Source organism: Hermetia illucens, chromosome 4 (assembly GCF_905115235.1).
Source record: "Hermetia illucens chromosome 4, iHerIll2.2.curated.20191125, whole genome shotgun sequence".
NCBI classification, from domain to species: Eukaryota; Metazoa; Arthropoda; class Insecta; order Diptera; family Stratiomyidae; genus Hermetia; species Hermetia illucens.
In genome coordinates, this window is record NC_051852.1 from 118,485,660 (window position 1) to 118,774,017 (window position 288,358).

General features: G+C 42.3%; 1 protein-coding gene across 3 annotated transcripts; it reads right to left on the minus strand.

Annotated features, from left to right (window-relative positions):
• Nucleotides 1–2,546: 2,546 nt before the first annotated feature.
• Nucleotides 2,547–228,429, minus strand: LOC119655871 (5-hydroxytryptamine receptor-like). 3 transcript variants are annotated; one of them, XM_038061999.1, is made up of 7 exons: nucleotides 227,970–228,429; nucleotides 145,791–145,865; nucleotides 88,966–90,074; nucleotides 34,740–34,983; nucleotides 27,116–27,413; nucleotides 26,249–26,284; nucleotides 2,547–3,761 (listed from the first exon to the last, which is right to left on the minus strand). In XM_038061999.1, the coding sequence occupies exons 3-7, from the start codon at nucleotides 89,843–89,845 to the stop codon at nucleotides 3,174–3,176; spliced, it is 2,046 nt and encodes a 681-aa protein (XP_037917927.1). In that variant the 5' UTR covers nucleotides 89,846–90,074; nucleotides 145,791–145,865; nucleotides 227,970–228,429; the 3' UTR covers nucleotides 2,547–3,173. The 3 variants fall into 3 exon arrangements, with proteins under 3 accessions (XP_037917927.1, XP_037917926.1, XP_037917928.1); XM_038061998.1 differs by having other exon boundaries at nucleotides 2,547–3,836; XM_038062000.1 differs by lacking the exon at nucleotides 26,249–26,284.
• Between the last annotated feature and the right edge of the window lie 59,929 nt (nucleotides 228,430–288,358).

The following is a 288,358-nucleotide window of genomic DNA, read 5'->3' on the forward strand; positions in this document are numbered from 1 at the left end:
TGCCAACGGTCTAACCAACAGAGACGAGGCTTCTTTCATGAATGCTTCCTATATATGCAATGATGCTACCCCAAGGCGAGTGCGGTAACTTAAAGCTAAGAATTAATTTGTGCACTTTGAATACCGAAAATCAAGCGCCCATATCTTCGCATTAACTATCACTGAGTTTACAATACTTATTTCACCCTTCTTCCTTCTTCACGAAATGTAATACCATTGAGAATTTTAGGAATCACCTCAAATTCTCTCTCCGTAGTCAGGCATTGAAATTAAAGATCCCTCGCAACTGTGCCAACCATTTGGCCAGGCGGATGAAGCGAGAAATTCGCCTGTTTCCACATCTCTAGTAGCCGCAGTAATTAGCCTACTTCGATAGTCAATAGCCATATTTTTTTAAAAATTTTCACAAATCGAGAGTCATAAGCTTGATGACAGCTTAATACTCTTAATACTCATGACCTCATAACTACCGAGAGCATGTCGGCCTGATTCACTTTAATTCTACCAATCGCATTTGGAATAAAGGGAGCTATAATTTGTTTACAGACTAACGTGGCACTGATATTTGTTTCTGGCTTTGTGCTTGTTCTGTTGCTGTTCGCTTATTATTTGTACAACCCTAAGTGGGGAAGACAATTTCATTAAAAATGGAATGTTAAAAAAAATAATTCGAATAATAATACCTTAATATATACAAAGGGTAAAGATTAAGTTCACGGGAAATTAAATCGCAAACCATATAATCTTATAGTCTCTTCGGATACGGATGTATCTGGGAACTGTAATTGGCCATCTCGATTCGCGCTTTAACAGGTGAATTAGTGTGACAAAAGTCACTTTAGACCCGGGTTTGATCATAAGACCATCTGGAACCCCTCCGAATTTCAACCATTCAAGTTCAAAAACAACTAAGGAATGTAATATTCATTGGCATGCGTAAACCCGCCCTTTGCTGGCTAGTCCGAGAGGATGCATTGAGTCCTTCTTAGTTCGCTTAATCAGTCGAAATTAAGGAAAATTATGTTTGTTAAATCCGCCTTTGAACTGGTGTGTGTCGCCACAAATCAATATGGGTTTTGGCAAGTTGTGAAATCTATTCTGCCACTTTTGCCTGCCTACACGGGAAGTCAAATTAAACATAAATATGCCGCAAATAAAGAAAATTAAAATAAGTAAAAACAAAACGAATAAAATAAAATTCAACAAATATAATGCAATTAAATCAAGCGTAAGCCTTTCTTAAGATCTCTCATCGACAGAGTGATTTCTTGTCAACCACCCACCAATGTTTGTAGACATTTAAAAAGCAACGATCACAAAACAATGGAAGACGCAAAGACTTGGCATGTACCTTCACTGGTTGGAACCTTCCAAATTTGCTTTTACAAATGTATGCCTGGGATTACTCTCTACCCCAATTTTGAAACCCACTCAATAACACCCAATTTCTCTCAACGTCTGGAGCGCCACTATTGAAAACAATTATATTTCAACTCAAACTTACGATGCCCAAACGCACATATTTGAAAAAAATTACTTTTTCTTTCTCTCTTCTCTCAGATAAATGCAAATAAGAGCTACAATTTTTATCTCCTCAACTGGTGAACTGATCTCCTAATAGAGCAAATTGCTGCTCTTTCCGGTCGCCATTTGCAGACCGCTTACGTCAAGTCATTTCTCATGTAAATTGCCTTTAACTGTTTGTCTAATAAACCGGCCATACAGTTGACTACAATAACAGCAATGGCACAGCACCAATAACAAAAGAAAAGATGGCAAAAATTCCAATATAAGAATCGATTGTTGCTCGAAATTAGTACGTTCGATCGCTAAGTAGATGTTGAATTCAGGACCACTCTTTTCTCGATCAAAAGAGATCATTAAAATAAATTACTTCCAGGGGACGTTCAAGATTAGTAGATTACGTGAATGCAAAAAGTTTATCAAGTTTTATGAGTAGGAGGGGTAAAGGAGCTGGCTTGCTGCACCATGGATATCCTTTGTAGTCTGCACGTACTGTACTTTTGGCACGGACAGAAAACTTGGCCAAACATTCCGTTGGCTTGGTCCAGAAGGATTGTGGTCTTATTTGTGTCTAACTCGTCCCTCCTTTGCTCGAGTCTTCAGCGCGGTGGGTAGTAAACATGCATTCCAACTGTAATGAAATCACTGCTGATTTCGAACTCATCAAACAAGCGTAACGGGCGTTTAAATGTCTCTCTGACTCCAGAATCACCTAAATAATCCCAGCCACAGAATTATTTATTGACCTCAAAAAAATGCATCTAGTCCTGCATAAGAATAGAGTAGCACTGGGTTTCTCATTTGCTTGGAACTGAAAGAAGAAGGAATAAGAATATAATGTTTTCTGAAGCCCTGGTCTTGAAGAAGCAGGTTTAGTAACGCAAGGCCCACTCCATGTGACCCTAAAAAAAGATAGAACAACAATCAATCCAGCAGAGGAGGCCAAGAATAATATGAAGTCTGATGAGCTATTCAATAAAATAGCTTGGCCATGCGGGATGAGATGTTATGATCAAGATTCATATAAGGATGACTTGATTCACTGAGATACTGACCTAAAGAGTCCGATCCACTAGAAGCTCCATACGTGAGAATTAGTCCGCAATTAAGGAAGCCTCTTACTTAATTTTTCAGTTTTCACATTTCAAAATTTTAGGTTGAGGAATACAAAAAGCTACTGTAAGATAATTCATGAAGGTATACCATCTGATTCACTAAAAAGATGTTGGGAATACTTCATGCAGATTTATCGGCTGATCTGAAACAGAATGCAATCTATATCTACCAAAAAAGGCTGAAAAGTCGTAACTTTATGAAAGAGTGAGAAAAAATGCTACAAAAATGTACTTAATTAAAATTTGATATGAAACAGGTCATGAATCAATGAATTATTCATCGAATATGCTACCCGGCGTTCGCAAGTCGCATTATTACACTACTACCGTTTTCGTCCTTAAAAGGGACTTCGCAAGTGAGATGATTGTTGTGTCTCTAGGTGTTAATCGATTCAAAATGAAAGCGTCTGTAGAGTAAAGGATGGTGAATGAGTGATAAGCTGTCTTGATGAATATTTATCGATTGTGTTTCACATTTTATTCATTGAAAATTTAAAATTTACTCATCTCAAGCTCATCACTTTTGCTTTCCTGCTAACGACGCACACAACGCGTACGCCTTCGTATGCTGTTGCGTCGTCCGCAAAGGATCCGCTTGAACGCATGTCGAAATTCCGGACTAAAAATTGTATAAATGATCGGATTAAGCGTTGAATTGAAGTAACCGAGCCAGAGGGACAGGCTCATGGCAAGTGGTGATATTTCGCATTGACAAGTGGGCAATAAAATGGCTAATATAAAAAATGGCAGCCAACAGCATACGAACGCCCCGGTTATGATGGCGAGCGTTTTGGCAGCTTTGCGTTCACGTTTCGAATCTACAGACGTTTGGGTTTTCTTACGCGTGATGGTTGGTCGAAAGTTTGGTGTTGTCCCCGTTGTACCGTATGTAGAAATATCCGCGGTGGGGGGATCGTTTTCGACACGATCAACCCCATTCCCGTAGCTACCCTTCTCGGGACTGGTGTGTGTTGATGAGATGTTGGTGAAAGCGGTTGTAGTCTCGCTGATTGTCGGTAGTGGTCTCCCAATCACAGTAACAACGGCCGCCGCAATACCTCCCGATCCTCCTGCTGCTGTCGCTATCAGGCCGCCTCCGGATGATGGTGGAGTTGCAGTCACCTTCCATCGGAAACCAATGGCCGTTAGTGCCAAACAGGAAGACTTTGCCAGGGGTTCAGGATGGGTCTGAGCAGCCTAAGGGGTACGTATACTATGTACGCACAACGTTGCAGGGTGTCAGGTGAATTGGGGAAGGAGAGGCAAATTGGTGGCAAATTGTGCAGGACTGGGAAGAGGGAAGATCATATTGAACGGATTCTCATGAAACTTTCAGTACTTTTCAGAAATAGGAGCTTAAGACAGATGATCATAAAAGTTCGTTCAATATGGTCTTAGTTTATTTGTTCAATAAAGCAGTGCCTTGAAACCACGAGACATACGTAGGACATTCAGACTAGTTATCAGAAAACAATAAGACTCTTATGCATCGAAAGCCTTGCACACTATGCAAAAGTGAGTTCAGATTCAGTGCTTATCACAAATACTACACACAATAAAGTATACACATACAAGAAAGTTATCGAAAATAAAAAAATATTAAAATAGGATTATTTTTTACATGCAATAAAGCTTTAAAACGTATATGTTGCGTATATATATATTGGTATCCTGAATTTAATTAAAAGATACTTTAGAATTGTTTGGGTTAGAAGGTGGTTCATCAGCCAAGATTTAAATAGTATTAAACAGATTGAGAATATTAGTTCCTATATTGGTTGTTCCTATATGGTGAAAAAACAAATACCGTATTTCGGGAACCAACAAAAATAACATCCATGAATAGAGAAAAAGATGACAATGCAGAGAAGAGACTCCCAACAGAGAAAATTGTAATAATTTGCGCCCTGAATGACTCTCAAAGTGTCTGGAATTGTCTTCTGTTTGAGAATTTTACATTTCATATTAAAGAGTACTGCCTTAGGATAAAAGTGGAATTGCCGCAGCGGGGTTAGTCGAATCCGTAAGAATGCATTTATAGGATAGGGGACAGATATTGTAACAAATAGAGATCATTAATACTCCAATAGGTAGTAATATAGAAGAGAGAGAGAGAGAGAGTTTCTTTGTAGATCTTGCCTATCGCAGACCTACAGCATCCGCTGGATTTCTGATACCTGCCCCACTAAGTGTTCCTAGCAGGCATAATAAGTCCTGTCTTCCTAGTGTTCACGGTGAGTCCATTTTAGAGCCACTGGATTATCTGAGTTGATAAGTCGCATGCTGTGTTCGCAAACTGCCCGATAATTTGCTCTGTCCAAGAGCCATAGTAATGTTTCCATTACGAGTAGCCATAACAGACGGGAGAGGAACTCTCCTTGTAGGCAACCCTAAGGTATTCTGCTTCAATATGTCAATGTCAATGTTGCTCCACTCCTGCATGTGCCGATCGACTCTAATGCTATCTTGTCGCTTCATAAATCACAGCGAATGAGGCATAATTGAGGCACATTCGGTATCTATGGATGGGCCTAAGCAGTATTATTTTTCAAACATCGCCTTCTGAATTTTTGCAGTGGTGTAATAGAGTGCGGTCTCCGTGAATTTGCTTTTTTGGTAGGCATGCTACCTATAGAGGTTGACCACCCAGAAATATAAGTACCTCTTACGATCCAGTCGTCTAGTTTCACTAGCCCTTTTCCGCTTGATTCCCAGAATAACTCTTTTATTGAAATAACCCCTTTCTAATCCCTTCTTTACTTCAGCTGATGCCAAAGCTACAGCCTCCTTCGAAGAGTTCTACTTGAAGCTGTTAATGTGGTACCCTACATAACTACATTCAGTGGAAAACCTAACATCCATATTTTGCATTTATTTTATGGGGACTCCCGTAGCTCCAACAAACAACTGCTGTGTGCATGCCCGTTCACAGTTTCAACCAAGTTTCTGAGAAAAGGAGGGGGGGGGGAGCAGTAAATAAATCGCTTTTATGGTCAGGCAACAATTCACATATTGTCAAAAGAACTCGAAATTGCTACAGTTACCATCTGTCATATGATGTCATATGTCATAAACTCCTATGTGAGGCCATTGCTGTCTGTTTCAGGTAATATACTTCAACTCATCCTACGATTTCCCTAGGGATTTGCACTTTTCTCCTTTTCTACGCCATGTAGGGAAGACGACGAGGAGTTTGAATGAAGAGCGTCACTGATAAACAGGAAGGAAAAGTATTATTGACAAGATGGATTTCTACTGGACTCTGCGCCCTCCATTTCGATGCAAAACGTCAGATTTTGGACCATCATGTGTCACTTTGATAATCGCTAGCAGCTTTTCTCCTGTTCACGCTGCCAAAAACCTGTTCGAAATCAGTGAAAGTTAGGGATGTAAATTTCGCACATTGCTTCACAATAATCTCAAGGATGTTAATGTGGTCAATGCAGAAGTATCCAGAACGATAGCTAGCCTACACTCTGACGATCAAACTTTGGAGGTCTAACTCGATGTGTTGTAGGGTATTTTTAGCTGATATCGTCCTAACAGGGGGAAGTACGTAAATACGTCTCAAGTTACCTCATTAAGTAGGATGGTTCTTTTCGGAATCTTCACGATCATTGTCTCATTGGAAAACATTTTAGATTCCCAGGATTTACGGAAGAGTAAGGTAGCAAGGGTAGAGGAGAGGCGGGGCCAATTGAATGCGCCTATGTTACACAGGCTTGCCGTATCATTTTGTAGATGATACGGATGTAGCTCAAGTATATCACGCTCATTTGCACTCACAAAGTTTTTATCGCTAGCTAAAGTGCCTGGGGATTATCACGGTACCTACATGAATATTGAACAAAAGACAGGGCTCCGTTCCTGGGAAATCACTCGACACCCACGTAAGTAATACACGTTAGGAGGAATTTTGGGCAGGGAATCGGAACGCTTTCCGAGAATACTATGGTGGAAATCTACTGACCAAGAGACCAGATCTGAACATAGCCGTTGAAGATCTATTCAAATTATAAAGACTTGTTTGACTTAGTATCCCAGAACCTGGTCAAAGTTTGATTCTTTTTCAAATCCACATATTAGTAAAGTTTAAGATGGCGATCTTGAAGTGCTCTGGAAACTAAATCCGCCGAACACCAAGGAAAATGAAAAAATTGACATTCTTTCTAAGTGGTACCCCAAATTGTCACGATCTAGGCAGATGCCGGATTTTACCTAATATTAGGACTAATTGTCAAACATTTAGGCTAGGACGATCCTATCTATTTCAGAATATAGAGGGCTCTTGTGGTGGTGATCGATGGTAGTTTAATGGAAGAAGACGTCGTCCTTTGCAAAATAGTATACTTCTGCATGGTTTGAACCAAACTGTGTGAGACTCCCAGGACATCAAAGGAACCCGTGAGAAATTTAGGTACAATACCTGTAGCTAACAATATTAAAGGAACTACAGCCACCTTCTTGAGAAACCAAATTTTTTTGATTAACGAGCCAGTGGATCATAATCCACCTTTTTTACCACGTATTTCCTTTCAATGTTGTTATTATGGGAGATAGCAACATCAATAATATATGAAGCTCCCCGCCTTCTAATCTAACAGCACGTCAGGCTTGTTGTGTGGTGTATAGCGATCACCCGTCCCGCGTTCGGTAAACAAGACATGTCCCCGTGATCAGACTATGTTTGAATGCCTTTCACCGGTGCCATAACAGCAAGAAATAAAATGGTCTAACGTCTCTAGCGCCGAACCACATATTCTGCATTGCTCATTCTCTACCCGCTCTTTCATAACGAGATCTCTATAAGCTTAAGTAGCAGCCTCATTGCCCTGAATAATAATAATCGTTGGCACGACAATTTAATTGGATCAGGGTCTTGAAGTGTGTTTGGGCACGTACACTCCATTCAAGACTGTAGCGGTACACTACAGGATTATAGTGCCTTATAGGAGGCAATGTGGTCAGCATTACGCTCGCCCGAGATTATTACCCTGATTTAACTCATCTACTCATTCCCAACTGAGTCGACTGCTATCCGACGTCAAATCACGATACAAATCCCACTACCACCAGCGAGATTTGAACCGCGACCTTCCGTCGTGTGCTCTAACGACTCAGCTATCTGAATAGCATATATAAATCTCTCCGTGTCAGCAAAGAGCTTCCCAGCAAACAGCCATCTGTTCGACAAATGCAAAGTGACAACTAGCCACCAAAGGCAATTCACGTCATTGATATGCTCCTGCTCTGAATCCATCCAACTCAAAGGATTGAAAAATCGATCATTCAAGTTAAGTAGGGTCAGCCCACAATTTGCTTCACAAACACCCACATGCAAGGGATTCGCCTGCTCCTTGCTGAAACAATAAACGCTTAACGTATCTTACGTTAGCCACGTCCTGCCTCCGATGTTACGAGGCAGGTTTATCCATTTCGTAGGGGAATTCGAGTGATGCATTCGGAATTTGAGTATACATAGTAGTATATATCCGCCGCTGGATAATTTTCAGATCGGTCTTCGTTCACGGCATTATTCCGAATGCAGAAGTTAGTGAAGCCAGTTTCTCATGTCGCAGGAATTCGGACAACAGAGATCAGGTCACCAACTCGAGCGTGGGTTCCTTGCAGAATTCTTTGTATGAGTCGGTCACCAGTGCTATGTCCGGCATGTGGGCCGTGATGACTTGTGAATGGCTTGAATTCGACACTTCTCTAATATAAATTCTAAATATTATGGCTAAACATGTCGACTGCTTCTGATTGTGAGTGGGCTCTCAGGTGTTGGTATCCTCAGATGAACGCGTTGTCAAGGTGGTATGCCACCCTTCCACGATAGTCGTCCAAAGCATTATTACTTAGATATCAATACGATACAGGACATATATGGATACAGGAGATTTAGGACAGTGATTAACCAGGATTGCAGGAAGCTGCCAAAAGCCTTGGCATAAAAGATGTAGCAACTAAAGATATTTCTTTGATTTCCTTGGCCTTTAGTTCTCTGTCCTACAATTATCGAGACGATAATGAGTTACTCTTTGTAAACACTTGATCCAACTCGGTAGGTCTTTTCCTCCTAGGACAGAATGTTATTGGTCTCGAGGTATGCATTGACTCTTTCTCAAATAATAGACTTGTCAAGGGTTAGACAGCAAATAATCGGATAATAAAGAGATTCATTTCGTCAGTCCCCTTCATCCGCCACTTACGCGAATCTGCTGAAGTGGTCGCTCCAGATTGTGACGAAACAACTGGTGCAGGCGGAGCCATGCTCCTGGTGATCGTGGGGCTTAGACGTCGAACCAACCCAAGATTAGCGGTTTGGACACCGTGATGTCCATTACCGGAGCCCGACTCAATTACCAAATCAGACGACTCCCGCCGATTATTCACAACGGAGTTTAAAGTTTTCTCACGGTGGCATATAGCTATTTAGACTGAAGCTATCCATCCCTCTTTCATTCACAACCGAGCTTGGAACCGACTACGGCGTTGTGATAGCGAAATTTCATTTTTGCAAGCGATTTGGAGCACGAATGCGCAGTAGAAGAGGTTATAGAGTGTATCTGAATATAACAGAGCGGTTGCAGGTGTCATTGGCCCAAAGAAAAAAATTTCGAGCGCATGCGGTTAGATCTAATGTAGCAAGACAATTCGTTTCACCAAACTGGCATGCAAATGCCTTCACTTGCTGGATACTCTCCCCTTGAATAATAGTGTCTTCATATTGCAGGGTAACATACGAACTAGCAAAGAAGGGGATAGAATGGCTTTACGGAAGCAATATTGAGGGAATTATCCTGTTGACACTGTATATGAGAACATATGAACCGAAGTAGTCACACTGGGAGGTGGAGTTAAGAACTATCGCATGGATTATTTTTTTTTAGATAATGGTAGTACCTCAATATCAGTTCCCGATTTCGAAATGAGAGCAGATAGGAATACTGAAAACTGCAATTTGAAATGTTCTTCAAATATCGTTAAGACTCTGTGAAAAACCTGATTTCCCATCAGCTATTTAGCGGGACCCAGTTCTGCATAGACATATTTGCTAACATTTTTCCAGAAGTGGTATCCACCTTAGGATATAGGCAGCAGAATTCTTATCCTGCTCATAACCACAGGAACTGATACTTTAAGTGATGGAGGAGGACCTAGGCAGTCGGGTCTTGAGACCGACACAGTGATACTTAAAAGTAACCTGATTATACTCAGCGGAAGAGTGGATCAAGTCAGTTTACAGGACGAATCGTAGAAAGGACAATATAGTGATGATGAGGATTTGAAAGGATCATATCTTGGTGGATAATACTAACAAATAGCTGATGTTCATGGTTATTCTATAACAATTGCAAACGTTGCTGCTTATCAAAGGGAGGCTGAAAGGATATTAAGATTAACTATTGACAAATTAGAAAGGAAGAGCAAAGAGCAAAGTGTTTTACGAAGTCGACCCAGGAAATAATCTTTCATTAAAGAAACCACAGGGGTAGGATGAAATAAATAGGATCCAGCTCCAGCACTAAGTGTTCAAGCATTGTGGGAAGCATTTACATTCAAGATTTACGTTCTTTGAAGGCATTCACAGTTTTTGTCAATCCAGAAAATGGCAATAATGCGTATAATTTCTGGATTTACTTCAATCGAAATACAATAAAGAGAAGGATAAAGTATGCGTTGCGATAATATTTCAAGTAAACACGAAATCAACTTTCAGTGAGAGGTCTCTTATTCCTTTTCCCCCTAGTTCGCTAGTCTAATAACCCCGCACATCTCGTCTGAATGAATGATAATAAAGTTTGTAATTTATCTTTTTGAAAACCTAAATTAGACTCATCTAAACGTCTAGCATTTTTACCAAATAAACTTCGGCTCTGAAGTATGAAATCAGGAATACTAACTACGTTAAGTATTGCAATTAAAGTGCTTCTATCCACTCCTAGAGTCCTAATTATCCAAGTTATGGAAGGAATACTTATTTTGAGATCTCAGTTCCTGGAAACCATTGCAAATATACGGATAGTGCCTTCCTTACTGGAGCGCGAGTAATACTTGAGTCTAGGACCATTCAAACTGCAGAAGTACAGGTAAACGTAGCAGACAGCATTCGAAGTTCCATTCCAAAATCATTTATTGTACTAAAATTGGATTAATCATAGAATGCTATTTATCCTTAGTTGAGCCATTTCCATATAATTTGCATATCTTCTTCAAAGTTTCTGGGATCACTCAATGTACTTCAGGTCGAGTGAATGGTTTACATCTCGTCCATTATACATTTAGCATTTAGACCTGACCTCGAACTATGTAAACATGGCATGACATCCAGACCAGATGGGAATCATCCAACTGCAATCCTTTGTTATTGTAGGATTTAAACGTATTTATTCTGCATAATGGGGATGCTAAGGACATTTGTAAAGCGATGGGAATTACTCCATACCAGACACAAAACAGACAATCATTGAATTATGAAACATGGATATCCATGGATGCCTTTGCCAATGCAATATTACTGGGTCTTCTTTGGGTATGCCAAGTTTTGAATTCAATCGTATTGTTGTCTACAATCTAAACACATTTAAATTCTGGAATATAATTTCTTATGAAAATATGATTTGGATCTTCAGTCAATGTGTTGGAATGGAATGCTTTGTAACACATATTTTTCAGATTCAATTTGAATAAAAGTCATCATTATGACATGCTCGGATTCTAATAAACCCTGAAGAGAGTTTCGGTCGTATTGTGTCCCTAAAATTGGTATCCTATGCTAAGGAGATTCCTCAGTAAGACCGTGAATTTCTGTTTCCAAGATATTTACTTTTTCAAGATAACAGGGGTGGGCTGGGGATTTTAGAAGGATTCTTCCTTAAAGGACTAGTTTCACCACTTAAAAATGGAATGGGTTCACCACTTTCAGTTTGATGCATTGCTCTTTGCTTAGCGCACACTTGGCTTTAAAAGAGTGGATGACAACCAAAACCTCTGCCGTCCCAAAAGAAGCACAGTTCTACTCCGAGGCCAACAATATGTATTATCAAGAGGAGGGGGTGAAACTCCCATGAGGGGAAAAAGGAAAGAACAAGTCGGAAACCGGAAGCTCAGCGCTTCGAGTATGAAAGGTTTTGTTGATTTTTTATGTAGAGTTTATATGCGTTGAATATATCCGATATTCAATTCGATGTGGTTCTGACAGATGTATATCGTGGGGAGTAGTAATTTGACACGAAAGAAGCAAATTTGACCTGTTTTGTTACTAATGTTAGGATTTCCTTCTATATTACAGGAACATTTTTCAGATATGGGTTGAACTTAAGGGAGGTTCGCAGCAAATTTTCAAAATATAATAACATATTATTACGAACTTTATTTGAGCAGGTGCAGTGGAGTATTTTGTAGCCTAGATATGACACAATGTGCATGAACTTCCATATTTTTTTCAGATATTTCGGAGGAGTAGTTTCTGGGAACGGGTCCTTGAAGTAATTGACCCTTTATGTCAAAAGTACTAATTCGGACATTTGATTTGATACCTCGCATAGCTATATTCGCTGCAAAAAAAAATTTTGCACCACCGTGGAATCTTTGGAAAACTTTAAATGCTCGTATTCCCCTTAATATTGACACTTTCGAGAAAAAGGGCTTAATTCGTGATGGGTTGTATGGAGGATAATTAGACCTTTCAAATAGTATAGAAGTTGGGGGCCCAGGTGCCGGGAAAATGGCTTGAAATTGGAGGAGTCTTTTGCAAACTTTAAACCCACGTATTTCTCTTAATGTTGAGAATATCGAAAATAGGAGCTTAATTCGTAATCACTTGTATAGGGGCGAATAAGACCTTTAAAATGGTATACAGGTTGGGGGATCTATGTGCCGGGGCAATGGGCGGAAATTGGAGGGACCTTTTGAAAAACTTTAAACGCTCATATCTCCCTTAATATTGAGAATTTCGAGAATAGGAGTTCAGTTCGTGATGACTTGTATAGGAGAGAATTAGACCTTTCAAATGGAATATAGGTTGCCTGGCGTTCAAGTAGGTGATTTCAGCTTTTCATAAATGAAGTTCCTATAGCTGAATTTAAAGGATACAGAAAGAATGTGACCCTTCCATGCCACGTCGCATTGTACTCAAGAAGCGAATGCCCAACTGCTGGTGGAATGCCGGATTGAAGAACTTCTGAAAATTGACCTTAAAACCGATAGAGAAGGACGAAGAAAGAACTGCGAACAACCATCTCTAGAGTACAAGCGAATACTTCAAGAGGTTATGCAAGATAGCGAACTTCGACCAATTGGGAGGTGCATACAAAGCAGTCTTGGCAACAACCAAAAATAAATGCTTACCTCAGATCACGAACTCTGATTTGTTGCAGGATATCAGTAACAATCTCTTCTTCTCTTTCCACCCACTATTCATAAAAATTCCCGAGGTAGCCACAGAAGAAGTCGTGGAAACCGCGAAGAAAATTTTCGAAAATAAAGTCCCAGGCTTATGAACCACCCAGTTAAGTTCTGGTAGGGACTGTTAAAACAGAAGTTTGTGCTAATCCTGGTGCCAAATAAGTCTTTGGGCGATCCTTCATCTTATAGGCCTATATGCCTATTAAACGGCAACGCTATACTCTTCAAATCGGTCAATTGCAATTGACTTGCATTGATGATAAATAGCGAGGGTGCTCTCTCAGATAGGGAGTTTGGATTGTAAAAGGCGAGATTTACTGTCAATGCGGTCGGTAGTTACTCTCGATGTGGGAAACCTCTTTAATTCTATTAGGTGGGGCAAAATCATTACTGCTTCAGTCAAATTAGACACATTCAAGTACCTGGTACGCATAGGCATAGAATTCCTCCTGAAGAGGCTATCTGATGATGGACCTAAAACGTACAAAACAACTTGCGTTAAAGATAGGAAAGAGTGTACCGGAAAAATTGGCATATACAAGATATTATATCTTGCCCAGACTGTGTAAGGCAGACATAAAGGAAGCAGAATCCGTAAGGAAGAGGAGCAACCACATAAGGTTCGCGATTGTCTTTAGATAATGTCGATATATTGAAAGGAGTAAACGATGACTCGGGGAAACTAGACCCATTCAAACGCTTCCGAATTCCAAAAATGCCTTTCAAAAAAAAAGCGAAACATGGGCAACAACTTTTTCACTTTGGTTGAACTTTTAGGAATGGGGTCCCAGAAATACGTATTTGTATATTATATTCGACATTACTATTAGGCGATAATGGAAACTATCTTCCAAATCAATCTTTTGCTTAGATATTCGTTATCAAGCCCGCGTTGAGTATGCCGAATAATAGATCCGATTTACACAGTATTGATTTCCTGTAATTTATGAATAGACACTCTCCACTCGATTACGGAAAAGAGAGGGTGGTTTTCTCTCCTCTTAATTGTGCATTTAGTAACTCTCCTTTTATCTACGTTTGGAAAAAATCTACCTAGGTTGACCTTTCCAGGAGCACCTTGGAGACAGTGTGCTGATGTTCATTGGCTATTCTATTAGGACTTTTCATTAAAACTTACTGGCCACTAATAACTTTGATGGGAAATTTCGTTGAAACCAATTCGCGAACACACTTGCCCTCCATGAAACCATATTGAGACATATGGCATTTGAGAACACAGCTTTTGCAATGTCTTCTAACAAAGATCTACTCTCTTGCATTTCAAACTCCATCTTTCAGGACCTAAATTCTACCCCACAAAGCAGATGAGGCGATTTGGCTAAGCACTTGTGTTACCATTAACGAGGTTGTACAGGAAAATCCAGACTATGCCATAAAGGCATGTTCTAACAACCGATAGTGAATGGACTCGTCTGGCATGCAGTAACCACTAAAAAACGACATGCAATTTAATAGATTTTGCCTAACGGATCAATGGAGAGCTATTTGAGTAGGTAATATTGTGAAGTTGGGTGAGGCAATATTCGCACTGCTGGGTTGTTTCACATGACCAGAAGCTGATAGCCTGATGGAATGCGGGCGACCAGTAATGTGAATTAAAAAAAAAATGGTGCTTTACTTAGGGCACCAGACAAGCGCCTAATCGGTGGAGGGTAGTCAGGAAGGCAGGGCATTTGTTGGAGTTATTATATATAGATGAATGCGAACGAAGCAGTTCTTTAAGTTGAAAATAACGCGAAGGATGATCAGTGGCAGATACTTACACGTGAATAGCATTCGCGAAGTGATTTTCAGTTGAACAGTGAAAAGTGAAAAGTTTGGCAGAAAGAAATAACAATAAATTTGTCGGAAAACAAGGAAAACTCCATCTGGGAGCTGTTATAATTAATTTGATTTCGTTCAGCGAATTGTTATGCGGAAAATATATTGGACTTGAGCTCGCGAATCATTACTTTTCGTTATTTAATTTCGATTTTTCTATACGTCAACGTGTCTTTTAGCGGTTGAAATCTGATCGCCGCCCCTTGAAGATCTGATTTAGAACAGCTAAAGTGTTTCTTGATAGCGCCCGTTTCTCTTGGAATAGCAAAAAAATGGTAAAAGCAGCTAGAGTTACCTAATCTGAAGATTTGATGCGATCCGGCCAAAGGTTAAGTGCCAAGTAATTAAGCTCACGCGTTCTTACCTACCAACCTAATATATTCAATGGATTTGGTGGTGGTGACTAAGAGAAACACGTTTGCAGAATGGTGTACTTCTGCATGGTTTGAAGCAGACTATCTGACATCTAGGGACGCCGTGAGGGATTTAAGTACAATTCCAGTAACTGACAATATTGTGGGAATATCCATAACACTTTCAAGACGCCAAATTTCTTTGATTCCCCGAGCCAATGCTTCATAGTTTACCTTCTTCTCCGCATATTTTCGTTCAATATTGCTATCTTGGGATAACAGCATCACAATTCATGCAGAGTGACCCGTCTTTTCCACTAATAGCACGTCAGGCAGAACTACTGCCTGCGGTTCATACCGGCAAACTGGACACATTCCCGTGATTAGCCTATGCTGGTATGCAAGGTGCTGATGAATTACCTCACATAGAGTATTATGCTGCCCTTGTATTGCCCCGGCACCACTGTTGAGATGATTAATGGTCTCGGAGTTCTGCACTGGTCGTCCTACGTCTCAGCAAAGAGCTCTCGCGTAAATAGCCGTTTGTTCCACAAATGGAGGCAATTCACGTGTTTGCGGTGCATTTCCTTTAACTTTCATTACCTGGTCTGACTTCACCCGACTCAGCATGTTAAAAGATGGAGTCAAGGTCGCAATCTGCCTCACAAACAACTACACACAAGGGACTTGCCTAACTTTCCACAACCAGTCCAAACGCTCGTGGTATCGCTCATAGATTTCGTCGGTATGTAAGCTACGGAATAGTTCATCCTCATTTAGGGGACCAAAAATTCTTCGGAGGATTCTTTTCTCGAACGCGGCGAACACATCGCAGTTTTTACTTCTTTGTTATATATGTGATAAATACATAAGATACCGACTGGTGAGAGAGACGCCACCAAAAGCTTGGTTCTAGTCGACTAACCTAAGAGTTTATCTTTGTAACCCTTTGATCCAACTCGGTAAACCTTCTGCTTCTCGGACAGAATATTATTGATCGCAAAGCGCACATTAGCCCTTATCATAATATTGAAAATTATGAGTTTCCCTACAATGAGGAAGGATTGAAATCCTTCCAGCTGACAACTGACCTCATTTATGCCGCAAAATTCTGAACCCAATCCAGGCCAGGAACTCTCAAGTTCATCGAACTGCCTCTTTAGTAATATCTACGAAATTCATTTCCGGAATAGTCGGATCGCAGCTGCCTTCGGATGTAATCCGAGCTTTTCGGCATCACGTTAGCCGTCGACCCATTTGTGGCGTTTAGATAATGCCATGCGATATACCCGTCGATAATTAAAAGTTTGAGTGCCATCACATTGCACGAAGGGCACATGAAATTTGGTTAATGCTATGATATGATTTTAGGCTACACAAAAAGGCCACCTCCCACATGTCTGGACCTTAAACACGCCTCGGCGCCTAGTTCGTTAGAGTTCCAGTTCGGTGCTAGCGGACTTCGTCAACTTCACCGCTCTGATGTGGTGGTTCATCATGGTTATCGCTGGTTGTGACTTTGGCCAAGTCAAGTCAAGTCATTACAAAATATAATTTATTAAGTTGACAATAAGGATCAATAATATCCTATATTAAGTCATTGTGGGCTTTCATTCTCCACACAGATGATGCGAGAATGTGAAAGCGAATGCTTGCCATAAGGTTATGTCATCATTTCAGGACCAGCTGTGAATCTGAATCGTGTAATCTGCATATTTGAAGCTCACTTTCATAAAATAATTTCGCTTTGAGGACGATATTGGTATCAGTTTTGTAATTCATACAAGTCGACTTGAGTAGAGACTTTGTGACTCCGCTATGAAGTCTACAGGTTTGCTCAGCTGTTCATTGTAGCCATTCAAATCGCTTCAATGTAAAGCATACAGGTTTATCTTAATAACCCCTTTTGACAATCTTTTTAAATAACATTTACTACTTCAGCTTTGACTATACTAGAAATATAATAGAAATCGAAACTACAATGCTCCAGAGAGCTAATACACTCCTCCTTCACTGCATATCTGATAATACCGTAATAGTAATAGAGTAGGTTTATTTGTGTCATTAAGTGATTAGTTTGGCCATTTATTATCTACGTAAATGTACCGACCCCCTTCCAGTAAATTATCTAAATAGAACATTTAGGAATTGACGACAGCAAAACCACATTACATAACCTTGCGCCCCCTCTCTTATAATCGATATTGAATCGAATGCAAATAGACGCAATAGAAAAGAATTAACTATTTCGGAAAGTCTTATGAAAATATCACATAATTCAACCAAATATGCTGCCATTGCATTCAGTTCTACACAATTATGCTTTTCCACCCCACTGGCCTTGACCATAATAGTCTGTTTAATGCCATCCCCATAGAGCATATAATGTATATATCCCCTGTTCACCCATTTGTCGAATATATGTATGGTACTAATACAGTCTCCTCTATCTTATTGTTAGTTTTTCCTATTTCATTTTCCATGGAACTCTGCTTCAGCTTCATTATCACCGCACTTAATGCTGTGCAAGTGATAAGCCTCCAGCAGCGGGACCAATACAGAAACAAACATAAACATTGGTGACGCAACCAGGATTCGAACCCGGGGCACGAGATCGAGAGGCAAGTATTCAACCCATACTGTCATCGTGGAATACACCTTTCTGATAATCACAAAAAAGCCATAGATTAAAAGATGGAATCACTTCCACAAACATCCCCTACATTCCGGCTTAGTTCATTGTTATCAGAATCCGAGCATAATGAACACGTGTAGCAACTTTGACTGATTCGTGGGGGCTGAAAAAGCCTATCATGATTTGCTGAACCGTCTAATTTATCATTGTACTATTTCCATCGACGTTTTTTTGTTTGTATTTCGACTGTTAAGTAGGCAGAACTCGGTATGTCAGGATGTGCTACAATAGATGGAGCAAATCGATGTCAAATGCTAATTTGACTGGAATGTTCTTTATTATGAATTGGGTCTATTGATTTCCCGTGGGAAACAATTTCAGTATTTGGGGATTATTAGGGATTTGCTTCGATTCAATTGACAATTTCTGAATATGCAGATTCAAATTGTAAATTTTTGTTGAGGAATGAATTGAATTGAATTCGATCCGAATATAATTATCACAGTTCTTCCCTTATTTTGATGATATACTAACGAAAATAAGTCGGAAATAGGAAGCTTAGCATTTGGTAACAAAGGTTCTATGGTTTTCTACGCAAAATATTTATTTACCGTTGCGGTTTTCTGCTAATCGTGTATCGCATCAACCAAACCTACGTGTCATCATTATCGAATCGCCAATACATGTTTCAGCTCGCTTCAAGTCTTTCCGAGAAGCTTGCTCCCTTACTATTTCGAGTCTCTTAGTTTTGTGGCCGTTCCTAAATATACGACCTATCCACTGTCACTTCTGCCTTCCCGTTAATATATCTATGAATAACCTGCCTGCGTGCCGTCGATGTTTTTCATTCGAAATTGGAACAGGCCAGAATATCCAGCTGATTCGACATAGGCAAGCGTTGACGATGCATATGACACAGAAAGGACGTTAGCACAGAACAACCTCAACCTTTTGGCCAAAGTCCATGGCTCGGTGAAAAAGCAAACAGATGTAACCAGCCTAGCCGAGGGGTTTGAGGAAAGATGTCACGTTCCACCGAAGCTATTCACATTTTCCAAGGCACCATGAAGGATATCACCGAAAATAAAACAGGATACAATACTGGCGGACTTTGCTGCCAACTTCAAATTCCTGTCTCTTGGGTGGATTAAGCTTTGCTTGATACGTACGTTCTAACCTTATATTAGTTACTAAATACCCAAATGTCACGTTCGAAAGCAAGCGATGATTAGATGGTGATACCCTTCGAGGCCGATCAAGAAGACAATTGCTCAGTTTACCACTGATCGTCAAGCTTAGCACTCGGACGAAATGCCACCTATAACGAGCAACTGCAAAAATCCACAAAACTTTCACTATTATCGCAACGGCCCCAAGACCATGTTTTCCTATCAGTCATCGATCACGAAAGGTTCCTTCTTCTTTGAAGCGAAAGTCTCCGTTAGTTTATTAAAATGTTCGTCATTATGCGACGGAATTAGGGAGAAAGTAGTATGTCCAAAACTACCACTAACTAATAACGCACGCCTTGCGGTTACCTTAGGCGGCATTGCAACACAAGACTCACGTTTGCCTTCGCCACGATTTCCAGATTAGCATTATGATGCAAGTGGAAAAGGAGGGCTTTTCAGAGCTCCACCATGTAACCTCACTTAACCCCAGAATATCCAACCTGTACCGTTAGAAATCTCACTCGAACTGGAGGAACCCCGCTTTCTGGGGCTCTCGATGCCGTTGTCATCGGAACAAAAAGGCATTGTGCTACCATGGCGTTTTGCCGTTACAACTTCCGTATTGCAAACAACCTTGTGCATCTCTCTGATCGGGATTGCCCTTTTTTGGAAAATCTATATTGCAAGCACGACAGAAAACTGCCTTGACGCAAAAACAAACATATATGGCTGCTCTTCACCCGGTTTGGGGGGTAAAGTGCCTCAACCACACCTATACGCCATCGTTTGCGTTTACTTGAAATGTCCCTAAGCTCCCCCCAAACTTCCTGAGACGCAGCCTTCCTTCTCTACTATTCTGCTCCAAGTGTTCATGGGTCACTCTTTGGTCATCTTGGGAGAGTGGATTCCACTGCCTGAGATAATCAGTAATGCAATTGTCGCCCTCTTTAATGTATTACCTATCCACTATCACTTCCACTTTCCGATCAAATTGCGCACGATTGCCGGACCTGTGGCCTGGGAATACGTTAAGAAACTCTGAACACGCGTGGCTCACTCAATAGTCTGGAAACTCATGGTTTCAGGCCATGTTGGGTTACAAGACAATGAGGCAGCGAACTAACTGGTCGGGAGCGGAAGAATGGCCGCTTTTGCTCGAAGGATGGTTTATAACTCAACAAGAAGAGCCTTCAGATCATAGTGGGAATAATTATTGGTCATTGTCTGCTGAGCCACTTACCACCTGGAGAAGTTGGGGATATCTATGGACAATCTCTGCAGATTCTGTGCGGAGAATGACGAAACCTCCTCACATGTGTGCTGCACTTGTGCAAAGTTGGTTGAGGTACCTAGGAGAATACGTGATGCCAGATGCCAAGTTGAAATACTTGGAAATGGGGAATATGCCAAAATTCCTGTCGATTGTTAGCTTGCTTAACAAACTATAGTTAATAGGCATACTGTATCCAATAAAAGGGGCACAACAGTTCTTCTAGGACGCAGAGCAGCTTCTCCTATGTAGTCGATGTTTATTATTTTTGGGGCAGAAGCCTCCAACCATTATAATTAAGGATACCAGTTCTGCGGAGAGTAAAGGGCCAGTGGTGGAAGAAATAGCCACTTAATGGACTTCATATTCAGTATTCAGGTAAGAGCTAAGCTAGTTAATATAAAAATAAACAACAACTCGGAATGGATCGCATAACAATGATCCGCAGGGTTTCTCCGGCAGCAAAAAGGCCTGTGTGCGCAATGCAAGCTATGTTCAACTCCTTTCTGGCCTCGTTAGGCCTGGATAGAATTGAGTTAGTCATACACGTATCCGCACAGAGATTTACTATGCACAAAAAGGCGAAAAATTGCCTACAATTGCTTCTTTAGGCCACGGCTCTTATATTCCCTGCGCTGTGAAACTCCCCATAGGGCTCAACCTTTTTCGGAAAATCTATGTTGTAAGCACAACAGAAAATTACCTTTACGCAGGAACAGAGTAACACCATTTACCAACACCCAAAGAAGTTTTTAACTTCTAGAAATCAATTCATATTTTGCTTAAGGGATTATATCTATTTGGAGCCCGAAGATCAAGATTTTTCTGGGAGCAAATTTTTACATTACAGTTCATAATCAAAATACCAATCGATTAAGCCTCTCTTTAGAAGTGAAGAAAAAAACTTATTAGTGATAATTTTTCCAAAATTGTGGCTATAGGTCCGTACGAACATAAAAAGATTTCTTGTAAGTCCTCCTCCTCCGCAAGAAATAAAACTTGGATTATTATCTGAAAGTATATTCACGGATTTCACTTGTAGAACCACATCTTGTCTGTACAGCGCTTTTCTGATTGCAGCAATCCTGCGTGGAGTCCCTTTCCCGAATTGAAAAATTAATATTTAAGGATTTGAATACGGTTTTCTCTTAGAAGTTAGTCCAGAGTAACCAATATTTTAAGCCAAAAATAAAAATAAAAAAAAATATAGAAAATATAGAAAAGAACTAACTCCGCCGAAGCTGATCCCAAGCCCGGCGGTCTAACGTCTAGGCACCGCGATGACTAGAAGCATTGCTCCGCCTGTTGCACCTGTTTCGTCACAATCTTTGGCGATCACTTCAACAGGTTCGCGTAGGCAGCGGATGAAGTGGACTGAAGAAATGAACCTCTACATGATCCGTTCCTACTACGAAATAACGGCGGGGGTGGGTACAACATCTTACCGCCCCTTGTTGCACCAGAGGTTCGTCGAGCGTTTCCCGCAATTCGCGCACGTGACTGTGCAGCGAGTCGCAGACCAGTACCACTTTATTACTCGGAGCGACACAATCCCGGCCACCATCAGCGAGTGTGTTCGGCTTGAGGTCATCGCGGAAACTGGTGAACGAGAGTCCATGGGGGGCAGAGGCGGCGGTATCAACAACACCACGCCGCGCTGCAGGTAACAGTTTCAGTACTCGCCGAAGCACTCCACTCCACCGTCCAGTTGAGGTTTCCGAAGAGGTTCCAAAGAACGTATGTAGAATCCTCGGATATGGATTCTTTGCATAGACCAAGTATTCCCAGGCTCTATGCATCTCCAGGAACTCCAAGAATTCTATGTAAAATCAATGATGAGATTGCATCCCGACTGTGAGCTGATATGAGCACCAGCGCCCCTTTAGTTTTTAAGCAGGTAGGATCGTCCGAGCCCAAATGCTTGGCACTTAGTACTAGTATTGGGTAAAATCTGGCATCTGCCGAAATTGTGACAGTCGTTGGCGCAACAATCCAATTGGATCAGGTTCGGGACGAATTTCAAAGAGCGTGTATAGAAATCCCGGATATGGGTCCTTTGCATAGACTAGGTATTCCCAGGCTCTATGCAACTCCAGCAACTCCGGGAATTCTATCTCAAATCAATGATGAGATTGCATCTCGACTGTGTGGTGATATGCCGCTGCTGCAACTACAATCATTTGTGTATTGTGGTGCTGTCAGTTTGCATGGTCAGAAGATTCGCTTTCACGTTATTGGTTTGAGTGACCAAAGAGATCCACCATGGAAAATTCGTCCGGAACTTCGACGGAACTCATTAAGGCAAGGCATTGCTAGACTGATTCACATCAACACTGGCACTGCCAGCCAACGGGTGAGAAATAATGTGCATTATGTCATCCCCAGTGAGACACCCGTAGTTGAAATACTGGACACACTAAAGCAGAAACTTTCTTTCATATGCAGTCGGTTACGACGGTATGGTGAAAGTCATTTTAGACGTGTCCAGAATGCAACATATGCGAGGAACCAGCTGAGCTTTTTCAGATCTCACGAATCCCAACAGAGCGTCCAGACAGTGAAGTTTTCGGTAACGGCAGTGAAAAAATACTGGGATGGACTTTGGAGGTTAGCCGCCTAGCATGGTGAGCATATTGAGTAGATCACCGCCGAAGGCACCAGCCATGCCAATACGCCTGACATGAATTTTGCGGATGTTACTGAAGAGGAAGATAAACGAGCGATACACAGCTCGAAGAACTGGAGGGGGCCAGGTTTGGATCTGGTGGGGAATTTCTGGTATAAGAAATTTACCAGTGTGCACAGTCAGTTAGCACGCAATATAAATTAGGTCATGAGTCGGCTGGAGGAATTTCCATACTTCCTCACTGCGGGGACTGCCTACTTTTTCCTTAAGAACGACACGGTATAGGACCCCGCACACACGAGACCGATTACTTACCAACCTTCTACGGTCAATGCCCGTCTCGAGACCAACAACATTCACTCCGAGGAACAGAACGGCAACCGAGTATTGTAAAGAGGTTTCAAAAAGCAGCTCATTAACGGCTCTGTAGCTGTAGGACAGGCAACTAGAGGCCAAAGAAGCCTCTTTAGTTGCTATATCGATTATGCCAAGGATTTCGATAGTGTTCCGCATACCTGGCTAATCGATGTCCAGCATCTGTATCGCATTGATCCGAAACTAATAAAGTTTTTGGTGACAGTCATGGAAGGGTGGCATCCACCCAATCAGTGCGTGCATCTGAGGGTGCTAATACCTCCGAGCCTCATTGTGTCCCCTGTGATTTTTGTTCGGCACTGAACCTTCTTTCATGGCTACTGAATGATACTAGAGGGCATGGTTTTGCAATTAAATATGGCCTACGGGCTAAGTTCGAACTGACACACCTGATGTACTTAGATGACATCAAGCTGGATGCTGGTACTGACGACCATCTTAGAAGGTTAGAATGAATGGGATGTTAGGATGGTGGAGTTAGTGACAGAAAATTTGGTCATTTGAGATTATGTTAATTTTTGCGGATGTGAGAAGACAATAAAGAGATAGGTCGTTGGCATGACGCGGGGGATATTAACATATTTTCAGTACGCCCACTGCATCCACTAATAGTGAAGTTCAGGAAATGTTCCTTCCAAGGGCCGGAGTTTTCATAATACTGGGTTGGGGAAAAAGAAATGTCGTATTTTGTCAATAGATGACGACACTTAAATATATTTCGTGTTGTACTTATCGCATCGGGTCATTCTATACGGCGATTTGAAGACGACAATCTGTGCTACAAGTGCCTCCATGACAGTGTTTTGATCGTACGCTTCAGTCTCAAGTTATAGTGCGTCAAATATGGAGTACAACAAGCAAGAAATTCGCCATATTTTACGTTTTTACTACCTCAGAGGTAAAAATGCAACGAAGGCGGTCGAAAAAGTTTGTGAAGTTAATGGGCTTGATTTTGTAACCATTCACACATCACGGCGTTGGTTCGAACGATTTTGCTGTGGTGTACTGGATGTCGAAGATACACCACGTACAGGTAGGCCAAACGTCGTGCAAACCGGTAAAATCATCGAAATCATACGAGTAGGCATGTGAGCATTTGCTCAATAAAACCGTTTGGAATCATTTGCAGAATATTAGATTCCAAAAAAAACTGGATGTTTGGGTGCCACACGATTTGACGCAAAAAATCTCTTGGACCGAATCAACACCTGCAATGCACTGATGAAACGGAACGAATTTGACCCATTTTTGAAGCGGATTGTAACTGGTGATGAAAGGTGAATCACGTACGAAAACTTCAAGCGAAAAAGATCGTGGTCGAAGCGCGGCGAGCTGGCCCAAATCATCGCCAAGCCCGGATTGACGGCCAGAAAGGTTTTTCTGAGCGTTTGGTGGGATTGTAAGGGAATCATCCACTATGAGCTGCTCAACTATGGCCACACCCTCAATTCGGTCCTCTACTGTGAGCAACTCGACCCTCTGAAACAGGCGATTGACCAGAAGGGGCCAGAATTGGTCAATAGGAATGGTGTTGTGTTCCACCAGGACAACGCTCGGCCTCACACATTTTTGATGACCCGCCAGAAGCTGCGGGAGCTCGGATCGTACCCACCTTATAGTCCGGACCTGGCACCAAGTGATTACCATCTTTTCCAGTCCATGCAAAACGCTCTTGGTGCTACTAAGTTGGTTTCAAAACAGGCTTGCGAAAACTGGCTTATTTCTTGCAAATAAGGAGGGGGGGTTTTATAAGGGGCAATTATGAAATTGCTTTCTAAATGGTAACAAGTTTGCCAACAAAATAGCACATATTTGATTTAAATCCGCTAATTCTAAGTATGTTAAATAAGGCGTCAAATTTCGATCACAAATACGAAATTTCTTTTTCTCCAACTCAATATAAATGAAAGAAAGAGTTTCCTGTTTTGGTTACCAAAATATATTCCATAAGTTAACTCTGAAGATTTCTGAAGAAAATGACAGGTTCTAACGTACAATGATTGGATGTATGGTTCTTTTACCGTCACAGCGGCAAAGCTAGTAGCTGAAATGGGTTTTAAATATGCGAAGGATATCTCGCAAATTTAGTTGTTAAGACGATTGTCACTTGGATTCTTGACAGAGTTTACATCTCTTGATCTTTTATTGCTTGCGCTGCTTAATCTAGCTGCTTTGCTTTGTTTAACGAAATAAATTCCGAAAAATGAAGTATGAAGCAAGGATTCGTATGAACGTTTATACCGGCTTAATTTAGTTTTGAACTAAAGAAATTTAAATTTAATTAAAGAAAATACACAAATTTCTAGCACTACATGCACAAAGTCAACCAGTTACAACAACTTATCATGCTTTTCTGAATGAGGGAATGCCAGTCAAAATGAAAAAGTTCGCAATCGTCGCAATCGGGGTCAACTGCTACTGAAATAACATATATTTCGCACATGGAAAATGAACTGCCTTTTTGAACGCGTATTTCAAATTGTGAAAATTTATTATCCGCAAGCACGTAGCAATGGAACTTGTGCAATCATAATTTCCAGTTGAAACAATGCCAAGCAAGACAATATAATTGAATCACTGCTTTGTTCCCAAACTAAATGCTTTGTAAAGAAAGTCATGTACAGCTGACCCCGAGAAGTCCTCTTTGTCAATGCCATGATTTAGGGACATTTCCCGAATACAAATGTTATGTGAAAGGACGTGTCCGTAATTGCAGGAGACACATTAAAGCTAATTTTCGCAAACAAAGAGAGTGGTTGCATAGGAGACGTCCCTAAACAATAGCCAAGAGTCCTTTCACTTTTTTCATTGTGACTGCTTCCAGGATGACGGCAAAAACCACACAAACTAGCTGCAACGGGCAGGACAAAGAAAGCACTAATTCACTGCACTAAGCTGTAGTAGTATTCGTAGAACTCGTACTTACAAATGCTTTTGGCATTAAATGAACTATGGATTTACCCTGCATATGTAATAGAAATGCCTTTATGTAGTTAGGATCGTTTACGGTTCTTTATTTTAGGTTATCTACTACCAAATAAGAGCAAACAACAGAAACTCCTTGATCTACTTGGCTGAGTGGTGCTCTCAAATTTTGTATGTTTTTGAAGCGACAAGGACTCTTTTGGTTTGCTGGAAGTGTTCTGTGACGTAGTTGCTTCGTTCGGTGTCGAATGGATTGCACTTACAGTTGTGGACTAGTTTTCACATCCAACAGGAATGTCCTTTAGTATTGTCGATTATGGGGTAACATGCAAATACTCTGTCCTGATTAAAAGTTGGAGGATTTCTGAAGAGAAAACTGATCCACAACCATGAAGGCCACGTAAAGACATTGCAGTAAAGGCATTCGTAAGAATGTGCGTGTGGCAAAAATTAGGAGAAGCAGATAAGGAAGGAGCAAAGTAACAGCTCAACTGTAAACTCATCTTCAAGTCTATCCCAAGGACAAACTCGCAGCATAACTAAGCCAAAAAGAGTCAAGAGAAAGTATCTAGTTTTGTAGAAAATAGTAAAGCACAACGTAAGGAAAGTTTAAATTTGTGGTACGGAACAGGATAGGCAGTCAGCTAGGTAGCAAAATTAAGCAAAATCGAGTATGTGTCGCTATTCTGTATTCTAATTCAACACAAGCACACCTCATCTTTTATCTCAACTTCATTCCACAGTACACACATCCCACATACATACAAAACAAAATACCACACCCATAACACAATGCACGTCTCAAAAAGGAAACTTCCTTGTCTGGAACAAAAAACAACTTGAAAATGCTTCAATATCAATTAATTACCTGCTGTCTTCGTCGAATTCTCTTACGTGCCGTCTGAAATATTCGCCAGTAGAGGACCAGTATAACCAGCAGTGGAACGTAGAAACTAGATGCCGTCGCAAATATCTGATATCCTATATCTTGCGATACAATACATTGGAAGTCCTTCGATACACGTTCGTCCCATTTGGAATCTTTCCATCCTAATAATGGCGCTATCGAAACGAGACAGGATAAGGCCCAGATTACAAGTATCATCACGCCGATACGGCGTGCTGTCCTCTGGTGGATATAGTCGATATTCGTTACAGCCCAATATCTATAAAGAGAATTAAGGAAATTGCTATATTTGTATAATCATCTTCGGGGTTCGTCATGCAAGATATTAGAGTGGATAATACGTCAATAACTGAGTAAATTGGCCGAAATTGAGGGAATTCAATCATGTCCCGAGCAATTATTTGGTAATTTAGTCCGGGGTAGGGTTGGGGTCTATCTATTATTTCGTCCTTGTCATTATTTCCTACATGTCATCATTGATCCATATTTCTTGACGAGAAATGTCGGTCACTGTGTGAAAAATTGAATTCCAAGCATTATCCAAGGAGGAATGCTTGCAGTCTCTAATATTGCGTGTCGGCATCCATCCAACAAACATGCCTCACATTGTTGCAAAAATCGTCGCATTCCTGTTGTACATTTGCTGCATTCAGATCGCACATATGCTGCAGTGGTGTTTCTTCGTCTGCTTGGATTTTTTGCTTCGCGAGGATTTATATCCATCAAAGAACGTACTTTATCTTTTCCCATAACTTCTAGTTCAGCTGAGTAGCGAAATAAAGTTGGAATGTGAAACATAATGTCCATGTACGAGTGACACACATAAATTTGCTTCTTATTTTTGACAAACTTCCCTAGCTCAAATGATCCTTTCTACAATAGTCAAAAAGTTTTATTATTTTTATTACTATATATTCGAAAGAATCAAAAAGCAGTCTCCGGAAAATGGAAGAATTTATTTCGTGAATTTTGAAGTATGTTGCAAACGTTCCTGAATTCAGGATTTAATAAACATTGAATTCATTTTCCCACTAATTGGTCGGTAACATTACAACCATCGTCTCAGGAAAGCAAACTTATTTGATTTTTCAATTTAGTGGGTCAAAGCTTGACTTCCTTTAGAAATATTTTCTTGCGTTTCGATGTTGCTAGGGTAAGTAAATGCCTTTACAAACAAAGAATTGGACTGTCGCAACGGTACGCCATTGGACTACCAACTAAACACTCCCCACCGTCAGAGAGCTAGCCTGGAACAGTTTGGCACCTTTCTTCGGGCTAGCCCCCGAATGCAGGCGAATTCCTTTCACCAACGAGAGAGGAGAAGAGAAATGGAACTATTTCTCCAAAAAAAACCTACACGATCGGTAAGGTCGAGCTCTAAGAACCCGAACGTAATGCGCAACACCACTCCACCTATGCTGAGGAAAAATCCCTTCAATTTAACTAAAGTGGTTAACGAACCCCATCTAACTTTACACAAGACAAAAAAGATGTGATGGGTGTCGTCCGCAACCCCAATGCAAAACACACAATCAGGAGATCATGTCCTCCTAACCTTGTGCAGTTAAGGCTGAAAATCTTCATATCCGCCTTGGAGCTGGGCAAGGGATTAGTCAGTTTCACCACGCTTCCGATTCAGTCATGTGCCTAACTTGCCAATGAGTAGCGCAGTTTGTTTGCCACTTGTCTCGTTTTACTAAGAGAGTTGAAAATCATTTAGTGTACGTTGCCGTTCTTCATGAGCAACCACCTTGCTTGTGCATGTACATGGCTTTACGCGCCTCATGAAGGGTAATGGGAATCACTCCCGCTATCACCATCGAAAGACGTCAGTCTCAAAGCTCTCCGTTCTTACGATATATATCCTTGCCAAAGGCGTCTTCCTATACCAATGCGGTCTAGAGCAGAATGGACTATAATTATCAGAGGACGTTGCCTGCTAGAAATACGGCCCGCCTGGTTTGTCATTAACCGAATGCGGAAAAGTCTCCAGCAGTACGTATCGCTTTAGCGAGTTTGCTTCTGATGAGTTTTGGAGCACTTTCGAATCGTACTTGATATATGAGGAATAGTGCCCGTACAATGCAGACCCTCCGTTCAGCCTTAAGTGAAGTGAGAGGGTTAGTTTGTAACCGAGTCTCTACGGGTCCCCATTCACCTTTTCGACCAGGTCCTACCAGTAGCGAGCTTTACTAATGCTTGTTGCGCTGCGAAGCCTCCTTTTGGTTGATCTGTGCTCTGCCATTGTGGTACATGCCCCTCCGATGTGTCAAGCGGCGGAGTTTGTGGCACTCCTTCCAGCAACCTGCAGTTTCCGCCGCGTTCACCAATACATAGAGGGCTTGATATACTTGATATCTTGATCTTGATATCCTCCTGGGCATGGAAGCTCCGCAGGCCGTCGTTATCTGGTTCATAACTGAACTTACGAGACAGTGTCAGCTGCAGAGTAACGACTTACAGGAGTGCTTTCCACCCTCTGTTGCAAGAACTTCAGCAAATCTTCTGGTGTTCAATGTCGTGACGGCAACACCAGTAATTAGGACGCGAATGTTACATCAGGATGGGGTGGATCGGGTGTTTAAAACTACGAGTCGGGGTGAGGCATGCTCTATTCAAATACCGTAACATTAAAGTCACCTTTGACCAGGATTCGCCCCTCTGTGCTAAAATAGTATTCGCCAGAGCATCAAGCGATTTGGGCAAGAGTCCTAAAGTGGGTGTCATCCCAAACTCAGATGGTTGCAGAGCCTAATATTGGGTTGGGAAAAAGAAATGTCGTATTTGTGATAAAAATATGACGCTTCATTTAACATACTTAGAATTACCCCATTTAAATCAAATATGCGCCATTTTGTTCGCAAACTAAGAAGGCAACTTCATTATCCCCCCCTTATAGAACCCTCCCTCCTTATTTGCAAAAAACCCAGACAGTCAGATTTCGCAAGCTCCTTTTGAGGCCAACTTGGTAGCACCAAGAGCGTTTTGCATGGACCGGAAGAGATGGTAATCACTTGATGCCAGGTCCTGACTATACGATGGGTGCGATCGGACATCCCATTCGAGCTCCCGTAGCCCCTGGCGGGTCATCAAAGCTGTGTGAGGCCGCGCGCTGTCCTGATGGAACACAACACCATTCCTATTGACCAATCCTGGCCGCTTCTGGTCAATCCCCTGCTTCAAACGGCCGAGATGCTCACAGTAGAGAAGCAAATGGAGGGTCTAGCTATAGTTGAGAAGCTCATAGTCGATGATTCCCTTCCAATCCCACCAAACACACAGCAAAACCTTCCTGGCCGTCAATCCGGGCTTGGCAATGGTTTGGGCCGGCTCGTCGCGCGTCGAATACGAACTTTTTCGCTTGAGGTTGTCGTACGCGATCCACTTTTCATCACCAGCCACCATCCACTTAAAAAATGGGTCGAATTTGTTCCGTTTCAGCATGCATCGCAGGCGTTCATTCAGTCCAAGAGATTTTTTTGCATCAACTCGTGGGGCACCCAAATATCCGGCTTTTTGTGGAATCCAATCTTCTGCAAATGGTTCCAAACGGTTTTATGGTCTATAGCCAGTTCCTGGCCAATCGAGCGAATGCTCACATGCCGGTCCACTTGGATGATTTCGACGATTTTATCGGTTTCTACGACGATTGGCCTACCAGTACGGGGTGTACCTTCGACATCCACTACACCAGAACCAAATCGATCGAACCAACGCTGTGCTGTACGAATCGTTACAGTATCGGGCCCATAAACTTTACAAATTTTTTCGCCCGCCTTCTTTGAATTTTTACCTCTGAGGTAGTAAAAACGTAAAATATGACGAATTTCTTGCTTAATGGACTCCATCTTTGACGCGCTATAACTTGAGACTGAAATGTACGATCACAACACTGTCAAAGAGACACTTGTAGCACATATTATCTTCTTCAAATTGCCGTATAGTATGACCCGATGCGATAAGTACAACACAAGATATGTTTAAGTGTCGTCATCTATTGACAAAATACCACATTTCTTTTTCCCCAACCGAATATATCGGGCTGCAAATCAGCTTTGTATCAGCTTTGATCTGCGCGACAAACTGCGCTTGCAACTTGCGAGTGGTTCTACCCCGTTGCATATTGATCTTTAGGATATGGATGTTAACCCCGTCTTGGCTATTTCCATTTGTGCTCTGAAGACTGGGCACCGCCCCAAGCCCGCACTATGCGAAACGCACACATTACACACATCACGGTCCGCTTTATGGTCTACCTAGCCTCATCGCATATTGCTCGACATCTTCCACCAAAGCAAGTTTTTGGCCTCGGGAGTTCGTAGATGTGATATCAATCTCGGCATTGGCTACCTCTTCTTCCTCTTCTATTTCGGTCTTTTGTGCGAGCTAGTCAAGATTTCAGATTTTTAGATAAAATGTGGGCTCTGGGCTAGAAATCAAAGGTTTACCCTCACTTCCTCTCTTTGATCGCTTCATACAACGGACCTTTATTTGTCGTCTTCGGTCTTAATTCGACCATGACTCTACATCCTTCGTTTTTCGAATAGAAGACACTTCTGCTCCACTACCTTCAGGATTGATCCAATAATGTTTTTCGTTGAGGGCTTTTGCAAAGGTCTTCCCTTCCTTCGGCTTAATAAGCAGAGCTGGTTTTGTCCTCTTTCGCCTTTCCTCTTTTTATTTTGGTGCTCTACGTTTTAAGGAGTGATAGCCTATTTTTTACGCATTTGCTGACGTTTTCCTGGAGGAACTTTGCAGACTGCATGTGCTTCACAACTGCCGCGCATTTCTTGATAAGCCTTTCTTCTTAGGTTTTCGCAATAATTATTGATTGCGCTCCAACCGAGAGCAATGCGCAGCCTAGTTTTTCTTTATTTCCACTGTTTCCTCAGTTAAAGCTTTTACCAGTTGGTATTTTGAGAAATAGAATAACGTATGGAACATAGAGGATCCGTCGCTACCAGGAGTACGTCCAAGAACAATGCAGCCTTGAATCCGCTCGAGAGTGTACCCCTAAAAGTTAGGCCTCTCTCTCCCGACACGTTTAATCGGAAGCTATAGCTGTTGCAATCAGAGTATTACCAACACCTACATCTTTCTCTACACAAAAAAGGAGCCTCCATAAAATGGTGCATCGTAACACACAAATTTCAGACAAAGTAGCCTTGGGTACGCTGACCGTTTTTCGGCAAGCTGTTTCCAACGAAACCACCTCTATACATTACGGACAAATCGCATCCACTGGATTTTGTCAAAACTGAATTCTCCACAATATGTACAGTCGAGGGCAAATGGAAGTGGCCTTCTAATTATGCCAATCTGTCAATCCCACTAGCAAACAAAGAAGACTAGACCGATAACAGGCAAGGCTTGATTTGTAGCCAGGTCTATTAAAGTCGAAAGATGGATTTAGTATAACCATAGCCATGAGGGTATGACAGGCAGTGGAGCTGACAATTCCAGAGAAAACCACAATTAGTGGCGAGAACCACATACCTTCAAGTCGATAGGTCCAGACTATAAAATGCTGGTAGCATTAATTAGACATTAGAAATTAAACCAGACAATACTGCTTTTGTTAATGATTTTTGAGAGGCTGCGCAACTAACACTGAGCTTATTTAAAGAGTGATTTCCTTACTTCCAGATAAGATGCCGCCTGGCGCTAAAATTCTGAACAACTTAGAATAGATCAGCCTCAACCAATCTAAGTTTAATTTTGCAGTGTTTCTAGTGATTAAATTATTAGAAATAATTAAGACATTCCGTTTCTACTTCCTAGTAATATTTATTAAGCTTGCAAATTCTGATATTTCGGGAGCCAGTAAGCCAAGACTTATTAGCACTGATGAAGGTAATAAGTGGTTCCCGAAGTATCGGTATTTGCAAGCTTAATAAATATTACAGTACTAGCAAATCAATATTTATGGTAGTGACCTAGGATATGAGAAATGCATTCAATTCGGCCAATTGGAACCTAATACGAGAATCTCTGACGAAGATTGGTATTCCCGGTTATCTTGGAGCTATTGTCAACAGCTATTTACAAAAACGGAGGCTTTGGTATGACACTGATGATGTAGTCCAGGAGTACGTTATCTTTGCGGGTGTCTCCCAGGGCTCTGTACTAAGCCCACTGCTGTGGAACATAATGTACAACGATGTACTTAATGTTCCTTTCCGGAGGAAGCTACAGTGGTACGACGCCGACGATATAGCGCTGGTTGTGGACGCAAAGCATCTCGAAGATGCTGAGTTATACTCATGCGAAGCGATCAGTGCTATTAAGGGTTGACTAGAAAGCTCTGGTCTGACACTTGCGGAGGAAAAAACGGAAGCGGTCCTCATCACCAATCATATCATAACTTCTAAGCCTGACAAAGCATCCACTGCAAGTGTGGTCCAGACGACGATGATGTCGAACGTGGGAGGGCCACGGAATGCTTCCAGGTTGCCTATAGCCAGGGTAGTGAGTTCGATCCTGCTCTATGCAGCTCCAGTTTGGGGAAGGGCATTGCAGGTTATATTCAACGCTAACAAACTGAGTTCAGTCTACAGAAGAACAGCCCTAAGGGTGTGCTCCGCATTCAGAACTGTCTCAGAGGATACAGCATTCGTCATCTCTGAAATGATGCCCGTTGACATTTTGACAGATGAGATGAAGGATATATATAATGCGAAGTCTATCTCTCCTTTATCGCAGACGAAAAACACCGAAAGGGAGAGATATCTCAATAGATGGCAAGAGTGGGGAATGGGTCGGTGGACAGCCTGTGTGTCCACATCCCTGCCATCAAGGAGTGGTTGGGTGGTGGTGGGATTAAATATAATATTACTCAGTTTCTCACGGGGTATGGAGGATATCGCCAGTACCTGTTCAGGTTTAAACAAGATACCTCACCCGATTATTCAAATTGCGATTTGTTTTGCAAACAAAACCTTAAAAAATCCGAAAATTTTTTCTTTCTATGGGGTGCTAACGAAAAATTCATAATTTGCGATTGCCATCTGGAGGAGACTTTTTGACATTACAGCTTTTCCATTAAAATCCAGCAAGTGGGGTGTGAAAACTTAATTCAAAATGCAGAGATTATTCAGGATGATCGACCAATTTTCGTTCATGGCTTGCTGAAACTTTGTTGGTGTCTCATTAGAAATGAATGGTTCCCCAATCTTTCGTCCTGAATTTCTGTGCCACTTGTTCTTCTAACGAGATTTATATCTAAAGTGGTATTGCATTTATAAACAGAGAAGTTGTTGCTAAGTTAAATGGTGTTTGATTTAGTATTATTCCTATTTCTGGGAATTCCTAGCATTACTTTGTATAGGGCCAATTCCTAGTGTGCTATGGAGAATTGTATCTCCAACTACCCGATTTGATGAATCACATGTCTTAACTATATACATGAAGTCTGCCCTTGTGGAGATTTTAGCAAATTTGTGCAGTTTCTTGTTGCAAGAATTTTCGAAATATAATAGGAAGCAAATAACAGATAAGGGAAAGGGGGTGTTTGCCCCCACAAATGGGGAATAATTTCCATTCAGCATTATGTGGCCGCTCGTGCATATTTTATTTCGTTACTTACCTATCTAATGCTATTGCAACTAAATGTAAAATGGATGCGGTACAACATAACACATCGCATGATGTCCACATGTCACACAGCTCTGGTCCCAATTTCCACTCTTTTGAAACCTCATACACCGCACTTAGCGGCATCACCAAACATGCAACTAATAAATCCGCTACAGCTAACGATAATATTAAGTAGTTGGCAACACTTTGTAGATTGCGCTCAAGGAGTATGGCTGCTATCACAAAAACGTTTCCTGAAAATAAAGGAAAGAAAAGAAAATAAGTATACTATATACGCTGATAAAATTATGGAAGAATGTTCGCAAATGGGACTAAGTCTAAATAGAACCCTTTCAGAAACCACACTACAACGCACGTTTTAGGAGTAATAAGTTGACTTGGAGGCTTACGTAGGAAATTTCATGAAGAAACGATTCTACATACATAGCTCCAAGGAATCATCGTTTACCGTTCTTATAGTTTTTTGTATGCTTCCTGGAAATCAGGTGCAGCATTTGAGTGCGACACCTATTGACTGACTTTGCTAATGAAGTAACTGATTGTTATTCAAGATAGAATCAGCCAGTTTGGCCTTTCTTATGAAGGACCTCCGCTGTATCAATAAGTCCAGAGAATATGCAAAAACCATAGAAGTATGATTTACCTTGATGATTATGAATAAACAATTTTTCGCATGCACATTTACTGGCATCTTCCCCCAGAATTCCTTCCGTGGAAAAAACTAAGGTGCAACAACCGGCATCCGGTCTAGGGCTAAAAGACTCCAGACATCCCGGTTTTGCGCCGAGGTCCACCAATTCGATATCCCTAAACGCTGTCTGGCGTCCTGACCTACGCCATAGGTCCATCTCAGGCAGGGTCTGCCTCGTCTTCTTTTTCTACCATAGATATTGCCCTTATAGACTTCCCGGGCTAGATCATCCTTGTCCATACGGAGTAAGTGACCAACCCACCGTAACCTATTGCGCCGGATTTAATCCACAACCAGACGGTCATGGTATCGCTCATAGATTTCGTCGTTATATAGGAAGGGCGATTACGGGACTCAATTTGAGGCGCATCACCCGGATGATTACAAATAGCATGAGAGACAGTTTGGAAGAAAACTGTTCATTCAAGACGCCAAAGAAGGGTAAAATACCGTAGTGGAACTCGGATATGGCAAAACAAATAGGAACGACAAAGGTGTCTGGAATCGGTATAAAGAAGCACATAAAGCCCTAAAGAGAAGCATAAGATCGACTAAGCGTTCATCATGGAGACAGTTTTACGAAGAGGCTAACTCTCTTATGGCAACCTCAAAGCTGAAACTGGATATTTACGTTTATAGAGCGGGAGGTCTACAGAAAGCGATGAACAAATGGCAAACCGTTTACTTGGAGTGCATTTCCTAGGCAGCATCCCAAATTTCATCTCAGGGAAATGAAGGAGTAGATGCCCTGAGTATACATATTCGGAATATATACCGTGCATACCTAGCACCTTTGAAGAATGTTCTCAGATTCTCTAAAGCGTCGAACACCGTAGACGGGAAGCCGTTGCATAGGCGATTTATAGGGATAGAACAATTGACCTAACAAAGGCTAATAAAGGTTTCCTGAAATGCATGTGTGCGCCTAAAGCAACTTAAAATAAACTTGTCATTAAAAAGCGCTAATGATTATTATAGAATATCAAATCCATTGCCGCTTCTATATTTTAATCCTCTAATATTAACATTATTCCATCGTCCTACCGAGTTATAGCACAAGCGGGAGAGGCTGGAATTATTTCACTACTAATTTCTTGGCTGCGGTAGAGACCGTAGACTGTAGAGATCCATCGCGAATAGTTGATAATAGCAGCCCTCCGAAGCAAAGATTACCCTGAAGACGCTGAACCGTTTCCTCTGAAACGTCCCAACTATGTCTACCAAAGCATCCCCGCTACCGGGACGCTTTGGCAACAGCACGCTACTGAAAGGTGCTCTATTCTCCAATCAAGCCTTCATATCCAGGATAGCTTTTTTGCGTCCCCCGACGAGAATCCAGAACAAAACCAGCTTATCTGCAATGTTTCTCTAGTGTGTAAAGCTGTGGAAGAGACTTATCCGAGTAAATCGCTTCATTCGAGGTAAAGTATCCCCACAATCTCGATGCTACCGCCCACCTTTTCTTCTGCCCGTAGGGGTAGACGACCGACACTTTACAGGTGGTGGCAGGTGCTCGGCATATAGGGGGAAGTGAAGCGTAAAGCTAAATTCGGTTGATACAAATCAACCTAAATCATTTTGAGGCAGCTCAAGACTTGCTCTCGCAAACCATTCGAGAGTCGAATGTGGACGTGACGGTAATATGTAAACCGTACTGAAATAACGTTAGTGCTACGTGGGGGAAAGATTCATTGGGAAACGCAGCGACGTGGGCATGCGAACGGTAAGCCATTCAAGAAACACTGGCATTTCCGGTAGTCGTGGGGTTTAGACTGGGGGAGTCGAGTGACGAATACCAGGGGCGGAGATGGACATCGTACTAGCCAACGCTGGGTGCGTGCCCACCTTCCGACGCGGACGACTAGGTTCAATCTTCGATATGACTTACCTCAGTACCTCGTTGTTGAGAGGGAGCGGAGGGGTCTGGCGGGTGAGTCAACACTACACCCACAGTGACCATCAGGACACCTTTCTTGACATCAGGAACGGGGGAAACGATAGCCGAGTGGGCATCAAAAACAGAATAACCGGCTTTAGAAGGAGATTACGACCTGAAGGGAATGGCGCTGGAAAAAGTGAGCCAGTTATGTCAACGGATTACTGAGACCGGCGACTCAACAATTCCACGATGCAAGTTGCATCACAGTAGGAAACCAAACTACTGGTGGAACAAAGAAATCGTGCTGTTGAGAGCATCGTGTCTGCGAGCAAGGAAGCTTTGCCAAAGGAATAAAGGGAAGCGACAGCATTGGCAGTCGGAGAAGGAATACCGCGATTTTCGTAGTAGCCTTAAGAAGACTACACGGGAAAGTAAGCGGAATGGATACAAGCAGCTGTGCCTTGAGGCAAGTACGAATCTATGGGGCGATGCTTACAAGATTCGTGGACAAAAATCACCCCAAGTGACGTGTCCGCCACTCTTGTTCAAAATAATCGCAATCCTTTTCCCAAAACAAGAAAATGGAGCTGATCTAATGGTTTAACAGAACATCTTCTCAATTCCCGGGGTGGCCGGAGAGGAAGTACGAGAGATATGTGGACAATAAAGCTCTGGAATTGGACGGGGTTCAGAACAAAGCTCTGAAGTTGGCTGCTAAAATCAGAGCCACATGGTTCATGCGTACATTTGAATCACGCATGTTGAAGGAGTGTTTCCCGCTCTGTAGAAGAGGCAGAGATTGGTTCTGCTACCAAAGCCCCAAAAACCACCTGGCGCAACTTTATCATACCGATCTTTTAGACACTATGGGGAAGATGTTGGAGAGAGTGATATTCAACAGGCTGCTTCCGTTCGTCGAGCTAGCGGCTGGTCTATTGGAGTGGCAGTATGGGTTTCGTAGAGCACGGTCCACGGTTGACGCAATTGCGCGGTGGTAACGCTAGATGTCTGGAATGCTTTTAACTCAGCCAACTAGGGTTGGATTAAGAGCATCTAGGCTCAACTGGGTGTCGCTGGTTACTTAGCTCGGATAATCGAGCGTTACCTCCCAGAGAGGCTTCTTTAGTACGAAACGGACGGCGGGCCGAAAGAATATGTTGTGACAGCAGATGTTCCCCAAGGCTTCTTGCTTCTTTTCTTTTTTTGGGAGTAGATTCCAACTGCCAGCGCTCTTCAGCATCTCTCTGACAATGTTGGAGAGAGCTCCCCTGTGTCTGCATAAAGCTACTAACGAAAGTCGTCCCACCTCTCGCAAGAGAAAAAAGTGTGTTCAGCGTCGACCGCCACTCCATTGCAGAACACACAATCAAAAGATCGCGCCTTCCCGATCTTGTGCAAGTAAGACTGAAAACCTCCATGCCCACTTAGAAGTTGGGTAAGGAAGTAATCAATTTCACCGTGCGTTCTGTTCAATCACGGGTCTAATTTGTCGATGAGCGGCGCAGTCCATCTGCCCCTTGGCTCATTTTGCCAAGAAAGTTGCCACGCAGTAAGGGTGCGTTGGCGTTCTTCACGGGCAACCACCTCTCTTACCAGTCGCATCAATATGCCAAGTCTGCTTTGCGCCTGATCTACAGTGCGTTCGGCAACAAGTGCCGCAACGTCGTCTGCATAACTGACGAGGCGCGTCTCTTCGGGCATATAGAGTCTAAGCAGACTATCGTAGGAAGCATTCCAGAGGTCCGGCCCTAGGATGGATCCCTGTGCTTCGTACTGGAGCCACTGCTATTTTTTTTTTTTTTTTTTTTTTTTTTTTTATGGATGGAGGTGGAAATCTTAGAAAGACGCTGCTGCGCCAGGTTGCAGCAGTGTGTGGGATTCACACCCACTAAAACCACCCCCACTCTTCCGCCCCTCCCCGCGGGACCACCGTGAAGTATTACTTCGCGGGGGAGGCTCTGGTTCGCTATACCAGCTCGTCCATGTCACGTCTCCGTCGCGCCGCCTTCCGAGCTCGATCCAACTCCAGGAGTTTTGCCTGCACCACGGCTACTGCCTCATTTACCGCCATCCAGTTTTCCTCCGACTTCAACATCTCTTCCACCAGGTTGGAGGGCTCGATGTCCGCCCCTAAGATGCTGTTCAACCTCCTTTTCTGCTGTAGAAATCTGGGACAATAGAACATAACGTGCTCCGGGTCCTCGAGTGTAGTACCGCATTCAGGACAGTTGGGAGACTCGTCCAACTCGAAGCGATGCAAGTACTTCCTATAGCCACCGTGTCCCGTAAGGAACTGTGTCAGGTGGTAATTCAATTCTCCGTGCTTTCGGTTGACCCATTTCTCGATGCACGGGATCAATGTATGGGTCCACCTGCCCTTGTCGGAGTTATCCCATCGTTGTTGCCACTTGCCACACAACTCTCTCCTGATGGCTTTTCGGAAATCCGCATTCACCTCGGCTGGATTTGCCTTCCGTTTTTCGTAGAGCCAGTGTGCCTCGCTCGCTAGAAGATCTATAGGGATCATTCCTGCGATAACACACACTGCCTCCGTCGACGCCGTCCTAAATGCGCTGCACACCCTTAGCGCAATTGGCCGGTATGCCGAACATATCTTCCTCCGGTTGACCGCGTGGTTCAACGCTCCCGCCCAGACAGGGGCCGCGTATAGCAGGATCGACCTCACCACTCCCGCGATGAGTAGCCTGCGACTATACTTCGGCCCTCCCACGTTAGGCATCATCCTTGCAAGGGATGAGCTGGCATTTGCTGCCTTTTCTCGCGCATAATCCAAGTGTGCCTTGAAACTCAGCTTGGCATCGATCATCACCCCCAGGTATTTGACAACCGATTTTGAGACGACCTCACGATTACCAACCTGGATGGTAACCGTGTTGTTCTTCCTACGGTTGGTAATGAGGACCGCCTCCGTCTTTTCGTCCGCCAGGTCCAGCTTGGCCATTCGTAACCATGACTTGATGGTATGAATGGCTTCATTTGCATAAAGCTCCACGTCCTCGGGATGCTTTGCAATTGCAATTACCGCCAAGTCGTCCGCAAAACCAATCAGCGTTGTCTCCTCCGGCACGCGAAGGCCAAGCACTCCGTCGTACATTATGTTCCACAGCAGCGGTCCCAATACAGAACCTTGAGGCACACCTGCTGTCACAATGTACTCCTTCGGCCCGTCGTCCGTCTCGTACCAGAGAAGTCTATCCGAAAAGTAACTCTCGATGAGCCGAGCCAAGTAGCTAGGAACACCCAGTTTGGCCAAAACGCCCTTAATCAAGCCCCAGTTGGCTGAGTTAAAAGCATTTTTGACGTCCAGCGTCACCAGAGCACAGCATTTGCCCATGGCCATCGCATTTCGAGCCAATTCCACGACCTTTGCTACTGCATCGACCGTAGAACGGGCTCGCCGAAACCCATATTGCCGCTCTGAAAGACCACCCGCAAGCTCGATGAACGGGAGCAGCCTGTTGTATATCACCCTCTCCAACATCTTCCCCATGGTGTCTAAGAGACAAATAGGGCGATATGAAGAGGGCACGCCGGGTGGTTTTCGAGGCTTCGGTAGCAAGACCAGTTTCTGCCTCTTCCACTGGGCGGGAAACACTCCTTCCGCCATGCACGATTCGAATGTGCTTGCGAACCACCTTGGTCTGGCCTTGACCGCCACCTTCAGAGCCCTGTTCGGAATTCCGTCCAATCCCGGAGCCTTGCTGTCCCCAATACGTCTGCAGATTTCCCAAAGTTCCTCTTCGGTAACATCAGGGATCGAGAAGACGTCCTGCTGAGCTGCCAGTTGGGGTTCTCTTTCGTCCTGCTCCTGCTGCGGGAAAAGAGTTGCAATTATTTGCAACAAGAGCCGTGGGCATGTCACCTGAGGTGATTTTCGCCCGCGGATCTTCTTCATTACAATTTGGTAGGCTGTACCCCACGGATTCGTATTAGCCTCCATGCAGAGCTTCTGGTAGCATTCCCGCTTGCTTCTCCGAATGGCCTTCTTAAGGTTGCTTCGCAGATCCCTGTATTCTTCCTCACGCTCCTGGTGCTCCGGCCTTCCTCTTGTCCTGTGGGAAAGTCTCCTCGCTCGGAGACAAGAGGATCTCAAGGAGCCACTGCTATGGAGCATAATGTATGACGGAGTGCTTCTTCTTCTAGCGAATGAGGCACACTGTCTCTATGGGAGAAGGAGGGTGAATCCGGCCGAAGTGACTGCAGGCTTCCTAAAAACCACTAGGACGAAGTTGTGCAGGAGATGCCAGCAACGATGGGATAATTCCGAAAAAGGCCGCTGGATCCATACACTGATCCCGTATATTGAGAGATGGGTCGAGCGTAAGCATGGAGAATTAAATTACCATGGATACAGGAAGTGCTTGCATTGCTTTGGATTGGATGAGCCCCCAGACTGTCCCGAAGGCGCCACTACTCCCGAGAACCGGGAGCATGTTATGTTCCACTGTCCGAGATTCGCGAATGAAAGAGGGAGGTTTAACGACGCCCTCAACGAAGTTATCGGACCCATTAATTTCGTGGAGGAGATGGTGAAGTGCGACGGACGCGTGACTTCGTTGTGCTGGTGTAAACCAGAGCCCTTCCTGCGAAGTAATACTTCACGGTGGTCCCACGGGGATATGGGCGGAGAAGTGGGGGTGGTTTTAGTGGGTGAGAACTCCACACACCGCTGCAACCTGGCACAACAGCGTCTTTTTAAGATTTCCACCTCCACCCATAAAAAAAAGACCAGTTACTATACCACCTAGTTTCTGCTACAGAGATCATCTGTGCTTCTTTAGACTAGATGATTGTTTGAATTGTCCCAGTTGTAGTGGCATATCGGAGGTTTCAGAGCATATGACGTTTTGTTGCCAAAAGTTCACGATCGACAGAAGGAATTTGAATCAGAAGTTGAAATTAACCGGGAGTTCGCAAAGTAAAGTTGCGCTGTTGCCCACGTTTAAGGAGAACTGTCTTGCTATTGTCATCGCAATACCCTGGAGCTGACATGCCGATTTTGCCACCTCCATATACAAGCCAAAGAAGAATCCACGCGTACATTTATCATGTAAGATTCAAGGAAGTTGACAAAGAAAGCTTTCAATTCCGAGTTAGAATACCCAACAAATCCTACCCTCTACAGCTAATGGTATTCAAAAGGGGCTGGCAACTTAAAGTCATTGTCGCATTGAAGCCCCATAAATGTGGTAAAGTAACGTCGGAAGGACCACATCTAGATAAAATTCTGAATATATTGAAATGATGGAAGTTTCGTCACGCTTTTGATTTTTTAATAGCTACTTGCTAAGGAAACGTTTTTCTTTCAAACGCTTATCATTGGCAGGAACAGGCGAAACTTTATTCTTCCCTCTTAATTCGTATGCAAGTTCAACGTCACAAACGGAATGTCAAAGCACAGAATCTTACCTTCTTCATTCACTTCACTCTACGAATAGACTTCCTATGAGCTATCGGATCTACACGGGCAAACGAACTTTCAAAGTAAAGTTCCTTGGCAGGATACGATTCCTGCCGGCGTTGTCGACGTGCTCTTTGCATTTATTTCACTTGAATCTATTCCTGAAATTGCCGGGTAACAAAATTTTAATTAAATTTACAGCTGGTATGGCTTCCAGTCGCCAAGGTTTGTTCTTCAACATAGTTCCAAAGTGCCATACAAAATTCCTTTTCACATTTGTCTTTGTAATGTCTGGGAGGCAAACATGCAGACTTCCACTGACCCTGACTTTGCCTTATTCTCCATTCAGCGGTCTCCAGGCGTAACTTTTTGATGTCGTAAATGTGGCTACCGAATGAAGGAAGAAGAGGCTGATAACTTCAAATGTAGGGTAGTCTGCAGAGATGTCCTCTTTGAGAATTCCTTTATTATGTAGAGAAAACCACGGAGGGTTTTGCTGGGAAATGCACTCAAGGACTCAAAACCACAACGAACTGCTTCCTGATTGAGGAAGGACGGAACTTGAACTTTGAGTTAGGGGCTGGAACGTTCTGAGGATAATTATGAAATTTTCTTCATCCGTCGGAAAATTAACTGAAAGAGTTTTGATAATGTAGGAACAAAGGATGGCTGCCTCTTTTTCAACGTTTTGTTATTCTTGCCGATAATCCTACTTTATTCTCCAGAATCACAATCCTCCAAGTTAAGCGTTCGCAACTACATTGGGTCAGAATATGAGAGTTAAGTAGTACATAGTCACAATGTGTCCTGAGAAGGCTCCTTTTAGTTTAAGCGTTATATTTAATCAGCTGCTCCTATCTCATGGTTTCATTTACTTCCATTATCGTCGAATAAAATTCAGGAAGGGGATTTAGAAGGTCTTTTCGGTAAATTTCAATTAAATCCATGACTCAGTTTTAAATTCACAGCAACCATTAAAACCACTGCAAATTTCCATACCCGAAGACACTGCAATGTGTAGATGGAATGCATTTGCATTTCCCGCAACCCAGACATTTGGTTAATGTCTCGGAAATTACGTTTAAATAAAATCAGGGAGCCCTGCTTGCTGTTGCCTGTGCTCAACAATTTCACAGGATTATGGTTATGATAGTTATGACTATGAAGTACTCGTGGAAGTGGCACGAATAAGAAAAATAGGACGGAGCACTTTGTATTCATATTGTTCTGAAAATGCCAGGCATGCTTCGCATGGAGGAAGCCAAATAATTAATGCAACAAAAGTTGTTGAAAGGGAAATAATATCCTTTATAAATGCCCATGACGGCCCTAATTTGATAATGAATATTTAATGAGAAAATATAGCTTATAGTGGGATACTTTCAGGTTTATCTGGATCCAGTAAAGTTCCTGAATGCACTTTTCGGCCTCTGGGCCCTAATTTAACGAACTTAAATTGGGAGTGCGGAAAGGGGTATAGATAACATTGTGTGTACCATATAGCTTCGTGAGCCTGGGAATTCATGTTATTTCTTTAATGCTTCATCATTCAGTATGGCTTTCGCAACGAATGGTATTTTAAATAGGCTGCGAAATCCATATCGGCAATAATGTTATTCGAAAAAATTGTTTTTAGCTTGAATAATAAGCCAGGAGCTTATCGCGATATAAAAATATTCTGCCCCCGCAAGCTGCTGCTTCATCGAGCAACAGTGTAGCCTCAGCTCCTGAGATGCCGCTGATTGGCTCTGCTTACACCTCACCGGCGACTGCAGCCAACAAAACTGGCGCCATACCTAAGTCGCCCCGGTCGACCAATTCTCTGCCTCTATCTGCTACGCACTCTTCCAGTACGTCCATAAAAGGTTGTATCAACCTAATGACGCCCGCTAGCCAACTGATAAATCGTCCTCCTTCCGAGGGACAGGCTCTCTACGCAGCATCGGATGCGCTACGAACTTTTGGCGTTTATCATACAGTCGCTGCATTAGCACCACCGCACGCTTCCTCATGTGTATCATCGACGCCCGCCACTGCTGAACCGCAGGCTTTTCCGACCTCATGTCGCCCGAGCGGCCCCCAATTGAACGAAGCCTCGCTACCGAAACAGCTGTTTGTGTCAAGGCTAGCTACTCCACTACGCCCGACGAAATTCTGGCCTATATCAAAAGCAAAACCAACTCAACTTTGTCACCTCTTTCCTGTGTGAAGCTGACGAAGGATGGCTCTTCTAACCGAGTGATAACTTCTTTCAAAATGACATATCCCCACGACTTCGATACTATCGTTCAATCTTCTTTTTGGCCACAGGGGTCTTCGTCAAGCCTTATCAGAGGTCTAAGCTTCGTGAAAATTTCCCGCCCGCCTCCCTGCCTCGTACGTGTCCATCCACTAAAAGTGTGTCCCTTTATCATATCGTGTGTATATTTGCCCTGCCTAAGCCCGCCTTTTCTGTATGTGGATTTCTTCGACAGATTATCCCTAATATCCCTAATAGTTTTGTTTCCCTCACTTCCTTTCATCCTCTGTGGTGACTTTAATGTTTCTATGCTCTCCTGGCCCATTACTCCTGGCCTTCCCTTCCCTTCAGACATCCTGATGTTTACCTGCATTTGCTTTCTTCGTTTGATAATCAAAATTACTTCGGTGTTTCGGTGCAAGTGTCAGATTAGACTCTTCGATCCATGATCTGATTTCATAGATTTTCTGGTTGGTGAGGACCTCCATACCCTTAACCTGTTGTGTCACGATAGTCACTCCGATGTCGTCTGCAAAGCGAATGACTGTCACCTCTTTAAGTTGTAAATTCTATCATGCATTATTATCCAGAAGGGAAGACCGACGCCCAATATTTGTGAAACCTCGCAGGTTGTTTCATACGTGTTAGGTCCATCGTCCGAACTGTTACCTATAACCTCTCCCAGAGGAGCTATATGACTGTGCGCACCACGAATATGCGAGCACCTAATTTCTAAAGCTCCAATTATTTTGTTCAATTTTGCAGTATTCAAGGCATTCTTTACATCGAGAGTAATTACCGTCCGCCTGTCACACGCACTTTCCGCAAAAATAGTTACGCCTTTTGTCATGAAATTTAATGGAAAAGGGGGTACTGTGAATCCTCGCGAGTCCGAAAGGAGGCCAATTTCTTATAGGACCCGCTCTTAGAAACCAATCAAAAAATCCGAAAAATATTATGGCCGTACATGCACATAGCATCTACGCTTCAGAATGGCTTCTGCAGCGATATCAGTTCAAATGAAGTTGATAACAATATCTAGTTATATTTTGGAAATGGATGGATTGAGATTTTAAATGAAATGAAACATAATTACTAACAACCTCGGTGGAATTCCTGCTATTATTAACAAAGTTGCACTAAGTCAAAGTTGCCTCTTTCCAGCCAAATTACTACTTTCTGGGAGAAAAAATGACCACATGAAATGAATATCGGGTGGGGTCTACGTATCTATATACTCTACGCGCTATAAATGCAACCAACCCAAATATACTTACATAGAAGACCAACAAAACGTTTAGTACCTGAAGCGCCAAGTTCCTGGTTCCCGACTTATTTACAGTCCCTTTCAAAAATTTCGATCTTTTAATCATCATCATCAACGGCGCAACAACCGTCTCTTTGGGTCTAGGCCTGCCTTAATAAGGAACTCCAGACATCCCGGTTTTGCGCCGAGGTCCACCAATTCGATATCCCTAAAAGCTGTCTGGCGTCCTGACCTATGCCATCACTCCATCTTAGGCAGGGTCTACCTCGTTTTCTTTTTTTACCATAGATATTGCCCGTGTAGACTTTCCGGGCTGGATCATCCTCATCCATACGGATTAAGTGACCCGCCCACCGTAACCTGTTGAGCCGGATTTTATCCACAACCTGACGGTTGATGAGGATGATGAAGAACCCAAGTCTCCGAGGAATACATGAGGACTGGCAAGATCATTGTCTTGTACAGTAAGAGCTTTGACCCTATTGTGACTCGCAGAACAGGTTTTGTAAGCTGAAATAGGCTGACAACAACCGTGCGCGAATTTTACTATCGTAGCTGTTATCGGTTGTGATTTTCAACCATAGATAGGAGAAATTATCGACGGTCACAAAGTTGTATTCTCCTATCTTTATCCTTCCCGTTTGACCAGTGCGGTTTGATGTTGTTGGTTGGTTGGTTTTCGGTGCTGACCTTGCCACCATATATTTTGTTTTGCCTTTATTGATGTGCAGCCCAAGATCTCGCGCCAATCGCGCCTACTCGATCTGGATGAAGGCAGTTTGTACGCCTCGGGTGGTTCTTCCCATACTGATACTGAATTCTCTCATGGCCGTGTACAGTTTTACCCTATGCTATCATAGGCGGCTTTAAAGTCGATGAACAGATCGTGCAACTGTTGTCCATATTCCAACAGTTTTTCCATCGCTTGCCGCACCGAGAAAATCTCACCTGTTACTGATTTCCCAGGAGTCAAGCCTCTTTGGTATGGGCCAATGATGTTCTGGGCGTATGGGGCTATCCGGCCTAGCAAGATAGCGGAGAATATCTTATAGATGGTATTCAGCAACGTGATACCTCTATAATTGCTGCACTGTGTGATATCTCCCTTTTTATGTATGAGACAGATAATACCTCGTTGCCAATCGCCATGCATTAATTCGCTGTCCCATACCTTGAGCACAAGTTGATGAACCACTTGGTGTAACTGGCTGGCTGGCAATTCGGCTGTAATTCCATCGGCTACTGGCGACTTATGATTTTTAAGCCGAAGAATTGCACGGACTGTTTCTTCTATACTTGGTGGTGGCAATATTTGTACATAATCTTCGGTTGGCGGGACCTCCAACTCGCCAATATTCTGGTTATGCAGTAGCTTATCAAAGTACTCAACCCATCGCTCCAATATGCCCATTCTGTCGGAAATCAGATTTCCCTCTTTGTCTCGGCAGGATGAGCATCGAGGTGTATAAGGCTTCATCCTGCTGACTTGTTGGTAAAACTTGCGCGCCCGGTGCGGTTGCCCCCTGTACTTTTCTAGTTCATAGACTTGTTGGTTCTCCCAGGCTTCCTTTTTCCGTCTGTGAAGTTGCTTCTCCGCACGACGGAGTTCGTGATAAGTCTCTGCGCGTGCCCGCATCCTTTGAGAATGCAGCATTACTTGGTATGCAGCATTCTTCCGTTCCGTAGCTAGTTTACATTCATCGTCAAACCAGCCGTTCCGACTCCTTTTGCAGCTGGGGCCAAGTATGTTTTCGGCCGTATCAATGATAACGTTCTTGAGGTAGTTGTGCAGATCATTCGTTGATGCTTCATTTCCAGGTCCTCTGTTGACTGCGGTTATTGCAGCATCCATTTCCATCTTACAGGTATTGCGGAGGGCTGTGTTGTGGATGACTTCAGTGTTAACTCTCTCCTGATTGTCAGAGGGGATTCTAGCTGGTAGATAGAGATAGTGATCCGAGTCTATATTGGTCCCCTATATGTTCAGACATTCATCAAGGCTGAGAGGTGGCGGCGTTCGATCAGCACGTGGTCAATTTGGTTGAAAGTGGTCCCGTCTGGAGAGGCCCATGTATGTTTGCCGGCCGCTTTCCGCGCAAACCAGGTACTGCCAACAACCATTTCGTGTGACACTGCTAATTGAATAATCCGCAGTCCGTTATCATTTGTTTTTTCGTGTAAGCTATGGGAGCCAACGTATCGCCTGAATACAGGCTCCTTCCCTACTTCGCTGTTAAAATATGATTTTGATATCGTATCTGGGACAGGCTTCGAGGGTTCGTTCTATGTTCGTTCTCATTCTCTCTAAGTTATCCTTCTTCGACTCTGCAGTCTCCTCTGTAGGGGCGTGAATGTTAGTGAGGCTTATATTTCTAAATTTGCCTCGCAAGCGCAGAGGGCATAGCCGTTCGCTTATGTTTTCAAAGCCGATAACATCAAGTTTAAATTTTTGGCTGACTAAGAAACCTACTCCGAGCACATGGTTTACTGGATGGCCACTATAATATATGGTGTAGTAGCTCTTCTCCAGGAAACCGGTCCCTGTCCAACGCATCTCCTGTAACCCTGTTACACCAGCCCTATATTGGGCCAGGGAGTGGCTAGCTGCTGGGCAGCTTCATCTTTGCACAGGGAGTGCACGTTCCATGAGAAAATGCGCAAATGCCGTTTTTCATTGCCGGGTCCGAGGCTCCTGTTGTGGCTTCGTAACTTCGGTTTTCCAAGTAGGGTTGTCAGTCCTACCGAACCCCCAACTCGGAGAACCAGTTGGTACAATTTATCCCGTTTTTATCCGCGGAAGACTCGCCTTCATCTTTAGATTAAGTCTTTATTACTCTATCCGATGCAATACCATTTGATCAAGCAAAAGAGAAAAAGATATTACAGACAGACCAAATGTGGCATGTTTATGATGAAGTAAAACTCTTTATAAGCAACCCTACAAAGGTGTCAATGATCTGCCACGAATGAACGTCGCAGGAATATCAAATAGCAAAACGCGATTGTAGCGGATCTTCACGGTTTACTCGTGGCGCCTATCACAAATTATATGTCGTTCCTTGGAACGGTTGGCCAAACCAATTTGCATAGATATGTATATTTTTAGTTGGAACAGGATAAATCCATGAATGATGGCGGATTATTTAGGTTGTAAAACAGGAAGATGCTCTCCAGCACTGAATTTCAAACTCTTCTACATCATAATTTAGCCCACGCCGATGGGCTCAAGTTACTTACTCCTGCTCATCCTCTTGTTGAAAATGTTTTCAGCCAATCTATTTTAGTCAGTTCGCAGCATTAGCATTTCATTCCTAAATACCATTAAATGTCTTTTAATGTTCTGCTCATTCACAACTTCCTGAATTACACTTCCCAACGTGTCGGTAGAATTATAGTATCTGCTTGAAGAAAGCTTTGATATTAAATTTATATTCTAATTGCCTTGGAAAGTTCAGAGGTTGCGAGCAATCTTAATTTTTCACCCGTTGGAGACATGTGATGAATACATTATCCTTTCTAATTGCCAATTGCTTTATTTTCCCATAATACCACCATAAATTTTCCATGGATTATAAATGAGGCTGTCGTGTGCTTTGCTTCCATTTCTCATATCATTAGTCGTTGACAAGCAATTTGCTCTAAATTAAGGCCATCATTATTTCCCAAAAAATTTCAGTTCCAAATTAGCCAATTAGATGAAATTATTCTCATTGAATCACGCTGGCGGTGCGTGAGTTCCTTTTTACAGGATGAGCAACATATACAGCCTGAACCCTATATGAATACAGAGCAGTACATTGAGGTATTGTGATGCTCATATATCCTTAAATCAATGTTCCGTAAATATTCCCATTAAATTTTGGAATATGATCCTGAATTCTTGTGAATCAAATGAGCTTACCGAAGAAAACAGGGAGCATAGTAAATAAACAAATTGTCTACTTTGTTTGGGTATCCTTAATATTGATGGTACCTTTAAATTTTGCAATTTGAGTAATGCGAAAGCAATGCATGAGTCAAAATAGGACCCTACGCTCCAGCTTATTTGACATAAAGGATTCAAAAAAATGCAGGGAAAATATATTTTTCTCACAATTAGTCTACCTATATGGGTACACTGGATGCATATGTGACCCTAACTTCACCCGAGCTGCTGACAGTCTCAAATTTTGTTCAAAATACCTTTTCTGACTGAATAATCCCCCAGATTATTAAAATAGCGCCCGACGAGGGGTCCAAAATAATTTACTTTAGCAAAGGATTTTGTTTTGGGTTTCCAAATAAAGAGATCGGACAAGAAGAGAAGGATATTTTTGGTGAATATCTACTCAATTCCACCCCAATAAAAGGACCAAACAATAGAAAAGCGAAGAAATCCATCAGCTTTAAAATGGTAAAGCAGAAGCATCGGTCTATTCCTAGTACACGCTTCTTAACACCTGTCTTCGGATACCGACACACGACTGGCAAATAGTGCAACTGAGAACACTATTTCTTCTCATCTCATCCACCAAAGCAGGGTAAATAATTCCTTCGCCCTTTATTGTGAAATAATGATAATTTAGCAAGATATGATACCCTAAAATTCTAGTGAATTTACTAGATTCATTACACCATTTGTTCAGCATTCACTGATTGTTGCCATGGTTCAAAAGAGCTCATACAGGGTTATTACGCCTGTATCTTCAGGTGGGCCATCTGAAGACCTAATATCATATTTTCCCTTGGTATAATTAGGTACTTGATTGAAAATGACTTTTCAGGAAGGACACTTTACTTCGGGCTAGAAAGTATACTATCATAGTGGTGTCATTATAAAGCTTCGGTTACAGTGCTGGATAATTCTATTTATAAGGAAGTACTAGTTCTACCGTTCTTGGAGGCAGTTATAATTAGTCGTTTTTCTGATGACTTGGTTTTATTCTCCACCAAAAAACACTCAGAGTAATGAGGAAGTTTCAATGATAGAGATGGGGAAGACCTTGGCAGATGGGAGGCCGAAAGCGATCAACATGACTAATCACAGGAAGGAAACTCTGACTGCAGGTACCGTTTAGCGTCAAGCTAAGCATTAAGGGGCGTCTATATTATGGTTGGCAATACAGGCCACCAAAGTTACAACCGCTGAACATCGGTATGCCGAAAGATAGCCAAAGTGCTCAATATTGAAAATGAATACAGTGGTGGTGCGGTGAGGAATGATACCAAATGATACAGAAGACATGTGTTAACAGTACCGAAGAAGCCCTGTGAGTCGGGACTTAAGAACACACTCCAATCCTTCCCTGCTTCTTGTAAGAGGCAACTAAAGGAGATAGAAATTGATGGGTTAGCAACCTGAAAATTTTGAAACTTTATTGTTACCGTAACGTCCACAACGCCTCGACTTCACCACGAAGACCTTTAACTATCGAAAACGGAAGAAATCAACGCAGTTCAGGTTTTCTAAAGTGATGGGTGATTTGCCAAGAAGAGATTTGACACCTTTTTCGATGGGGAGCATGGTCCTGACGACCGTGGCGATAATCATTACTTCTTAAACTTGCATCATCTCGTTATTAGGGGTACATTGTTCTAGCATAGTGCCTGCCATAGAGTCAGTTGGGTTTGAACTGATCTACACCGTGTTTGTAATCAGATCGGCCACTTCACGATCAGCAGTACATTTAGAAGTTCTCTACTGAATATACGTAACAAGAAAGGCGCTGGCACCGGCCTTGGAGCGGGTCACCATCTGATGGTCGCTCACGTTAGTCAGCGTATTGCGTCCGCTACTTGTCTTAGGGTTGAAGAGCTGTGACTCCCTAAATTCAACATCGACCGTTTGTATGATCCAACTATCGCTTCTTGGTCAAAGGGTAGTATAGGTCCAAGGGTGAAACGTGGATTGGTACCCACGATGGAGCATGAAACCTGGGAAATGCCTGCTGAACTAATACCAATACCTGAACTACCCAACCCTATCTCCACCTCCACGTGGTGACCGCTGGGAGCTCTTTCTTAACGAAAAGCTGCAGACAGAGAAGGATGAAGGCGAGTCTCCCGCGCCTAAAAACGGGACAAATTGTACCAACTGGTCCTCCAGGTTGGGGGTCGGGTAGGGCTGAAAACCCTACACGGAGAACAACTTGATACGAAGCCACAACAGGAGCCTCGAACTGGACGGATTATACAACGACGAACCTGGCAACGACAACGGAATAACGGTTTGCGTATTTCCTCATGGAACGTGCGCTTCCCGTACAGAGACGAAACTGGTGAGCAGCTAGCCGATACCCTGTCCCAATACAGGGCTGATGTAACAGTGTTACAGGAGATGCGTTGGACAGGGATCGGCTTCCTGGAGAAGAGCTACTACACCATATATTATAGTGACCATCCAATAAACCATGTGCTCGGAGTAGGTTTTTTAGTCAGCCAAAAAATGAAACCTGTTGTTATCGGCTTTGAAAACATAAGCGAATGGTTATGCACTCTGCGCTTGCGAGGCAAATTTATAAATATAAGCCTCATTAACGTTCACGCCACTACAGAGGAGACTGCAGAGTCGGAGAAGGATACCTTCTACGAGGCAGTAAAACGAACCCTCGAAGCCTGTCCCAGATATGATATCAAAATCATACTTGGGGATTTTAACAGCCAAGTAGGGAAGGAGCCCATATTCAGGCGATACGTTGGTTCCCACAGCTTACACCAAAATACAAATGATAACGGACTGCGGATTATTCAATTAGCAGGATCACACGAAATGGTTGTTGGAAGTACCTGGTTTGCGCGAAAAGCGGTCCACAAACATACGTGGCAGTCTCCAGACGGGACCACTTTCAACCAAATTGACCAAGTGTTGATTGAACATCGCCACCTCTCAGCCTTGGTGAATGTCAGAACATATAGGGGGGCCAATTTAGACTCGGATCACTACCTCGTTGGAATGGTGCTCCGAGCTCGAATAACAACACCACCAAGAATCCCCTCAGACAATCAGGTGATAGTTAACACTGAAGCCATCCATAACACAGCCCTCCGCGACATCTATAATAGGGAAGTGGATGCCGCAACAACCGCAGTCAACAGAGGACGTGGAGATGAAGCATCCACAAATCATCTTCACAATCACCTGAAGAACGTTATCATGGATACGGTCACAAACATACTTGGCCCCAGCCACAAAAGGAGTCGGAACGGCTGGTTTGACGATGAATGTAAGCTAGCAACGGAACGGAAGAATTCCGCATACCGAGTAATATTGCATGGCCAAGAACCCGCGCACGTGAACTCCGTCGAGCGAAGAAGCGAATTCACAGACGGAAAAAGAAAGCCTGAGAGAACAGACAGGTCTGTGAACTCGAAAAGTACAGGGAACAACCGCACCAGCCGCGGAATTTTTACCAACAAGTCAGCAGGTTACACCTCCATGCTCATCCTGCCGAGACAAAGAAGGAAATCTGATTTCCGACAGAATGGGCATATTGGAGCGATGGGTTGAGTACTTTGATGAGCTACTGAACAACCAGAACATCGTCGAGTTGGAGGTCCCGCTAACTGAAGACAGCGGACAAATACTGCCACCACCAAGTTTAGGAGAAATAGTCCTTGCAATTCATCGGCTAAAAAATCATTAGTTGCCAGGAGCCGTTGAAATTACAGCCGAATTGGTTAAATATGGAGGCGACCAGTTACACCAAGTGGTTCATCAACTTGTGCTCAAGGTATGGGACAGCGAATCGATGCCTGACGATTGGAAACGAGGCATTATCTGTCTCATATATAAAAAGGGAGATATCACACAGTGCAGCAATTGTAGAGGTATCACGTTGCTGAGTACCATCTGTAAGAAATTCTCGCCCTATACGCCCAGAACATCATTGGCCCACACTAAAGAGGCTTCTATCCAGGCAAATCAGCAACAGATCAGATTTTCTCTCTGCGACAAGCGATGGAAAAACTGTTGGAATATGGACAACAGTTGCACCATCTGTTCATCGACTTTAAAGCCGCCCATGATAGCATAGCCAGGATAAAACTGTGCACGGCCATAAGAGAATTCTGTATCCCGACGAAAGTGATAGGACTGACTAGGTTGACCCTGACCAATGTGCGAGGCCAGATAAAAGCAGGAGGATCACTCTCAAAACCATTCGACATCAACAACGGTCTACGACAAGGGGTTGCCCTATAATGCATCCTCTTTAACCTGGCCTTCGAGAAAGTCATCCGTGATGCTGAGGTAAATGCAAGAGGTACGATCCTCTTTAAGTCCACCCTACTACTGCCCTATGCTGACGATATCGACATCATCCGAACCATCCGAGACGTACAAACTGCCTTCATCTAAATCGAGCAGGCGGCGCGAGATCTTGGGCTGCACATCAACAAAGGCAAGACAAAATATATGGTGGCAACGTCAGCACCGAAAACCAACCAACCAACAACATCAAACCGCACTGGTCAAACGGGAAGAATAAAGATAGGGGACGACAACCTTGAGACCATTGATAATTTTTCCTATCTAGGGTCGAAAATCACAACCGATAACAGCTATGATGATGAAATCCGCGGACGGTTGTTTTCAGGCAACAGAGCCTATTTCAGCTTACAAAGCTGTTCCGATCGAAACATCTCACCATAGGAGCAAAGCTCTTACTGTACAAGGCAATGGTCTTGCCAGTCCTCATGTATTCCTCGGAGACTTGGGTTCTTAGCAAGAAAAATAGCGAACTCTTGGGCGCGTTCGAGAGAAGAATCCTCCGAAGAATTTTTGACCCCCTACATGAGAATGGACGACTCCGTAGCCTAGATAACGACGAAATCTGTGAGCAATACCATTATCGTTAGGTTGCGGATAAAATTCGGGTCAATAAGTTACGGTGGGCAGGTCACTTAATCCGTATGGATGAGGGTGATCCAGTCAGCTTTTAGGGATATGGAATTGGTGGACCTCGGCGCAAAACCGGGATATCTGGAATTCCTTACTAAGGCAGGCCTAAACCGGATACCGGTTGTTGCGAAGTTGAGGATGATGATGATATGTCTATTCTTGAAGACATCACATGTACATTCGTCCTAGTTTCTGTTTCAGGTGTATCTGATCAGTTGGCAACCTTTTCTTAATTTTTTTTTTAATCTTTCTGCTCATCAGAATCCTTCTCGGTATACGCCGATAATTCCTTCTGAAGCAGATTTGAGTCTAATCTTCTTTCAATAAGTGATAAAACTTTTTTTATTAATAGGCGCAGGATTTTTCCTCTAATCTGGCCATGGACATAATTCATCCTACACCCGAGCGAACGCCAAGACTGTGAGACGCAACGCGTTTTTGCAAAGGAAATACAAACTATTTGCCGAACGTTTTTAAGTGGCATCGTATGTATTTCACGGTGATGACAAACGGGGCTTAAGATAACCATGATTTCATTTAAGAGGATAATTCCACAGAGAACTTTGAGAAAAACATTGTTTTTCAAAATTTCAAGTCCTGTTGGCGGAGGTATGGTCGTTGAAAAGAAGAATCTGTTCCCTCAACGACCTGTATTCAAAGCTTTAAACGCATTTTTCTACAAATGACTTTTTTGAAGTCGATGACCAAAGTTTATTGAAAACTACTGAACTGATCTTTTTGAAACTTGGCAGATTTATTCAATACATGAAAATGGGGTAGGTAATCTTTCGATTTTTTTCTTTCTCTAAAAAATGGAGGCTTTCTAGCCAAAAAACGACCCTTTATTTCGTGATAAATCATACCGTTAAGTTTCGACCGAAATGTATTTTTTTTTTTAAAAAAACTTTCACCAAACACTAGTCTAGACTCTTATTTAATTAAATCCATTGACACACACAATTTTGGTCACAGCAAAACATAAAAATTAGTATTGTGTGTGATATTTTTCAACAAAAAAAGTGCTGGAGAGTGTCCAATCTTTGCACTTTACGACGATATAATGACTGTTTGAAAAAGTGTCGTGAGTTTCTGAAAAAAAATTCATGAAAATGATCTATTTGTTGCGCTACAAGTGGAGGGAAGGGAATTTTTTATCTATTATATCTAAATCTACAATTTGCATATTCTATCAAGTTGATATTTACTCTATTAGTACAATTTATAGGATTTAATTTCAGTGATATGTCTCCCAAAAGCACTATATCTCGTTGTTGCCTAGGGACTGCACGAGAACATTTTCCAATTTCATTGGAAAAATGTCTCTTCCCTTCACAGCTCTTTCCTATCTCCGACAACAATCACCCTAGGTTACCTCTGAAGCCTCTATCAAAACGGTAGTCAACACTCTGTGGCACACACTTCATTAAAAACCGATTGAACACAAATGACACGATAATATCGTAATCTGAGTGGCAGCCATCTGTTTCGTTTACATAAAATTTCGATTTGCCCAACGTTCGCAACATTGAAATCTGCACTGAACGGGAACAAACATACTGAAATGTTGCACAGGAGTCGATAATAATGGAAGGTGAAAAACAGGGAATTCAGGCTGATAGCAATTGGCATGTGAATGTATTCACTCGAAAAGTGATTGCAATTATTTTATTGCGAACAATGCAAGCGTGGAAGGTCAAATAACACACGAAAAACTGCGTGTCAGCAACAATTTGGACCTAAAAGCATATCCGTACAGGGACATCCTAGCGAGAAAATAAATTGCACAACATTTGAATTAAGCATGAATTGCTGGCTCAGCAAACTTTGCCATGCATGGTAATGTGTGTTCTTATATTTACATATGTATCTCGATACGGTAATAGTGGTACTCTAATTAAGTATTCTCATCTAAATTCGCTTTAGAGAATTCAGCGTTACCGATTTAATTATTTGAAAGGGTTTAGATAATTATTCATTGCAGATGAGATGATGCAACGATTTTTTTTGTATTCATACCATAGATGCGACACAATGTACTGTTGTGTAAGTTGCAATATGCATCCACTGTTGAGGGGTCCTACGTTAAAGACAGGCGAAGAGCTCTCTGTTTATTACTAACATGGGTATGTAGACTCGCGCACCAGCGAAAGCCATACAAACGTCAAATGCGATCTGCTTGCTCTCCCCCAAATGGCTGTAGATTTGAAAGGATGAACACCAACAATACCAAGCTTCTCACCCTGAAGGGTCACCGTACTCTCCATATCTGCATTAATGGCCGAAGCATTGAAAGCCTCGATTAATTTGTATACCTAGAAAGCGTGGTTTCTGTCGATCGGCGGTATCTCCAAAGTAAATATTGCCCACGCATTAAGTACGCTAGATCGCCTCCGCTGCACTGTCTAAAATCTGAAAATGAGGTTATCTCAACATCAATATGAAGTTGAGACTGTTCTGTGCACACTTTCTGTGTTGCTATTTGTTAGTAGCACATGGAAAGTGAATTCCGCTGTTACCCAAAAGCTCGAAGCATTCGTCAACACCTGTCTGTATCGTTTCAGCGGAGGGCGCTTGCCTGACACTATCTCAAACGAAGCAAACCGAAAACCGCGCGTAAACAGTTGCTCTCATATGAACCATTATACCCGAAGCGCCCAGCTTACTGTACCCCAACTTGTTTTGAGATTTAAGGAGTAGGTAGTCTCTGAGAATGGGCCTTTGATTTATAACAGTAGCTTTTCACCGTCGTTCCCCTACCTTTACAACCAATTCCAAAAATGTCGCATTGTAAACTACCAATCAAGAATAATTGAGGTCCCCCTAAACTCAACCTAACACAATGCTACCATCGCCTGCATGGGAATTCACTAAGAAATAATAAATTTCGAATGTTGTTAACCCTGCTTTGCCACATCAGTCCGCCCCAGATGAAACTTTGATGTTTCAGCGCCCGACCCGGAACTGCGTCCTTCATCATTCTGCGAAGCGAACGCGACGTTGTTTTGGGGTGCACACGGGTTTCAGCCTAGATAAGGAGACCGCCTTTTTGCGTCCTCCGATCTCGAGCTGGAAGAAATGCTCTAGCCGCTCGAGAACACGAAACGACTTCCGGACAGCATCTGTCCTAACCAGGACGTGCTTGCACGTGTCCAGTTCCTTGGGCGAACAGCCAGGTGCGGACGAGTGTCGGGTAGGAGGTGTGGCGTTGATGCGTCGAAGATTGTTTTTCAGGGACACTAAAGCGAGGGATCCACTCTCGACAGAGGGCTTCGGTACAAGATTGCGCCGTAATGTCCTTCAGAGGTATTGCCTCAGGCCACCGCGTAAACCTGTCGATGACTGTGAGGCAATAGTTGAAACCGTGCGAGTCTCACAAAGGGCCTACGATGTCGAGGTGTATGGTGTGGAACCGCTTGGTAGTGCGGGGGAATGAGCCCACTTCTTCCCTTACATGCCTGGTGACTTTACACTTTTGGCATGGGATGCACTCTCTGGCCCGAGAATTGACATCCCTATTCATCGAGGGCCAGAAGTACTTTTCGGTGACTAGCTGATTTGTTGTCCTGATGCCTGGATGTGATGGTATGGCCGAGGTCCCTTTTGCGAGTCTTCGCAGCAGAGAAAGAGGTTCGAGCCGAAGATGGGCAAATCCCGAAATTTGAATTTAGGGTTGGATTTGAAGCTCAGAAGTACTGCGTCATCCTCCTGCGCCTTGGCAATAGCCGAGATGTCGAGTGCGGCGGGGATGTTAACCTCGGAGACACGAGACAAAGCGTCAGCAACTCTCTTGTCCTTGCCGGGCACGTGCTGGATGTCTGACGTAAACTGGCTTATAAAGTTAAACTTATAAAGTTGTCGAAGATGACGAGGGGACGTTTTGTCGGGCTTTTGTTTCAAAGCACATGTGAGAGGCTTATGGTCCGTAAACAGTGTGTCTAGAGAAAAAGCTCGACGGCTGCCAGACTTGATCCACCTTTTGATGAAGAGCAGCACCTACTGCGATGTCAGAGGCATCAACAACATCTTGCAGAGGAAATGCCAAGAGTGTAGCGTTGGCCAGTTATTGACGGGAATTTTCAAACGCGCGGACAACCTCTTCAGACCACACATTCACTCGTGTGTCTTTTGTTTTGGGGCCAAACAAGTACGCGTTCAAAACGGGCTGGTTTGGGCGGCCGTGGGCAGGAAACGACGATAGAAGTTTAGCATGCCCAAGAACCTCCTCAACTCCTTCACTGTTTTCGGACGCGGAAGCTTGTAATTACTTGCACCTTGTTTGGGTCGGACTGTATTCCTTCAGGGGAAATGGAGTGGCCGAGGAATCTTACCTGTGTTTGAAGGAAATTGCATTTCTCAATGGTTAGGCCGGGCAGCCTCAAGGAGACGTTGAAAAATGGACTCGAGATGGGCTAGGTGCTCAGACTCAGTGGAAGAAGCGACCAAAACATCATCCAAATATACGAAACAGAAATCGAGGCTTCGTAGGACCGAGTGAATGAAGCTTTGAAAGGTTTGCGCCGCATTGCACAACCCGAAAGTCATCCGGGTTAACTTCAAAAGTCCAAAGGGTGTGCATATTGCCATCTTTGGTATGTCTTCTGGGGCTACAGGGATTTGATGATATGCCTTGGCTAAATTCAAGGTCGAAAAGATGCAGCAATTTTCGAGATGATGGGCAAAGTCGTGAATGAGCGGAATTGGATATCAGTCTGGAACAGTCTGTGCATTCAACCTTCATCTCCACATGGACGCCATTCGCCGTTTGGCTCAGGAATCATATGTAGTGGACCAACAGCTGTTTGAACGTCTGCAAATACCCTGTTGAATAAGTTGCTCAAATTCTTTCCGCGCAATAGCCAGTTTCTGGGGTGGTAGAGGACGCACTTTTGAGAAGATCGGGGAACCAGTGGTGTTAATGTGGTGCTGCATATTGTGCTTCACTGGTTTTGAGAGACTACATTCGGTAGTAATCCGGCTGAACCTTTGGAGAAGTCCCCCAACACGAGAGTCGGTAATGTCCTCTAAAAGTATTGAAAGATTGTTACTTGGGTGAGATACCATTTGTCCCGACGAATTAAGGTTGCTTGTGGAATCTATAAGAGACTTGTTTTGCAAGTCCACCAGCAGCCCATAGTGACGCAAGAAGTCTGCGCCTAATATGGGGAAGCTGACATACGCCACGATGAATCGCCACGGGAACGTCCTATACAAACCACGTCCACTTGCCTATATCCATAGGTGTTGATTCGGGAGGAATTTGCTGCCGTCAGTTCCAACGGTTGAGGAAATAGCCGATGGCGCCGGGGTACGGAAAGAACCGAAACCTCCGCACCAGTATCTACGAGGTAGTTGCGCCTGCTGAGCGGATCAAAAATTGTTAGGCGACGTGGCAATGCGTTCTGGGTGGCCGTCGCCAGGACCCCCCGGGACCTAGTTTCTTTAAGTAGAACTGAATTTACACGGGAGCGTACATCTAATAGCTTTATCGGCGAATCTACAATGGTACCAACAAATGCTTCGGTCTGTAGGTTATCCTGGCGACCTGCTACCCGATCGTCCTTTTCGAGCAGAAGACCGGGAGCGAACTCGCGACCTGTCGCCCGAACAATGAGCATCCAGCGTCGCCCGCATTTCAGCCATACTGATCACTAACACGGTCACCTCGTGCTTCAGCTCGCCTACTTCGTTCGTCCCATGCATCTTGTCGGCCGCCGCCGCCAGTGCCTCCAAAGAAGCGTAGATCAACTCGGTCTTCAGCAGTGTTTCGGAGGCCGATTTCACAATGTCGGCTAGCAGGAGATAGACTCCTCATCCAGACCTACAATAGCGTGGTTAAATTTGGTCGCATCCGCCGTTATTCCGGACATCTGGAACTACGCTTCCAAATGGACAAACCACAGCTCCGGATTTCTTCGCAAAAATGGAGGGACGCGCACTGCGAGGGCGGTCACCTGAGGGTCCGATGGGCCTGCCGCGTCTTTATTGTCGAACGACATATCCAAAGCTAATTTTCCGACGCGAGTGGTTGTCGAAGCCGCGGTGATACCGAATTCTTTAAGGCCTTACTTTGACCGCGGCAGGCGCATTCATAAATTGCGATCGTACATTAGAACTATAAGGGAGCGTTTGATAAGTTACGCCCCCCCTACAGACGAAACAGTAAGTCGTCGTTGTCTTTTTTAAAAAAACTTGATTGCTAAGCCCAAAAGGAGTACATGAACTAAAAAAAAGAGAGAGCAAATTCTTTTCTAGTTGGTCCAGTCCGAGATCAAGTAGATGCGAACTTAGGATTCCTCAATCTTCTAAAAAACTTAGTTAACTGGATACATGCCTTCATCAGAATCGACGATACACAAAAGCCATGCAAACAACCATACGAAGGATCTTACAAGGTACTGAAATGCAGATCCGTTTTTAATTCATACGTAAATCGAATTCCAAAAGCAGTTGGGATAGTACGAATAAAGCAAGCTTGCTGTGAAAATATGTTAACAGAAACAATGCAACCCAAGCTGTCATCTTCTAGCGACACATTTGCGTTGCTAACAAGCAAGGCAACCAGTATCAGTGTGTACCTTAATTCCAAGAAAATACAAAATGAAGCAAAAATAACTAATATTCCCTCCTCAAGTATAGGTAGTTCGTTAATAAAAATATATAATTTCTCCATTGCTAATCTCGGCTTTTCTATACAGATACTTCAGACTTGTCAGGATATGAGACCAATAATTTTAAGCTAACCTCACATGACCTCGATGCGTATTAAGAAACATGTTTGCAACGCATATTCTTCTGGAAAACTATCTTTCTTGTTTTATGAATATGTATACCGTTAATTGTAAATTACCACCAGCCTTATTACCTTTCATAAAGTGAGCTTGGTTTCATCGCTTGCAGAAACTAGGACAAACTTTTGGAGACTTCAAAGGAAAATTTATAATGTTTAAATTGTGTTGCTGTATTCAACAACGACCAGCTTCAAACCAAAAGTAAAACTATCTACGGTCCTTCTGCTATACCTAGGCTGCAACAAGCACACTCAGTAAATGTAAATATGACAGTTATTACTTTTAGGAAGCACTACAGTTTTGCTTAGTCCCCATATTTGGTGCCTTAACTGTTTAACCCACTTCCATGAATTGATTTTGCTATTGAAATATGGTTACTGTTATTGCCACATCTACGCTCCATTTACTGATGACGAGATGACGAGATAATGTTTCGGACCCTAAGATTGCTGTGAATTAATTTAATTCACTTTGTTATAGGGGCTGCTACCTCCCTTGTGCCAACGATCTATGCGCCACCATTTTGAACCTTCTGGCTGTCTTCGAATTGCTTCAATATCAGAACATATTGCTATTGAGACATCGAAGTTACTTTCCGAGGAGCTCTGGTTCTACGTAGCTACAAGTGAATACATATTCTTAACGTTTGCAATTTCTTATGCCATTAAGGCACTAGTAACACCCTACATTGGGCGCCATTTTTCACAAACTAACTGAACCATTATATTATATTATATGAGTTGGCTGACTCAGTCAGTAAAGCATAAGATTCTTAATATCAGGGTTGTAGGTTTGGGTCTCATATTGAGCGCCATCTGTAATAATTCAATAAGTCGTTAGACACATACTATCCTTCCATAGTTCGAAACAACACAAATATACATTAAACATGAACTAACTTTCCTCCCTCGGCCATTATTTCACGCTATTTACTACGAGAGATTTCATCTTAATGACCTAAAGTACGAAGGCAATTCGCAATATATAGTGACCCAGTTACTTCATCAACCGTGAATTGGCAGCATCACATTATTCCTTAATAGCTCATCAATAAATGTAATTCTGGCCCCAGTTGAAGGGGAGGAAACCATAAAATTACCGGTTGATTCAGAGTTATGAGATATGAGCTACATTCTGCAAATTAATTTTCTAATTGAACTGTCATAAATGCAGTTATTTATGAAGAGATATAGTTGAATGTATCGTGATTTTCTCAGAGGAATCACATCAATAACTACTCAACCGAAGAAATTGAAAAGCATTAATGTGTCCGCAGGGAAGACTCTTAGGAATGGGACAAGAAAAGTTAGTAATATGGTAAGTAGAGCAAGGCTGCATAATATACACAATTCTCATGACACCATTTATTATTTTAATTTAATCCCGAAATCAGTTTTAGACAAGTTTACTGATAAAAAGTAGAGGACACTCCACAGACTAAGGCCAGTATTGCTATGCGGCGTTAGCGAAAAAAATTCAACGACTTCATTGCGCACCTTTCCTTATATAGGCATTTTCTAGCTCATATTTGAAAGCATGTGATGCGGCGCTGGCAAGGCATTTTCCCAAACAAGAAATGTTCATAAAACCAGGGGAGAAGCCTTTGGATTTGACTAAGTCAACTGCCACGAATCTGAAACAAAAACTCCACTTCAAACTCGAACTAATAGACCCCTCAGGCAAAATGTCAATTGAGGGGATCACAAGCTAGCAAATCTGCGCTACTTTATTTATCTAGTACTTAACATTAGTCGCCGCAAAGATTACCAGATTAAATAGTTCTTTGCAAGAATAAACTGAAGAAATGGAGTGAGAATAGAGAGAGTATTTTACGAAGAAGAATAGAATAAGCCTGGAAAAGTTAAGAATGGGGTATTCAGTGACCTGCCCAGAAATAAGCAATTAAAATATTTCTGGTCAACCCTATCAGCCAATGGAAAACTACATTATGAAATTACCTCACGCATTAGCGTAACGTGGATAAAGTGGCGTTCCACAAATAGTGTTCTTTGCGATCGACATATCCAGTCCGCTCAGTCACCCTCTATGATTCTGAGTGTTGGCCAACTATAAAAGACAATGATCGGCGCCTCGCGGTAAGGAGGCGAAGATGCTAATTGGATTAGTGACGTAACACATCCGATATCCGCGATCGATATGGAGTTGCACTGATGGTGAAAAAATTGCAAGGGAGGCATCTTTGATGGTTTACGTAATTCGCGGTAACGAGAATTAATTTGCCAAGATTGATCTGAACATTGAGGTCAATAGTAGGCAGCCAATAGGCCGGTCGAAATAACAGTGCCTCGATACGCTGGATGGTGATTTGCGTTTAATAGAATAACAGGGTGGAGCCGATCATGATGACCCCGCACGTAAACGAGACAAAGGCTAAAGAAAAGAAATACAACGCTGAGCTCTCTGGCCTGTATAAAGAATAATCTGCATTCGACTGGATACGAGCCATGAATAAACAAATGCAGAGGATCCAGTCGCGTATGAAAATGCAGAGTCTAAAAAATGGCGAACAGCAGATGGCTTTTGAGTTTCTAAGAGACCTGAAAACACTGGATGAAAATGATCTTCGAAGCCAAGGCAACTTGAATGAAAAACAAGATGCCTCAGTAGATTTGATTTTATTTTTATTTTCGTTATCGGACAACCATGGAAAACCATTTTAAATTTGCCTATTAGTCCTCCATCTTATTTATTTATTTGTTTGACCGACAACAAACAGAGTAAACTCCAATTACTTATTGTTGTTATGGAGAAACCAAAAATCTTATCCTACCTTTAAAACTACTTAAAGTAGAGAAGTTAAAAAGACCAACCTGTTGTCCGTTGTAATTTCGGTAAAGTCTAGGAATCGGGGAATGGAAGTAGAATTCGAGCTCTCCGAAGGGTCCGTTGAAAATGCCTATGTTACGTGTGTTATAAGACGCAGGACGGCAGGTGATGTCATTAGCGACGGAGCAGTCCGTCAGACCCGAGGAAAGTTTAAACAAGTCGGGAAACCGGTAACTAGACGCTCCAGGTATGAAAGGTTTTTGTGTATTTCTTTTATAAAGGCATTTGAGTGTGAATTTGTCCCATTAGTACATAAGACGTAATATACGCATATGTTATGTGAGAAAATTCACTTTCTGATGATATTGACATTAAAAATGTGAATTTCCAAACAAGTGACAACTTTGACCTTTGCTAGTAATAGTGTGATTTTCACCAAATTTGGTAGGATCATGCTCCATGCTCTATGCTATAGCATACACTACTGCGAACTTACCGCATGATTCTAGGAGGAACTTAAGGGGGGGGGGGTTTCCTGCCAATTACTAAAAATTATAGTAATGTACTATTATTAACTTTATTTGAACAGGTATAGGTTTGGAGAATATCTTGGGGCCTATTCACCATATAGTGGGAGCCTCTCGACTTTTTTAAGATTTTTCGATTAAGCAGTTTCTAAGAATGGGTCCGTTGAAATAATGATCACTTTCGACACCCGCACTCACCATCTTTCCAACAAGTATCAAAACTAAGACTGGCTTCGAAAAGTACTAACCGAGACCTTTCATTTGATACGCCACATGACTATATTTGATGAAAAAAAAATTTACACCCCCGTTTTGCAAATAACTTACTATATGCGTGAGCGGTCACAGTTCCCACCTTCTACCAAATTTGGTATCAATCGCTACAACCGTCTCCGAGAAAAATGCATGTGACGGGCAGACAGACAGACAGACAGACAGTAAACCGTTTTTAATAAGGTTTTGTGTTTACACAAAACTTTAAAAATGTGCATAAATCCAGATATGGTTTACGTTGTTGTAGGAAGAGGAGGTTCAGAAAGCGGAGGCGGCGGGGTAGTCCACACGAGGGAAGCTTTTCTTAGAGAAGAGGAAACGGGTGAATTTACGTTGCACATTTTCAACGGCAAGACGATCACAATTACGGGAAGGTGACCATATCACGAAGCAGTACTCGAGAGTATTCCTCACGAGGTAATTGAAGAGAGCTAAGGAGGGTTGGATGGAGTCAAAATCAGAGGAGGAGTGAAGTATAAAGCGCGACAATTTTGCTGCTCAATTGGTAACCTCGACGGTGTAGAAGCGGAGCTTACTGTCGAAAGTGACTCCGAGGTGTTAAGTGAAATTTAAGCAGTTAGTAAGAAGTGGGTGAGGATTTTAGGTAGCGCTAAATCATTAGTCGAGCACGGACGAAACAGAGTGTCTAGGTTAGTTTGAAGGAAAACACGGTCCATAGGCGATGATATAGTGAAAAATAGCTTAAGGTTGGCTGCATAGAGCAAACAGGGACAATTAAGGAGGGGAGAAGGTCGTTGATAAAAAATAAAAATGATAAAGGGCTCAAAATATATCCCTGTGGGACGCCAAAGGAGGGGGAGAAGGAGCTGGAAGTGCAGCCGTTGAAAGAAACGCGACAGGATCATTTAGAAAGGTAATACGCAAGCCATAAAACAAGTGGTTTGGGAACGCTTAGAGACTAGAGTTTGGATAGAAGTATCTTGTGATTTACAGTGTCGAAGGCTTTAGAGAAATCAGTGAGAAAAGTTGGTAAAGTCAAGCAAGTTGCAGCCAGTCGACCAACGTAATTTGGCCACCACATAGTGAAAGAAGAACAAGACTTTGTGTGTTGCTTTTTCGCTATGTGGTGGCCAAAGTACTAACCACCTCCAAAAACTAGAGTTTTTTAATAATTTTGAATACAATTTAGTATGTTATCGTGGGTGTATGAAATCTTAGCGAGATTCTGGAATTATAATGCTACATTTGAAACAGCCAACTTCGTTCTGACCACATATTTTCATCAAACTTCCCAATATTGGACCCTATGTTATGGTTTATAGTGATGTAAAACATAATACATTTCGATGAAGAGAGAGGGTTTCTCAAGGATTTTCGAAATGTTGCGATATGCCATAATTAACTTTATTTTGAAGCCTGCCTTTTATACAAAACACCATCACGCTTTAGTTGCCTTTAATTTTGCACTCTTTAAGGGGGCCATTATCATCTGAAGTGGCTGGCAGCTACCTATTACCCCGGATTCTACTTATCGAATTACTTATCCGCACTTACTATACTAAAGTGCAAGCTTTTATTTGACTTATTTGCTATAGTGAGGAAAGTTTGGCTTTTAAAAGCTATTCAGAACAGGAGATATGATCGTTTAGAGAACGCTCGCCAAGATGGAAGAAATTTTTACAAAGTAATATATAATGTATAACCAGATTGCAATTGTAATTGAAATACTAAGTTATCGCAGTGGTAGCGGACGCCAATCCGATGTCGAGTTCTTTTCGACGGCTACCGCAAGGTAGGCTTTCTTCGCCTGCAAGTCGATTTCTGACCGGATTTTGACTGCAAAATTCCGATCCAGGTTAAGGGGCATCACAATTCAACAGTGCTGTATACTAACAAGAACTTTTGATATAGTGAAGAAGGATGCTTTCAATGAGCAATTACATGCAGTTTAGGGGACCTTCCTAAAGGTTACATTGTGATTGTGATGGATGATCTCAATGTCAAGGTGGGTTCTGACAACCCCCTCCTGAGACATTTGATTCGGAAGCACGGTCTTGGCGACGGCCACGATAATGATAGGAAGTTTAAGTATTTCTGCAGCTTCCACCGCTTCGTCGTTGGTGGTATATGGCTCGAGCACGGAGTATGCTATAAAGTCAGTTAGGTCTCAACTGACCAACACCGTACGAGCAATCAGATTGACCACTTTGCAATCAGCTGTAAATTTAGGAGTTGTCTTCTGAATGTGCGTAACAAGGGAATCGAAACGGATCACCATCTGATAGTCGCTAACCATCGCTTACATGTTGCCTCCGTCACTTCTAACGGGGTTGGTTGTAAAGCTACAACCCTCTCCCCTTCAGCATCGACTGTTTGCATGTATGACTATGTCATTGGGATGGATCGCTCCAAAAACATTTAGTACTAAACATTAAAGGCGACTACAGGCGTCTTGGGAAGTTCTGGGGGAGTTGAGGCGCATTTCAGCGAACTGCGAACCATGATGTGTAGGTGTGGTTGATGTGCTATACCCCACAACGGGTGAATAGCAACCATATTATTTTTAATATCAAGGAATCTTTAAAACTCATGGGTCTCAGGACCACACGCTATTGTTTCGCACGTATTGTTCATTTTCGCCGGATATGATGTACCTATTCTTCTTCCTCCCCTTTAAGTTGTGCATCTGCCGTTATTTCGATGAAAATTTCGCAGATGTAGGTATACTAACCCATTGTTGTCTTAATGTTAGGGATTAGCTCCCAATAAAATGGGCATTGCGCGTCAACCACGGCAATGCCCCATTATCAACCGCTCAATGACATACATGGACAAAGTCATTGGTATCTTGGATATTCATCTCCCATTCCCCTTAGAAATCTTGGTATCGTTGGTGTTTATCATCGGTAAGTGCTCAAGGTCAACGATTTGGTAGAAAAATAACCAAAGATCATCAGCGTAGTCTAGGTGTTTAGGAAAAAAGTTACAATCGATTGAAATCCTCCACGTCCTCCGGACAAGGCAACTTGGAAAACGTAACCGATAATAAGAAATTTGAATATCGGGAACAGAATGCAACCTTCTCGGACTCTGCTGTGGACTTCCAATACTTCAGAAATTATGCCTTGGTGCAAGACGTAACATTTTGCACCATAATACCATATGTTGCTCCGATAATAACTACTAGTTTCTTCAGAAATGGTCCGAAAAGTCTTGATGTGGTCAGTGCAAAAAGATTGGGAACAAAACCAGCCTGCCCATTGTCGATCAAGGTTTCGAGGTTTTCTTAGCTAGCCTTCACAAGACGTGGAACATAAGTGGACGTTTTTCGATTGAGAACCATGTTAAAACATTGCTTCCACCCCTTAAGTTACTTCAAAGTCATCGTCGACCGTTAACGCCCGTTACATGTACATGTACATGTATTACAGGACCATCAAAAAAACGACTACCTGAAAGCTTTTTTGCTTTGCGGTATACGCTAGGAAGATCAGTATTATTTTTGGCCGCTTATGTCCCCCTTGCCAGCGATAACAATAACAAGTTCCATTTTGTCACGGCGCGGACTACGTTCGTAGTGGCAGAAAGAGCCATCATTTCCCACCCTTGTCGATTTGGCGACGTTCATTCTCGGTCAGTTGAAAACCAAGTGACCTCATCGCAGAGTTGAAACTCAAGCAGTATCCTAGTAATGATTAACCGATGGAGGTTACGAAAAACTGCAAACATCTCATCATTGTTATTACACCCCTGGGCCGTATTTCTCACCTTGGCATACAAATGACATCACGATTACAATTTCGTATCTAGAAAATTTCTCCCGGGCCGCATTGAGCTGCTCTTTCTCTTCTAAATCTGAACTCTCCGTTGATATTGATGTACTATTTGGATGTTTTTAATTCATGGATCGGAAGTTCACAATCAATGCTCTGTATGAAACCGGTTCCTGGACATAAGGGCACGCATAGCGGATACTGTAAGTATTAATCCGACATGGTATCATGTTTGCTTCGAGCAGGCTAGACTGCTCTCGGGAGCCCCATCATCTTGCCTCGCTTAATTCCAAAATATGCAATCTACCCCGCTGAAATTACAACAACTGAGCATTCTTGGGACCCCTCGATACCATCGTCGACGAGCTTTCCCAGATTTCAGAACAACGCCATAATTCGATCACGAAAACAAAAGAGATTAGTCCGACTTCCAAGGATGGTATCCGTTTCCGAAGCGTTAGAAAATCCGAGAATTACAGGTTGCTAGCCTGCAAACTTCTATCTCTTTCAGTTGTCTTTCACGGCAAGCCAGGAATGATTTGAGTGACTTCCAAACCCCCGTGCCCACAGGCGAGGTAAAAGGTGTCCTGGAATTCACACTTAGTAATAGCAGTAGTAGAAGGTTATGCATGAAAAAGTATACCACATACATAAACATGCAAATGCTTTCTTAAAATACATCACCAGATCCAGACCGGCGATGCTGAGGTCCTTAGATTCCTTAACTTATCTTTGCAGCTTCACGGTCAGTGACGGATGGTGATTCTCTTTTTTTTGAAGCATTAGATGACCAAAAGCTAGGCTTGCATCTGACATCTGAAACTTGTGTTTGTGGCCCTTTTCTACCTGCGGCATTAAATAACATAGAAATCGCTAGATTCTTGACATAAAGTCATAACCAGTTACAGCTAATCTTTGATTCTATTTATCCTTATTGCTGTGTTTTACTCTTTGAGTACAATTTCATTTATATTCGAGCCAACATCTAGTTTTTACCCGTCTATAAGTGATCGGAGGAATGAAAATACCACAGTCCTTTCAATATAATAAAACTTTTGATAGCTTCTAACAGCAGCTAGGGAGAAGTCTCAACGATATTCTGTAAGATGTGAGGTTTTTGAATGTTTGACTGTCACTTCCCTGACTTTCGTATTAAATTCCTATAAAATCAGAAGAACATGGAGACCATGAAATTTTCGCCATTCAACCTCAGCAATCTCTCTTCCTGCTCCATTCTATCTACATCTTCCAAGAATGAAAACTAACTTTCAGGACATTCCCTGCTTTTCAAGGTCTACGCTCTTGTTGTTGATAAATTCCAAACTTTCATCCAATGTCTCCAAATTATAGACCTGTCAAAATATTCTCCCAGAAAAAAGACCCCATTTACTGCAAAAAAAACAATTACCCTTATACCACCGCAAGGAAGTTGACATCATATTTACTTGAGAAAAACTCTTCTAAATTTCAGCTTGCTCCCCTCCTAAGATAACCTGCAGCCACCAACTCGAAAAGTGGAACAATTTACTCTTTAAAATATCGACCGCCTGGGAATATTGGGAAAACCACCTAACGTGCTTCCCCCGACTACCATTTCGGCGAGTTCCTTGAGTTCGTTTCGGAGCTGGCTCCAATGAACCGGAACACATTTCATACGAATATAATTTGAACACATTGTTCGATCCGCGTTCGTTGTACTTTTTAGGAAGCAGAGCAGGCCATACTTTACTGAAGGTTATTACGGCGGAAAAAGCAAGGAGAAAGTTTAAAACAACTTTCACATAATACGAGAACATGACATTGGAAAAATGCAAACCTGCCCGCTTTCAGCTGGAAGGAGGCGTAATGAATATAGACAGATCCTTCCAATGTTTTCGAAGGTAAACAATTTGGGGATTGTTCAAAAAAGGAATCTGTGCTCACACGATTCTGAAATTCGGGGTGGAAAGCAAATAAATGTTATCTTCAAGTTAACTTGGGCTTACCGTGCTCACGCATTCATTCTATGGAAATTGTTTGTGAGGTATACACCGTAAGGCGGAAGGCAATTTAACGGGTGGGCCAAAGAACAAAGAAAGCACAAGGGAGGGCAAGATGTTTACCCATGGTCTTCTTCCCTTTATGTGGAAAGAAAATGTATTCCATGAGGAAAAACGCTTAGTTTATGCAAATGTTGACACTTTCGTGAATTCAAGCAAATTGAAATTCTCGGTAAAGGGAGATTATCCACTGAACTTAACACTATTCCTGGCAATAGAAGTGACGGAATAAATATTTAGGAAGCCAGTGGAAGTCAATTTCCATCAAACCTCTCTCAAGGTGGACTTCGTATCCTGGATAATCCACTGAATCCAATCCTGTTCGTATAGAGTGTCAAACTTAACATTTAGATATCTCGCACCAAATGATTCTGATTCTTCGAGTTACTTATGATAAGATTGATATTGGTAAATTGGGCTCCCAATGGAGAAGCACAATGAAAGCAGGTAATAGAATCCCTTAAGTAAATTATTCCGAGAAATAGGACATTCAACCTTTAATGATTATATATTGTGAGGATGCATAAGTTTTTTCGACCTTTTTCAGCTAAACGAGCTTGGAACCGAGGAATTATTAGTGGCGTTGGTGAAGGAGATAAGTTAACTGTTGCTGAACTGACGAGAGAAGTTGCACACCGCGATACTATGGAAAAATAATCCGATTCCTGGGTGTTGTTATGAAATTCAATTCCTTTTTCATCAGTTATCCCGCCTGAACAATTACGCTTGACAGCTGTATAGAAAAAATCAAAGGATTTTCTTTTCTATTTGTTCACTAGGATGAGAAGTGGGTCTTTTACAAAAATGTTAAACGCCGCAGAATCATTTGACAAAAGAGCAAAACACCGTCATCGACATCGAGCGCGGCACTTCATCCTCAAGTCGGATGCCAAAAGTTCAGGGCTTTACGTATAAATGACTTTGTGTATTTTAAATGTAGGAATATCTTACTGTATAACTATTTTATTGGTACGTACCTAGTAGGTTATAGTGTATACAAATCGAACGGCACACTTTACTTAAACAACGATATCCTATGATATCTAAAAACAACACGCGAAAAAAATTATTTTGTTTTACCATAGTCAGATTTCCACAATGCTTTGCAGTACCGTGTTCTATGTATCTACTTTGCAATAAGTGAAAACAAAGCTTTCTCATGTCACCCACCTAGAAATGAGTCATACCCTAGAATGCTTAACCTCAATCAGCATTAGTTGGGCTCGGCTCATTGGAGCATTTGCAGAAATTGCAATGGATTTTGATATTATATCATAAAACAATACACACGCATCACCCTGTTTTTTTTTCAGATTTTTGGCTTTCTTAATTTCATAAAATGGGTTCTGTTTCACTTTAAGCGAATACATTTTTACACCTTACTTGCGCATTTTACGCGCTATAAGTTGGGACTTAAAAATATCCCCAAAGTCTTCCAGTTCAAGAGGCGATAAAAGGGATAGAAATTAGCGAGCTAGCAACCTGCAAATGTTGAAACTTTACTGCTACCGAAACATCAAAAGCGTTCGGAACATGGACTGACTTCACGCCAAAGAACTTTGACTGGGTGAACACGGCCGTGGGAAGTTTGATGATTTCTGCAGCTCCCACAGTTTCGTCATTGGTATCACATTGTACAAGCACAGTGTCTGCCATAAGGTGAGTTGGGGTCAGAGGGAAGCTGACATTACCTTTATATGCCGTTCGGAATTGGGGGAGCCATCTTGCTAATCAGAAGGGAGATGCCCTGAGTAATAAGAGTGGAGATATTGATAGGCATTAGATCACCATTAGAAACGCACTTCTCTTGGGTGCTTTTCGGTTGCCACGTCTCGAAGAAGCCCGACAAGATCTGGCTGGCTGAGAAATCGTAAAAGCGGATCGATAAACGGAAGTAGTTGGAGCCTATATGGCGTACTGAACTCCGATATCGAGCAAAATTCCGGAAAGTTCAACATAGTAGGCGCCGTCATAAAAGGGAAAAGGGAATTTTCAGTTGCGTTGTGTATTCCGCACCATGTAAGAGCTTGTATGTGATCGCAAATCTTTCAGTTATCCTGTGGAGGACGTCAACGGTCGACTTGTCATCAATCGGAGAGATAGAAAGAACACTTCACCACCGTTCTAAACCATATCACATCCAGCGAGATTTCCTGAAATTTCGGCCATCAACACACTCAAACGGAGTAAAGTCCGTTGACTTGACGGTCTCCTCGTAGAATTATTTATCGCTGCACCTGCAGTTTATGCAAATCTGCTACAGAAATACTGGGAATCCGAGACCTTTCCCAGAAAATGGAAGAAGGAGCTGATCTTTAAAATCCGAAAGAAAAGCTCCCGTTTCGAGTGTGACAATTGGAGGGATATATGGATGAAGAACGCATCAAGGAACAATTCAAAAATTTGAGAGAGAGAGGGAGCAGAGTTGTTTCCGCTTTGGATCCTGATACATTGACCACATCCACACACCTACCTATCATTTTGGAACAGTGTGCGGAGTTTCATCAAGTATATTTGGCGTACTCTGCCTGTCAGGGTCATTCCAGAGAAACTAGCTGTTATCAGTGCGACGTATAATGGCGCAGTATGTCACGTGCTATACCGAGGTAAAAGTTCAGAGGTATTGGGAATCAAAGACGGGGTCCGCCAAGGTTGCATCATGTCACCGATATCATTTTTTCCTGTTATCTGTGACCGTCTTTATGCTACCTTGTCCGAAGGATCATAGTCATCCTCAAACACCTTGACTATGCTGTTGACATCTGTTTATTCTCTCACCGACTCATTGACCTCTGGAATGAGAAAGAGAGGCACGTAGAGTTGGATTGAAGATGAACACGGACAAAATGTAGTTTCTGGGCCTGATGGTTCACCGCACTTTTCCTATCTGCATTAACGAAAAGAGAATTGAAAGCATCGTTCAGTATCTAACGGCGTATTAGTCGACATATCAACTGCGTCAAATCCGCTATCGTTGCTTGTCTAAAATCTGGAAGTTGAGTTATCTTAACATCAAGATTAAGCTGTGCTAATGTTCTTTCTGTGTCACCACATGGGAATAGCATATGAAGGAGACACTCACTGTTATTCAAAAGCTCCAAGCCCTTGTGAACACTTGTCTGTGACGTCTCAGCTGGATTCACTTGCCTGATACTATTGCGAGCAGAGAAGTTTGTCAGTGCCCAGACCTGTTACCTATAGGCGATGTTAGTGGCAGCGAATAGGGGACATACAAGAAACCCAATTGATGATTTTGTCATGCAATGGAACCACTCTCCGAAGATAGAGCGGGACGTTTCAAAATCACTTACCGCAAAACAGAGGACGACAAGTCCTTGAAGAAATTGAAGCGCACTTCAGTCAAGCGTGTGCAATTATGCGTAGGTACGCTTGACGTCTCACCACGAGGTAAATAGCAATCATATGTATATATATATATTAAAAAAATAGAATAATCAACAGAACAGATGCGTTAAGACATCAATATCTTGCCGCTCCAAGAACCGAAATAGTTTGGATGCCCAACAAACGACTTGGGATAGCACATTGTCCTTACAAGTGGGAATCACTCGCCAAGTAGAGAGCTTTGGAGTGACATTCTTCATTCATACCTCTTTTAATACCTCACCAGATGGCTTCAGGATCGAACGGTCTAGAAATCTTTTCTCAGTGAAATAGATGTGTGGGAAATGCTGAAGGCTTGACATCGATGTGCATCAGATTTTTGTAAGCGTGGGATTACGATGGTAAAGATGGCAACAGGCTGCGATAAAATACTCGGCTTTGAGGTCCGATCGAAACTGGAACAAAAGGCAAAAATGATCATGGACAATACAAAATCCCAAATAAAGACCAAGGAAAGTCGAAGTAATGGGACGTTCTCGCTCCCACTTTCTCCAATATTGGTTAGCAGCATGTTATCTGCAGAATTTCCATCAATACGAAAGAACACTACTTTCCCAAATCTGGAATCGCAGCAAAGGATGGTAGATTAAGGCTTAATGAGGCTAAAATAAAATCACGCTAAAACATAACAACTGGGGAATCCAACCTCCTAAGTGCAGACATATTTCTTGGAGCACATTTGAGAAAGAATATCGAGGAAGGCAACGAACTTTCGAGATGAAAAAGTCCTCAGTCCTCTTGCCGGAAGCTCGGGTTTTGTTGATATTTTTTGTAAGAATATTTGAGTACACGATGTTTTCATTTATGCATAATTCGTAGTGAATATCCGTTAAATATATCCGATATGCAATTCGATGTGGTACGGACATTTTGTCTGTTAGGGAGCACCCATTTAACCCAAAAGAGGTAGAGAGGTAGAGAAGTAGGATTTCCACCAAACTCTGCAATACGATGCTTCATATTAAGGCCTATCCAATTATATGGGTCTAAGGTGAACTTGAGTGACCACTTTATTTAAGTGAACCCCTCACTCCACCGTTTCGCAACTGGTTTCAAAATTAATACTTGATTCGGAAAGTACTAATCATGCCCTTTCATTTAGTACCCCGCATGACAACATTCGGTGACAAAAATTTTACAGCCCCCTTTCCACGTTCGTAGGGGTCCGCCTTTAATTCAACGTAGAATGATGTAACTCATTACATGGGACGTTTACAATTGCTACATTTCCACCAAATTTCATGTCAACAAGTATAACCATTTCTGATAAAAGTGCGTATGACAGACAGCGGAGTTGAAAGATCTTATATCAGGTGCGTCACTTCGTGCAGATAAGGAAATGCTCGGTGGATGCGTATGAACATGCAAAGTACGTATTTGGAGGTGGGCTTGCATAGGAATGTTTATGCGGAGATCGTGAGGGATGAATACCTACCCGTGGATAAGAGTAGCTATGGCCCAAAACAAGGAACCAATAAGGAGGAAGAAAGAATAAAAAAATATTCAGTGCTGTGGCTCAAACCCCAGTATTGGCGGCATTTGGGAGTGGGCAAGTTGGCTCCCGGCCCTCGATATCTCTCGACGGAAGTTCCTCGGTGGGGGATTACTTGGCCACCGCTACAGGGAATCCTACAAGTAGCCTAGAGAAAGAGGCATTTAAAAGGAAGTCATTCATCAGCTAATAGTGGGGTGACTACACCTGGTCGGGAGATGTCACGAGAGCAAGTGCCTGATCCATTTAGGAGAAGCTCGACGATTCTGCGACCTTACCCGAAGTGAACTTTCGTGAAGGAAGGAAATCATGAAAAATTCCGGAATGCTAATAAATACGGAAATGCAGCGGTTCTTTTGGATCCTTGCAGGACGCGAAAAGCCGAAAAGACCTTTGACCGTTAAAAGGGAAAGCCATCAAAGTGACCGAAATCGTGTTAAGACCGGCGCAGGCTCGAAACGACCCAAGGGAAGTAAAGTCCCAAAGGGGAACCAAGGAAGCATGGACCAAGGTTAGCGGAAAGAGCTAATAAAAAGCTGATGCTGGAGGTGGAGAAGTCTCCCGATAAAACGGCTGGAAATTTCCTCGGCAATGTGGGGAAATCCTTAGGGGAAAAGGCACAAGTACGGGCCAAAATGCAAGAGATTTTGATACAATGGAAAGACATTGATGAAACCACGACGAAGGAGGATATCTGCGAGGCACTAGAAAAACAGTTCGAATAACTTGATTTGCAAGATTCCGCAATCAGAGGGCTCAGGAAGGCATACGGAACCACGCACACGGCAACTGTAAGCCTACCAGCTGAAGCGCCGTACATAAATGCTGGCGGCTGAAATAGTAAAAATATATTGGTCGTTTGCCGACTTGGGCAACAGGTGTCCATCAAGTGCTGCCTTGAATTTGGCCACATAGCGACGAAATGCGCTGGTGACTGTAACACGTCAAAAAGGTGCAGAGAATGTTGCGGTGAAGGTCATACATTCAAGGAGTGCCAGATTGACCCTGAATGCATGCTTTGCAGGGGGAAAAAAGACTGCCGGCACGTTGCAGACAGCAACAGATGCCTAGCGTATAGCGGAGCATTGGATCCAGTATAGAAATGAGGTTGATACAAATCATGAACCACAACGAGTCTGTGCAAGACTTACTCTCACGGACCATCATGAGAATGAAATCCCTTATCACAACGATGAGTGGTGTCTGGGCTGCAGATTTAACCGGCAAAGCTGCATATGGGCGTGTGGAAATCAAGACATCCAAGAAGTAAGTCAAATCAGGGTTGCCTCCTGTAAGTACCTGTAATCCTGTAGTGTACCGTTGCGGTCTCGAATGAAGTGCTCTAACACACTTCAAGGCCCTGATGCAATTGAATTGTTGCGCCAACAATTGTTATTATTATTATCTACATATAGTTACTATGCTCCACCAAGGGCGAGGATGGCATAATTCGAGGAAATTATAGATATGCTAGTCTCGGATGCTAAAAGTCGAAACCCCAGAATCATAGCGGGCGATTTCAATGCGCGGACTGTGGAATGGGGGAGTCAAATTATGAAAACCAGGGACCGTATTTTGCTCGAAACTTTTATCAGTGAGCATTATAGTCATAGCGACCACCAGGCAATTTTTCTCCAGATCGAATATGGGCCATACGAAGCTGGAAATCAGGGCTAAGTCTTGAAAAAAGCAGAGAATGCATTCATAGAGATGCTTTCGGGAGCCCACAATCCCGGTGCTGCGACTTCAGAACAGGTAGAACAAATGATGCGACGTATAATAAGAGCATGCCAGTTCTCACAAATAGGCGGTCAAATGATTGCTGAAACAGAGAGATCGAGCTGGAAGGATCTGCCAACGATCTAGAGAAAGGCCAGACTTTCACGAGAAACGGCATGTATACGCGAACCTTCTAGATAGGCTTAAGCAGGCTATAAAGACCAGCAACCGAGAACTCTTCGAGAAACTTTGCGCAGAGGTAGACCAAACCCTTGGGGAACAGCTTACAGGATGGTTACGAAGAAGAAGTTGAGAGGGCGAACCCCATAACTGATTTGGCCGCATCATCTGCTCGACATCATGATGGCGCTCTTCCCTTCCCCAGATAAAGTGAAGCGCAAAAAGCAGGAAGAACTTGCAGAGATTTTCCAGAGAATCGGTGATAATAAAGCTCCCGGTTTGGATGCTGCTACCAATAGAGCTCCTAAACTCGCTATCAAGACCAGACTCGACTCGGTGGAAAAGGAAAAAACTAGCTTTGCTTCCAAAGTCCAATAAGCAACCGAGACATCCATGATCATATGGCCCGATTTGCCTTATCGGCACAGTAGGAGGAGATAGAATATACAGACAGCCTATATTTCAATTTCGGATTTCAACAAGCTCACTCGATCGGCGCCGTAAATGTGGTTTTACAGCTGGATCGAGATGCGATCTTGTCTGGTAAATATCGTGACGTGCTGACGTTAGACATAAAAAACGCGTTCAATCCAGCCAACTGGGAGTGAATAAAAAGCTCATTGGCTAAAACAGATGTCCCAAGTTATTTAACTAAGCTCGTCGAAAGTTACCTCCCGGAAAGGACACTTTTGTACGATACGAGAATGTGTGTGCGTGTGTGTATGGTGGGGGAGAAGCTACAGCTTCAGAGCACTCAGGCCGTGTTGGCCCATTGTACTCGCCTCCCCCGTCTAACGGAATATTCCGGATTTGTTCACGTATCGCAGGATTTCCGTTAGTGGATGTGATGCTACCCGTCGCAATTGGAGAACATCGGCACCAAAGATCTGATGCTAGATGCGTCCATAGGCGGGGCATTCATATAGGAAATGCTCCGTGGATTCCGCTTCCTCATTACAGGAGGGACACGTATCATCTTCGGTAATTCCCATTCTGAACATATGCCCAGCTAGTGAATTATGGCCTATCAGAATGCCCACAATACACCTGCAAGTCCTCCTGCTCTTCGACAGGATAAACTTTGCGGTACGTATGTTGGGTTCTGGCAGGAAAAGTTTGGTGTGTCGAGCAGCATTTAGGCTCTGCCACCTGTCATTATGGGAAACTTGTTCCCAGTTTTTGAAAACAGATTTAGCCAATGCCACTGATACCCCAATTGCTGGCTCCGGTCCCGGCATAGGGGAGATTGACCCCTCTTTCGTTAAAGCGTCTCAGATTTCATTTCCCTCTATGAATGCGAGAATGACTCCAATGGATATTAGGACCAGTTTGGCACGCACTCTGGGCGAGAAAAGGAGAATGAATCCACTAGAAAAGGATGCAGGATACCGAAAGGCTTCAAGACGGGAGTCGTTAGAAAACTAGTAATAACGCTGAAGCCACACTTTTATTGCCTGCATTGAGAAGTGGATTCAGCGATTACACGGCGAGATTAACTACCACCTGACCGAATTTCTGTCAGGGCATGTTGGTTACAAGAAATATCTGCGCCAATTCAGTTTGGATGATTCTCCCTTTTGACCTGAATGCGGTTGCACACCTGAGGACCTGCAGCATGTCATGTTTTACAGCTCAGAGAAAAGCAGCTTAAACAGCATAAACCCTCAGAACATTGTTGGTGAAATGCTGAATTCGGAGCGAAACTGGTGTATGATGAACTCCGATATTACGATAGATACTATTTGGAATGTTGAAGTAATGAGTAGCTTGGTGCTGACATCATTCACTTTGGTTACATTTAAATTTTTCCACTCTCCTCATCATCTCATTCTACCGACAATATTTTGATAGTAAAACAGGTAAGGAAAATGTTCATACTCCAATTCATTCAGGCTAATGGCCAGTTGAACCTAAAAACACAGTATCAAATGTTGCATAAGACACCAAAGTTAGTGGTTTGGATATAATATCTATTGAAAAACTGCAAAAGTAAATATGAGATATTATTGTAAATTTTGAGTGACGTGAATAGTGAGGGAACCATTTTATCTTGATTCAATATTTCTTTCGAGTTTTCATAGTTGTAGAGACTCCGGTTTCAGTGATTATCGATTCATTTTCATGTTTTTTGCTCTCACTACCATCAAAAACTAATTACAATTACTCCCCAATTTAATTATTTGATTAACAAGTCTAATAGCTCCATAAAAGGTTTGACGGAATTTGGTCAGACGTGAGGGCTTTCAAGTCTTTGCAGTCTAAACTACTTTAGTGTAAATCCACTTTGTGTACATCATCCATTTAAGGACCGAAAGATGAGACATGACACAATTAAATTTGCTTTGCAAGTCACGCACAACAGCTCTTGCTTTTCATGCTCTAAACCATTTATTTATCCAAGTTACATGGAAGAGAAGAAAGGACGTGACGGTGACGGGTCTGTGGTTATACCAGACTGACTACAAGGAAGAAAGGGTTGTTGCAGTTTTCTCCTTTACCGAGCACAGCATCTTTGATGGAGCCAATTTTCTATCGAGAAAGTCACACTATTTCACTTCAATATCTTGCAAAGTGCTGGGGATGAAATTTCATGGAGCTAAGGAATTTACTGAAGTCGTTAGAGGTAATGCGATTTATCAGGTTTTGTAGTAAGAAATGCGCACAGACGTAAGAATAAGCCGCGCTAACAAAGAGCCTGTATTGTGGGACTGTGTCTTCACCGAATTAATGTACAAGAAGCCAATTATACAAAGTGAAGGGTTTCTCCCTTAAAAGGTTCAATTACTGGTTTGGGGTGAGTTAAATGTTTCAATTTATGACTCGCTTCAGCGGAAGGAGTCCGCTTCTCTATGCTTGGGAATGAAAGAGAAAGCAATTTCAAGGAATTCCTGATTGCCGTCTGTTTGTAATGCTAAATCGCCTGAATGTTCACTTCCTTAATACCAAAATAAGCTTGATTGAATTGATTGAATTCAAAGGAAAATCCCTTAAAATTTCCATATCCTGTAGTACAGCTAATATTTATTCAACAATTTTTCACTGAAAAAGCTACAAAAGCGACAAATGAACCTTCATCATTTCTTGGAATGTTTCCGAACGAGCTATCGATTTGCAGCATCGTTGACCCAGTTATTTCATCTGCCTGCACTCGCACCATTCAACGCACATCCCATTCCTTGTTCCTTCTCCCGCACAATACCATTATGTGCGTTGGATTATCCATAAAACATTCACAGAGCATATAAAAGGATCATCAACTGAACAACATGCCAAAGGACATAGAGTTGTTGTTCCTTTTCTCTGTTTCAAATTTATTCTTCCTTCTGCGTCGCCATTTTCACGGAATACGCACAGTTGCAGGAAAGGCAGATACCGTTTATTATTTCAACAACGGAAAATGTGCTGAAACTGAAGGATATGCTTGTTTTGAGAGCGTTGAAATGTTTTTACGGATTTCATGGTGCAGAAGAGTATATCAAAACATCGAGTGTAATTGGATAGACGATATCCAACTGCAAACAATACTCGAATCTACATGATTAGAAAAGATTAATTAATTTTTCAGATGGAATGGAAGCAAAATGGTGCAAAATATACAGCTTTGACGAACGGAAGGATGGTATAGTTTGGAAAAATTGAGTTATTCATAGCATTATCAATGAAAAACATTGATGTATTCACTGTGCAGTCGAAAAACACTTGACTAATCCATGATTTACCAAACTTTGACATGGCATATAGATATATATGTACATGGGCATAAATACGCAAGGGTTTGGGTAACGCAGGAAAGGAGAAAAACAGCATTGAGGGGCATTGCAAATTGGACTTCGGATGAGCTTTATCTGACCTAATTGCCGTTCAAGTAGAATTTTGAAGGTCTACTTATAACCTTTGAGGTATTTTTTTTTGTGCGTACATGGAGGTGGAAAATCTTAGAAAGACACGTCCGCACCAGCTCCGCCGCCGGAACGCTGGGACTACAGCGGGCGCGTGTGGGATTCACACCCACTAAAAACCACCCCCGGTCTCTTCAGCCCCAGCCCCGTGGGACCAACATTAAGGTATTACTTCGCGGTGTAGGTTTGCTCTTAGGCACTCATCCTTCTCCTATTTGCAGCTTTCCTCCTTCTTTGTTCCTTCAGCAACTCCTCCTGCATTTGGATGATTGCGAAGCCAACCGCAAGCCACTTCTCCTTGGACTCCAGCATCTCAGTAACTAAGCTCTCCGGGGTCCCGCTCCTGCCCAGCACCTGGTTTAAACTCCTTCTCTCCATCGCAAATCGTGGGCAATGAAACATCACATGCTCTGGATCCTCCGGTATGCCATCGCATCTGGGACAGTTCGGAGAATCATCCAACCCAAAGCGGTGCAGATACTGCCTGTAGGATCCACCGTGTCCCGTGAGGAACTGGGTAATGTGGTAGTTGGTCTCCCCATGTTTTCGCTCCACACCCTAATGTTGGGAATGAGCCTGTGCGTCCACCGACCTTTCGCAGACTCGTCCCATCTGACGCGTAAAAGACCTGGCCCGGTGCTGTGCCAGAATTGCCAATAATTTGGTTACACCAAGCTATAAAAATACAATACTATAAAAATAGCAACGAAAACAATTAATTCAACGCGCTGAAACAAATGCCACCCCCGCCAGCACATGTGTAGTTGAAGGCCTTAAAAACATATATCAACAAGATATGAACTATGAAGCGAAATACTAGCACCCCAATCTGGAAGGACTTCTTCTTGCACTGACTCAAACGATGAATCAGTTTATGGTCTCGATGCAAAATATGATGCAGGGAATGATGCGTAATCGGAGCCAAATGTTACAGGTCCTTCTCAGAAGCAACGAACCAGCTCAAAATATGTCACTGGAATGCAAGCGGGGTCAGCCAACATAAACTAGAAATATGTCACTTCCTGTTTGACAAAGAAATCGCTATAACGCTCATATTGCCGAATTGATGGATACTGCTTCTACGGCACTAGGCATCCGAAAGCAAAAGCACACGGCTGTTCCGAAATATTTATCAGCAGCATTAAGCATCATCCCCTAGGAGATTACTGCAAAGACTATTTCGATGCAACTTCAATCCGATTACTAGGAGGGACGAGAGGCGAGATAACCATCACCTCGATCTGTCGTCGTCCAAAGTTTAAACTGACATCTCAGATATTCGAAGAATTTTCGAACATATTGGAGAACATATTTCTTGCCGGATTTTATTGCTAAGTACACCCATTGGGGATCCAGACCGAACACTCCCAGGGAAGACACATGTGGGAGGTGCTAGCCCGAGACACAAGATTTGATATTATCTCATCGGGGCAGCCCACTAATTGGCCAGTGAAAAATCCCGGTCCTGATTGACTTTAGCGTTACTAAAAATGTGAGGCGGGAGTTGATAAGGAGCAAACCGTGATATGAATTATTTTCAGACCAGTTGCCCGCCACTGTAACACTTGCAGGAGTACCTCCTATAACGAGCGATAGAATTAGGAAATTAGCAACCAAATTGGCAAGCTGGTTGAATTTTCGTAAGCATATAAGCATTCATGTGCAAATCAACACTCCTTTAAAAATCATAGGCGAAGTAAACAAAGCCCTGTCAAAATTCAACAAAATCATGCACGCCACATATCGACAATCTTCCAAAAAATATCATACCGCATAACATACCACAGCTGGTCCTAGTAAAGTGAAAGTTGAGAAGATAATGCCAGGATCACAGATCTTCAGACCGAAAAAAACAATTCAGGGAGTAAGTCGATCGCTTTACGCAGACCTTAAGAATCAACGACAACCGGAGTTACAAAGTTACTTACGAGCTACAAAAAAATTTAAAAGATCTGCTAAATGCAAACCGCCACTGAGGTCAGCGGTGAACCCAAAGAAAGCTCCAGGATACGACCTAATCAAGGGGAAAATGTTGAAGGAACCTTCACTTATCGCAACCACTCCGGTCTCGCCCATTTCCCCGATGCCAAGAAGGTTTCAAAAGTTACAATGATTCCTAAATGTGAGAAGGACCAAACGCAGGGTGCAACATACAGGCCTATAAACCTGCTACTCAACTTCTCAAAGGTGTTTGAAAAACTACTACTTTCAAAAATATTACCACGTCTAGTGGAAAACAAAGTAATTCATCAGCACCGGTTTGACTGGCTTTTGAGAGAAGCATGCTATCGAACAAGTTCGCAAGATCACCTTTGAGATGAGGATTCATTTGAGCATAGAGAGTATTGCTCAACGGTCTTAGACAAAGTGTGTGTATGTGTTTTCAAAATAAAGAAGTTGCTTCCAGTAAAATTTCATTGAATTTTGGAATATTTTCTTTGGGAGCGCAAATTCATGGCGAAATACAAAAGCTTCTAGTGAGTATAACATCCAAGTTGGAGTCCCCCAAGGCAATGACACTTTACCTCATCTATGCCTCGGATCTACCAACACATCCCAATCTGGTAACTTCAAAGTTTGCGGATGATACTGCCACTTTGAGTACTCCAATCCAATCCTCAGGTTGCATCAAGAAACTGACAAATCAACTAAGATGAATTGAAAAGGGGCTTACAAAATGGAAAATTCGCGTAAGTAAAATCAGGTGCTGTCACGTCACTTTCACCCTGAACCTGTATTGGCTTTAACCTGGGACTCAACTACTCCACAAAGCCGTCACAACGCCAATATGGACATATGGAATTCAGCTGTGGGGTTCAGCGTACAAATCTAACATCGAGTTGCTACAGAGAGCCCAGTGCAGGGTACTACGGAAGATCACCGGTGCTTCTTGGTATAAGACAAACGAAAACATCCACAGGGACCTTCAAATTGTGACAGTGAGGAAGGAGATCTCATTCCAGGTGACGAAGTGCTAAGAAAGGTTAGCTTCCCAACCTAACCCCTAAGTCAGGAGACTCCTACAACAGCCTAGTGTCAGTCGATTGAAAAAAATGAATATTCTAGAATGTAAGAAAAGACTAGCAAAACGTCGTTTATGTAGACTAATCTGCAATCTCACTTTGAGAATAATAGCTCTGTGGGAATACCGGGATCTGAACGCTTGGAGTGTAAAAGTTTTGTGTTCGTTTCGCGTGAGTAATTTGCTATGTAAGTTTCTCCATTCGTACGTCCCTAAATATTCAAAATATTCATTGCTATACGTAGTCCTAAACTCTAACTACGCTTTTCAAATGAATTCTTCTTGTATAATGAAAATCAATGACATGTATGACGTCTTAGAGTTCAATAATTCTAGGTAAAATACAATATTTTGAATGAATGAATGTTAATAACGGTTGGATTCCTCCCAAACTTTCCAAAATTGTATATAATATAATATTAGACCACGGTAGGTCTAAAATAAATCTAAGGGGTTTTCGGGTAAATTTCTAGTGCTAATATGCTATTATTATCTTTATTGAGCTCATATCGGAATCAGATGTATTTTGAGGCCTAGATTGTGTATCGGTTTTTGGTAAGATACGCATCTTTCACACTACACATTTTGAGCCTTCTCTCCCCTATATTTTACCCACTATCAGAAATAAGATCAGTTTCTGAAAGTACTCACCGAATCCTTTCACTTGCTGCTCCACGCGACCTTAATCTATGAAAACAATTTTTAAACTTCCTTTCAGTAGCCGCCGCTTAAACCCGCTTCAGCATGATGCGACTCAGTGGATATAAAGAGATTCACAGTCCACATCTTCTCATCAAATTTCGTAAGAGTAGATTCAACCGTTTCTGAGTAAATTGGCTGTTCAACCTTAGGAAGGAAAATTTCCCGACCAAAGCATTGGTGAACGTTGGGGTAAAACGAGCCGACAGCCCAATGGATCCATTCCCACCTTAAACCCCCGTTGAAAGAAGAAAGGAGCGTAGCGAAACCGAGAGGATAACTCGAAAATGAAACCACCAAGCAGCGTTGGTAATAACAGCAAAATATTACATGTCCTATGATGATATTCCACGCAGGATTAAGGAAGACTCTACGTTGAACAATCTCAGTGACAGTGTTACACGAACTAGGCGAACACACAAAGGAGGCTTATTGAAACGAAAAATAAAGGTCATGGCGATCTAGAAAACAACATCGAGACTTTACTCGACGTGCAAGCGATCGTCCGGGTAAGTTGGCCGATAATTATAATAGAGTGCACCGACCTGGACAACCAACAAGGAGGAAATTTGCGCAACGTGCTCAGAGATAATTTGAAAGAAACGAATGACAAGTGTCTAAGGTCAGCGTACAGTGGAACGCAGGCAGCGGCCCTACCCATGTCCATGTCAGCAGCTACAAAAGCACCGTCTGCGGGTAGAGCCCGTTTCAAAGGGGTCGTGCGCAGGCTACGAGGGCAAACAAGACATTCATCACCGCATTCTATCAAGATGGTTGTGAAAACTTTGAAGGATTGTGAACCGGCCCTCGAAATATTGCGACGCTCAGAGTGTCAAACTCTTATTTTCAAACATCTACTACCAGCTAAGGGGACTGTCTTGGGTGTGCCCTCGTACCCTCGTGTGATGGCTGCAACGGTTTACAATAAGTTTTCGTCAGAACGTAAATGCAGATTTTATGCTTCCCAGGGGTGTGGACCGTTGACTAGCCATGACAAAATGGTGGAGGCGATTTCAATTTGGGAGCGGCCTTCCGTAGCAAACAAAACAATCCGGTCTCTCCAAGCCCCTTTCGATTGTCGAGGACCAGGTCGTTGTAGGTTCTCCCGGTACACCATATCAGCAGGGCTGGTAACAAATTCTTCGCGGCGGCCGTACGAAGGCCAACCAGAATAAAACGTAAGACCTCTCGCCAGGAAGGTTCGTCGCGCGCCATAATGATTGCCCGATAGCAACGTTCTAGCATTCCATTGGACTTCGACAAGTATGCGGTTTTTAAGTATTTAAACTTGTGTTTGGAGTTTCGCTGCAGGCTCTGGAGCACTGCGTCATCCTTCTGTGCTACAGCAATTGCCGAAAAATTAACTGCGGCTAGGATGTTGATCACGGAGAGCCGAGACAAAACGTCAGCGCCTAAATTCTCTTTACCGAACAGATGTTCAAAGTCCGATGTAAACTAGCTGATGTAGGCTAAATTGGTGAGAGGACACTTCGTCGGGAAAAAGTGAGAGGCTTATGGGCTGTGAATACTGTAAACGGGAAAAATGGAAGTATTTGATGCTGAAATATGCCGCTAGTAATTAACAACCATAGCTGCTGTAATTCCAATGAGCAGATTCAACCACTCTGAGGGGAAACCAAACGGTTGCCACTTTTGTTTCACCATCTGGTGAAGAGCAACGCCTTCTACAATGTCTGAGACATCAAAGAACAAGGCTAGGGGTACATCTTATTGAGGGAGCTTCAACATTGTAGCATGTACTACCTGTGTGTGTGTGTTTGAGGTGGGGGAGAAGCAAAGCCTCTGAGCACTCAGACCTTAGTGGTTTATTGTACTCGATGTACCAGCTGTTGTTTAGTTGTTTTAAACGCTCGGATGGCTTCTGGAGACAACACAACTTTCCGCAATTCTTTGTTTTTATGACCAAATAGGAAGGCCTTAAGTATGCTCTCATGGTGAGCGGCTTAGGGAACCGTCGTTTTCGGTAGAAGCTTACCATACCTAAGAACCTTCTAACGCCTTTCACACTCTTTGGCAGTGAAAAGCCCTCGACTGCTTACACCTTGTCTGAGTCGGGTGATATACCAGCAGGGATAATGGAATGATCTAGAAATTTCACCTGTTGCTAGAGAAATCTGCACTTTTCAACGTTATGAATTAGGTCATTGTTAAGGAGGTGTTGGAAAATTTGCACACTCGAAATTTGCCAAATGTTCGGACTCGTGGTGGGGTGGAAGATGCGACCAGAATGTGATTCAAGTAGATAAAGCAGATGTCCAGTTTTCGTAGTACAGAGTGAATGAATCTCTGAAAGGTTTGTTCCCCATTGTGCAGTAAAGAGTTATCTGTGTGAACTCGAACAACCCGAAAGATGTGCAACTTGCGGTCTTTGAAATATCTTCGAGTTCTACAAGGATTTGGAGGGCCTACGCGAAAAATAAGGTCGAAAAAACACGAGAATTTCCTGAGTAATGAGCAAAGTCTTGGATGAGTGGAATAAAATGGCGGCCTGGAATCATTTGGCAACAATGTGGCTTGGGAACCAAATGAAGTGTAGATGACCAACAGCAAGCATCCTTGAATATTGCTTTGTAGTCTGGTCCCCCTTTCGCATCCGTGACTGTCGCGCTCTTGAAGTTGCACAACGCAAATTTACCCTGAGCTTCTTTTACAAAAAGGATCTTCCACGGGTGTTATTGTAGCGTTCAACGGGCTGCGATATACTACAATCGGTAGAAATGTTGTGGGTGTGCGCGAATGCTTAGGTTGACAACGTCCTTAAAAATGATGGAAAGAGTGCTAATATTAAATGACAATCGAAGTGTGTGGGGTCTGTCAAGGATCTATGCTGCATATTTTCCAGCAGCCCATAATGACACAGAAAGTCTGCTCCTAATATTGGGACACTGATGTCAGCTATAATGAAGCGGCCCGAAAAGGTCCCATTCAAGCCAAGGCTCACGTCTACTTGCCTGCAGGCCTAAATAGCGATAGATTTGGAGTTTGCTGCCAATAATTTCAGCTACTGAGAACAAAAGCATTTTGGACCTGGGGACACAGAGAACGAAGACCAGGTAGGCCGCTCCCTTTTCGGCTGTCAGCACGCGTTGCCCCACCATACCATGACAAACATGTAATTAATAGATATTGATTGTTATTAGTATTGTTGGTTTGATCTAGAAATGTTTGCAGTATTTGGGTGAATGATTCGCTGAATACCCAGAAATAGTTTAAGATGTAAAAATGTGAATTTCAATAATAGTTCTGCGACTCACCTATAACAGTAGCCAAAATGATGATTCCTAGGATAATTGCTGTTGATAACACGACAAGCAAATGAAGTGTTGTTTCGATTTCTGGAGTCCCACTCTCCGTACAATTCCCGGTTCCATTCTGGAAAAATGCAATCACGCTGCCATTCGTCGCTGACTTCGTACAACAACCACTCAAAACACTACAATTCCACAATTCGGATAGGAACTCATCACCAACGATTCCACCAATTCCACCACTAAACACTCCACCGCTGCTAATCGTTACGTCCGATAGGTCATCGGTGAAATTGCTGGTGGTCGACGATGGCGACACCGAAGATATTGAAAAATTACCAAAATAATCTGCACTAGACCCGTATGAATTGCTTGTGTCATATTCTAAAAACGTGGAAAATGTGGAAAATGCCGAAGACAATGGCAGCGATGCCGTGGAATTCTGCTGGATGGTTTGTACTTGTTGGTGATTGATCGATACAGAGAGCGTTGATGGATCAGTCGTTGATGTCGCGAAGAATGATGAATGGGCTGGTGGAGGGTGGTGAGCAGCAGGCGTTAAAAGTATCGAGGAAGCAGGCGTGGATGTGGGTGGTGATCCGCCTTCTGATAGTTTTCGAAGAGTATTTACAGTTTTGTTGATAATGGTGAATGGTGTGCTGGCGACCGTTGACGAAAACCCCGCCACCACGGAGTCCGTACGCTGCGTGATTTTATCTACGACTTCGGTGGTTGGTATCGTTGGATGGATGCCTGTCACGGCGGTACTCGTGAAATTCCTGATGCTCTTTAAAGTAGGCAACGCAGTGGTTGTAGTGGTCGGTGAAGTCGTTGTCGATTGGTCGTTCCACAGCCATGACCACCACGACCACAGAAGTTTATCCATCTCTTCTAAACATTTATCGATGAATGCTGAATGCACTTACACTCATTTCCACTAAAAGCATTCAAACGTTGGAAAGTTGCAAAACATTTTCCCATTTCCACGCCACGTTTATTTCGCATTGTTTCCCTGTGTTGCAGGAATTCCAATTATGGATATTGTTTCGTGCAATTATCCTTGCTGCTGGCCTACTATCCGTGCCGGGTGTGTATTCGCTTCGCTTCGGGTGGAACTGAAAGTACAACAGTGGAAAGTATTCATTAGCCTTTTGGGGGTTTCTGGCTGTTTTAATGTTTTTGTTTCAAAAAGTTTGCTCTCGTTTGTGCTGCTGTTATTGTTTCCACTTTTCGCACGAACCTCGTGAATTTTTAAAATTGTTTAAATAAAATGTTTTTTGTATGTAGTTTCAGTTTACGTAATAGTCATCAGTAGAACAAGTGTAAATAGCGCTTGTTAAATTGAAACGCAAATGGGGGCAGATCCTTGCGAACAGGACATAGTTAGTTTCTAGTTTATGCAATAACAACATTTCTAGCGCAATTCAAGAGCCAGAGGATATGATAAAAGAAAAATGTAAAGAGCACTTTATAACGTGTTTTCTAACTTCGCTGTAAAGATATGTTGCTACAGGAAAACAATAAGTCACGACTACGGTATAATGTCAAAATTGGAAGGAAACCAAGCCTTACTGCAAACTACTTAATTTCTACGAGGTCTCTACGAGAGTCTCAAAGAACGGACAGAGCTCCAGTACCAAAAACAGTAGCAATTGTGGCGGGGCGCATACTGAAATACCTAAAACTAAAAGCATTTCCTCCCCGCCATATAAATAGTCAATTATCAGTTATGCTAAGGTTACGAGATCTGCTCCAGAAAAACATCCAGGGGGCAAAGCCACTCTATAATTTCTTTTGGAGTATGAAGGTGAAATGCATTAACGCACAAAGAGCCGGGCTACTGCCTCAGACAGACTACAGGCTAAAACAACCCCTGAAGCGTCTGGAACTCTGACTCGGAACCGTTTCATACATTACCTCGGACCAGACCTATTCAGTATAAGAACAAAATTACGTTAAGACTATAATGTGCCACTCGGCTCCTCATGTGCTCGCTCAGCAGCACCCTTCCATTGAAAGGTGATAGCGATGGTGCTCCCTCCTTCTGCAGAAGAAAAAGGTATGGCAGGCATCATCCACCACGTCTTTGCAATAAATGCAGGTGGGGAATCATGATTTGCCGATTGTGTCCAGATAAGATTGAAAATACCCAAATCCGCTGAGCTCCTGCGTTAGGTAATAATAAACCTCACCGTGCTTTCGATTGGATCACAGTCACACGTCTTTTATGAGATGCGCGGTCCATCTACCTCTCGATTCTCTTTGCCAAGATTGTTGCTATGCACACAGAGTACCAGCTCTCTCTCTCTCACAGGAGACAGCTTCCTTATTTCCGTCGCCTTTTCTAAGGTTTATAAACCTTCGCTCATGGAGAGCGACCGGAGTAACTCCCGCTATCGCCATTACAGTTGGCTCCGAAACGGTACGATAGGCGTACACAATTTGCAGAGCAAGAGTGGAATATTCATAACGTCGAGAATCAGACATTTATCATCTAATGGAGCGCTTCGAGAGTACTAGGCAATAGGTACTGGACATATTAACTCTAAGAAATACTTTGATAAATGGGTTGGCTAAGAATTGGGGTGTATTGGATGAGCCTTTTATGTGGAATCACTGAATAGTTATATTATACATTGAGGGCAACTTCTAAATAAAAAGGATACTTAAGAATCCCAGGAGAGTGGATTGCGACCATATACAAGGCACTTGAGCAACAACGTGGCTCAACCGCAAAAGAATAATGATATCAGGATCGCAAACAGTGTTGGAAGACCCCAACAAAGTCGTTATTGACATCAAAGAATGGTGAAACAGAAAACTTGTCAGAATGAGAACAGGGGTCGGAAAACTCTTGCACCGGGCAAATCGCGCCGGAGACTAGCCGAGGTATAAAAATGCACTGACTGCGTATAGCAACGCGACCAGAAAAGCAAAATGGAGCAGCTTCAGGGAATTTGTTTGAATATACTATGCATACGAATTTCAGCTAAATATCTTTTGATTTGCGGACTCCCTTTTCTTACTCTTCTTTGACCCCGCAAAATTCTTTTATTAAGAGCATACTCCAATAGAATGGCTTGAAGATGACAAGGCTGGGAGGGAACTTTCAAAGCCGCACCTCTCAATACAGGCAAGGTCGATAAAGCATCGCGGCACTCGAATCCGCAGTTTTATCGCTACACGCGCGTAGTCAAGCCGTTATTTCCATTTCTTTTCATTTTTCAGATTTTGATCTTTAGATAGGCTTGTGCGAATTGCCATGTTTGTGAATTTTCAGGATCCGACGCTGACCCATGCATCGAATAAAAGGAAACATTTTTGTATAATGACCCGTGATTGACAGACGTGCTCAAAGGCCCCCTCCCCCACATTCCTGAGCCTGGCTAAGACAGACACATGCAAGCACATGTCGACGGAACGCTTCGCTGGAGCTTCAATATTTGCTGTCAATTTCGCCATCGCAGGTCAGCATGGTTTTCTGACCATCTCCTATACCATCTTGTTATTACAACTTATGGCCAAAACTCCACCTGCGGTGTTGTCCGCTACTACTTCAATTTGCTCGGAAAAGCTTATCTGTGAGTTGAGCGTCAAATTACCTTCGATTCGTTGGTTTTGATGCCATAATCAACTCACCGAACGGCCGAGCTGGGCTTATTTTTTCGGTCAAGTCTGCTTTGTGCTTGTTCGATATGGCGTCCGGCAACTATTGGGTCGACATTATCTGTATAACCGATCAGATGCGACTCTTCCGTTTAAGAGGTCCACCCTAGGATGAGTTCCAGTACTACAAAGTGATTTCCATTCTCCTCAGGCCCTCCAACGTCGCATAGAGTAGGGTCTTTTAGATAATTCCTCAACATCCACAAGAGATAAGCCAGCACATAGAATAAATTTTCTAATGTGGCTAACATATCTGCAATCTGACAAAATCCAAGAAATTTCAAACATGGAGAGTTAAGGAGCACTACATGTCGCAACCAATGCTGAGTGCCACAGCTCGATGAATAACATCTACAATCTCCATGACGGTATCTACTAGATCTCCCTGCTCGAAAACTGAACTGTCGTGGGATTTACCCGGGCGGCTCGTGTCACTTTGGAGAGTCTAATGTGCCTTTCGAACATTTTTCGCCTGTTATCATGTCCGCGGCTTTGCGATAGACAACATTTTCTTTGCTTTGTCCAGGGATAATCTGACGGGATAATTCATTTAATAATATGCAATATTCCATCGGCTTTCTCCCGTCTTAACACCCCTTAGTTTTCCTAGTTTACCCCTTTGAATTTACCAATTTTCATCCCCTACATTCCAATTTTAACATTTAACTTTTAAAATTAGTAATTTAATTTATTTTGCAAGAAACCTAACAGCTGGTCACTTTCCCCTAGCTCCAAGAATTTATTTACATTTGAACAATTCCAAATTTGGTTTTAATTTCTCAAAAACTAATATTGAACGGCAAAAATGTACATTCACCTCATTTACTAGTAACTAATTTTGAAACGGTGTTGTTGTTGGCCAACTGGAAACTAGCAAAAGAGGAAGCAAGGGTGAAGTGGGTGATGGGAACTTTTAAACCACTAAAATCACGGGGAGTAGATGGCGTCTTGCCAGTATTATTACTATCTAAGAATCTCTTCTAATGGTGGTAAAAGTCAGCATAGGCTTGGGATAGCAGCATATTCTGCTATTGAAACAGTATCTACGCCTTGTATATGGGCTTACGACGGCCACGACATTCGAATTTCAAACATTCTAGATAATGGTATCGATGATGGACCCTCGCTCTATCCAACAGTTTGGATATAAATGAGGTTACAGGAGGGACTCTGGAGTATTACTCTCCCACTTATGGTATGTGATGTTGCACTCTGAAAACCCTGAAAGAAGCAATCGAGAATTCAAAAACCAAAAAAAGACTAAAGGTTTCGTCCCGGGCAAAGGCTTGATATCCTAAGTCCACATCCACATGATGTTGGACCGGGCCAAATGGGGAGCAATTTACTCCCAAGTTTTTTGGTCCATGGAGTTTGGGGCGTAGCCCCCAAGTATGCAAAACCCAAAAAAAAGGAACTAACGGTTTCGTTCAGGGCAGAGGCAGCTCTTCAGACGCTGCCTCACCTCTACCCATTTGGTCCGGTCCAACATCATGTGGATGTGAACTTAGGATCCCCCATATCCTAAACAATTAATCGTCAGTGTCACCCCTGTGAACGAGTTTTTGACAGGATATTGACTGCGAGATTCCGGTTCGAAATGAAGAACCCTTGAATAGTATAGCGTTATCTCCAAACGGACCTTTCCGATCGAAAATAGAGGATGATTTCAACAGCAATTGAATGTAATCCAGGAAAGACTTCCAAGAGGCAATATTACAATCGCGATGGGCGACCTGAATGCCAACGTGGGCTCTGAGAACACTTTGCTCCAGCTTGTAATGGAAGAGCACGGTGTTGGCAGCTTCCAGCTCCTCGTCATTAGCGGCATATTTTTTGAGTAGAGAGTTTGCCAGAAGTGGCAGAGTACCAGCAATCCACTCGACTCCGCTTGTGTACTGATTCTGAGGCTTATGGCAAAGTTAGAAAGCTTCCCTAACCTTTCCGGCAAGCTATGCAAAAACTGCTGGAATATAGCCATCAGTTGCATCATCTTTTCATCGACTTCAAGGCCGCCCATGATAGCATAGCCAGGGTAATACTGTACATGGCTATGAGAGAATTCGGTATCCCGTCGGAATTGATAGGACTGACTAGGCTAACCCTGACAATTATGCGAGGCCAGTTAAAAGTAGCACGGTCACTCTCGAGATCTTTTAACATCAACAACGATCTAAAACAAGGGGGTGCCCTATGATGCTCCCTCTTTAACCTGGCCCTGAAAGATAATAATATAAAAAGATAGGAGAATATAGATAATAAAGATAAAGATAGGAGAATACAACTTTGAGACCGTTGAAAATGTTGCCTATCTAGGGTCGAAAATCAAAACCGATAACAGCTACGATGATGAAATCCGCGCACGGTTGTTGGCAGCCAACAGAGGCTATTTCAGCTTCCGCTCGAAACGTCTCACCACAAGGTCAATGCTCTTACTGTACAAGACTATGATCTTGCCAGTCCTCATGTATTCCTCGGAGACTTGGGTTCTTAGCAAGAAGAATTGTGAACTCTTGGTCGTATTCGAGAGAAGAATCCTCTGAAGAATTTTTGGTGCCCTACATGAGGATGGACGATTGCGTGGCCTACATAACGACGAAATCTATGAGCGATACCATGATCGTCTGGTTGTGGATAAAATCAGGCTTAACAGCTTGCGGTTGGCGGGTCACTTAATAGGCATGGATGTGGACGATCCAGCCCGGAAAGTCTATAAGGGCAATATCGACGAGGCAGACCCTGCCTGAGATGGAGCGATGGTATAGGTCAGGACGCCAGACAGCTTGTAGGGCAGCGCATAACCGGGATGTCACAAGTTCCTTATTAAGGCAAGCCTGGACCGGATACCGATTGTTTCGCCATTGATGATGATGATCCGGGCCAAATTCAGGTGGATGTGTCAATTAAAGTGCGTATATGACTATGGGTACGTTATAAAGTAGAAAAGGGTGACAACTTCATTGCTAGGCATTCCATGGACTGGATAGACGGCCGGCGTGTGAGTTGTTCATGAAATACATGGCACAGAACAGTGGAGGAGTGTAAAGTTGGAAGGTTTCATCAAAAGCAGCAACGATGCCGCTTATTCAAGGTCGACATGGTACTTTCTAATGAGGGACAATGATAATTATATGCAGTCAGCGACGAAAAAATGCCGGAGGCATATTCATTTGTTTATTTACCGTAATACCAAATTCCAAAGGGTTTACTATTAATAACTATAAAGATTAAAATAATTTAGTTGAAATATTAACTAGATTATCAATCAATCCATTAAGGCCGATATCAAACCTGGTTCTGAAAGGAAGGATAGCTTCAATTGGAATTTTGCCACCTCAGCGTTCCTAGGACAGAGGAACAAATTTCGTGGTCTCGCAGATTACTCATTGAAGATGCTACCAATGTACCTGGCAATGAGGTATAAAATGCACATTCATTAAATAAGGAGAAGGGGGAATTTAAGGTCTGATGTGAAGAATAGGGTATGGGGGCTTCTCTAATGAACAGCACGGCGTCTGAGCTGGTGATCGTGGGGGAGGGGGAGGTTCTACGTCTAGCCACCATGATGGCCAGGGGCATGGCTCCGCCTGCTGCAGCTGTTTCGACCCGATCTGTAGCAGTCATTTCAGCAAGTCTGCGTAGGCAAGGGATGAAGTAGACTAAGGAATTTAGGCTCTTTATCACCCTCTCCTACTACAGGGTGCGGCAGCATAACTTCCTTTTTTCAAAACTCAATAAAAACTATTGTATGAGTTGAAAAATATTTATTTATTTTTTATAATGTAGGTACATTTCTAAAGTTTTTATTTACATTGTTTTGAAGATCAAATCTGTTAGGTGACGTCCCCCTTCTCCATACATTGCGTAAACCGATTTCTGGCGTTTGTCATGACTTTTGTTAGCATAGCAGGTGTTATGTTGGCAATTTCTTCTTGGATGTTGGTCTTCAAATCTTGTAGGCTTCTTGGACGGTTCACATAAATACGGGATTTCAGAAAACCCCATAGAAAAAAATCACAAGGGGACAGATCGGGAGAGCATGCCAGCCATTCCAAATCGCCTCTAATTGAGATAAGGCGCTCTGGAAAGTATTCCCTCAAAACAGCCATCGATGCTCTTGAAGTGTGTGCTGTTGCACCGTCTTGTTGGGACCAAGTGTCCCCCAAATCCAAATTTTCTAGCCGTGAGAAAAAAAAATTCTGTACCATGTTTACATGCCGGTCCGAATTCACTGTAACTGTAACCTCATTTTCCTCAAAAAACCAGAGACCAATAATTCCAGCTGAGGAAATTGCACATCATACTTTGACTTTGGGTGAATGCAAAGGCTTTTGATGCAATTCTCGAGGGTTGGTGTCAGCCCAGTATCGCATGTTTTGTTTGTTAACCGACCCACACAAATGAAAATGGGCTTCATCGCTAAAAAAAAACAATAGCACCCTCGAGAACGACATCAAGAAGAAGCTCACACGCGTTCATTCGAGAATTGAAGTCACGTTCTGAAAGTTCCTGCACTATCGCCATCTTATAGGGATGAAAATGAAGATCAACACGAAGAATTCTTCTCACAGAACGATCGGATAGTCCAAAGGCAGATGCGTGTTTGCGCGCGGAACGCCGTGGCGATCGCAACATTGACGCTCTCACTGCTTCAATGTTCTCAGGTGATCTAACGGGCCGAGGGACTCCAATTCTTCCTTTTGTCGCACTTGCAGTTTGTCTGAATGTAGTGATCCATGTAACAATTGATTTGCGGTCTGGGACGGGAGCCAACGGGACTAAATTAAAGCGATTCCGAAATGCACGCTGTGTTGCAATAACCGAACATCCGCATGATGGCGGCTGAACCGTGTCAGGGCAAAACTTTACAGTATCCCCTCTTGAACGAGACCGCTAGCGCTCCGCTATGACATCAACTAATTGAGTGGCGCCCATTTTAAAAAAGGAAGTTATGCTGTCGCGCCCTGTATGAAATTATAATGAGCGAGTCAGGACAACATCTACACCAACGGCCCGTTTACTGTTTCCCAATAAGCACATGTGACTGTGTAGGGAGTTGTAGAGCAGGACCGATTTATAACTCGCAGCGACAAAATTCCTGCCTTCATCATCAAACGTATACAACTTTAATTCCAAAGAGGGCCAATAGAAGTTTTGGATTCTTTGCATAGGCTAGGCATCCCAAGTCTCCATGCGTCTCCAGCAACTCCGATGATTCTATGTCAAATTAATGTTGATATTGCGTCTCGGCTAGGTACTGATATGTCCGAACTACAACTTCAGTCACGTGTGTATTGTGATGCAGTTACAGCTGCCAGGTTGCACGTTAAGAGAAGGAATCTGCCATGAAAAACTCGCAATGCCAACAGATGGATGATGAATAAAGTGAAGACAGCTTACTGGAGCTATGCGATTCTCAGTGAGACATCCGTAGCTAAAATTCTGGATGCAATGAAGCGGAAACTTTATGTCGAATGCAGTCGGTTACTTCAGTTGTGTTCAGAATGCGGCGTACGCGGGAACCAAAGAAACTTTTTCAAATCGCTCAGCAATTTCCAACAGAGTATCCAAAATAGTGCTGTTTACGGTGATAGAAGCAAAAGAATATTGGGGTGGACTTTAAGGGTTACCCGCCCGTATGCTGAATGGATTACTGCTGAAGTCACCCGCCATGCCGTCACCTCGGGGACAAACTTTGCGGACATTACTGAAGAGGGTTTCGTCGAGACATAAACAGTTCGGAGAAGTCGGGTGTTAAATTTACACCACGAGAAGCTTACCAGAATACACCGTCGTTTACCACATAGCACAAAACAGGTCACTAGCCGACCCGAGGAATTTACACCCATTCTCATGGCAAGTATAACCTGTATTGCGAAAAGACTGTTTACTTTCTTGCTAATATTTAGCAAATCCATAGTGTTCATTATTAGTGGGAGGATCAGTGCGCAGTAAAAAAACTGCCGAGATGAATCAAAGGATTGCAAAGAGCAACTACCGAATAATGGGTAGTTTCAGGAGGGGCCAAAGAAATCTCCTTATATTGATCACGACGAGGCCTTTATAATCGATGTCCTACATCTGCGTCGCATAAATTGGAAACTATTCTAGCAACGTTTTTGACAAGATTAATGCAAGGGTGGCCCCTCACATTGTCTGTCCGTTCATCAAAGAGTATCAGTCTCTCTGAGCCAAGAGGGGGAGGATTCAATAAGTTCTCTGAATGATGCTATGGGTATGGACTACCTACGTGTTTAATGCGAGCTGATGACATAGAGTTGTATTGTGGTACTGATGGTCATCTTCATCATCATTCATCATCAGTGAACAATTATTGAAAAGGAAGCATTTAATCAGCTGAGCTCTGAGAACGACCGAAAAATAACACCTCGAAAATTAAGCGTTATTGCAAGCAATTAGTACGTAGATGGGAGATCGTTGAAAATATTTTATTTACACTTTTCGGTAAATTGCAAACAATAACGCTAGCTATCACCTACATTTTAACGTTATTATTTTATATTCAATCAGCTACCTATTACTAAATAGCTTTTTCCGTTGAACAAAAACAAAAGGTATAGCTCCCGCGTGGGTTGGACACTTTCGAGTAGTCGGCATGGGAAAAACCTTGCAGCATAGGAAATGTGGGGCAAAATTATTTCATTTATGACGTAAATTAGGTTGAAAGAAATAGAGTCTAGAACTATCTAACAATCTGAAAACCTATTTTGGAGCCTGAATAGACTATTTCTAAAAATTCAACATTGGCATTTCTCAGGAATCCACGTTCAACGCGACAAACCAGAGTAGCACGAGATACCTAATGGCAATCCAGAGTTCACTATTGTCAACCACTTTGGTAGAACTGTACTTACTATATGTATAGGCTGAAGGGTCAATAATTTACAGCTTTGCTTTCATGGCAGATAATACATTAGTCCACTCTCAATAATCGTTTGGCCATCTCCTAGCATCCTACTTTATTGCACTTATTTTAAACTGTTTGAAAATTCCGATATATATATATATTTGACGGCCCCTCAAATTCCCTTAGCGGACCTCATAAATACCCCACCCACCTATAAAAACAAATTAGGCTAGTTTATGGCTGTATGGTATTCAATGGTGGCTCCAATGATAGTTTTATGGAAAATAACAAAAACTCCCCTAATCGATCGGCCACCAAATAAATTGTATTTATAGAGTCCAAGCCACCCCTGTGGTAATAGATATTCCAATAACAAGCAAATTAAGATAACGAATCAAAAAATCAACATAAATAATTTCTGAAATTAGCTCTAATTTCAGGTGCGTTTGAATCACAACCAACCTTTTATTATCCTTCAACCTTTCAAGTAATAAAATAATTGAGAGAAAAAAATTTATTTGCTTTTCTGTTATTATCCATAACTTCTCTTGCTCGCCAAATGCCGCTAATTAGGCCTCATTTTAATTACCGTCCTAAACGCAACTCAATAGACAAACTTTCTAGACAGCTAGATACCCCAATAAACGCCAGGATATAATACGCTCCGCTATAAAGCACGCCGCCGGCGGGTTCTCAAACTGAGTATTGAATTCAAAACAGCAAACGACTTTCATCCCGACTGCTCATTCAGGTTCCCCATATCATATGGTAAGGGGAAAGGGCATTCAAATAAACGCCTGAACTTAGGACTGAAAACGGCTCCGCCATTCTCATGTCTGGTAATGAACGCATCCACAGTCCAGTCAGGATATTTACCTTCCATTAGGCTTAGATACATATGCTTAGTTTATGGGCATGAAATCGAAATTTATGGCTCCATAAAGTTCAAAACACCCAACCCCATAGCCCACCTGTATCATCGATGTTACTCACATGCGTATCCTTACCTGCAAGTCTACATGTATCTAGATAAGTATGTAAACCTATATGCATGGAATAACTTCAGGCTCCACCGAGCCCAAATAATTCGTTTGCTTTTACAACATCAGGTGAAGTTAATAAAATCAGTTCGTTTCGCTTTGCACGCTCACGAACATTCATTAGACAGGACATCACAAGAAGGATACATAGTCATTTGCATAATTTGAAATTCGCACAAAAGCAGACAAGTAATGAGAAAATTTGCAAATTCGCTCAAATTCCAGAGAACAATGTAACTAGGACGACTCGAGGAGGAGGTGAAGCTAATGTGACATATCTGAGAAAGGAATTAACTGGAAGAGGCGATATTTCGAGACTCATACTAGATGAACTGCTTCTGCTAATTTTCTTTCGGCGGAATGTTGAAAAGATAAAAAAGTTCACCACAGCAGTGGGAGAACAATCTGCGTTTCGTTGAATGTCGCATTCAATTCATCCTCGCAATTCCAACCTACTCCAGAGTTAATAACATTTATTGTTCCAGACTCTGCAAAGTTCAGTGGAATGACCGAGCTGGATATTGTCTCCGATTCACGATAGCTTTTTGCTCGCTGATTCTTAAATAGATTGGGGTGACTGTGCGGTCTGCATATTGTGATAGTACTAACTGAAACTATGAGCCAAATAATTTGAAGTCTCAATTCTTTCTAGAAAATTTCTATAAACTGCATTTTCTGCGCGATGCATGTTGTATAAGGGAAGAGAGGGAGTCGACGCCCAGCACGTTGTAGGTGGTAGCAGATGTCCCGCATATAGGAGGGAACTGAATCGCAAAACTAACTGAGGTTGATACAAACCTCACCCACTGCGGGGCAGTTCAAAACCTGCCACAAACTATTCGTGAGTCGAATGAGGCAATCTGCGGACCATACCAAAACTACCGTAGCGTTACGTGGATAATGGACACGTCTGACAAAGCCTCCAATTGGGCATGTTGAATACAAGCAATATATACAATGGGAGCTAATTTTGTAGGGACCAAAATCAACGGATTTGACATCTACAGCTGGTAAACTTCTCCTTGTGCAACAATAGCACAATATGTGGGATGCTTGAGAGTCTGGTGTTCGACGCTAGAGAGAACAGCCCTGAAATATTTGCCAGCGTGAGATTTATATTGGGGAAGCCGAGTGGCAAACACCGGGAGCCAAATCTTCATCGATAGCTTGCGCAACTGCACATTCTACTGGCCAACATTGGTTATACATATATCCACTTTCTGAGCTAGAGTGTTAGGTTCGATCGTTGACCTGGCATACTTTAGTATCTCATTGGCAAGAGAGATAGTCTGCGGTGTAACACTAAACCCCTAGCAAGCGACACTAAACCTCTAGTAAGCGAAAATCGAAAGCACAATAGAAGTGGGAGGAAGAAGAGGAGGAGGAGAAAAGGAGGAGGAGAAGAGGAGACATTTCTTCCGATGCTGGAAGAAATCACAAAACGACGAGATGACGCTAGAGTGGGTGAGTCAGTTGTGCCAACGTATAACTGAGACATGTAATGCTACAATGCCGGGGCCGCGTTTCCACTGCAATAGGAAACCAAACTTTTGGTGGAATCGGGAAATTCCGACGACAGAAGACAAGATTCAAGTGGTTCATAAGCATATTTGAATCGTACATGGTGCTTCCCGTTTAGGGAAAGGACCAGAAGTGGTTTCTATTATCGAAGCCCCAAAACCCACCTGTCGTGCCCGCTTCATATCATCCTACCTGCTGTTAGACACTATGATCAAAGATGTTGGAGAGGACTATATATAACAGCATGTTTCCGCTCATTTAATTAGCGGGTAGTCTATCGGGATAGCAGTATGAGTTTCGGTGAGCCCGATGTATGCTCGATGCAATAGCACCGTCATGACTTTTTCTCTGGGACGAAGCTGGCCGCATGACGAACCGATAGAAAACATCGTGATAGCTGATGGTCCCTAAGTTTCTGTATTGACGCCCCTTCTGTAGAACATGTATGATAGCGTGCTTGACCTTGGCGTGCCAAGAGAGGGAACGTTGATTCGTTCTGTAGACAACCTGACGATCGTCGTAGTTGAGGAGTACCCCCAAGGCGTGAAACTTTATGAAAGTGTAGTATAATTCCCAAAACGATCGTGAGCCCATACACTGGCTCAGTGTATCGAAAGATAGGTCGACGCAATTTCATACAGGACAGGATTACTTCCAGTATTTGAATTTCTTCGTATTGAACGAGTCTCCTGGTTGTCTCGAATGATATGCGTCACCCAAAAATTCGATACATATTATGTTTCAATGTCCGAATTCGCGGATGAAAAAAGGAGGTCAAACAAATCTGTCAGCATACTTATCAGGGCTCATATTTTCGATAGGAAAGGTTTAGGTTGAAGGTAATTTGGAGTGTTATAAACGCAACAATAATCGCAATACAAATAAATTTCGGTAACTAGATGGTCCCTGCTAGCCCGATGGACGGGTGAACACCAGGGCCCGTCCCGCGATATAATACTTCACAGTGGCCCCCGGAGTTGTGGAAGGAAAAGCGGGACGAATTCAGTGGTGGAGAATCTGACACATTGCTGCAACGTAGCGCAGTAATGCCATTTTAAAATTTCATCCACCACCCTCCGACAGTGTGAATGATTTTAACAGAAATATACACCTCAACTCCCCCCATTAAGCATCAAATAAAATCATTGCCTCAATAAATACAACCATTTTCGAGAAAAGTGCTTATGGCAGACAAACAAGGAGATAGATTCTACTTGGACTGGAAGGTGAAGGGAAAAAGGCTTCAAAACGAATTGCGACCGGCTCCAGTGACTATTACAGCAAAGAGGGAGATCTCATACATCAAAATTTAGGCGGACCGTTAGTCTGTCAATCAACCAACAACATCAAACCACACTAGTCAAACGGGAAAAATAAAGATAGGAGACGACGACTTTGAGACCGTTGATAATTTCTCCTATTTAGGGTCGAAAATCATAACCGATAACAGCTGCGAAGATGAAATTCGCGCACGATTTTTGACAGCCAACAGAGCCTGTTTCAGCTTACACAAACTTAGGTTCTTAACAAGAAAAATTGCAAACTCTTGGCCGCGTTCGAGAGAGGAATCTTCCGAAGAATTTTTTGGCCCCCTACATGAGTATGGACGATTGCGTAGCCTACATAACGATGAAATTTATGAGCGATACCATGACCGTCAGGTTGTGGATAAAATCCGGCTCAATAGGTTACGATGGGCGGGTCACTTAATCCGTATGGATGATTGGATGAGGATAATCCAGCTTGGAAAGTCTATAAGGGCAATATCTATGGTAGAAAAACAAAACGAGGCAGACCCTGCCTGAGATGGAGCGTTAGCGTAGGTCAGGACGCCAGACAGCTTTTAGGGATATCGAATTGGTGGACCTCGGCGCAAAACCGGGATGTCTGGAATTCCTAATTAAGGCAAGCCCAGACCGGATACCGGTTGTTGCGCCGTTGATGATGACGATGATGACGTTAGCCTGTGGTCAAAGGGTAGTATAGGTCCCAGGGCGAAACGTGGATTGGTACCCACGATGAAGCATAAAACCTGGGAAACGCCTGCTGAATCAACACCAACAGTTCTACTAACAAATCCTAATTCCACCTCCACGTGGTGACCGCTGAAAGTTCTCTCTACATGAAAAACTGCAGGCGAAGGAGGATGAAGGCGCGCCTAAGAACGGGACAGATTGTACCAACTGATCCTCCAAATTGGGGGTTGGGTAGGGCTGACAACCCTACACAGAAAACAACTTCTTATGAAGCCACTACAGGAGCCTCGGACTGGATGAATTTTACAATGATAAACCCGGCAACGAAAAAGGAATAACAACTTGTGCATTTTCTCATGGAACGTGCCTTCCCTGTATAAAAAATGGAGCTGCTGAGCAGCTAGCCGATACCACAATATGGGGCTGATGTAGCAGCATAACAGGAGATTTGTTAAGCAGGGACCGGTTTTCTGGAGAAGAGTCGCTGTACCATATATTAGAGTGGCCATTCAGTAAACCATGTGCTCGGAGTAGGTTTCTTAGTCAGCCAAAAATTGAAACCGGCTTTGAAAACATAAGCAAACGGCTATGCACTCTGCGCTTCCGAGGCAAATTTAGAAACATAAGTCTCATTAAAGTTCACGCCCCTGCAGAGGAGACTGCAGAGTCGGAGGAGGATATCTTCTACGAGACAGCAGAACGAACCTTCGGAGCCTGTCTCAGATATGATATCATACTTGGTGATTTTGACAACCAAGTAGGAAAGGAGCCCGTATTCAGGCGATACGTTGGCTCCCATAGCTTACATCAAAATACAAATTCATTCAATTAGCAGTGTTACATGAAATGGTTGTGGGAAGTATCTGGTTTGCGCGGAAAGCCGTCCACAAACGAACGTGGGCCTCTCCAGGCCGAACTACTTTCAACCAAATTGACCACGTGCTAATCGAACGTCGCCACCGCTCAGACTTGATGAATGTCAGAACATATGGGGGGGGCCAATAAGACTCGGATCACTATCTCGTTGGCATGGTGCTCAGCTCATATAACAACACCACCCAAAATCCCCTCTGACAATCAGGTGAGAGTTAACACTGAAGCTATCCACAAGACAGCCCTCCGCAACAGCTATAAGAGGGAAATGGATGGCGCAACAACCGCAGTCAACAGAGATCCTGAAGAAGAAGCATCAACAAATGCTCTTCACAATCACCTAAAGAACGTTATCATACATACGGCCACAAACATACTTGGCCCCAGCCGTAAAAGGAGCCGGGACGGCTGATTTGACAATGACTGTAAGCTAGCAACGGAACGGAAGAATGCCGCATACCTAGTAATGTTGCATTCTCAAAGAGCGTGAGCACGCGCGGAGACTTACCACAAGGGCGGACGAGAAAAGGAAGCCTGGGAAAACCAAAAGGTCTGTGAACTCGTAAAGTAAAGGGAGCAACCACACCAGACGCGCAACTTTTACCAACAAATCAGCAGACGAAGCCTTATACACCTCGATGCTTATCTAGTCGGGACAAAGAGGGAAATATAATTTGCGACAGAATGGGTATAATAAAGCGACCAAAGAGGCTTCACTCCAGGCAAATCAGCAACAGATCAGATTTTTTCTGTGCGGCAACCGATGGAAAAACTGTTGGAATATGGACAACAGTTGCACTATCTATTCATCGACTTTAAAGCCGCCTATGATAGCATAGCCAGGGTAAAACTGTACACGACATGAGAGAATTCGATATCCTGACGAAATTGATAAGACTGACTAGGCTGACAATGAAAAATGTGCGAGGCCAGTTAAAAGCGGCAGGATCACTCTCAAGACCATTCGACATCAACAACGGTCTACGACAAGGGGATGCCCTATCATGCGTCCTCTTTAACCTGGCCCTCGAGAAAGTGATCCGTCATGCTGAGGTAAATGCAAGAGGTACGATCCTCTTTCAGTCCACCCAACTACTGGCCTAAGCTGACAATATCGACACCATGGGAAGAACCACCCGAAACGTACAAACTGCCTTCATCCAGATCGAGCAGGCGGCAATTGAGGCGAGATTTGGGGTTGCGTATCAATGAAGGCAAGATAAAATATATGGTGACAACGTCAGCACCAAAAACCAACCAACCAACAACATCAAATCGCACTGGTCAAACGGAAAGAATTAAGATAGATAAGCTTGAGACCATGGACAATTTCTTCTATTTAGGGTCAAAGGTTAGAATCGATAATAGCTGCGACGATGAAATCCCCGCACGGTTGTTGGCAGCCAACAGAGCTTATTTCAGCTTACAAAAACTGTTCCGCTCGAAACATCTCACTGTACATGGGAATGATCTTGCCAGTCCTCATATATTCCTCGGAGACTTGCAAGTTGTTAGCCGCGTTCCAGAGGAGAATCCTGGCAAAAATAATGCCGAACATCGGAGGGCCACGGTATACTTGTATGCTATTTATTGCCAAGGTGGTGAGCTCGATCGTGCTTTATGCCGTCTCTACTTGGGGAGAGGCATTTCCCATAGATTTATTCCCATGTAATGCTCACAAACTGATGGTGGTCTATAGAATGACATCCCTAAGGGTGTGTTCTGCCTTCAGAACCGTCTCAGATGAGTCTGTACTCGTTACCTTGGGGATGATTTCAATTGACATCTTGGCGGATGAGATGACGAGTATGTACAATCTGACGTCAGTGTGTCCTTTTTCGCAGCAAAGAACGCCGAAAGGGAGAGATCTGTAAATAGATGGCAGAAGCGTTGGGATTGGGGTTTAAATGTAATTAAAGCGTTCTTTTGCAAGAATTCTTTGTATCTCGTTTATCCCAAATCCTCACCTAATGTTATCTGGTATCTTCTTTCAATCATTATTTTAAGAATAAAAGTTTAACTTAAAAAAATATTTCTGCTTTCAGGCGCCAGGACTCTTTTGTGGGGCTTTTGTTAAAAAGAAATTCCCAGGACTCAACAAATTTAAAAATTGGTATCGTACTTATGTACAACGATGGGAAATTAATAGCTTTGATATTTTCGATTTTGAAATTTTAAGAATTTCAATTTCTTTCCTTGCTGAGTCCGCGAATATAATTTCATAGGTCCCAATGAGTGCTGAAGTAGCTTTGTAGAAAGAATTCGCTGGAAATCCGTGGTGGATGCTGTGTACCGACTGCTTCTGCAGTTTACACAGGAGGTGTCTTCCTTGCCTTCCGAGGGAGTATCCTATAGTTGAAGGTTAGAGTGATAAAGTGTGAAATGCTGAAGAATCGCTTTGCTACTGCTGTGCAGTCCCATAATAGAATCGTCACAGTAGGTCTTTACAATTTGGCGGGTGATTTTCCCCAACCCTTAGCTCAAGAATCTCAATAACTTGGAAACTTGATTGAGGAAAGGTCACTAACCTGCCATAATATTTCTTAATTTCTATTTTAAATTGATTGTCCTCAGCGTACGCAACATGATAATAAATCACGTTTCATAAATGGAAGGGACATACACGCGTATCCACTTTTTGGTTTTATCAAAGTGTCAAGACAACAAATGGTTTTCTCTCACATCTCCCAGCCCCTTCCCTAAGATCTAGCCAAAGAAAGCAAGCCAGATTACGGTCTCCACACATGTCAAGTCTTCACAATCCCCACAATAAATCACATTTAAATTTAACTTTATATTGTAGACACGAAGCAATTGTAAAAGAATGTAATGGAATGAAAAAATGGAAGCTATTCTCGAGACGACCATATTTTACTCCTTGTAAGGCACAAGTCGGCCGACTTTCCATTTACATTCACTACTTTCCAGCAGGAGAAATTACCTGGGTCGTAAATTCAATTTAGTAAGAAATATATGCAACAATTTTTTGTCGGGACAATAGGTTGTGTGTGGCCATTAGTATCAGTCACTCTAATTTCCATCTGGTCAATTCATTATTCACTTCACTGCAGCTGACGCTGTAAATATTCCCACAGTTTGCAAGTTAGGTCAGATTTCTCTGTCATGGGGTGGTAATCCTTGCTGTATAGTAACATTGTTTAAGCAAGGAGGATGCACGTAGCATGTGTGTAATTATACATAATGACTCGCTAAGTGTGAGTGGTATCCAATTATTCAAATTATCATAGATTCATATTATAGCCTTCCTGGAGAAATACTGGGCTTTCTCCCTGGACTAATTGCTGCATTTTCGATTTAATCATCCCTTGCTCAAGGGCTGTAATGGAAAACGGCGTGCCCATTTGTGTTGTAGTGTTTTATAATTAAAACATGTACTCATATTAATTGGATAATTGTTTCCCACAGTGGAAACATGAAATGATTTCGTCTTTCATGATGAATAGCTGGAATTAAAGAGAGAAAGGGGCGGCATTTCGAAATATGCTTTAAACAAGAAACGTTTTCGTTTTATTTTCATATCCTCATTACATCCTTTTATTCAGAGCACAATGAGGACTGATTACAATGGAATAAAATGGGAAAACGGTTTAAAACCAAAAGGCTGGAGCGGGTTGAAAGTGGCTTCGAGAGGCTCCATAAATCTGTGCATGAGTATCTTCGTAAATGCAAGCTGCAAACACAAGTGGATAAGAAGCACCAGCAGATACTTTGATAGCAAAATTGAAATAAATCGAATGCAATTGGGAAAGCACCCTTAGAGACTTTACCATTGTTCTGAAGAAAAATTCGAACTATAGAACAAAGTCAACAAGGGCGTATTACTATATGGATAAGCCGATTGGCAAAGCTGACGTTGGATGACAAATCGCTCCAGCCCTTGAATCTTCATTATGATCAAATTTTTAACAGTCCTGACAATAGTAATGCCCGCGGTTTGATGTCCAAAATTTTATTCGCCTTGTCTAGTATATTTTATAATTCGCAATATTTCTTTATTAAGGTTTTGTGTGAAACATGCTCGTGTTAACATTCGTGTTTCTCTCGCGCTCATTCTTCCTGCCTAAGTTTCTTAACAATGGCTGCAATCATCTTTTCGAATTTGGTTCATATCCCCTTTGCTTTCACCATATGTTCCATTATATTTTCGGGTGTAAAGTGCTCCCCGGTTGTAGCTTCCAATACAGCCCTCTGAGCTGCGAATCTTGGGCAATGAAATAAAACGTGTTCTGCGTCCTCTGCAATATTCGGGCATTTTGGACAATGTGGCGAATAATTATGCCAAATCGAAATCGTGGGGTCGCTCGATCAATTTCCGGATATCCCATATGATTCTGTGAATCCAACGGCTTTTTTCTGACTTTTCCCCTGCCATTCCGCGAGGAGATTCTCCGGTAAGATACGTTCGATCGTAAATTCCTTCGCCAGGATCATTCCTGCTATCAAACAGGCTGCTTCATTGGATATTGTCCTGTAAGCGCAACATACTGGGAGTGCACTTATGCGATACGAAACTCTAATCTTTCCCTTATTTTTTTATATTTTTCAGTGCATCTGCCTACACAGTAGAATCGAACTGACCATCCTCGAATACGGAGTCGAGGGCGTGGCCTTATGCCAACTATATTTGGTAACATTCTCGCAATAAGCGCCCCGATGTTATGTATCTTAGTTGAGGGTGCACATTCTATCTGAAGTTTAGCGCAGGCTTGGAATGAATTGTTTGCGTTCCTACTTTGATCTTCATGGAAGTGCACTTTCTCCGCTTGGTAATAAGTACTACTTTCATCTTATGCACTGCGAGCTGTAGACTAGCACTTTCTAACCAGGATTTAATCTCATAGACTGCTTTATTTGCAAAGCTCGACTTCTACGAGGGGACATGCAACAACCGTCACACCGATGTCCTCCGCGAAACCAATGGAGATCACACCAGTAGGAAAGTCTAGTGTAAGTACTCCGTTAGCATAATAATTCGCAAGGGCGGCCTCAGGACGGACCCTTGTGGAACTCCGCATGTCGTTTGGTATAATTTCATTCCTTCATCTGATTCACAGCATAGAAACCTATCGGTTAGGAAGTCGACAATGATACAAACCAGGTACTTCGGCACGCCTAAGTTGATTAAGGACTCGAGTATCTTGCCCTATCCCGCGGAATTGAATGCATTCTTCACATCGAGTGTGATCACGGCAAAACGTTTGTCCTTATCAAGTCTTAGCTGTGTTAGCCACCACAACAACTGCATCCGTTGTAAACCGCCCCTTTCGAAAACCGCACTGATTTTCAGAAAGACCACCATCCTTTTCAGCAATTGGAAGTAATCTGTTATAGATTGTTCGTTCGAATCGTTTGGCAGTATTATTTGGAAGGCATATCGGACTGTAGCACGAAGCTTCACCCAAAAGTTTGTTTGGCTTGGAGACTAGTATTAGTTTCTGCTTCTTTCCATTGTGTAGGAAATGCTCCTTCTTTAAGGCATTTGGTGAATGCCTAATCAAACATATTTGGCGCTATTTTCATTGCTGCCTTGATGGTTTTATTGAGGATGCTATCCAAGCCAGTAGTTAGAGTTGCGTTTCCGAGAGTATGCTCGTCTTGGTATGGAAGCGTCACATGTTCGGTTTATCTGTTGGGACAGCTACGATGCTTTTTCTATGGCTGTTCCAGTAAGCTCGGTGTTCCACTGCAATACCTCCAGAAATGTATCCTCATCAAGTCCTCTTGATGGCTAGCCTGGTTTCTTCAGGTTAGGATTTATTGTTCTGCGTCCTTTACCAGTAGTGATATATATCGCCTGGTGGTGGCTGTGCGTGTATTCTTCCCTAACATGTGTAGACGCTTGACTAGTAAATCACTTACGAAAGTAAGATCTATAACGGGGCCTTGCTCTCCACACTTAAAGGTGTTTATGCTTCCGATTTTAGCCAGGGTGACGTTTAGGCAAAAGAAAAGAGAGTAGGATTCTTCTGACTTTCCCACTCTATTGCCCAAGCGTTGAATTCGCCAGCAATAATTTTGGGGTTGCAATCTTTGGCGTCCCTCGCCTCTACCATGTTGCAATACTCTGGTATTGCCATATTTGGAGCGGCATAACAGCTGTAAATCGAGAGGTCATCGATCTTAAAAATCTTACAAAATCGTGTTCGCGGTGCTTCATTGCTTGCTAAGGCTCGATTATCGCAAGACCACACCACAGCCTTTCCACTTATGTATGTTTCCCAAACGCCGTGATGGAGGCTTTTGTATTGTTCGCAGACAATAGTAACATCGATTTTCTCTTCATACACTTTCTGTCCTGGCAGGTTCTGGGCGGCTTAACAGTGATTTAGATTCAGCCGGATGACTCTCATTTACGTATGGTGCTTAAAGCAATCCTGTAGGCTGGACACCTGGAACAACCCGTTATGTGGTTGCAATGACGATTTTTGGTTTCCCTGCATAGAAGGCAGTGAGGGTTGTTACTGCAGTTCTTCACCAAAAGATTTTCCCCTCCACATCCTCGACACAGTTTAGATCTATCAGTGGTGCTAATGCAATCCTTCGCCATATGTCCAAATCCGAGGCATTTGAAACACAAATTTCCTCCTTGATAGTGACCTCCTCAAGATGTTTACACTCCATCGTAAGCATTAGCCGACTTACGCGGACGGTCGCTTGTTTTCCAAGTGAAGTCTTTATATTCTTCTGTAGGTCAACCTTCGTTTTGTGCTCGCCTAATTTGTGTTACCATACATTGTCGCTAAGCTCCTTCAACGTAGGATCAGCCTTCACCATTCGTAAAATATCAGCATAGGATATATCCTGTTTTGTTGTTATTACCAACGCTTCTTCATGGTTTCGTTTTGTAATAATTTTCCCTGCTTCACCTCGAACAGACAGAGAAACGTATGTTCGACACACGCATTTTTCCCGGAAACGGTTGTAGCAATTCGCACCAAATTTCGAGAAAAGGTGGGAACTGTGAACGCTCACGCATATAATAAGTTACATAATTTTACATCGAATTTAAGGGGGTGTTCCCATATATGCATCAAATATATTCATCTGGTTTATCGAATGAAAGTAGTATTATTCGTACTTTCCGAAGCCCGTCTTAGTTTTGACATTTGTTGGAAAGGTGGGGAGTGCGAGGGGTCGCAAGTGATCATTTTTTAAACGGACCCCTTCTCAGAAACTACCAAACACAAAAATCTGAAAAAAATAAAAAGGCTGTCACTATATGCTGCCTACGCTCCGAAATATATTTCATACCCATATCTATTCAAATTAAGTTAATAATAGTAGATTACTATAATTTTTAGTAATTGACTGCAAGCCCCCTTAAGTTCATTCTAGCACCACGAAATTTTGCTACAATGTAGGGTATAACATACAGCATGCTTTTACCAAGTTTTTCCAACCACCAAGTCGTATTATTACTAACAAAATTATGATGGTTCAAAGATTTCGATTCTTTGCAAATGCAAGACTGCATGTGCATCTCACATAAACTATGCATATATTACGTGCTACGTACTAATGGTTTAAATGTAAACTCAAATATAAAAGAAATACACGAAACCTTTCATACCACAAGCGTCCAGCTTCCGGTTTCCCAACTTATTGTATTCTTGATGAAGCTGCCCGTATCCAAATTGGTTTCTATTTCGCTGACTGCCCCTTCTGCTTTGTGGCATTCTCTCTTCAGAGTTCTATCAAAAGTTCGAAACTCGCTTCTGGGATACAGTACACCTTGGCATGGCCGTCACTTTTCGCCGATCTATAAAGCTTCATCTTCCGCGTTTCCTTCAAGCGCTGTATTTTACTGCAGAACTTCTTCGAAAATCTACTCATTAAACTTATTGGCTGCCCATCTTTCAGCTGTCATCAGGGACCACCCCATTCGAGAATCATGTACGATTTCACTGATGTACTACTGGAGATCCCTAGCTAACACATCCCAATCAAATGTGACATCTATTATGGACCCTACTTCTCTCTTTCGGAGGGTTCACGCATCCAGTGTTCGCAGCTATAAGATTCAGACGAGAAATAGCTTCGAGTAATATACGTTCTCTTGCGTTTGTTTCTCGGCTGCCCCATTCCTCAGCCCATGCGTTAAAATCGTCAATTACTATCTTAGGGCTATGGTCCTTTGCATCCACTACTAGCATCTCCACCAAAGAATGGAACTCCGTCCTTGTAATGCGTGGTTCCGCATCATCATCATCATCAACGGCGCAACAACCGGTATCCGATCTAGGCCTGCCTTTATAAGGAACTCCAGATATTCCGGTTTTGCGCCGAGGTCCACCGATTCGATATCCCTAAAAGCTGTCTGACGTGGTTCCGCATAGCAACAGAACAACAGATTTCCGCCTATTTTTGCTCCAATGGAGCCACTCTCGAGAAATTTCGTGGTTCCTTCTATGGCTCGATTTCCGTATGTCCATATCGCTGCTTTTCCGCTCTTATCTGCGACTTTGCTAAACCCGACATGTACTGCTGCCTGTGATGTGGGCGTTGTCAATATCATTTATTTGCCTGCAGAACAGACAATTGGGTTTGGGGTCTGTCTGTCTGTCACACCTGATTTATTCGGAAATGGCTGAACCGATTGTGACGAAATTTGGTGAAAACGTGTGATATATTAATCCCTTTACATATAGCTAGTTGTGCTATTTTGTGGGTAGTTTAAGGGGGGCTCCCTATACATGCGAAAGAGGAGTGTAAATTTTTTTTCTCAGAATATGGCTATGCGGGGTATCAAATGAAAGGACTTAATTAGTACTTTTCGAAACTTATTCTATATTTTATTTCGGGTGAAATTTGGGGGCGTGAGAGCTTAAAATATGACTCTCAAAAAGTGTAACAGGTTTGTTTGTTTGTTTAGCGTGAGCATAATATCTATGTCTGTAATATGCACTTATATATTGTAGTTTGAAAAAATCTGAAGCAATATTTTCGGTTTCTAGCCATGTATGAATAGAAAAAGCCGCTTCGCCAGCTTCCGGTATTCCCACTTGTTTTCTAATGTGATATACCCCTTACCTTTTAGAATATACTTCTTTAAATTCGTTAAATTTCCTAATACCCATCCCGACCATTGCTTATATATATGCTTCCAAAAATGAGATAGTCCAGCGTCTCTATAATAGAACCAAAAATTCTGACCTAGTCGTTGTCCACTGGCTCTTTCATTATGAGCTTTTTATAAGCTTGGGTGGTAATTATACCATCGTGAATGTCACACATAAATCCCTAGGTTTCAGTAAAGAGCTTCTCAATGTACAGCCATCTGCTTGGCAAGTGCAGATCGGCAAATGGCTTTTAGAGGCAACTCACGTCTATACCGTGCCCTGTAGCATCTTTCAGTAACCATGAAAGGAGGTTCAGTGCCATACAGAACCAGAGAGGATTTAACGAAGCCCACTGAAAGAAGCGCAACAACCCCTTACCCATATCGAATCATCAATTAAAGACTTCGGGTACCTTTAATGGATTACATTATAAGTAGGCTGCTCTTCAGAGAAAACTTCATCATCAGGGCGTACTAGGGTCTTCCGACAGTGAAATCCAAATCAAAGGTTCAGAGCTAGTAGTGCTGGTGGTAATACAAACTGGTAAGCCAGTGCAGAGACAAACTGAACAGTCCGGGTGGTTCTCTAAAAGACCCCCCGCTGGATTTTCAGACAGAGAAATATGGAGGGAACTAGGCAGGCGGCAAACTGGTCATAAAGGATATCTTGAGTGCCCCCATCAACTAACAACATTAGTTGCCATCTGTTGATTTTAGATGCACACAATCACTGTCTGCGCTATGTCGAGAAAGATTGGATCCTTCCGCTGTAAAACCCAGTCATGAGACTTTCTAGGTCAGATACCTTTTCCGCATTTGCTAGATTATCTAAGAGGGAATATATATGTATCGAATACTGCATGGCAAGCAAATGTTACCAGCTAGAAATGTGTTAACTATAGAGAAGTATAGCCAAAAATGGCCAAGAAAGGGATGAAGAAAAAGAGAAAAACCGACGCCCGATACTATTACGGTTTAAAAGAGCCAAAAAAAGTCAAAAATTAAGAGAACTCAAAATAGCGATCCATCCAGATGAAACCATCTGTGAGGCTCTGAGCGGGCTTGCGGGGTTTGGAAGTTATCGTACTATCATCGAATGCAAAGATATCGAAAAGATTAACACCGACATAGTTGAGCGAATTCGCTTTCAATTTGAAATGTGGGTAACATTGCTCCTACGGAAAATATCCTTCGAAAAAGCACACAGTGTTTTTGCCTGCAGCACTTGTTCTACCTGGACGATCCGCATATACGAATACGCAACGCCTCCTGCTAGATAGTATGAATACTCCCATATTAAAAGTATTGAAGAATTCTTTTATATTTGACACGCCTTGTCCTGGACACATTATCTGCTAGATATTTTTAAATACTTTCGTCTGTGTTGTGCTGGACACGCTTCATTCAGAATGCGAAACGCCTGCTGCTGTGATGTGAATTCTCTTTTAAATTATTTAGGCAAGAATTCTTTTGGTTCTGATACGCAAGATACTGGATACGCTAGCTGCTGGATAGTATAAATAGAGCTTTAGAGGCGCAGAGTAACAAATATGCTAACGCCAGAGCACATAGACTTCTCGGAACACTTACATCTTTAGAAATAGAACCAGGAAATAAAAGTACTTAGAGCAAAATGGCCCTAAACCAGAAGAAACTTTCAACGATCCAAAAGAAGACTGAACTTTTAGCAGCTGCTTTTAAACAATTGAGGTACGATCAGCGGAAAGGGATCAAAGGAATCGGAAGCCCTTCAAAAATCTCTATCTTTTGGACGAATCTGACGAATTATTTTGCTCAAAATATGCAAAAGTAAACAAGCAAACTATTGTTCACACGAGACTAGATACAGTTGTATCTGTCACGCTTCGATGAAAAGATGTCCCTAAAAGTGGGACGAATAACTTTTGGTTTCGCCGCCAAGGGAACAAATGAGATCCTTTAATCTTCCACCGAATGTGCTTTCTGGATACCATCGGGAAGACCAAAAAAGTGTCCGGACAGCTGAGTGGTTAGAGCACAATGCTGTCATACGGAAGGTCGCGGTTCAAATTTCACTGCTGGCAGTGGGGGGGTGCTAGGATACCAGTTGAGGGTGGGCGACCGCAATACTGACCACATTGCCTGCCACTGTACTGTAATTCTGTAGTGTGCTGTTACGGTCTTAAATGAAGTGTTCTAACACATTTCATGGTCCAGATCCAACATGGATTGTTGCGCGGATGATTATTATATTATTACTATTATCGGAAAGACCGCTGCCTGAGCAGCGAGGACAAGCTAGGCCTGTCTCAGCAGTAAAAGTAATTGATTTCGCAAACGACATTGTCGTGATTGTTGTGGCAATCCACAGAGCGAATGAACCAATAAGGATAATCAAAGTCGAAAGACCCTAGAATATATCAAAATGCACTTTGGAAGCCATACCACATGATGCAAGAATTTAATCAAATACTTAGGAGTAATGTCTCGAGCCGACCCCGCTTGTGAACGGGACAAAGGCTGAAGAAAAAGAAGAAGACTTAGGGGTAATGTCTGATAGTAGAGTAAAATCAAAAATGCACGTCGAATCCGTAGAAAAAAAAAGCGTCACTGTTGCAGTAAGCGCTTTCGCGAGTGTTACAAAATACCCGTAGACGCAAAAATATTTGGGAAGTGTCTCTAACTCAAGTGATCTGCTCGGCCCTGCTTTTCTGTATGGGCTTCGGCATTCACGGACCAACGAAATCAGAAGAAGCCTGTCACGGTCATACAATATATGTACCCTGAGGTCAGCGGTTTGTGGTGCAAGTCTTTCGGAGATTCGTAGTATTCATCACGAGGCTAGTATGTGGAACTTGAAGTGAGCTTGCAAGAAATACCAAGAACCATGAGAAAGATTGAAACTTTATAGAATCCTTACATTACAAAAGAAGTATAAAATTTTATTACTATCACGGACAAAGAAATATATTCAGAACGGAAACATTTTTCCCGGAACTTGCAAAAGGAGACTACTATTTAAGTGACAACGGGTTAACCACTTTTAATATTAACCATATTGATTCCACCCACTCTCTGAAATACTTAGATATCAGATACATTCAGACCACCGACAAGAATGAAGAAACAGTGTAATGAATATACGAGGAGTCAACTTATAAGCTAAGACACTGCTTCTTTGTTGACGAATAGGCTGCAATACAACCTACTGTAACAGGTTATTTGCATAATTTCAAAACAGACAAACGTCCACTCATAAAACTGTGACACAGTGTAGCAATCGCCATATCTTCCGGTGAAAATAACTTATTCTTAAATGGTTTGTGGATAAAGATAATTTTTTCCAGTCTCACGACCTCATAGCAACTGTGAAATATTACTGGCAATCTCCCAATTTTTAAACATTTGACACAATATAGATCACATCAAATGGTCTCTAAAAGGCAAACAGATGTCCTTCAGTGAAAATACGGTGGATTGACACCATTAATTCCCAGAGCCAGGTGTCATTTGACTCTGACTATACTTTCATGGTAACATGCAGATAACGAACATTGCCAGCATGTAGCCAACCGAAAAACAGGACACAAATGCTCTTCCAAATAACTACGAAATGGACTATCATCTCCTAGCAAGTGTCAACGATAAAAACGACAACTTATGAAGTCCTGCTTTCTCATTCGGAAAAAGCTTGCCTTCGATCCGAAAACATCGATAAGCGCTAAATGATTGTACCCAACAGATGCGGAGTCTGAAGGACTAAAAATGCTTGTTACCCGTGGATCGAGACTGCCGACTGCCAGACGAGGAGAGAAGAGAGTAGAAAAAGGATCCTTTTTCTGGGCTTTTTGTGAGAAGTGGCAGTAGCATTTTTTCGGTTCACTGCTAACGACATTCGCACATTTTGTTTGTACTGAAGTGCTATTCGATCATATAAGCGTAACGATGGAAATTAGCTGCAGAAGATTGAAAGATTTTACGCCGTTCTCTAAAATTTGAAGGACTAAATCGTCGACCCTATTGGAAGCCATTTAGATTTTTTGCATGTTTCTAGGATTGGCCCATGGAATGTGAGGCAAAAACCAACCCTTACATTCAGATACACTTTTCGTATCTAAAACACTATTTGAATATTTCCAAGGGTTCGAAGCCTCTCCAACTAAGAGATACTCAAGATCCTGAGTATGCATACGATTCGTCCCAGCTTCTTATGCAATCCTAAAACTGATAGTTCAAAAAATATTTAGGATGTTTCAAGGAAACGGACTTGTAATAAGGGAGCTCCTGTTGTCAACAAATTCCATCCTTTCATTAAAAATCTGAGGAGCATTAATGAGAAATTGCTTCCGCGACACACTTCAAATACTGCGAACCCTTTTTAAAGCTTGAAATACGTATCCGAAAAACGAGGTCAATTGCAAATTGAAAATGTAAATATTTTCCATTCTAATTGGAAACGGTAACAGAGAAATTTTCATTTGAATCGATTCAATCGTCGACCCGAGTAAGCTACGTAATAGATATCCTTTTCAATTTGATAGTATAACCACCTTTTCCCTGTTTTCAAAGGAGTTCCCAGAGTAAAATCAATCACATGAATAAATTCAAACGTTGGGAAGTTCAATTTGTCCTGGATAGAGTCCCCTATCAATATTTGAAGAGCACTTGAGGAGGACGACCCCGACTTAGTATTTTTAGTCACGGATATAGCTCTTGAAAAGAGAATTTAAAATAGTACGGGACCAGATGTATCCTTTCATAAGGTATTTTTAGCCGGCATTCTCCGGTCTTGTGGTGGAATATTAGTTTCATCGATAACACCGACATCATCAATAAATCATTCAAATGTTGTGGTGGACGGTTCCGTCTTTCGCATGCGATAGGTCTTTGAAACTAGTTAGCTATGCACGAGTGGGAGGAGCATATTTAACGCTTGCAGCAAAATCCTTCTGCATGAATTCCGTGTTAATCACTTAACTCTAACATTCCGGAGGTTCTCTCCACCTTCCTCGCATTTCCTGAAATTTAATCTCAGAATTCTCAACAACTTTAATATTCACTTATGAAGTAGTTCAATTTTTCAACCCTCCACTAAGTCCTTGAGAATTGTGCATACACTTTAGCCTTTTCCCACAACATTGCAGACGACGACGAAGGATGCACAGCAAAAAGTTTACCGCGAAAAAAACGGAAAGAAGTAACCTTTCCAGGTGGTCGTGTTCGTGAATAGTTTTGAAATTAAAATGAAGGTGGTATGTACTGGCAGCTGAATCTAACCGACCCACAGGACGATGGTCTAGGGACAGCGACTGAGCTTGCCATTTGGCTAATGAAAAATAAACGTTACTTAACCCACAAAAGGGATGTGAATGCAAACTCTCCCGGGGCTATCTTATTATAAATATCAACCAGCAAAACACCGTCTGGCTGGAGAAATAGCAGGATAGGGTTTCATGGAAAGGTTATCCCGTATCCTATTCTGTGTGTTCAGGTCTTTTTGTAGATCCTTCGTTACTTGCTCTGTTCGTGTTGCATTTACGTAGCTAGTGTTATTCCTATTACAGTGGATTTTTCTTTTATTATGCAGAGCGATTTGAATCTGATTTGCGGAGAGCATATAAATTTTCTCTTTTGTTTTACAAGTAATTTTCAACATGCAAAATGGGTACCATAGAAAATTTAAAGCGCACGCCATTGTTGGTTCTTTTAAATGAAGTAGAAGAAAAACAAAGAACGTTGCCGGGTAGCATTCGGAACTTATTTGCATACAAACACTGAAACACCACCTCTACCCCAATATTTTCCTGCTAAAATACGTTTGCAAAAATAATTGTATTTAATCAACGAAATCTTTGCAGTCTTCATTACCGGCTACGAACGTAGCGAATTCCCTGGGTTACGCAGCACTAAGAAACTGGCGAAAATTTATTTCAAGTTCAAATGAGAAACAAGTCGGGAAACCGGAAGCTTGACGCTTCAGGTATAAAAGGTTTTGTGTTTCCCTTTATGAGGAGCATAACGTAGTTCTCCATTGGCTTATAGCATTGACCCGAGATATTGAAATCGTTCAGTTCTGGGCAGGTTACTGCCATTGCCAGAACTGAGCGATTTAAATATCTCGTGTCAATGCTATCTGCCAATGGAGCTTGCGTAATGAAATTATTTCACACATTAACGCAATCTGGATGAAATGGCATTCCCCAACTGGTGTTCTTTGTGATCGACGTATCAGCGCACGTCCCAAATCTAAAATTTACTGCAATGTCGTCCGTCCGCCGCTCTCTATAGTTCTGAGTATTGGCCGACTATAAAGGCCAATGAACGGCGTCTTGCGGTAATGGGGACGAAGATGTTGCATTGCACTGGTGGCGTGACACGTTTTGATTACGTCTGAAATAAGAATATCCGCGATCGAAAGGGTTTGCACCGATCGTGGAAACACTGCAAGAGAGGCGTTTTCGATGGTGTGGTGACGTAATTCACACTAACGAGAAGTCAACAAACAGTATTGGTCAGAACATCGAAAGCAATGGTAAGCAACGAAAAAGCCGGCCAAAACAATGGTGGCTTGATACGTTGGATGGGGATTTAAAGGTCTCAAGATTACATCCTAATCAGGCATTTGATAAAATAAAATGACGCAACCGATCACCACAGGCCGACCCCGCTTGTGAACTAATGGCTGAACAAAAAGTAAAAGATGTGAGGAACGACGAGTGCACGACAGGTCCGTGTAATATAGCTAAAAATTCCATTGCCCTCTATTTTCTAGAAAGCGATTTAAATAAATCATTTGATGCAAAGCCCTGTGTTGATAATGGTCAACCTCATACGCCCCACACCCTGAGTTTAATATTATTAGCAAATGCCAACGATTTAACCAACATCAAATATAAACAAGTCGGGAAACCGGAAGCTATTCTCTTCAGGTATGAAAGGTTTTGTGTATTTCCTTTATGAAGAGATTTGGGTGTGCATTTGTCCCATTAGCATATAGCACGTAAAATATGCATATATTATGTGAAAATAGCCACTTTCAAGTGATATTGACATTCACAGTCTTGAATTTGCAGAGGAGCGCAGATTTGACCTAGTATAACTTTGTTAGTAATAGTGCGATTTTCACCAAATTTGGCAAGATCATGATCATTATGTTAGCCTACATTTTTGCAAAATTTTGTGATTCTATGGGGAACTTAAGGGGAGTTTTCCTGTCAATTACTAAAAATTATAGTAATATACTATTATTAACTTTATTTGAAAAGGTATCGATATGGAGGGTATTTCGGAGCCTAGGCACCATATAGTGGCAGCCCCCTGATTTTTTCCAGATTTTTCGGTTGGGTAGTTCCTGAGAATGGGTTTGTTAAAAAAATTACCACTTTCAATCCCCCGCACTCCCTACCTTTTCCGCAAAAGTCAAAACTAATACCGGCTTCGAGAAGTACTAACCGAGACCTTTAATTTGACACCCCACATGACTATATTTGATGAAAAAAAAATTTATACCCCCCTTTTGCATGTATGGGAACCCGCGCTTAAATTCGTCGTAATAGGATGTAACTCGCTGTATGCGTGAGCGTTCACAGTTCCCACCTTTCTACCAAATTTGGTATCAGTCGCTATAACCGTCTCCGAGAAAAATGCGTGTGACGGACAGACAAACAGACAGACAGACAGACAGACAGACGGACAGACAGACAGACAGTAAACCGATTTTAATAAGGTTTTGTTTTACAAACAAAACCTTAAAAAATGAGGGTATAGTCGCCATAGCAGGGTAGGGTGAAGAATACCTTCGTTTGTTAGGGAGCAGATGGAGTTAAAATTTAAATCAGCTACCCACGCTTAGATCGATACATTCTCACTAGCTAGTTCTAATTAGTGAAAGTTTTCTTCAGTTTCCGTAATCTTTGATTAAGATGGCAGAATGTAAGAGGGATGGGGTTCCATAAGATAACATATTTGAAATAATAAAAAGAAAGAGAATGTGAGTATACAAAAATTTAATTGGAAAATATGAGAGAGCCGGTTTGACACTTTTCAACTGACTCACTCTCTCGCTCCAGCGTCTTTTCGACCTCCAGTGACGGGCACCAAGTACGTCTTTGGTTATCTACCGGGATTTATGACAACCTCTCTCCTGATCTAGAAGTCATCCCAAGGGTAAGGATGAGTACGCAAAACGTTGTGGTCTATTGTACTCAATGCTCGCCTTTTAGAATTTCCCAGATTCGCAAACTTTTCATTAATGGATATCACGGATCGGCTGGTACCAAATAGCCTCCGGTCCGTAGCTCCCATTGCAGACCGTCTTCTTCGAGTACGTGGGGACGATACTCCGCCACCATTTGATTGTAACTAGCCCGGTGCACCGAACAGCAACTAGACCATCCAACCGCCAACTACTGCTCTCCGTACAATACAACACATAAGACGTCACAAGGTATTACTTAAGCAAAGCGTACAGAACTGGTGACTGTCCACCATCATACTGTCGATAAAAACGTGTCGGGAAACTCCTTCCGTCGCCGGAAAGCAGCATTAGCATCAAAGCGCATCACTGGTAACAATATATATATACATATGTGGTTATCATTCACCCCTTGGTGGCGCATAGCGCATCAACCACGCCTACCCACCATCGTTCGCGGTTACCTGAAATGCCCTTCAGGTGCAACCACAACTTCCCGAGGCATTTGCACTCTTCCTCTAGTGTCCTGCACCATGTGCCCTTGGGACAACCTACTGGCCGGCTATGATGGGAGAGTGGATTCCACTGCAGGACATAACCCGCAATGCAATTTTCGTCCCTCCTTAATGTGTGACCTATATACTACCACTTCCGTCTTCCAATCACAGCGCGTACGAGTGCGAAGTCAGTGCGCCGATCAGGTTCTTCGGTTAAGATAATGTCGGGCCAGCGTACTCGACGTAGACGGGTATTGGCAAAAGCTTGGGGCTTTTGAGTAACAGTGGAATTCATTTTTCATGTGCCACTCCCACATAGCAACACAGAAAAAATATTGGCAAAGAACTGTCTCAACTTGATCTTCGTATTGAAATAACTGCATTTCCAAATTTTAGACAGGGCAGCGAAAGCGAATCCAGCGCTTTTAATACGTTGGGAAACATCCAGTTCGGTGCCACTGTCGGCGCTTCCTAGATATACAAATTGTTTAATGGGTTCGATGCTCTACCCATTGACGCAGATAGGGAGAGTTCGATGACTCGTCAGACTGAGAACTTTGGTTTTGTTGGTGTTTATCTTCAGCCCAACTCTACATACCTCTCTTTCGAAATCCAGGGCCATTTGGTCAAGGTCCACGACCCGGTATGAAATCAAACAGATGTCTCCAACGTAGTCGAGGTGTTTGGGGAAAGGTATCATCGTCCATTTAATTCCTCCACGCCTTCCAGACAAATCAGCATGAAGAATGTCTTCGACAACACCAAGAAATAATATGGCGGCAGGATGCAACCGAACTCCGCTTTGGACCTTAAAATCCCTCAAGATTTTGCCTCAATGCAGCGCCTGACATTTTACGCCATTATAGGTCGCTCTGCTTATAGATATTAGTTTCTACGGAATGCCCCTGCTGCGTAAAACATCCCAGATACACTCCTTGTTCACGCTATCAAAAGCTTTCTGGAAATCGATGAAGAGCAGGTTCAACGAAGATCTAAACTCCGTGCACTGTTCCAAAAGTAACCAGTCGCTCTCTGTCGATCACTTCCGAGTTGTCAAACTCAAAACGGATCGCTGTCTTTGAAATCTTTACGATCATCTCTTCTTGCACTCTCTGGGAAAGGATTCGTATCCCTTAAAGTAGAATCAGTAAATCTACAGTGGCTGCAGGTGCAGCCCTAATTAGCTCTGCATTGATGGCCGAAATGGTCTCTCTCCTGCTTAGGGGAATACTCCGCATGGACATGTTATGGTGACTAGCCATTCAATTCATAAGAGAATATGACATGGTAAAGAACCGTGGTGAAGTCATCTCTTCATCTCTTCAGTTGTCCGTCGCCGCGGATGACAAGCCGCCCATTGACGTCGTTCCCGGGACCTTCGGAAGATTTGCGACCACATGCAAGTTCTTTCGTGATGGGGTATATACTTTAGAAATCATTGCGATCTGCGGTATGTTCTAATACCCTAACCAGCGCAATAGCAAATTCTGTCTTGTCACAGCGTATACTACCCCGAACTTTTGGGATTTCGCTCGGTATCGGAGTTCGAGGGCATCTTACCCACAACTACTAGCAGCGGTCAACAGAGCCTTCATCCTCTTCCGTTCACTGATACGCTTCTACGATTCAGATCATATGATGCCCCTTGGCCGATGACCTGTGTAGCTCCGAGAAAAGAGCATTTTTAATGGCAGCTACTTATCGATATTCTTATGTGGATTATATATAAATCTGCAGTCCGATCTGCAAAATAACTCTTCCAATGAGCGTCTGCTGGGTCAAACAAGCGCTCGATGTTGAACTTAAGCGATCGCAGCTCTCCAACTCTGTGCCCACAATGACGAGTCTGTAGTTGCAGAAATCCACGAACCTCCCACTAGCATAATCACGGCCACCAAGACCCTTTTTCACCATCAAATGTCAGAGCTGATCCCACCTTGGCATTGAGATCACCCATCACCATCTCAATGTCATCTTTCGGAAGCTTCCTCAATACTGCGCCTAATTTCTCGTAGAAAGTATCCTTCTATACTAGATCGGAAGTCTCTGTTGATGCATAGCATTGTACAATTATGATGCTCCTTAGTCCGGACCGGATGTTGCAGTTAAAAGTCTGCCAGAAACCGGCTCCCAAGTCAAGAGAGCGCGTCTTGCGGTAGAAGTCAGAAGCAACCCGACACTGGATTCGCTTCTGCTACCACTTGGCTTTCCACAATATAAAAGCACGTTGCCATAAGTGTGACAAAATAGAGAGGAGTACCCTCCAGAGTCCCACCTTCTTACTTAGGTCCGGAATATCCAGTTTATATACCTGGAACTCCCGCTCAAATTAGAGAAAGCAAGCGCTCTGGGGACCATCGCTATTGTTGTCGAGGAGCGTGCGGACATTCCAGAAAATAATCATTGCCTGTTCTCGATAACCAAACGACGTAGCAATGAAATCAGTCCCTATTAGAGGCATGCAAATTTGCACTTTGCTAGCCCACAAATGTCTAATCTTTTTTACCCTCTCGGTCGCCTTTTATGACAAGCAGGGAAGACGTTGGGTGTATTCTTAAGTCCCAATCTACCAGCAAACAGTGGACTAACCAAAATTATAAATCACTGCATGCAATCCCATGTCGTCTAAATTGCGGATGTCACAGTAAGCTGGACAGAAACAGATGACATGAAAATAGTCATCTGAATTTTCCCTACACAGAACAACAACCCTGACTGGAGGCAAAGTTTCGCGAAAAGGGAAACTCATTCACGCCAAGAGGATGCCCATATCAAGCCACGATGCAATTTTTTCTGCTAGAAACGCATTTCAATACTTATATGTGAACGGCGGTCCTAGTCCCTCCACTTGATCTCTACTAACTCCACTTTGATCTTGTAGGATGTGGCACGCCGAACGAGGACGAGAACGAACAACCAATATTATTTACAAGGTGTCTGTCGAAACCGTGCGACATACAGGAAGTCATGCTAACAAGCGTAGAGCACTTTACTGCCCTACACAGTCATTGCAAAATCATAAAACAATGGGCAGCAACATTGCGACAGTTTTCTCCATTGAGACCGGTACACCGACTTTAAGAAACGACTCAGTATCCTATTGGTCGAGCTCAAGTGGACTGTTGCCTTTAACAAGAATGAGAAGATCGTCCGAGTAAATAACGCATTTAGTCACCGAACTGAGCTCATTTACCGGTTCGCCTGTCATCAAGTTCCATATAAACGAACCCCACCTGGATCCCAGTGGTCAATCACGCTTCATATTACCTTCGCACGCTCACTGATAAGTATAGATGACTAATTTAGGTTGTCAAATTCGCTTTTAAAAACTACAAAGACTTAAAGAACGTATTTGTCAACATAACGAACAACAACATTTTTCACATGCATGCATGACCTGCCAACTGGCAGCCGTTCTGCTAGTTCGATATCAGATGGGATATTTTCACCCTCAATCGTTGGACCATAATCCTCGCTAGGATTTATGACCCATGATTACTCATACTCTTCTCTGGTGACTTCAGGAACACAATAACCCTGGGAGTCCTCCCAAATGCAGGAATATAACGCTTCCATAAACTATATTCATAAAGACACTGAACAATAAAAGGGATGTTTCGCCAGACGACCTTGAGCATCTCGCCAGCCGTTCTATCCCAGGCAGGTGTCTTTCGATACCTGAGCGTCACCTCGCTCTCTCTGAAGAGGAGGAATTTTGTCCCCATCTCCAGCGCAATCGCCAGGAAACGGTGAATCCCGGAAACGCCATGTCAGTATAGGCTCTCAGTTCACCTTAACGCAAGCAATGTTTCACTTTGCATATCTGGTAGACAGTTTCCCCCTTTCGTCACCGACGAAATGCCTCAAGTCTTTTCCTTTCGACTGCCTCAACCTCTTGTAAGGCGATACACCCCGCCTGTGAACAAGCCTAAATTGATGGTTTAAAACCAATATCTGTAGTTTGGAGAAAGCTATCCGTTGTCTATTAATCTAAATTGATCGTTATCAACAAAGCAGTTACTAATATTCGTATACCAAAGACTCGGCGCAGGCAGGGAATCAATACTTGCTTTTACACCCCTATTAAACAGTACGGACTTCAATAGAAGTATGATCACTAACACGGCATCCATCCAACAATCTCGATGACTGGACAACCGACAGGAGCTCTCAAACGTACAAACATTTAAGGGAACATTCAAACAACAGAACGAATCATGCTTCAACATAGCTTCAGCTCTGCCCTGGATAGAGGATGGGCTAGATGTGCGCTGGGCAACGTGGTTTGCCACATTGGGGAGTGCGACCTTAGCACCTTTTAGCGAATGTGGAGCTCAGTCAGTCCCTCCGAACATTTCACCGAGAATTATGTTAAGCTGATCTGCTAGAATTTCTTTGGATTTTAATAGTCATCCTTTCCAGTCTTCGGTATGGAGTCAAACTTAAGTACCTAGCTCCGAGCAAGCCATTTTAAAAGAATATTTCTGAAATCGCACTTGGTACTCCATAGTCGCTTTTAGCATAGCTGGAAAGATGCCAAATATATTACTGCCAATAAATTAGCAAATATGGTCGCTAATTTTCGGAGAGGTCGAATCAGTTCTACAATGAGCTTTTGCGAAAACACCTCTAAATCCAGTCAGTCTCTCATGACTGACCTTTCAGTTAAGATTATTATTATATGTGTAATCTTAAAAGACTGGTGGCCATTTACCGATCATTCTTATCTTTCGGTGATTCCGGCAAAGTATGTCTTTTCAAAGTCAAATTTAAAAATCGTATGGTCGGCAGGCACTGACGTAAGGCGTTATGATTGGTCGCCTTTCAGCACGCCAGGCATCAAGCCTATATGTGACGCTGGCTAGTTTGCGTTTCACTTTCGAACGCAGGGAGCAGGCGTAGATTCGGGACAGACAGAGTGCCGCTCCTGTAACACTTAGGCAACCAAACCTTTAAATTTGCACCAGTAGCTCCCCGCAGTTAGCAAAGTTCAGCCTGGTCACCAGGCGATGCATACATTCAAATGCGCCATGATGATCGTTTAGTCGATCTTACGCTTTTCTTTAGACCTTTCTGCCTTTCCTTGTCCTTCTCCTATGTTTTGTCAAATCCGAGTTCAACCGTGCTGTTTTTACCTTCTTCGGCGTCCTGAGGGGCAACTCTCTCCCCTCATGCTAGCTGCAGCAATGGACTTGATACGTCTCCTAGGGATCTTAATTCGGGAAGTCAGTCCTATTTTGTACCTCGCCCAATTTGTCCTGCGTGGATTCCGAAATAAAGTGTTTGGAGGTGGATCCATGCCCATTGAGAAATCAATGCACTTGTGAAGCGAGAACGTGATATCGTCTGATACTCTCCACTCTACGTTAAGGCGCGGAGATGCCACCGCGAGATCGATTACTTCTCTCTTGGCCACATTGAAGAAAGTGTATGCATTATCCAAATTGAGGATCTGCAGTTCGGTTTCTTCTAGATACTGCAGTAGTCTTGGTCCTCTCGCTTTGATGTTGGAATTATCCAGGATGTATGGTGGGCGTTAACATCGTATCTTTTTATTACTTCCATGCCAAAGCCAAAGGAATATTGGTTAGCTGATGAATTTTCTACTGGGAGCTTCGTCTACGTCATCGCCGAGATAAGGACAGCACCATATAATTTCTGTTCTTCCCATTGACTTTTTATGATTTGTTTAAAAAATTGTGGTGTCGCCTTTGAGACCACTAGTCGCCACAGTACAATTCTGTAAATTTAATTAGCCCGGTTGTTCCCGAACTATCTTTATATCCGGGTAGTATTTAATAGTAAGCGAAGTTCCCGGCCTATCGACTCTCTCTTCTGCTTTGCTGACCAGCAGCATCCTGGTGGAGGTGTTGAAGTTATTTTGGGCATCAAGTTGTTATAGGATCTCAACACCATCACACTTCTCTTTTGAAAGCTAAAGAAAGTACCCTCCCGCATCGTTGAGGGAGGAGTAGTACTGTTTGCGCCACTCCTTGGAGCTTTCGTCCGTTCAACATACAAAAAAATTAAGAGAAGTAGAGTACAAATGCCCTCTTTGACTGTTTCGCCCAAAATTATGAATGGCTTCCAGAAATACATATAATTGCTTTGAAGCAGATTCGAATGTCAGAATGTCAGCGGTAAATTTATCCGGCAGACATGGTTTGCAGCAAAAGGAGCTAAGAACTCCTTTGCGAAATTACCCAGATGATTTATTATGAATTGTTCTGTGAATCATGTATGGACATACCCTATGTAAGTCGAATAAATCTCACCTAACTGGTACTTCGATTCATAGAGCACCAAAGAGGTAGTTCCTGCAGAGTATATTCATAATTCTGCAGGCACCCGCCAATTACAAAATCCTTTATTAGAATTTATTCTATATGAGGTTCGCTTTACCCTTCCCTCATCATCAAAATGTAGACCGCTTTAATCAAAGTTCTTCCTCTAACCCCAACTGTGACACCGACAGTTTCTCCAACAAAATCATATTAATATCCATCTCGACACACCATTGTCAGCATACTCTTTCAATACGCACCGATATTTGTTCAAAATTTCAAAATAGAAACTGTCCACATTCCCCGAAACTGCCTAATTTTATCTTACCTTCAACCTACATTCAGAATTAAATCTGTCATTACCATTTGATCAATTACAAACTATAAACAGTCTGCTGAAGCCGAGTGGCGTAAACAGCTCCTCTAGGCTGGCACAAGCGAGTGAAGCGAAACTAAACAGGCAGACGTTGTTGGCAGGAATTTTAATCACCATCACCATCTTGCAATGCTTGTGACATTTCACCGAAGGCATATTGCAGCAGTTGGGAGTGAGACCATCCGAGAGAAGTATGCCTGCACGGTTGACAGGAGCGATTAATTCACTTTTCAGAGGGTTATACCCTGACGTCCCCCTTTATTAAATTTCCAATAATAACGTTGCCGAGCTGCCATTTCGCTGTTAGCACGAATATGACTAGTGTAAACACTTGCAAGAGGCGTGTTGACTTTTGCTAACATGTAGGATGGCTACAACATGCGAAATGCCAAAGGGTGCCTGAATCGAATCTCGCCAGAAACTCAGAGATCTATTCACGTCAGATATGAGTTCATGCAGGCCAAGTATGTCGCAGCTCTCACGAGTCAAGAATTTTGCAAAATGCTATTAATCATCATGGAAGCAAGATAATGTACCGATAAAGGTTCAGCCAGTCCAAATGCAGGATATATTCAGCACTAAGCAGAATGACTGACTAAGGAATGCGAATGTTTACTCCAGTGGAGTCCATGTGGATCATCGGATTTCGCTATGCAAGGCGACCTGGTGCTGACATCATATTTAGAATAGATAACTGATAGGGTCAGCTGCCCTGTATACAGTCTTGTGTTTGCCAAGCAACATTTCAGTTAAGGTTTCCTTTTCTGCAGCGGGGACAATTGAGGGGTCTATTTCCAGAAGTTATATGATCCAAAAGTCTTTTTTCCCAGAAAAAAATATATTCCCAACAGATGTCACTGATGAATCTAAAGTAGACTAAGGCCAATTTCACTCTGAAGAGAGAATCGTACGAAAAAAGTTTTTATACCATTCGATGCGAATTACAATGGACTATGCTTGACTCATTTTCAACAATTTCGGAACATGTGACCTTAGCCACTACATCCCTCAGTAAGTTATGCATATGAAAAAGGACATTTAGAACCAACCGGTCTAGGCGCTAGTTCCATAACAGCCACCAAGAGATACTTTACAGCAGCGTTGTCCTGTTTCCTCTGTCTATATCTTCGAAAAAAGCTAATCGAAGCTAATGCTAATTTTTCTCGACAGACTAATGAGGTTCGGACCACTTGATACTAACTGAATGTGTCCTCAGACGAATAACACGTTAATTATTTCATTATTATACCACAATACACTAGTAAAGTTAAGCAAGGAAGCCTGCCAAGTTGAGTTTTTCAAACGATGGAGCAAACAAACAGCAAACTTGCTACAACAAATTTTAATTTTTATCAACAAGTGTGAATATGGGAGTAGATACTTTGGTTCGGTTAAATACAGACATATCCTTGTATTGGACTCGCCTGTTTTTTTCCATACTTTTTTACACTTCTCATATTGATAAATTATTCAATAAATTTTGTGGTGTCCCATTCGTCCGATGTTCCGGCTTGCCTTTCGCCATGTGTAACGAATTAAGTGTTTCACATATCACATATCATCATCATCAACGGCGCAACAACCGCATTCCGGTCTAGGCCTGCCTTAATAAGGAACTCCAGGCATCCCGGTTTTGCGCCGAGATTCAGCAATTCGATATCCCTAAAAGCTGTTTGGCGTCCTGGCCTACGCCATCGCTCCATCTTAGGCAGGGTCTGCCTCGTCTTCTTTTTCTACCATAGATATTGCCCTTATAGACTTTTCGGGCTGGATCATCCTCATCCATATGGATTAAGTGACCCATACGTACGTCTCGGGTGGTTCTTCCCACATATCAAGTGACCTAATTCTTTAGAAATAACTACTTTTACCTAAAACGACAAAAGTTTGTATTTGCTCATAAAACGTTGTCCACTTTCCAAATTCGATAATTAATTGATATGTGTGCCCCCTGAGTACCCTAATGATACTATTGCACACAAACCCTTGGCTGATTCTTTGTAAACTTATTTACATTCTCGGCAGTCCACTAACAAACACCCTCTCCTTCTTGAGCCTGTTAGTCTTTGTAGAATCTGATTTCTGTTTGAGGAATTAATCCGGAGATACCACCAAAGAGATATATGGTCAAAGAGTAGCACAGGCTCCAGGGCGGAGCATGAAACCCCCCACGATGAAGCATAAAACCTAGGAAACACCTGCTGAACCAACAAAAACATCTGTACTAACAAACGCTATCTCCATCTCCACGTGGCGATCGCTGGGAGTCCTTTCTTCATGAAAAACGTTGGACGGAGCAGGATGAAGATGAGTCATCCGCGTCTAAAAACAGGACAAATTGTACTAACTAGTCCTCCAGGTTCGAGGTTGAGTAGGGCAAACAACCCAACACAAAAAATCGAAGTTTAGAAGCCACGGAACTAGTCCTCGACAGGATGGATTTTACAACGACGAACCCGGCAACGAAAACGGAATGTCGATTTGCGGATTTTCTCATGCAACGTGCGCTCTATGTACAGATCGAATGTTGTAATGTCAGATCATAAACGGAGCGAATATACACTATCACTATTACTTTGGCATGGTGCTCCGAGGTCGAGTTACAACACCGCCTACAATCCCCTCTAACAATCAGGTGAGAGTAAATACTCAAGCCAGTACAACACAGCCCCCAGTAACACCTATAAGAGGGAAATAGATTCCGCAATAAACGCATGTGACACATTTCCTGGAGATGAATCATCAACAGATAGTCTTCGCAACCAACCAACCGCAAACATCCTTGGCCCCAACCCCAAAAGGAGCCGGAACGGCTGGTTCGATGATGAATTTAAGCTAATAGACCAGAAGAATGCTGCTTACCGAGTAATGTTGCATTCTCGAAGGATGCAGCATCGCGCAGAGAATTATCACGAACACCCGGCGAGCGAAAAAGCGACTCTACAGACAGAAAAAGAAAACCTGAGAGAACCAACAGGTCTGTGAACTCGAAAAGAAGAGGGAGCAACTGAACCAGGTGCGCAAGTTCTACCAACGAGTCAGCAGGATGAAGCCTTACACACCGCGATGCTCATCCTGCCGAGACAAAGAGGGAAATCTGATTTCCGACAGAATGGGCATATTGGAGCGATTGGTTGAGTATTTTGATGAATTGCTCAACAATCTAAATATTGGCGAGTTGGAGGTCCCGCCAACTGAAGCTGACGGACAAATACTGCCACCAACAAGTATAGAAGAAACAGTCCATGCAATTCATCGACCTAAAAATCGTAAGTTGCCAGGAGCTGATGGAATTACAGCCGAATCGGTTAAATATAGAGGTAACCAATTACGGCAAGTGGTTCATTACATCAACTTGTGCTCAAGGTGTCGGACAGCGAATCAATGCCCGACGACTGGCAAAGAGGCATTATCTGTCTCATACATAAAAAGGGCGATATAACGCAATGCAGCAATTATCGAGGTATCACGTTGCTGAGTACCATCTATAAGATACTCTCCGCTGTCTTGCTAAGCCAGAGAGCCCCATACGCCCGGAACATCATTGACTCATATTAAAGATGCTTCACTCCAGGCAAATCAGCAACAGATCAGATTTTCTCTTTCCGGCAAGCGATGCAGATGTTATGCAGAAGGCACCATCGACGACGATGTTGACATCATGGGAAGAACAACCCGAGATATACAGTCTACCTTCATCCAAGCCGAGCAGGCGGCGCGAGATCTTGGGTTGCAAATTAATGGAGGAAAGCCGAAGTACATGGTAAAACTTCAGCGCCAAAAACCGAAAGAACGAACAACATCAAAGCGCACTAGTCAAACGAAAGCAAAAACATAGGAGACTATAACTTTGATACCGCTGAAAATTCCTCCTATCTAGGGTCGAAAATCACAATCGATAACAGCTCTGACGATGTAATTCGCATATGCTGGTTGGCAACAGACCCTATTTCAGTTTGCAAAAGCTGTTTAGCTCGAAACGTCTCTCAGGGTCAAAGCTCTTACTGTACAAGTCAATGATCTTCCCAGTCCTCATGTATTCCTCGGAGACCTGGGATCTTAACAAGAAAATTCGCGAACTCTTCGCCGGGTTAGAGAGAACAATCTTCCGAAGAATTTTTGGCTCCCTACATAAGGATGGTCGATTTCGTAATCTGCATAACGACGAAATCTATGAGCGGTAACACGACCGTCTAGTTGTGGATAAAATCCGGCTCAACAATTTGCGTTGGGCGGGTCACATTATCCGTATGGATGAGGATGATCCAGCTCGGAAAGGCTATAAGGGCAACATCTAAGGCAAATAGAGCTTGTCAGTATGGAAAAGAAGGGAGCCATCCAACAAAAAATTGCAAGACCCGTGAACAATTCAAGAACAATATAAATGAGGCCACTATCAAAGGGGAGACCTTCCTAAACTGTGTCGTCACTAGCAAGAAATTATCAGAGAAAGAGGTAAATTTCTCGGCCTAATCTGCGATAAGAAGCTGCGGAAGCCAAGCTATGGAAAATGCGAAAAAACGTCCAGAAGCCAAGATAGGAGAATTTATATCAACAGCTGTTACGCAGCACCGAGCCTCACGTTAGAGCAATTCTCGTCAGTGCTTCAGTAACTATCCTTGAATGTAAACCGCTTTAATCCCAAATGCTAACCTGTGACTTCAAGCAGAAGGTTGGGGAAGCAGAGAAACCAACGGAAGAGTACGACTATTGCTGGGGACATTCTCGCGCTTAAAAGGGGTCCCTGTCAATTGTGGGGTGTCAACATATTTTCAAGGGGGAGAGGTGGGTTGGAATTTCAAGTAAATGTGTACCGAAGCTGACTCTGATTCTTGGAGTGGCGAATATAGATCGGTGGTGCCATCAATAAAAGCAACCGCTTCCAATACCCTCACACCCCTTCCCCCGTATTACTGACCCAGCCTGTTGCAGAATACAGTGAACAGTTTGTCCGCAGAAGATGTGGACTCTTGCTGTAGTGCAAACAAACCCCAACCAAGTTCCTGATGTGGTAGATGAGTAAGTTTTAGAGGCAAGAAAGAAATTCATTGCAAATAAGACCCCAGGGCTGAATAGAATCCCTAATATTGCCCTGAAAACAGCTTGAAGGACAGCTCCAGGTATGATTATCCAAATTAGTCGCAATTGCAAACAATTCGGATTTCGCAAGGCGAAATTAATTGTTAACGCATTCAGCATGGTAGCTGGCTTGACTCAGGGTAAAATAAAAGAAAGAAAATGCTACACAGTAGTGACCCTCGATTGCAAAATAAGAAAAATTCATCCAGAGACAGAGGTAACAGACCCCGAAATACAATGTACGCATTGTTCCAGAATTTCCTCTAGGGAGAAGGCTTTACTGCGATTCGGATGATGGACTAAAATATTCTCGACAAATTACGGGGTGCTTCAAGGTGGTGTCCTAGGTCCTTTACTCTGGCTAGTTACATATGATGAAGTGTTGACGCTACGCTTTCCTAGCAACTTGGCGACCATAGGCTTCGAAGAGGACATCGGGATAACAGTAGTTGTAAAACGCCTAGACAAGATCAAGACCTACGCAAATGATGATAGGTGATCGACTCCTGGTTGAAGAATTCCCTCCTATCACTTACTAAACATAAAACAGTAGAAGAAACGAATGGATATAACCATGAAAATTAAAGTTGGCAAACAAGCAATTTACTCATTTACCTAATTCTCGAGGGTAATGATTGAAAGAAGACTCAACTCCAAAAAACATAAGTGTGAATTAACTAAAGCATCTTCCGTCGTTGTAACGATCTCCAGGATACTACCGAACATTGGCGGGGCAAGACAAAGTTGACGCCTTTTCCTTTCAAGGACAGTTAGTTCCGTGTTACTCTACTCTCAGTTCCATCTTGAACAACTGTTCTGGAAAACAAATTAGATTGTAGAAAACTGGGAATGGCTTATCGACTAAGTGCACTCCAGGTATGCAGTGCTTATTGGACAACATCAGGGGAAGCAGCACATCTACTAGCTTGCAATGCTCTGATAGACTTTTGGTGTGTAGATGGGGAGTCCAGCGAATTTCGAATACGAAGATGATACGAAATCTTGGTATAGGAAATACACGACACTTACATCCCAATCGTCAAAGAAACTACTTACCGCAGGGTGATCATGAACTCTCTTCTATCCATATACCTCATATCAGCAAGGTACTGAGCCGTGCAACCGGTGCTTTGAGATCCCTCAAATACAACATTCCCACGCTTCAGAAGGTTAACCTTCTTTGTTGCGAACTGCTTATCTAGCCCCTCCTCACTTCGGCTTTATTTTCAAGTAGAACATGTGCCCATCCCAATCGAATGACTCCGATGCACTGCTCGACACCACGTCTCCTGTCAAACTACCCGCCGTCCTAGCTCGTTATGTCCTGGAATTCCTCACCAAGAGTTAATCTCATCCTAACCAACTAATTACTCAAGGTATGCAAATCGAGACCGTTGACTCTTCTTCTGTTTACTCAATTGTTGTTACACTGCAATCCCAAAACCGAGTTTTTGATTCCCAAGGAAGAGTAGTCTCCTACACGGGTAACTACTCCCAATTCCAATTTTACAAACCCGCACGCATCCCCGCTTCTAGTCTACTTATCTCTCCTAACGCGATGTATATCTGCGGCCACTAAATTGATATGTATCAGTCAACTCCGGGGAGTCTTTGATACACCTGAATTCAACAAAAGAGCCCACAAATAAAGAAAAAAGGTGAAAATACTATAATCCTACGTCACGACACCTCCCGATTCCTCATTATTATCATTCGCAACCTAAAATTACCAAGCAGGCACAAAGTCATTCAAACTTCAGGATTAATTTGTCCAAAATCCAATGCGGACTAATCCAATCAACAGTCACCGCCTCAACCCTCAACTTTACGTCGTTCCTTCGCGTATCTTTGTTTTATCGTATCATATTCATCACTTTCATCTGCATTTTATAAATGGCCGCTCCCCGTCTGCCAGGACTTTAATGTTTATATAAAAAGCTCCGTGACTAGGATGGATCATGAAAGAAGATGAAATTAGATATAGAATATATTGTTCGGAACAATAGGGATTAAGGTGGAACTGTGGGAACCTGCAGCGAGCTCCATTCTCCCGTAATAACCAACAAGAATAGCATAAGGGTGGGAAAATTAAATTTCATAGAGGGCACTCCACATGGGTGAGGCGAAATACCACATGACAATAACGGTTACCCTTACTCTCTTGGCAGATATTAATTACCAGTACTAATTTGCAATTTCGCTATCGTCTACACCCAGGTACTCTTACATCTAGGGAGAGGGTGAAACGTAGCCGGTCGGCTGTTAAGGTTATTATCAAATAAAGCCCTAGAGACGAGTAATTACGGTTATTAAGATTAGATTGAGGATTCTATCTGTTGGGTCATAGATGGCAAGATATTGTGGTTATTAAATAAATTGAATGGTTATCGTTCGGGGCTTCATTATCGGTGCGGGTTTGGGGGATATGCTCAGCAAACATCGAGGCGTGCTATTAATTTAACTTCTACCCGCAATGTTGATCAAATATGTCTTTTAATGTATCTGCCCTAAGAAAACACGCGGCATCGATGTATGCTTTTCGGTAGCTATTAAATGAACCAAAAAGGAATTCCAGGTAAACTTTTAGAAGTAATAATACAGATGGATCAACAAGGATTTCGAAAGATATCAGATATCAGATAGGCTTTGAAAATTTGATAGAAAAAGAAGAAAAAATCCTAGAAACATTCAATGATTCATGCTGATTTCAAATCATATCGGACCATGAAATACTACTTCAGAAGCTTAGATTCTTTCTAGGTCTCCTGCTATATCCTTAAACTATTCTCCATATTCCCAGAGCAGTGAATTCCCTGTTACCTATTATTCAGCACAAGGCAATCTACTTCCCAAAATGGATGATATTGCTAACAACCGTCTCATGAGCCATCATTGGTTTATGGCCTCGTTCCTACCAGTTAACTTGCAATAAACGGGGTTGGTTCTGTATCTCGCTAACCTTGAGTCTAGTCCCACTAACTGTACTTGGATAATAGGTTTGTGAGCGACCTGGACACATTTCTTTAGATACAGCTTACTATTGGAAGATTTCCCAAAATTAACAAAAAGGATTTGGAAATAAATTGTGGTAGTCAAAGACTACAATTCGCAAATTATTAATATGATCAGGGCAACGGTGCCAGAAAACAAGCCTCCCTTCTGTTAACCATACTTCATACATTCGAAAATTACTTCAGATATTATCAATACAGTAATAATTCTCACCGTAAAGCATTTTTCCTTCCCTTTATGACCATCCCTTTATTCCACCGCTTGCAAAATGTTTCAGGTCCCAATAATTCGGAAACAGAAGAACACAGATGAGCTACAGGAAACCACGGAATCATTTTGCTGCAGGTCACCTCATGCTCTTGTCTCTTTCAGCTTAATAATGGCTGATGTGATTTCCTCTTTATAAAAGGGTGCAATTTGTATCCGTCTATATCAGTGACCAACCATTTCATCCGCACAGAATAGACTTCCGCCGAATGGAAAACGGTTTATATTTAGGAAGTGCTTCATTTACCTTTGAAGTTGCTCAGAATTATTAATTTTTGCAGTCAATTCTGCTATCACGTCCAGCTTTTTGGATAAACAAGGACATTTTACGGGAAAAAAACAGACTTTATCTCCCATTAAATAAAATTAATTAATTAAATAAAAGAAAAATGAATTTTTGACTTTTAAAATGAATATTTTATCTAATCCGAAGTTAATTGCAGAAATGTTACAAAAGGTTCAAAAACAAGACTCAGATCCAAGCAAGATCTGAACTTTGTAGTCTTTTGCTGCTATGGTATTATCAGACCAGTCAGGCAGGAGAACGAAAAGTTTAGTGTTCCCTACGGATGACCGGTCGAAGTAATCTGACTCGGTGACTAGGTCGGGTTCTCCTAATGGGCAGCACGACGTCAAAGTGGCTAGTAGTTAGGTGGTTCGCCTTCAGGTCAACCACTTCTGAGCAAACCGCTTTCGGGCAAAACGCCTACGAGCCACAGCCCACTGTTTGTGTTAGTATTGAAGGGAAAGGATCGTGCGCGGCATCTGCGGCTAAGCTCAAACGAACGCCTAAGCGCTCTTCTGACAATCCTAACTGCAAAGAGGACCAAGTCTTCTTCAGATTATCGAAGCCGATGGGTGGGTCTTGTATGACTACATCAAACTATCCAGCTTCGATACCGAGCAGAGCGAACAGCTTGGAAGGAAACTCCTCCTCGCTGTAAGGACTACATCCTCGCCAGGGACTAAGGAACGGTTTAAGTTAGTAGGTATATATCGCGAAATGTTACGCACAAACTTTCCCGGCGAAAGCATGAATGAGACTCAGATAGCACTATTCCTTCTTCAACGATGTGTAAGAGTGTGCCCAACTGACTCTGAAGAGAGTTTCCAAGCTTCCATTGTCTGAAACTGCTTTATCTGGTTTCTGGAAAAGGAACGCAATGGTGCTGAGGCCCTGGAACAACTTGGTGTCCAGAATAACATCTCCACCTGGATACTGTTAACAAACCAAAGAAAAGAGAAATTTCCTCACTATCGGCGTTCCTGAACCCGATATTAGAAAATTTCGACAACAAGTAGGCTGCCGGCTCTACTACGCGCTTCTGACCATCACATTATTGGTGACGGCTCTTAAAACCATTGGAGGGGTTGTACAGCCCACGGCATCTTCATCTGAATCGTAGATGAGGTGCCACATTTCTCAAATAAATAAGCAACATTGTAAGGCAGCCACTACACTTATCAGTTGTCGGCTGAATAGCTGCAAGACATCTATCTACCAAATACAAAAACCATGGGTTGTCGATGGCAATGTCAAGGGATTAAAATTCCGATATGCCGAATTGCTGTAAGTCAACGGAAGTGATAGACCTCCGCAATGGTGATTAAAAAAGACCTCCAAGCAATCTTGGATACCGACCTATGTGATGACGACACCACAATAGCTAAACTGACCACAAACAAGTCAACAGTTAAATAAGAAGATTCTATGGTACTCTGCTTTTCCTTATGACGTAAGCGAAGTTCCCAGTGGAACATTTATCAGAGCTAACAAATATGGCAAAAGTAAAGGCATGGGAATAGTTCAACATCACGGTGGTATCCCTAGACATTGCGTCTTGGTCGGAGAGTGGAGATTATCATTATATTATATTCCTAATAGGCATGGCCTCCAACCACTACATTTCAGAATCTACGTAAAACAGATTGGGCAACGTACAAAATAGAACTGAGCGTCCGAGTTACGATCCCTGGGGGGCGCATCAAATCCATTGCTGGAATTGAGAAAACACCCCAGATGATCACAACTAGCACAAGAGAAGGGTAAAATACCATTGTGGAACTCGGATTCGGCAAAATATAGGAGAACGCCAAGAGCTCAGAAAGTTCTAAAGAAAAGAATAAGGTCGACTAAACGATCATCATGGAGACTCTTTCGCAAAATAACTACCTCCCTTTAGGAACCCCAAAGCTGAAGCGAATCCTAGTCAATGAACGTACTCAGTAGCTGAGTTATTTGCTTTAGCAGAGCGATAAGTGCACAGAATTCGACCTCAAGGTAGACAGGTTCATACAGTCCTCAACCGTAAGATTGGGCTCTCGCATGTAAAGTAGTATGGAACAATTGAAATCGGCATTTGACTCTTCACGTCTGGGATATATACCGTGCTTGTTTGAAGAAGCCGTTTTCCCCATATGAAGTTTAATATGCTCCTGTCTCTAAGTTGTCCTGCATTCCTAATTATTTAATTGCTGAAGTAAGGTTTTCCACGGTGCTCCGAGGATCCCGATCTCCCTTCCTGAGTGGAGTTGCATGAAGTTCAATTTCAGGAAGTTTCTTTCATGACCGTTTGAGAATATATCATGGATATGGACGACTTGTTGTTGTTTACTAGAACAATGATGAACTATGACGCGAAACTAAGACTCATTTCTATTTATTTGAAATTTATACTTAAAATTAAATCACTACAAATTAGTTTAATGTACATTACTATTATCACTTTGGTGGCTCGGAGAACAGAACTAAAGTGTTCATGAGAAAGTTTAGAAATGTCATCGTTGACATTTGTCATCCCAGTCCGTCAGCTTTTTCTGCGGCCTCAATGGCGGCTAAGGCGAATACATAATGGTGCCTAAGTTCGCGCCTCACATGTGCTGCTACATTTGCCTTATATTACAATTACCTGGCATAATGTGACCATGATAATTATACCCAAACCAGAAAAACGCACCTACATGGGCGCAAAAAGTTTCCAACTGACCAGTCTAAAAGAACTGGAAAGTGAGTTCATTGGGGTTTAGCACTTTTGCAGTCACTCCTTCTTGTCGGCGAGTGAAAAGCACTTTAAGGTCTCAAATGGTACAAGAGGTTAGCCTGTATCCACTGTGAATCGACAAGAAGCGCACCGTGAGCTAAATGAAATTCAAAGGCGCTTTCCGTACTGCTATCATTAGATGATCTCGAGAATGACGAGTGCTGGAGCCGACTAGGAAAATATTTTAAGAAAACAGATTTCGATGGAATAAAAAATGAAAGAAGACAAAACTGTTTTCACAATCAACAATCATTCGACCACGGTCGGAACAAGAAGCAAGTGGAAATGCAACCCGCCGGCCTCATTGCGTCGATGGAGGTGTTTCAACACCGACAATGCAGTCGGTGGTTTTTGCCTCCAATGTGCTACGCAAAGGATACATATATCCGTAGATTTACTGTAGGCAACATGCCTACCGGAAAGGTAAATCTACGTAGATTGCATCCCAGGAGCTCACGGCAAAATTTGAAAAGGTGATACGCCTAAGGCACATCTATGGACATCGAAGCATTCATATATGCCTCATTCGCGGTAATTTGCGACGCCGCAAGAAATCGATCTGCAGTTAATCAGTTATATTCTCTACATGCTAGAGTGCAGGAAAACCGACATGTTGATCAGAAGAAGCCTATTAAAGTAGGATGCCGTAGGCGTTGCCCACTCTGTTATGGCTCTTAGTTATGGACACCGTGCTATGGCTCCTCGAAGACACAAAGATTTTCGCACAGGCATTTGTGGACGATCTAGCCGCAGTAACTATCGGCAAGTTTGCGGGCTCATAATCTGACGGTTGGAATGCAACTCTGAATGTAATCGACAGTTTGTGCCACTGTAATGGACTCACGATGAATGCAAAGAAAGCTGGACTAGTGATGTTTACTGGGAACGTCAGGTGGTGGCCGAGTCTGAACTAACAGCAGGAAGCTGCTAACACAGATTCAGTGGTTTGGTTGTCCAAGTATTATTGGAGCAACAAGTAGTACGCCGACCACTGTATTCGAAGCTACACTAAATCTACGCACATTCACTTGGAGCCGAAACAGAAAGTAGTCGACGACGCACTGATATCTACCGATTATACGGTCTCCAAATTCTTCTTTGAAACGACATACTCTGTCGTAATCCTAGAGCTAATAACCTTCACCGGAGGGTTAGTCATGGAAGATGAATTGGGCGCAGAGGTGTTCTCATGAAATTCGATTATGCAGCTGGCCCGACCCGGAAAAATAAAGACCTTATCCAGGCGTAGATATATGCCATTTCATTGGCGGCAGAAAACAAGCTTGCGACAAAAACGGTAGCCGCGTACCATTCAAATCTGTTCCAGCAACAGCATATGAACCCGCTTGGAGTGGAGTTTCCACCAGTTGCTGCTGAAATTTTAGAATTATCTTCCATAACTGCTGTATGGATAGATATGGTTTCACTGTTTAATATAGTCCATTGCCGCTTGCATTTAACAAGCGGGTTCCTAGAGGATATCAAGTAGTATGCCAATACTAATTAGCGTCTTAGAAGTCTGATTGGCATAGTTGATATGTTCAGCCATAATATTCGAAAAGATAATCTTTTTACCAATTGGATAGCAGATATCTAGAAGCAGCAATGTTAATCGGAGAGGCCTTCTGCAATTCATCTTCAATAACAAATTAAAAATTCATAACGTTGGGAACACTCCAACATTCGTGACCACCAGACAAGAGGTACTAGACATAATTCCGGAGAACACTGTGATGACCGGCTTCGATGAGCCTTCTATATCGGATCACAGAATAATCAGATTCGACATTGAAGGCAACTCGAGAGTAGATAGAATAATAAGGAATCACAGGAGAGCAGGTTGGGACTCCTACACAATACGCATGAGTGACAACATGGCCCATCTACAGGTGAGCGATGACATCAGGAGTGAAATAGAGCTTGAAACAGTGGTGAAAGGCCTCAACAAGGTCGTCATTGACGCATATGAGGCCAGCTGTCCGGCCAAGATAGTCAACTCATCAAGGAACATACTTTGGTGAAACAGAACTTTGCCGGAAAGGAGGTGCGAAATTCTTCAACAGGGCAAAAAAAAATCCGGGACTGACAGACCTATAAAAGACCGCTGACGACGTAAACAGCTTCAGGGAATTCTGTGAAAGGATAGAACAAACCGCAGAAGCGTCCAGGCTATATAAAGTTAAAGCCAAAGAAAAGGCAATATCTTCTGTCTGTCTTAAGAAGGAAGATGGCACGTTTACTGCCAATGGGGAGGACAGGGTACATCCACTTCTCCAAACCTATCTCCCGGAGTCCTACCCCAAGGCGGAATGCGATAACATTCTGTCTGACACCCCAACAACTAAAAGAAGGGGAAGAAAGGAGAACTGGAAACTAGCGAAACAGGTATGCTCGGAAGCTACAGTAAGATGGGCAATAAAAATCTTTAAACCGCTGAAATTACCCGGAGTAGATGGCATTTCCATTGCACTACTCTAGAGAGACCTTTAAATACTCCTAGGATCTCTTTTAAGAGTGAGTGGTACGGGGTAGCATAGTCCTGGAGTATATAAAACTGGCAAGAGTTTTCTTCTTTCTGAAAGCGGCTAAAAAGGCTCCTTTCTTTCAGAGTAATCAACCTGACATTGTTCGTACTTGAAGATGTGGAGAAGATTGTAGTCGACTGTGTTTGAACTAACGTTCTAATGGGTAGTTGGTAGTCCACCAGCGTGCTGTTGCGGGAGTCCAACACTCTGTGCGTAAACGCATTCACCTACCCTACTCCCAAAAAAAAAAAAAAAAAAAAAAAAAAAAATGGGTAACCCCCAACATTCGTGTCAGTACGCTTACCAAGCAGGACGATCAACCGAAACTACCCTGTATCAGCTAACGGATGTATTAAGGGATGTCATAGAAATAAAAGAAATAGCACTATGTTCATTTTTGGACATCGAACGAGAGTTCAATAACACATCGCAGAGATACGAGATGCTTTAATATGCAAGAAAGTGGGAAACAGTGGCTTTCGGGATGGGCAGAATGCTAGAGAGTGGGCAAATAGAAATACCGATAGCTACGAGTTCTATTGCCAGTAACATTACTCAAGGTTGTCCACAAGGTGGGGTATTATCACCATTAATGTGGAGCATGGTAGTTGATGAACTCCTACGAGAGATAATATAGTGTTTGGGGGGTGAGGATATCCTATGATATCCTATGTGACAGAATTCCAACCAGACTGCAAATCACTGGTAACTGGTGCAGAAAGGCGGGGCTGCGCATCAACTCAGCCAAGGCCAACATAGTATCATTCACTAAGAAACGAAAGGTTGATCTCTTAAGCGTCATTAGGCTACATGGGATGGGGGTGAAACTAGTAACAGAAGTCAAATATTTAGGAATCACTATAGGCCAAAAACTACTTTGGAACACATATGTCAGAAAGCCACTAGGGCTCTGATGATTTGCAGGTCCATAGCAGGGCGAAAATGGGGATGCATCCTAAAAATATTCCACTGAGTATGCACTACAATAGTAATACGAATGATTACCTATGGGGCAGATATAACGAAACTTATCACAACAGCCAAAGAGTTACAGCAACCTCAAAGACAACCTTGCGTGCGTATCAAGGGGGCAGTGAAAATCTGCCCAACTGTGGATGTGTAAATAAGAGGAAAATTGATATTCTTTCTAGGCGGCATTCCGAATTATAGATACCAGCAGATAACATGACAACGAGGTTCCACATCGAAGTTTGAACGAAGGGACTAACAGCTGGGGGAGCATGATATTAACATACGACTTAAACTAGCAACTGATTGCCTGGCGCATTGACAGATGTCTTACGGCACGGGGAACAGGCGCTGGGGTCATTGGTCCAAGGTAAGCGTACTTAAAACTAACGGGTAAGGATGCAAGCATATCTCAGGCGGAAATATAAACCATAGACAGATATGCTTTCTTCAACCTCGAAAGGAACTACAGGGACAGAACATTGCTGTTCCAACCGAGAACCAAGCAGCTATTAAGGCATTAGGTAAATGTTAAATTGGTATGGGAATACAAAGGCCGTATGAGAATACAAATTGGTATGAGAACACACTCGGCTGAATACTTGGGTTCCAAGCCATATTAGGTTAAAAGGCAATGAGGCAGCGGACAATCTGGCCAAGAAAGGAGCAGCAACGCCGCTATACGGGACAGAGCCATTCTGTACAGTCCTAAATGGGTTCATGGCGACGGCATCGAAAAATCAAGAGGAAAGGCTGAGGGAACTTTACTGGGAGAACTAATCAGGAATGTAACAGTCCGGGATGCTCATGGGTAGGTTCAAACCCAAGCGTTCGAAAAATTATTTAAACTTCATCAAGAAGCGCAATCCAATCTTGGATCACGGTGGGAACACTCACTGAAGGAAGCTAGCTGTCTGTAGATTCTGTGTGAAGGGTGCTGAAACCTCCATATTCTTTGGACAGTGTTCGGGGCTTGTGCAGAGTAGGTTCAGGCACCTGGGAGAATATGTTATACTAGATACCAGGTTGAAACGCTTGGAAGTAGGAAACATATATATACTAGAGTTTATAGGTATTCTATAACCAGTAAAGGCGCGCAATAGTTCTTTTAGGACGCAGTGCGACTTCCCTTGACAATATTATTATATCCTGAGTGTTCGCCCCCTACATATAATTCATAATACGCCATGGATATGAATTCATATTAAAAACCACCTATTAACTTCAGGCCTAAGCCGACCTTCCAAACTAGGTGTACAATTCACGTTATAACGTCACTTTCAAATGTTCAGAACATTGGAACTGACGACTTCCTGCCCCTTCTAGTCGATGATAACCGACTTAAGAATTAAAGTAAGAGTTATCTTAGAAAGCTGATTTTCACAAAATTATAACCACCACGGTCCTTTCGCGAACAGTGACATTTGAAATTCTGAAAAATGTCAACCATTTACATGTATAACAACTAAATGCGATTACCGCAGCACTTAAATCTCACATAGTTTATACCGAAAAACTTCATAAAAATAGCGTTTGGAGCATTTTTATTTGCAAATAGAAATAAAAGCACAAATATTAATGCACTTACCACATACGTACATAACTTTATAACTTCGACAATTTCCTTGAGGGTAATATGGAACTAGCGTCTAGGTACTCGTATCTGTAACAATAAAAAACATAAGATTTAAAGTATCTTTATGGTTTTGAATTTATATATATATATATGGTCAAACGGGAAGAATAAAGATACAGAACTTCGAGACCGTTGATAATTTCCCCTATCTAGGGTCGAAAAACACAACCGATAACAGCTACGATGATGAAATCCGCGCGCGGTTGTTGTCAGCCAACAATACCTATTTCAGCTTACAAAAACTTTTCCGCGCGAAACGTCTCACCATAGGATCAAAGCTCTCCTCATGTATTCCTCGGAGACTTGGGTTCTTAGTAAGAAGAATTGCGAACTCTGACCGCGTTGGAGAGAAGAATCCTCAGAAGAATTTTTGGCCCTCTACATGAGGATGGACGATTCCGTAGCCTACATATCGACGAAATCTATGAGCGATACCATGATCGTCAGATCGTGGATAAAATCCGGCTCAATAGGTTACAGTGGGCGGATCACTTAATCCGTATGGATGAGTATGATCCAACCCAGAAAGTCTATAAGGACAATATCTATGGTAGAAAAAGAAGACGAAGCAGACCCTGCCTAAGATGGAGCGATGGCGTAGGCCAGGACGCCAGACAGATTTTAGGGATATCGAATTGGTGGACCTCGGCGCAAAACCGGGATGTCTGGAGTTCCTTATTAAGGCAGGCCTAGGCCGGGTACCGGTTGTTGCGCTGGCAAACTATAGTAGTATTCTCAGAATTTACTGGTCATGTAAAATCTATTGTGGTTGAATAAGCTAGCATTGGCTCGTGCTAGTGCGAGTAGAATTGTTCTAACAAAGACTCTGTAGATGACAAAAGTCAGGCCAGAAAAGTATAGGGACAACCGTCCAAAATCAAGAAACTGAGAGTATGGTTGCCAATGTCTCACTAGTCCCCAGTCAGTCGATAGGCCGATAAAACATGAGAATAATCTTAGGATATATGGTTTTAAAAATATTTGTTTTTTGGTGTTTCACACATATAACGGAATTCTGCAGCATGCCAAAATTGCATTTCGAACGCATTCGTTAGCAATTTCTCCAAACACAGTCGGGTCTGAGTATAATCAAAGCTAATTGAACTGAACTTACAACTAAGTAAGAAATTCTTCCAAAAAATATCCTTACGATATTTTGCTCATTACGTATTGAGATCGTCAAAGAAAATATTGTATCTTTCAAATAACTTTAACTTCTATGAAACCGCATTTTAGATACGACCAAAACTGCACATTCTTTCGACTGTCGCAAGACCTAATGATCATTATGACATTAGAGAACGATAGTGTCTGCATCCTGTCTTCCGCTTGCTTGATATCGGATTTCGTTTTGCCAAACTCCATGGCATTCACCACTGAGACAAAATTCTTCTTCTTCAACATATTGCCTGATTTCCTATGAGAGCTACGGTTCACCATCCCCAGAGGTACGTCATCATCATTCTTCTAAGAAACATAATAATGTCAATCTTGAATAACAAAAAGGAGAACTTCCACTCAGACCCCAATCTCCTAAGTCGTCCTTCCCTCTCCTATGTTGTCTTAATGCATAAAGCCTGGATTTTATTAGAAATGAAATCTCATCAAATTGAAATTTCTCAGAATTATATCAATAAAATCCTGAAAAGTAATACGAATGTAAACCCATATTTGATGACAATTTCATGGGAAATGGGGAGCATGCAAAAAAATTAAATTCCAGGACGTCACTCTCCCGTCCTGTGATTTTGGTGTAGCATCCTTCCTTCATGTACGGAAAATCGAAAAGGTAAATCCTTTTGCTCAAATAAAATAATGAAAAATCCCAATAAATGTTTTCCAATAAATAGACAGGGATTATTTCATGTGAATTCATTGGTATCGTATTGCAGATGGAAACTACAGAGCAATTGAAATGGATAGATTAAAGCATGTAAATAATATCCTGTGACTTGGACACGAATGTTTGCATGTATCCTGCAGCTATTGTGTTTGAATTGTCGATTGGAATATCTCAATGACTTGGGGCTGATAGAGATTAGCTTTGAATTGGGAATAGATCTCTGGATAAATATATTTAGAAGACAAATAATTACGATGAGCAGATATGCAAGAAAACGACTGCACTTTCGAATATGGGGAATATTGATCCGAAATATGGACAAATATTTGAATTTTGAAAGCAAGTATTTTTGCAAAAGCTCATAGAAGTCAATGAAAGGCAACCACTTCAAAGGAAAGCAACGAGAAAATAGATACTTTCTTTAGCAGTTAGTTCAATTCATTTTTCAATATGTCCTGTATGAGAAGTAGCTTCAGGACTGAAATAAGAAAAAGATATCAACAAACACAAGTTGATGATGAAGAAGCTGAGGCTTTAAGTTTCGGGTTAAGACAGCCGACCTGTTCAGGAGGACATCCACATAAAAACGCTGGGATCGCGGTAGTACCAGCCAGGGACTCATTCAAGATGCAGCTTGGACCTTGGAAACCTTGACAACAAACAATTTCTCTCAGAATTTTCTAAGTTATTTGATCCAGTGGGTCTGCCACAACTGTGCGTTGTGTTCGTTAAAACTGTCATATGGGAGGTATACCTCAAGGGAATTAAATGAAACTATCTTATATAAAGAAACGATCCAGCAGTACATGCTTTGCCGACATCGAGAATGAAAACAAGATGGACGTTTCGCAAAGATTCTGGTCCTTCACCAGATTCATATATGCGATTGCTAACTGCCGAATATGGACAAGAAAATCCACCAGCACCCTCTTCGCTTATAGGGAACTAAGGAAACCCGTCTTCGGTTAGCTAAACAGAAGCATCAAACGTTTTTAGAACAGCTATCAATTGCTGAAGTCAAGTTATCTGCTCAGACTGGCCCCAGTTTTGGATTTGGAACACTTGCTAAGAGTGGACGGGTGGATTCAGCAAAGTATAGTATCCTCAGGGTGAAAAAAAACCAGATAATTGTATCTCGCGGGCACTTTGTGAATCTGATCATCAGGTCCAATCATCATCTCACTTTATGTGACGGATATCAACTAGTCCAGAAAATGCTGTAAATGATAGCTTTAGTCTAAACACAAGACGAACTCTGCAGCTAATGAGTCAACTACCATGCAAACATATTCCACCCACGAACCGGAATTAACTACACTAGAGTCATCACGATCAAAAGAGGAGCGATAGAGATACGAAGATAGCGACAACCGACAAGGCAGTATGAAGCATATCACCGAAAGCAAGAAGAAATAATATTGGCGACAGCATGTAACCCTGGTGGGCTTCCCCTTAAGATTTTACCTCAATGTTGATGTAATGTATGCAGGAGGATTCGTAGCGGAAACCTACCCGTTCTGTGTTGATCGAGCTTTCAACCCTTCAAGCTTTTAACCCCTTGCGTTCATCGATCTGCTTCCACGATTCCGCAGTCAGCCAGATCTTATGATGCGAGTATTTGCTCATAGAAAGCATTCTTCTCCACTGTCAGAAGTCTTCGCTGGTGCATAGCATTTAACAATTGGGATGCTTCTTAGCCAGATCCGAAATTTTGAAGTCCGAAATCCCCCATCACCGGCCGCCAAGTCAATAGAGCGTGTCTTGCGGTAGCCTTGAGACATGACACGACACCGGATTCGCGCCTGCTACCAAGTGAAGCAAGAGAGAGAGGGGTACTCTCCAGATTCCCAAAATCTTACTTCGCTTAGGCCCAAGTTGAGTTGGAAACACCGAGCATTCTCGTGAACCGCGCTACCATTGTCGAAGAGTGCGCACATTCTAGGAACCAGTCGTAGTCCGTTTTCGATTGCAAAAGGTGTAGGCCTGTGGTCAGTCTATCTCAGGCGTTGTTGACGTAAACTATCAAAATTCTTGGCTTGCTAGTCAACAAATTTCTATACCTTTTAGTCCCCTCTTATGACCAGCGGTGAAGGTTTTTGAGTGTATTCTTAAGCCCCACTCATAGGACAATTAACATCCCGGAAAAAATTATCCTCCCGGGAAATCCTTATTTTGGGGGATCTGGGAAGCCACCATAAAGTATTTGATACCAAACTTAACGAAAAAAGCCGGAGTGTATCTACTGAACGCCCAAATCGAAGCCGATCATTGGACCCAGAAGCGCTGACCTGAACGACCTCGATTGTCTAACGCCTCAGCATTTCCTTACTGGGGTAAATCTTTTCGAACTAAACGAATGGGGCTCAATGGAGAACGTGAAAAAATAGTGATAATTCGTGCAAAAATTTAAACATCAATTTTGGCGGTAATGGAACATAGAGTTTCCAATTCGGTTACAACAGAAAGCTAAGCGGTCCTGCGAAACACAAACATTGAAAATAAACAACCTAATCGGCAACTTTCCATAAATCCACTAGCCTTTAGGACGAAATCGGGCGGCTCATCTAGGAAAAAATGATTTAACTCGAGTTGTAACAATAACAACAGAGGGAAAGGTTGTGAAGTGAACCTTCACGAAAGTTAGGTGCGCTGCCGAGTAGCAACAATTAACAGAATTCCAACTAACTCTCCAACAGCGGATATTACCTTTACATATCATTGTTACGCTTGCTGCAATACCCCGCTCTTGAATGCCATTCAACGGCTGCATCAACACACTCTTCTTTAGGGGCGACTTAACACGCAGTCAGAACCTTACAACCTACCGTCTCAACCTGTTGCTTCATTCAACACCAGCGTAGTCTCGGTTTCTGAGACGCCCCTGCTTGGTTCTGTAGATAACCTGCCAGTGACTAACAATAATGGTGCCATACCCTAACCCGCCGAAGCGGTACTTCCTGCAGCCTAATCGATGCCCACCACCACTGAATCGCAGGCCACACCTGCCGTCATCCCGATTTGATGTCGCTATATCAACGGCCCCCTGGTAAACGTTCCCTCACCACCGAAACAAATACTCGTGTCGACGCTAGCTTATTCCATCACTTCAGACGATATTCTCATCTACGTCAGAAGCAAGGCCAATTTAGCTCTATCATCTCTCTGATACTGACGAAGAATGGCTCTCCCGACCAAGTAATAGCTTCCTTTAAAATTATATATCCCCGCAGCTTTGACGCTATCGCCCAATTTTCCTTCTGGCCGGAAGGCTCGAGTGTTGAGAAAATTTCCGGCCCGCCCGTTTGCCTCGTCGACCTTGAATGATTTTCCAAATTGACGACTTTTAACAAAATGTAAGGGGTCTAAGAACCAAGCACTCAAGTTCCACATTATGTTACTAATCATTCCAACATCACGTCATCTGCATTACCGAAATCTGGTTTGATAACACGATTTTAGATTCCGAACTACTCGAACGTTACTATGTCCTTCGTTATGATAAAGACTACGCTGAACTTGCCAGATCAATCGGCAGAGGTGCCAGGAAAGCTATTGAGTCCACTTTCCTTCTCGAAACCATCTTTTCCTCCTCCTCCTACAAATCTGTCGCCGCCTGAATCATTCCGCGGAACGTATATCTATCATATCCCTTATATACTTTCCACCTCAGCCCCGTTCTTGTACCAAGGCTTCTTCGAAAAATTATCAGTAGTCCTAACTTTTTGTTCCTTTTGCCTCCTTTCATACTCATTGGCGACTTTAACCTGATTATACTCCCTTGTCATACTTTGCTTTTCCCAGTCCCCTGACCTGCTCTTGAGTTTGATGCAAGTTTAACTTTTGTAAGGCGAATTTCGAAGGCCTGAATTCAGCTCTAGCGATAATCAGCTGGGCTTCCACTTCTCTCCATTCACATGCGACCAAGTACTCAGCACCTTCTATACCATTCTACCGAAACCCCTTCCTTGTTACGTCCACCCCTCTGCTAAGTCCTTGCGCTTTTACCCTCTAGTTCACCACTGAAGCCCACAAAAAATTATGCCATAAACTTACTGCTAGGAAAAAGTTCCTATCCTCTGGAATCCATGTCCACTTCTTTTTCAACAAAATTCTTCATTGCTAGGCAAAATCTCTAAAACAAGTCCAGAACAGAATATCTGGCCACCGTTGAAGCCTCACTGGAGCGCCGAAACCTCAAACCATTTTGAGTGCGTGTGACAGACAGGCAGACAGCCACACATTGAACGGATTTTAAGGCTTCATTGAACTGGTTTAAGGTTTCCTTTTGCAAATAAAACCTTAAAAAGTGCAGAGAAAACCAAGTTTATAATGTATAAAACTTTAACTCGGCTTATCCTGTGTAACGGAAGCGGGATGCGGATAATAAACCAGGTCGCAAGTAAAAAAGTAACCCCCCGGCCTTGTCTTTAGGCGAATCTTAATCCTAATGCCAAAGCACGTGGCAGATGAGATACAATAGTGGGTTGTATTTGTTATACGGGCGCCGTCCATTAAGTTTCGAAGGCTCCAGTTGGCAGGCCATGCAGATGGACGGCACAAGACCCCCAAGAACCTACTAAACAGCAAGGTTGAAAGGAAAAGACCACCAGGAATATCCAAAAACAGAAAGGAAGTCTCAGCCGATAATGGTGATTACACGTTGCTCCTTTTCGGAAATTTAAACATGCGCCATTGGATTGCAGCGCCGTAAAAGAAGAAGATTGAGAAACTACCATGATGTTATCACGAAAACTAGCACTAGGAAATTACGCGTTATTCTAAATTTTCAGACACCAAAGCATTAGAAGAATTATTATTGAAATGACTTACGATTTAAGGCGCATTGATAACACTAAGTTTAAGGGGACATAAAAAAATATAGGAAGAATCAAATCAATGCTATGCATACAGGCTCTCAACGAATTGTCTGGCGGACATTATCAGACACTACCGAAAGAAAACGTGTACATTTGGAACAACAAGTGCTTCCTTTTGTGGAATTCCGACCTTCAAATAACAAGCGAATAATGAAAAAGGAGCTCTTGGAAGACCAGTTGGATCAATCAAGACGTGTAATGGTAGAGACACGAAAACTTCAGAAACATATTTAGCAGTCAGTGTTTGGCCTTAGGAGTGCATTCACCCATCTGTATCATTACATAACTTACATCTACTATCTTTCAATTTCCAGCCAAAGTACATGTGGCCATATTTCAGAAAAGAATTGGTCACCCAAAATTAAACCACTCGATGGGGTTTCTCTCATTTCCTGACGTCTTCCTAGAATAGAAAGGCCCTTTTTGTCTTCTCAATTCCATTGATTCTTTAAAATGTCCTATAATTTCTCCTAATGGCCCCCCCATTCCGAAGTTCTGTGAGTTTAATTTCAAGTAGAGTACAACACAGCCTCCCCCAGTCCAAAATAAAAGCATGTAAACACATAATGCAGACGTCATGACCAGTCAGTCAGTTTCAAACCGAGATGTCAAAGTTCACATAAAGTTTTCCCAAAGGAAATTCAATTCAACCCAGCCGGCCTAGTGCGCCATTCGTCCTGCCAAAAATTTTCATTTTGAGTCCGTGTACAATTTCATTATGTGAAATGACAGACTTAATTTGGACAAGACTTATATTTCCATTTCCAACGGACGAACAGGACAATAGTCATGAGGTGAACATGAAACTTTGTATCACAATGAAACCTTCCTCGTCCCGTGGCAAACGGGCTGAAGCATGGTCTAAGGTATTTCAATTACAAGCCGGGCAGTAGTCAGACTGGAGTGGGAGATATTCCTGTGTTCATTTTGAAGGAAATGGAAAAAATGTTTGATGGGTACACAAAGAATGTCACATTATTATTGCCAAACTATTGTAGTCAGAATGCTGCGTCCTTCTTTTTACTTATTCCAGAGGCAACGCAGGTTTTATATTTCATGTACTGTGGAATACCAATCCCGCTACTCAGTGTATCTACATACCACACATAAATCATGCATGCAACGCTCGTACACACATCCCTTTTTATAGTACTCGTAAATTGAGGGGCGTGGAGGCTTTAGTGTGTTACAAAAGGGAAATCCATTACGCCCCCATGATTTGTAATCCTTTGTCAAGTCGAGTTTCTTTGTGTCGCATAAAGTTTTGAAAGCAGAAACTTTAAATGTTCTTGGTCTACATAAAATATTTACGTTCATATTTACTCTTACGCAATACTACAACCGATGAGAGTATGGTAGTATGAAGTCTTGAGGTCCTTTTCCTTTTTTGAATAAAGTTTATTTCAAATGCAAAAAAAAATATAACGAACAGTCATATTCAGAGGATACATAGTAATTCAATCTTTACAAACTAATCAACTGTACAAGGATGTGAATATTCAGTCCGCATAAAAATGAACTTCGCATAACAATGAACAAGAGGTAACAAGAACTTAGTTGGAGATGCCATTGAGATGCTCATATGTTTAATACCCAGTCCTAGAACCTTTCCTAGTGGAAAGGATGCAAATTGACAAGGCCATGGCAGCACTATTTCCTATGTTAAAAATATGAACAGCTGTCATACGTGCAAGCGAAGTGGGACAGCTCTCGGCGGGAGGTTATCAGTTGTAACAATGCAAACTGATTGCTTAGGTAAAATTAATATTCTTATTCCACATATCATCCAGCACATGTATTTCCTCCGTCATAGAACATTGAAACAAGACCTTAAACGGTTGGATTGGAAAAAAATGCAAATATGCTGATGCTTGTCTTGGACAGTAACCTATACATACATACGTACTTTTGCACAATGTAAATAAGATTGTTTTAAATACTTGTATCTGTTTCCAAAACAGATCGTACTATCTCTGGAACTGAAAGTGATAATTGCAACAAGACTGCCCACAGCATAATTAACTCCCTTCGCGCTGTTCGAAATTTTATCATCATCATCAACGGCGCAACAACCGGTATCTGGTCTGGGCCTGCCTTAATAAGGAACTCCAGACATCCCGGTTTTGCGCCTTGGTCCACAAATTCGATATCTCTAAAAGTTGCCTGGCGTCCTGACCTACGCCATCGCTCCACCTTAGGCAGGGTTTGCCTCGTCTTCTTTTTCTACCATAGATATTGCCCTTATAGACTTTCCGGGTGGGATCATCCTCATCCATACGGATTAAGTGACCCGCCCACAGTAACCTATTGAGCCGGATTTTATCCACAATCTGACGGTCATAGTATCGCTATAGATTTCATCGTAATGTAGGCTACGGAATCGTCCATCCTCATGTAGGGAGCCAAATATTCTTGGAAGGATTTTTCTCTCGCGGCCAAAGGTTCGCACTTCTTCTTGCTAAGAACCCAAGTCTCCGAGAAATACATGAGGACTGGTAAGACCATTGTCTTGTACAGTAAGAGCTTTGACCCTATGGTGAGACGTTTCGAGCGGAACAGTTTTTATAAGGTGAAATAGGCTCTGTTGGCTGACAACAACCGTCCGCGGATTTCATCATCGTAGATATTATCGGTTGTGAATTTTGACCCTAGATAGGAGAAGTTATCAACGGTCTCAAAGTTGTATTCTCCTGTATTTATTCTTCCCGTTTGACCAGTGCGGTTTGATGCTCGAAATTTTATGGTGGAGAAAAATCATTGCGCGTCTTCGACCGTCAAGACTAATTACGGTAGAAAAATTCGCCATATAAGGTCTGGTGGCAGTGTCCTATATGTGATGGGAGAACACACTAAGCGCCATCGAGACACCAAGCCATTGACCACAGCAGCCAGGAGCCAGTTAGCTACCTTGTTCATACCCCAAGGATTCACAATGCCATTCCGTGTCCGTTTGCCGCTTGATTCGCTCTTCCTGTATTCTTGGTTAATTGGCTATTATTGTCTTTATGCCTTTATTGGTAAAGTCAAAGAAATCCAAACCTAATTTTTACAAGTCTTTTTTGACAAGATTTTCTTTAAGTCAAATAAGGGAGTCGGTAAATGCAAGAATCATGTTTAATGTGAAAACAATACAAACCATAAAAAAAACTTGACTGGAAAAGGACGTCATACACCTTTTATTACAATAATGCAGTTTGATAAACCAACAGAGACTCACTAACCCCATGGTAACGTTTTATATGGCTTGCAACTCTAAATGATATTTTTGCGAAGCACCTCAGTTAGTTATTTAACGAATAGATAATATTGGGGGGTATTCAGCCTCTAACAATAGTGTGACATACACCAAATTACTGATAATGCTTCCAGCATCAGCAGAGAAATTCGATATATGGCTTTCCAAGAGGCAAGACTCACGTCTAGCAAAACTGATAGCGCGTGGTGATAGCCACACCCTGAATGATATAACTCTACTATTAACAAAATGCTACGGATCTGTCATCATCACAAATGTCCCAATCTAGCTTAAGGAGGGGTGGGAGAGGTCAGCTCAGGAGAATGCTTTCGAAAATATGAACTCGAAAACAAAAAAGGGGAAACTCCGGGTAGTTCGGGGAAGAAGATAGGATCCTGGCGACTCGACGTTGGCTATGGTAGCGCGGTGACATCATTTTCGAAACAAAAATTCACTGGTCAGCAGCAGAAAATCCTTATAGTTGGGCAGGATATCAGCAAAAATATTGTAACCAAAGGTTTATTGGATAATGATGTTCCCTTTGATAACACAGATTACGAATCAGCGGAACGCTGACCACATTGCCTCCTAGTACATCGTTATCGTCTTGAATGAGCACGCTTCAAGGAATAGATCCAACTGGCTAATTGGCTTGAATTGAATTGTTCCGCTAACGATTATTATTAGTGTTCAATGGTAAAGCATTAACCAAGCATAACGCGGACAGAGATTCAAAACGGTTCGATCGGGAAAACAAACCATGGACTGTTTCTACGCCAAGTGCCTTTTGGGGTGACCAGCTCGTTGCCCACCTCTTTTATGTGTGATCTATCCATTGTTACTTCTAGTTTTCGATCACATCGCTCACTGGTGTTCTTCTTTTGAAATTGTAACAAACCTGCGTACTCCGTCATGGTGGAGGTCCACGAAGGCTTAGAATTTCTGAGTGTGAATGAGTGCCACTTGCCACGCGCTACGTGGGAATATAGCAACATAGAAAGAACATCTGCACAGACCAGTCTCAACTTGACCTTCAAGTTAAAATAAATACATTTCCGGATTTTAGATAAGGCAGCGAAGTCGCATTTACCGTTGCTAATGTCTCGAACGGCATCAACTTCGGTGGCACCATCCTACACAAACTAAGCTTCTTAAATAAACAAACTGATTCACGCCTCCGGTCCTCTCCCAATTAATGCAGACAGGCGACTGTGATGGCCCATCAGAACCTTAGTTTTTTTGGTGTTCAACTCCAATCCAACTATACTGACTTCTCTTTCCACATCCAAATGTATTTGGCCAAGATTCATGACCCGGTGAGAAGGCAAAAAGATAGCATCATAGTAGTCGGGATATTTGAAGAAAGATATCATTGTCTATTGAAGTCCATCACATCCTCCGAACAACCAGCTTGAAGAATATCACCCATAACAAGAAGAAATAATATTGGTGACAACATTCAACCCTGGCGAACGTCGCACTGGACCTAAAACTTTCCTGAAATTCTACCTTGTTGCAGCACGTGACATTTTGCGCCCCCATATGTAGCTCTGATAATAGCTATCAATTTTTCCGAAATACCCCTCCTGCTTAGAGCACGCAAGACACACTCCCAGCTCACGCTGTCGATAGCTTGAGGGTTCCACGCACTGTTCCACTGTTTGGTCCGCAAGGTGGTGATGTGGTCAATACAGGGGAATGGAGAGCGAAAACCAAGCTGCTTTCTGTCAATCAAGCTTTCGAGGTATTCCAAGACCATTTTACCTACTATTTGTGACACTCAAAACGTGTTCTTCTCTTGAAATTTTAAAGATCGTCCCCTTCTTCTACCCTCTGGGAAAGGGCGCGGATTTTCAGAATTTCTGCACAAGTGCAGGAGCAGCGATTAGTAACTCTGCGGGAGACCGTCAAACCAGGAACAGTCTATATATGCATGTTAGGGTGACTACCCATTTCATTCACAAGAGGAGCAAACGCAACGGAAGTGATACGCTTAAAAACTGTGCTGGAATGTTCAGTTGCTCTTTATCGTCGATGAGGGGTCGATCAGTAACGTCTTTCACAAGACCATCGAAGAATTCGTTACCAATCCACGACTCCACCGTTAGCCAGATCTGGCAACGCTCCTTCGGGATGTAACCGACAACCTGCATAGCACCCGAAAAGGAACATTTTTGATGGCCATGCCCATCAATATTCTCAGGCGAATTATTCGGTATATCTGCCGTCCCATCAGCAAGATAGCTCTGTCGAGGTGTTGTCAAAATCCACCTTGACATTCAGATCACCCGTCGCGATCACAATGTCAGCTTTAGGAAGCCTATCCTCAACTGCGTATAATCGTTCGTTGATGTATGGCACTATACAATTGTGACGCTGGATCATAGTAGTTAACGAAATTTTAAAATAGCAAATACTGAAATAATGCTCCAGAGTCACAATAATGACATAGTATTAATCTGTAAATATCAAGACACCATATGGAACGAAATTCAAATGGGATTAAGCATTGCTAGTAACTGAAGGAGTGTGGGACTGGCGTGGCCCTGGGGTAATGAGAACTTATCCGAAAGAATCCCAATATTTCCTTTTTATATACAGATGGGAGGGAAAGCCGCCTAAATCGAAAACATGCAGATGTTCTTTTTATGCGGTTCTGATACCGAGAGATTAGAAGGCATTGGAGTAACAGGGCGGACTGGGGTAGCGCTGTAGTAACATACTACTTCCTCGGGGAACTGCTTACCTGGTATACCGATCACGTAGTTCGAACAAATGGGTGAACAACCCAGTATATTTCACACTGAAATATACACTATAGATGGGTATGCTAAGTCTAACCACCAGAAGATTGAGGTCTTAACTCTCAGCCAGTTGCCTATCAAGATACTCAGGTCCGACCAGAGAGACTCTACACTGGTATCACTCAGCGTGAATGGTCAACGAAAACTGAATATGAGAAATGGTCCCAATAGCCAGAACAGAATATGAATGACCAGCTGATTCACGATAAATAAACGGCTCTGGTTCGGTAGATAGTTAGAGAGCGGATCCTTGCTGTCTAATCAAAGTTTAATTTCTAATTTGCGATCATGTGAGTTACTTGAGAAAATCGAAATTGGGGAAGTTTTGCAGAAGAAGCAGCAACATCAGAACTTTTGATCGTTACACTGAGAACGTATTTTTTTTCAAAAACGTGCCACCTTAGAACTGTCCACTCAATAATCTCAGGAATAAGTTGACCGCCACCGAACTCAAAAGGAAATTTCCTTCTAGAATGAAAAGTATTTAGACCCATATCGGGATTGATTGCGATTGAAATCCCAATGTCATATTCAATTTTTTTTATGATGAAGCATATTTAGAGTTCGAGACCGGACATACACCGCGACTTGATGAGACTAAGCCAGTCTCAGACTGTTCATATTAGCGTTATTTTCGGTACGGTGATAATAGTTCTTCACGGGATCCGAGCATTTTACGTAGAACAAAATAATAAGAAGTGTCCTTTCCACATTCATTTCGTTCGAATACGAAGGGACTTTTTGGTGTCTACACCAAGAAGTCCTTAGGACAATTGATCTAAGTACGCACCCTTTACCTAGAGAAACAGTGATTTTCCAGAACTGATGTTCACTTCCGTCTAGATTCCTGCCTCTTTGTGCCAGATTTCCACTCGTTGATCGATAGAAGTACCTGTTTAAAGAAGAAAACGTGGTCCTCCTCCAAAATCCCAGTCGGATTCTAATAAGATAAGATAGGCCGTAAGATGTCTGCAACAAATCCATTCAATACAATTCTTGTCCGAAACTTTAAGATGGTTTGTCGCCAATTGCCCCTGCTTAACAATCACATCTTTCAATTAGAAAGTCCCAGTACTCCATTTGCGCCAATCGAGTCCTCTTCTTAATTCCTGTGTTTCGCCGGCAATCGGTTGCTTAGACTTCGCTTTCAAATCAACCTCATCAGGAATATCTTGAATCGGAATCTGGATCCTGTCCTCTCCGACTAGCTCAAGATTTTCTAATCGCAATCTTCCAGTGCATTCCCTTCTATCTAAATCAGCTCTTAAACTAGATATATAAACCATTTAAATTAATTCGCATGTTGTGCGCAAACCTGTTAAATTGAACGTCTAGAAAGCTGGTTTTTGTGGCGTTAACCTTTCTAGAGTTTACCATCCATGGGCAGCCATGTCCCAATCTAATCTTCTAGGAAAAATTTCAAACGAAATTTCGAATATATATTTTGTTTTTAACCTTCTATAACTTTGTTATTAGTAATAAGATCTCCACCAAATTTTCCAGTATAGTACTATATTATAGCATATGTTGTTACATTCTACTGCTAAGATGATTTTAAGTGGAGCTCTGCTGTAAATCTTTTAAACAATTGGCATTATTGTTAATTTTATTCAGACCTAGACGACGTATAACGATATCAGGACGATTTTTTTAGTCAGGAAGTTTCCAAGAGCAAGTCCTTTTTCACCTAGAGTGCCGACTGACCTCTTGTTCTTCTATTTTGCAACCGATAGCAAAACTAACACCTGTTTGTGTAAGAATTCACGGTTTACGAATGTAGACCTCCATCCATTACTTCCCAAAACACATGCACTACCCCTTTACTGTACTGCTGGATATATTACTGTCACTTGTCGGCCATTTTGGGGTAGTTAATTGCAACTGCAAGTGGCAGGCATCGAATCGATTGTAGAAAGGTTTCATTTCCTAATATTTATAAAAATGACAAAAACACACTAGCATCCAGATATTATAAAAGTCGATCAAATTGGCCATTCTGAGTGCGTTTACAAAAATCCTGGCAACATAAGCCCCCACTCCTTCGGCCAAATTCGAATTTTCGGTAATAGTAGTTGTAAAGTTCTAATAACAGGGCAGCGAAGGATTCGAGCAATTAAAAGGGATCGCCCAGACTTATCCCTATGGATTTTGAACAATGCATCCTATGCCAGTTGGTTAAGAGGCTTTATGCCCAGTTGGTTGACCAGCACCATTATATAATAAAAGCCAAAGATTCAAATTTATTTGGAACCTTTGCCATCCGATCCAATTCGCTAGGTAGAGTTGATTTAGGGATAATTTAAGTCAATGATCCTAAATAATGTCAATACTTTTACGAAGCCTCTTAGGGCGTATCACTGATACAAAAATTCCCCGCAATCTACTGAATGATGAAAAAACTGAATTGAGGATGAGTGCCTTACTAGTTTCAAGATGCGATTATTGAACTAAGAAGAAAAGATAAGGATCCTAAAAAATTTTAAAAATCGACGTCGAAGAAGTAGGGGCTCAAAGCGAGGAAACATTTAGGGTTGCTTTGGAACCCCTATCCTGAAAACTTTCATCAATTCAATTCAAGCGTCAATAATGATAGTTAATTGAGTCCCCTATCCCATTTCTTTCTGAACAAGTAGGCAAAGAGAATGGAAAGTACATAATAGGATTTGTTATAACAAAAAGTAAAAAGGTTGCTTTCATTTCAAATTTATGGGTATTACGACCAATTTCCAGGGAAACTTAAATGTAGAGTGCGGCTGACAAATGTCAGTATATTATGATATTTCAAAGTATCCACCAATTTCCACACCAATACATTCCAGTAATCGTTTACCCCTCCTTCTTCTGTTCCATTCTCTTCGTACACGCATATATGGTAGCCGAACCGTAATATCTTCACCCATAACGATATTTGATTGATGGATAATCCTCCAATAAATAATAAAAGTAAATATTCTGCAAATACTCAGTATACATCATTTCCGTCGTAAAAAAAAGTTTATTTGAAATATTTCAGCCACTCGGAACCCCAGATATGATAAAACCCACATTTATCGCGGTATGAAAACTGTGGATAATAAAATTTAATAAATATCCCACGCGAAACCGCTTTTATGTTATTAAAAATTTATGAAATTAGTGAAGCGGCAAACCATATCCTGATGAAAATCGTATTGATTCATTAACAGTAGATTTATTGCTCATGCATTTTTGACGAGCGCAGGGACATGTATGTACGAATGTCAATAAATATTATGCGTTCCAATTTCAGGATTGGCCGTAGGCAGAGTCACCATTGCGAGGACTTTTAAATGTCGAGAAATCATTTAAAAGTTTTCAATTATTGGCGAGTTCTAGTGGAAGTAACACAGCAAATGGTTTCTGTATTTGCTGGGACTCCATTTGAAGAAGTTATTGATTGATTGACGTTGGGTCAAGAGTCGCAATCGAAATAATAGGTTGCGGGAAGGAAGAAGACATTTCTGTAGATGCAAGAAGGGCGATATTTTCAGCTTTGTGATACCACATTCATTTCCCACTCGCACACTCTTACTTTTATTGACAAGAAAAACATGGCAGCAGTCTTTGCGATGAAGTGGCCTTAATATTAGATCATATAGACTTCATTAAGTTACCACCAACTTTTGCTTAGGGAATGTTAAATGTGCTTCAATTAAAGCATCTTTTATCCCCCTTATGAATTCTAATGATTCGGTCACTTTTAATTGCGCAGTGGTATTGTCAAGCTTGTTACCTCCAGGGCGAGCTAGATGCACTGACGGTCTCTCAAATACCTATAAGTTACTATCCCATCAATCAAACCCACTTATGGCTGTCTCTAGATTGTATCTGCGTACTGTCACAAACAATTCTTACAGCGCGGACCTGCCCCACAAAGCTGACTCAATTGCCAGGTATAAATCTTGATTGGATTTAGCTGACCGCTTCAGGAAGGTTTTGTGTATTTCTTATAAAAAACATTTGAGGGGGAAAGAGACACTTTTCCCATTAGTTCCTAGCGCGTAATGCATGTGCAGCCTCAGGAATAGAGCAACAATTTTTACTTCAAATAACTTTGTTAGTAATAGTGCAATTTCCACAAAACTTGGTGCGATCATGCTTTATATTAAAGCCTGTATTGTTGGAAAATTTAATGATGAACTAGGATGAACTTAAACAGGGTTTTGTAGTCAATTAGAAATTATAGTGATATACTGTTACTAACTTTATTTGAATAGATATTGGTATGTAGGATACTTTGAAGTCTAGGCACTATATAGTGGCAGCTTTATGATTGTGAAGAAGTCTGGAAACTGCGAAGAAAATTGCCTAAAATGAAGCCGTAGACTTATACGGTATTCCAAATAAAGCTCCGGTAGGTAAAAGGTGATTCACTGAAACATGTACGACATGCCCCAAAGAAGAGAAAATTGGAGGAAACAGAAGCTTGTGCTAATCCCTAAGCCAAAAAAAACTTCTGGATGGTCCTTTATCTTATAGGACTATATGTCTATTAAACGATCATAGAAAGGGTGGTCGTTGTATTTCAGATGGGCAGTTCGGATTCCGAAAGGCAAGATTTGCTGTTAATACGATCGGTATAGTGACGAAAACTGCTGAGAAAGTAACGAAGGCTAATAAATCTTGCCCGATAGTCCCTCTTAATGTGCAAAATGCCTTCAATACAGCAAAATGCGGTTCCGAATACTTAGTGCATATCGTTACAGAATTCCTCGGGGAGAGGCTATTGTTTTACGATTGGGATTATTGACCTTAGAAGTATAGAACAACAACCTTCGAAGTATAGATTCCGCAAGAATCAATCCTCGGTCCTCCCATGCGGATAATAATGTATGACAGAATTTTGAAGATCAGAATTGGCGAACACAGCATACGTTCGCAACCATCTGTTAATTCAATGTTAATAATATGTACTGCCATCATGTACCTTGCCTCTCCCCCAAAGTGCAGCAGTACATTTGAAGTTTAGCTTCTCTAGCTTATATACTTGTACAATCATCCCCCAGTCCCATCTGGGTTTTACTCCTTACTGTCACTGCTCCTAGGCCGCCTTAAAAGAAGAACCTTACTTAAAAAATATTACTTTATTAATCTTTTCTATTAGGTAAAACCATAACCTTTGGTTGCATATAGATTGGTACAAGCTGCAGCTTAGGGCCAAAATCTAAATATGCAATGATCTAGAACCCCCGGCTCAACGCTTGGACGAAAGCGCTGCAACTATCCTCGGTTCAGGCACAACTGGAGTTGAGACGCATTTCCAAATATAGAGTCTTCGACATGAAGCCAGCAGCACTCTATTCTAAAGACGGTCAGAATTAGCTTGAAGCAAACTAAAGATCAACATGTTTAGCCTCGAAACTAAGACAGGAACTCCTCCTATCATCGACTCGACTTTTATTCCAATTATGTGTTTGTTAGCTAGCATCCATAATTTCCGAATCAGCAATTGAAAATCAAATGTTCAAACATCAACCTTCGGTAGCAATAAAAAAAACAAGTCCGGAAACCGGAAACTTGACCCTTCAGGTATAAAAGGTTTTGTGTTTCCCTTTGTGAGGAGCATAACGCAGTTCTCCATTGGCTGATAGCATTGACACGAGATGTTTAAATAATTTAATTTGACCCCAGGTATTTAAATTATTTAAATATCTGCTGTCAATGCAGTCAGCCAATGGAGAACTGCGTAATGAAATTGCTTCACGCATTTACCCTATCTGAATGAAGTGGTGTTCCATAACTGGTGCTCTTTGTTATCGACGTATCAACGAACGTCTCAAATCTAAAATTTATCGCAATGTCGTCCGTCCAGTCGTTCTCAATGGTTCTGAGTGTTGGTCAACTATAAAAGACAATGAATGGCGTCTTGCGGAAATGGGGACGAAGATGTTGCGTTGGACTAGTGGCGTGAAAAATTTTGATCACATCCAAAATGAGGATATCCGCGATCGATATGAAGTTGCACCCATCGTGGGAAAACTACGAGAGAGGCCGGCCAAAAAAACGGTGTGATGTGCTGGATGGGGATTTAAAAGCCCGTGATTACATCCACATCAGGCATTTGATGACTAAAGTGACGAAACCGATCACGACGAGCAACCCCGCTTGTGAACGATACAAAAGCAGTGCTAGAGGCTGAGATTTCACATAAGTGTTTTACACAAAACCCTAAAGGGCTGAGGAGAAGTAGATTCCTCATAAATGTGACTTTAATATTTCACGCAAATGTCAATTATTCTCGTTAAATATGACGTCAGCATCTTATTTGAATGGCTTTAGAAGCAGCAAATTTCAAACTGAAATTTGGCGTGTGTATGCAAGATATTGTTCTCTATCCTGCTGCAATTTGGTATTCCTAGGATGAACTTAAGGGGGTTTTTGAGTCAGTAAGTTTGTTTGAGCAGATATTGAAATGACACATATTTTGAGACCTAGTATTGATCTACGTTCACCATCCTGATGTTTTTCGGATTTTTGGGTTTAAGTGTGTACATTTTGACTCCTTACTCACGCACTTTACAATTCATGTTGAAACTAATATCAGTTTCGGGAAATACTAAGCGCGGCCTTTCATTTGATACCCCACACGACTACATCCGATGCAAAAATGTTTTAGCGAATGAGGGCCGAGGCCTCTATAACCCATCGTATGCAATCGGTGAGTCCTGTACCTGTCGTCGGCAATTAGCACGAAATAAAGCTATTTTGGAGTGAAAAAAGGATCGGATGATTCACCTAAAAGACGCTGTACTTATAGGATTATTCCAGATGTCTCAAAATAGATCAGATAGCAGCACATGCCCGGTGTTTGAAAAAGCGATCAACACTATGCGCAAATGAGATTCTTACAACTAAATTTGAACCATTGCCTGCTCTTCCAGACGGTAATTGAAAGCCGCCATTATCTGCGAACAATGCAAAGACCTACACAGTGGAGTTTATGTTGCGAAAGAGAGCGGTATAGAAATGAGCCGAGTATCTTCAGTGACACGTCTGTGAAAGTTATCCACGCAGTGACCATGATGTCAAAATTTTCAAAATCATGCACAAAAATAAATGGGTCCCGGAGGACAGCTGTAAAACGGGCCGTCAGCAGGTTTGACGAGGAAATTTTCAAAGAGCTGCAAAACATAATGCTAGAAGGAAACGCAAATGATCGACAAAAAGCATGTGACGCGTCCATGCGAAATGGTATACTGTGTCCCAGAAACGAGAACCGAACTTCTGTTGGAACTCTGAAATCGAGGAATGCGACAAGACCTACCTCAAGATCAACAGAAATCGATCTGGTTAGGAGCAGCTACATGGACAATACAACGTGACTCGGAAAAAATTGCATATGGCTATAGTAAAAAGCAAACACTTGTAGTGTCTGCCTAACTAAGCTGATTCGGACTTGTGGGGCGTCTACGAAACAATGATGTACAAAATCAGAGGCAAACACTCTCCATCGATTACTTACCCTAACTTGCTAGACGAGATAGTGACGAATCCCTTTTCACAAAATGTGAATACCGCTAGCCTTCCTATTGTTCAAGTGGATGGAGGAAGAGGTCCTGGAAGCAGCAAAGAAAATAGCGGAAAATAAAGCTTCTGGCTTGTATAGTACACAATACGCTTCCTGAAGTATTTACTACATATCTTAAAAAAGGAGCATCCACCACAGAGTGGAAAAAGCAGAGGCTGAATCTCATTCTCATGCCGAACAAAGATTTTCTTGAATCTTACACAACCCTGCAACATAAAAATCGACGTTCCTAAATTATACCAAAAAATATGTGGAGTTCAACAAGGTTGCGTCCTAAGACCAATGTTATGGAAAATTATGAATAACGGAGTGCTGACTTTAGATCTCCCTACCGGAGTGGCCATCATCCGATCCCCGGACGACATTGGGATGACATCTGTTGCACGCCCCCGTGAGTTACGACAATAAAATAGATTACGATATTAAGTCCTGGCTGGACAACGCATGCCTATTGATGGCAGAGCATAAGACGAAGGTAGCACTTGTCACCAAGCAAACAATAAGTACGTGTATGAAGATCAAAGTTAGGACATAGATAATACATTCCCAGTCTGCGTTCCAATATTTAGGTGCAGCAACTAGCGCGTATAGCACCAAAACACTGCTGAAGAGATTGCTAACGACCATAGGTGGCCCAAGGCCGAGCCGTCGCTTCCTTGTTTCAAGGGCAGTCAGCTGGTTCCTGCTATATGTAGCCCCAGTGTGGGCAGATGAACTGAAAAAAAAGTAAATAAACGAAAAATGGGAGCCGCATATCGCTCAACTGCACTCCGAACAAGGAACAAAGAGCTGGGATCCAGAACTTCTTCAATGGAGTTATTGAGGAGGGTAGAACACTATCTAACTGGCAAGAAAGTACCACAGTTCCAGTATTGAAGAAAAAAATAAAATCTAGAAAAATGTTCAAAGAACCGTCCCATCCGGTTGCTCTCCCATTCTTGACATACCAAGTTTCAAAACGAATGAAAATTCCCTCCTTCCCGATAACTACCGACCTATCTACTTTTGTTCGATATCAGGCTGAATCTTCGGTTGGACTATCATCAACCAATGTTGCAGTGGAAAGTAGGCTATCCCATACTCACAGTTCGTTAACCGAGCATCGGTGAATCATGTAGTCAATATTTGAGTCAGTATCGTTAAACGATTGGAACATGTTACTCGAAGACTTTAACGCTGGGAGGAGGTCAAACAAATAGCGAGCAAATAACAACCAACAACCATTTTTGATCAAACTGTTTCTCTGAGCAGAGATGACGTAGCGTCGGTGTACTGTCCTTCTCTGGACGAAATTATTAGTAGTCCTTTTTTCATAAAACTTAGAAGCAGATTAAAAACAGTTGAAACAAAAACAAATAGTGCTACATCTTAAGCTCTAAACTTTCCAAAAACTTTCTCACAAAACCCAACCAACTGTCATTACCCAGCCATCTGTCGGGCATATGCCAGATAAATTAATAAAATAATGTGCCATTTTGTCTTTTGAAGCCTGCCAGGACCTCCAAAAACTTTAAAACTTGGGATAATACCATTTAGTTGATACCACACTATGTACTACGCCATTTAACCCACTTAAACAGCAAAACTTCTTAAACAATCCCAAAGGGACCGACAAACAAATTATCGGAAAAGTTAATGAACTAAAAAATATTGTCGCGCTCCGTTTCGCGGAATTAAATTCGCTTCTGACGTACGAGATGAAATTTCAAGCTAGAACCAAGTTATTACTCCCCAAGGTTAACTGGTACACAAATCTGGGAATAAAGATACCAACAGGATAAGTGTCATGGTTCCGCCAAGCGATTTTCATACATTTAGGATTACGTCATATTTTATTAAGACCTTTAATTCCCTCCATCAGCAACCGTCGACGTACGCTTTCAATACCCAAACCCTTTCGAGCATCCAAGCCACGTACATTAAAATATTTTCCATCTTAAGGTACCACCCACACCTCGTACCTAGTCCACGTGAAATTGAAGACTTTTCAAAAGCGCTCAACAGCTGCTAGTGATGATTATCGATTATATCCGTTACGCTCCTCAAATTTCCACGCGGCGCCAAGCTCGAAACTTGCTTCGCTGAAAATTGATACGTTTTCTGGCTGACCCTTTCCAAATCCTCCAGTTTTCTTATTTTGTCGTTTAGCAGCGTGGTGCCGGGTCGTCAGACGTGCTCGCATAATCTCATCCCCCGTGTCAGCCTTCCACAGCCGCCCGTCTTCTGTTCATTTATTAGACTCGTTAAAATCAAGGTGCCATGTTTTCTCCCATCATGATATTAAATATTTCAAAACGTTGGGTTACAGAGCGTTAATTAATTTCTACACAACGCTAAACACTCACCCCCAGGCATTCGCCTTCCCCATTTAGGTTCTGGTTGCTTTGTTCCTTCATCATAAATTTCATCCGTTCCTAAATATATATACAAAGGTTGGATTGAAAGCAGCTCAACCTAGCCCCGGGTGGAATGAGAAAGCCAACCCCAAGAGGAATGGATCCGTGAAATGTGCGATTTATTAAGAATTTTTCTCACCACTAGAATGGTGCTTAGCGCTGGATGGACATGTAGCAATATCAAGGCAGACACAGGAGAAGGAAAGCAGAAAGTGCCTTTATCAAGTGTTTTAATTTGTGTAGGCACCTTCAGGAATCGCGGTAGAATTACAAAGCAGGTCGTGTTTCGCGAAAAGGAGGAAGAAAGCCATCAACGAGTAGTGTTCGTGTAACAATGTGTTCAGTGAAGTCATAGCCCCAAGAGCTTTTAAATATTCCGAAATCCGAAATACAGGCGAAAAGCAATCTGTTATCTTTTCATCAAAAGAGGGGCAATCATCCGTTTATGTAACCTACCCTCTAGCTGAGCGAATGGCTCATCCACCAATCAAGCAAATTTGTTGGCCATGCCCGTAGCATTTCCTGATTACTAAATGACTATTCATCCCCAGCTGTATTCAACTTTCATGGCTAGTGCTTGAAGCAGCACATGGAATTTCGGTTCTAGACAGCGACAGGTGGATTCTCCAGAGAAAGATATTGAAATATAATATTTCAGGTAATTGCTGGGAGCTGGCGAATGATAACTTCGAATGAGAAGTTGTGATGAAGATTTGAGATCTAAGACGAAATTTGAATAAAACAAGCATATTGCAAGGATAAGTTGTCCCAAGTTTAAGATGGTCATGCTATAGGTAACTGCTAGAAGCAAGCTTAAGATTCAGTGTGAGCTTACTGCCAAAGAAGTATTCAAGGAAAATTTTCTTTCGTAGCAGCCGAGAGAAGTCGGATTGCATCTTTTTACATTTAAACGGATGCTTCGAACCAAGAAGCTTCTGCTGCGTGAACCTTGAATGAGTTAAATGAAACAACAAGGTGGGGATAAGGTTGACGTGAAGCTCCTGAAGTCTATGTGAATTCAGCGACTGTCTAGGGGTAGGCAGGTTGTACTTACGTGTGCCAACGACAGCTCCCGGAAGGTGTTGGCCGCCACGATCGATAAAATGCACGAAGTGCACACGCAACCTCAGATCGCGGAAGTATCGGTCTAAATCGCCCAGATGGTTAAAATACGAAAGCAAATGGCGTGGGCTGGTTACACCGCACGTTTTCAAACAGAATCACTAAATGCGCCAGCCTATGCATGTGATACAGCGATGGCTTCCCGAAGCGTAGCTACACATCGCGCATAGTACGTGCAATTTTTGGGTGAACACAGGCGCAGAAGCCTCAGTCCTACAGATCGCCAGACTCAACAAATAGTTTCCGCAACTACTACAATTACCGACCATAAGCATGACAGAGTCAAGCAATTAAACGTGATTCTGGGCTTCCACCTTTTCATGGTGCTTAATTTTAACGGATATTACCGTCCCCATATTAGGTGGGGTACTGCTGAACATAGCATAGGTCTCCCCCCCCTGCTGAACATAGCATAGGACCCACAAACTCTCTTAGGTTGCCGGGGAATATTTCAACCTGTTCGAACAAAAACACCTCCTCCATTATTTTTGGCAATCTTACACATCCTGCATTCGAGCACTTCTCCAAAAATGCCCAAACTCTTACAGCTCCCAAAGGTATTCCAAAAACAGGAATTTGCACACTTTCCGAACTCTTCCTTACACTGACAACTTTTCGCCTGTTCAATGCGGCACAAATTTTCCAGAAATTCATTCACTTTGCACTACGGAACTTGCATTTCTGTTTCGTCAACTTCGATTACGTTTTGGTCGCCTCCTCCTCTGAGATTCAACATTTCGTACAACTCGAGTGCATTTTTTAACACTTCCTTGGCAACGGCCTAGTTTTCAATGTTGTAGAAACCAAATTTTGTCAACCGAAGGTGAAATTTCGAAACCATTTCATCATCTCTAATGGTGTACACCAACTGACCTAGGTATGATGCAAGCAATCGCGACCTTTTCTTTGACTAAAGCGGTGAAACGCCTCAAAAGGTTCTTGGACATGATCAACCACTGACATCGTTTCCTTCCCAAAGCCACTTACCACCATTCCTTGATTAATGACTTCTTGTCTGGACCTAAAATGAAATCACGGGAGTTTTTGTGATCTTCAAAAGCCATCCAGGCGTTTTAAACCACCAAGCAACAACTATTAGACGCAAGACTTTTCGCATTCCCTCATCGCATTTTCGCATTCCCTTATCAAGGTGCACCCCTAATAGTGTTCGTCGATGGCTCAAACGTCGCAGTAAGTGGTGTTCTCCACAAGACGGTGAATCAAAGTAAACCGTTGAGTTACTTCTCGAAGTAGTTGAATTCCGCTCAACAAAAATACGGCACTTGCTTTACGGGCAATCGCTGTGCCCAGAAGGATGACGCATTTCTCCAGAGCCTGCGGTCGGACTACAAACAGACATTCAATTAATTCCCTGTGTTGGGTTTGCCTTCTTCTATCTGCTGCGAAATCTTCGAAAAGGTGTCTAGCCCATATATTCTACCCGCTTTGCGTAAAGGAGTATTTCGTTCAGTGCACGACCTTGCATCTAACAATCGAGCAATGAAGCGGTTAGTCGAGGCCCTCTGTCAAGAATGAATTCTACGCTTTCGTATTCCAGACGTAATAATCAAAGACCGAGGAATACCGTTTGAATCAACTCTCTCCTCGGAGCTCAGAATGCTCTTCGGTTTCGAACGTCATTGGACTATTGAATACCATCCACACTGCAATAGGATAGTAGAAATTTGGCATTGGACGCTGAAGGCCACTATTATGGCACGCGATGATCAGTCCGAGTGGCAGGTTTTGCCCTTCGTTTTGCTTGGCCTGCGTACCACCACCCGCGAAGAGTTTCGAGCTGCCAGCCCTACTGATCTGGTATACCGGGAGAACGTGTAACTCTTCGGCGACCTGATGTTCGATAGGAGAAACAGTCTTCAAGAGATTGGACAATTTTGGCTGCTACGGGAGCTCACCTGTGCCATAACGTTATTACCAACCAGTAGTCAATACCTCTGGAGACCTCGATATCTGTATACACGTTCTGGTCAGAACTGATGCTATCCAAAATCCACCCCCTATAAGGTCATCAAACTTAAAGAACACTCTTCCACATTGGACGTTGGAGGAGATGGCTGAAATCTTCCTTCATGGGCAGACACTACTGGTAGAAAGAGGGAGTCTGCCAGACGGCCGCTGCCGCCGAGTTAACACGTCGTTGGTTTCTTCGCCGAAACCCCTTGGTTTCAACTGGGAACGGGGTTCTGTGGTGGAGCAAAATTCGAGATTTTTTAACTAAGTAATCGGATCCAAGCAGATGAGAACGCAACGTTTTTGCATTGTTAATTAAAAATTAAAATTATTATTATTAAATAATCTTCCGAAGAATAGATATCGGCAGCATCACCAAATTCATAATTTCCATAAAGAAATACACGGAATTTATACTCTTCAATTCAATGGAGGGTCTAGCTTTAGTGGCTATAGTTCAGGCAGCCAAAACGGAGGACATAGATTACCCATCCCTCCAAGGGAAATTGATCTCAAACAATTGAGGGTAATGTCCATGAATGTCAAGAAGGATAAATCCACAAGTATGTATGTCAGGTTTTAGTTTAATGTTCGAACTATACCAAAAATGTCTGAAGGTGCTCAAGAACAGACCCCACTCTTTGCTGGAATTCAAACCGCTAATAAGACCCTATGCACTAAATGAATTAGCTCGTTTTTGGGATTGAAACCTCGCCTTTGGCATGAGAGCCGAGAGTTATCCTTGATAAAACCAAGGACTGCTCTTAATGTCTACATAACTGCATCGAAGATCTATAGAAAGGGAACTTGGTCCAACTTAAGTGAGATTTCAAGAGAGATCAAGGCTAGGTACAACTTCGGAAAAGAGAAGCAATCTTCCCATTTCCATGCTGCAACTCCACTATCATATTTTGGAATTTTTTCGAAAGACGTCAATTTAATAACAGATCAGTTCAAACAATATCCACTAGGGGCACCATTGTACCCTCTGAGCAAGACTTTGGCTAAAATATTTCAATACAGACTGAAAACGGTGATAATCTTTAACACAGGCATCGCAGAGAGAAGAAGTCCACCATATGGAGAATTTGATGCAGTTCAGGAGGTAAGGGTTCACGGCAGAAGAAAATTAAAATCGCATTATCCAGAGTTGATATATAATACCCTGCCTTGAAGTGTGTTAGAGCACTTCATTGAAGACCGTAACGGTGCACTACAGGATTACAGTACCCTGTAGGAGGCAATGTGGTCGGCATTACGCTCGCCCGAGATTATTACCCTGATTTTGACTCAGGTCTTCACAGCTGAGTCGACTGGTATCCGACGTCAAATCACAATAGAAATTCCACTGACACCAATGAGATTTGAACCGCGACCATCCGTACGACAGCTTTGTGCTCTAACCACTCAGCTATCCGGACACTAAGGAAGGAATAGTAACGATCACTAAATCCAACATTTTCGAACTTTGCATTGGACTTTTTTCAGAAATTTTACCTCGCGCTATCATACGTCGTCCTGATAATAATAATTGGTTTCTCTGAAATGTCCTTCCTTTGGAGAGTATTTCAGATGTACCCCGTATAGAGTAACCATACAAATACCCCTCTAATATGAGTAGCCTTTCTAAGAATTCTGGCAATCGTACCTTTCCTCCAGATGGAGATTTACAGAAAAGTGCAAGCAGCAACTTTGTAGAAACTGCAAGGGCTGCGGCTAGTAGTTTCGAAAAACGGAACTTAAATTACTGAAGGGAGAAATCAGGTCTCCAAATGTGTAAGTGAACGAAAATCCTGGATGGACCAAGATTGTTCATAAGAAACCGAAGATGAAAGCAATATTGCGAATTCGCCCAAGAACAATTGTGTTCTCCTGCAATTTGTCCTAAGCGGAAGTATTGAAAAAGGTCAAAGCGGACCTCGACCTATAAGATTTGGGTGGAAATGTCCGCAAGATTCGAAGAAAGTAGAAGTATCGTTGAAATGATAAAAAAACAGCTCACGAAATACTGATGGCTTTTGAACCCAAGTTAAAAACTCACTTGGAGGAAATGTCACTGTACCGACATAAAAACATAAAGTTTGTATACAGTGCAAGGATCTTGATGAAGTGATATCCAAAGGAGAAATTTGGACTGCCTTGAAAGAACAGTTTAAATTCGAAGAACTTGCCGAAGAGCCAACTCTCAGTTTCCGAAAAGCCTTAGGTAATTTTCAAACGGTCATATTGCGACTACTGAAGGCAGCGGAGAAGCTAGCTGCGGTGCGTCCGATCGACCCAGAAGATATGGGGGAAAAGGCTATATTACCACACGTTCCCCAAATGCTTATTGTGCGAAGGAAAGGAGAAACGGAGTAACCGGGAGCGCTAAATGCGCGGAATTTAGGAAGGCGCTGACTATAATGACAAAATTAGGTTTATTTCAATGAATCTCAATAATTGCAAGATCAGTGAGTATTCACTCGAGAAGACCATCCACGAATCTAGAAATGATCATCATTAACGAACCCTACGGAAGCCGTCGAGGTGGAGAGTGATATGGGCCACAAAATGTACTGCGAGTCGGACAGCACTGGCTTTGCGTGCGCGCAAAGCAGGGTCTGTCCAAATTCGAAGAAATTGTTGGAAATCAAGTTTTCAATGTGAGGGGCGACATGGTTTGTCCTGTTGCGTTAGCAAGGGCTACACCAATAGCGAACCATCACTCTTCGAGAGAATAAAGCTCCTGGTCTGGATGGCATAGCAAATGGGGCCCTTCAGCATACCGTGAAATCCAGACCGGACAAGTTCGTTGAGATATTCAAAGCATGCATGTCTGAGGGTACATCTCCAGCGTCATATAAGCGGTAAAAGCTTGTACTACTGCCTAAGACTGGTGAAACTCCAGGTGTGTCAATATCTTACAAACCTATATGTCTTTTGGATACTGTAGGAAAAATACTAGAGCTAGAGTCAAGTAGACTTCTCAGATCAACAGTATGGGTTCCGTGAAGCCAGATCAGCCAGAAGATACATTTCACGGAAAAAGTATTACTAGCAAATACTAGCGACCCTGGACGTGAGAAATGCATTGAATTCAGCCAGTACCAACAGAATACCGGAATCTCGGGCGAAAAATGGTACTCCCGGCTATCTCAAAGCTATCCTCAGCAGCTATTTACAACAACGGAGGCTCTGCAATATCAGTGTGATATTAGCGCTGGCTGCGTAGGTGTTCCACAAAGGTCAGTGCTGGCTCTACTGCTGTGGAACATGGTGATTGGCTACGCCGACGATATAGCACTGATTGTCGTCGCAAAGCATCTCGAAGATGCTGAGTTATATTCAGGCGATAGTATATGCGGAGCCTAGTTATAAGCAACACATACAGTATGCTTGCGACAAAGCTTCCACTAAAAGTACGGCCCTTACAAGGATGGCGCTGATCGTAGAAGGGACACGGTATGCTTCCAAGTTGTTAATAACTAGGATAGTGACCTCGACCCAGCTCCACTTTGGGTAACGGCATTGCAGATTATATTTAACGTCAACAAACAGAATAAAAAGGACAGCCCTAATGGTGTGCTCTGTCATCAAGACTGTCAAAAGCTAGACCAAGCTAGAGGGAACTCACTCCGCCCCGTGATGTAATACCCTATGGTGGTTCCACGGGATGAATATCTCCACCTCCTCACAAAAGGAAAAACAGGTAGACGGTAGTACGGACAGATAGACATAAAGATAGACAGTAAACTAATTTTAATAAGGTTTTGCTTCAACAAAAAAAAGTTGACATAGGAGACCTTTGAAAGAACTCAGTAGAAAGCGAAGATTTCCTGGCCATGCAGTAAGAGAGGCAGCGATTATACTGCTAATTACCGTTTGGAATCGAACCGACTTTCATGATACCCTCGAGGAGCGAGTCGACCTGAAATAGGCAGGTCAAATAAGAGGATACAATTTTTGAGAGTGATTGTGTCGTAGGTGCTTCTGGCTCATTGTATTCCACCAAGAGGTTTAACAGGTATAACTAGAGGAGATACAGCAAAAATACTTATACATGTACAAAATATACACAAGTTAGCATAGTTGCATATCAAATGAAAATCATATGTAAACATTCAATGGTTAAATATAAGGAGCCAACTCTCAAATTCTTAATGACCCATTTCAAGGAGAAAACATGGCAAGTAAAATAATCATGAACAAAATGTACATTAACACTACAAATCGCAATTGTTCTTACGATACACTTCCGGGAATACTCGTAAAGAGCTTTATCGTCTAATATTTACTATCCGCGCTCCACTTCCTGTTTTATAGTTAAGACCTCGTAAACTCAACGTACGAACCTTGGCCCGCTTAAAATCTCGCCGATAATTATTACATTGGATATTGTTTTAATGAACTCTCAGCAATAACTTCTTCAGGATTACTCATAAAAATTATTATCTCAATTTTATTACTGTTCCACCACCCTTCCGGAAGGACTTTCTTGATTGATATACATTGTCAGTTTTGTAGGATTCTAATTACTTCATTTCCAGTCCAGACGTCTTTATGGACTGAATCTCCAAGGACAGAAGACAACAATGTGCAGCGGCAACACCACCGACACACTGTTGAGCATTTGATCCGGGGGTGTCAGTTGGAATGGTAGCCATTTAGATGGTTTACGGCAAATTGCCTATTTAAATTCCTTCAATTTTCATGTTTCCACCCCATTTCCGTGTGACTTTGAGTCAATTTTCTTAAGGAAACACTTTACAATATCGGGCACTTGTGCCACTTGTGCATATCATCCACTTTGTATCGCGTGCTACTTCGGAATAAGGTCCTTCTGTTATCGCTGTTTTATCTCAGTTTAATAGCAGCTTTCATACCTTGACCAATTTTATGGTGACATTAGGGTTCTTGTATTGTATGGGGAAAACCGTGGGTTTTTCTTGGTAAACAACAAGACTACTTAGCTTGCTTTGGGAATTTTCGAGCCAATGTTGATTTTGAGGTGGAGAATGAAGGACGACATCCAGTGGTGTTCGTCACTTATGAAGAAAAACAACAGAGAACATGGCACACGAATTTTCCATGGAAAGTGGCCAATAAGTATCTCCTTAATATTAGGCCAATTTTAACGGCTAAGCTATGAGCTAACAATCTAGCTCTCGTAATTTTAGTAATTGTTCTCGGAAAGTAGACTTAGCGTTGAACAAATAAACCGACAAAAGGCAAACAGTGTAATTATTTCCAACCACTTTCGCTCCATTGGGACGGAAATGCAAATATTTATATCTAATAATTGCACAAATATTTGATTTCAATTCAAGCGGAATCAACGTTACCCAGTGGCTTGGAAATCCGCATAATATCAGCCTCAGTTTTTCCGAGTAAAATGATTATTTTAGAAATAATTCCAGAGTTCCATTCTGTTTGCATTGTGTGGCCAATATTAATTCCAAGATACAATTGCAACTCGGAGCCCAGTTTAATTGATTTTAGGCCAAGTTCACTGATAAGATTGTAATTATCATGTACCAGCGTAAATTCATATTGACAAAACCAGGCAAACATATGGTATTTGTCTATAAATGTTTCGTTCGCAAACAAATTAGCGGAATTTATGTTGTTGTAAGTTATAACAAGACGAGATATTATTGTATTAACGTGTTAAAAACCCTTTTTGAGTCCTTTAGGAATTGAAAGTTTTACCCCAACAAAAGGACGTTTCACTTAATTATCTCGTTCTAAGAAAAGTTTAGCAGAGTGTTAATCTCGATTTTCAGAGAGTTTTTGAGATAACTCTCTCCCGTAAAAGTATTGAAGATAGTCTCGTGGGAGTTTTCCTGAGCTGACAAGACTTTCAATATCATAGATACCAAGTGAGCGTTTCTCATATGAACTGACATATCGCTTCGTATATTTGCTCCACATGTTTCACCTCCAGTCACCTTGTCAATAATGAGAAAGTCCCTGGAGCTTTTCAAAAGATTTCAGATAAACAATTGGAACATTTGCAGATTATTGACATATTAAACTTTCCCTCTAGGTGTTTTCTTATATTTATTTTCAGGATTCAGGAAATGACATTTCTGGAGGTATTGCTATGTGCCAAAGGAAGCTGGTCGTGCAAATAATAAGGAAGGAGGTTTTTCTAAATCTGATCTCCATCAGTACAGCCAATTAATGGTGATGCCATTATTGGTTATTAGCAACATACAACAACTTATGTTGCACACACACACTACTCATACAAAAAATAAGAAAATACAAACTCAACACTGTGAAAATATACATATAGTATTATACATATATCTCTAGTACTTGCATTTATTATTTAATACGTTACCAAACACTGTTCGAGCCCTCCATATTGGGTTGCCATTCACCCCTTGGTGGGGTATAGCGTATAACCCGCAATACAATAGTCGCCCCTCCTTAATGTGTGACCTATCCACTGCCTCTTCCGTCTTCCGGTAACAGTAAGTACGAGTGGCAGGCCTGTGATTAAAAGAAAAAATCATATCGGTGGCAGAATGCAACCCTGGCGGACTCTGCTTTGGACCTCCGAGATTTTGCCTCGGCGTAGCACGTGTTATTTTCCGGCATCACATGTCGCTCTGCTTATAGTTATTAGTTTCTCCAGAATGCCCATCCTTCGTAGAACACTCTAGATACATTCCCTATTCACACTTTTTCGCAATCGATGAAGAGCAAATGCTGCGATGGTCTAAATTCCGTAGGGTGTTGATTTGGTCGATGCAGGAGGATCTACAGTGAAAACCAGCCTACTCTGGGTCCATCAATCTTTCGAGATATTCTTTGAGGCTCTCGAGAACACAGCTACCGTTTGAAACCGGAATGACCTTATGGGAGGCTCTAGGCTCGAACAATGAGCCACCAATGGCGAGGTGGTGGAAGCCGCGGAAATCGACGAATCTCCCACCGCTACCATTGCGATCGCCTAAATTGTGCTTCACCATCATATGTTCGAGCAAGGTGTTGTCAGATTCCACCTTGGCATTCAGATTACCCATTACGATTACGTCAGATTACCCATTACGATTACGTCAACTTTAGGAAGCCTCCCCTGAACTGCGTTTAATTGCTCTTTAATCTATGTCGACTATATGGGAAGTCCGTTAGTGTATAGTATTGTACAATTGTGATTCTCCTTAACCTGGACCGAAATATTGCAGTTATGTCTGTCAGAAACCGACTCCCAGTTCATGAAAGTGCACCTTGCGGTAGCCACCAGAAGTAACCCTACACCGGATTCGATTCCGCTATCACTTGGCTTTCCAGAGCCCACAAGCACAAGAGAGAGAGAGGGGGGGGGGGTCCCTCCATTTTACCTCGCCTCAGCCCAGAATGTTCCGTTTATATCGCTGGAATTTCCACTCCAGTTCTAGAAAGCAAGCATTCTGAGGACCCTCGTTACTGTTGTCGAATAACGTGCTCACATTCCGTTTTGGATAACCAAAACTTGTTGTCGTTAGGTCAATGCCTGCTGCTGTTTCGGTAGTAATAAAGTTTTAAAATTTGCAGGTTGCTAGTCCGCAATACATGCTGCGCGGTTACCCATGGAGAAACACAGGGAGAAGCATTGCCCTGTTTGCATTGCATTTCTGCATCTGGAGAAAGCGTTTCACCGTGTGCCATACGAACTCATCTGGTATGCTCTACGACAACACTTAGTGCCAGAAGAACTCGTGCGCTGGGTTCAATTGCTGCATCTCGATCCGAAAAGCTAAATTCGAAGTGTGTGTTTCCAAGGAAGCGCCCTCTTACTACTCGTCTGTGTGCTTGTAATGGACACTGTCCAAAATCCTACGTCCTATACACTGCTTTATGTAGATGATGTTTTCTTAGCGTCTATTAGCAAAAATGGTCTCGAGCAACTTTTCCAAAAATGGAATGATCGCCTCATGCACCACGATCTCAGACTGAATTTGAATAAAACTGAATTTTTAACGACCGATCCCCATGAAACAAGCAGAGTCATTGTCAGCGGCAGTAATCTGCCCACAACTGAGCAATCTATATATCTCGGGCAAATACTATCAGCATGGAATTAACGCAACCCGGATGAAATGACGTTCCATAACTGATGTCCTTTGTGATCGACGTATAAACGAACATCTCAAATCCAAAATTTACCGCAAAATCTTCCGTCCTGCCGCTCTCTATCGTTCTGAGTGTTGACCGGTTATGAAAGATAATAAACGGCGTCTTGCGGTAACGGAGACGAAGATATTGTGTTACTGGCGTGATACGTTTTGATCACACCCGAAATGAGGGTATTCGCGGTCGATATGGGGTTGCACCGATAGTAGAGTAACTGTGAGAGAGAGAGGCGTCTTCGACGGTCACATAATTCATGCCAACGAGAACTCACTTGCGAAGATTGGTCTGAGCATCGAAGTCAATGATAAGCAACCAAAAGGCCGGCCGAAATAACGATGGCTTGATACGACAGATCGGGATTTAATAGCCTCGCGATTGCATCCAGATCAAGCATTTGATGGAACCAAATGGCGAAACTGATCAGGACGAGCCAACTTTACTTGTGAATGGAACAAAGGCTGCAAAAAAAGAAGAATCAATAAGATTTTGACCAAAAGTAACCTATCACAAGGTGTGCGCGGTGAGTACTGAGAATGCTCATAGCAAACCGTTAACAGAAGCGTCGAATGTTGCCATTAGTTTTTCCATTCTTTCGGGCGTCGAAACAATAAAACAATCACTCGAATAGTATGACCCAACTTCCCAAAGCCAAAAAACTTAATTTGAAGGCAAAGGCTATTGTTGGTCGACTGTATGTCACCTGGAACAACAGTCAACTCAAAAACGCAACTCAAAAATTAGATCCAAATTATGAAACTACTCCATAACAATGCTGTACCTCACGTCACATCCGATGAATGATGGACCGATGGATATGTCAGTATCTGGTCGGACTTGAATAGAAGCCCCCTGGTGCTGACGGTGTGCCCAATGCCAGTTTCGGTGATTTATCAAATTGTAGCATTATTTTATACAGTTCTGAGTAACTAATGCTGTCGCTAACCTGCTTTTAGTCTATGAATATTTGGACGAAGGCAGCTTTATACTCCCAGCATTTCTGTAAAATCTGCTTTGTCGTTAATATTTCAACAGATCTGCGGCGCCGTCCTAAAAGGGCTCCAATCAGGTTTTCAGTGTAAGATTTGAACCTCTTTTCCAAAATTTCGGGGTTTAGTGGAGTAACAGAAATCAATGAACCGTGTGTACAGATACTATTAAGGCTCTGTATTCCTGCCCAACAGATGCCCTCAATGTCCTCCTAAACCCTCTGGACGTCCACATTAAATACGCTGTGGCGTACAGTGTCGTCAGGCTTTTTTCGTGGACTTTTCAATCAGGAAGAGTGGAAGACCGGTGACGTATAGCAAGATTACGACGCAGCAATTTCACGGATAGACAAAGATGGTTGTGGAGTCGAACTGTCATCCAATATTAGCCGGTGTATTACAGACGGTAGTATTGGCAGTACGGGAAACCTGTTAATGACCTGTTAATGACTTTTTGCGCCAAACGCATGGGTCTGCATGGAGCATCGGCTTAAAAGGGACCGTATTGCCGGATTCGGTATGACAAAGTTGTGGGGAGAAGGAAGAAACTTTTAGCCGCTTCATTTGCGAGTGTCTCTCACTAAAGCCAGACCAATTCTTTGGAGACTTCAAAGAGATCCCTAGTTGCACGGTGTAGGATTTGCTGTCTGCCCTTGCTCTTCCCACTAAAATCAAGGTTTTAGAAGTATACTGTACCAAAACGGTTCCTTCGAATGGCTTCGCAGCCATCTCCTGTTTACGATTATTAAAAACAGAACGATTTGCGTCTATTAACACTTTCTGTGATAATGCTCTCAATGCAGAGTTGAGGCGGCGTATGATTAGCTTCCTCTGCCATAAACGCAGTCGTCTATTTTGAATACTTGGGTGTTAAGTTCACCAAAAAAGTTGGTAGTTCTCCATTTGGTCCGGTCCGACATTAAGTAGATGCGCACTTAGGATCCCTCATATCCCAAACAAGGATATCATCATAAAGAAGTTTGACTCACTAAACCACCCACAACACCACAGGCAGTTAGGGCGATTGGCAAGAGCAAGACAAAAGTCTTTCGGTTTTTGTTCCGTTAAAAGCTAGTGGCGGCCATCCCCCCTATCGAGCTCAGAACACAAGTATTCCCATATCCTTACAAAGGTTTTTAGTAAGACAACTATAGCTGCGATTTGCAAGGGAAATCGGAGAGAGGAATGTTAGATGTTTATCAGGGAAGGATGTGCGAAGTATAGAAAGAAGGGGTAGGCTACTCTTAAGAACTCCGATGAAGGCTCATGGCAGTCACCCTTCCTCTGTAAAAGTTATTTAAGTCTATGCCATCCTTTTGATTTTTTTTTTTTTTTTTGCAAGTTTTATAAAAGTAGTTCCTTTGTTTTTTATAGTTCGTTACTCTTAAAAGAAAAAGTTTCCAGATCAACTATAGATTTATTGTTTTTTAAGGTTTTATGCAAAACAAAACCTCATTAAAATCGATTCGATGTCTGTCTGTCTGTCACACGCATTTTTTTCCAAAACGGCTAAACCGATCCGAACGAAATTTGATGGACAGATGGGAACTATGAAATCCCACGTATGCAGAGAGTGGCATAAATTTAGGTGGAGTTTAAAGGGGGGCTCCCCATGCACGCAAAAAGAGGATTCAAACAATTTTTTCACTAGATATAGTCGTGTAGGATATCAAATGAAAGGTCTTCATTTTTACTTTTCGAAACTGCCATTAGTTTTGCCGTGAATTCTAAAGTGCGTGAGTAAGGAGTCAAATTATACACGCGTAAAGTGAAGACAGGACTCATTTTCGGAAACTAAACAACCTAAAAATCCGAAAAAAAATCAGGGTGGTGTGCTTAGACGAAATCTATGCCTCAAAATATGTCCCATTCAGATATCTGCTCAAATCAACTTACTAATAGTATATTACTAACTTTTAGAAATTTACTGAAAACCCCCTTAAATTCATCCTAGCACTTCTGAATTTCGTACCAGCATAGACACCAAAGTTATCGCAGTTCAAACTTATCAATTTCGTGCGAATTAACAGCATCTTAAGCCATACAAATAAGATGCTAACGTCATAATTAACGAGAATAATTGACGTTCGAGTGAAATATTAAAATGACATTCAAGAAGAATCTAATTCTCCCCAGCCTTTTTAAGGTTTTGTGTAAACACAAAACCTTATTAAAATTGGTTTACTGTCTGTCTGTCTGTCTGTCTGTCTGTCCGTCTGTCTGTCTGTCTGTCTGTCTGTCTGTCTGTCTGTCTGTCCGTCACACGCATTTTTCTCGGAGACGGTTGCAGCGATTGACACCAAATTCGGTGGAAAGCTGGGAACTGTGAACGCTCACGCATACAGTGAATTAAATCCTTTTACAACGAATTTAAGGGGGGGTCCCCATACATGCAAAAGGAGGGTGTAAATTTTTTTTTCATCAAATATAGTCATGTGGGGTATCAAATTAAAGGTCTCGGCCAGTACTTTTCGAAGCTGGTCTTAGTTTTTACATTTGTTGGAAAGGTGGCGAGTGCGGGTGGTTGAAACTGACCATTCCTTTACGGGGGCCGTTCTCAGAAACTACCAAACCGAAAAATCTGAAAAAAATTGAGAGGCTGCCACTATATAGTGCCTGGGCTCCAAAATACCTTCCACACTGATATCTGCATAAATAAAGTTAATAATAGTATATTACTATAATTTTTAGTAATTCGCTGCAGAACCCCCCTTAAATTCATGCTAGGACCACGAAATTTCGCAGCAATATAGGGTATAATATAGAGCATGATCTTACCAAGTTTGGTGGAAATCGCACTATTACTAACAAAGTTATAATACGTCAAAGTTGTCGCTTCTTCGCAAATTCAAGACTATAAATGTCAATATCATCCGAAAGTGGATATTCCCACATAATGTATGCATATATTACGTGCTGCGTACTAAGAAATACACAAAACCTTTCGTATCTGAAGCGTCCAGCTTCCGGTTTCCCGACTTGTTTTATATTTGATGTAGGTTACATTCTTGGCATTTACTAATAACAGTAAACTCAGAGTGTGAAGCGTACGAGGCTGCCTATTATCAATATAGGGGTTTCCATCAAATGATTTATTTAAATCGCTTTCTAAAAAATAGAGGGCAATGCAAACCCATATCGATCGCGGATATTCTCATTTAAGACGTGATCAAAACGTATCACGCCACCAGTGCAATGCAACATACTCGTCCCCATTACCGCAAGATGCCGTTCATTGCCTTTTATAGTCGGCCAACACTCAGAACTATAGAAAGCGGCAGACGGATGACATTACAGTACATTTTATATTTGGGACGTACGCTGATAGGTCGATCACAAAGAACACCAGTTGTGGAATGCCACTTCATCCGGGTTGCATTAATGCGTGAAGCAATTTCATTACCTATGTGAGGATTTTCATTACCCTATGTGAGGAGCATAACGTAGTTCTCCATTGGCTGGTAGCATTGACTCGAGATATTTAAATCGTTGAGTTCTGGCAATGGCAGTAACTTGCCCCTGGATATATTTAAATAGCTCAGCTCTGGCAATAGCAGTCACCTGCCCAGAACTGAGCGATTTAAATATCTCGGGTCAATGCTATCAGCCAATGGGGAACTACGTTATGCTCCTCACATAGGGAAACTCAAAACCTTTTATACCTGAAGCGTCAAGCTTCCGGTTTTCCGACTTGTTTAAGAATTGCAGACACGTGTTGCCTTGAAAAATGCGCATTGGGTTTTTAAAAGTTATGACATTCCAAAAGGGGTTATTTTGATATCATCATGGTAAAGTTTGATTGATTGATCAACCACATCCACGGAGAGAGGAGGGATTAGGAAAATATGTTGAAGAAAGACAGATCCCCTCTATAGCACCTTTAAACAATTCCCTTCTTGAAAAATTACGGTGTCCCAAAAAGGACTATTTTTATGTCATAAGTATGTTTATTGGTACGAAAATTACCGCCACGGTTTGTAACGGGGCCATCCTGGTGCGGAAAAAAGGTGCAAGAGGCGGCCTCTTCCATTAAAATCGCAGCGATAATTGACTTATCAATAGGCTTATTAATTATATTGAAATAGTCCCTTTTCGGAGCACCGTCCCTTTTTAAATAAGATCACTCGCTCCCTGTCTACCAGTCCCCCCCGCCGCCCGCGTTTTGTGTCCCGTAACGTTTTTATGAGGGGTGGCGTCACCCTTTAACAGGTTTGAAATAAAAGGATCTCCATACTCGTACTGTTTTGACATTAACATTTCTAAGGGGAGGGAAGGGCAATGCTCAAATTTTTAGACGAGTTTACATATGAGGAACTCTCATCTACCTGTTACAGGGCGGAAAATGTAAAATTCACCATGAAATTATCAAAAAACCTGCCTTTGACAAACCATGACTTTTAAAAGGGCGGGAACTGCCACGAGTTTTTATCGAAATTGCACTTTCCCTTTATAACATATTCATCCTTCCGAGGTTCAAAAATTAACCTTTACCGAAAAGTCATCCGCCCGGTTCCCCTTCCACTCCCGGATACGTTCGTCGACAGTTAAATTCAATCTTTACCTCCCACATGTATAGTCATTTTTATAAATTTTCTCGATATTGGGACGTATGTTGGTTTCTAACAAATTCTTAAATTCCCCCAGTACTGTTTCCGGGAAGTTATTCCCTTTAAGATAATTCAACAGCTCACCAACGTTCCCCAACCCTAAATAAACAGGACATTTTACGTTATGTGAAGGAAGCTTCACATACGAGTAACCCAAATAGGAATCGACTGTGATCCAGCATATGATGTTTTGCTGTGTCGCACACTTCACCAGCTTCAAACAAGAAACTTCTCAAAAAGCCTTTCCATGGAACCCAATAAGCAAACAATTGTAACGTATTTATTGTTTATTATTCATGTGTACGTCAGAATTTACTGTAAATACGGGAAACAATAGGTGGGATAGGTTTCCAGGAAAATCCAAGATTGTTCTTCAGAAATTTCAGTTGGATTTCGACCGTTTGTAAACTTTATCGGTATATGTAGGAGTTCATACGCAATTCGGAAGAAATTATAGTACAATGGTTAGCTATGAACACATATGTGGGAAGAATCGCTATATATACGTTCATATCCCTTTGAATGCGCCTACATATGTTTCTTCGCTATTTTCAACACTCCATTCGTGAAATAAAGAAACCTTCTACAAACGTAGTAAGTATGTCAGATTAAGAAACTCACCTAATGTGGTTGCTAAGAAAAGGAGGTTTTTTGGGAAGTTTTCTTACCTAACAGATGCAATCGTTTGAAATTTTGAGGGTATATTTTTAGATAAATAACGTGTACATTGTGAAATTTTGGAAAGGAAATATTCGACCCCTAGCACACTATCCACGATCCCCAGAGCGTCCAAAAACAAGTCAGGACACAGGAAACTAGACCTTCCAGATATGAAAGGTTTATAAAAACATGTGAGTGGGTATTTGTCCTATTAGTAACTAGTACGTAATACATGCATATACTATCTGAGAATATCCACTTTCGCGTAATGCTGACATTTAAAGTCTTGAATTTGCACAGAAGCCATACATTTGACATATTATAACTTTGTTAGTAACTGTGCGATCATGCTCTGTGCTATAGCCTACAATACTGCAAAATTTCGTGATTCTAGGATGAACCCCACTTAAAGTTTTGAAGCCAATTACTAAAAATTATAGTAATATAATATTATCATATAATATTACCACCAAGTAGGAAGTTTGTGAACCCCTCAAAGACCATTTGAAACTAGAAGATGTATAGGAAATGTCTGTTGTGTCAGCTACGAAAGCATTGTCTGCGTGTAAAGTTCACGTAGGACGGTTCGTGTGCAGGCTACGCAAGTGTTTTAAATGTCTCGGATTCGGACTCATGGCGAAGGATTGATCTAGCACCATCGATAGATCGAAACTGTGTCGAAGATGTCGAGGAGAAAATCATTTGGCGATCGACTGCACCAAGGACGCTCATTGTCTTCTATGCAAAAAAGCTAAAGGTTGCGTTGATAGCCATATAACAGGCAATGCCAAGTGGCCAGCCTGCAGGATTGCCTTAACTATTTTACATAAATGAGAGTCATCCACCTGAACTTAAATCACTAACAAGCTGCTCAGGACCTGATATCACAAAAAGTATATGAAAAGGAAGTTGATGTTGGTATTGTCAGTGAGCAATACGAAAACCTCAACCGTTTGGGAAACCGATGCAAGAAGAAAGACTGCGGTGTGGCCCTGCGGAAACCGGACTTTGCAACCAAATCAGTATATGGCAATATGCTAGACAGGCTAGTCAGAGACGCCAAAGAGCACACACAAAGAGCACAGTAGTTGGAGCGGTGAAAAGGATGCACCAACGACTAAAAGAAGCAGAAACTAAACGAAGCCAGAGAAGTCAAGCTAATTCAACTAACGCCATATAAAGTTATTCCATGAACTGTTAATAAATTGAACAGCCTCGCGAAGCAATACCAAAACGGTGATCCCACGGGGAGAGTGTGGAGAAAATATGGGAAGTTTTAGTCAATAAAAGTCCGGCATGCAGACAGACAGACAGACAGTTAACCAATTTTAATAAGTTTTATTTAACACAAAACCTTAAAAACGGTTTGGCAATATTCGACGAAAAGATCTGGTAACACTGTAACCACCACGTAAAGGGACTCATATTTCTTAAATTTATATTCGGCTACGGTCAGTCAGGAGCGTTATCGCGATATGGTAACTGATTTTTTTATGGCAATTGTTTGGGATGATGTTACGGAGCACTTTTGGTTTCAACTAGATGGCGCTCTATCCATTTACATTTATTGTTAAAAAATTGTGGTTTTGACTGGCCACGGCGTTCGCCAGATTTAACGGCTACAGACTTCTGTTTGTGGTTTAGTTTAGTAGACTGAGGGGAGCCGCAGCTCCGAGCACTCAGGCCATTGTTAGGCCCATTATACTATCCCCGTAAATCGCCTATTGGATGGCTCCCCGCCTACAGTGTTCGCAGGCTTTTGCGAATTTGAGAACATTCTCCAAAGGCAGAGAGTGTGAGATCTGAGGATGCCAGGTAGTGGGATAAAAAGTGTAGGGTCGTCTCCTCCTCCTCCTCACATTGACTGCACATACCCGAAACCACTACCCCAATCTTTTCCATATGGTAGTTTAAGGAGCAGTGTCCCGTTAAAAGTCCTACTAGTGTTTTCATGTTCCACTTCTTAAGGGTAAACGAAAATGCTGCTCTACTAGGCTCTTTCACAGTGATTTTCGTCTGCCGGCAAGAGTCCAAATGTTTCCACTTGACTGCGTGAATCCTTGCAATTTCACCCTTCAGAGTAGACTTAACAGTAGATGGTCGTATTCCAAGTGCTGGCTCTGGCCCCACCATTGCGGATCCGGACCCTCGGCGAGCCAGTCTCTCAGCCTCCTCATTACCAGCGATGTTAGAGTGCCCCGGCACCGTCATCAGGAATGTTTCGTTCAGTCAGCCAAGTTTCAGCAGCACCTGATGACAACTCCACACCAACTGGCTTGATATGTCGTTGCTGTTTAGTGCTAATAATGCCACCCGACTGTCGAATCGAATGGTGCAACCCCTCCATTTTTGTCGCATACATTCTTTTGCTGCTAATGAAATGGCATATATCTCCACCTGGAATATGGTCGCCAATTTCCCGAGGGGTCGGATCAGTTCCATAATTGGATTCTCCGAGAACACCCCTACGCCCGATCTGCCCTCCATGACTGACGGTGAAGGTTATTAAGTCTGTAATCTGAAAAGATGCATGGCCATTTGTCGACCATTCTTCTCTTTCGGTGATTATGACAGTGTATGCCTTTTCAAAGAAGAACCTGGAAACCATATGATCGGTCGGCATCAGAGCTACCGCATTTTTGTCAAGGAATTTCCAGATAGATAGGCTGACCGGCGATTGACCGCTTTTCCACGCTCCAATGGTATAGAGTCTATATGTGTCATTGGCTGCTTTCCATTTCACCTCCAAGTGAATGGGCTGTAGATCTAGGATTGCTTCAAGTGCGCAGTTAGCATAGTACTCTTTCCTCCAGTAATACTTAGGCAACCAAGTCTCCGAATCTGCATTAGCAGCTTTCTGCTGTTAGCAAAGTTCAGTCACTCTAGTATGTGAAGGATCCAACTAATTAGCAGCGGTTCGATACCATGCAGGTTTGCCGCATCATAAATTGCCGCGAATGAGGCATAATTGGAGGCACAGTCGATGTCCATGAATGCGCCTAAGGCGTATTCTTCTACGAATATCGCCTTTTCAATTTTTGCCGTACGTTCATGAAGTGCTGCATCCGTGGATTTGTCTTCCTGGTGGGCGTGTTGCATATGGTTAAGTGGCCACTTAGAATGTGTGTATCCCTAATGAACCGATCTACTAGTCTTTCTAGTCCGTTTATTAGAAAAAACGTTAGACTGATCGGTCGAAAGCTTTTTGCGGCTTTGTAGTAAGGTTTCCCTGGTTTGGGAATAAATAACACCTTCACATCACGCCATTTAATTGAAATATAAGCGTGTGCCAGGCATACGCAATAATATATTCCGAATATGTAGACTCAGGGCATCCATTCCCTCTATTACTAGTGGAGGAATGATGCCATACGGACCTGCAGACTTGTATCGATGGAACGAGTTAAATGCCCATTTTACTCGCTCCATTGATACTACTTTACATACCAGATTTCCAGTCTCTCGGTTAAGGGCTGTATGCACCTGTTGGCACCGAAATTAGATCTTGGATACTGCCTGGGAAGTGCACTTCAAGCAAATGGTTTGCCGTTTCTTCATCGCTTTCTGTGTGCCTTCCGTTCTGTAAACGTAAATTACCCAGTTTCTGGCTACGTTCTTAAACCGGAATCCGCTTCAGTCTTGAGGTTGCCTCAAGACTGAAGAGAGTTAGTCTCTTCGCAAAAGCTTCTCCATGATGATCGTTTAGCCGATCTTATGCTCTTCTTTAAAACCTTCTGTGACTCTTTATGGCGATTCCAGCTAGCGCCTGAATCACACTTCTTACAGTTAGGAGGAGTTTCCTCCTAAGCTGTTCGCACTGCTCAGTATCGTAACTGCATGGATTAAAGTCGTCATACAGGGCCCATCCATCGGATTCGATAGCCTTAGCTGCAAACGAAGGCCTAGCCGTTGCCGGCCGAGTTCTCTTTGCTGCCTTTTGTGTCGAAGAGTTAGGATCAGCCGAGAACTGCTGCCGCTTCGGTTTCCCCTTAGTCGCAGGTGTACCGAACGCTCCTTTCCCCTCAACCTTGGCACAGCTGTTAGGTTGTGCGTTGCCCGGAGGTGGTTCACCCGAAGGCGGTTTGTCCGAAGGTGCTTTGCCCGGAGGCGGTTTGCCCGAAAACTATTTGCTGTCCGTGGACACATGCTTATCCATGGGCAAGACTTTAGCCTCAGCAGGTGGCGCCGATTAGAGCCTGGGGTCAGGAGTGCTGACAGAAGGGGCCTGCTTCGGCTCGTCCGTTAAGTACTGGGTCCCAATTGGATTGGTTCTCACCTGAGTAAGTGAAGAATCTGAGTCTAGACTCAGGTTCCCCATCGATGAGCTTAGGGTTGCCCGTTCACTCGGGGTTTGATCGTCACGGTCGAGGTTTAATTATGTTTACTTAACAGGTTTACGTTTTTGTTATTTTTTTTGTTTTTTCATAATTGGCTGCCATAGCCTCAGTTTTATCGGGGAGAGTAAGTCGATCTCAGCAGAGCCCCTTTTTGCCAAGACAAGGCTAGTTGAAATTGGGGGTCGCCTAGTACCCAGAGTTCACTGTTTACGACCACATCTTATCCCCTGTGACCATTCAGCCCTCGGCACGGTAGTCACACCTTGGCTTAGGGTTTTGATTACCGCTTCGCTTCAGGTGTCACCTCGTGTTTCCTGGAGGATCTTCCTTACTGAGCTCCCTCACCACGACAAAGTAGGTAATCGTCGTGGGGCTACTTGAAATCGAAGGTTTATGACAGCAAACTAGACGCAGGCGAAAATCTGACATAGGACAAAATGATAAAAACCGCTGCAAAACGGGCACTATGCGTCATATAAGCTGAAGGCGGTAATTTAAAAGATGTCACATCCAAAAAACGATGTACATGATGGTACTTGATCTAAAATTAAATGACTTTTAAAATGAAGAGCAAAAAAATATATTGTTTTCAAATGATTTTTAAAAAAAGACCTCTTCTTGTCGAATATGGCCAGCCCCATATGAAAAATACACGAAAAATTCCTGGCATTATTACTACTCATATCTCTATATGTGGTCCCTAATAGTATCATGATCATTTACATGGCCCGCACAACACGAGCAATAAGTTAGATATGGCGGCTCGGGTAGCGCGCATTTATAACCAACAAGCAGCTACTCCTAGAACTATTTGAGATTCGACCTTAAAAATTTTTTTAATGTTATTTCTAAAGCTATAAACTATCAAAAAATGCAAAGGAAAAAAATCCGTTTTCTGAAAATTTCACACTAGTTATGCCCCTTAAGTGCTTCGAAAAAGGGAGGGGCTAAAAACTTCTTCGTTTCTACTCCTCATATTAGAATTACGTTGTTTTTCCCCAGTACTGTCCTTGAAGACCCAATGTAAATATATACTAACAAATGTTTTACAAAAAAATTTGATTCAATAAATTTACCTACAACTATGAAAAAATCTATTTCTGTGAGATTTAGATGGAACCCATTAGTCATGTTTTCACCCAGATATTAAAAGGGCAATCTGGCAAAATACGTCCCCAAGACCATAGAAGTACAATAACTCATTTTTATAATTATAATTCTCTGTCTAATTTAAATTAACATATTTATATGGATTCATAGTCATGCTATTTATATTAATCAAAAATCAGAGACAAATCGAGAATTAAATAAATTTTTCAACCCTGAAATATCTTTAGAAACAAAGCCTAAAATAGGAGCTTAGAGAGTCGCCTAGGAAGAGGTCGACAGTTTTTGCATATCTCCTGTATAATTATCCTTCCTTGTCCCGTATGCCGAGCGTATTTGTCTCTAAAGAAATGTAAGCATGTAGCCGTCCTCATGGGACAAGAGTATCCCTGCTGAAAGGTCAACTGATTTCCCAAATTAGCGACAATTTCTCCAATGGTTTTTGTGTCCACTTGTTGAAATGACAAACATATGAATGTGGATTATATTGTGCAATGCCAGCAGCAACTCATTCGGCTCGAGTGTCCTAGTTTCGTGTGGCATTATTCATGTAACGTGCCTACTGGCTATTAGCATTAACAGTTGAATTGATATCATGAATAAAAGGATGTTTTGCGCCATGATTACCTGATTGCACGAAGGTTGGATATTTTGGGACATCATAATTTTGTTTGTTTTTTGGGTTTGACAAATGAGATAAAATTTAATATTTACTTTAATGGTGTTCAAAAAGGTGAGTGGAGAAAGCAGAAAGTCTTGTTTTTGAATGGACACTTCTCGGTATGATCCCTTTTACTGATTTAATGATAGTTTGTTTCACTACACATAAAACAACCCTCCTTTGTTCGGCTTGTAATGGAGTCGAAAGGACCTTATTTTTAGTTGTCCTTATTCCTTCACAGATTTCAGCATTTTAATATTTTGGTTGTTCTGAATTCTTTGTTCTATTACATAGTCGAATCGACATTTGGAAAAGCAATCCTAAACAAATTTTCCTAATTTCCTGCCATTCCAACCCCATTGATTCAGAACCTTTAATAAAATTGATTTTCTTAGGTTTCATTGCTTTTTCGTGCTGCTAATATGCTATTGCTGGCATTATAGTCAGCTGGTTGTGTGACTCTAACCTTGAAGTTGATCGTTAATCGGTGACAATTCAACCGATATTGAATGGAGATCAATGCATAGCTGATTGATGAAGACCGAATGGATATTGGAGTACAGTTAAGAGAGATAAGAAAATTAATTGAGTTGCATTCTTTGCGTTACCCGGATACATTCTTTTTATTAGCCTGCTTGCAACTTTTCTGAGGTTTTCTGAGGATTCAAGCAACTGTGATTTGAAATTAGCAAGCATCTTTCGGGCAGTAGAAAATATCTCTGAAATGAGAAGTTCTTTATCGAATGTGATAAAGACATGCGAGCATTTGTCTTGCGATATTGCCTGCATTGCGTAGAAAACCAGCCTTTCCCTAGATTATTTTTTACCTGAATGATAAAGGACCCATAAACTGTAATGGATCGCAAGTTTCTGGTCGTTAGTGTGACTGAAGATTATAATTTGACATAACTAAATTAAAGGATTTACCCCTTTTTCTTCAGTTATCTGCACAAGATAGGGCGCGGCAGAGAAAGGTTTTCCTTGTTTAGCGATCATACGAGTTTCTCATGAATAAGAATGGAAGCACTTAAATGCATAGCCTAACTAAGCCCTGAGGGGAGTAAATAAATCCGGAAATAAGTGCTTATTTGCGAAAATTAAAATGCCCTCTAAAAAGACTTTAGGAGCAGGAAGTGGCCAAGGACGGAATACAGCACTCTCGGATAAGAATTTCGAGTTTATATGGTTGCTAAGATAAATAAACCACTAACAAAATTTTTTGCACGGTCCTAAAAGGACAACGGGGCTTCGTTGAATGGTTCTATTGAGGTTAGCGCTGAAATTACACGGGTTCACACAACCGAAACTACTAGCATGCAAAAATCTTGTAACGAACGTTGAGGCAGCAGATGATGAGAATGACAATGCTGATTGTATATACCCAACAATAAGCTTAGAGTTGTTCTAAGAACAGGAAAGGTTACAAAATTGTACGGAACCCTCCGCGTAAGTGCAGCTCCACTAGATTGTCTCGACAACACGCCTGCATGTTGGCTTTTCGACACCCAGTTTTTTGGACACTTTTGTTCCTCTCCTGCTGTATACAAAACTTCACATGGCCTATTCATAACGAATTGGGATTACATCAGCATCTGAAGTATCAATTTTGCAAGATTTACAGCTCCACTGCGCGTGCAGCTGGAAAAACTAGTGACCCGATAGGAGCAAGAGAGATAAGAAAATGCGTGACGGATCAAATTTTAATTCAACATCTCTTCTTCCTCTGGTGCCGATGAAACGCGAACTATGGTTCCCATTGGTTATGGAAATACCCCGTGTATAGTGTAATCTTTACAAAGAGTTGGCAGGAAGAGAGGAAGGAAACCTTGAAACAAAAATAAATACTGTTTTCCCAGGCGAAATGCACTTAATTGTGTGTTAGCAGCGAAATGTACAAAGCATTCCAATGCTAAAATACATAAAATATAAGGAGGTAAGGTAAGGTAAGGGTCAATGATCATTTTGTTTTAGTATAAAATTCTAGATAAAATTAGCAAGAGATTCGAATAGAAGGAAACAAGAATGATTTACATGTCATGAAATCGGGGAAACCGCAACCCAAGGATTTCATCGTGGCATTTTTGTTGTTCCTTAAGACGTAGAAGGCGTTTAATGGGAGACGGCTCAGTAAACCTCCAGGGGGGGGGGGGGGGGGATGGTATGTTGAACTTAGCTATATATATAGGCAATATGAGGAAGAGGAGAAGGTAGTCCTACATTTCATATACGCCCTGCTCCAACTTCAAACCAAGAACCAAGATACTTCAAAAACGTTTCCCTTAGCAAACAAAGCATAAGCCTGCAAACATCACGGGCAAGAGGCCTTTTAATGCGGGATTTTAGTGGATAATAAAATGGGCCCAACTGAAGGTCCAATTGCTAGAATCTGCTGCTACGCTCATTCTTTCAACCAAATCTAACCCATGCCAAATCAAAGGGACAGTCTTGTGTTGATTTGGAAGCTTTTCAGATCATTTTGTGGGATTCTGCTCAAGTGGAAATGAACCTGAAGATTTGCAATTTTTAAGGCGTGCTTCCAACACTTGAAAATAGAATGCAGGGTTATTATTCTGGTTGAAGTTCATAAAGTACCGGTTGTTGTAATATTCATTTATATGTATGTATAACACTTCAAAAGCCTTTAACCATTTATTCAATTAGGGGCAGCTATTTTACAGTATTGTTAATTATACAAATTTTTTGATCGCAACCAAAGCAGTTTTAATGCTAATCACGAGGGGCAGTTTTTCAGTGTAATTTAGGCCTCAATATGGCAAGGAAGATTGAGAAACCCAGGTCGGTCGAGCCGCAACGTCATCTGAAACTAGATGGATGATTGCGATGAGCATGTGATCCGTAGGGAATTTTCTTCCCTTGTTTGCAGATAGGTTCTAGTTTTCTAGTTTTGCGCGCAGTTAAACCGTTTCTCCTATTTCCAATTTGGAATCCATTCATGTAGGCAGTTTCAAGCAGTTTCCCTCATCACTGGTAGAAGTTTCAGCTTCGGCGCAAATCATAATTACGCCCATAATTTTGGCGAACTTCCTTGTAGAAGGTAGTTAGCACGTAAGCATGCAAATAAATGTAGCCAAACATTTCAGTCAAACTTCACGAAGATGCTGGCGTACCATCAGTATTCATTAGTTTTCTTGTGTAAAATAACTCAGTCATTGTGGCTCTTAGTCAGCCCAATCGGATGTTGACCAAAGTTCTTCAACTTTAAATTAACTATAAATCGTAGAAATAAGTTAGCCACGTTTTTGCTCCTTTTTGTTGAAATCGGAATGCTGGACGGAAGATAAAGAGCTGGTTACTTCCTGGAGGATCTTTATCTCGAATGCGCAATGACCAGGATCTCCCTCTTGGCGAGCTACAACAACCGCTACAAACATGTCTAAATAGGGGCTCACACCGCATTTATCCAAGGCCGAGACAGTTTTCTCCTGCAAAAAATAGTTTTCGCTGACCTCAAGTCCCAAATTGAAGAGAAAAGGAATAATGAGATTACCTTCTCAGACGGTGAAAGCAAAAGGTCCTGCTGAACGTGCTTTCGATCCTAAATTTGAAAACCTACCTAATATCGGTCGCCAAAATCTTCCACAAAAAACACAAAGCAGATTCCACTTCCGCACCACCTTCTCGCAGCAGCCATAGCCTTGGGATATATGTACTAAGGGCATGGAGACAAACAAGAGTGTTCTTTATTCCGAAAGCGGGTAAAATGAATCCTTTCCACTCTAAATCTTTCAGACCAATGTGCCTAACATCATTCGGACTTTAAACGGTGGAGAAGGTTGTATACAACGATATTAGATTTTAATGCGCAGTACCTACATCAGTGTCAACACCTTCACCAGCAAGGCGGTCAACCAAAACTGCCCTATACAAATTGACGTATGCTGACTGGATACCATAAAGAAGAAATAGCACCCTGTGCATTTTTGGATATTGAAGGAACGTTCGATAGCACATCGCTTGCAAAGATGCAATATGCCCTAATCCGGAAGGGAGTAGGAAACATCCTGCCCATATGTATGGCCAGTATAGTATCATTCAATAGAAATTGGAAGCGGGATCACCTGAGAGTCATTACATTACATGGCATGAAGGCGATGCGAGTAACAGAGGTCAAATATTTGGGAATCACACAAGACCAAAAACTACGCCGGAAGACACATGGTAAAAACATACGTCGAAAACCTAGAAGGACTGGGGACTGGGACTGGAAAAAAATGGGGATACACGCCCGAAAGTGCTACACTTGGCATACACTGCAGTAGAAGCGCCAATGATTATTACCTACGGCCCTGTAAATTGACCAGACAGAATGGAACTCAGCAGAGTAGGCAGGGAGTTACACTAACTTAAAAAACTGGTTTGCATGTGTATCAATATGACGATGGAGATGTACCCAAAGGAATCCCTAGAGAGCCTTCTGGCATTTATCCCTCTCCATCTGCACATGCAAATGTCGGCAAGGAGGGCGATCTTTAGAATGCTCGATGGATGATTGATATCCTTTCTAGGGAGTATACCAAATTCCTGATACAAAGGGATAAATGACAACGAGGCTTTATTTCGATAAGAAGTTTAAAACACGTTAAAGCAACAAGGAGAGCATAGCAGTGATATACAACTTAAATCAGCAGATGATTACTGAGGCGGCACCGGACCTTTGATCCAAGGAAAACGTACTTTGAACCGGTCGGTAAGAGCATTAGCATATTCCAAATGGAAATATTCGCTATAGATAGATGTACCTCATTCGACCACGAAGGGAAATATAGGGGCCACAACATTGCTAATCTAACCGACAGCTGAACGGTTATTGAGGAATTTAGATCCTACTAGTTGAATTCCAAACTGTTGTACGGATTCCTCAACAAACTTAACATACTGGGCTTGCACAATCAGGTCTGGATACTTAGGGTTCCAGGCCACATGGGGTTAGAGGGCAAAGAGGCAGCTTGGCGAGGAAAAGAGTAGGGGCGCCCCTATACGAATCAGACCCTTTCTGTGGAATCTCAAATGGGTTCGTGGCTACTACGCTGAAAACCGGAAAAGAGCGGCTGAAGGAACTATATAGGATGAACTTACCAGGAATAGAACAGTCCAGGGTGCTCATGGGAGGATAAGAACCCACGCACTCGAGAGATTTTTAAAACCTAACCAAGAAAAGCCTCCTGATCATAGTTGAAATACTCATTGGTCACTGCAAATCAAATTGTCACTTGGTGATCTGTAGATTCCTCCTAGAAACTTCCACACACGTTTTGTGTCCGGCACTTGGGAGAATACTTGGTGTAAGTTGCGAGGTCCAAACACTTGAAAGCATGGAACATAGTAAAGTTCCTGCGTTATATTCTTGAAGGACATATTATAGTTATAAGTATACTGTAACCAGTAAAAAGACACAATAGTTTCTTCTAGGATGCAGTGCAACTTCCCTTAACAGAATAATAAAAAATGAAATTATTTTCAAACATGACGACAATGAATGCTGGATAATGACCGCTTATGCAGCTATAATGTGGTACGCTAAGCTTAAACAAAAAAGTACCTGGCTTTATTGCAACCAGGTGTATGTGTGGGTATTACTGGTGCCATGAGCACGAAGTGCAGCGTAACTAGAAATGCAACACTTAGTTTGCAGTCCATGAATTTATTTATTCGGAGCACTATAATTAAAGCAGCTCATGGAGTGATTCGATTAGATCTAGGGAAAAGCAACGAACGTGAGGGGTACAGAGCATTGGTATCCTTCGAATAAAAACGGGAAGTGGGGTTTTTCTCTTGGGATAATGTGCAACGGTGTTTCAGGCTGATCCTAAGGGCAGCAACCTAGCTGATTCACGAGCGTTTGAAGGGCAGGCGCATCGTAACCTAAAGCGATAGTTAAACTGCATTGAGGGCTTGGGCAGTCCTTTGATCACTTCGCGAATCGTTTAGGAACGTGGAAACCGATTGAAGTCTTTTTCTAGATTCAATGCGGTCGAACTACTCTGGGTACCCGGTCATGGTAATGTAGAGGGAAATGAAATCTCAGATTCTTCAGCAAAATAGGGTTCAGCTTTTTCTCGTGCCAGGACCGGAGTCAGCAATTGGGATGTCAGCAGCATTGGCTAATGCTACTATTAAAACCCGGAAACAAAAAGCAGGAATACGTGAAGAAATATAATGGACAATCAGAATAATGATTCTCCAATATGATAGGTGACCATCGTGAAGTGAGGAAATGAGGCTAAGGAACATTTTTTATGTGAAGGCACCACTTATGGACACATCTGATGTCAGGTTTTTATGCTGATATGCTCCACTTGCATCGGCTAGCATCACATCTACTAACGTGTATCCGGCAATACATAAACGAATCCGGGCTATTCCGTTAGACCTGAATGAATGGAGTTCAGTGGACCACAGCCTTCCTCCCTCATAGATACACTCAAACATCATCTTCACAGGTCTACCGAAATTCGAAACATTTCTTATAAGCCTCAAAGATTTTCTCCATTAAGGACCTAAGAGAAGCCTCTGTCTCAAAATGGAGTTGTTTAGGGTAAAACTGGTCATACGTCATACGCAAGATACACCTACTGGCCAAATTTGATATGAAGGATTCCAAAATACTCAACACACTTTAAATGCCAGGGTCGGATTTGAAGGAAAAGAGTTACGGGAGCTCCGGCGTGGAGAGCAGGAACTGTCTATACCACGAGCTTGTAGCATCTTTGATGTACCATGTCGTTTAACCTACGAGATAACAATTGCAATAAGTGACCCACAGAGAGTGCCCAAAGGGGATGGGCGGCAAGTTCCAGATTCACAGACTGAAAAGACTTCTACAGCAGATGAGCATCCACATTCTTCTCGAAACGTAGGAAATAATAATCTGTTACTTTGTTTTCAAATGAGTTCGAGTATATGGGGTCGAAAGACGTCGACAAGTGATCCATTCACTTCCCATACATCCTGGAAAACTTGGGGTTCGAGCAATCCAATAAAGCATTTATTCATAATAACCAGGGAACGGAAAAACTCACTCACCATTGAGCCGTGGTTCACACAAGGTGCGGCTTATACGGGAATCATGCCGCTAGGCAGGATATACTTTACAATTCGCTTTCTGGAAGGAAACCTTGTTTCTTTGCATCAGAAGTCCCAGTTCGTGTGCAACGTTACATAAGTGGAGGTAGTGTCCCTGAGTATAGACCGGTACGCATTGCGCATTGTAGCGATGTCCTAGCCTCCCTCCAAAGACACTGTAGTTATTTTGCGCCTAAATTTAATAGCAATAAATAACATACAAACGGTAATGCCAGTTATTCGAAACATTATTAATGGGGGGCCTTACAAACCTTGTCATTTCATAAATAAAAAATAACAAATAATAACCAAGGTCGTCTCGTTCATCCCTGTTAGACTTTAAAGCTACGATAAATCCCTATTCAACTCAACAATTCACCATTTAGAGTATACAATTCAAACCATTGTTGAGGTTCATCCGGATTTACGTCGTAAAATCATTGCAATTTGAGTCTCTTGAATCAACCCCTTCAAAGGAACCCACAGAACGTTTAAGCGATGTTAACTTGAAAACACAATAACATGGAATGCTATCCATTCCCCGACGAAGGTTTACGTTTGTACCTGAAATACAATTGTCTGTTCCATTTTTCTACATCAAAAAAGTAGACACGATGAATACAACATTGAGCGTTCCTCGGAAAATTTTTATCCAAAAAGATCAAAGTTTCTCCCCGTCAGGTGTATTGTATTAGAAAGTTTCAAGAAAAACGAGGAATTCGGTTCAACACAAAACACAGAGTAGCATTACACATTTATTTGTACAAATGTGCCTTCGTCATCATACCGACATACATATGTGTGTAAGACTAAAATTTTGGATGATATGACCAGAATACAATAGAACGGTTTCCAAGGGATGTTTATTTCACAAGAAAAATCAAATAAGTCCAAAGAAAATCCCCACTAACAGCCGGTATTAGAGCTGAAGACCCAAACGACCTGAGCTTTTCCAGGAATGTAGGTGAACCGTATGGACGATGAAAGTGAAGGAGCAACATTAGGTAATTGATTTTCCGGACCCATTTAATTTTCTTAGTTTACTTCTGATCTTGCGGTGAATTATAAAGCGATGCTAAGAGAGCTGATGGAGACTGGGGTGCCACTATTAGTTCCAGTTTGTCTTCAAACAAAAAATTGAAAAGAAAAATTCTGGGAATTCTTTTTCTTTGTTCAAAATTATTTCAAATTTTCCAGGATATGAATTTGAAACTTTCATAGTTCATACATTTTCCGATATTTCATGGACAATTTAGCAAAATTCTTTGAATATTTCAAACAAATTTCGATGCCCATTCTCCCGGAACATTCGGCGTGAGTCCATGAAAGAATCTGCACCCTCATGGAAAAACACCTAAACATAAATAGATATAAATGCTTCACGGTAAATATTCCTTCTCTTTCAGTGAAAATGATTCAATATTGTTTGGGGACCAACATTTTTACACGTCAAAATTGAAGATTCTCCACCTGACATTTTAGAAGTTTAAGATCACATCAAAACCAAATTTCAACTTTCCAGTAATTACGGAGTGGCTCTCCGTAAACTTTCCTATTTTCGATTAATTGTTTCCAATTGAAAAGAAAAATCCAGAGTGAATATTTCATTTTCGAGAAATGAAACTTTATGGCTGGCAAGATTTTATAATGTTGTTCTCTGTGTTTGCCAAAGGAAATATTGTTGAGAATTTGCTATGCATCAAGTGACGGTTAAGTTCGTAAAATATCAGAGAATTTTCCCATGTTTGTTTTAGAAAGAAAACTCTAGCACACGTTCGAATGGAAAAATGCATGGCTTTTCTATTAGGCATTGAGAGAAGTGTTTAGATGTTTCAACAAGTGTTGTCGATAAGGTACGTTCAGTTGCTACTCTCATTGCTTTCCATTCTATTTTCCAACTCGCCTCGTCCCGGCAACTTGACGGTTCAATTCCAGATGAAATTTTTCTTCCCAGAAGCTCAACTTAAGCTTGTATAAGGGACATCTACCTTACAATTTCGGCCCGGAAGTATCCCAGAAAGGGCGGTAATATTCAATAAAATGCTTATAATGCACATTAAAGTAAAGGAGAGCAAGTAATATTTTCAAGTCAAATGTGGGGGTATATATCGCCCCTTCCTCCACATGGAAATGCGAGCAAATAAAATTCAAATTACCGACTCTCCGGACAGTGGAGTGAAGTTCACTCTATGTGTTACTCTCATATAGCAACTATAGTTCTATGTGATACTCTCATATAGCAACACAGAAGGAACACTAGCAGAGAACAGTCTCAACTTCATCTTGGTGTTGAGATAACTGCATTGCCAGATCTTAAAATTAGCGAACCGACCATTGGGTTCGCTCGACCTGCCTTGTCTAAGATCTGGCAATGCAGTTATCTCTGCGTCGGGCAACATCCAGTTCGGTGTCACCGTCGGCATAAACCACGCTTCTTTCCTAATATAGAAATTTTTAAACTCACAAAGAAGTATTGAAAATGAAGCCTGTGACCAAAATCAGTCATGGTAATACCGAGTTGGTTTATTCAAACAACTCTAACCTGCTTGGAAAAAGGAGGTTTCCCCACGCAGGGGAAATATTGAAGGCAGTTACTAATTCCGAAGTAAAATAAACCGAAGGTTTTGAACATTATTGGCACACTACTTGAACGGATATTTCAGGGTTATGCCGATCGTAGGAAACGCATTCTCTTGGGTAAGTTGTTCGAATTCCAAAAGGCGAGATCTACAAACAAAAGCAATAAATACGGTAGCAAAAATTATGCAGGTCGCATTTGAGGCCAACAGATCGGGCGATAGTAACTGTCAGTGTTAAGAATCCTCCTAATTATGTGAGATAGAAGATAATTAAGCATCCCCAAATATACGGCGCGGATCCCTCTTAATCTTAAACGGTTGACCATTATCGGGCTTGCTAATACAGCCGGAGTAAATATTATAGCACAATGTTTTGAAGGAATAGAAATCCGTCAAACGAGGTAATTAGGAAAAATGAAGAAAAAAAAATAAAATGGCTCTCCCTTGCGGAGCAGATCACCAAGGCAGGATTCCAGATTAGAAAGCAAACTGTATACGTATTTGCAACTGGAGGTCGAATATATGCAGCCTCGATTGACCAGAAACTAAAGATTAAGTCGCATTGAGAAAGTCCTACGGCAAACGTATCCGTGAATGCATTGCTTGCGATAATGTTATCGATTATGGGTAGCTCAGGGTAAATCGATCTACTCATTATCTTAAGGGTTATTAAGTTGGCCTCTTGCTTTATGTAATCTCAGCCTAGGCCATACATTGTTGCCAATCACCCCTTGGTTGACCTCACCAATGCCCCATCGTCCGAGGTTACCTGAAATAAACTTCAGCTACCCAGGACTTCCCCAGACGCCTTAACCTGCCTTCCTAAGAATAGTATTTCGCGCAAATGCTCTTGGGACAAGGCACCCATATAGCAAGACAGAAAGAACGATAACACAATCTCAACTTAATCTTTTTATACAGATAACCGCATTTCCAGATTTTGGACAATACTGCAAAAGCGGAACTATCTCTGTTAATGTAACGTGCAATATCCAATTCGGTAACACCATTGGCAAGATGCACTCCCAAGATATATATTATAAATTGATCGACGCTGTAGTGTGGAGCTCCACACCAGGTTAGCAAAACTCACCACGGCTGGAAAATCACCCGCCTGAGTGGCTCGTGTGCCTGTTGACGGCAGGTCAACTGCCGCGAGGCTGGCGGAGCAACCAGGTAGAATAAATAGTCTGCCTGGGTCTGTCAAGAAAAATAGATTTCGTCACGGCATTTGTTTCTGCTTTAAAAAAATACAATGTCTAACTTAATTTAGAAAAGTTAAAAAGTTCAATAACAAAAATATCAATTAAATTAATTGGTGATTAACCAAACCACCTTCGTTGATCTGTCCATTTATACATATAGGGAGAGTACGATGATCCTTGAAATTGAACTCCTCCACGAGGCAGCAGAAAAAAGTGGTGCTTCGCTTTGGATCTCAAAATCCTCCTGGATTTTACCTCAGTGCTGCAGATGTCGCTCCTAGTCGTCTGCGTTCGACTTATGTTTGTCTTGCTGTTGTGAGCTTATCACTTGCACAGCATTGAGTGTGATGATAATGAAACTGAGTGCAGACTGGCTGTGTGGATGCCCTATACTCCACAAAGGAGTAAACAGGAAACACTATATGTCGCTCTGATAATAGCCATTAGTTTCTCTGGAATGCCCCTACTGCGTAGAGATACACTCCCTGTTCACGCTGTTGAAAGCTTTATCAAAATGTCTCAAACGAAGAGCCAGCGAAGCGAAGCGGTCAATGTCGGAGAAGGGTGCGGAAACCAGACTGCTTTCTGTCAATCAAGCTCTCCAGATTTTCTTTGATGCGTTATGAGATTATTTTATTTATAATCGTTGCAACTGCAGGAGCACGCAGATATCCCTTCAATTGTCACACTCAAAATGGGTACCCTTCTTTGAAATGTTACCTACCTATTATCCCCCTGTTCAACTCTCTAGGGAAAGGTCTCGGATTGCCAAAATTTTCGTACGAGTAAAAGTAGCAGAATTGCTGGCGCAGCGAAAGTAACTCTGTGGGAGACCACCAACTCCAGAACTTCACCGGATGTGAAATCGTCAAGAACACTGGTGAACTGTTCTTTGCACCTCTTCTGTTCATGTCGTCATCGTGGAGGAGTCGACCGTTAACGTCCTTCACAAGACTATCGAAAGATTTGCTGCCACAAACAAATTGTATCAAGATGCTGCATACACTTCTAAAATCATTGCGTTCTGTGGCATCTTCCACTTCCCTGACCAGTGCAATAACAAACTCCTTTTGTCATGGTGCACACTACGCTGAATTTTCCGAGATTTCGTTGGATGTGGGATCTCACGCGCTGCACGCCGGTATCACTCGTAGTAGTCAATAGAGCCTTCAACAACTTCCAAACACCGATCCACGATTCTCTAGTCAGCTTAATCTTTTGACACCTCTTCGGGACATGGACGACGACCTGCGTAGCACCCGCGAAAAGAGCATTTTAGATGGTGGCCTAATGATCACCAATATTCTCTGACGGGTTACTCAGTGTATCCCCAGTCCGATCACCAAGATAGCTCACCCACTGTCGAGCGACAGCTGGGTGATACAAGTGGTCGATGTTGAACTTAAGGAGTCGAAGTTCGCCACCCCTGCGAGAAGTTGCGGATGGACGACCCAACCCAATTTGGCAAAAGCTTACGGTGACTATACTCCTTGAAACCACATCGGAAACCACCAAAAAAGTGCACGATATGTATTAGGCGAGTGAGATGAGGCTATGGGGATATAGGAAGAAAGTGTGCTTGATTGGCAGGAAATGATTTCTGCCGGAATGGTTTTAGCCGTTTCAACTGGGATCTACCCGTTTTCACCACGAATTGAACGAGGATTCATCAGCATACCGCAAGACGAGAACAGTAGTTGAGGAAAGCGAAGTCAATCGTATCCGTAAGAAAGGTTCTGACAGAACTACGGGAGTTAGGTTACAATTTGCTCCGCCATCATCCATACCCTTTTAGACTCTATGAAATTTGTTTCTGGAAAGCACTGACCAACAATCGAGAGGCTAAGAAGACCGAAAATGACTATTTTCACAGTTTTTCGGGTTTGCACTTCCGGGAAGGAAAACCAATACAAGAGGCACCCATTGAGAAACGGAGTCGGTTCATCTTGATATGTTGCCTTATTTCTCTTGGTTAAAGCCTGATGTGGATGGAGTCACGAAGTCACTATCCAGCGTATCAACCGATCGTTTTCTGGTCTTTTGGGTCTTTTTCAATCGTCTTCGATTCTCAAGGTAAACTATGCAGAAAAGTAAAATAATTCTTTAACTGATTTTGATTCTCATGCCGAACATTTTTCACTTTATATTCGTAAAAGCACGGGCCTCAGTTAGCAGGTGGTCTAGCTAAAGGTTAATATCGGCATGGCAATCTCTAAGAGCCACTAAAAAGTAATACACCACACTCATTGCTTTCGGAAGCTAAAATAAGATTACACTATAAATCCCTTTCCAAGAAGCGCGAAGTTACGACGGTTACTTACTGAAGAAGTAGGAAGGCCACTGCCCAAGGGTGAAATTGCCTGGTAGTGGAGAAGGGAGTAACACCATATAGGTTAAAAATCCTGGCGACCAAAAAGGGGAGACGCCACCCAATTCGAAAAAAGATAGCAAACTCTGAGCTGCATGATGCCCGTTTGTCCGGAAAAAAGGGCGGCGAACTCCCCAACCAAGCGGAAACATGGATCATTTCACTGGAGAGGATATACCTCATCGGATGGAAAACGATAGGGGAGAAAGCCTATTGAAGAAGTGGGAGGTGGCCCTACAGAACATAAAAGCAAGAGAAAGAACAAACAATCGACAAAAAGAGAAGTTGAATAACGGCTTTAGTGACTCCACTGTAGCAAGGTCGAAAGCAGCACCAAAGAAAAAGAGAAGGGGCAAACCACAGTCGAGGCCATTCTCATCAAGCCGAACGAAGGGAGATCATTCACAGAAATTTTTGGAGAAGTTCGCAACAACGCCCAACCAGAAGACGCTGATATGGATTATACATTTATCCGGCGGACTCGAACAGTTCAGAACCTTCTAGGGACGAACATATTGGTTTCCAGCCTAGAACCCATGTGCATTCTTGAAGTAAGGAATCTGAATTGCCTCACGAAGACGGAAGAGGTGGAGGAAGCGATAAAAAGGGATTATCCACATGTAAACAACTTCAAGGTGGTAATTACATCTGTCAACTCCAGTGGATATTGCCACTGTCCTTGCGAAGCCAGCGAGGCAGCTTCTTCATTGTGGAAAAATAAACGTGGGTTGGATCATTTGCACAATAAGTCGAACGGTAGTTTTAACCCGCTGTTTGATGCGATGGGCCTACGAGAATATAGCAAGGGCTTCCAAACGGCACGACAAAAGCACTTTGCATTGCAAGTGCGGCGAACCCGGGCACAAAGTGAAGACTTGTGAGTCAGCAAAATATTGTGTCCTTTGCAAAGACCGCAAAAAGAAGATGTGGCTCATGTTTCCAGGCTTTCAAAAAAACGTTAAAAAAAGGAAAAACCAAGTACAATGATTCACATTCTGCAAACAAACATGCTTAGGAGTATAACTTGAAGGGGGGGGGGGGGGGGGGGGGAGGCGCAGATGGTGAAAGAAAGAAAAGTTATCGTGTTGCTTCCCAACGAGCAGCACCGAGGTAAGAGCTCACCATCATGGTATTCCGATTCATCTGGCATTGCTGACATCTGAGTAAGACATAAGGTTAACTTCTGAGTGCGGGCCCAAAGTTGAAGAGATGCCTTGGTTTGGGTTCGTTGAGCGCAGATGATTCTTTTCTTAGTTTACTTCAGATCGAATCAATCTGTCTGCTTTTCGGAATAGGCTCGCCGCCTTGGAGGATGAGATTGGAAACATGGAAAAGAGACTTCTGGTCGAAGGCAACTTTAACGTCAGAACACTCGAATGGGGCATACCTCAAACTGATTCACGAGGCACACAGATTTTAGATATAACTGCCAAGACAGGACTTATTGCCCTAAATACCGGTAGCCCTCCGACATTTCGACGGCCTCGTTGAATGGACGGAACGACGGAAGGTACTGGAAGATTTCATGGCCGATGATTATCAGTACATTTCCTTCAAAGTAATCGACGTTGCCGAAGTTCTCTCAAGAGGGGTAAATGAAGAACAAGACCCAGGCAATGCGCTTCCAATTTCAGCCGCCGTATGTTGGACACACCGGAGATGCTGCTTGAAAAGCTTACTAAGCAAAGACAACAGAGGTATTATGTGCTGCTAGAGACTACTGACCAACACAATATGATTTTGGAGCGGGGCGAACCACAATTGATGCAATTAAGGAGGTGACGATGAAACTGTCTGGGGCACAGTCGCCACTTTAGGCAAGTTGTGCTTCTTGTGACTCTAGACGAAAGGAAATGCCTTCAATTTTGCAAAGTGGTGCCACATGCTTGAGACACTGGAAAATCGTTTCCGTATGCCACGCTACTTATTGCGGATGTCGGGAGACTACTTAAAGGTCCGTCCCCTGCTTTAGGAGACCCTAGACGAACAGCCCAAAATGAAGGTCATATTAGGGACGGCATAGCGATCTATTATTAGCCTGGACCTTGGGAACGCCTTATACGTTAGTGTCCTACAACTTGAAATGCCTAATGAATCGCATCTGGTCAGATAAGTGGATGATGTTGAGGTACTGGTAACCGCACGCACGGTTGAGCAAGCTTAGCAGACATTGGAAATGGTGATGCGGTAAATAAGCAGATGGATGGCTGAACATCGATTCTCCCTAGCTCTAGAGAACCGAATTCGTTGTGCTAACCAAGGGTTCCCAAAGTCCTCCCTATTCAGGTTGGTGAAACCATGGTCTTGTCGAACCCGACATTTAAATGCCTCGGCATCATGATAGACACGTATACGAGCTTCTTCGATTGCAGATTTGCAACGTCGTAAACAGTACTGCGGTTAGAATGTTTGCGATTTATCGGCTTATGTCCAATATCGGAGGTTCGTTCCCCAATCGCACGCTGGTGAGTCCGCTTCAGTCCCCCTTTTTTGCGGTTTTGAAGTATGAGCTGACTCCTTCAGTAAGGAGATGTACCGCACCGTCTCGGATGCAGTAGTAATGGTGATAGCAAAAGTTATTCCAATTGTTCTCTGCTGTTGCTGTCGAGCGGTGGTTTATATATGTACCTCAGAAAAGGCTTTACATACGGTGAGGTGACTATTAACGCCCGAGTGCATTTATTACAAGAATGTGACGGACGATGCCTGCCATATCTTTTTCTTCTGCAAAAGGTAGCTGTCCGGATAGCCGAGTAGTTAGAGCACAAGGCTGTCATACGGAAGGTCGCGGTTCAAATCTCACTGGTGACAGTGGAATTTGTATCGTGATTTGGCGTCGGATACCAGTCGACTCAGCTGTGAATGAGCACCTGAGTCAAATCAGGGTAATAATCTCGGATGAGCGCAATGCTGACCACATTGCCTCCTACAGTGTTACTGTAGTGTATCGTTACAATCTTGAATGAAGTGCTCTAACGCACTTCAAGGTCCTGATCCAATATGGATTGTTGCGCCAACGATTATTATTATAAAAGGTGGGAGTGCCCAGCACCTAACGGCCCGGTCCACAAAATAATTATTCCGCAACATCCTGAACATCCTCTGATCAACTTATATTTCAACTGGAAGAATCAGCTTGAGCCGTAAAGAATAAATTTGAAGTTAACGGATGACACAGAATTTCCTTAACTTATAATTTTAAATTAAAAACCAACTAACGTGGAAGATTTCCGAAAAGAAACATGGAGAAGGTTTCTGCCGGTAGAGGTTTTGCGATATCAAGGAAACATTTCTCACCTCCTAACATTATTAACTTTTTCAGGTGAACTTTTGCGCTTCGTGGAATATTTTTCGGTGGGAAATGACACCGCATAAAATCATGAACAAGCATTTGCATAAACTTGGAGCCAATTTTATGTAAATGGAATATTTCTTTTCCCGTTGACAATGCCACAAATTAGGATTACTTTCCCAGAAAAAATTATAGGCAATCGATGAGAACTCCTTCCAGACATCCTGCAGCTATTGCTCCGCATCCTTTTGGTCTATTTTCATCTAACTATAATATATCCTGTCGGAAATACTCATTGCGTAACTAATTCTCAATTAACTGTTCCTGGGAAGGTATTAAATGGAATACAAATGTTAGCTATAAAAGAAAACGCACAAGCAATACTGTGAAAGGAAACAATTTCACATGGGAAAATGTGGGCAATTTTCGGAATTATATTATACATACAATTTAGTTTACCCAACTGCGAGGCTACTATTCTGAAATGTATCTATAGCGTGTATATTCCCTTACGTATGGCTGCTCCTGTTCAGTTACACAGTTCCTTTTCGCTATTTTAAACTTTCACAATTTCCTGTAGGAAGTGGTTGAGAGCAGGAGAGACTACCTGTAATGTGACCATAGAAATAGGTAAAATTTTACTTGTATCTAACCAAAAATAAAGTTTGCAACTGACAGGCACCCTCCAGAACTAATATATGCACATACATAGTAAGGAGGGCACTCCTTCCAAAATAGATACAAGCCATGACGGAGCAAAATATTAGATTGCAATGAAACTGGGACGCGATACAAAAAGGAAACCCTCAACAAGGTTCCAAGTCAGGATGGATGCATTGAAATTAGTTTGTGGTTTCCAGGACACAAAGAAGCGAACATCGTCAGAATTATTTTGCACACTTTTGAATTGCGTTAGTTTAAACTCTTCTCTTCAAGGAAATCAAACAATACCAAACTTTCTATATGGAAATGCACCATCATCTAAAAATGAAGTTGTTCCTCAATCGAATGCAATTCTGCAATATTGCAAAGTTCTTGGATATTCCTTTTCATTCAGAGCAGATTGTCATTCTTCGTTTTGCACAGCAGAGGGTACTTGCTAATGAATAAAGGCTTCAAAAACTGAACTTCCTGTCAGTTCCTGACAGTGAAAAATGCTCGTAGAAACAGAAAATTATTTTCTTGCAACTGGAAACGCAATATTCATTAAACTCTTCAAATGGTGAGGGTTTCAAATTTCGTGTTGACCTGGTTCTGTAGAACTCTTGGTAATTATTCTCTCATTAATCAAGTTCGCTTTTCTAGTACTTCGAAATGGGATTGGCGCTAATGCAGTCGGACGCATCTCTATCTTATTTTTATGCGAACTAGATGAGGACCAACTTTTCAATAATGTCAGTATTTGTGTTCGCCTATTTGTCTGTAAAACTGACTTTTATTAAGCGCAAATCTCCTTAGAAAACGATATTTGATTTGAGCGTGGGAACTAGTATATCTGTCCTCGTTAATAAGATTCCTGAATGTCATTTTCCTCCAGTTAAACCTGAATTATAACATTGGTAGTTAGAACACAGCATAGTTGGATTTACTGATATTTAGCCCTACACTTTTGAATCCAGCAAGGTACCCGCAAATAAGTCGAGTCCAGTGGCGGATTATCGATGAACACATTGGCAAGACTCCGCTGTGCCCTGCGAGTAGATTCCCTTCTGGCATAATTAGGTGTGGTTGTACCTAGCGACAGTGGCGAAAATGAAAAACACCCAGCCTAGTTGAATGTAGGCAAGCGCGATAAGAGAGCTATCCAAAAAAGCCCTAAAGGTAGTGAATTCTGATCATTCAAATCCGGTAGCACATACGTACATTAAAGTATCTGAGAGGACAAAAATGAAAGCTTCGATCCCCTGTGTTGAATGGAACATTTGACAAGCCCGAATCCCCACCGGACGCTTAAGTCTACTTCCAGTGACAATGAGTCACGGCCTCGGACTTAGTGAGGTGATCTACTTCACCCCCCTTGGTCGGGACATTTATTTCCTTTCCTCTTCTGTTATGCATTCGTACCAACATCATATGATCGTTGCTAGTGGAAACCCTAAAAGTACCATATTCTAAAGACAAAAGATTTTTTATACTAATCATTTAAAAGAATGAAAGGTTTAAAAGATCCAACGCACTCGCACAAACTGAATGGCAGGATACTTTCAAATAGTTATATCATCATCATCAACGGCGCAACAACCAGTATCCGGTCTAGGCCTGCCTTAATAAGGAACTCCAGACATCCCGTTTCGGCGCCGAGGTTCACCAATTTGATATCCCTAAAAGCTGTTTGGCGTCCTGGCTTACGCCATCCTCTTTTTCTACCATAGACATTGCCCTTATACATTTTTCGGGTTGGATCATCCTCATCCATACGGATTAAGTGACCCGCCCATCGCAACCTATTGAGCTGTAAGCTCAAATAGGCTCTGTTGGCGAGCAATAACCGTGCGCAGATTTCATCGTCATAGCTGTTATCGGTTGTGATTTTCGACCCTAGATAGTAGAAATTATCAACGGTTCTAAAGTTTTAGGCCCCTATCTCTATTCTTCCCGTTTGGCAAGTGCGGTTTGATGTTGTTGGTTGGTTGGTTGGTTGATGTCGATATCGTCAGCATGGGTTAGTAGTTGGGTGAACTTAAAGAGGATTGTACCCCTCGCATTTACCTCAGTGTCACGAATCACTTTCTCCAGATCCAGGTTAAAGAATACGTAAGCTCCCCTTGTCATAGACCGTTGTTGATGTGGAATGGTCTTGAGAGTGATCCTGCTGCTTTTATCTGGCATCGCACATTGGTCAGGGTCAGTCTAGTCAGTCTTATTAATTTCGTTGGGATATCGTCGGCGTCCATATTCCAACAGTTTTTCCATCGTTTACCGCAGAGAGAAAATCTGAGCTGTTGCTGAGTTGCCTGGAGTAAAGGCTCGTTGGTATGGACCAATGATGTTCTGGGCGTATGGGGCTATCCGACCTAGCAAGATAGAGGAGAATATCTTATAGATGGTAGTCAGCAACGTAACACCTCTATAATTACTGCACTTTGTATTAAGGTATGGGACAGATAATGCCTCGTTGCCAGCCGCCAAGCGTTGATTCGCTGTCTCACACCTTGAGCACAAGATGATGAAGCACCTGGTGTAATTGGTCGCCTCCATATTTAACGTAAACTGTGGATTCTGTAGAAGTGTCCAACAGATGGCCGCAACCAACCTCAGTTTTCAGCAAACTATCGTGTGTCCTCTGTTTTAGCACGCATATATCTTCCACACTGTTGTTTTTAATTTCTTTGACAAGTAGCCCGTTGCACTTCTAAGTTCACTTGCCTTAGCGCTAGACGCTGCAAGTCGTACCCTATCATGGCTAACAAGTTGAGAAGCGCACTCTACCTAACAGGAGCAATATGCCTTATAACATCTCAGTTAACTTTGATAGCCAAGTAGAATATTACAACCATTCAACACGATTGTTTGAATCCTGTATATAAAAGAAGAATTGAAATCCTCAAAAAATCTTCATATTCGCTGTTGTATTATGTCCTTAAGGTCCATATCAGCGATCTAATCTCTTAGGTAAACTCGCCGTGAAAAATTGAGGTGTATCTTGAACAACTGGATGTTTCCGCCAGTGAAGGCAATTTAGTGACAGACATATCGGGATGACTTGATTAATTCTTGACATAATTGGCCTTACATTAGAATGTCTATATACGCTAGTACAGCTTTCACAGACCTACAAGTGTGTAGCCTTGAGGGCGAAGTTGGTCTCCCAGATAGATAAAAGGTCCCCTTGGAAGCGTTGAGAAGGGTCGACAGCAGCCACGGTTCAATTAAATACATCTACCGGTGGTTGGGTTCGTTATTGTACGATAAGTTTGAACCTGCTTCATGTCAAAACTGAGCCTACCCCGGTACTGGAACACACACCCGTCACTAGTGAGCATATCGATCTGTAAATAAAATGATCGACGTTCGTGTTTTTTTTAGTAATATTCAATACACATTAGCTATTTCCGTCAAAAGCACGAAAGATATGCGATAGTATTCAAAGCTGTTGAACTCAAAGCATTGTTGTCCGACAGAAACTGGAGGTAGAGCACTTCCAAGAAGCTAACCTTTCCAAGTAAAATTATGTACTTCTGTAGATTTCTGAACGTTCTCCGCGTATGGAAAGTGCCCTTGTGATTCTTAATTATAAGGCGGAAGTGGCAATGAATAATCCCGGGATGGCCGATGAGCGGGTCGCCCTAGAACTGCAAGGCATAGAACAATGCAGCAGGAGTGCAAGCTTCTCGGAATATCATGCGGGGAGTTTGAGCTCATTGCCAGCTATGGGGCGTAGATATGGTTGACGCGCTATACCACACGTAAGAGTTTGTGGCAACTGTTACCTCTCTCCTGAGAGTTAAAATTAAAGAATACACACAAAATATGTCCCGCTTCCTATAAAAGGCGATTGAAAGGGATAAAAATACAACCTGCAAAGTTTTAAACGTCAATTGCGTCTTAGATCGGGACTGACTTCATGGTTACAATCTTTGGCTATGGTGAACCTGAAACCATCTTGATTGTGAAATTTCGGTCTTAGTCAAGAAAAATCTCAATTTTGCAGTTCTATGCATCAATGCAGATTTCTAAGATAGAGGAGACGGATTTTCTCTGTTCGCAATTGCAGGAGAGGCTTTCGAAAGGTGATTGGTAACCTCAGTACCATGGTGGGCTCTCACAATACCTTACTCGAGCATGTGTTGAGGAGACATGGCGCGTCTCTCAATGAAACGTTTGTATATTTCCAAAATTTTAACCGCCTCGTCATCGGCAGCAAACTATTCGAATACCCGACTTGCCATGAAGTCAACATCTAATTGGACAATCATATTGCTATCAGCAGTAGATTTAGGAGTTATCTTCTGAGTGTGCGTAACCAAAAGGCTACAAACATCAGCCTTGCAAGATATTATTATCTCTACCCTGCATCTGTTCGTAGATACACAGAGCGTCGGCCTCCCAAATTCATCGCCTTTGCGATTTGTCGAACCTATGTCATGGAACGACGAGAAAACTTTCTTGTTTCGCAAATGACACAAAATGTAATCATCCCGCACTAGAATATTGATAACCCTTGGACCACCAACAGAACTGTCTTAATCTCTAGAGCTGTTGGACCAGCTGCCAATCGCTGCGACTAGAGGTGAGTGCGGCACGTTTCAACTCGGCTGCCAAAATAAAGTAGGAGAAGTGTAGCGTATTGTTAGCAGTAATAAAAGCAATTCCACCACCGCACTAGTGAGAAAAGGAGAAGGTAATACTAGCATCAACGATTTTGCTACCATATATCGTACCACCAGTGAGCTGGTCGTAAACTATTCGATGGTCTAGTGATCAGCATTACCATGATGATACGCAGGAAAAGAGATGGAAGGAGCACTTCACCATGATTCTGAACCTCTTTTATATCCGGTGAAGCTCCGCCTCTAGTGCATCATATGGCAAGCCACCGTAACATGCAGGTGAGGACCACTGTTCAAAACAGAAGCTAGATTATTTTGCTATCAACGCACTTAAACCAAACAAACCCGCCGGTTTTGACGATCTCACGGGAACCTTTTTCATGCAGCCCTTGTAATCTTTTCGGGGTAGCTATTTCCGCTGCTGGGGAGCTGAAATCTTCCTCAATGAGTGGAAGGAGGGACAATCCCTAAGATTATAAAGAGAAACGCCCCTTCTTGTAGGCGGCAATTGGCGGGTAACTATACCCACAAAAGAACGCCTCGAAAACTTGATCGACAGAGAGTAGATTTTTGTCCCCCGTGGATCCTTTATTACCAAACATCTTGTCCCCGATACTTTTCTATTTTGTTACTGCAGACATTCTTAAAATTACCTTGACTAGAAGATGTAGAGGGGAACTATGTTGTTTTTCTTCAAAGACTATGACAGATTACAACAGTAAATCCGGCGTTGCTATTTTGTCCAAAATCTGGAAATGAAACTGTCTTAACACCAACAACAAATGGGGGTTGTTCCGCGCCATTGGTCCGTGTGAAGTTACTCAACAGCTCCAATCTTTCATAAATCTATGCTAACTTCGTATCATTGGGGTGTTGGAAGGTGCCCATGTGATTCTTGATTATAGGGCGGAAGTGGCAACGGATAAGTTACACATTTCAGTTATCCGGTGCGATGGAGCCCGCTATCACAGGATGGCCAATGAGTGGGTCGCCCTAGAATGTAGCAGGAGTGCAAGCTTCTCGGAATATCATGCGGGAAGTTGGAGCTCATTGCCATGCACTGAGAGCTATGAGGTGTAGATGTGGTTGATGGGCTATACTACACGTAAGGGTTTATGGCAACCATATGTTTGGAATGTCTTCTGTTTTACACACTATAACTGTTCAGAACGAGCAAATGAATACTGGACTGCCAAAATTGCTGGTTAACAAAAGGGGAGAAGCCAATGACTGACTGGAATTTCCACTTTATGATGGTAAATGTAATCTAATTGAGCACTTAGACTGGGACACACTTGTAGGAATAGATATCCGACAGTCTAAAATGAATTTCAACTGTGGAGCAGAATGCATATCCCACATTGGGCGCCATTTTTCATCAACACGAATGCACTTTTCTTACAGCCTCATATTGTTGTAGACTTACATGCAATAGCCCAATGATTTAAAACGTTGTCTTGCGAAATGGTAAAGCCCGATGCCCAGGTCAGATCGCCTTAACAACTCTATGAGTGAGAACTTGCATGGTCACTTCAGAAAATTTTCGGTTGAAAGATGTAGCTCTGGTCTGTCAGTTGAAAAGGGTCGACTAAGAGTACTACAGAAAAAATAGCACAAGGAAAGAAAAAAGAAAATGATAATAATAAAAGTCAGTATGAAAATTCAATTGGCTCTAAGCCTCTAAGTGGGTCAGAGCGCTTCATTCGACTGATATCCGACATCCAATCACGATTTAAATACCTCTGCACCAACCAGATTTGAACCCCTATTCCGGTATGGCAGCTTTGTTACTAACCATAAAGTCATTTGGTCACAAAAAGAAAATTGCTGTATTAAAATCTAGCTTGAAGACAATTAGAGAGTATGTCCTTAAATTATTAACTTTTATTGCAATTTATGTAAACGGTGGGTTGATGCTGATTTAGACAGGTGTTCTTTCTATTTACAGACTTCCTAAATAAACTTTCGGATAAAATTCCCCCTTTTTCCCACCAAGAGCTCCAGAATGTAAATGAGAGAAATCAAACATGACAACAGTCAGTACCTGAGTCAAATCAGTAGTAAGCCTGCTGTCTGGTATTTTTACCAACTTGGGTTAATCCGTGAGAAGTGTTACTTAATGAGAAAAAAAGGAGGAAGACGACAACGGTTTCTTACCAGGGCAGAGGCAAGTCCTCAGACACTGCCTCACCTCTGCCCTGGGAGCAGCGTGACCGAAGCGGTTCGCAAGTGAGAGTAGGAGCAAGTTGCCCTCCATTTGGTCCGGTCAATCAATCAATCAATATTCAATCCCTAAGAAGAAATTGTCGATCTCCGGCCAAGTTTTGGTCCGAACTCTGGGCGGATTTACGTTGAATATAATTCGTACACTTGTTATGTTTTACAAATTATAAAAGGGAGCGTACAACACTTGCGAGCCGCTTTGGTCACGCGGCTCCCAGGACAGAGGTGAGGCAGCGTCTAAAGATTAGCCTCCGCAGTGGTCAGAAACCGTAGCCGTCTTCGCTTCTCTTTTCATTTTTGAACTTTGGTTGTTAACCCAAAAAAGAGTAGTCCGTGGACGATAAGGAGTGGGAGCAAGTTGCTCTCCATTTGGTTCGGTCCGACATTAAATGGATTCTCAATCCCTAAGAAGAAATTGTTTCTTAATATAAAACTCTCAATTCTCCTTACCCATAGCACCTTTTTGTTCCTCATGTTCGCGTATTTCCGCAGATAAAAGGCAGAATTTTCTTGACAATAATACTTTATCTGTTTTTTTTGTTCATGTAAGTCATGATGGTTTTTTTTTTTTTTGATTTTGATATATTACTTTCATTTCTACTAGGATCCTTCCCCTCCCATCATTTGCACTCCAACTCTGCGCAAATCCTTTATTAGTTTTTCGTCAATTTTCCCTTTTCCTAAATTTTCGACTTCACTGATTTCCCCACAGCGCCAATCCAACGATGAAACAATGATCAATCATAGCCTTTCATACCCGTCTAATTGTTAATAAGACAATACATAGCATAGAAATAACAGAAGGCAAACAAATATTGTTAATTTTGTTACCTTGTGAGTTAATAAGAGGAGTAAAGAGGAAGAAATTTTCGCAACTAGATTTTTCAATCAGGGTGATGCAAATGGTTGGAATTAGCTTTGAAATGAAGCCCTTAAGAATTGAAGAAGGAGGAATTTGGGGCTAAAAGCCTTGCTATTGGGAAAGGTGACAATTTAAATAATTATGCAGATAAATGTTTCATACGACCCTTGAGTAATGGAAAAGCGGGAAATCATCATGAACCAGGATACCAGCGTATACTACACTCTTTTTAGCAACACGGCTAGTAAATTTACTGCGCAATGTGGAAATGGACCGTGTCTACTTACGACAGTGACAACTGAAACCAGCAGACATTCGAAAAAAATTGTCGGATCCTTTCCATTCTAGAAGGTCGACTAACCGACTAATAATGGAGCTTTTGAAAACCGACAACTTTTACTGGAAGTTTAAGAAGGAATTATGATATATATTAAGAATTGATAAGAAGTGTGGTGAATTTCGCCTTCATAATGTATTCACCGCCAGGAAGCAGTTTCAATTATTTAATGACTCCCATTCGTTACAAGCACTTACTGCAATATAAATCTACAGTGCTAAAAATATGTATCGCTTTATCAGTATCGAAAAAGGAAGAAGACCTTAGCAATTCAATTGTAATCGAAAGCCTTTTTTTGAGGAGAATTTAAGGAGGACATATTAGAGGACACTGATTTCCATTTCATAGCTCTAGAGTTAATCCAAAACAGACAAAACTCAAATATCGAAGCACATTGCCTTTTCAACTTCCTAATGGGACATCATATTATTTGCTGATAACGGTATTCATCAAAATTGCTATGATATATATTTTCTTTTCCATATTGTTGTGCCCGTGGCTCCTATAAATTTCATTTTCAGAATTTATTATTGTGCAGATAATATGTACACATAAACATCCGTCCTGTTCCCTACCAGCAAATAAATTGCTCAAACACAGACATTTTCCAGAATTGTCAGTCTTTCCTGATTCTTGGAAAACCACGTTAAATCATTTTTCAGCAGAAAGTGCTTTTGAAATATTTAGAATATACGCTTATATGAACAGAACGAATGAACTTAGCAGGATTTTGCTTTATCTGTTTCGACTTTATGGAAAGATAGCTTTTCTGGAAAAGTACACCAGAAATTATGCGCAAAATTATCTAAGCGGGTGTCTAATTGGTTAGAGTGATTGCGCTTAGGGTAATAAGCAGATGTATAGGTCTCAATGTAATTCCAATATATATATGTACGTATAGCCATATAAAAGAATTGTATGTCAGATATAAGCGAAAAAAAAAAGCTCCAATGGTAATTAGACTAGATAATCCCTAATTATCCATCACCGCCACAGTAGAATGGGTCCTGATGAGTTTGCACCTCACGAAGGTGAAAATGGTGATAACCCAGGATAAATTCTGAAACAAATTGTATCTTTACAGGCTAACAAACTCTCAAATGAGATTTATTATTGCGACGTTCGAATCCATTCAAGAATTTAGAAGTAAATGTTCTTCACTGGAAAATAATTTCGGAATGGAAGATTGAATCAGTTTCATCATTGTTCGCAGATGCGCTACGTATACACTCATAGATACAGATTCAATTAAATGCCATTAAAATATTAGACCCATCGCAGGAATAGAAGATCAATAAATAGCCTTGATTATACGAATAGAATCGAGTGGTAGATTTAGAAGGAACGAACTGTCGTCTGAGTTCTCAGCTTACTTGACGATCACGCGATTGGAAAAATGAATCCTAAATAGGTCTGGCCTGAGAACATTGATTAATCGCCACAAAAACTGTATATTAAGGAAAGATTACAAGAGATGCCAGATAATTTTCCACCTCAATATGTTCGAAGTTAGCAGCACTCGTCTACAAAAGTTGAGGAATATGTTTGTGCATGCCTCAAACTGTAACGTACATACATACAGAATTTGGTAACGGGTAAAACGACGGTTCGATCACACTACGGTCAACCACGAGGAAAAAACTAACCCAAAGTAGCAAAAAATTGACGGTGCAGGTCGCTAACGCCTAAATGGAGTTCGATTAAATTGTCCTTTCGATACGGACTTGCCTGCCTCTATGCTAGTCCGGCTAGCGAATGCGGATGTGGTCTTTTCGACACTTTAACACTTCAGCAGCAGCAGTTCAGTTATTTAAAGAAATCGTTTTAACACCTTATTCTTCTGCTTTGCCCCATCTGGAGCCTATTTCATTTTTATACAAATCTTTAAAGAGCGTCAAAGTGTAGTTTCTAGGAAAAACTGTTGGTGACTAAGGAAAGAATGGGTCAGTCCTTTTCATGACATGCCCAAAAAGTTTGTAAAAATCAGACCTTTAGACCTTCCGCGCACCTACTGTCATATTCCAATCTGCATGGAAGGGATTGAGAAGTAGCAGTCAAAATTCACTTTTGTTCTTTGAGTTTGCCATGGTCTAAATACTATGCCAACAGCCACATCATAAACCATCCAGTAACACACATAATTTTTGCGTCATATAGTTGATTGATTGAAAAACTGCTGGAGTATGCACTTCAATTGCACCATCTTTTCATCGACTTTAAAGCCGCCTATGGCAACATAGCCAGGGTAAAACTGTACAATTTAGCTTCCCGACGAAATTAATAAGGCTGATTAGGCTGACCCTTACCAATGTGCGAGGCGAGTAAAAGCAACAGTATCACTTTCGAGACCATTCGACATCTAAGACAAGGGGATTCCCTGTCATGCGTCTTCCTCAACCTGGCCCTGGAGAAAGTGATTCGCGATGCAGACGTAAATCCGTGAGTCACCATCCTTTTCAAGTCCACCCAACTACATAAATCAAAACAAATTTGTGATAGTAATTGATTTTTCTTGAGAACTCGCATCATATTAATAAAAAAACACGCTCCTACCTAGGATTATTTCCAGTGGGCAGAAAAATTATTAATTGAGTCCTTCCAGCTGATAGAACACATGAAATTTTTTGCGGTATGACAGGCAGATGGATCGACAGATAAATGTCGAACCTATTGTAATAAGGTTTTAAGAAAAAGGCAGTGCCTAGAAACTCGAACAGAAAATACCGGATGCGTACGGTATCTGAGGACATGCATATATGTCGCGATCACTCGTTCTTTTTCAGATAAGGCATGGAGGACTACAACTCAACTCAAGAAATGAAGAAACATGCAATTATCCTCGTTATATGTGCCAATCACACCGATCTCGAAATCTCTAATTTTCTTAAGGTTCGCCGTGAATTGGAAGCATCAGGCGGCGATACAGAATCTGTTGCAAAACGCAAAAAACACGTGCGACGTTCTGACACTGTCCGATCTGCAGAATTTATTCAAAAAGTACAAATAATCATTGACGAGGACCCTTCAAAATCAATGAGGGCCCTTGCGAGGGAGCTTATGTTTCTGATCCGTCGACTTGTCCAAGAAGATCTCCGGTATAAATCCTACGTTTTGCGCAGACGACAGTTTATGTAGAAGAAAACACGGGAATAGCGAGTTATCCGATCAAAACGCCTTCTAAACACAATTAAACACCCCTGAAGCGCCTGAGATGTTATGGTTTTTTTCTGATGAAAAAAATTTTGACCAAGACCAAAGGCCAACCGCAGAAATGACAGATGGCTCTGTTACGATCATACAGAGGTTTCTGTTGTCATACACACGAAGTTTCCAGCTACTGTTATGGTTTTGGGCATTGTGAGCAACAAAGGACATGTTATGCCACCTCACTTCTTTACTCAAGGACTTCGAGTGAATTCTGCTGCATACATCGAGGTTCTAGAGACAGTAGTGATAGTGTTCGCGTTGACAACCTATACATTTTTCAACGAGACTCTGCTCCTTCACACAAAGCGATAGCGGCAGAAAATTGGATGGCTGAAAACTTCCATGATCACGTAACACCGAACTTATGGCCGCCTAGCTCCCCAGACTTTAATCCTCTGGATTATTACGTATGGGGCGTAGTTGAGCGTGAAAACAACAAACATCCTCATCACACTACTTCCTCTCTGAAGGCTGCAATTAATACCGTTATGGTCAATATGAACAAGGAGCATTTGATTCGGGCATGCAATGGTTTCCGATTCGATCGATATATAACAAGTTAATGTTGTGTAAAAAAATCCTCAAGGTTCATCAATGTTCAAACTAAAAGCTAATTAGTTTTACTCTTAAGTTGTCCTCAAATACCGTACTCAATCTGTATGTTTCAAAAGGCAATCCCTTACAACATACCCCCAGCGAAGAAAAAATAATGATTTTATATTTAATTGTGGGACAGGATCGAAAAAAAAATTGTACACTATTGGGCGGTATAGGAATGTAAATGTGTTTATTCAAATGAAATATAGCCGGAATTTTAGTCGAAAATACGATATTATCTCTATCGGGCGATCTAGAATCGAAGTTTTGGGCTGGGGGTTAGTGAAAGTTGATATTTTCTCGCCCCATGTTATTTCGTAAGGGGCCTTGTCATTTTTTAAATACCATGGTTGAGTTGGCTCTTGTTAACTACTTGAGCTAAGCCCAGTCCAGGAGGTAATGCAAATCATATAAACGATAGCAGCAGCTAGATATGCTGAGCGATATCTCTGTCTATGTACATGGCAGAGATATCGCTCTATCTCTCTGTCTATGTACATGGCAGAGATATCGCTCTGCATATGTAGCTGCTTAACTCGGTTTTTGGTGATGCCACTGATATGTTTTGCATTACCTCCTGGACTGAAGCTTTGCTGAAGTAGTTAACAATAGTAAAATCGTTTTTAAGATCACAGAGTATAAAAAGACCTCTTTTGCAATGATCTTATAAAGGAATACCAAAACGGTTTCAGATTCTCGAAGCCATTAGAAAAAACTTAGCGAAATAAGTCAGAAAAGAGAAATGATGGTTGTGTAACATCAACAAGCGAATCTTTACAAATTTCAAACAAGCCAATAACGATGTTCTAGAAGACAATGGTAATTTTCATAACCATCCAGAAAGAGTGCAGGGAGTTATGGAATCGTCCGCACCGTCGGCATCTTTCAACGACCAGCATAAATCCTAGTTCTAAATAATAATAAACGAAGATGCATCTGCGCATCGAGGTGACCGAGAAGGAACCTCCGTCTCGTTTCGATATTAAAATAGTCTTGTTTCTATATCACAGTACGGAAGTACTAAAAGAAACAACTGTGTAACAAATACACACTAAGTGTTGTTACTTAACTCAGCGGGCATCAGCAACTATGGTGAGAAAAGGGTTCCAGAAGGAAATCTAAAACAGTATGATCAAGGGCATCCCAAGCTCTGTTACGTCTAGGACCAGATGCTTAGCTACTGCTGCTGCTACTTCTGTAGCTCTGGAATACGTCGTCCACGCAATTGCAACCAATACTGTCGATAATTTAAAGAAAGCGTTTTGTGTTTAGATTCAGGTACCAGAAGTACTTGGCCGACGGTCAGCGAGAATAAAGGCAAGTTCACAATTCAGACAACATTCATTCATTTTAGAATGAACTAAAGGGAGCCTTTGCAGTAAATGTTTAAAATAATCTATTCTTAACTTTATCTGAGCAGATATCGATGTAGTGTGAGTCCTGCATGTCGTTCACAGGCATCATCATGATTATTTAGTATCGGAGGATGGCACCTTTGAATGCGTGACTATTTGCCCCCCTTTGGTTACTTATAACTGGAGTGGTGAGCTCTATACTGCTCTATGCAGCGCCATTCTGGCACATTGGGAACCATATGCAAGATTCTTTTTTTTGATGTTTTATGAAAGAATACTTGGGTATACAACGGTTTCATTTATACATAACTCACAGTATACACCTGATATTCAATTCATTTCAACTCTTAGGGAATGGTAATTTGATGCTAAGGAGGCTTTTTTGAGCTAATATAACTCTGCATATAGTAGGATTTCCACCTAATTTTTCAATATGTGGCTTCATATTAAAACCTTCATTAAGTGCTAATCGAAACGTTTCATTTGATACCTCACATAGCTATATTCACTGAAAAGCAAATTACAGCCCTCTTTTACGTGTATGGGGACCCCCTCCTCTCTAAGTTCACCGTAGAGGGCTCTAATTCACCAACTTCCGACCAATAGCTATAATAGTTTTAATAGGTGTATAATCGTTTCTGAGAAAAATTTGACACATAGGGAGACATTGGGCCGATTTTATGGTCTTCTTTTGCACAAGACCTTAAAAATTAGTGTGGTTTATAGGTAGAACGTTGCTGCTTCATAACCGTCTCATTCGGCGGTCAAAGGTCGATGGGCCCATAGATTGATTCGAAATCTCAAGATGTGGATACCGAGAATGCATAGAGAGATAGACTATAATTTCAAGCAATTTCTCTCGGGTAATGATCGATAACATAAATACCTTTTCATTTGGCACGTAGGAAGACGGCTAGTCATCCATCTGGAAATTTCTTGGCAAGCATCAGGTGGCTCTGATGCCCACCGATCATTCGATTTCCAGATTCGTTTTCCAAAAGGAATGCTCCGTCATAATCACCAAATCTTTTGGAATTACAAACTTAATCATCTTCACCGACGGGTTCTCGGAAAATCTGATTAAGAAACTGGCCCGACCTCTGGGAAAAATTACGACCATATTTCAAGCGGATATATATGCCATTTCATTGGCAGCAAAGAATGTCTGCGGCGAAAATAGAGGGGTCGCACCATTCGAATCTGTGCCGACAGTCAGGCAGCATTATCAGCACTTAACAGCAAGGATACATCGTGCCAGTTGGTGTGGAGTTGTCATCAGGCGCTGCCGAAACCTACTGATCGCAGCATTCCTGATGTTGGTGCCAGGGCACTCAAACATCGGTGGTAATGAGGAAGCTGACAGATTGGCTCGCTAAAGTTTTGGATGCACAATGGTGAGGCAAGAACCAGCTTTTGGCATCCGGCCATATACTGTCAAGTCTACTCTGAAGGAGGAAATGACAAGGATTCCTCACTTCCGAATAGTGAAATTTAAACTTCTGCCGATAGGCGAAAATCTTTCCGAAAGAACCCGGGCGGCTACAGTGGCATTTTTGTAGCGGCTTTAAACGGAACACCCCCATGGAAAAGATCGCAGTGATGGTCTCGGAAATATGTTTCCAATGGGAGGAGGAAGAGACAGTCCTGCACTTCCTATGCAGCTTCAGGCCTCCTCAGACCTCAGACGAAGATACCTTGGTAAAGTTTTCTTTAACGAAAAATCTGCGCATTCTCTGTCTCTGGAGAATGTTCTCAGATTCGCGAACGCCGTAGGTGAAATTTCTATGAATAGGCGATCTCCGGGGGTAGTACAATAGGCCTAATAAAGGTCTGAGTTCTTGGAGCTGCAGCGCACTCCACTAAACTAAACTAAGTAACTAATCCTTTAGGTTTGACTAAACATGTCACTTAAGCGTCCCTGTTGCCTTCCGGAGTATGTCTTTTTCTACTATCATATATCGGCAGAAGAAAGGAAGAGCCTGCACGGGACATTAGAAAGGACGGTAGCAGCTTCTGGGCCGGGAGAACTAAAATGCAGTTAATGACGTGGTGGGACGAATTCAGCGTAGTTGCGAGTTGTTCTGTACAAAACGTTCAAAAGGCATAAGTGACTACTTCATATATAGGACTTCATATTAATTATGGCTTTATCACAACACCGGTCTTTTTATATATATTTGTCTTATGTCGTTTTGCACAGTACAGTATACGCTTCATTCTCAAAATAAGTTGAAACTGGCAGATGAAACTCGGCGTTATATTTAACTCTTTTACTCCAGAAAAATTTATTGTCAAAACTGAGAATTCTCCTCGGCCATTAAAGATAATCAAAAAGTGTTCACTTGCCCATGATGAGAGCTCAAAGAACTTCATCGACGACACGACAAGTGAGATATGAGAAAGGATGATAACCGGTAATGATAAGTAGATTATTTACAAGAAACAATCATGATATCGACATGATCTACCTCAAACGGCTGCAGCAGCATAATTTCAGGAAAGAAAGGGTGTGCTCTGAGTGTGATGGGATCGGAGAGGTATGATGTATCTTGTGTTCGTAGCAAGGAACCGTATTGTCAAGGAAGAGTATTGTCGGTAATTGGACAACTTGAACACATCTTTCGGAAACGCCTGGAGATCGCTAACCGTAATGGAGTTGTGTTTTATCACGGCAATATGTGACCAGACACATCTTCGGTGATTCGTCAAAAACTTTTAGATCTTAGATAAAATATACTCTCTCAGCCAGCATTCTCTATTGGCCTCGCACCGATAGATTTCCACTTATTTCGCACTTTTCAAAACTCCTTGAACAAACCAATATTAGCTTCAAATCAGGCTTTAAATAGGTTTTTTTTCTAAATTTTTTCTCAATAAAGACAGATTCTTATATGAATAGGATTTATAAAACTCGCTGAAAGGTGGTAAAAGGTCATCGAATAAAGCAGAAATTATGTATATCATTGATCGACCCATTTTCCTTTCTAATAAATAACTCTAGAAAATATACTAAACGACGACATGGTTTTTTATTTAATAAATAAAGATTTACACCCAAAAATGGTTGCTTTTGTACACTATGACTTTGCCAGTAATGATCAGATTTATCCGAAACTTTCCAGTATAAATTTCTTATGCGTACAAAATTATGGTTTGGATAATAGTTTTCAAGAAAAGTCAATACTACAGACAGAGAGAGAGAGAGAGAGTAAATAGATTCTAATAATCTCCAATTTCATACAAAACCTCAAAAAAGTTCACTTATTTACTGAAATTTTGTTTAAGGATCGAGGGATTTCTAAGTCCGCCATCCACTTAATCGTAGACCAGATCAGTTGGAAAACAATATGCTTTGACGGTTGTGGTGTGTATTCATCCAAAAGGGAGCAAATACCACCTTGGGACCACTTCGGTCTCGTTGCTCCCAGGGCAGAGGTGAGGCAGCATCTAATGAGTTGCCTCTGCCCTGGACGCAACCGCAAGTCATATGTCACTTATTTAATTTACCTTGACAATAACGGATAAAGGGACGAAATAAGACGACGTACTACATAAGCGGGAAATGAGGCATATTACTTATTCTTCACTCTAGGGAAGAACACAGAGTTTCAAATTTATACTAAGGCCCTTATCAATCTTTCTGGTTTACTTGCAGATAAAACCGGACTCGTATGTAAGCTTCCAAACAGCATTGGACATTTTTGAACTAGAAAGTCCTCTAAATAACTTCGATACTAACAAAAGGAGGGTCGAAATTAGGAATTTGATATAGCAGGGAGTTGCGCTCTAGCTATGTCAACCCGTTTGTGTTAACTCTCACCTAATTAAAAAAATTCCAGTGGACGAACAAAGTTGAACATCGTGGGCTAATAGTATATCCTAAAAGGTTCTGTTAGAATGGGTTTCCGGAAGGTTTCGTAGATCAGCAAATTCATACTATGTTTTGCCAACATGAAACCAAGGCCTAATTTGGCCAATCAGAATCAATCAATCAATCAGAAGCGAGTTTTATTTCGCATAGTATCAACTATTATCTCTAGATAATATTGCAGGCCCTATCTACATAATTGACGAAATCTACCCAATATTCAATCTTTGAACATTCACAAAAGAAAATGAAGAAAAGAATTAACACTACAAATATTATCCGAGTTATAGGAGTTTGTAAATATCTCAACACATTTCTATTTTCCAATATTCTCCAATATTTTCAGGACCAAATAACGGAAGTGTTCACCACCCGTAAAAGTAACTAAAAACTTGACTTAGACTTATTTCCGACTTCCTGTTTTCCCTCTTAACTCTCTTCCAATTTTTCTTATTCCCTCTTGCTTTTTTCTGGAAATTTGTTAAGATTACTCGAGCTTCTATTGAGTCGTTTCACTGAGTGATCTCAGTGAAAACTCTTAAGAAGGACGTCATGGTTGGAAGGAGATAAGAACATAATTAGCTTAACTCAATGAAAAAAGCTAATAACATAAAAAAGCCATAGAAATGTCAGGAGTAACAACAAACTTTACTGGTTGGGATGGATTCCTCATTTCAAGAATAAAGACTGAAAGTCATTGATCCTGAGTTGAAAGGGCAGAAAAGGTGAAGTTGATTGAAAAGTCAAAGTGCAAACATTTAGATAGGGCTAGCTCCATGATGAAGGAGTAATCCTTTACTAGTTTTAAAAGACAAACTTTACACGAAAATTCAAAACTTATCCAGGTACAAGAAAACTTTATCAAAAATTTAGAAATTTCCACTTGATCGCGCAAAACTACCAACACCATTCATTGGCCATTAAAGTATTCCATTAAAACTCGTAGCGAAACTTCCTAACTTTATGTTCTCTAGTAGTACGAGGAATTAGCTGATGAATAATTAATAGGTCTTCCTCCCAGCTCGTTGTCGGGTGCAAAACATCTGCTTCAAATCGGATCGATTTAATACCGTTGATGAAATGTACTCGGAAACATCTCAAGTGCCGTAAGCAGCTCAAGGAGATATTCAAGTGTCTGCAACTATTCCATACTCGTCTACCACTTGGCCAAAATCGAAGGAACAATTCCCAAATCAGTCAATCGTACAAAACAAGCAAAACATCTACAATTCCTCAACTTCCTCCAAGGATGCCCTCATACTATCTTGAATTGTTGTCGTTTCTACAAACCCCTATAACTCCATCGAAAAGGATCCGAGGCTATCGTCCGTAATCCACACCGTCGAGCAGCTTGTCGAATCGATGTCGTTGAATCCGTCGTCCTCCTCTTATCTTCTTATCACCAGAAAGATTCAGAAGGGAGGAACAGAGCCAGCAGAAAAAGTAATAATATCAAAAACAATAACAACAGCAGCGGCAGCAACAAACTGCCGAAATTGAACTGGCGAAGGACAACGGTGTGATGCCTTCCCAAACACTTTGCCAGGAGCACTTTTTCACTACTTTAAGGATGACCTTGCCGTGGGAAAAATGAAAACAGATAACATGACAATGACAAAATTACACTCACACACAAATCGTACTGGGATTCAGTCGAATAAATTCGCTGCTTTATATTACGAATCCTTTGTACTTTTCACTGAACCTTGTCGAGATTTTTCGGAATATTAGGATCACGAGCGGAACCACTACATTCATATATTTTACATCAATTCATCGTAAAAACTTCACAATATTCCCGAAAACACGTCGCAGTCCAAAGAAACTTTCTCAGCTGTTACACCACTTTCCGAAGGATAATGTCGGGCCGGTTAAGGGATGCTATTTTATAGCGCCGGTTGCGGTGTATGAGAAAAGTTTCTCGCACTTCTATCGAAACGTAGTCGGTTTTTGCACACTTAACCGGTTAAAACTTAAAGTTGGTGACAAGTAACAGCCAGCCAGGATCAGGCATGGTAGTAGGACCTTTCAGTTCTAAGGGAAGTTCTAAGTTCATTAACGGCCGAGATATTGCGTTCAGAACCACTGCCTTCGACACTTTCCCAATGGAAACTGAAGTCTGCATGGCCGAGGAAAATTGTTTTTCCTAAAAATCTCCATCTGAATGTTGGGCTAAGTTTCAGTCAGAGCTTTTCCATTCTTGCATGTGGAAAACTCGGACGGTTGACTACGAAAATGTGGAGAGTTTGGAGAGGAGACATACATGAAAGCTTTCTCACGTTTTACCTACAATTCCTGAATGCTTACGGGAAGATTTGGGTGCTAGGTTTCCCATTTAATCCACTCGGAGAGTAACATTCAATGACATAGATATTAGCACAATAATTCCCAGATAAAAATGTGTAAATGTACTATGAATGGAAGGTACACGCCGCTCGATTTTGTGAATTTCATTGCCATCTTTTCCCTTATATTGTATTTATGCAGAGGAGTAGCTCCAGCTGCAGTGCATTATATGATAACATGGACATAGCTTCAGAATTATTGAGTAGATATAGAGGCCAGACTCTGTAAAAGGCTCTTCAATTTCTTCAATTTCGTCATTGCGCGCACTATAAAACGCGGTGTAGTACGTGATATCAGTGGAGGCCGAACCTTCCACCCTGATAAAGAGTATACAATTTTAATTAAGGGCAATTAAAAAAGCAAAGTTTGCTGGGACGATCCACACGAAGGAGTTTTCTTAACATATACAGATCGACTGAAGGACTGAGTAAGGCAACAGTTGCTGGTATGGGACCAGATAACTGAGCAATATTCGAAGATGCTTCAAACCAGGGAGCTGTGGAGTTAGACAGAATTAAAGTCAGAAAACGCAATGTGATATCAAACATTCTGCAACACAACTAGTTACATAAAAGTCTACCAAAATGGACCCCATAATTAAGGCTACAGTGAGATCTTGGATAGAGGTCAGCTTAGGAATAATAAAAAGTGTCCACCAAAAAGTGAGAAAACATATTAGGAGAAAATTTAAGATGGCGTTTGGTATCATTTACTGGCATTTAGTCCCAAATCACTAACAGAGCACCACTAAAACAGGATCTCTCCTTTTGTTCGTACACAGGGCAGGTTAACATTTAAGCTCTGGGACTTGGGGTCCCCCTCCCTGGTGCTTCCGTTGCTCCAAGCGATGGGTAGAAATCTATTATATATGACTGCCTCCATTACCTTCGTATGGTATCTGATCGAACGATCTGATGTTGGGTCTCCCGCGAACTTATTGTGTTTAGAAAGAAATATCAACTTCTACCTCTCTGATCAGGAAATATTTTGAAGATGTTGGTGAACAAGTGGGGCCTAGTCTTCTATCAGCTTTTGCGAGGAATGCCATTAAAAGCTGGCGGTTTCTAACCAACGATCCAACCACATCTCCCCCATAGTTCATTCTCTTTAACTGAAGGTATACCTCACACATTGAGTTTGATCATTGTTTGCCTTCCGCTGTGTTGTGGTGGCAAGGGAACAGAGTGGAGAGAATTTCATTGAGAAGGTGTAGACAGGTCGCCTGCAATAAGATTTATCTCCGCTGCCTTGTAATTCCCAAAGTATCAGTTTATGTCGAAATCTTCGCTTAACTGCTTCAAACACCTACTTCTGTTCCTTCGAATAGCGTCAGATGTCTATGTTATTTCTATTGTCGCTACCGATCAAGTCTCCTTGCCCGAAAGCACTTATCTCAAAATGTTGCTATTTCACTGTTCCACATCGCGGAAGTTTTGTTGCCTAAGTTTTCCATAGCCATACTATTCAAGGATATATTGGGTCTAAACGCCAGGAAAAGGTTTCCTTCTCAAAAGGCTTTACTATCCATCCGAATGAGAACTATTTCTGGAGCTCAATTTGTCCTTGATTTCTATTCGGATTGCTTGCTGGACAAAGTGAGTATAGTCCTTATTAACGTTCCAAGCAACTCTTCTGCCTAAAGTAGTGTTTAGCGATATCAAATCCACCATAGACTTCTGGTCCCTTCCTCCGAAGTATAAGGTTCAAACATTCGCGAGTACCAAGTCTTGTTTCGTAAACGCTTTGAGGAGAATACGTCCTCTCACATTTGTTGTCGACAGGAATGATACATACTACCTAGGTCCTATTCACACCACTCAGGCCAGGGCCAGTTTTCGGGTGCGCCCGCAAAGTTATTAAAAATCGGCGGCATTTCTTCAACATAGCGTAGCTGAGAATGTTGGGATCTGCGTACGGACGGAATTAGTGAGCCCCCAGGTGCCCAGCAAGCAGCTAAGAAGATGAAGCCTCCTCACCAAAGAAATCTGATCCAGCGAAAGTTCCGAAGGAAGTTGGTAGTTTCTCGATTACGGCCTTAATATTGGCAAAAGGGAGAGGAGTCAGCCGTTCGAAAATTGGACAAACATGGGAAGCAGGAATCGGCAAAAGGAGAAAAGAAGATCGGACCGAAAATAACCATTATTTCCAGGAAAGAGATATATCTCTCACTCAGAAATCAGCGGATGGTTTTCGCGCACGGAAGGATGCCTCTGTTACGTAAAGAGAACAATTTAACTTTAATGGAATAGAAAAGAGTACTATAAAGAGAATATGTGGGGATATACAGACCGCTGTCATTAGCTTGCCGGTGGAATCGGTGGTTAATCTGATTACCGTGAGCAAGGGTGGAATAGGTTGTATCGAGTGCCGAATTGGGGAAGAAGTATCCTTCAAGAGGTACTGATACGTCGATTTGAGTCACTTGGCATAAGCATGCACTAGACGGGCAAGGTACAAATGGTTCAGGAGTGTATACAAGCCATATCATCAAAGGTTCCATTTAAGATTCACAGTGGATGCTGTGCAAACGGGAAGTGGGAGCGGACAAGCGGCATGTTGCAGGTGGCGGCAGGTGTCCGCCATATATGATGGAGCTGAACCGTAGGGGAAAATGAGGTTGATACAAGTCAACTTGCAAGGCAACTCAAGAGTTGCAATCGCAAACCATTCGTCGGTAGTGGCTATAATCTGGGAACTATGTCTAAAATACGGTAGTGATACTGTGATGGCTGAAATAGTCATCATGGCATGGTATTCGTGTGAACCAGTTTCGTAAGGGCAGAAGTCAACGGCGTAGAATATGAAGTGATGCCCTAAAATTATTGACGAATATTTCAACCACAAGACCGTTTCCATATAAGGAACTGAGGAGGCGATGGTGAAACACGCCATAGAAAGAAAAAACCCAGGTAGCTAGCTGATCCACTTGCGCTTTCTACGATGAAACATTCCTGCCGGCTTTAGGAGAAGGTCATGACCCAAAGTAAATGGCGCTGGGTAAGGTGAGTAAACTGTACCAGGAAATCTCTCTGTTGAGTTCATTATCTACGAGCGAGGAGACTTTGCCAAAGGACAAGAGGAAAGCAAGAAGGACATGGAAGTAATTAAAAATTTTCACGCCAGGAGCCCATGGAATTATAGCCGAATAAGTTAAATATGGAGACGACCAATTACACTAAGTGGTTCATCAACTGATACTCAAGGTGTGGGACAGCGAATCATAAAAAGATATTCTCCGCTATCTTGCTAGGCTGGATAGCCCCATACGCCCAGAACATCATTGCCCCACACCAAAAATGCTTCACTCCAGACAAATCAGCAACAGATCAGATTTTCTCTCTGCGGCAAGCGATGGAAAAACTGTTGGAATATGGACACCAGTTGCACCATCTATTCATCGACTTTAAAGCCACCTATGATAGTTCAGCCACGGTAAAACTGTACACGACCATGAGAAAATTCGGTATCCTGACGAAACTAATAAGACTGACTCGGCTGACCCTGACCAATGTGCGAGGTCAGATAAAAGCAGCAGGATCACTCTCAAGACCATTCAACATCAACAATAGTATTATACAAGGAGATGCCCTATCATACGTCCTCTTCAACCTGGCCCCTGCAGAAATGGATTCGCGATGCTGATGTAGATGGGAGATACACCATCCTTTTCACGTCCACCCCACTACTGGCCTACGCTGACGATATTGATATCATGGGAAGAACAACCCGAGATGTACAGTCTACCTTCATCCAGATCGAGCAGGCGGCGCAAGATCTTGGGCTGCATATTAATGCAAGCAAGACGAAATACATTGTGGCAACGTCAGCACCGAAAACCAACCAACCAACAACATCAAACTACACTGATCAAACGAAAACAATGAAGACTATAACTTTGAGACCGTGGAAAATATATTCTATCTAGGGTCGAAAATCACAACCGAGCTATGACGATGAAATCCCCGCACGGTAGTTGGCAGCCAGCAGAACCTATTTCAACTTACAAAACCTGTTCCGCTCGAAACTTCTCACCATAGGGTCAAAGCTCTTACTGTAGAAGACAATGATCTTGCCAGTCCTTATATACGAGTATTCCTCGGAGACTTGGGTTTTTAGCAAGAAGAACTGCGAACTCTTGGCCGCGTTCAAGAGAAGACGACGAAATCTATGAGCGATACCACGACCGTCAGATTGTGGATAAAATCCGGCTCAACAGGTTGCGGTGGGCGGGTCATTTAATCAGTATGGATGAGGATGATCCAGCCCGGAAAGTCTGAAATGGCAATATATATGGTAGAAAAAGAAGACTAGCCAGACCCTGCCTGAGATGAAGCGATGGCATTGGTCAGCGTGCCAGACAGTTTTTAGGGATATCAAATTGATGGACCTCGACGCAAAACCGGGATGTCTGGAGTTCCTTATTAAGGCAGGCCTAGACCGGGTACCGGCGGTTGCGCCGTTGATGATGATGATTGCAGCATCAGTTAAGTCTATTTGTGCACTTCTTACGTGCAAATATCAATGATCGGTCCATCCAGTACCAATCTACCCAGCTGTCTGGGCAGAACAACTGGATCCTTGAATCTGAAAATCTGAAAATCCTTCTTGGCTCTATAATGGACACCGCCGCATAAATTAACATACGAGCAGGACGTTTGGTCGTGAACTTGAATTTCGATCCGTTCACTTAGGTTTTTCTTCGCTCGGTACTAATTCTGGAAAACGCTTTTCAATAATCACATGATCAAACTGCAAAATGAACTCTCAAAATGGGTAGACATTATTTCATGACTCTACTGTCTTCGTTCCAGGCACATGCGCTCAAAAGGGAATACAATCCATAGTAAATATGCACTCGGATGCTTTCACAGCCTGAAAGGCCAGGTCATGAGGATGAAGTGCTTTTGGCTTGCATGGAGCTACTGGTATAACCTACAAACACAGAATGTACGAGCACAGTAGCTACATATAATGCTAATAAGCCATTTTAAGAGAGAGATGTTTGTCGGCAGAGTAAAAGTGCAACGACTGAAACGGAAACCGCCCGCTAGCCATGGAAGTCATGAAGCCAAGGAAGTAGGAACTTTCACAGATGAATTCAGGGAACGGGTTCCCGGCTGCCGAGTCCTTTGATATGCAAACAGGGAAGCCATTTGCTGGTCTGGCTGTATGGAACCCAGTGAATCCGATATGTATGTATCGTTTGTTATGCAAATAGGCATATAAATGAAAGTGAGTAGTCCTGGACTAGAAAAGTCACGTATGGGGTGGAAAGAAGGCTCTGTAACCAGTTGCAAATTCTGAAGATTCTCTCAGCTTTTTAATTCCGATAAGAACTTTTGATGTCTCGTACTTTATTTAGATTTTAACGGAAGGAGCAAGAAGGGTCTTTGAGCTGAAAACTGAATAAACAGGATTGCTTGAAATATCTGCAAATTCAGCGGTTGTAAGTCAGTAAATAGTTTACACACAAAGTTGATCGTTCTAATGGGGCATTTTCTTTCATTTTTAGCTCATTTAGTTCGACGAAAGGATTTCGAGCAAGGTTTAAGGATTAAGTGCACTGAAATAGTTTTATAGCTTTCATCGCGGCTGGGGTAGGGATTCTGTGGTTGAAATTTTCAGCAGCACCTTTTTCGGGTCAAAAGGATTTATTGCAGACTTCTTGAAATTAAATTAAGCGTGCATGCAGGCGTAACCACTTTCATTAAATTGCTACGTCCCTCCCTATCGAGTAGTTACTATAATATTTCGCAGACGGCAATGTTCGGAGTTGTGTGGCATATAGGTGGGGGATCATCAGGGGGAATATCAGAATACTTCTCTGAACTGGAAATTTGCTGAGATAAACAGGATCGCGGTATCGATGATGACAGGTTTTTTTATTTCAACTTTTGAGGACAAAATGGGTTTTGAACGTACATATGTACATAACATACACTAATTCTTATCTTCTCCGACTTGTGGAAGCACTTTAATTAAACAAGCGAAATTGATGATGAAGTGTTAGCTCAGTTACTTTATACTTAAAATTAACTGGTTGATTGCGTAGTTTTACATAGCTTTTTGTATGTTACTAATTAGTCCCTAGTAGACGCATGGGAATCTTTTAGGGTCGTTAAATTTTTTTTCTTCAGTTGTCTCTCCTTATCCACGTACAACTATTCCAGCAAACTGACACTGTGCCACTTTTCGCCGGCAGCGCTAAGAATGTATTCTTTTCTTTGCCTGATTTTTTTTTACTTGGTTTATCAAAAACTGGAGTGTGCTTTTGTGATGTGTGTATACGATTGATGTCCAATTCGACCATCCTACCCTTATTTATTATTTAGACGTCAAAGTAAGGTAGGCTAAGATCATTTCGCCTCTGTAGTGAACAGAATATTTTATGTAGTTTGTTGAGAACCCCAGCAGTGGTTCCGAGCTTTGCATTTTGGTAGTAGTAACAAATCCGGGAAGTCGGTATTAATCTTTCCTTTTCCAGTTTCCTCACTTCGCTTGGTAATGGTGACAGAAGGTTGTCCAATTCAACTCGTGAAATTCCCTTGAAGAATCTCCTTCCTACTTGGTTTCGGGTATATGCTGAAGATGAGATATAGCTCGTTAACAATGAACGCACTGGCTTAGTGCCTAAATTTAAAGAAAAAACATTAAAACAATTCATGGACCCAGAAGCTGAACGCTCCAATATGCAGGGCTTTGTGTTTTTGGTATGTCCAGAGCATACATAGCTGCGAATTTGTACATAGCTACGAATTCAAAATATTCTTTCATGTACAAGGCAACAAGAAAGGCGTCATCGATAACAAGAAGAAATAATATCGATGATAGCCGGACTTCGCTTTCGATCTCAAAATTTTCTGAAATCTTACCCCGGTGCAGGATGTGACATTTTGCACCATAATATGTCACTCTGATAACACCTGTTAGTTTTTCCAGAATGTCTCTGTATAGAACACTCCAGATACATTCCCTGTTCACTTTATGGAAAAATTTCTAGAAATCAATGGAAAGGATTTCACCCTATGTAATATGGCAAAAAACAGTGCTGAAGTTTTCTTTCCGCCTCTTCAGTTACTGGTTATCGTGGATGAGGAGTCGACCGTTAACATCCTTCACAAGACCATCGCAAAATTTCCAACCACCTGCAATTTTTTTCGTGATACGATAAACACTTCTGAAATCATTGCATTCTCCACCACCTTCTGCTTCCCTGACCAGCGAAAAAGCAAATTCACTTTTACCACGTGAGCAATGTGCTGAACTTCCCAGGGTTTCGAGCGGGGCCATATTAAAGTTGTTGGACACATGGGCCGATTCTTACCAATGGGGAATGGATGAAGAGAAAGCATGAAGCAGCTTCTCCCGGATCATGAAAGATAGAGCCATTACCTGCATAGTATTAAATTGAACACTTCACTAGATTATACAGATGGCAATGGGGGTCCCAGACGACCCAGTGTATATATCCTTCCAATGTCGGGTATTTGTGGAAGAAAGAAGTTTCAGGTGAAGTTTTGTCCGGAAACGTTAACATTCCAGAAGGATTGGAATGCGATAACTCCACAATTGCAGCAATCCAGGATAAACTGCGAATAGCGGATGAAGTCAAAAGGTAACTGCACCACCACCAAACGAAAACCCACCAAAGTGCATCTGTGAAGTAACATCTAATGGTAGTTCCACGAGGCAGGCAAGGAAGTCACAGCGGTATTCACCCCAAGGGGCAAGTTATATAAATTTTTGTTTATAATTTTATTCGCTAATTCGTCACGTCAATCGGACTTAAATGGAAAAAATCGAAGGTATAAACGTTCAGTGACTGAACATGAAAAGGAACTGCTGCCCTTTCTTAATACGTGAACAATCCACTGCGACTTCCGCCGTGTCATGAACGGTCATCGGTATAGCGCCTATAAATGAGCGAAGTTTTTTATTTGGGTCAAAGTAGTCCCAAGTAATAACGGTGGTAAATATCCATGGGCTACTCCTATATATGAGAACACAGAGAAGAATCAAGGGAGTAATCTCAACCTCAACCAAATTCGAAATAGCATCATTTCCAAATTTCGCAAAAATCATCGAATGCGGGTTTAGTGTTCACTACTGTTAATACATCGAGCGAGTTTTCAATGAAACGCGCAATATCAATTTCAATGCTGTGAATATTAATTAAATAGGAGGAGTGCGATGACCAGGCAGAACGAACGAACCCTTATCTATTTGCCTTCGTCCCCTAATCCAGGCATATTCAAGGTTCATTATTCGACAAGGAAGTGAGCAGATCTCACCAGCTTAGTGAACCCTTCCAGATTCTTCAGTCAAGGCTGCATGAACGCGACCCAAACAGATTCCACTTTCAACCTCAACTTAATTTAAAATCACATCTGGTGACGTCTTCCTGGAACGTAGCCCACAACTTCATCTCATCTAGAGACAAAGGTAATTTAAATAGCGGCCTAGTGCTCATCATTATCCTCAAATGTTTTTTTTTTTGTTTTTAATTTTTTTTGCAGTAAGAGGAAATCGAAATCAGCATCTCTTTAACAACTATGTCGGGAGAAAGCACCCATCCGTCTGAATAAATTTGCTAACGAAGCATATACCACCTTTATCAAAAGAAAAAGGTGTGCATCATCCACCACTTCATTGCAGGACACACAATCAGGAGATCATGCCTTCCCAATCCTAATCCATGTTCACTTAGAAGTTAGGTAATGAAATAGTCAATCTCACTATGCTTTCGTCCCGACTACGGATCTAAGTTGTCGATAAGCCGCACAGTTCATTTGCCTCTTGGCTCATTTTGTCAAAAGAGCTCCCAGTTGTTAAGTATATGTTCTTCACAGGTTCTTAAATCTTCACTCTTTCGGCTATAGATAGTTTTACGTTTTTTGCAAGAAGGACAATGGGAATCACTCCCACGATCACCAGCACGCCCCGTTCTGAGACAGAATGGTAAGCAGAAGCCACTCGCAAAGCTCCCCGTATCTGCACTTGGACAACGGGCTTACTATAGACCTCCTTGCCAAGGGCATCAGCCTACACCCCCGCGCCGAAGAAAAAAATACACTGCGTTGCTTTTACAAGAAGACAAGAAGTAAATATGGTACCCCTAACATACGCTATTAGCCAACTCAAGGCCGAGAGTTGTCCGTTCTTGCTTTGATTTCGCTTGCAGAAGCTTATCTCTGGGTCGAGCGTTAAATCGAGGTATTTAACTGCTGTGTCCAGACAGCTTAGTGATTAGAGCACAAGGCTGTCGTACGGAAGTTCGCGGTTTAAATTTCACTGGTGGCAGTAGGATATGTATCATGATTTGACGTCGGATACCAAATCAGGGTGATAATCTCGGCCGAACGCAATGCTGACCACATTGCCCCCTACAGGGTACTGTAATTCTGTGGCGTACCGTTACGGTTTTGAATGAAGTGCTCTAACACACTTCAAGGCCGTGATCGAATACGGATTGTTGCGCCAATGATTATTATTATTTAAGTGGGTTTGTCAAGGGGTATTATAGGTCCCAGGGCGAAACGTAGATTGGTACCCACGATGGAGCATAAAGCCTGGGAAACGCCTGCTGAACCAACACCAACAGCTCTACTACCAAACCATATCTCCATCTCCACGTGGTGACCGCTGGGAGCTCTTTCTTAACGAAAAGCTGCAGACGGAGAAGGGTGAAGGTGGGTCTCCCGCGCTTTAAAACGGGCAAATTGTAACAACTGGTCCTCCAGGTTGGGGGTTGGGTAGGGCTGACAACCCCATTCGGAAAACAACTTGTTACGAAGCCACAAAGGGAGCCTCGGACTATGTCTGGAGTGCTTATTAAGCCAGACCTAGACCAGATACCCGTTATTGCGCCGTTGATGATGATGATGATTTTTAACTGGTGGGTTTAACACTATAGTCAAATGATCGATGTTGAACGCAGGGTCGGTATTCTCTTTCTGGGCGAGATGATGAGACCATCATCCCCTTTTGTTTTGAGTCTGGGTTTTTTCCATCTTTTTGTATCATAATGCAAAGAACGGTCTCTTAGATAGTCCGGCAATAAGAGACAGCTTAGCACGTGGTGTGAGTTTAACAATATGCCTAGCATATCCGTTCATCTTACAAAATTGAAGACATTTCTGACATATAGCGTTATGAGGAGCAATCGAGATCGGTCGCTGGGTGGCTCAGCTGGATGAATATTATCCACCCCCTCCATAACAGCATCCAACGTGGACCTCCCTGTTCACTTGCCGAGCAGTCTTCAAGAATTCGCCACCCGTCCCAAAGATTCTGTTTCAAAAGTTACGTCAGAAATAGTTCGTTCTCATCCTGGGTGCTGGAACTCGGCGTGCATCTGGTGTTTAAAACTACGAGCCCGGTTCCCGCTTCCATTTCGAGGATCGGTATCTCTCTGGTGTCTGGCTGAGTCATGCCGCGTTCAACGGTTTTAGTATTAAAATCACCTCCTACCAAGATTCGCCCTTCCGTGCCTAAGTTAGCGAGACTGAGTTGAAACTTCAGCACCGTCTCATTCAACGTTAGGTGAACGCTAAAAAATGCTATCCCTAAACACCGATTCCAAACAAAGCCATTCTTTCGGCCTTGGCAAAACCCAATAAGTCAAGATGGCATAAAACCGGATTCTAGTTCCGGTATTGCTCGCTGATTAGCACTAGATCAACTTTTACCTCGCAGCCAACTGCTCTAGCAGCTCGTGGGCAATTGCACTCCGGTGCATGTTAATTTGTTGGAGGTGGATAATGCTAGTCGCGTCCTTGCCCTTTCCAATTCTGCGCTGAAACTGGAATGTGTGCAACGCCTTCACTAGACGCACCATGGTCCTTGCAGAAAATCCAATTTTCGTTTCGTTTGCAAATATTCGCTTGGTGACCTACCTGTGACATCATGTCCTCCTGTCAGATCTTTAGTAAGTGGCAGACGTGTGTCCATAGACACCTGTAACACTCGGTTTATGTTATTCAAATTCGCACTCTCCATACTATCCATTCAATTTTGATTTTCCCACTCTTAATTCCTCGTTTGTTACGTGATACCTATCTGGACACTAGTTACATCTGAATATGGCATCTTCCACTTCGACCTTTTCTGTAAGCCCGTGAAGAATTCGGATTTCAGAGAAGCACATAGGTTCTACACTATAAACGAGAGTCTTCATCCCTAGTAGCTCTTTCATTGCTTCGCGGAAGGTACTCTTTCTAGTCGTCTACGAACTCAATTCAACGAGGACCCTGCAACCCTTCGTTTTTCTTACGAAAGGCACTTTTGCTCCACTGTCTTTAGGCTTCATTTTGTGAAGGATTTCAGTGAGGACTTCCACAAATAACTTGCCTTCCACCGACTTACTGAGTTTTCGGTCTAGTCTTCTATTTAAAACCTCCTATCTTTGAACAGACGTGTTCCTAAAGTGGAGCATGTTGTTTCCTGTTGATAATGCTGGGAGTCCTGAGTCCACACCCACTTGGTGACGGACCGTGCAGGACGAAACCGTCAGTCAACGTTTAACCCAAAAAAGAGGAATCCGTGGACTACAAAAGAGGGAGTAAGTTGCTTCCCAAGTGGTCCGGTCCGTCAACAAGTGGGTACGGACTCAGGACTCCTAGCATCTTTAACAAAAAATTTACTTTTGCCTGGTTTAGGTCTGAACTTATGTCGGATTTCAGTTGAATATAATTCGCACCCTTTACGTGTTTGCGATTATTTTTAAATGGAGCGATTACCATCTGACGTTACTTTCGCTCACGCTGCTCCCAGGGTAGAGGTGAGGCGGCGTATGTTGTTTCCTGTTTTCCTTCCTTGCCTTCTTTTTTGGACCTTGGGGACTAGTGGAATGAAGTCTCCTTCTGGCGCGTTTCCCTCTTTCCGCTTTTTCTCCAGTTTGATTTGCAGTGCGCTGTCTGCGATCCATTTGGTGTTTAGAGTGTTCTCAGCGGGAAGTGTGGCTGTTTCTGCTTTCGGCTTTTCGCGCTGTCCGTCTTCGCTTATAGAAGGAAATGTGGTCAGGTAGTTCTTTCAGTTCCAATGGCCCGCTTTTGATACCTTTGCTGACGCCCTTCTGAAAGGGCGTTGCTGAAGGCATACACTTCACCAGTCGGCTTCGCTTTCACTGGATTCATTTCAGAATCCGCCTGCTCAGGTCTAGTAATTTTGTCTGGACCTTTTTTTCCGAAACTGGAACACTACAGGGTACTCGAGTTATCATCCCCGTATTTGGACGTCTCGGTGTTGCATCGGGTGTTTCAGCCTTCGCTGCCTGTTTGACTGGGTGTTACGGTGAACAACACATTTTTGTGCTGTGCCTAAAAGGAGTCAACTCTTCCTTCCCTGCTATTTCATGTATTTTTTTTAATTATTTCGTGTTGTTCTCCATGGGAGTTTCACGTGTGCGCATCGTGTGCAAGGGAGCGGGCCGCTATAGTGAGGAACGGGTTTACCCTTGGGGAGAAAGTCCCTTTCCCAGTTCTCGGAAGCGTTATCTACGCTTAGCTGATCCCGGAACTCACGGATGACTCGACGGCTCCGAGAACTCCAAGTGTGTCCCGACATGTACCAGGTTGGCTCTTCCCCAAGTAGCTTTCTTAAGTATACTACTTAAGATGCACGTATACTGCCAGCTAGGTAGTCAAAACTACTTACTCGGGCACCTCAGAGGCGTCACTCTTCGTATCGTGAGCGACCCTTTAAAAACTTCAGGCAACTTCTGAGAGAATGCTCGAATGGGTTACTTGCATTGATTGCACATCATTATATTTTTCCCTGGAGAACAGGAGCAATAGCGATACGTAAGCGAAGGTGAGCAACAATCATATGATAGTCCCTTTCTAATTGTAGATCTGATTAAATGTACGTTGTCGGTCAGTCGTAAGGCTAACCGACCTTACTGAAAGTCGAGGAGCATGTCACTGATGATGCGGCAGTGAAGGTTGAAAACGTTGGGAGGGGGGGGGGGGTTCTCTGTGATTTCAAAAACAATAATAAGATGTTGGATGAATTACAATACTAAATGTCATAACCAATTGGTACGTAAGATTCAACACGAATTTGAGCTGTGCTACAAGTCGAAAATTTCAGCTTGATACACCTTTTAAGTTTCGGTAAACTGATAATGTCTAAAGAAAATATTCCAAGAAACTTGTCCTGTTTTCATGCTTCAGATTTCTCTCCGTGAAGTTTACCTTTTGTTTTCCACCTGTGTTTCAACTCCCCTCCTTAAGTAACTTCTTGCGATGTTTCTATTTATATTTAACAAAGGAAAACTGAGCACCTCCCCCGTGATCACGGATACTCATTCAATTCAAATATTCTTTTATATATTTTGCAATTGCCATAAATCTTGGTCGTTATTACCTACGTTTTCAGGAAAATTATGTGCATCACACGGGAATCACCTCAAGAGTTATGGACAGCAAAATAGAGGATACGTCCCAATTGTTGCTTTTCTAAATAAATCTCGTAAGACCCACCGAGACCATTAAACTAAATTAGCTTGAAAATAAACAAGTCGCCATCACAGTCGCTAAATATTCTGAGAGTTTGCAAACATTTCGAATTGAAGCGTGCGTAATCGATTTGCAAAATAAATTCATTGATACCATTTACCCTGCAAATTTCGAACTTAATTCTGCACTAAACCAATTGCAATAAATAAATGCTCCATAATTTTCGGAGGGAATTAATTCCCACAATTTGGATTGTCTGCACACACATTCGTTTCTCGGTTGTTTGCAATTAGCAAATTTAATACGAGCATATTCCGTCGAAATGACCAATAAAACCCTTCAGCTGGCGTAGATGCAATAGCCAAATGCGTATCAATGGGAAATTAATAAATTTATAATTAAACCGTGAATAATTTTGTAAAATCTCTACAATTGAATGGTGGGAACAAGTGCACATTTCAATTCAATAATAACACAAGGAATGCGCTTAGACTTTGAAAGATTAAGTGGGCCATGAAATTGTTAGTGTTCGTACCGCACTTAATGGGCGGAAATGAGGATTTTCCGAAGAGCTCTCTACCTTTGATGTCGAAATATTTCTATTGTTTCCTGTGAACTGACCTCAATTCATTTAATTTCCAATAGTTTCCTGTTTAAATTCTAAGACTCATCTTTTTTTAGAAAGTTTTTAGCGGTCAATTCATGTCGCTTGCACTTGATATATACCATTTGGCTTACAGAAGTTAATTTTTAAGATTTTCTGATAAAAGAAACTTTAGAAGAATCAGTTTTTTATGCTTCCGTCTATCCTTCTCGAAGGGCTTGATTTTCACCCACAAAACCATCACGACTCTCTTCTGTCACGCACCATGTGTCACAGCACGATAAGGTATTGTATTACGACACGGGGTAAGTTCACTTTATCTAGGCCTCCTTTTTAAGGCTTTCCTCAGACTCACAATGGTTTCTTCATGCGGTTCCTCTAACTTAAATTGCTCTCTCGGCGCAGTGCAAATTACACCAATTGCCTCTGAGTGAATAAGCGCATTCGATTTATTCTTCGCCTTTTTATGAGTGACCTTGGTCCATCTCCTATTTTTGCTTCTCTTACGTTTCGCTTCGGTCGTCGACGATCACATTAAGGGTTCAGACTTTCTCCTCTCCGTAGTTTCAGTGTGCGTTTCTTCCTTTTAGGCGCCTGCTGATTCCCTAAGGGATCACCACATTTCTCCTCCACTCTTTTATTTGGCGGCAGGTCGATGGGATTATAGTTAGGTGTCATTTGGGTCGCCTATGGCACTGTATGGACGGCCGGTTTCAGCATTTCTTTGGGTTCTCTTTCCTTCTCCTGTGACCTATTATACAGGGATACCCTGTTTGTGGTGGTACAAATTTTAATGGTGGATAGTATCACTTGTTTGATGGAAATTGGTCACTTTAGCTTTTACCGTTACATGTCAAAAAACTTGACCTCCCCAAAATAATCACAATTTCCCACTCCCTCAATTTTATAGAAATTTTAAAATCGATTTTTTATCTGAATCTTACTATGAATTATTGTAACGGTGCTTTAAACTTACAGAAATGTAAAGTTGATAAAAGTTGCCTAATTGATCTGCGATTGCCTGTTTTTCGCCCATCTTCTGTTGCTTTTCATGTCTGCCTGTAATTCGAAATACAATCTAGAGACTCCTTCAGCTGCATCAATCCGTTTGCACGTCGTTGCTGACATCTGGTCCGTTTCAGCAGTTTGGGTTGGCGTTTGCATTCTTGGTGCCGCATCACTTTTCGAATCTTCTTCCTTATTTGCGCATCCCGATGTATCGTTGAATGTTGCAGTCCTTGCAGCATCCTTCACTGGGCACTGCAGCAAGCGACGTATTTTCGTGCAACGCACAAGGGCAGCCAACTTTTTCTCTATTCCCATTGTCTCCCCAGTTACGTCATCTTTGCTCTACATTGAAATCGTTACCAGCGCATCGTGCCCGCAAAGGGGTGACTTGCAAGCGTCAGGAAGGAGTGTGCACACTTTTATAGTTCCTTAAAGAAACTTATCCTATTAGCAGAGACAAACGCCGTAAAACGGTTCCCTGGCGAAACCGAAAAATACAGAACCTCAGGAGGCAATATTAATGAAGGCAGGTTAAATTTTCGAAACTGCAAGGGTAGATATAAGAAATTCGCAGCGAGATTCCCTTAGAATATACAGCGATAAACAGGAAGGCGAAAGAAAGTATTACAGCCAATGCAGTGTGCTCTAGGGGGGTGAGTTGGCCAATTAAGACATTTTTAAAATGGGGAGTTGAGTCAGCACAGATTCTCTAGAAATGTTGGGAAGACAGGTGACGGCATTGAGACAAAGAGCTAGTGAAAACTGGAACATTGTAAGAGCGATGGTCATGTGTAAAAAAGCTAAATCTGCTAAATTATCCTTTTAGGATTTTAAAGCATCCACCCAGTGACGGGAAAGAAAGATATAGGGTCCATCTAGGAAATAGTTCCTTTGGCAGGCCTTGTTGTAAGATACTTACCTACCTACCTGCTTCATAAAAGTCCTCATACCAAGGCCTTCTAACATGCCTTGAGTAGCTTGTTGTCCCAAAAGCTGCAACGTCGTCGTCTTTCTACGCAAGCCGAAGAGAACGATGGGGAATTTCCCAATCCTGCACGATGATGCTCAAGAGCACTATGAGCCACGGTCACAAATATTTTGCTGCACCAACAAAGCTGGTAAATCCGACCGCATTGAACGGTGGCCTTGGTCATGCCCGGCCATACATACTTTGTATAGACCATGTTCTTCTTATCCGCCCAACAGCATACGATTGACCGTAAATGATGTCAAAAATGCGTAAGCAGGGAGACGCAGGAATATAACAAGGATGCACTTACGCCATCTGCAACGTAAGTGGCCTTAAGCCAAAAAAGTATTTTTGCAGAAACATTGCCTTCAGCTGTAACGTGGATATTATCAGTAAAGAGAGTTTGTATTGAAAAGCAAAAGTGAGTGACTTGCAATCAGTCTTGATTCGGAATGGACGACCTTCAACCAAATCGGAAAAGTGTACTTGAGAAAGCTGTAAATGATATGTCGCTCTCAGGCACTTTGAGCTCGTAACGTCCAACAGGTGTGACGAATGCCATTTTTGAGATGTCCTCTGTTGCCAGGTTGGTTGGTTGAAAAATCAAGCGGTCTTAAGTCACGGTAACGATTTGGAATAGCGACTGTACAGTCGAAATGCTCTATGGCTATTTGGAGGTAAGTGTAGTGTAGTAGACCGAGGACCGCTCAAAGTCTAAGCCGATTGTAGGAAGCATCTCAGAAAAGGTCTCAGTACTTTTACCGTTGCGGATGAATAGTCAAAAAGGCTCCTGACTTGTGGTTTTTTTTTAAATTAAAAAGTAACATCAACACCAGAGTTAACTGTCTACATGAGTCGTGTAATTGATTGATTAGATTTAAGTATTTCCTTATCATCTTCGCAGGTGCTTCGTAGGTTTTCTTACTCCTTACTCAAAGGTTCGTTCCAATCATAAGGATGGTGGTAATAACATCCCTTTGGTGCAAAAAGTGAATGACCTCGAGAATTGAACCGTCTTCTGTTTTAGATCCTGCCTTTGGTCCCAGAACTTGGACGCGGGTAACCTCAAGTATCGATCGAGCGGAATCATTTGGAAGGATACGGCGTAAATCCTCGGGCATTAATTCCAAGGAGGATATAGGAGAATTACATTGATCAGGATCTTAATTTCGTATTTGCAGAAGGTAGGCTTCCCACAACTACCACGAAATTAGTACAAGGAGGCCAGCAAACAACTCCCGGAAATTCCTCTCTAGCGTACCTCCTAAAAGGGCCATTCTGACTGCCTTACCTGAGTACGTAGAACGGCCCGTTCGAAGGTAAATGAGATGCATAATGGAGAGCAATAAATTGGATTACCATGATTTCCGTACTAAAATTAAACTGCAAGAATTTCAAATTCATGCAAGGAAGGTTCTAATTTTTGAATCAAAGTTAGATTACTCGAGAGGATATCGATTGTTAGGCATTCAAAATAGACTGATTAGGGGGTGGTGAGGAATATAGCTCTTTACGAGTCAACTTATAGCTCCCCAAAAGCGAAGCCTCTTGTACACCAAGTCCGTCGAACTCTCTTAAGAAATCCCAACCGGAACTCAAGAAGAAGGAAATCTCGCGTTGGCTAGGAACCAGGAAGCTCGCCATTAGCTAGGTAACCGCGGTGAAATATGTCGTCTTGATCATTCTTGTAGAATCATTTCTTAAGCAAATACTCACTCATAAGGAGCAGGAAGTCTTTGAAAACCTTATCGTTGAACACATATTAGGGAATTGAGTGTCAAGCTTATGTTCGACGGCGTACGCTTTCCATCAGGTCTGATAGAGGTACGCCGTATGGCTGAGGACACGCCGAAATGACTCAGCCGCATAGCTCCTAAGTAGCCAGTCAGTGCTGATATGCGCTGGACATGATCTTCTAGGGGCACACATTGTGACATTCTGCCTTCCTAAAGCTGCAGCTATGGAGACACAAAGGTTTCTAAACCCCTCGATCTAAAATGGAGGTCTCCCAACGCGGCTGTGGAGAGTGCTAAGAAGCGAAGCCGAGAACAAAGTGCTCACGAGTGGGATAGACGGTCTATCTCTGGAGACAATCAAAAACTACAGTACTATGTTATTAACAAATTCAACCGAAAGAGGATACTCAGGAGGATACATGGGGTCGAAAATCTATCGAGATTTCTGAAGCAATGGTGGAGATAATGGCGACCAAGAAAGCAGGATAGACGTACACGCCGGACCTGCATCTACTGTGGAAAATGGCCGAGAATTGTATCCTACTCAGGGAGAGGATAATACCCTGGAGCAGAGCTTCAAAACAGAAGGTAGTATTAAGGTATGATGCTTGAAATTTTAACGTTATTTCATTGCTTTTTTGTTGTTTGATCAAGAATTCAATGGAATCTTAAATTATACAAAAAAAAATATTTTTTTACTTAATTCTGTATTAATTCATTTATAATACATATATTTTTTATTCCCCAAGTAGACCTCTTCAAAAAATGATAGCACTTGGGGAATCACACAAAAGTAGTCCGAATTTAAAACAAGTTTGAAACCAGAAGCTCGACAATTGAGGGTATGAAAGGCTTTGTTTTTTTTTATGTAAGAATATTTGGGTACATGATGGTTCTGTTTATACATAGCTCGTAGTGTTGATTTCACCCGATAATTAATTTATAGCGGCGCTGACAATCTCTTACTAGTAATAGTTTTAATAGTAATTTAATTTTTTTTATTTAATGCAAAAGAGGCAACTATCATAATTCTGTTAATAATAGTAGGATTTCAACCTAACTTTCCGTTATGATGTTTCATATTAAAGCTAATAACACTGCAATTTTTCGGGTTTAGGTTGAAATTAAAAGAGATTCGCAGTAAATTTCCAAAATATAATAATATGCTATTATTAACTCTATTCGGGCGGATATTGTAAGTTACGGTTCTTTGAGCCCTAGATACAATGAGTATGGACCGTAATTTTTTTCAGATTTTTGGGTTGAATAGATTCTGAGAACAGGCTTTTGAAGTAATGGAGCCATTTTCGGACCACGGCACTCCTCATCTTTGCAACTAATGTCAAAATTGGTATTAACTTCGGAAAGCACTCATCGAAGTCCTCCATTTGGTGTAATGATGTAACTGGAGAGTCGGAAATTAAGTATGGAATATCCGGAAACTCAATTTGTCTGGACCAAAATAACTGGTATCTATTATACATATATGGTTGCTATGCTCGACCAAGCGCGGCGATGGCACAATTCGAGGAGATGCTAGGTAACTTAGTCTCGAATGCAAGAGGTCGAAACCCCAAAATCACAGTGGGTGATTTCAATGCGTATTGGGAAAGTCGAACTTCTCGAAACTTTCGCGGAACTAAACTTGATATTTGAGAATACGGGAAATGTACCCGCTTTTCGAAGAAGGGCACAGCCAGTTGGCCATATATGATTACACCCCCACCAGGAGAATGGTCTGACTTGCCAGTGAGCACTATGCCCATATGTGAGTACGACCTTGACGAGAAGAGCGGGCTAGTTTGTCAGTAAGTCCTCTAGCGACACCAGGAAATCTCCCTCCAACACGCAGCGAGGTGCATTCCTGCGGAACTGAAAATCATGAGTAGTCTATGAAAATCTTTATAGGAAAATGACAGGGAAGCTATTGGGAGGTCATGATCCCGATGGAGCGTCTCTAGGAAATGTATTACGGGCCATGAGGCTGCGAATCCTCGCCAATCGGTTCAATCTATTGACGGAACATGTTTTCGGGGAAGAACGGTATGCCAACAATTTAGAGGAACACCAGAATTCAAGGTATGTTTAAGAAGGTAATATGCACAAGCAAGCGACCAAAATCTTTGGGGAACAGCGTATACAGTTGTTATGAGTTTGTTATGAAGAGGATGAGTGAGCGGTCACTGCAACTGTCGCATCTTTCGTATAATCTTGGCTCTCTTTCTCCCGCATAAAGAGGAGTGCAAAAAAATATAAACAATCATTAGACACCTTCACCATACATGCGGTAGCTTAGCGGAAACTTTGGCAGATTTGTCGGTGAATCGGTGATAATAAAGCTCCCGGTTTGGATGCTTTTCCCACAAGAGCCACTAAACTCGCTGTTAAAACCAGACCCTGACTAATAAGCGAATATGAAGAATTCATGGTGGAAGGAGTTTTCCCCCCTCCTTACAAGAGACAAGAACTAGTTTTGTTATTGAAGCCCAATAAGCCAGCGGGACATCCATCATCATACCATCCGATTTGTATTGCCTCGCCTTAAGCAAGATGCTCGAAATAGACTTTTTCCTATCATAGGATATAGGGATGCCCTATCGCAGTAACAGTTTGGGTTCCGTTAAGTCCAGTCAATAATCAACGCTGTAGAAAATTTTGAACTTGTTTCGAAACGTGATTTCGTCTAATAAATGCTCTGCAGTGGTAACATTGGATGTCAAACATGGTTTCAATTCTGCCAACTAGGACTGGACAAACAGTTAGTTCGGTTGCCCCAAGTTATTTGACTAAACTTCTCGTTCTCGTCGAGTTACCTCTCTGAGAGGACACTCTGGTATGATACGGTGAAGGGACCTAAACAGTACACCGTCACGACAGGACACATTGTTTTTTCTTCTCCTGTACAACGTGATGTACACATAATCACTTCAAACCCGGTTATCAAATACCAGGGGGCCTGACGCGTAGATCAATTTCAAGGTACAATTGGACTATGCATGTGAGAAAGCGGAAAACACCAACGTACCGATAGAACGGATTATGCCTGTTATATGCGACACCAATCTGGGAGGAAGCACTAGCGTGTGAGAGCAATCGGTGGAGAGTAAATATGACTTCTGCTTAGTATCGCTGACGGTATACAGAGTCTTCAGAACAATCTCAGACGAGGCAGTGTGTGTTATTCCGGGAATAGTCCTGATGGGCATTCTACCAAGTGAGGCAAGTTGTCTGTACGGAAACAGAATTTCAACAGGCGATAGTTGCCGGAAAAGTGACAACGATGGTGGGATGACTCGCAAAAGGGCAGCTGGAGTCGGAGTGGATTCAGCGATGACACGGCGAGATGAACTAACATATCACCCAATTCCTGTCAGGCATTGGTTGTTACAGGGAGTATCTGCACTGATTCGGGTTAAATAATTCTCCCTTTTGCCCTAAATGTGGTTGCACACCTGAGGACCCGGAGCACGGCATGTTCTACTATCTACCATTTTGCTCAAAGTGGAGAAGCTTGAAAATCACCATAAGCCTTCAGGACATCGTCGGCAAAATGCTGAAGTCGGAGGCAGACTGGAACCCAGAGAACTCCCCAATCAAAAGGATTCAGGCGAAACTTGGAAAAGCGAAAGGCATAAGGAGTGGGGGAAGAACGGAATACTGGGGCGCTTAAAACGAAGCAAAGCATTACTTTGTGGGGGTTCCACGAGGGTAGAAGAAGGAGAAACTGGAGGTGGTTTTAGTGGATGAAATCCAGTATAATATTGCAAAATAGCGTGATAGTGTCTTTCTAACCATAAAAAGCCATAAAAGCCATAAAAAAACATAGGCAGACATACAGTCAACTGATTTTGATAAGTTATTTTTTATCACTTGCGGTTTCATCCAGGGCAGAGGCAACTCTTCAGACGCTGCCTCACCTCTACCCTGGGAGCAGCGTGACCGTAGTGGTTACAAGGTGGTATTTGCCCCCTTTTATTAATTCAAAAACACGTCATGTGTACAAACTATAACGAACACAAATCCGCCTTCTAAAACTTTCTTAGGCATTAGCCGGCCGAGGCTAGACTAAAATTTTGTTTAAGAATCCATCCACTTAATGGCGGACCGGACCAGGTGGGAAGTAACATGCTTTCACGGTTGTAGTTCTTCTTTGAGCTAGCACGCAAGTTGCAAAATTTATGACTTGTCCAGGCCCGTTTAAGAATCGAGGGATTCCTATTGCAAGATATGTCGCTTAATACCTGAAATCATTTTGTTATCTATTCCCCATATATGCAAAAAGGGGGGGGTGGGGGGTCAGAATTTTTGTTCCACCAAATAAGCCCATGTGGTCTATTCAATGAAAGGTCTCGATTAGTACTTTTCAAAACTGTTTCGACGTTTAACTTACAAGGGGGTGGGATGGGGCTCAAAAGCTGCCATTTCTTTCACAGATCCTACTCAGTCCAAAAATCTAAAAAAAAAAACAAGAAACTGTAACTATATGGTGTGAAATCTCTTCATACCGATATCTCATCAAATAAAGTTAATAATAGTTTGTTAATCTAATTTTTAGTAATTGTTTTGACATTTTGGGCCAAACGTATTTGCAAAGAAAATTGATTGAAAAGTCGGCTTTCGGATAAGCAGACATTTCCCATTGTAATTACAAACCAAATGCAGTTATAAAAAAAAACAAATAAAACCGTAGAAACGACTGACACCAAGATTTGATAAATACACTATTTACATAACACTACAAGATTGGGTAAGGACATACCGTGACTACCTCCTGAGCGCTCGAGCTTGAGCTTGTACCTGATAATCGCTCGGTTTCACGTTCATAAAATCTAAAGGAAGACGAATTTCGCTACCAGATTTTCTAGAAGAGCTGTAGTGAAAAAACTCGATTCTGAAAATCTCCTAATGTGGTTTCCCCCTTAATGAAGCCAATGGCCAACATTAAGCTAGCTCAGAAAAACCTGCGCCATGCAAAAGTTGTGCCTGCAGTAATTACAAGAGTGATCACCAGGGATGACGTTGGGATAGTGCTTGCTCAAGAACCCTAAATGTACCGAGACAAATTCGGCCTCTGTGGGCAAGAAATATGTACACACATCAGGAAGTTAAATCATTCATAAACCCAAATTTGAGCCCATATTTCTTTCTTGTGGTTTTATTATAGAAGCCAATGGGAGAACTTGGGACGCAGTTGTGTTACGAAGCTACTTTCCAAGAGACGGCACCAGCATTCGACCGGAACAATTCGATGGAGTACTGCGAGAAGAAGGTGCTACGACTCCTTCTCGGCTGCAATTTCCACGCATACAACATCGTTTCTGGATTCAGAGATACAACCGCAATAGTAAAGTTTGGAGGGAATCCTTTATGTCGGATCCCAGAATGAACAAATTCGAGGTTGAGGGCAACTCTGATATAGATAGAATGGTAGGGAATCCTTGGAAAATAGGCTGAGATTTTTATTTTATCCAGGAGATAACTTGGCTCGTCTGGAGGTGAGCGGTGACAACAGGGCGAACTTAGACGGGAGGCAGTTATGTAAAACAATAGAGTCATCATTGACGCGTATGAGACCTGAGACAGTCATCTCATCAACAAGCATACCATATTAGAACGTGGAACCTAGTGAGAATCAGGAGAGAGGTCCGAAAACTTTCCAGCCGAGTGAAATAAACTGGGAAAGCTACAAGAACGCATTGACGAGGTATGACAAAACGAAATAACTTTAAACAAGTCGGGAACTATTTACTTCAGTGTGATATTGATATTTAGCACTTTGGGCTGAAGTTAATTTACACGGAAAAGACAACAAGCTACTATAACTTTATTAATAACAGTACGATTTAGATCAGATGGAGATATGATATTTCAAACTACTACTACAAATTTTTGAGGGTTTTGGATAAACATAAGGGGGTATTTAGTCAATTTTCGCCAATAACATAGCAATATATTATTATTAACTTAATTTAAGTAGATATCGGTGCGGAGAGCATTTTGAGGCCTGGAGACCATCCAAAGGCAGCTTTATGTTTTTTTTTTCAGATTTTTTGGTTCGGTAGTTTCTGAGAATGGGTCTGCTGAAGAAATCATCACTTTCCCCTTTCCAACAAATGTCAAAACTAAGACTGACTTCGGAAAGTACTAATCGAGACCTTTCATTTGATACTCAACATGGCTATATTATATTATATTAGGTGAAAAGAATGTTACTCCCCCCTTTTGCATGTAAACTCATCGTAGAAAGATGTAGCTTACTGCATATGTGGGCGTTCACAGTTCCCAACTTCTCAGCAAATTTCATGTCGAGGATGATGGCTTTGGCAAGGATGGTGCCGAACATAGGAGGGCCGCATCATACTTGCAGGCTACATAGCCAGTGTGGTGAGTTTTATCTTGCTATATGCAATCCGAGTTTGGGGAAAAGCGCTACATGTTTTAGGCAATGCACATAAACTGAGTGTAGTCTACGGAAGAACAGCCTTAAGGATCTGTTTTGCCTTCAGGGCCATCTCAGATGGTGTGGCGCTCATCATCTCCGGAATGATGGCGATTGACATTCTGGCAACCGAGATGATGAACATATATAACACCATCTCTCCATCTCTCCTTTATCGCAAGTGAAAAAACAACCGAAAAGCATTTATAGGTTGATCCCTTCCATCGGGTAGTGGGTGGAAAGAAAGTATGGGGAGATCAATTATAATCTCACCCAGTTTCCCCCCGGCCATAAAGAATACCGTCAATACCTGTACAGGTTTAAATTGGACTCCTTACCTGATTGTCCGAATTGCGACGGGGCCCCAAAGGACCTAGAGCATGTATTCTTCCAATGTCCTAGGTTCATGGAAGAAAGGAGGAACTTAGAGGAAACTCTAAGTGAAGTGCTATCATCAGAAAATTTTGTTCACAGATTGGTATTAGTAGATGAAAATCCCACACTCTGGCGTATTCAAGCCAGAATCTTTTGAAGATTTCCACCTCCTTAGAAAAAAAAGACAGACAGACAGACAGACATTGAACCGATTTTAATAAGGTTTTGTCTTACAAACAAAACTTCAAAAAGTATCTGAAGGAACTGCGCAAGCGACAAAAGCATCCCGGCCATACATGGTTGCACCATGGGCAAAGCAATTTATTCCGTTTGCCTGAAGAAGGAAAACGAAACATTTAGCAAGAGTGAGGACTGTAAAGTAAACCTACTCCCCAAAGCTCATTTCCTGCGTCCTTTCTTAGAATGAAAGATGACACCCGAATAAAATGCAAAACATAGTTGAGTTAAAAAAATCAGTTCCTGATCCTCTTAGGATGTAGGATGACAATAACAACCACCTCTTATGTGGAATATGGTGAACATGTTAACTTATTGATACCTTTTCATCGATTACAAGCTTACTTAAATGAACTTTACTTGCTCCCTTATTTCAGATGGAAATCACGTGTCACTCTTATTTGAAAACCTTTCATTAAAGCTTGATTTACGAGTACTACATGTGTACATCAATGGCAAACCTTGTTTTCTAAAGCAATCAGTTGCTATGTTGCTTTCTTCCAATGGAAAGCTACCGAAGCAACCCGTAGAAAATGATAAACAAATTCGTTTAACTTATTCCCATTCTTGGTTCCAGGACTCTCACTTTTAAGTAGTACTTTCAAATGGGATCCACTATTTCCGATTCAAAGGTAAATTTGCTTTGAAAGGCCAATTCCGTTTTCAGCTTAGTCAGTAAATTTATTCACTTTTGCAGCCAAAGGAACATAAATGGAATTTTGACGTCAAATCCTTTGAAACTCTAAAAGGTCTCCTGGAAATATTCTGATAGTGTTAAGCATTTAGTAGGTAAAAATGTGATTCAGTGCTGGAGGTATACCTACAAGCTTTCACTTGGAATGTGAGCTAAGCAAATTGATTTTAGCTTTTCATTGAGAGAAATTGTTTAAAGTTTATTCAGAAGTTTTCAAAGGAGAAGAAGTTCCCTCATTTCTTAAGAGATTCACATCTTTCCTTTAGCGAAGGAGCTAGAAAGAGTACGTATGCACTCGTCGCAACCACTTATTTATGAAATTGGCAACGTAAGGACCAAAACCGCATAATCGGATTACCGCCCTTTCTTCCACAGAGGCGAAAATATCTTGGCCCGTGGCAAAAAACCGTGCAATCTCTGCAACTCCCCCGATGAAGACACAAATCTCACTATGTCAGTTTACAAGATGCTTATGCAAAAGATCAAATCTGTCAGAAGTCTTAGATCAGAAAATCTTCCATTTGTTTACCCTCGAATTTTCCCAAGAGGAAGAAAGTGCGACATGCATAGCAAGTAGCAGCCCCAGAGTTATTTTTGTGTATGGCGTCAACACAAAGGCCGACGAAAAGCCTGCCAAGGAAGCGTTGCTCCCAGAATTTTTCCAAGACTTTGTTTCTTCTTTTCCTGATGAACAGAAATCAGTTTGACGCTTGATAAACAAAACGTAAAATAAAATTCCGGAAAATCTCTTGGCGGAGATGATACGCATGATGTTGATAGTCTTTTCGGGGTGACAATCGGAAATGAGACATTTCGGCTCGCTTAGGTAATTTCCTTTGGAAATTATCTCCGGGTGACGTGGCTATTTATAGTTTGGATGTGTGATATTGAATAAATATTCATATGAAGTCATATTTGAAAATAAATGGTTGCAGGGAGTTGAAATCATAGCCTATGAGATTGGGGAATGCAATGCAGACAAACAGGTGCCAAGAAGGAAGGTCACCGACGTTCCGTCAAATTCGATTAGTGGAGGAAATTGCTGAAATTTGAAAAGTTTGCTTTCATTATGTATCAGATATCGTTGTCACGTTATTGATGTGATAGCTGTAGTCATTGCATGTTGTTTCGCTCAACAAAAGGCTATCGATAAATACCAACAGAAAATTAGTGAACGTGAAACTAACGCATTTCTTCAGATACCATTGAGCGCCAGGCTCGAAAAAGTATAGTAAAAGAAAAAAGAAATTCGAAACCAATAAAACACCTTCCTTTGGATAAAGCTATCAATGATGCGTGGCTGCTTTCTTGTCTTGGAAGACGATGCGGAAGATGTGGGGATACTACCCAGCAAATTCACGAAGGCAGGAGGAAAAGTCAAATTATCAGCTTTAGGAATGGTTAGTTTAATACCAACATTCTCGAAGCAAGGGATCTAATCTATATCTCTGGAGTTGGACGCTTGCTATCTTTTTTACTAGCTCAGCATATTTATGGTAGCCCGGTTCTCCCGGGATTCCCTTCGTTTATGGCACACGATGCATAACAAAATTCGCAACATCGCTCTTTTTCTCGGGGGCATGATAAGAATCTTTGAGTTTTCTCGTTGTCCTTTACTTGCCTTCCTAAGAATCTACGCTTCTTATCATAGACTTCCGCCATTTTATTTGTATGCCATCCTAACACATCAAAAGCACTCCACATTATTCTTCCTTTTTCGCGGAACCACAGCAAAACATTAATTCTGCGCTTCAAGTGACCATGCTGCCCTCCAAGCGCTGCCCATCCGTCGCCTTCAATGTTAGACTTCATCCACGCAAGCGATCCGCTGGTAACCGCTGCCTTCTCTGGAACAGATCGTCATCTTCATCCACAGCGCGACAATCGGTATCCAGTCTACGCCTGCCTTAGTAAGGAATCTTAGCAATCCCGGTTTTGCGTGAGGTCCACCAACTCAATATCTCTAAAAGCTGTCTGATCTTCTCACCTACGCCGTCTATCCATCTCAGTCAAGATCTGCCCACTTTCTGCTCGTTTTTGTGCCGTAGATATTGTCCTTATAGACTTTCAGGGCTGGATCATCCTCACCCGTACGGATTAAATTACCCGCCCGCTGCGACCTTTTCAACTGGATTTTATCCACAATCAGCCAGTCATGTAAAAGGCCAAAAATTGTTCTCCCTGCTCCTGCTAAGAGTTCGTAATTTACATGCATGAGGGCTGACAAAATCATGGTCTTTTACGGTAAGACCATTGACCCTATAGTGTAGAAATAGTTTTTGTAAGCTGGAATAGGCACTGTTGTAATTGTTATCGGTTGTTATTTTCAACCCTAGATAGCATAAATAATCAACCGTCCCATAGTTACAGTCTCCTATCTTTATTGGTCTGGTATGTGCTGTTTGATGTTATTGGTTCTAAGGTTTTTGGTGCTAATATTTCCACCATGTACTAGGTCTTGCCTTCATCATTGTGTAGCCTAAGATCGCGCGTCAACTGCGGCCTCCTCGACCTTGATAAAGGTAGACTGTACATTTCGGACTGTTAATGTCAATGTGAATATCTTACGCATTGGCCAGTAGTTGGATAGACTTGAAGAGAATGGTACCTCCTGCATTGACATTAGAATCGCTGATCAGTTTTTCCTGGGCCAGTTTAAAAGTTTAAAGAGAATGCCTTATGGGGTCTTAGACCGTTGTTGCACATTGGCCAGGGTCTTACCAATTTAGCCGGAATACCAAATTCTCCAATGGCCGCGTATAGTTTTACCTTTTCAATGCTATCATAGGCGGCCTTGAAGTCAATGAAAATATGGTGCAACTGATAGCCATATGCTAACATTTTTTCCACCAATTGCCGCAGAAAAAAAACCTGATCTGTTGCTGATTTGCTTGAAGCCTGCTTCGTATGGACCAATGATGTTCTGAGCGTATGGAACTATCTGGCCTAGCAATATAGCGAAAAATATCCTATACATGGCACTCAGTATGGGATACCTCTATAATTGCTGTACAGCTTAATATCGCCCTTTTCATTCATGGAACAGATAATGCCTCATTGCCAGCCGTCAGACATTGATTTGCTATTCCAGATCTTCAGCATCAATTAATGAACGGCTTGGTGTAGTTGGCCACTTTCGCGTTTAACTAATTCGTGTACAATTCGATCAACTCGTCCGATATGTGGTTTTCAAGCTGATGAATTGCACGGACTGCTTCTGCCATGCAGCACTTATCCGTCACCTTCAGGTCCTCTAACTCACCGATATTTTGATTCTGGAACAGTTCATCAAAGGACGCAACACATCGCTCTAATCTCCTCATTTTGTCGACGATCCGATTTCCCTCTTAGACTTAGCAGGATGAGCAACAAGGTGTTCCTGTTAACTTGTTGGGAAAACTTCCTCACCTGGTACGGTTTCTCCATACATTTCTCGAGTTCACTGACTTGTTGGCTCTCCCAGACTTCATTTTTCTGTCTTCGAAGTCGCTTCTACACTCGACAATATTTGCGATAGGCCTCTGGGCATACCCGCAATCTTTGAAAGACCAACATTCTTCGTCGATTTCCAGGATCTCCGTTAGCTGCGGTTATTACGGCATCTATTTCCCCCTCCCGTTTGTTTGTAGACCGCTTTCCCCGCAAACCTGGAATTTCCAGCAACCATCTCGTGTGATGCTACTAACTGAATAAATTGGTTTCATTGGTGCTTTTTAGAAAGCTAAGGGGGCTCATATTTTCTCTAACCAGGAAACCTACTGCGAAGTGTACTGAAGGGCTAGTATAATATATGCTGTAGTGACTCTGCCGCAAAAACAAACTGGTGCCTCTCCTACGCACCTCTTGTAACGCAGTTGGATCAGCATTTATTGGGACAAGGTATCGGCAAGCTGCTGGTCAGCATTCGATCTGTACAGCGACCCAACGTTCCTCGAGAAAATGGTGAAATCATTAGTCCGTTTTCGTTGCGGAGTCTGTCGTTGTAAAACCCATGCAGTCCGACTCCTTTCGTGACTGCGTAAATTCGTTTATCTATGTAGAGTGGCCAACCCTACTCAACCCTCACCCTGGAGGACAAGCTGGTACAATTTGTCTTTAGGTGCAGGTGGCTCACCTTTATTCTTTTCCGTCTGGCATTGCGATTGTAATGGGAGATATGAATGTCATGGTAGATTCCGTTAACACTTCGCTTGAACATTTGATGGGGAAACATGCACTTGGGGACCGTAACGATCATTGTGAATGGATTGTAGCTTTCTAAAACTTCCTCCGCCTAACCCGCAATGTATTTTTAATCAGTACGATTACATCACGATTAGCAATAGGTCTAGAAGTTGTCTTCTAGATATAACACAACTTCGAGTCAGACTATCACTTGATAGTTTCTTCCCTTCGGTTGCGTAACACGTTCGCATCTTCATGTGAGGGCATGAGCTTCCAAAGTTCAACACGGTTCGCTTCATGACCCGGATGTCGTTCGTCGTTGGAGAATAATGTTCATCTCTAAGGTGCAAATGAAGTTGTTAGCTACATTTTCCCGGGATGCCACAAGATCTGACTGACTGCCTGGCCATGACTCCGAATCGAGGAGCGTAAGGAGCGGAACCTATTCCTGCGAGTTAACCTTCGATACTGCAGAAAATCAAGGGAAATTAACCTTAGCGTGTACAGTGGGGAAGTGAATTGATTTTCGTCTTACTCAGGAAATAGAAGTTGCCAAAAACAAAGACGCCGCGATTTTGCCATCGTATACGAATCAAGAAGGAATTTTCTGGTGGTCGAAAGTCTCTCGATAGCCCAATGAGGGACGTTAACGTAACTGTTCATCACAGTTGCAGCTGTCCGATAGAGCTGTTTCTTCAACCCAGACGTAGGTTTTGAGAATCTAATATCAGTCCTAGTGAGTGTCAGAAGGAGATGATCAGCAAGGATCCGAAGAAAGAAACCCATCTTTAATGAACATCATGAAGTACCTGGTTTGCGTAGAAGGTTGTCCACAAACATACGTGAACCTTTTCAGACAGGACCACTGACCACCAAATTGGCTATGTGTTGATTGAATTCCTCTACCTCTCAGCCTTCATGAATGCCAGATCATATAGGGGTGCCAATATTGTCTGGGGTCACTATCTCGTTGACATAGTGCTTCGGGCTCGGAGATCAGATAAGAGTGAATGAAGTCATTCACAACACAGCTCTCTGTAACTCCTATAAGGAAGAAATGGATCCCGCAATAACCGCAGCTAACAGATGTCCTGGATATGAAGCATCAACAAATAATCTTCACAACCACCCTGGAGAGTGTTATGATTGATTCGCCCACGAACTACTTGTCCCGAGCTGCAAGAAAAATTGGAACGGCTGGGTCGACGATTAATGTAAGCTAGTAACCGAACAGAAGAATGCTGCATTCTCAAAGAACGCGGGTACGCGTAGATACTTATCACGCACTCTGTCGAGGGAGAAGCGACTTCTCAAAAAGAAAAAGGAAACCGGAACGAAACAAGTCTACAGGTTTAAGCCTTATATACCTCGAAGCTCATCTTGCCCAGACAAAAAGGGCAGTCTGATTTCCGACAGAATGGGTATATCGGAGCGATGGGTTGAGTAGTTGAGAGAACCGCTCAACTACGGGCAAGTGCTGCCACCACCAAGTATGGAAGAAACCGTCCGTGTATCGGCTTAAAAACCATAGTTGTCAGGAGCCGATGGAATTGCAGCCGATCTGGTTAAATATGGAGGCGATCAACTACGTCAAGCAGTTCGTCAACTGGTGCTCAAAGAGTGGGACAACGGATCAGTACCTGAAGACTCGCTACTGGGCTTTACCTGTCCATACATAAGAGGGAAGATATAACATAGTGCAGCAATTGTAGAGATATCACGTTGGAGAGTACAATGTATTAGATATTCTTCGCTATCTTGCTAGGCCGAATAGCGCCGTAGGATCACTCACGAAGCCATTCAACATCGACAACGGTCTAAGGCAAGGGGATGCTCTATTATGCGACCTCTTCAACCTGGAAAGTGATTCGCGATGCAGATGTCAATGCAAAAGGGACTATCTTCTTCAGGTCCACCCAACTAACAACTAACGACAATTTCTTCTATCTGGGGTCAAAAATCGCCATTGATAACAGTTACGACCATGAAATTCGCGCATGGTTGTTGGCTGCCAACAGAGCCTATTTCAGCTTACAAAAACTGTTCCGCCCGAAACGTCTTACCATAGAATCAAAGCCCTTACTGTACAAGACTATGATCTTGCCAGTCCTTACGTATTCCTCGGTGACCTGGCTTGTTAGCAAGAAAAATTGCGAACTCTTGGCCGCGTTCGAAAGAAGAATCTTTTCGAGAATTTTTTTCCGCAGCCTACATAATAACGAAATCTACGAGCGATACCAAGACCGTCTGATTATTGGTAAAATCCGGCTCAAAAAGTTGGGGGGGGGGGGGGGGGGGGGGGGTCACTTAATAATGAATGAGGATGATCCAGCTCGAAAAGTCTATAAGGGCAATAGCTATGGTAGAAAAAGAAGACGAGGCAGATACTGCATGAAACGGAACGATGGCGTAGGTGAGGACGCCAGACAGATTTTAGGGATTTCGAATTGGTGGACCTCGGTGCAAACCCGTGGTGTCTTGATTTCCTTACTAATGGAGGTCTAGACCGAATACCGATTGTCACGCCATTGATGATGATGATGGTTATAGGTTCTGAAAAAGAGACCTGCTACACTTCTCGGGGCACACGTTTTTTACCCTAACTCGTTTCTTGCAATATCAGAAATATGGTCAAATTCAGTACTAATCGAGCCCATTCATTTGACCATATTTTATGATGAAAAATTTACACCCTCCTTTTGCGTGTATATACAGCCCCCCATTAGACTCAACACAAAATAGTATCACTATATAATGGCATTCACAGAGCACATCCTCTCACTAAATTTTGTAACAATAGCTTCAGCCGTTTCCAAATAAATTGCATGTGACGGACTGACAGCCGGACTGACAGGCATCGTTACACAAAACCTTAAAAATGATCAAACAAATTGTAAAGGTCCAAATTTAAATAAAATAAGCCATAGAAATATTATTGTGCCTTTTTAAAGTTCGGGTGCTTTAACAACCCTCTCTTAAACGCATCCTCGAATTATAAAAGGTAAAAATACAAATGGTGCATAAGGGGAATCTCCAAGAAAACTCCACTATTATTAAAAAAAAATTGTCTATGTAGTTTTACATCAGGCTAACACAGCATTGGTGATGCTAAGAAATGATTGGCGCGAATTATCTAAATGATCTATCCAAAGCCTGGCTCTAGTAAAATTAATTTATTAAGTCAGTGTGATTAGATGGTACTATATAACACTAACCATTACTGGAGAAACTCTAATTGTGATGAAAGTTAAGCCTTCTGGAAAGTAGTGCGCTCTTAGACGGGGAACATGAGGAACCTTTAGTTTCATTTTCTTTTTCTTTTAAAGTTGATTTTAAGGGAGACTAAATACAGAGGACACTATTTTGGAAAGTTTTGTGGAAATACTAGCACTGCTTCTGACAAATTCGTCACTTTCATGAAATTTACGGTATCCTAAGACATAATAGAATATCTGTATTGCACTGAAGTGAATAATTTGTGACGAATAATTTGACATATTTCATTCCTATGCCTATAAGCTACTAGGTTTTTTTTCGGGAACTATATAATATACTACTGCGACTTCCTTTCACTCTCATCTTCCCTCGAATTTATTAGTTTTCTTGGCGTATTATTCCTCAATTCAACCTGCTCCTAATAAGTTTGCTCGCTCCACTCTTAATGCTTTCTATTTTTGCTTTTCGCCAAAATGTACACTTTGCTGAAGGTCGCGATTGGATCCTTTTATATGTAGTTATTCGCAATTGATTTCAGTCAGTCACCCGGCTGACTGATGATCAAATTCGAAAGTTTATTCATTCTTGGAAACCATTAATCAGTCAAATACACAGACAGTCGATTCCCACTAACGCCACAAAATTGACCTTGACCATGACCATGAAAGTTTATGTTCCTTTGACGCTCTGAAATTGCTGTCAAAGTATAGATCCATAAAATAATACTTCGGAGCTCCCCAATACTTTGATAGCTGTCGTCCCCCAACTAACTTACCGAGTCTATCAAATCGACAGCCTTAGGACAAAATAGTTTCATAGATAAAAGGGTCTATATATAATGTGGCCAGATACATCCGAGAAATATATCCATTTTCGGAGTAAGCAAACAGGGTGCTCCTCGACGGAGAAAAGGCCAACTCTGATATGGAAACTTTTAGGATGGAAATCGATAGATATAGAAGCTACTATTTATAGTCGTTCGGCCACCCCAAACATTTCATCGCGACAATCACACCTACGCTGTCTTGCATTAACATTGGCCTTCAATTTTGATATTAATGATTGGAGCTGTTCATCATTGTCTCCTTAATTTCAGCCGACTCGATTAGGCCCACTGAATAAAGTATTGTCCTCAGATAAGATAAAACGGAATTGAGTGAAAATTAATTTCACTATCAGAACGCGAGCCCCATACAAAATATAAAGGCTACTATCCCCTTTATCATGCGAAAAACACCCTCCCTCCGAACATTTGGGCATGTGAACACGTCGGCTATTGTCACCGCATTTTGAATTTAACAAGTTCGCTTTCAGTCAGTTCCACGTCCTCGCCATTCATACTCCGCGAGCGATAAAGTGTTATGATAGCACTTGGCACCTGTTGGGCGGTAAGTGGGAGTGAGTACAAAGGAGCTTTTAGGCGGCCTGAATGCAATCCAACATGTATGTAAATGGATAATCACGCTTAGGCCTTTTGTTCCTCCTTGGCACAACCCTCTGCGCTGCGTCCCGTTGTTGGCACATGTTTCATCGAAGTATTGCCTATTCCTGCCCGTATTGTTTTTATCGCCTGCCAGTCCTATTTTACCTTTATTCGAGGCTGGGGAGTGCTTGTTGATGGCTGCGCTTAATATGTTCAACCAAATTAAGAGAGATATCGATTTGGGGACATTGTTCTAACAAAGGGTTGCACGTGCCATCAGCCCTGGCACATGGACGTATTCTGCGGGAACACTTGTCCGTAATAAAATTTGTTTTGGGGTGAGACCGAATTGATGATGGAATGAGTGTAACCGTTTTATTATCTACTTCGAATCAGCTAAGACTTCACTCAATGCGTAAGCTCACCTGGCAACCTTAAATGCTAGACTGTGTCACTAGGACCCAATCGTTAAACTAATTTCTCAAAAACGTCTTCGTAAAGTCAATGTAATGTAAACGATTACAAAATTTCAGTAAATTTGGTTGTACCTATTATTTATAGATAAGTCTTCCATATTTAAATTGAGACTCCTTTGACTAGGTAAGCAGGAAACGAAACGGTATCGTTTTAGTTTATCAGGAAAGGCTTTGCTTCAAGGGAAAAATTTGCCCTCCCATCTTACTCTACAACGAAGTGCACCGCATAGGACACGAAGAAAGTCCTTCCGTTTCAAATATATATACGCATGTGGTTGCTGCAAGTGTCAAGGCATACTGTTGAAAAAGTAATAAATAGGATCACTATTTGCCGATTATTATTTTCCATTCACAGCAGGTCCTACCAACCTACTGAAACCAGAGTTGTGCTTAGAAGCGACTATTATCATACACGCGGTAGGACGAGTCACAAAGACGACGTCACGATACAATTAAAATCATAATCCAAGCCACCACTTGTTTATGGTAGCTGTATACGCTCATATGCTTGGCGGAGTGCGTTAACGATAACAACATAAGCACTATCGCTGTTCGTTCCCACGATTTTCCGAGAAGCTCCTCCATCACTGTTCAACTCCATGTAGTTCTACACATGGGGACCCACTCTAGATATTGATATTTTCCCAATTAAAATAAAGGAACTTGCGAGAGTCCTTCGGAAAAAGCACATCGAAACCCGATGACGTAGAGAGCTGTAAAATCTGTAAAATGGAGCGTGACTACCATGAAAATGGCTATAAATGGCTCCGGCATATCAGTACCGCAAGCACTAAATACGGTGTGGACATTACCATCTACAAGCTTGTATGACATCATTAAAAAAGTCAAACGATTTTGTGACTGGCAGATGAATCTCATCATCAACTCAGTTGGCCGTTCCATTAACTTGTCTATGATATACGCGCGAAAGACAGGTCGAACCCACGCCGTAAAAGACGCCTCCTGGCGACTTTTTGCCACTAAAACCCGTACTGCCCCCCACGACTAGATCTTCATTCCGGGAAATCTCAATCTTCTTTTTCTTCAGCCTTTGTCCCGTTCACAAGCGGGGTCGGCTCGTCGTGATCGGTTTCGCCATTTGGCTCTATCGAATGCCTGATCTGGGTGCAATTTCGAGGCTTTCAAATCCCCATCTAGCGTATCAAGCCACCGTTGTTTAGGTCTGCCTTTTCGTCGTTTACCATCGACTTCGATGTGCAGACCAATCTTGGCAAGTGAATTCTCGTTGGCACGAATTGCGTGACCATACCATCGAAGACGCCTCTCTCGCAACTTTCCCACGATCGGTGCAACCCCATAACGATCGCGGATATCCTCATTTCGGATGTGATGTAAACGTGTGACGCCACTAGTCCAACGTAATATCTTCGTCTCCATTACCGCAAGACGCTGATCATTGTCTTTTATAGTTGGCCAACACTCAGAACCATAGAGAGCGACTGGACGGATGACATTACGGTAAATTTTAGATATGAGACGTTCGTTGATACGTCGATCACAAAGAACACCAGTTGTGAAACGCCACTTCATCCAGGTTGCGTTAATGCGTGAAGCAATTTAATAACGCAGTTCTCCATTGGCTGATAGCGTTGACCCGAGGTATTTAAATCGCTCAGTTCTGGGCAGATCACTGCCGCTGACAGTGATTGTGCCTGTTTCATGGGGATCGATCGTCAAAAATTTCCGGGAAATCTCAATGGTCATATTCAAGAAAAAGCAAATGTAACCGTAGCCATAAAAATAAAAGCCTTGCTACATGCAATGAAACCGCGTGCCGCTGATTCTGTAGACACTCACAACTCTGTACTTGTCAACATATTAAACAGTTGTCCCATCTTCCTTAATTTTATAATGGCAAACAGTGCTGGAATCCCTCAACAGCGTCGTCATGAGCGTAATAAGACCAACTGTCCGGTAAAGATAGCTATCTCCTCAAGGATCAAGGAAGCAAAACGAAACTGCTTTAGGGAATTCTGTGAAAGGATAGCAAAAAGCATTGAATCATGCAAGCTATATACAGCTATATCCAAAAGCAAGGCAATATCTTTTGTCTATTTGCTGAACGAAGATGCAAACATTTACCGAGAATAAGGAAGACAGGGTGCATGTGTCTTTTAGAACCCATTTCCCGGGGCCCTATCTCTCAGCGGAAGACAACAGCATCCTGCCTGACCCCAAACAACGGGCAGAAGAGAGAAAAAGGTGAATTAGAAACTAGCGAAAATAGTCGGAAGCTGAAGTAAAGTGGGCAGTAGGAACTTTTAAACCACTAAAATCACCCGGACTAGATGGCGTTTAACCAGTACTATTCCAGCCTTGAAATCATCTTAGGATTCCTCCTAAGAGTGGTAAGGGACAGCATAGCCTTGGGATATATACCAAGGCCATGGAGACGGGCAAGAGTAGCCTTTATTCCGAAGGTATGCAAAAGGGATCCTTTCCACCCTAAATCTTGCTGATATCGGTCGTACTTAAAATGGTGAAGAAGGTGGTAGACAACTATATTAAAATTAAGGCTCTAATGCGCAATCTCCTCCAAGCCATGTCAGTACACTTAGCGGGCAGGACGGTCAACCCAAAATGCCGTGCATCAGTTGACGGATGTAGTACGTGATGCACTGTATGTGTTTTTAGACATCGAAGGGGCTTTCAATAACACATCGCACACAGAGGTACAAGATCACCTAATCTGAAAGGGAGTTGGAAACTTCCTGCCTTTTTACATGGGCAGAAAAATAAATAAAGTATGGGCAGGCAAATAAATGTACCCGCTGGTACAAATTCTAATGTCATGATCACAACTCAAAGATGTCCAGAAGCTGGGGTATTATCACCGTTAAGGTGGAGCATAGTAGTTGATCAACTCCAAGTAGAACTGGAATGCAGATGCAGGGTTGCACTGATTATTATTTTAATGTGTGGGGGCGAATATAAGGATACCCAATGTGACAACTAGTGCAAGAACTCGGGGCTGCGCATAAATCCACCTAAGGTCAATATAGTACCATTCACTAGGAAGCGTAGGCTTGATCACCTTTAAGCCAATAGATTACATGGAATGGAGGTGAAGCGGGTATCAGAGGGCGAATATTTGGGAATCACACTAAACTAAAAACTGCTTTGGAAGACATATGTCGAAAACATATGTCGGAAAACCAGAAGGGCTCTAAGGACATGCAGGTCCATAGCGGGGAAAAAGGGATCATGACAAAAGACTTTCAATTCGATAAGTAAGTTGAAACACGTTGGAACAACAGGAAAAACTGGGAAAGCGTCATACTTACATACGCTTAAACCAGCAACTGATTACCTGGTTCACAGCAGGATCCCTCAGGGCAGAGGTAATAGCCGCCAGGGTTGGTCCAAGGAAAACGCACTTTGAATTATTGGGTAAGCGTACCCACATATTCCAGATGGAAATATCCACCATGGACAGATATGCCTCCTTCAACTTCCAAAGGAACTATTGGGACAGAACTTTTTTATAGGCAGCCAAGCAGCTATTAAAGCATTTAAGTCCTACCACGTAAATTCTAGACAAGTATGAGAATGGCGGAGAATCTCCGGATCGAAGCGGGAATACCTACTGCTTACTGCAAGCTAAACTATCACCTGAGGAAGCTAGGGATATCTATGAGGAGAGTGACGAAACATTTACTCATATTCTGGGACAGTGTCCCAGACTTGTGTTAAGTAAGTTGAGGCACCTGGGAGAATACTTAAAACCAGAACACTTGAAAGTAGAGAACATTATAAAGTTTAAACGACATAAAACAGTTTGTTGGTATACTATAACCATTATTTTATCCACAACCGGACGATCGTGATATCGCTCATAGATTTCGTCGTTATGTAGGCTACGGAATCATCTATCCTCATGTAGGGGGCCAAAAATTCTTCGGAGGATTCATCTCTCGAACGCGGCCAAGAGTTCGCAGTGTTTTTTGTTAAGAACCCAAGTCTCCGAGGAATACATAAGGACTGGCAAGATCATTCTCTTGTACAGTAAGAGCTTTGACCCCGTAGTGGGATGTTTCGAGCGAAACACTCTTTGTAAGCTGAAATAGACTCTGTTGACTGCCAACAATCATGCGCGGATTTCATCATCGTAGCTGTTATCGGTTGTGATTTTCGACCCTTGATAGGAGAAACTCTCAACGGTCTCAGTTGTAGTCTCTTATATTTATTCTTACCCTTTGACCAGTGCGATTCGATGTTGTTCGTTCTTTGACTTTTGGCGCTGACGTTGCCACCATATACTTTCTCTTGCCTTATTTAATGTGCAGCCCGTGATATCGCGCCAATCGCCGCTTGCTCGATCTGAGAAAATGCGCAAATCGTTAATCCATCCTGTCCGAGGCTCCTTCCGTGGCTTCGTAACATCGGTTGTCCGTGTAGAGTTATCAACCCTGCCCAACCCACAACCTGGGAGACCAGTTGGTATATCTCTATTTTAATTTGGAGTCATGGCCAGCTGACTCATTCCAAAGTGCTCACAATTACATATGTTCATTGCACAAATTGCACACACTGGTTTCAGCGGGTAACAAAGCTGATGGCCTAATCTGCTCCAGGAAGAAGGTTTTAGCCGTGCTGGAAGACCCTCTTGAGTGCGAAGAAACCCTCTTGAGTGCGCTTCTGATATCGAGGCCTCGCTTGAGGGCTCGAAAAGACCCCTATAAGGTGGCTGCAGAGCATGGATGAGTCGAGATACTTGTGCACGTCGGCCACGTTTTCGTGCGGTGGGCGGGTGGCGGTGGGTTCGGGTTCCGCACGATTTCCTTGAGCAGGCCCAAATCCTGTGGTGTGAAGGTTAGACCTAATGTCAAGTAAAAGGCACCAATGAGTGCCAGGTTCTCGGCGATTGACTGTCCAGAGATTAATGGTTTGGACTTGCAAACAAGAAAGGGGGGGCTTGGGCCATTATAAAATCTTTTAGCGTTCTATGCCATCTGTGGGGCATCCCATTGAAGCCGAGGACTTTGCCAACTCCGAGAAAAGGAAGGATTCGAACTGCATTCCCTGGTCGATGATTATAAATGCCGGCACACCGAAGCGTGGAATCTACTCTCGACCTCCATCGAGCGAGCTTCGGAACAAAATTGCGCAGAAATGTTAGGCAATATCAGAAACCGTGCGAGCCTCGCAAAGAAAGGAAAACATGCCTACCTCTTTCCTCTTCTGTAGTTTTACACTTCTGACTTGCGATGCACTGTCTGACCCAAGAATTAATGTTCTCGTTCATGGAGGACCAGAATTATTTGGCGACGACTAACCAATTTGTTGTTCAGATGCTTTGGTGAACGACGTGAAATACTTCCATTTGGAAATTGGCTGCCCTTGGTACTTTCTCTGAGGTCTCGCGGTATATTTTGGACTTTGGACCGAAGATAGGAAACTCCTTGAATATGTATCTGGAATTAGTTCTCCGATTCAGAAAACTGGGTGGTTCTTTTGCGTGATTGCCGCAAAATCGATGCGGGATTGCCACTATATAGTGCCTAGGCTCCGAAATAATCTCCATACCGATACCTGTTCAAGTAAAGTTAATAATAGTACATTACTATAATTTTTAGTAATTGGCTGTAAAACCCCCCTTAAGTTCACCCTAGAATCACAACATTTTGCAGCAATGTAGGCTACAGTATAGATCATGATCTTGCCAAATTTGGTAAAAATTGCACTATTACTCCTACCACTCCATTTTCCCTAGATTCAGTCAGTCAGTCAGTCTCTAATCAACTCCCACAACTGTAAAGTGCAGATTGTTAGGTCAATTACTTTACTTCTTCTTGGCCTCACAAGCGTGGGGCGCACCCTATGTTTGCAGTCATCAGACCAGTTGAAGTGACAAAATTAAACAGCTTCTTTCCTCTAGGATTGAATTTGCTATTGCCACAACAAATATGCTGGTCGTTCGCATTATAGCCTATTAAGAGTTCAAAGACTTTCGATTCTGCATACACTGCCACATCCCTTAGTTCTTGTGTTGGCGGAGGACACAACGAACCATAGGGTAAGTAAGCACAATTTGATTTCTCAACTTACCATTAACCTGTTGACCACAACAAGGTCCTGGCAACAACATCGTCTCAGCATGGTTGCCTCTAACAATTTTGACATTAGAACTTGGATCTCTCATCGAAGAAGATTCCAATCCGTTGACTGATCCATTTTTATTTATATTATTTTATTAAAACAAACACATGACCGATGAACCAAAAATATAAGGATAGTCCAACAAATTTGCCAGCAGATAGGGGGAGGCTTTGGCATGGTGCAGGTTAATTTGGCTAACTCTTGTATTTATAGACATAAGTGTAGTCTAATATGAAAACCACCGCTAAGTGAAAAGTCTGCTGTGTTTAGCGTGCATCTCACCAGGGCTACCAGCTTGTCCTCGCCTTCTGTCGAAAGTTCCGCTTTCTTGCGTGGGATTTCCTTGGATATCGCCACATTTGGTGGTGTCGGAACGCCCATGCCCTCATTCTCAAGAAACTTCGCCTTCTTTCCTAGCACCTTCCTTTCTCGTCGGCTAGGAGCCCTCCCGGATTCACGGTGCCCGGGCTGCACGGATCTGTTTCCCCATACCGGCATGAGACCAGTTGCGCCCACATAATCAGCTTCCATTTCTCCCACATTTCCTGGTAGAGACAAAGGATATGGTTCTGACAAATAAACCTGTAGTACCTTCTCCTCTGCAGCTGAAGTTTCCTTCTACCTAGCTTTCCTCTTCCGTTTTTTTGGAAGAGTTAAGCACCACCATCACCAGTTACTCTCATTAAGGGAGTTTCTGTACTATTCTTTCTGGCTGACCACGCCGTAGACAGCCGGTCCAGGTTTTCCACTGAAGTGGAGAGCCTGTCTTCCACAGATTTCTTCATGGGGAACATATATCTGGTGAGGGCTCCAAAATCCGACCTAATTTCTCAAAGTCGCGGATGAATTCGAAGTCTGTCACTTCTTATCACTTGGAGAGTTACAATCCTTTGCTTTAATCTTCATGCGTTTTTAGACGTCCTTAGTGTAGTAGTAAATTACCCCAGACTCCCCCACTACGACAAGGTGAGTGTCCGAGAGGGAGAGCGTTGCCTGGACAGAAACAATAAAGAGGTTATCTCACAAAAGATTGCTGGCAGTGGTATACTGCCGGAATGCCCTAAGTACTTACAGGACCAGGGGAAGTGTTGTGGCCGGGATGATAATGAGTGACAACCAAGTGAACCAATCTAGTAAAACCTGTACCGGTGCTTGGGAGCACCCAGAGCATGTTTTGGTATCGGAGGAAATATCAAAAGATAGTTGCTCTTTTAGTTCTCTTATGTACATGCGAAGTAATTTCTGATGACTATTGATATTATCAAGTTAGGAGGGGTGATTTTAGCGGGTTAAAGGCTTTCGATGTCTTCTTAAAAAGGACAGGCTGACAGACAATGAATCTAAATTCATTTGCCAGATTATTACAAACGTTGCAAATTAAAAATCAAAGAGTTTTTGAATAATTTCTGAAAATCGAATTACCAGATCTGCTGACGTGTTGAAATACCACCTGAATGCTGACGTGCATTTAATTCACGTTATCGTACCCTTTTTACGCTGACGTGTATTGCGTACTTTCACATGAATTAATTATCGTTGACAACGACGCTATGGACCTAATCGATATTTGCTCTTACTATGGGGTCCGTTTAGGGAATCTAATCAGCGATTTGAGTACGCTGGATGACTTGCCTATCTGTAAATGGCCTGAAAAAGAAAGCATTACACCTGGGAGTGTCAGGGTAAATAATCAAAGTGTTGTTTGTCCATTTAATCTCATTCACTGAGTATGATACGATTAACAGCACTTGATTAATAAAATTAATGAGCCGAAATGTGGAACCTCCTGTTGTATGCGTCGGAGATAATAGTTACAGGGAAATGTGTAATTTTGAATGGGAAAACTGTCAATAAAAGGCGTAGTTAATGGAGTTTTTGTTTGAGCTAATGCGATTTGTCCAACTATTTTGAAAATTTTGATATCCTGACAAATACATATTTGCATTAAATGCTTAACAATGGCGGGACATAATGAGCTTTATTGAAATAATGTATATGGACTCTTTTGTGAAGCTCGGAGGAAAAAGTTAATATAAAATTTCAGTGGTATTGCTTCACCAGATATCCATGGAACTGGTGAACAGGAAGATCCTTCCATTCAGGTCTATCTAATATTTCTTGAACATACACATGCTTCGCCATCCAATTCGTATTTGGACTTTCATGCGGAAAGAAAGGTGTTCGGATTTTCATGTTGACTTGGTAGAGAAAAGGATGCCAGCGATGTAAAAGAACATTTTTCTGAACTAAACAAAACAAGCCGGAAAACTCGGAGCTACAGGTAAGAAACATTTTATGACTTTTTCATGTTTATTATGATAGCACGGGGGCACGAACTGCGACCATTAGTAAAGCCAGAAGACTTAATAACCTCTTTGTAATCGCGTTCTCATACGGTGCAAAGTTTGTATTAGTATTGGAACATGTAAAGAAGTCATCAAACCTAGATCAAGAAGGAGTGAGCTCATTTGCACTTTTAATTCTTTGGTACTTACCTTCATGAAAGAAGTGGTCTAACATCCTTCAAGGCCCTGATCTGATTCGATTGGCGCACCAACGATTATTATTGTAAAAGAACTGTGTTATCATCGCCCTAGTCCGAACTTCCATTTTTCAATCTACCAGCTTTAACGTTCAACCCGAATTCCTAAAGGTTCTTGTTTAAGTAACTATAATCTGCCTGGTCCTGCAACCCTTAGAAATCTTAGGAAGTAGAAGAGGCAAACCTCGCCAGACTAATATTCACCGGATTTGTCGCTAAGCACTCAGATTTCGAATCTTTAGAAATAGCTTCTATATCTTGGCGGCGGACTGATTTTTGGTTTATATTAAGTTGTTGAACATGAAATGGCCGATTTTGCAATCAAGTTCGTTCCGATTTTGCTGTATCAAACTACCACCAGTTGGCGCCGTTGGTGACCGATAACGAAGTTTAAATAGTCCTACATTTAATCAAGGAGTCATTTCAGTTTTGACCATCGTTGTGATAACAGTGAATAAAAAGGAAAAAAGGTTGAAAAAGAGCCAAGAACTTATATTTTTTCTGTATGAGTTCAAACTCGGTCATAAAGCAATGGAGGCGACCAGCAAGATTAACAGCGCAGAGCTGATACGGTGAGCGAACGAACCGAACGGCGCTGGTTCGAAAAACTCCGGTCAGGCGACATAAACCTTCAAAGTGAACCACGTCAACTGAACCACAATCCAGGACCATCGACTGACAACGACGAGCTGGGTTTGATAGTCGAATTGAACACACGTCAATCTGTGAGAGACATTGAAGAGAAACTAGGCGTACAATATTCGACAGTTTCCCGGCACTTGCAACAACTTGGGAAGACGAAAAAGCTCGACAAATGTGTTCCGCATGCCCTTACGCAGCAAAGCACTTCGCTTCGAGATGCTGATGAGCCACCGAAGCATATACCGAAACCGAGCGTCCATTCGACGAAGGCAATGGTGACACCTGGTGACACCTAGAGAAACGATAAGTGCACAGAAATACTGTGCCCAACTAGAGGAAATGCACCAAAAATTGAGTATTCAACGGTCGAGATTAGTCAAGAGATGATATGATATTCTTCATGACAATGCACGACCTCATGTATCCAGAACAATGGTTCAAAATTTGAACGAATCGCAGTATGAGACTCTGCCTCATTCACCATATTCACCGGACCTTTCGCCAACCGGCTACCACTTTTTTAAGCATTTGGATCATTTTTTGGCGGAAAAACAATTTAGGAATGAAGAGGCCATAAAAATTGCCTTTGACGAGTTTGTCAACACCCAAAAATTGGGTTTCTACGAAACTGGCATACATGCTCTTGTATCTCGCTGGGAGAAGTATTTTGAATCGACTGGCACCTATTTTGATTAATTAAATAAATTTTTGTAAGCTTTACAGTCGTTTAAATTTTAGTACCAAATCGGCCATTTCATGTGCAACCCAATAGAACGTCATTGCCGTCAAGAGTTTATCATTGGATTTTTGAATGTGTAAGTGCCCCTTTATGCAGGGGCTACCTAGAATGCCCATTTATTTCGACTTCAGGCGTAATTCAAGAGGTACACGCTGAAAATGTTGGACTTAAGGGGGTCATCCCGTGGGAAGACAATTTTCTTCACTTTCTTCTGGCAACTTCTCGATGAAAAGACTTGTCACGTGCCTGCTGACGACTCTATAATCATTGCCGCGATTTTAATGGTCATGTGGATGAAAAGGCAAATGGTAACAGGTGCGATGGGGAAAGGGATTCGGAGCGCGCAATGACGGTGGCGAGGGTATAATCGATTTTGCGGATACCCATGACATTGTACTTATGAATACATGGTTCATCAAACGATTGTCTCATCTTCCTACATTTTATAGTGGGAAGAGTAAAAAGCAATTCGACTATATTCTCATAAGACGCCAACATTTTACCACTGTCACTGATTGCAAAGTCGTTTCCTATGAGACCATCGCACCTCAACATCGGCCTTCGATTGCCGTCCTGCAAATTAAGCCACCGATAAAACAGTGTGAGGAGCGCACTGGCCCGCGACGCATTAAATGATGGCGATTTGGTAAGAAGAAACGATGTCAGTCATACGATTGCCGACCATTACGAATGTGGAAGAATCATGGAACCAAATGAAAGGCACGATCCACAAAGCGGCCTTTGCAACCCTCGGAGTTACCAAGCCGGGTAAGCGGTACATCAACCGAGATACTTGGCTTTGGAACGGTGACGTGGAAATGAAGGTCCGTGAAAAGAAATGCCTCTACCACAAATTTCCCGACGATAAAACGCCTGCTAATTGGCAAATTTATAAGAATGCCAACCGGGAAGCAAAGAAAGCGGTCGCTGTCACCCGAGCGAACCATTTCAAAAATCTTTATGATAAACTGGACACTCGGGATGGCGAGAGAGATCTGTATCGACTTGCGAAAAGTCGTAACAAACGCACACAGGATACCGAACACTTCTGCTGCGTTAATGACAAGAATGGTACTTTGCTTACCAACCATCGACCCGCAACGGATAAATGGCGAGAATACTTCGAGCAGATTTCAACTGAAGAATTTTTCATCCTCCACTTCCACAATCATTGCCGACATTTGGAGCAGTTCCGCCTGTCAGCGCAACTGGTGCTCAGAGATGGCGGCGAGGAAGATGGGGCGGCAACCTTATCGGCCAAACCAAAACCAAGTGGCCGAGGAGAACCTCCATAGTGGTGGCACCGGGAGACGCTGTAATGACTTTGGTTTGCCGGCCGTGATTCTGTAGGCGAATGCTCCAAAGGCCTAATCAGGGCGATCAGACCCGAGTCTGTACGGGGACTCATCTGAAGTGGAAAATTGGCCACGAAACCTTACCAGGGGTATACTGGTACCATGGGAACCGGGAAAGCCCCTGGACTCACATACTTCGGGTGAACTCCTGTTGTATGTGAGCACAGCTCGGTTATTTGCGGTTGACCCCCCTAGTGGGAGTTTCATGGTGGTTGTGGTTATGCTCAAACTAGAAGAGACCTTCGGGCCTCGACGTGGTGTTGCGTATCAACACGGGTGCCGTACTCCATAATTCGGTAGAGATTTAGGTAATTCTTGCATCCACCAGTATGAATGCTAAGCCATGCACTTGGTACAGACTGGTACCGTTGTTGCTTGTCTCAGCGGGGCTCACAAAATCAATCCGTGTCTTAAGAGGACCGTAGGATTAAGTCTCACGACAGGTGCCTACGTAAAACACCATGGGCTTCACTGTCAGTGCAGAGCGGTAGTTAGCTGATGAAAGGTTCCGTTGCGGTTCTCCGCCTCGGGCTGATTCCAGTTAACCGGTTGGGGAGTTCCGTGCCCACGTACTCGAGGAAGGCGATCGGAGCCGAGTCTGCAAGGGACTCATCTGAAGTGGCTCTGCCACGAAGCCTTACCGGAGGTTATCTGGTACCATGGGAACCAGGATGGCCCTCTGAGAGCATATGCTCCAGGAGAATTCCTGGAGGAATTCTCGGCCCGGTTATTTGCGGTTGGCCCCTAGTGGGAGTTTCATGGTGGTTGTGGTTATGCCTACATCGCGGGCAGAGCTCCTCAGAGCTCGAGCGTGGAGTTGCGCTGTGCAACTCGACGGCCGTACTCCTTAGTTGCGGCAGAGGTGTTAGATAGGCCACGCGTCCACTGGTATGTGTGTTGAGCCTACACTGAGCATAAACCATGATCGCTGTGCTTGCATGGCGGGGCTCTGATTGTGATCCCAAAATCAATCCGTGTCCGGATTGCCTTCACGGCAGGTACTCACGTTAAACCCCCCAGGACTTTCATGTCAGCGCAACTGAAGTCGAGGAGGCAATAAAACAAATGAAGTCGGGGAAAGGAACAGGACCTGACGACATCGCATCTGAGCTCTGGAAAGCGAAGAGCTGGGACCCAACACTGTGGCTCAGTGAATTCTTTAACCAGGTTATTCAGGAAGGAAGAACACCATCTGACTGGCAAGAAAGTACCACAGTTCCAATATGGTCCAGCAGAATGTTCAAATTACCATCCGATCCGGTTACTTTCCCATACCATGAAGATTTTCGAACGCATTCTTGACAACCGTATTTGCGAAATCGTTGAAATAACCGTGAATCAAGCCAGATTTGTGAAGAACTGTGGAACTACTGACGCAATACACGCTGCGCGGTTACTCATGGAGAAACACCGTGAGAAGCATCGCCTTCTTTACATTGCCTTTCTGGATCTAGAGAAAACGTTTGACCGTCTGCCACACGAACACATTTGGAATGCTCTACGACAACACTTAGTACTAGAAGACCGTAGGCTGGGTTTAATTGCTGAACCACGATCTGAAAAGTAAAGTTTGAAGTGTGGCGGGTGTATCAAAACCCCTTCGTGTCTCTGTTGGTGTTCGTCAAGGAAGCGCCCTCTCACCACTCCTCTTTGTTCTTGTTATGGACACCGTCACACAGGATATCCAACGTCCAGCGCCTTATACACTGCTTTATGCAGATGATATTTTCTTAGCATCTGATAGCAAGAATGATCTCGAGGAACTGGTTCAAAAATGGAATGATTACCTCGGCCACGGTCTCATATTGAACTTAAACAAAATTAAATTTTTGATGACCGATCCCCATGAAACAGGCACAATCATTGTCAGTGGTAGTGATCTGCCCAATGGAGAACTGCGTTATGAAATTGCTTCACGCATTAAAGCAATCTGGATGAAAGGGCGTTCCGCAACTGGTGTTCTTTGTGATCGACATATCAACGAAGGTCTCACATCTAAAATTTACCGCAATGTCATCCGTCCAGTTGCTCTCTATGGTTCTGAGTGTTGGCCGACTATAAAAGACAATGAACGGCGTCTTGCGGTAATGGAGACGAAGATGCTACGTTGGACTAGTGGCGTTACACGTTTAGATCACATCCGAAATGAGGATATCCGCGATCATTATGGGGTTGCACCGATCGTGGAAAAGTTCCGAGGGAGAAGTCTTCGATGGTATGGTCACGCAATTCGTGCCAACGATAATTCACTTGACAAAATTGGTCTGCACATTAAAGTCGATGGCAAACGACGAAAAGGCAGACCTAAACAACGGTGGCTTGATACGCTAGATGGAGATTTGAAAGCCTCGAGATTGCACCCAGATCAGGCATTCGATAGAGCCAAATGGCGAACCGGATCACGACGAGCCGACCCCGCTTTTAAACGGGGCAAAGGCTGAAGAAAAAGGAAAGGAAAGGAATTTAGAAATTTTTTGTGAAAGACTGGATAATGGTACAAATACGAATTTTTCACCATGTATTTAGTAATATCTTGAGCATACGTAGTAATTTTTCGAGACCATCGATTATTGAAGAGCAACTTATACATCCACCTCCAAAAAAAGGTGTTTTCCTGCTACAACGCTAGAGGGCGCTGCGATCATCTTAAAGCAAAAATGTAAACGGCATTTTAACGTGCAAACTTAACAACAGTCCGCTAACCAAGATTATTACAAAATATTGAAAGCTAAATTTTTGGTTCCTTGTTAAACTTCTTTTTGTAAATTTTGGTGTTTTTCAAGGCTTCTTTAATGAATAAAAAAACAAAAATACGGAATGAATCGCAATTATTCTAGCTTGCGGACAGTAGAAATATGTTCTGAATAAGTCCTGAAAATTTCAAATAATTTCATTGGATAGATTTTGGGCTATGGTAGCAGCAGATTTTCAACATGCAGTTTCGAGGAAAACGCATTTAAAAAGTAGGATGCAATTTTTAACCATAAAATCTTAACTGGCATACCTAGTCCACAAACCTTAGGTTTCTTCGAGAAGCACATGTAAAGCCTTAACCTCAATTCTTACGATACGCACTTTATTACGGCGATCGACATAAATCTGGCATGTGAAATTTTACCTGTTTAACACTGTAATTTCCGAATATCAAAAGATCACTTTACCCCCACTTTCCCTCGACCGCAGTACCTCGATGGCGGACAACTTGGCCACCGTGGCATCTAATGCTACACGTGTTTTAGATTTAAAAGGAAATGTCCAAGCGAAGTACCACTCTACCAAGGACACCAATAACAAAATCGAAGAAGGATGAATTGAAAGCAGAAGCTGGACGAGAAAAACAGCAACAACACCGAACGCACATATTCAAGAGGAGCAGCAGCAGGAGGTACTCCAGGACCAGGAAAAAGACCCATTCAGAAGAAGTTCGTTAACTTTGAGATCTTCTCCAATGCCAAACATCAAAAAAGATAAAACGGAGGGAAAATCAACGAATGCCAAATGTGAAAAACGATTTAAAGTAGTAATCTGGTTAGGAATCATAGAGAGCAGAGCCCTAAAGCAGAGGAATTACCCTTCACACAGTTTAGTGCAAAAATAGTGGAGCTATCTGAGTTCATCAAGGACAAGCCATAAAAAATATGGTGAGAGCTATTAGAGTGCTCTACAACAAATCGCAGCAGAAGGAACGAAATTCCAAGGGCAAGTCGAAATCTGTTGCCCCAACGGTGTCAAAGGCGACCCAAGTAACACCTAATCGTATAGCAATCAACCTGCCACCAAACAAGAGAGTGCGGGAAAGAGATGTGGATCCTCTGGGAAATCAGCAGGCGCCCAAGAGGAAAAAGGCCATACAAATAGTTTCGAAAAACGGAACTAAAAGCACCGAAGAGAGGAGGTTCCCCAAGTTCGAGCTCCGGGAATCGACTCGACAAAATCCAAGGGGAATAAAAACGGTGGATGGACCAAGGTAGTTAAGAAAAAGGCAAAAGTGAGGAAGGACCCAAAAGGGTGACCTCCTATTGGAGCTAAAACTTAGGTTAAGAACTCACTTGGGGAGAATGTTACAGTACGAACCCAAGAACATGAGGTCTGTATACAGTGCAAGGATCTCGATGAAGTTCTCCAAAGGAGAAATTTGCACTGCCTTGATGGTCCAATTCAAGTTAAAGTTACAGTTCAAGTTGGACGAACTTGCCGAAGAATCCATTGTGAGTTTGCGGAAAGCCCATGGCAATACTCAAACGGCCACATTACGATTGCAAGAGGAGGCAGCACAGAAGTTATTGGCGGCCGGAAAGGTTCGAACCGGATGGGAGAGCAGATTTCTCTAAAGCGGTGCTTCAAGTGCCCCGCTTTTGGTCGTTTCGCGAGGGCATGCACCAGCGACATTGATCGGTCCATCATTAGCGAACCCTATAGAAACTGTCATGGTAGAGCGGCGATATGGGCATGCGGTCAACAAGCCATACAATGTACTGGGGGTCAGACATACTGCGGCTTTTTATTGGCGAAAATAAACGGGGTATATGTGTACAGCTGTCACGCCCCACCAAGCCTGACACTGCCTGAATTCTAGGAAATGCTTGAAAGTCTTGTTCTCGACGCAAGGGGTTGTAGTCCAAGGGTGATTGAGGAAGTGCTCATTCCCCAGTAGAATACCAAACTACTGGTGGAATACTGAACTGGCCAGCCTTCGATCAGCCTGTCACCGAGTCAGAAGAGCGGCTCTGAGAGCGGTAGGCAGAATCGACCAAGGGCAAAGGAAGCCCGCAAAACCCTCAAGCTCGCCATCCAACGGAGCAAGAGGCAATGCTTTAGGGAGCTCTGAAGCGGACGTAAACCCGTGAGGGAGCGCCTATAGAATCGTGATGGGGCGATTCAGAGGCCGATCATCTCCGCAGATCACGTGCGCTTCACTCCTGTTAAAATTTATCCAGGGGTTATTTCCCCAGCAAGGGGAAGACATAGACAGCTTCCAGCGACCTCTGAATGTGACGGCAGTACCCCCAGTCACCAATGACGAGTTGCTGGAGATATGCGCTAGGATAGGATATAACAAAGCTCCGGGTCTGGATGGCGTGCCGAATATGGCCCTTAAGCTTGCCGTGAAATTCAGACCGGACATGTTGGCTGAGTTGTTCGAAACGTGCATGTTCGAGGGGATATTTCCTGCATCATGGAATTGACAGAAGTTAGTGCTACTGCCTAAGGCTGGTAAACCTCCAGGTGAGCCAAACTCCTATAGACCTATTTGTCTTTTGGACACTGTGGGCAAAATGCTGGAGCGAGTAATCTATAATAGGTTACCCCCGGTTGTTGAGAACCAAGGAGGTGTCTCAAATCGGCTGTATGGGTTCCGTAAAGCCAAATCAACCACTGATGACATAAAAATGGTTACTGGCTAGGCCGAAAATGCAATCCACGGAAAGGGCAGTACTAGCAAATATTACGTGCTAGTTACCCTGGATGTGGGAAATGCATTCAATTCGACCAATATCCTATTTACAAGAATGGAAGTTTTGGTATGACACTGATGACGGACCCCAGGAGAACGTTATATCTGCGGATGTCCCACAGGGCTCCGTACTGGACCACTGATGTAGAACATTATCTACAACGATGTACTTAATCTTCCCCTTCCGGAAGAAGCCGACAATATAGCGCTGGTTGTGGTCGCAAAGCACCTCAAAGATGCTGAGTTATACTCATGCGAAGCGATCAGTGCTGTTAAGGGTTGGCTAGAGAGTTCTGGTCTGACAATTGCAGATGAAAAGCGGAAGCGGTCCTCATCACCAAGCGCCGACGAATATATATATAATGTGTAGTCTATCTCTCCTTTATCGCAGACGACGAACGCCGAAAGGGAGATATCTCTAAATAGATGGCAAGAGCATTGGGAACACTCGGGATAGGGTCGGTGAACACACAGGCTCATCCCTGTCATCAAGGAGTGGTTGGAGAGACGGCGCGGTGAGATTAATTATATATAATCTTACTCAGTTTCTCACGGGGCATGGAGATATCGCCAGTACCTGTTCACGTTTAAACTAGATACCTCGCCCGATTGTCCAAACTGGAGTCCCAGAGGACCCAGAGCATGTATTCCTCCACTATCCAAGGTTTGTGGAGGAAAGAAAGAACATAGAGGAGACTCTAGAAGAGTTGCTCGTATCAAAGAATCTGGTCCGAAGAATGTTAACATGTCAGGAAGACTGGGATGCGATCGACTCCAACTCTAGAGCAAACTGCGAAAGGCAGAAGAGACCAGAAAAGCGCGGTTACGTACGCCGCGTAGAGACGAAAGGGGACCAAGCTCAAATGAGCTGACGTCCTCCGTGATGTAATACCGTACAGTGGGCGAAGTCGGGGGTGGTTTTAGTGGGTAAGAATCCAACACGCTGGCGCGTCTAGGCCAGTGTCATTTGAGGATTTCCACCTTCTCAAAAAAAAAACTACTGCAGTTTCGGAGTCCGCTTATCTGTAAACCCTGGAAAGTTGATATATTTCCTTGGGAAAAGAAGCTTGTCGGACATTGTCCCTGTCTGCGTCAATGGGCAGAACATTGAAACCCAACATTTTCTTTGGACTGCTATATGGGAGCAATCATCCATTGAAGGTGACCACCCCTGTTACTTGAAAACTTAAAGCTTTTGTTAAAACCAGTCTGCATCGTTTCACAGGAGTCCTCTGACCTAAGGTAATAACAATGTAGACAGGTGAAAAAGAAGGGATCTTTCCATTATTCCTTCATAAATGCTCCTTACTGGGGTGCGACTGAAAATTCAAATTATACCATGAAAATGTTTACAGGCAGTCATCCCCAAGAACCATTATTACATCTACTTCATTTAATTCCACTTACTTTTCCCTATTAAAGCGTTATTGGAATTGTTTCTTTCAGTATTTACTACGTCTCCAACTGGTAGCAGTACCAGTTTCCGATGATCCTCAGTCATAATTGAGTGCAATCAATAAAAAAGTCCAATCGGCCCAAACTTTTCTCCAATTTCCCACCGCCTTCAATAATATTTTTTCATCATATCTGTCTCAATACATCGGTACGAGTCCAATTGAAAATGTAATTTATAAATGTCGAATTATAAAACAGAGCACCTGTCGTGGCGCTGCCAACTTCCCACTATGACGCCGGGTCCGTAAAAGATACAAGCGACACTGAGGAAAACTTACGTAAAACTTTGAATCAATTTATCACCTCATACTCCTGTCGCAACCGAGCTCTGAAGAACTTCTTCCTGCCAATAATTTTCCCAAGGAAAATTGTCACCGCTCAACAGGTGCCTGTGTATATGTATGAAAGTAGCTTTCCGTCTTCTTTGACTGCTTGCTTACGGTGACTGCCAAGATGATTTATGGACGCGGTTTAGATACTTTTTCGCTTTTTTGAAAAGATATATCCAGCAAAAGAATAGATACATTTTTTTAGGATTGTCATTGTTGGGCGTACTACTGTTTCCTTCATCCTGGATTACATTGATTAGCATAGACTCCGCGAAGATTGGACGCAACAAATTCCTTTATGGAAAATGTTTCTAAGGAAGTGAAAATGCCAAGACACCCAATATAAATTCTATTGCTGGGAATATTGGAGTGAAATTTATTACTTGTAATTTTTTTCAGTGGAAATGTAACACAAGCTTAATTGCATTTGAAGGGAAAATGGCTATAAGGAGGTGTGCGGTTACCGAATAAATATAATTGGATTGCCAGTGAGATGACGATAGAGTGCTAGCTACTCAGGATTTGGACAAGGTTCAATGTCCTCTACAATTTTTCTTCAGGACGTGACGTTACTGGAATCATTTTCAGATATTGAAATATTGCAGAATCAGTTTCAGTTTCAGATTTTGGAGTCGTGTTCTGAATGTGCTGCACAATAGGAGGGGGGAGGGGGCGGGATCAACAAGAATTTCGAAAGAGATAATTAGGTGATGGTGGTTCGCCTTCGCTCATGTGTAGCATTCACCAGGCACTGAATTGAAGACCTTCAAATCCCAAGTTCATCACAGACCACTTACATGATTCAGTTACCGCTCGGAGGGGTTATCTTACTGATAGGAAGAAAGATATCTTGGACGGTGTACCGGGAATATTAATGAGTCGTGGAGCCCATCGAAAGTGTTCTTTCCTCTGACACAGTGCAAGTTGTCCAGGACGAGTGGTGGCAAGCGTAACGCCCTCATATACCGATAACGTGACAAATTTTTGGAAGTTCATCGCGATGTGCGAGTGACAAACGACTTCTCCTTATTATTTCACCCATAACATCCAACGATCCTGGCGTTTCACAACCGTTTCAAAGCCGATCACGAGCAACTTGCCTCATGCAACACGGTCTACAATGTAACACGTATTAGAACCTCGGAACAAAGCTCTCTACCTCATGGTTGGCGGGGAATGAAGTAGCTAAAATTGGAAATCAAAAAATATCATGGAAGCTGGATCGACTGGATTTCGTTCTGCTGCGGTGACCACATATGAGGAGTTTAAATCTCACTCTCCTCTCCCTCTCTCTGCTTTTTATCGATCTCTAGAAGTCTGTCAACAACTTCAACTGGGAATGTATCTTAAATGCTCTCCTAGGAAGGGTACTCTGCGAAAACCTTACTGTTCCTTTTTTTTGAAAGGCAGGTGAATGCGTTTACGCACAGAGTGTTGGACTTCCGTAACAGTAGGCAGTCGAACTGCCAACTAAACACCTCCCTATCATCAGAGAACTAGCCTGAAACCGTTTGGCACATTACTTCGCGCTAGATCTCCCGCTCTTCCGGCTTTGGGAGCCTTCAAGTCAAGAAATTCCTTTCACCAACAGGAAGGAAGGGGAGGAAGGGGGTTGTCAGTCCAAGAAACCCCATATCGTCCGATCGCTCCGCCAGTCGAGTTCCATCTTCTTCATTTCCAATCCTGTGCAAGTAAAACTGAAGCAGACGGCACTCGCAAAGCTTCCCGCCTCTGCACTTGAACAAAGCGCTTACGATGCACCACCTTGTCAAGGGCAGCAGCCCATACCTCTGCGCCATAGAGCAGAACCCACTGCGTTGCTCCCATAAGGAGACGTCTCCTAGTAGATATAGGGACCCCAACATTCGCCATTAGCCAAACACAATGCCGCGACTCCAACTGAATCCCTGTCCGCTGCCGCTTTGATTTGCTCGAAGAAGCTCATCTTCGAGTCGAGCATTAAACCAAAGCTTTGACTCTTTAGCCAACTCGCTGATCGATATGGTAGGGAGGGTCGGGATTCTCAAGTGCCACAACGTCGTCTGCATAACCGACCAGGCACGAATCATCGAGCATATCGAGTCTCAGCAGATGGATGGATCCTTGTGCTACTCCTCACGTAATTTCTATCCTCCTTTGGGCCTCGAGCGTCTCATAGAGCAGGGAGCGGTCTTTCAGATAATCCCTCAATATCCGCAAGAGATAGCTTGGCACGTGAAACGAATTTTCTAATGTGTCTAGCATGTCTGTCCATCTTACGGAATTGAAGGCATTTCTAGCATCAGCTGTTATGAGCACTATCCGTCGAGATCGGCGGCTGTGTGCCTCGGCTCGATGAACCGCATCTACGGCCTCCATAATAGCATCCACTCTGGATCTTCCTGTTTTGAACCAGAACTGCGGGTCCTCATTCACATCGTTGACAAGCCGCGAGCTTTACTTTTATTTCCAGTGCTGCGGAGTCTCCTTTTTGCTGATCTACATTATGCCTTTACAGCACATGCCTCCTCGTTGGCGTGCAAACGTTGTGCCAAACGGCGGAGCTTATGGCACCCGCTCCTCCTACATAGAAGGCTTGTCACGCCTGGTGCCCCTTCGGAACATGGAATCCTATTGTTAGTGACTATTTTGGGGCAGTCGACATTATTGTCGACGAGCGCATATTCCAAAAATCGATTTCTGTCCTTGTACGGTAGCACTATAGCAGCTGTTCGTTCCTCTTTCCTCAAACAAACTTCAGGCCGTCTCGGGCGGAGCTTGAGGTTGCTATTCCACAAACATGATTCCCTTCCAAATGCTTTTAATTACAAGTAGAAAATGCTTTGAAATTTATTAATCCTCAACTCATAGAGCAATCACTATCTGACTGGTGTATGAACTACATCGAAGGATCATACAGTGGATTGCACGATAGGCCGATATCGAGTACAGCTTTCTGAGAGCCAACCTATCTTCCTTTGCGGTTGGTATGCGAGTCCCTAGAAGCCAAGCCTCTCGTCTACCAAGACCGTTAGTGGGCGGTGGAAGCCACATTTCATACGAGGTGACCCTACAATAAACAAAACGCTACACATTTAGACCGAGGGGCCGAAAAACACCTCCCCTACTCTAGGGTGTTATACGAACCGTGCCCAATGGATAGTTTGCCGTCAGTGGTGACTGTATTCGAGCGGAGCTTCACTGATACTAGTTATCTCAGTCAGTGAGCCTGAAATTACCATGCTACGGTAGGCCATGATACAGCAGGCGTCCTAACCCGCATACTCGTGGGCTCCAATTGAGTACACCTTTAATAAAGGAAAATATTAAAAACAACAAACAAGCAGGACCACGTACCGCACACAAACTGGACCAACCACACCGGTGACTACAGCGAAGAAAGGAGAAGTTTGGGCGGTCTAGTAGTGGAGCCAAAGTTAACATTGATCTATTGCGAATACTACAACTGATAAAGGTCTTTGCTCAAAAGGCAGGGGCGAACAAAGGTACGTCTGGCGTGAACATATTACACATCAAGAAAGTGAACGACCTCAATAGAGAAGGTACCAAATGGTACTTGTACTATCTGAGGGAAGACCTGAAACCTGGAGAGTTCATCCAGAAGACTCAGGAAAGACCTAAGCATTCAGTATCAGAGCCTAGGTTGCGGAAGCGGCGGATATCAGCCGTAAGATAATGTGTAATGTGATAAAGAATGTTTGACTAACAATTCTACGAAAGTAGTCCCGGAGTAACTACTCAGGATCAGAAAATAATTGAGGACGGATGGAATATGGACTTTGTATTTACCGGCATAAGCCTTCGGCCAGATCTTATACTGGTAGCCTGTGCACAGAGGCTGGCTTAGAAAAACAGTTCCTAAACTGTCAGGATGGAAGAGAACAGAACTGTCGAATGTGCTGGGAATGATATACCAGGGCCACACATTTTGATGGTTTATATTCCCAAAGCCGCAGCGATTGAGACGGGGAAGCTTCTACGCCTCATCACTCAAAACATGGACCTCTACACAGCTTTCCCCAAAGCAATCGCGGGGTCCATAGAGGCTGAAAATGAAATGCCAGGTCAAAGGAGGATGACAATACCCGGACTTTGGAGAAGAACACCAAGCACTAGCAGAGCCGATATTCAACACTAAAGAAATCTAGGTCCACCATGCAATGCTGCATCTGCAGTAATTATAAGGGCAAGCTCCAAGAATAACATTGGAATAATGCTGGCTCAAGAAACCTGGGTGTAATCGAGGCAGATGCGCGGTCTGCAAGAAGAAAGTATCTAGGTAATTTGAAATTCCTCTTGTGAAATACCAGGAGCTAATATCATTCTCAAAAGACAATTAAGTTACATATGTCCTCCAGAGTTTCCAACTGGAGACCTCGTGGCTGTCCAAATACCATTGGAAGCCGGGGAAGAACTCGAGAGGCGTTACCACTTCCTCTCAGCTACGATGCCAACGCCCACCATAAGGTCTGGGGAAGCAGCAACATTAACCTGGGAGATGAGGTTCTGTAATTCATCCTCAGTAATAAGTTCGAAATTCATAATACAGGGGACCCCCCAACATTACATATAATTCTAGGGAATACTTTGATGAGCGGCTTGGTAAAAAATTGAAAAGTTTTGAGTCCTCTACGTCAGATCATAGAATAATCAGATTCGACATTGAGAACAACCCGGAAGTAAATAGAATAATGAGGAAACCTAGGAGAACAGGCTGAGGCTCCTACAAAAAACACCTGAGTGATAACATGGCTCATCTACAGGTGAGTGAGGACATCAGGAGTGAAATAGTCGTCTTCGGCGCATATGAGGTCACCTGTCCTACTAAAACAGTGAAGGCATCAAGAAAACTCTCCAATGGGGCAATCAAACCGGGGACCGGAAGAGGCACAAAAGAGCACTGCCGTCGTATAGCAACGCGATCAGGGAAGCAAAACGAAATAGCTTCAAGGAATTCTGAGAAAGGATAAAACACACCACAGAGCGCGTAATCTATATAAAGTTATAGCCAAATACAAGACTATATCTTCTGCCTGTCTAAAGAAAGAGAATGAGGAGGGCGAGTTACAACTGCTTCTCAGAACTCATTTGTCAAAGTCCTACTCCATAGCGGAAAGCAGTAGCATTTTACCTGACACCCCAACAAGGGGGAAAAGAAGGGAGAAGGTGAATTGGAAATTATCAAGAGAGGTATGTTCGGAAGTAAAATGGGCAGTGGTAACTTTAAACCATTGAACTCATTCGGAGTAGATATAATTCTTGGATATCAGAGGAGCGTTTGATCGCAGAAAGGAGTTGAAACACTCCTGTTTTCTGTATGGGCAGAATGTTACTGAGTAGGCAAACAGAAGTGCCTTCTATTATCATGAACACTGCTCAAGGTTGTCCACATGGTGGGGTATTAACGCCATTAATTTGGAGCATGGCAGTTGAAGAAATCCCAGGAGAGCCACACAGGTCGAGAGTTACGCTGACGAGTAACGAAAGTCAAATATTTGGGAATCACACTAGACTAACCTGGAAAATATTTCGGAAGATATAAAAGCTCTGATGGTTTGCAGGTGCAGGGAAAAGATGGGGATGCACCCCGAAAATACTGCACTGGATATACACTGCAATAGTAAGGCCAATGATTTCCTATGGGGCGGTAATCTGGGCAGACGGAACGCAACTCAGCACAAAGCCAGCGAGTTACACAAACTTGAAAGACTGACTTTTGTATGTTTCAGTGGGGTAATAAGTAGGTCTCCTTTGTTCTGTCTCTATATCTAGTTGAAAAAGCCCACGAACCCTCTTCCGCGTCCAACCGAACCGAAGGGCGAACAACCGCTCGCATCGCAGCGATGATGCGTTTCAACGCAAGTTGTGTAAAACCATGTAAAAATGTGGCGCTGGACAAAATAGTGCTTGTTGACTAATTGCTTCAAGCTTTTCAAGAAGAATTCATAAAACTATGAACGAACGATACGAATTAATTAATGTAAAAGATAGGTACGCATTGAAAGACAGTTGTCTGAGATCCCCAACGATTCCGAATATATTCATTGGGAAGTGAATAAGGATGACGATAGTAAGCATATGTCGGGTATGATTGGAAAAATTAGACTCTTTTAAAGCGACGTCGTTCACTGTAGAATAGCTTAAAATTTGATTTTTCAAATTACCTATGGATCAGATCGGTGGGTGTCAAAGTTCTGGTATTGGCCTTCCTGGTCTTGAGGACTCCATTACTCGAGA

Coding starts and splice junctions, on each gene's coding strand:
- LOC119655871 (XM_038061998.1), bottom strand. CDS start 89,845: ATGGATAAACTTCTGTGGTCGTGGTGGTCATGGCTGTGGAACGACCAA. Junction 34,984..88,965: donor CATTTTGGCTACTGTTATAG/GTGAGTCGCAGA, acceptor CTTTATTTTCAG/GAAACGTTTTTGTGATAGCA. Junction 26,285..27,115: donor GAATTCGACGAAGACAGCAG/GTAATTAATTGA, acceptor TTACATATGCAG/GGTAAATCCATAGTTCATTT.